This window comes from Peromyscus leucopus, chromosome 20, assembly GCF_004664715.2.
Source record: "Peromyscus leucopus breed LL Stock chromosome 20, UCI_PerLeu_2.1, whole genome shotgun sequence".
In the NCBI taxonomy this organism is placed as follows: Eukaryota; Metazoa; Chordata; class Mammalia; order Rodentia; family Cricetidae; genus Peromyscus; species Peromyscus leucopus.
This window is the reverse complement of record NC_051080.1, coordinates 30,584,182-30,864,388: the sequence shown is the minus strand read 5'-3', so window position 1 is coordinate 30,864,388 and position 280,207 is coordinate 30,584,182. Positions and strand designations below refer to the sequence as shown.

General features: G+C 50.8%; 3 protein-coding genes and 2 long non-coding RNA genes across 10 annotated transcripts in view; 4 read left to right on the top strand and 1 right to left on the bottom strand.

Annotated features, from left to right (window-relative positions):
• Window positions 1-41,487: 41,487 nt before the first annotated feature.
• Window positions 41,488-116,166, top strand: Slc45a4 (solute carrier family 45 member 4). Of its 2 annotated transcripts, none has more exons than XM_028886023.2 (8): window positions 41,488-41,547; window positions 83,738-84,373; window positions 101,111-101,299; window positions 103,022-103,201; window positions 103,655-104,724; window positions 105,415-105,514; window positions 106,555-106,766; window positions 111,340-116,166. In XM_028886023.2, the coding sequence occupies exons 2-8, from the start codon at window positions 84,130-84,132 to the stop codon at window positions 111,703-111,705; spliced, it is 2,361 nt and encodes a 786-aa protein (XP_028741856.1). In that variant the 5' UTR covers window positions 41,488-41,547; window positions 83,738-84,129; the 3' UTR covers window positions 111,706-116,166. The 2 variants fall into 2 exon arrangements, with proteins under 2 accessions (XP_028741856.1, XP_028741854.1); XM_028886021.2 differs by lacking the exon at window positions 41,488-41,547 and adding an exon at window positions 41,622-42,137.
• Window positions 116,167-123,256: 7,090 nt separating this feature from the next.
• Dennd3 (DENN domain containing 3) lies at window positions 123,257-176,654 on the bottom strand. 2 transcript variants are annotated; one of them, XM_028886019.2, is made up of 23 exons: window positions 176,354-176,653; window positions 167,380-167,656; window positions 166,418-166,533; window positions 165,718-165,851; window positions 162,256-162,367; window positions 161,009-161,128; window positions 160,436-160,654; window positions 155,548-155,663; window positions 152,379-152,534; window positions 150,515-150,611; window positions 148,455-148,558; window positions 147,764-147,963; window positions 145,778-146,299; window positions 138,061-138,320; window positions 135,970-136,140; window positions 134,871-135,000; window positions 131,751-131,858; window positions 130,757-130,896; window positions 130,075-130,232; window positions 127,776-127,909; window positions 126,404-126,519; window positions 126,180-126,317; window positions 123,257-124,783 (listed from the first exon to the last, which is right to left on the bottom strand). In XM_028886019.2, the coding sequence occupies exons 1-23, from the start codon at window positions 176,453-176,455 to the stop codon at window positions 124,583-124,585; spliced, it is 3,831 nt and encodes a 1,276-aa protein (XP_028741852.1). In that variant the 5' UTR covers window positions 176,456-176,653; the 3' UTR covers window positions 123,257-124,582. The 2 variants fall into 2 exon arrangements, 1 of the variants encoding a protein (XP_028741852.1); XR_003736303.2 differs by lacking the exons at window positions 123,257-124,783; window positions 126,180-126,317 and adding an exon at window positions 126,804-126,939 and having other exon boundaries at window positions 126,430-126,519; window positions 176,354-176,654.
• A 21,662-nt stretch (window positions 176,655-198,316) lies between these two features.
• On the top strand, window positions 198,317-201,599 carry LOC119086319. The gene is made up of 3 exons (XR_005089567.1): window positions 198,317-198,357; window positions 199,048-199,327; window positions 201,199-201,599. It is a non-coding gene; the product is annotated as an uncharacterized LOC119086319 (long non-coding RNA).
• Window positions 201,600-241,826: 40,227 nt separating this feature from the next.
• LOC114704660 lies at window positions 241,827-251,579 on the top strand. 2 transcript variants are annotated; one of them, XR_005089635.1, is made up of 3 exons: window positions 241,827-241,915; window positions 249,936-250,006; window positions 250,263-251,579. It is a non-coding gene; the product is annotated as an uncharacterized LOC114704660 (long non-coding RNA). The 2 variants fall into 2 exon arrangements; XR_005089634.1 differs by lacking the exon at window positions 241,827-241,915 and adding an exon at window positions 249,190-249,384.
• Window positions 251,580-268,632: 17,053 nt separating this feature from the next.
• The window catches only part of Ptk2 (protein tyrosine kinase 2), a 221,195-nt gene continuing 209,620 nt past the window's right edge, over window positions 268,633-280,207 (top strand). Inside the window, exons 1-2 of one of the 3 annotated variants that reach the window (XM_028886014.2) lie at window positions 268,633-268,773; window positions 270,062-270,144. The gene's annotated coding sequence lies outside the window, so the exon portion shown is untranslated. Of the gene's footprint in view, window positions 268,774-269,263; window positions 270,145-280,207 lie in introns of those variants that run through there. The other 2 variants (XM_037197525.1, XM_037197524.1) reach the window with 2 other exon arrangements.

The window sequence follows — 280,207 nt, the reverse complement described above, 5'->3', positions numbered from 1 at the left end:
GGGAGATACCATTTCCAAAGAGGTTTAATTGAGGAGGGAGGCCCACCCTCAGAGTGGCTGGCACTTTCCCACAGGTGGCCCAGATATAAAGAGGTCTGAGGACTGGGGGGGGAGGGGGCGTGCGCACACGCGGAGCGCACGCCTTTAATCCTAGCACTCCAGAGACAGAGACAGGCGGAGCTCTGTGAGTTCGAGGCCAGCCTGGTCTACAGAGCAAGATCCAGGACAGCCAGAACTACACAGTGAAACCCTGTCTCGAAGAAGAAAAAAAAAAAAAAGAGCACTTCCTGGGTCCAAAGCTGGATGCAAGATTGCTGCATTTTCATCCTGACTTGAAATAGATCTTGAGTAAGGCTTGGTGATGTCATTTACACAGGGGTGTACGGTACCTAAGGCCACCAGGTGGCGCTTGCTGGCTGGGAAGAGGTGTCAGGAGTCCGAACAGTCATTTGGAGAAGTCGTGGCCTCCCAACACCTGAGTGACCAGGAGCGCCAGGTCAAGGCGACAGAGGCCCTATCACTCAGCCAACTGCAGAGCAGGCCCTTCCCCAGCTTTTTTTCCGGGGTTGAGGGAGGATATCCACACTGCATGCCTGTCCTCTTGGATGTTCCCACGGAGGGCAACACAGAGGTCACATACCCTCACCACACAGCCTGGGTCCTGAGCACCCATGTCATGTCCTCATCTGTGCTCATCTCTGAGCTCAGTACAAGTAGAAGGCGGTTCCAAATGTGCATCCAAGAGGGCTTCTAGCAGGAGGCAGTCACCGAGGTTCCCTTGGAGGAACATCTAAAGGCTCCCCTTGAAGAGCAAGGGAACCTACGCAGCAGGCAGAGGGCACGGTTTAGCTTTTGATGAAGGGCTGGGGGCGGCCCTGGGGTGTAAAGTGAGGACTGAGCAGGATAGGGGCTCTCTGACCCAGTAACAATGAGCTTGACCTCTGCCCCTGGCCTGGGTTTCTCTCCTCCTGATGCTCACGCCAGCCTGTTGACTGGCATGTCAACATGCAATGCCTGGGAGGGGAGCAGACCTTTCCCACTGTCAGGGAAGCCATCAGTGGCCAGGCTCTGTGGCTGGGCAGGTCTGCAACCTTGACCTTGTTTCTTCTGATACAGTTCACTGGGAAGCCATGCTCCAGGCTCAGAGACGTCCCTGCCTGTAAACTGTGTACAATGTCAGCCAAGAAACCAGTTGCCTGTAAGCACTTAAACCCTGGCGCCAGTCAGGAACCAAAGAGATCAGCTGACTCCAGCCTCAGCCTCAAGGGCCAACTCCATAGTATGCACACTGTGTCCCACTCCTGGAGGAGAGTCCTACTCTACCCAGAGTAAAGCTAGCACACCTCAGAGCTACCCTCTCCCGGCTACCCTGCCAAGCAAGTATAGGACAATGAGGAGAGAAAGGAAAGGACAGCAAATCACTTGGCTGGGAGTCACCGAGAAGTAGCAGTGGGCTGGACAGGAAACAACTCTCTTCCCTCCCTTGGCCTGTGCCTCCAGGCCTCCTGCCTCAACAGCCACAGGCTGGTGGGCTCGGTGGACAGAGTTACCACCCTCCTCCCAGGTGCCAAGCTGCCATTGCAGGTGATTTGTGGGAGCAAAGAGAACCCCAAGGTCATCCATGGTCACCAACTTAAGTATTTTATTCAGAGCTGAAGAGATGGGCCAATGGTTAAGAGCACTGGCTGCTCTTGCAAAGGACTTGGGTTCAGTACCCGGCACCCACGTGGCATCTCATATCATTCCTAACTCCAGTTCCTGGGGAATCCATCACCCTCTTCTGACCTCCGTGGGCACCAGGCACACAGGTGGTGCACATATATGCATGCAAACAAATACTCATACACAGAAAGTCAAAATAAGTGAATTGTAGAGGAAAAAATAATTTTATTCATAAGCCACACATGATTTTTACATGCTTATCATCTAGCAGTCTGGAGGCTGAGGCAAGAAGATTTAAAGCTCTGGGCTATCCTGGGCTACATAGAGATTTTTTTTTCTCTCTCAAAACAAACACAAACAAACAAATAAACATTCACCTTATCTGCTATTTGAGAGCCCTCTACAGAAGTACCTTCTCCCTTTAATCCCAGCACTCAGGAGGCAGAGTCAGGCAGATCTATGTGAGTTCGAGGCCAGCATGGTCTACACAGTGAGATCCAGGACAGGCACCAAAACTACACAGAGAAACCCTGTCTCGGAAAAAAACAAACAAGAAGTGCCTTCTCTGAGTCATAGAATCTGGCTGGCAGCTGAGCCCACTATGTGTGCGGGAGAAACAGGTCTGAGGATGATGCGGGTGTACCAACAAACAGTACCTTGTACACCCAACCATAGAGTGCTGGCAGGAAAGCCGAAGCAGGCCGAGTGATGGAAAGACGCCAAGGAGAAAGCAGCAGTTCCAGGCCTCTGCCATTAAGCCAAGAGGATACAGGTCTTAGGGACCAGTCGGCCCTGTCCCAACAGCCATGTCTGTGACTCTGGCGTAACCTGTTTGTCTGTGGAGGGTCGCATACAAAGACTGTAAGTTAACTGGCTGGCTCCATCAGGGTTTCTGACCTGCTGTATGGCTTCTGGGGCTCAGGACCGTCTGGGGCCCAGCCACAATGAGAGCTAGTGCCAGGAAAGATGTCTATCACCTTTTCTTCTTCTGCCCACAGCCCGTCACCATTCACAGAGCATACCCATCCCCTGCCCCTCTGCCAGGGACTCTTTGCTGTAGCAATAGAGATAGAGAGGTGGCCCTCCAAGCTTTGACTCTTCACAAATGAAATCTGAAATCTCCTCTTCAGCTCCAGAGACTTCCACACACCTCCTTCTACCCCTGACTGTGGCTTCTGGCCACGCCCACCCAAGTCTCTTGGGTGGGAACCTTTGGGTCATTGTGCTTTCCATGTCCCTTTAAAGGGTATGAGACAGACGTGGGGATGGCCCGAGGGAAGCAGTGTGGTTACAAGTCATTCCCAAACTAGACGGTTGGTCAGTCCGTCGTGCAGGTCGGCTCTGGCTGCAACTGAGTATCAAGCTCTTCCCTCTCCTGCTCCCTGGGGGCAGCTTTAGATGGCAGCTACCAGGATCCCTGCTGAGATCGGCTCTGCTCCCCACCCCTAGCCTGTGCCTCTCACCAAGTTTTTGTAGGAACCTTGTAGGAGCCTGCGCACAGCAGGGGGTGGAGCGGGGTGGTATATGGGGACGCCAAAATGAAAGCTGTGGAGGGAAACGGAGGAATGGAAACTTCGGGTCTCACCTAATCCCAGCTCTGGCTTCAAGATGGGCTCCCCAAGAAGCCCAGTCCGCTGTAGGGCCGGGATGAGGCAAGGTCCAGCCCCTGGCTCGTGTGACCTTTTGGCATGTGGTTTTTGCCTCTCTGAGCCGCTGTTTCCTAATTGCTAAAATGGTCACGATGACCCCCATTCCTCGGGTTACTATGCTAAAAATTCAGGGAGGGAGCAAGGCATAGTTTGCTATATACAGCACACGCACTCGTGATCACCTGCTGTCAGCTTTGACGTGACACCATGGGGGGGGGCAGTGAACAAGGCACACTCCCTGTTCTCGGGGGGCCCCCAGCCCCAATCCAGCGTGGTGAGATACCGACAGAACCCCAGCTGGCTCATCCGAACCCCAGCTGGCTTATCTGCGGTCTAGAAAGCTGCTGAGGAAGCCTCTCCAGAGACGTGACATTCAAGCAGACTTGGCTTTTTTTTTCTTTCCTTCCTTCTTTCTTTCTTCCTTTTTTGCCCCTCATTTTCTTGAGACAGGGTCACATGCTGTAGACCACACCACGCTTGCCTCAAATTCATTCTTGGCAGTCCTCCTGCCTCAGGCCTCCCAAGTGCTGGGATTTGATTTCTGTACCTGGCTCAGTTGGGCTTTGCAGGATGTGTAGGAGTTTTTCTGTGGGAGACATTAATGGAGGCATCTCAAGCCGCAAGCACTCTGGAGGTAGATGTAGGACTGGAAGCCATGTCATGGGACACACAGGTGACAAGCTGGTAAAATCATCTCAGGCAGGTTACTCCCACCTCTGGGCCTCAGGTGCCTTGTCCGTACATGAGAATAGAAAAGTCCATCTCTCAGTAAAGCTCCCGACTGGGCCTGTGCTCAGACTTCCAATTTAACTTCCCATGTGTGTTGTGAAAGTCAGGGCTATTTTTGTCCACACTCGACTATTTGTGGGTCCAGAGCCTGTCCTTTCCCACAGAGGACAGAGCTGGACTGCCACAGCCACCCTGCCCACTCCCAGGCTATGGTGGGAGGGAGGTAAGTTGAGCAGGAACTCAAGTCATGAGGAGCAGAGGAGAGAGGGACTGAACGGCCACCTTAGGAGCTTCAAGGCTCCTCTGGGAACCAGTCTGAGAACCTCAGGGGCAGACCAACTGGTCCAAGCCTGGTTAGTTAGTTAATTAGTTAGTTAGATTTTATTTTATGTGTATGGGTGTTTTGCTTGTATGTATGTCTTTGTGTGCCGTGTGCATTCCTGGTATTCACAGAAGCCACAAGAGAACATTAGATCCCCTGGAAGTGTAGTTACACACAGTTGGGAGCTGTCATGTCGGTGCTGAGAATTGGACCCAGGTCTTCTGAAAGAGAAGCCAGTGCTATCCTGGCTCTAGCTCAGAGTTATTTAGTTATCTATTTTGTTTTGTTTTGGTTTGGTTTTGGTTTTTATTGTTGTCGTTGTTATTGTTGTTTTGTTTTTTTTCGAGACAGAGTCTCTCCATGTAGTTTTTGTGCCTGTCGTGGAACTCACTCTGTAGCTCAGGCTGGCCTCAAACTCACAGAGATCCATCTGGCTCAGCTTCCCGAGTGCTGGAATTAAAGGTGTGCCCTACTACTGCCCGGCCTAATTATTATTATTATTATTTTAAGCAGTCTCACTCTATTGCCCTGGCTGGCCTAGAACTCCTATACACACCAGGCTGGCCTAGAACTCCTATACACACCAGGCTGGCCTAGAACTCCTATACACACCAGGCTGGCCTAGAACTCCTATACACACCAGGCTGGCCTAGAACTCCTTTATACACCAGGCTAGCCTAGAATTCCTGTATACACCAGGCTAGCCTACACCTTGGCGCTCAAGGGGGCCTGGAAAGCCTCCTTTTACAGGTGAGGTGGGACCAAGGCCCGGGCCTGCCTGGGAAGGAGGTCAGACACCTTCCCCAGCATGGCAATGTGCTCTCCCATTACCATCAGCTGAAAAACTGCCTATTGGCTGCCTGACAGAGGCCCCTCCTGGTTGCCCAGCAACCTTCCCACTTACTTTCCTGTCCAGAGTATTGGCCCAGAGGTATCGAGTCTTGGAAGAAAATGGGGGAGGGGCAGACTCTGGCTTTTCTATAAACTGAGTTATCTTTCCTGTAACCCCACACACACACACACCGGGTGAACAGCCCAGGGAGGGGGCAATGAGCCACCGCCTTCCAGTCAGCTCCCCGCCTCTGGCTGAGAAGCCCAGACACCCCAGGAAGCTTCTCTCACTCTTCTGCAAGGCCCCTGGCCCCTACTCTCTCTCTTCAACCCCAAACCCCGGTTAGGAGGACTAGCCCTTGCTGGCAGGCACAACAGGCCCCACCTCTGTGTGGTGAGACACAGCATTGCTGGCGGGGAGGGAAAGTGGCCCCTGGAGCTGCAGGCCTAGGGGGAGGAAAGAGATCATCCTTGAGCAAGGCACGGTACCAAAGGCCCAAAGGACCAAGAACAGCCAGAGACAGCTCAGGGGAAGCATACTTACTTCACAGCAAGGCTGGCCTGAGCCATTGGTGTCGCTACCCAATCACGGGGTGCCAGGGAGTAGACTGAGGCTGAAGCCTGTCATAGGGAAGGGGACACATCGGGAAGGAACAACCAGCATTTAAAAACCTCTGCACAAAGCAGGGCAGTGGTGGTGCACGCCTTTAATCCCAGGACTCAGGAGGCAGAGCCAGGCAGATCTCTGTGAGTGCAGGGCCAGCCTGGTCTATAGAGCGAGATCCAGCACAGGCACCAAAACTATGCAGGGAAACCCTGTCTCGAAAAACCAAAAGAGCAAAACAAAACAAAACAAAAAACCAAACCAAACAAACAAACAAAAAACCACTTCCACATTCCATCTAATTCTGTGATTCCCCACCCTCCCAGTCTCCTTGGATACAGAAATGTTCACATTAAGGACCGTGTGACCCTCTGACCTGAGGGCTAGGGACCTATGGGTACATCAAAGATACCTAGAGGGACAGCAACCCTAACTGGCCCATTCCCAGCACCCAGCCGGTACACTCACCTGAGCCACCTCCCGCTTCCAGACCAGTCACCTCCTATCCAACAATCTACCGTGTATCCTTCAATACCTCTTTCCAGACCCCAGCTCTTGGAAGACCCAGGCTACACCAACCACCTCCTCCAGGAGGCCGGCCTCCTTCCAGCCCAGTCCTATTCTCAGGAAGCTGCTCTCCTCGGGTAGGCTGAAGGAACAAGAGCCTAGAAGGTAAGGAGTGTAAGGATGTAGCCATGACCCCAGCCCCAGACCCAGGGCAAAGAGCTGTCCTGATCAACGCCCTTCCCTGATTCCTGGACCACAGCCACAGTCAAAAGGCAGAAACAAACCAAGTATGTGTCAAAGGGTCATCAGATAAACATTCTAAATGGCTGTCCCTTGGCCACAGAAAGGGAGCACTCTGACATGGGTTACAGTGTAGATGAGACCTGAGACATGGCTCAGCAGTTAAGAGCACTGGCTTCTTCCAGAGGACCCAGGTTCTGATCCCAGAACCTACAGAGTGGTTCACAACCATCTGTCACTCCAGTTTTGGGGGACCTGTGAGGACACCGGGCACACAAGTGATGCACATATGTATATATAGATAGATATAGATATATAGATATATAGAGATATAGAGATATATATACAGGCAAAACACCCACACGCATTAAAATAAATAAATAATTAGATACATTTTTTAAGAGAAAAAAAAGAAAGGAAGCATCTGGCTAAGTGAACAGGGCTGCTCCGCTGATTTGTAGGGGTCTGGAAGGCCAAGCCCCAGAACAGAACAGGAAGCTGGTAGCTAGAGCTGGGGGAGTGTTGCAAGCCGTTGCCTCAGGGGTCCTGGCTTTTTTCACGGGAGATGTTCTACACGGCATAATGATGATGTTTGCACAACCATGTCCATCCACTGAATGCCACAAAAAGGTCAACTCCGGTGCTCTGGATGGAAAGCTATTTCGAAGTAGCCTTATCTGCCAACAAGTGGAACAACGCCCTGACGAGGTGTGAGGACAGATCACAGGTGCTGTTTGTGCTTGTAGTGGACTCGGGATGCTCCGGGCCCAGCCCAGTGATCCGTCAGAGGCCAAGCCAAGTGTGGGGGACAGGCGTCCTCACAGGAAAGTAGTCTGAAAATGGTGGCACACACCGGTAATCCCAGAACTCGGGAGGCTGAGACAGAGGATTACTGCGAGTTTGAGGCCAGCCTAGGTGACAGAGTGAGTTCCAGGCTAGCCTGGCACACATAGCAAGAACCTATGTCAACAAAACAGAGACCCAGAGGCTGGGGATGCTCTTCACTTGGCGGAGTGTTTAACTAACATGCTCAGAGCCCTGAGTTTAACTTTAGCACCTTGTACACTGGGCGTAGAAGCACGTGTCTGTGATCCTAGCATTTAGCGGGTAAAGACAGGAGGATCAGAAGTTCAAGATTCATCACAGGTTCCATAGTGAGTTCTTGAGCCACATGAGACCCTCTCAAACAAATAAAAAACGAAGGAATGAAGGACGAGAAGAAAGTAACCCACAGACTGCCCACCCTGACTCCTCTAGTGGCACCTAAAGCTGTGTTAGACACAGACCAGTTCCATCCCCCACCCCCCACCCCCACCCCCCACCCCGCACTGTATGTGTGACATTTCTGCCACCCCACCCCTGAGAGTCTATGTGTGAATCTGGGTGCCACAGAGTGTCCTGTTTATCACTTACCCATCCTGTGCCAGCCTAGTCAGTGGTCTATGCCTAGAGGCAGGACCAGCCCTGTCCTCATAACTGGCCCCTATTCTAGAAGCAGGTTCCCTGCTCTAGAATTGGCTTGGCCCTCTCCAGCCCACGGCTGCTGGACAGCAAGGCCCTGGGGGCCAGCTGGCCACTGGTCCCAGAGATGCCCGTGTGTTTTCCTCTCCTGTCACCAGGAGTGACAAATCCAGTGGTCCTCTTACCACTCCAGAGGTCATACTCAAGGTCAAGACACAGGTAGGGCTGCTTCCTTCTGGAAGCCTGGGAAGTGAACTGACTCCTTCATCTTCCAGGCAGCCTGCACTAGGTTCCTACAGGTTAGAGGGTGTTGGCACCTGACTCTGCCCACCAGCCTGGGTGGCCCCCAGCGTGGAGCTCCCACACCCATCTTGGGCACTCCTACCTTGATCTCACATTGGCAGAGCTGGCAGGGGAATGGTCCGAAGTCAGACGTGGAGAGGAACACATGCACGGTCTGTCGCAGCTGTGAGCATGCAAGGAAGAGGCAGGCTTCTGGGGCCACCTGGTGGCCACCTTCTCTCACCCATTCCCACTCTGGGTGGGTGGACTAATCCCACCCTGGAGCCCCTGACCCAGACACGTCCAATCAACTCCTGGAGGTCTCCTATAGCTCAGGGCTTCCCTTCTACACCGAGACCCTACTTTTCTGCCCAATATAGTTTCCCCACCAAGCCACAGGACAGTCAAGCCCCTTGGAGACTCGTGGGTCACTCAGTAACTCTTACCCCCTGCTCCTCGAGACCCCTTTGCCTCGGTCCCTTCACGAACTGATTCCCCTCTGCCAATCATGTTCTACCCAAGGGCTCACAAGGTGTGGTACTTCCTCACCCTCCTCCTTCCTCAGATGGGCACTCCTTGGGGGCGGCTCATGAAGCCTAACTTCTCCAGAACCAAACGCTAGGTTCAGGCCCGACACCCAGAGAACCCAGAGTTGTCAACCAGGTACCCTTGAAGGAATGCCCCTGGGTACCAGCTCTGTCCCCACGTCGGCACCTTTGGCCCAGCCTCAGCAGAGCCAGCCACTCAAATGAATTAATGTTCCCATCCCTGCTGACTCACTTGAGAACCTCAGCTTCTGCCAATGGTTGCCAGGCCTGGCCACCAGAAAACAGGCCTGTTCCCAGGCCAGCCAGGACAGGGTCACAAGCCTTTAGTCCTCTTCCTAGCCCCAATCATCTGTGCCAAATCTGGGGGTTCCTATGTTGGTACTCTTTCTGTAGAGTTGGGGTTCCCTAGCACTGTGCAGTCTGTGATCTTGTTTAGACCCTATGAGGAGACAGGGATACCTGTCTTAATTACAGTAGGTGGGGAAACTGAGGCTGGAGAGAGGAAAGGCTCTGGTGCTGAAGGAGCTGGAATGTAGATGCTCCCTGTAAGATGCTTCCTGGCAGACAGGTCCTGGCCGCACACTGCTATCCAGGCTGTCCTCTACCCCATTCCACAGAGAGCCTGTGGGGAGGCTTCTGGGCCTAGGGGACCCCAAGAACCAGAAGACCCCCTTATCTGGAGCACCCTAAGGAGAGCAAGGCCTTTGCAGCCTCCCCCTACCCTGTCCCTCCAGCCCCAAACATGTAATGTCTTTCTTTCTTTAAATAACATTTTGTTTGTTTGTTCTGTGTGTTTGTGCATGTGCATGCATGCATGGGGGTGCATATATGGCGGTGCACACCACTGGAAAGTCAGGGGACAATTTGCAAAAGTCAGTTCACCCCTGCTACTATGTGGTTCCTGGGGATTGCAGAAAGAAACTACCCTCTGAGCCATCCTGCTTGACCAGGGGGAAAAGCCTGCCGAGGCAGAGGAGAGTGATAGGACCAAAACTCCTCCCAGCCCCGGACCCCTTCACCACTTCCTCTCCCTCCTCATGGACCCTGTGGGTGGAGGGTCCTAGGTGTCCACAGCAAGGACCCAGGCAGCAAAGAAGGGCTCAGAGCTGGGCTTGACCCTCCAGGTAGGAGCTGGACAGAGGGAGCCAGCCCGCAGCTCCCACATCCCCTGTGGCTTCCACTGTCATCAGCGTCCTCTGTGAAACCAAGGAATGAAGGACTCCTGGCCTCTACACAGGACTCCCCCAGGCTGGACACCATCCACAGCCGGCGCCCTCACTCGGCTTGGAGCTGGAATCTCTCTGAGACAGGGATAGAAGGAAGGACTCAGTACCTAGGCCACAGCGGCCAGCCTGGGCTACATAGCGAGACCTACGAGCCAGCCAACTCTGGGTCTTCCAGAACATTTTGCAGAATGAAAAGTGGAAGGATTTGTTTGGTTGGTTGTTTTGTTTTGTCGAGAGAGGGTCTCACTCCGCATTAGGTCTCAAACCCCACACCGGGGACAAAAGACTGAGATGTCTATTAACATATCAAAGCTGACACTGGCCGCCAGGTTCTCCCAGCATCCCTCAGTCCCTTCCTGTTACAGGGTCTTCCTGGTTGGTATGCCCCGCCCCCTACCCTAAACTTCTCCAGCCCAGGGGCTAGGCTGCTCTTCCCTGTATAATCCAGACATTTTGGCTATGCCAGCCCATTTACCTTTTGGCCTCTTAACTAAATCTCTTGACCCAGCTGCCCCTCTTGGCTGGTGGCTCCTCTCTTGCTCCCCCTACCTGCCTCCTCACATGGTGCTACTCAGTCTGGCCATGTTTAGTCTGGACTCTCCCAGATGTCTCTGCCTCAGCTTATTTTCTCCCGTTTATCTATAATAAAAACCTTAACCCCTTGGGAGCAATCATGCCCTCTTTTATTTTGTTTTCATTTTTCTAGTGCTGTAACCTGGGGTGGAACCAGGAACTCATTCACTCTGTAGCCCAGGTTGCCCTTGAGTTTAGACTGATTTCAAATGCTCAGTAATCTTCCAGATTATAGGCGTGAGCCATTGTACCCCGTTCAGCAAACATTTTGTATAGTCTTTTGAATTAAAAGCTCTCGAATGAGGCCAGGCATTGTGGTGCACGCCTTTAATCCCAGCACTCAGGAGGCAGAGGCAGGCTGATCTCTGAGTTGGAAGCCAGTCTGGTCTACAGAGTGAGTTCCAGGATAGCCAGGGCTACACAGAGAAAACCTGTCTCAAAAAAACAAACAAACAAAAAACAAAAACAAACAAACAAAAAAAAGCAAGCTCTTGAGTCAGTCAGGCCTGGTAGCACATGTCTGTAATCCTGAGTTCAAGGCCAGTTTGGCTACATAATGAGACCCTCAAAAACAAATACATACATATGTAGCTCGAGCATCCCAGAACTTGAGAAGTAGAGTCAGATTGATCAGGAATTCAAGACCAACCTCAGCAATACAGCAAGTGTGAGGCCAGTCTACAAGAGACCCTTTCTCCAAAAAGAAGAAGAAGAAGAAGAAGAAGAAGAAGAAGAGGAGGAGGAGGAGGAGGAGGAGGAGGAGGAGGAGGAGGAGGAAGAGGAGGAGGAGGAGAAGGAGGAAAGGCAATTATCCAAGCCCGTAACCCTAGCGCTTGGGAGGTAGGGGCAGATAGACCAAGAGTTCAAAGCCAGGAGAAGAGGTGGGACACAGACCAAAGAAGGCAGAAATGTCACCTCTCAATGGGGGTATGACTAAGGCAAACTAACTAGGAGAGGGAGAGTCCACATGGAGGCGATACTATCAGCGTTGAAATGTTAATTACACACCTGGCCATTGTTTGCCGCTCTGAGGGTGCTCTTTATCTCTAATTTCTGCTCCCTCTGCCCTGCCCAGGCAAGCCTGCTGGGAAGGGCTGGGGGCCCTGCATCCGAGCATGTAAACAGCTCGGCCAAGCCAAGGAGCAGGTGGGATGTCTCATCTGGAGCATGCCTACTCGGAGCATAAGCAACAGTCTCCTTTTATAAAATAGAATTGTTCCTTGGAGTATCACGGATGACCTCTAAAAGCCCCTAGTAATATCACGAGGAGGTCTGGGAAGCCCAAGGCTGGGAACAAAAATGTGCCCAAGTTGAATTTCCCAGCAGCCAAAACTGCTGAGCTAGATATAAAATGTGGCTTTAGTCCATAGCATGGGGGTCCCTCTGCTGTGTGACTTACGGTGAGCTAGATGTCTTCTCTAGATTCAGCCTAAGAGGGCCAGAGGCTACCTGGCTAGTGCTTATGTCCCTAATCCTCACTCTCAAATTACACCAGGCACGTCCCTTTTAGCTGCCCAGGGTCTTTGTGCCTGCTACCCCACTGTGGTGTGGCTCACAGAGATCCACCTGGCTCCACCTCCCGAGGGCTGGGATTAAAGGCTGCCTGGCCTAAAGCTATCTCCTAAATCTGGGCTTCCGCAGAGCCCTGCACTGCTGTGGTCCCCTGTTCTTAGTGCCATCATAACCTGTCTCTGCTGGGTGGCCATCATTCCATTCTTTCTCGTCGTACCACGAAATGTGCCTTATGTCTCCCTTGTTCTTCTCTTCCACCTGGTCCAGCCCCATGGAGTGATTCTGGGAAGGCTTACTGACCCACTGTGGCAGTCAGCAGCATGGGTGGTGGTGGGAAGTGAGGCAGGCAGGGTCATGAGGTCAGGGTGTGCCCCAAGAGAGCACCATTCCCGCTGACCTCAGCCATGCACACGAGATCCCTGAGAAGAGATACAGGTTGGGGAAACCGGAGCTCAGAGATGCCGAAGGGATCCCCAGCATCAGAAACTCAGGCCCTCTGTGAACTTCAGGACGCTCCACAGATCTTCTGACCCCAACTCCACTGCAGTACCAAGCTCACATCATGGCCAAGGGCTATCTCCTCCTGTTTGCAAACTCTGGTCTCCTTGCCCAGAAACGACCATGGGAACCCAGCATACATACGTATGTGTACCTGTGACCTGAATCTCTTGATCCTCATCACATACTGAGCCTTTATCCCAATCTCACTGAGTGCTGATCCTCATCAGACTAAGCCTTGATTCTGGTCACACATGGAACCCTATGCTGGTCACACCCTGAATGCTAATCCTATTCACATGCCTGGATCTTGCCCTAGTAACACCCTGGACCCCTGACTGTCAGGTTCTAAAGAAACTTGGGGCAAGTCTGACTCAGTACCTGTGGCTCCTCCCAGCACTTCCCACCCTGCCCCCTACCCTTACCTGTCCACCCCAGGGGCCTGGGTTTATCTTCCCTTTCCCACCTTGATTTGTTGTATAACCCAGGTATTTCAGCCTGGAGCTCTCTTGGCTCTTGACTCTGCCCTTGGCTCTCTTGGTGGCTTCCCTCTGCCCCCTCGTCTAATGACTTGCTCTATTCTGCTGGCTGTGTTCAGTCTGGACTCTTCCGGGTGCCTCTGGCTGTTCTCTCCCTCGTATCTACAATAGAAACCTTCTAAACTGGGCGGTGGTGACGGACACCTTTAATCCCGGCACTCCAGAAGCAGAGACAGGTGAATCTCTGTAAATTTGGGGTCAGCCTGGTCTACAGAGCTAGTTCCAAGATAGACAGGATTAGACAAAAAAAAAAAAAAAAAAAAAAAAAAAAAACACCAAAAAACAAAAAAGACAAAAACAAAAAACAAAACAAAACAAAAAAACAACCAAAAAACCCTCAACCATACCTAGGAGCAGTCATGTCCTCCTTTTCCCTCATTAGCCCTTCTCCCAATCTAAGAGTTGACCCTGACTGTACTCCCAGCTTTCATTCTGGTTATAGACTGAACACTATTTGGGGTCACACCCTGAGCCCTGAACCTGACCAGTCTTTACATTGCTTCCTGATCACAAGCTGAACCCTGACTTCATCCATAGGGCCTGGGAGTTCCAGCGTCAAGCCGCCTCTGAGCCAGGGTTCCTTCTCTGTGACCTCCTGACCCAGCTCCTACCTTTGCGCATGCCTGCACTGAGACCCTTCAGGGAGCTGTCACAGCCCTGGGGCCTGAGCCTGCAGATCAGAGAGAGTTCACCGGGCTCCGCAGAAGTTCAGGTTCACATGGGCGTGACGTGTATTCCAGACAGAGCCTGACAAAGGCCGGTAAAGGAAGGATAGCGTGCAAGAGTGTGTGAGCTACCTCTGTGCCTCAGTCTGGTTCCTATGCCCGTCCCATAGACCCCTACATGAAAGGGTGCCCAGCCTGAGGGAGAGGTGGCATAGAGAACCAGCCCGGCCCTAACTCTCTCCCTGCAGCTTGGAGTGCCTGGATCAGGGACCAGCTGGGTATGCCTCAAGGTGACCGGGGTGTCAGCCAGGTAGAAAGGACAATCATGCTGGCCATATAAACTGATGACATGACCATCCATGGTATGGTTAAGGAAAAGTTTGTATTGTAAATATGAGAGAGAGAGAGAGAGAGAGAGAGAGAGAGAGAGAGAGAGAGAGAGAGAACAACCAGTGGCATCTTGAAAAGTCCAGAGCAAAGAGAAAAAACAGTAGACTGAACATGGACAGCAGACAGACTGGATGTGGCCATGAGAGAAGCAGGAACAGAACATAGTGGGTGAGAGAGAGAGAGAGATGGGACACACACACACACATACACACACACACACACACACACACGAGAGAGAGAGAGAGAGAGAGAGAGAGAGAGAGAGAGAGAGAGAGAGAGAAGAGAATAGCCAAAATAGGGAGCAGTGGTTATAAGGAGAATGAGTCGCTAGATGAGAAGGACTAGGAGGCTAGCATGGACTTTGAAACATGTAACAGGTACTTGTGATACTGAGAGAGCCCCCGGAGGGCAGCATGTGCTGTGGTATGCTAATAGACACCACAGATAGCCATTCCTCCCTTCTGCTTTTTGGAATTAGGGAAAATGGAGTTTCCTCTGGACCTGACATGGTGATGGCTGAGACCCTATGGTCCCTTGGAGGCTGGCCCATGAGCACATAAAGGGTGTGAAGCCAGGTCCGGGAGAGCAGCAAGCCAGGAACAGAACATAGTAAGCTAATCGTGAGCCCTGGATCTGGGCAGGGCTGGAAAAAGGGCCTGAGCTCAAGAGGCCAGAAAAATAATGTAACATGGGGCCCTCCAGTGTGCATGCTGAGCACATACCACATACACCGAGGCATGAACTCTGCATTTGCACCACCTACCCCTAGAGGAGAGGCTTCCCTACTGACGCTCTCCTCTGCCCTCCCTGCTCTCCCCCTGCCAGGGCCTTCTTCAGGCCTCTGCCTCTCCCTCTCCCACCTGCTCCTGCACCCATAGGCTCCCATTTCTTCAAAGTCCAGTGTTCTGCACACATCTGCCAAGCCCTCACTGCAGCCAGGCCTGACCTGGGCACGGGCACTTGTGGGACAGGTGGTGGATTACCACAGATACAAGAGAACCTGTTTTTAAAAAACAAACCAAACAAAACAGAAGAGCCTCTTGGAGGCCCTAAATTGGCCACAAAGCTAAAGGGTAAACTGAGGGCCATAGATACCATTAGATGGGCCTTTCTGACCCAAAGCTAACAAGAGCGAAAAGCAAACTCACAGAACTTCAGTCAGCTGTCTCCTGTCTCAAGCACCATCCCGAGCTTGGGGAACCACACAGACGAGGTTTTAGCTAACTGGCTAACAGGGCTAGAAGGAGGTTAGTCGTTTCTCTACCCTTTGGCTAGCAGAGGTGGAGCATGGTTTTTGTGCCCAAGGTTCTCATCATCCTGGGCAGACAGGCAGCTTTTATGTCTACCTAGATGAAAGCTTTGGTAGACACACTCCAGGCCACCAGCTCTTGACTTTTTCCCCCCAGTTTGCCTGCCTTGCCTTCAAGGTACACACACAGCCCCTCTCCCTGACCTCTGCGTTATATTACAAGTTCCCGTAAGTCTTCTGGTTTCCCATGGTTCTCTGTCTGGGAAGGTTCTAGGGAAGATGTCCCTAACCTTAAGCTGCCTCCTGAGGAAGAGTGGGTTCTCCCAGTCTCTGGGAACACTGCCTGGGTGGTCTCCAGACCCACTCACACCGACACAGACTTTCCTCTGGCCCTCCTCTTCTTGCTCCTTGACCTCCTTTCCAATCCCAGCCTCCCTGTCTGTCTGGAGTATAAGGACAGGGGCTGGCTCCCCGACTCCTGTTCCCGTCAGCTCCCCTCCAGGCCTCTCCACGTGTCCCCCCGAGGGCCAGGGCCTCAGCGGAGTGTCCTTTCATTTCCACATGCTGTCTGTCACAGCTCATCTTTGCAGAGTTAGCTCAGTTGCCCAGACTGACAAATAGGTCTCCACAGCTGAGGCAACATACCCGGTGTTCTGGCCCCACCCCACCCACCATGCTCTCCCTTCCTCTCCTCTTCTATCCCTACTCCCAGTCTCCAGCTCCAGCCCTCTAACTGTCCTGGGCTCCTTCCTAGCTCCCAGCCTGGACCCTGCCTCACCCCTTCTAGAGACTTTCCATCTTCTCCTGGGCCTGGTCTCTTCCTGCCTTCTGTGGGTCATGCCTGGCCATCTTTTCCAACCTAGAGTCGCTCTCATAACCTTGAACCTGTCAGCCCAGGACAGGCAACCATCATGCTAATGAAAAAAAAAAAAAAAAATGACTGAGTCTCAGGGCAGCAGCAATGGCTCCAATGTATAATGGGCCAAGTGAGTCAGTGAGTGAACCGGTATTATCTGGTGAGTGCTGTGTCCCAGCCAGCCAGAAGGTACACTGGGCTCAGGGCCTGTCATCCCTCCCTGCTTGCCCCGTGGAGGAGAAGGTACACTCAAGGAAAAGACAAATGGAGTGTCACCATACAGAAGGTCAAGTTCACGGCGGGGAAGGGGGCAGGTTGAGGGTACAGCATCTTGGAGGCATTTGGGGGAGACAGCACAGGAAGCATGAACAGACGTATGTCCTCCCCAGAGACTCGGGGCATGGGGCTGGCTTGGAGGGGTACAGGAAGCAGCTGGGGAGCCGAGAAAGGGCCAGGCCAGCTTCTGCATCTCACTGCCCTGGAAGCTCAGCGGTGTGCCACAATCCCGGTCCCCGTCCTTAAAGCCCAGAGAGGCACCCTAGACGGTACAGCTGGCGCAATCGCCCTAGGCTGATTTCTTCTTGAACCCTGACCCCACTATCTTCAGATTCTTGGGGGCCCAGATGGCACATGTACAGTTATAGATGACTGAGGGACCTGAAAGTTCCGTCTCACGTGACTCAGCAGCCCATGCCTCTGTCTCTATCTTATCCCCTAGACAAACCAGCTCCAAAATCAGGGAAAGGCAGCAACAGAGGCTTCTTTCCAGCACGATACATCTTTAAATTACGTTCAGTGTCCCAGCTGGTGAGAGGAGCTTGGATCAGGAAGTAAGTCGCTCAAGGGTGCACAGCTCATCCAAGGCAGATCAGAGCTCAAGTCCTGTGCCCTCCGGCTTCACTGTCTGTCCCTTGCTGTCCTGCTCAGCCAGTCAACGGGGTCTGGTTGCCTCCCCCTAGCTCAGGGCATGCCCGATCTAATCACATACACTTGGAGATAGGTGAGCTGATCCCACTTCCTTGTCCGTGACTCAGCGGCTAAGAGGATTTGCTTCCCACGTAACAAGATAGCAAAAACCAAAGCACTCGGACAGCCAGCTGCCCAGTGTCCACTGCCGGCCACAAGCACGGGCTCAACAATGGAAAGCCCCAGGGTGACAGAATCGGAGTACTGTGACTGAATGTAGAGCAAGGAGATGGTCCGTCTTGGTTGGGCGGGGTCATCCCTAAAGATCACCAGGAAGCTGACTAAGGGGATTATGACCCCTTTCCAGCCCCCAGGGGAGATTGGCCACTGAGTGTTAGTCCATAGGAGGATCAGCACTTTCTTCCACTCAGGGAGTCACAAGGCGCTTTCATTAACTCCTGATGAGTCAGGCATGGTGGGGCACACTTGCAATCTCAATACTTGGGAAGCTGAGGCAGGAGGATTACCTTAAGATCCAGGGCAGGCTGAGCTACACACACACACACACACACACACACACACACACACAAAACCTCTGTACCGAAAAATAGGGCCAAACTAGCACCCCCCCCCTTTTTTAAACTTTATTTTTATTTGATGTGCACTGATATTTTGCCTGCATCTATGTGTGAGGATGCCAGACCCCCTGGAACTGGAGTTACAGACAGTTGTGAGCAGCCATGTGGGTGCTAGGAATTAAACCCAGGTCCTCTGGAAGAGCAGTCGGTGCTTTTAACCTCTGAGCCATCTCTCCAGGCCCCTAGCACCCACTTCTACTTTCTCCCTGCTTCCCAAACCATCCTTACTTCTCCACAATGTATCATGCCTACCCAGAGACTGGGGGGGCCAGTCTGGCTCTGTTGAAGTCCCAGCAGGTAGCCAGGCTGGGTGATTGTCCATCTCCGGTTAGGGGAGTCACAGGTCTTCCCCTGTGCTCTCCCTAGGCTGCCAGTGGATTCTGCAGCTATCCCCATAGGTCCCACATACACAGTCTCACCTGCAGATTCAAAGACACCTTACTACCCCAAAGCCACTATGATGGTTTGAATGAAAATGATCCCCATAGGCTTACATAGGTTAATGCTGGGTTCCCAGTTGGTGGAACTGTTTGGGAGGATTAGGAGGTGTGTCCTTGTTGGAGGAGGTGTATCACTAAGGGTGGGATTTGAGATTTCAAAAGCCCACACCATTCCCAGTTAACTCTGCCTCGTGCTTTGTGGATCAGGATGTATGCTCTCAACTACTGTTCCAGTACCATGCCTGCCTTCCTGCTGCCCTGCTCCCTGCCATAGTCATGGACTCTAACACTCTGAAACTGTAAGCCCCAAACAAACACTTTCTTCTATAAGCTGCTTTGGTCATTGAGTCTTATAGCAATAGAAAAGTAACTAACATAGCCATCCTTATTCCTGGGTTAACAGACACTGAAGTGTGACCTACATTGGAGCCTTCTTGGTCCTCTCTAGAATTGGGTCTAAAGCAACCAGGGGCAAGAGGAAGAACAGGGGGAACTAGAGAGCAACCCAGGTACACTGGCTCCACCTATGTTCTGTGTGCGAGGAGACCCCAACACATGCAAGCAAGCAACGGCACCTGAGTTTTTACCTCCACACAGTGCATTCCCAACCTGCCGAAGACAGGCAGTTCCTACCACTTAATCATCTCTGGTCCATCCATCTCCCACCCTTACCTCTGCTCTGCTGCACCTCCACTTTTAAAGACTCCAGTTGTCTCTAGGTGGTTATTCTGCTCCTTTTCTCCAGTTCCCACGGCACTTCATTGAGAAGCCTAAGCCCTCAGCTGCCCTGAGAGGCCTGCTCTCCTGGGTCCTTTTACAACTGCCCTGAAGCAGAGCCTGGCCACAGGACATTAGTCGCTAGCTACTCTTTCCTACTCCTTGGGATCCTGTCCACATTTAGCATTTCAGTGGTCACAGGCCTATGTGGCTGAAGCCGGTGCTACCTTATCTCCTGGAGCCTGTCCATCAGCCTCAAGAGGGCAAAACTGGCCGCTCACTCCCAGATGCACTCCAGTGCCTAGCACAGGGTCTGATACATAGTAGGTACCCGATAAAAAAAAGTATGACAGAAAATGGAAAGAGAGGGAATTCACCTCAGTACCAGGCAATGTGAGCAAGTTGGAGGATCCTGGGTACTCGCTCTGAAGGGAAGTGAACAAAATACCCAGTGAAGGGAAGTGAACAAAATACCCAGCTGGGATTGTGACCTAAGAGCAGAATGCAGCTCCAAGGAGAGCAAGCATATGCCCAGAGGCAGGCAAGGCCTACAGCTTCCCTCCCGGAGGCCATGCTCTGTTCTGGCCCAAGTGCACACATCTGTTCATTGCATTCTCATACAGGTCCACAAGGGAAGTATCTAGGGCCTCATTTTACAGGGGTGGATTTTAGGGGTTGGGGAGTGGAAGTTCCCACCCAGACCACCCTTCGATGCTGCAGAACTTGAGAAACAGGGAGCTGGCCTCTGTGTTTGAGAACTCTGCCGTGTTGGGGGCACCCTGGCATTGCCCAAGCCCAGATGTTTGGAGGGTACCTCCAGGGCCCTGGACACAGAGCTCTGGTCCTCCATGCCCCAGAGGCTCTGGCCTCCTGCAGCTGCTGGGGGCCATGCTGGCTGGCTGCCCACCAGAGTGTGAAGTGCTTCCCGAGGGAGTCCCTGGGGGAAACCCCTGGCAGACGCCTGCTGCAGAGTGAAGTGTGTTGGGGAGGCCTTCCTTCCGGCTGATCCGCCTGGGCCTCCAGGGTCAGGCCTCAGGTCACCCTCCAGATGGGACAGGAAGCCCATTAGTCTAGATTGGGGGCTGGGAGGGAGCTGGGAGCTGGTCTAAGGCACATGGCTCATCCAAGCCTCACAACCTGAGTTCCATCTCCAAATCTCACACAGTGGAGGGAAACAACTCCCAGAGTTGTCCTGTGACCTCCACATGCCCTGTGGTCCGTGTGTACACACCCAAACACACATATTCCACACACACATACAGACCGCACACACCCAACACACATCACATACACGCACCACACACACACACTTCACATATCACATATACAACACACACACACACACACAAACATATCACACACACACACACACACACACACACACACACACACACACACTATAAAACATTAAAAAATTAAAACAAAAGCAGGTCCAGCAGGGTGGCAGGAGATAGTCATTGGGCTGACCACATGTGGTCCGGCCACTCCATATGTGCCCACCAGAAACAGAGCAGCCAGACTCAAGTCCTCACTTCTTATGCAAGATGGGAGGGGTTGTCCTGTGTCCCTCCTGTGGATCCTGCCTGCATGTCTCACCTGGGCCAGATCTGAAGGACAGCGTTCCTCCATGGTTTCTGCTTTGAGCACCCGCCTTGAGCGCCTACCCTGACTTCCCCGGATGATGAACTGAGACCTGCAAGAATAAGATGAGACAAATCTTTCCCTCCTCAAGTTTGCTTTAGGTAAGTCATGGTATTTATCACAGCAACATACCCAAACCAGGACACCATGTAGCCCAGGCTGGCCTTAATTCATGGCAATCCTCCTGCCTCAGCTTCCTAAGTTTTGGGATTCTAGCACCCATTTCTTCTCTTCCTCCTCCTCCTCCTCCTCCTCCTCCTCCTCCTCCTCCTCGCCCTCCTCCTTCTCCTCCTCCTTATTCTTTTAACATGAATACTAGAAAATGTTTAATAACTAGGCAGGCATAATGGTGTGTAAGGGCAATCCCAGCACCCAGGTAGAGGCAGGTATGAGAATCAGGAAGAGTTCAAGGCCCAGACTCAGCTACATAATGAGTTCAAGGGTTGAATAATTCGAATGTGGGCTTCTGTTGACTAATCTGTAAAATGGGAGAGATGCTAACAGGACCTACTTCAAATGCTGCTCTTTCAACAGTGTCTGTAATGATCCTAAGCCAGGGCGCACAGTAGATAAGGGGAACTTTTGGCTGGAGGGGTACGTGGGAAGAAGTCCACCAAATCAGCTGATGGGAGCTGGTGAATTCCAGTAGTTTCTAGAGCACAGTCCAAAGAGGACGGAGCAGTTCCTGTTGTTGGCCACCCCTGGTGCCGAGAGATCCCTTCTCATCAGACAGGGCCGGCAAACCCCAGCCGTGGGCCCAACCTGGCCAGTATCTACTTACAGTCAGACTGAGTTAAGAGGGGAAAACGGGGGCCCAGGGAGCTGGCTCAGTGGGCACAACACTTCTTTGCACAAGTGTGAGGACCTGAGTTTGAATCCCCAGCATCATATAAAGCCTGGCACAGTGGCACGCATCTATAATCCCAGTCCTCCCACTGCGAAGTGGAAGGTGGAGCACGGAGACTCCCTAGGCCAAAGGCCAGATCGTCCTGGTATGTGCAAACAACAAGAAACCCTGTCTCAAGGTAGAGAGCAAGGACCCAAACCCAAGGTTGTCACCTGATCCACACACACAAGGCACATGGGTGCCTGTACTCATATACAAATATGTACACAACACACACACACACACACACACACACACACACACACACACACCAAGAATGGCTTTTACATTTTAAGTGGCTGAAGGATTCAAAGGAGGGGACTATTTCATGGCCAGTGAAAATCATCTGAAATTCAACCTTCAGTGTCCACAAATAAAGCTTTATTAGAACACAACAGTGACGAGGGTTATTAGGGTCAGAGCCTGGGCCCTGGCAGCCCTAAGAAGCCAGGCTTAATAGACCAGTTAAAAGCGGAAAGCGGGGGCAAGAGAGTTAAGAGTGTGTATTGCTCTTACACAGTCAGGGTACTTCACAATCACCTGAGTAGAACTCAGCTCCAGGGATCCAATAACCTCATCTGGACTCCAAAAAACCTGCACGTACACAAGCATATCTCCGCCCCCCTCCCCCCACATGCACACACTCACACACTTTTTTAAAAAATTTTTAAAGTAAAAAGCAAAGGAGATTTATTCAGTGTGGCTGCACTGAGATGAGAAGTCCAGTTCCACTGCACCCCCAAATTCGTCTTGAGGGTGTGGTCATGAGATTAGGTTTAGACAGAGGGGAGAGGTGCGCAGTTTAGAGGCCTGGTGGAAGTGTGGTCCTGCTCATCATCCTTGTCTGGGCTTCGTCCTTTCCCGGCAACCTGGTCTGATAAGCTATGAATCTCATTCCAGGAAACACACCCCCCCTGCGCGCGCCCCCCTCTGGCTAGCATCAGGCTCCAGGCTTTTCCTTCTTCAGCAAAGATACCCAGGGAAATTCCAGTTTCTTGGGTACATTGTTTCAATAGCCATAGGGAGGGCACAAGTGTCTCTTTAGAATATCTTCATTCTTCCGAGGAGTCTAACACTCATGCCCCCCCTGCCCCCCCCCCCCCCGCCCCAACCTTTCTTTTTGAGAAAAGATCTTCCTGTATAGCCCAGGCTTGCCTCTGATTTCGGCTGTTCTCCTGCCTCTGCTTTCTAAAGGCTAGCATACAGGCGTACCCCCCACACCCTGTGAAGACTCTGACCACTGGGTTCCATAGTCTAGGGCTGTACTGAGGCTGTACCTGCAGAGACAAGGCCTGTAGCACAGAGCTCCTGAACCACACCAAGAAAACACTCACTGGCTCTTTCTAGAAGTTTGCCAGTCCTGGCCTTAGGTGATCTTCCCAGGTTGCTGAAGAGCTGATACTCATGGGTGGGAAACTGAGGCACAGAGAATTTTAAAAAGTCACCTGGAGCCCTGGACATTGCACCACTAAACTGTAGGTACCATCGTGCTCATCTCCAAAATTCTGCAGCCAGGCTGGTCTGGAACTCTCTATGTAGCCCAGGATGGCCTCAAGCTTGTGGCAATCCTCCTGCCTCAAGCGCCTAAGTGCTGCGATTTCAGGCATGCACCACTCACCCCACCAGACTTACCCCCATTTTGAAAGAATGATTCACTTGATTTTGTTTTATGTGCATTGTGTGTTTTGCCTGCATGCATGTCTATGTAAGGATCCCGGATCCCCTCTAACTGGAGTTACAGACAGTTGTGAGCTGCCTTATGGGTGCTGGGAATTGAACCCAGGTCATTTGGAAGAGCAGCCAGTCCTCTTTAACTGCTGAGTCATCTTTCCAGCTTCAGACCACCCCTCTCTCCGTCCCCCCCCCTTTTTTTTTTGAGATAGGGTTTCACTGTGTAGCCCTGGCTGTCCTAGAACCAGGGTAGCCTTGAACTCACAGAGATCCTCCTACCTCTGCCTTTCAAATGCTGGGATTAAAAGCGTGTACCACCAATGCCCAGGCAGACTTCCCCTTTCTATGAGAACCCAGCCCACTGGATGTTATGAACTATGCACAGGGAACCCCGAGGGTGTCCCGAGTGTGCAGGGAAACATGCTGGCATGCTGCAGCAGATGCGGCTGTGGCAAGTGGACGTTCGAAACCCAGATGCTGCATCGGCATGGCAATGGTTTGTTATAATAGAGAGACGGAGAGAAGATAAGAAAGGGGGGGGGGTCGAGGAGTGAACACCTTGTGGAGGAGAGAGAGAGAGAACGAGAGGAGGTGGGTCGATGAGTGCACACTTTGTGGGAGTGGGGGAGAGAGAGAGAGAGAAAGAGAGAAAGAGAGAGAGAGGAAGGGGAGGAGTTTTTCCTTAAAATGAGGCTTTTACGTCAGGACTTAATCCCGAAGGGGCAGGATTTCAAGGGGCAGGTCAGAGTATTAACACTGGGATCAGGTCTCAGCTTAACAAACTCAAGTCACTTGACTTTGTCTTAATCCAGATCGTCTTCTGGCCCTAGGGGTTAGAGTTCCCACATATGCCCACTGGGTCACAATTCCATCCACCACACCATCTCTGCACCTAACCTCCCGATGGGGTGGCCTAGCAAATCTGTGAGAAGGCCAAGTCCCCACCAGGACGTTGAGGGGCTGCATTTTCTGGGGAAGACTGTAGTTCAGAAGGAAGTGGAGCCTAGCCTGGTGGGGTGAATTAAGTTCACAAGGGTGCTTGTCAGAGCCCAATTTCAAAACCCGGGCCCTTGCGACAGCCTCCTGGTCTTCTTCCTCCTCCCCCAGCCATTGGCTGTAGACACCCACGGGTGTATCGATGTTTCTTCTCCTGGCCCCACCTTGCCCTGCAGCAGCCCTGGCATCTTCCAGCTAAGCTGCCCAACCTGGGGGCAAGTTTGGTTTACCCCAGTGCCTTCTCATCTCAGCAGGGACCCCGGAAGGAGGAAGGAGAGGCACTGAGCCCAGAGGGAGACTCCTGTGAAACACCCTCTCATCCCTTGACAGCACAGCTCTGCTGGGCTTCGCAGGAGCAGACCATTTTAGAAAGAGCCTCCCTAATGCTTAGAAACATTCTGCAGGGTCCACTCTACTATCGAGACCCAGTAGGCTCAGAGAGGGCAGGGCCAGGCAGAGCTGGCCTAACCGAAGTTTAGCCACATCTTCCATGGCCTCCCTTCTAAGTCCTAGCTCTAGAGTCACATCACCCAGGGAAGTGTCGCCAGCAAGGCCCTGTGCAAGCGTGGCTTCTCTCCTGTCCTGAATCACGGGAGTGGCAGAAAAAGCCTTTAGAAATGAGGGAGGCTGGAGGGAGCGGAGAGCATGGGCAGGAGGAATGGGGAGCCCCATCAGCCTCCTGAAATCCATTTCCCAGGCAGCTGCATGTTTGATCTTTTGGCAATCTGCCTCATGTCTCAGATAAGGAAGCCCAGGCACAGGGTGCACGTCACTCTTAGCAGCCAAGAGCCACAGCTGAGAGGAGCCCTATGCATTCCACTCCCTGGACCCCTGCCTCTTCATCCACACACTGGGCAAATCCTGCCTGCTCCCCTTACTCTGGGATCATTGCAGGTTTTGTGGAGCCCGCAGGAGTGGAAGCTTCTCCATTGTGGGACCTTTCCAGTCACACACACACACACACACACACACACACACACACACACACACGCGCGCGCCTCCAAATTGTGCCATATGTGTGTGGCTGTGTCCCATTGTTTCCTGGTGGTCACTGAAGGCATCCCACTGGCTGGCCAGGGCATAACACTCAATTTCCCCATCTGCCTCACAGAGTATGAGAAGCCTCAGAAAGGATTCAGGCCTTTGGGATTTAACAGTTTGTATCCCAATCCTGCTCTCTCTTTCAACTGCTTCTCTTTACAAGGGAGGTCCAGGGAAATAAGCTCCTCACCTCCTCAGTGGGAATGTTGTCCCACTTTCCAGGTGAGGAAGCTGAGGCTGGGGCAGGTGAAGAGTCATAGCCAGGATGGATGTGTAGCCACGGTTCCTCTGTCCCCTGTGGACAGAGTTCCAAGAGTCACAGGGACCATGAGTAACGTCGTCAGCAGGCAGAAGCCTCATCAGATAGCTCCAGCTCTGTCACCAGCTCCGGAGTCAGACACATGTTTTGGGATCCCTGCATGAGGGACAAGAAGGCTCCTCACCTTAGGGCAGCTAAGCCTGAGAGACAAGAGACTGACAGTGCTTTGCAGTTACCAGGGGAGAAGGCGTTCATAGACGATAACGTGGGGCCGGGGGCTGGAGAGATGGCTCAGGGGCTAAGAGCATTGGCTGCTCTTCCAGAGGACCTGGGTTCAATTCCCAGCACCCACACCGGCAGCTGACAAACGTCTGTAACTCAAGTTCCAGGGGATCTGACTCCCTCACACAGACATACATGCAGACCAAACACCAATGCGTGTAATAAAAATAAATTAAAAAAAAAAAAAAAAGATAACCTCCGCTCTTGAGGACCCCCACGGGGACCTAAGCAGGTGGAAGGAGGGGACCCAGGTCCTGAGGCTGGCAGCTCCCGTGACACTCTGAGGTTCAGGGTGACTTCTCAGGAAGACTTGAGCAACAAAAGGTGCATCCGAGAACAGGGGCGGGAAGAGCACAGAAGAATGCCTGTGCCAGCTCTCTGAGCAGCCCAAGCACTGCGTGGGGAAATCCCAGAGCCTCCTACCCAGTGAGCAGAGTGGGGCATACGGAAGTGTGTGCGCATTTCTATGCATGTGCGTGTAAGCATGTGCACCCGTGGGTCTAAGGGCAGTGCCGGTACGGATGGGTTTGCAAATCCCAGTCTGATACCCCAGGGGTCCCTCACTTTGTAAGCTGCAAGTCTCTCCTCGACATCAGAGAATCAAACGTTACAGTCGTTGATGTCAAGGCGGTAGCCATAGTCATGGGGAAACTGAGGCAGGGAGTAAGGCAGCGGGTTGTCTGACCTCACAGCTCAGATAAGGAGAGTGACTGGTTGCATCCTAGGCTCTTTGACTCCATCCAGTATTGAAGTAAGGGGTAGCTTGGATGCAGCCTTAAGGTGGGCCTGGGTGTGAGCTGTCATGCCAGGGAGATACTGGACCTGCACTCAGGAAAGAATCCAGAATCCCTCTTTGCTTTTGTGAGGAATGTGTGTTGCCTGAGGCTGTAGGTGTGGAACCCAGGGTCCTGGCTTCATGTGATTTGCCCTAACCCCACTGGAAAACCCCCTTCCCGGTGGCACACCTGCCTCAAAGCCAACGGTGCCTGGTGCACACTTGTTCTCACACTTTGGAGCCCCGAGGCTTTGTCAGGAGAGAGGAAGGCCTTCCTTTTCCATCCTGGTGCTCTCCAGAGGTTCAGGAGGGTGTCCTAAGGGCCTGATCCCCTATGGTGGGGCTGCTAGCCCAGCAGCCAAAGTTTTTGCTCTTAGAGAGAGTGGTGAGGAGGGTGTAGCTGCGGGCTCCTCAGGTGCAGGGTGCTGAACCAACCCAGCAGGTTGGGTGAGAACTAGGTGGGCCTCCTTCTGTCTCTGCACCCCACCCTGTAGGATGAGGGTGACCTTATTCCTGGCCTTGAGGGCAGCCTAGGGCAATGAACAGAGAGACCATCCACGGTTTTGTATGCCTTCATGGGTGGCCAGCAGGGATCTTAGGATGGGCCAATCCTTCATAGGAAGTGTGTGGAATATCACAAGGGAACTGGCCAAGAAGTCCATGACCCAGGATCAGGAGAAAGTCTTCCAGCAGGGTCAGGACCTTGTCCTCTGTATTTGAAAAAGATGATTCCAGCCTGGCATGGTGACACATGCCTATCTATAATCCCAGCACTTGGAAGGCAAAGGCAGAAGAAGGATCAGGAATTTAAGGCCGGCCTCAGTTATATACTGAGTTCCAAGACAGCCTGGGCTACAGAAGACCCTGTCTCAAAACAAACAAACAAACAATCCTTCTAAAAGTTCTGCAAAGGCAGGCCTGGAGGTGGCCAGGCTAGATGGTAATGACATAGGCCAAGGTCCTACCACAATGTCCTTTGGGGTGCCCATCCATCCAGTCCCTGGATGTGTATACCCTGCACCTGCAGAGGACCAAAGGCCAGCAAGGTTCCCTGATGAAGCCTTCGCATTAGAAATGTGGAGATAGGAGTGCAGGGCTCTAGGGGCACAGTCAAGTCCTCAAGGACAGTGGCCCCCTGGGAGCGACCCTCACACAGTATCTTCTCAAGGTGCCCCCCTTGGTCTCCCTTGTCCTCCCAGTTTTTTCTGCCTCACTTGTGTGAGGGATGCTCTCACCTCCACCCACCCCTCCCTGCTCTGGCTCCGCCCGCTACCAGCTTCCACCACTCTCTTTCCCTCCTGTTGTGGGTACCTGCTTCTGTCTCACCCACAGTGGGCAGCCTCTGGGGCAGGGAGTGCCCACCAGCTGCTAGAGGGATCACTGTCAACTGGGACGACCTGGCTGAGGAACACAGGCAGGGTGCTCATGCCAATGAAGCTAGCAGGAACCCCACTGAGGACCGAGCATCATCATAAACCACCACGACCACGACCACCACGACCCCCAACACCTGCCCCAAACCCACCCCCACCACCACCCCACCACCACCACCCCACACCACCTCCACCACCAACACCAACACCCCACCACCACCACCCCACACCACCCCCACCACCACCAACACCCCACCCTCCTACTGCCACCCCCCCACTACCACACCACCACCACCACCACCAAACTGCTCCCCTGCTCCAGCCTTTGTGCCGTTGCTGGAGTAGTATCCCCTACCAAATGCCCTCTCACCCACCTGGCATTTAGGGAACCCACAGAGCCTCCTGCAGAACCTCCCTGGTTCCTAGGAGGAAGTACTTTCCAGGCCCCTTTGAGCTCCTCAGTTGTCTCTGTGGGGTTCACAGCGGGGACCTCCCCCACTTGCAGCTAAGAGGCCCCCTCAGTCTGAGCTGTATGGCATTTGAGTCTTGAGCACCCAGAATAGAGACTGGCAGAGCAGATGATTCTCAAGTGAAAAAGAAAGAAAAAATGGAGGCTGTGTGGGCTGGTGCATAGGAGATAACCCTAGCACTTGGGGGGGGGATTTTGAGGCTAGCCTGGGCTCTATAGAAAAACCATGTCTCAGGGAAGGGCAGGTAGGGTAAGGCAAAATGAAATCCATCTGTTCAAATAAAGGAGGCCATGCTATCCTGAGGCCACCCTAGGGTTTACCTGTAACATCAGCTCCATGTTGAGCCCTATGGCTAGTCACAGACTAAGCTGTGATCCCACTCACAAACTAGTCATAAGCCCAGGAACAGAGTGAGCTCTAACCTACATGGGACTTGGATTGCCGGTCACAGCCTGTACCTGATCACACACTGAGCCTGTACTGCCCTACGATGAGCTTTGTTTTGTATTCTCTCTCTCTCTCTCTCTCTCTCTCTCTCTCTCCCTCCCTCCCTCCCTCCCTCTCCTTTATATGTATGGGTGAGTGCCCGTGGGTATCTCTGTGCATTCCATGTGTGTCTGGTGACTGAGGAGATCGGAAGAAGTTGGATCCGCTGGAACTGAGGTTGTAGGCAGTTGTAAGCTGCCAAACGGGTCCTGGAAATTGAACCCAGCTCCTCTTCAATAGCAGCAAATATTCTTAACCTCTGAGCCATCTCTTCAGCCCCTGTGGAAATTTTTTTTTTTTTTTTTGGTGGTGGTTTTGATTTGGTGGGGGTTTGAGATGGGTCTCCAGTCTCTCAATTTGGCCTCAAACTTGTTACGTAGCCAAGGACAATCTTGAATTCCTGATCCTCCTGCCTCTCCCTCCCAAATGCTGGGATTGCATCACTGTGCCCACTTCTATACTGAGCCCTGACCCTGGTCACATGCTAAGCCCTGATCCTGGTCACACTCATATATTGAGCCCTGACCCTGATCTGCTCTGAGCCCTCCTTCCATCTCAGACAGAGCTCCAATTCTAGTCACATCCAGAGAGCTATCCTCAGACGTTTACCCCAAACCTGGCTATACCCCCAACCCTGCTACTTTGCTGGGTCCGTGCTGGCTCTGGCTTGACTGAGCACTGGCCTGGTTTTCCCCCTGCGGAGCCTGACCCTGTTTACCAGGTTGCTTTGCTGACTGCCCTGCACTCCCTTTCCAGGCAGCCTGGAGGAAGGCAAGACTGCTCAGCTCGGCCCCAAGCTTCTGCCCTGCCCAAACCAGAGGTGCTTGGGAGTTGTTTCCCAGACTGCAGATGAGGGAGGGCTAAGCCATCCCACTCACTGGCAGCCTGCAGCCCAGGAGGCCTCCTTTCCACCTCCAGCATGGTATCCAAGGGGTGTCCCTGGGAACGGACCCAAACACGCAAAGCTCCTGGGAGCTGAAGTAGCTCCATAGACACCATGGAAAACAGGACCGTCGCAGCCAGCCTGGACAGGGCAGCCCTTCTATAACTACCATTCTTGGCCCTAGGCTTCAGGCACTCCTGACAACTTCTCTGGCTCCCCAGCCTTGGGGTCAGACAGTACCGACCTTGCCACAGGCAACCACCTACCAGAGCTACCCCCCTGGATGCAGAACAGCTGGCCCCGTCCAGTCTCTTTAGCCTGGCCTTCTCCCATCCCTTTCTCTATTGTTTTTGATTGTTTTGAGAAAGTGTCTTACTTTATAACCAGGCTAGCTGGAAATTCTCTCTGTAACCTCGGCTGGCTTTGAACTCAGCAGTCCTCCTGACTCAGTGTTAATATTCTGACCCGCCCCTTGGAGCCACCTTGCATACTGTCAACTAACCTATATCTCCAGGCTTTGCTTTTAATTTTTGAGACAGAATCTCATGTAGCCCAGGCTAGCTTCAAACTTGCTAGGTCTCAGACTCGGGACAAATGACTAACTGGGGTGCCTGTTTAACATATCAAAGTGGAAACTGGCTGCCAGATTCTCAGCCTTGCCGATACCTGCTACAGAGTCATCCAGGCTGGCATACACGCTCCCTATCCTAAACCTCTCCAGCCCCTGGGCTTAGCTTCCCTCCCCCAGCTTCTCTTCCCTCTATGGCTCAGTCGTTTTGATCACGTGTCCTCTTGCCTTGCTCCTGGTCTCTCGATTCTCAGCTCTGCTCTGTCTCTTCTCTTCCTCTTTTGTTCTCACCCCCAACGGCTTCTCTCCTCTCATGGTCCAGTTCAGTCTGGACCCTTTCAGATGTCTCTGGCCGTTCTCTCCCTCATATCTACAATAAACCTCTCCTCAACCATACCTTGAAGCAGTCATAGCCTCATTTTTTTCCATTCAAAACTTACTATGTTGCTGAGGATAACCTTGAACTCCTGACCCTCCTGACTTCCCCTCCCAAGTATGAGGATTATAGCATGCCCTGCTCCTGAAGAACTTTTTGAAATAAAGGGGGAGGGCCTGTGTCCCTCCTGTACTCAGACACCCCCAGCACTCTCCTGCTCAACAGCTTGGTGGCTTGCTGGCAACCTTTCCTACCTTGAGGTGTTTTGCATTCAGGATCTGACAGCCCATGGGCTCTCTGATTCACTCTCTCCTTTCTTATCTATGAACTGCATGCTGGGTACAGGCTGAGCGAGGGTCAGGGACTGGGGCCAGTGGGTTGACTGGAGCCCACCTTCTTCAGCCTCAAGTTGGTCTAGGGCAGGTGGACAGGAAGGGGAGAGAGGCCAGGGCGTCAGCCCTCAGAGGGAGGTAGGAATGGAGGACTGTCTGTTCAGTAATTACTAAGCTCAGTTCTGGGATGGAGGCCCTCCTCCTTCTGGTCCCTTCCTTCCTCAGGTTGTTCTTTACAGCACCCTTGGGGAGAGGCTCACTGTCCCTAGAATTTACCTTTCTTTATCTTCTCCACATAGTTCTCACCTTCTGCCTCCATGGCCATTGGGCTCCCTCCCTACCCATTGTCTGTTCCCTGGGGCTGCAGCCCCCAGCCTGGACTGGTTGGTTTGGTTGTTGCTGCTTCTCTCTGTGAGCCTCTATTCTTCTTATTGAATGAGTGAGTGAATGAAGGGCCAGCCCTTGGTGCCCTGGGGGTACTAGCTATTGATGCAATGATGCCCTGGAGGCTGGGGGAGCTTGGATGCTGCCTTCTGGTCTTGGGTCCATCTGGGAATTGAGACTATCTGACTCCCCTGGGGATGCCCTGAGGCCCCGTTGAGCCTGCAGAAAGGAAGAGCATCTTGGGAAGTATATATTGGTCTTCTCATAATCAGGTCACAATCAAAACTGAGTCTGGACTTTTTTATTTTTAATCAAGTATGTACATGGGGTGTGTGTGTGTGTGTGTGTGTGTGTGTGTGTGTGTGTGTGTGTGTTTGGGGGTCGGAGAACAACCTCTGGTGTCAGCAGTCACCTTCTACCTTCTTTGAGACAAGGCCTTTTATTGTTTATCTCTGAAATACCAGGCTAACTGGACCATGGATTTCTGGAGAGTCTCTTGTCTCTCACCCATCTTGATGCAAGAATGCTGGGATTGCAGATGCCACATAACAGGGTTCTGGGGTGTATCTTGCTTTATCTACCCACCTTTCTGAGACAGGGTCTCATGTGGCATAGGCTGGCCTAGACCTCACCATGTAGTTTAGGATAAGACTGAACTTGTAATCCTCCTGCTTCTACCTGCGATTATAGGTTCGTGCAACCACACCTAGTGTTATGCAGCGCTAGGGACTGACCCAGGGCTCCAGACTCAAGGCAAGCATCTCCTAGCTGAACTAACCCCTCATTCTGCCTGTCATCTTCTTTTTTTTTCTTTTCTTTCTTCTTTTTTTTTGTTTTGTTTTTGTTTTTAAATTACAGTTATTTATTTATTTGTACTCACACACACATACAAGGACGGAGGACAGCTTTCAGGAGTCAGTCCTCTCCTTCCACCGTGGGAGCCCCAGAAACCAAACTTGGGTTGGCAGGCTTGGCGGAAAGTGCCTTTACCCATTGGACCACCTCACTGGTGGGCGTCAGCTTTCTGGCCGCTGAATGCTAAGGGAGGCAGGACATACTCTCAGCTCCAGCGGCCTGAGAAGGCTGCCTGGAAGACACACAGAGCACGCTGAACCAAGAAGGGCACGGGCCAGAGGATTTGGAGAGTGACGGGTGGGAGGGAGGAGAGCCAGCTCCCAGGGATGAGGGGGCTGCTCCTAAGAGGTGGATGCCTGGCTGAGCACCGTGGCCCAGAAGGGAGGAGCACTCTGGGGACTGCAGCCTCTTGTTGATGCCAGCCAGCGGGGCGGTCCCATACATAACCTGCCTTCACCCTTCATTCTTAGAGCTGTGCCAGATGCCTCACCCTGCCACCTGCTATAGGTGGCTGGCTGGCTCCCTGCCTCCTCTCCAGGTCACCCTGGTCATTTGGTTCACGGCTGTGGCTCAGCTGAACGGCAGGGACTCTTTCCTTGCCCCTGCTCATCTAGACAAGTGGCCTAGATATGTGGTGCTGTGGCCCTTTCCCCCACAGGCCCAGAGGGTGTTTGCAAGAGACAGATAGCCTTCATGGGTTCAGGTCCCTGCTCAGTCACTTGCTCACTGCCTGATCCCAGGCCTGATACCTCAGCTGTCTCTGTTTCCTCTTCTACAGAGGGGATGCTGACTGCACTGAGCACAGGATTGCCACGCGCATGAGGCAGCATGTTTCGTTTTGTTTTGAGACAGCGTCTTAGCCTCCAATTCAGGATCCTCCTGCTCCTGTCCCTGCCTCTGAGTGCTAGGATGACAGGCCTTTGCCACCATGCCCGGCTTGGGAGGCGGCTTTGATCACACAGAGCCTGAATTGTTTGTTTGGTTCTTGATTTTTGGTTTCTCTGTGTAGCCCTAGCTATCTGGGAACTTGCTCTGTAGACCAGGCTGACCTTAAACTCACAGAGATCCGTCTGCTTCTGCCTGGGATTAAAGGCTTGTGCCACCACTGCCCTGATGACCCTAAACTCCTAGTCCTCCTGCTTCTACCTCGACAGGGCTGGGACAGGACACACTTACACATCACTATGTCGATCTTTTTGTTGTTGCTGACATTTGTTTTTTCACTGTGTAGCCCAAGCTAGCCTCAAACCTGCATGGACCCTCTTGTCTCAGCCTTCCTTTCAAGTACTAGGATAACAGATACCTGCTATCATGCTCGGTTCATCCTAGGGACCTTCCAATGTTGATGCTGGCCTGAACTGCCCTGTGCCTCAGTGGGCCCTTCACAATCATTTCCCAGTGACCTCACCACAGAGCTGGAGCTATGGGGACAGACTTGCTTCACAGATGAGGAAAGAGGCTTGAGGAAGGCCTTACCTACAATGCAGAGACAGCCAAAGGACTTAGAACTTCCAGGGAGACATACTTACACGGGAAGCCATGTGACCCCCAAGTGTCCGTATGACCTGGGTCCCCCTAGAAATTGTGTGACTAGCCGGGCAGTGGTGGCACAGGCCTTTAATCCCAGTGCTTGGGAGGCAGAGGCAGGCGGATCTCTGTGAGTTCGAGGCCAGCCTGGTCTACAGAGCAAGTTCCAGGATAGGCTCCAAAAGCTACACAGAGAAACCTTGTCTTGAAAAACAAACAAACAAACAAACATGACCTTGGAAGGACTTATGGACTCCTGAGGACTCCAGCAGTCTCTGTTCTGTGGCCAATGCTGGAACCTAAATTCTGATGTGGATCTGTGCCCAAGCCTGAGACTTTTTAATCAAGGCTCCTCACTGCCGAGGAGACCCTTGGACTGATGACCTGCAAGATTTCAGGTCCTACTGTGGGAGGCTAGAGGTCATTGACTTGCGGGAGGGAGATCTGGGCCAGAGAGTATAGGCTCACTCACTCTCATCCTAGGGAGTTTCCCTACTCTGTGGGGCTCCCAGCCACTTCATTCCTGGTGGGGCTTACAGCAGAGGGGGACTTCCCCAGGGCACTTAAACACAGCTAACTAGGGAGAAGGGTTCAGGGCACTCTAGACACAGCTGGACAGCCTCAGAGCAGAGAAAGGGGTGTGGCTCAAAGCAGTTGCTCCGAATCTTTGGCACTTCCCGAAGTATGCTAATCAAGACAATGAGGAACTGGAAAAGACGAATTTTTAAAAGTGTTTATTGCTGTTGTTATTGTTTAATGTAGACTGGGCATGGCGGTGCATGTCTGCTATGATCCTGGCACTCTGGAAGCAGGGGCTGGAGTATCAGGAACTCAGTGCTATCCTGGGTTACGCAGAGAGCTTGAGGCCACTCTGGGCTACAAGAAGCCCTGTCTCAAAACAAACAAAAGCAAAACAATTGTATCAGCAAAGGTGATTACCTAGGGACTGTCCAGTTGGGACCTAGCCTATGTCTTCCTCTTTAGAGTCACCTGTCCCATGCCCAGCATTCAGCCTGCAGTCCCCAGAGTGAACTTGCTGAAGGAATCTGACAAGATAGGAAAGGGCCCCAATTAATAACTGGGTGTGCTTGTTGCTACTGTTGTTGTTGTTGTTGTTGTTGCTTTGTTTAGTTGTCTGTTTCGTGACAGAGTCTCACTATGTGGCCCAGACTGGCCTCCTACTCTTGATCCTGTGGCCTCAGCCTCAAGCCTCCAGGTGCCAGGATTACAGGCGTGTACCTCCACGCCCAGCTCTGTGTTGAATTTTAATCACAGTACAATCTGAGCCATTCTAATTTATACAAGGCTTCAATGCACATCGCCTCCCTCCCTTCCCGGGAACCCACAAGTCCAAGGTTATCACAGATCAATCTGACATTTCCATGGCTGCAGAGAGGCAAGAACACTCCCAGAAGAGTTCAAAGGTGGGTTCAGAGGGTAGGAGGACAGTCAGGCATCTGAAGAGTCAACGGAAGGTCCAGAGAAGGAGAGATGAAACAGACCTGTGTCTTAGATGCAAACAGCCCTCCATCCTTTCCCTTGGGGCCACCTTCCTCCCCTCAGCCCTCAGCTCTTCCTGCCAGCAGAGGGGATGCTCAGCTTAGACATGTTCCCTCCACACTTTAGTTTCTTTGTCTGTGAAATGGGATCATACCAGTGCGCAAAAGAAGTACGGAGGATTAAGGGCAGGGTGTGGACAGATATGAGTGGGTGGAGTCCATCTTCTTTTCTGCTGCATACTTCTTGGGCTGCATTGAGCACTGTCTGGCCCTCCGGGTTTGCTATGCATTCCAGAAGGGAGAGTCTTGCTTTTCTCAGCACAGATCGAAGAGCAGTTAGGGAAGCCCACCAGTTTGTAGCTGTCTTGGGGGCAGCCTACCATGCACTGATGCAGAGTGGGGCGCAGACGTCCCCCCTGAAAGGACCATCATTTCTTCACGTGTAAGGTACAGTGTCGGGGCAGGGAAGGAAAGATTCTGAACAATGAGAAGCAGAATCCTCCCTTCCTTCATCTGCCATGCGGCTTCCCGGACCGCCTAACCAGATGTGCCCCAGGGGTGAGTCTCGGCCACGTCATCTACTGCTGCACAGAGGCAGGTACAATGTCTTGTGCCCCAATTTTCTTGTCTCAGGGGAGCATACACACACAGAGCCAAACATGAAAGGAATGCAGCAGGCCTCCACAGGTGAGATGGGGTGACATTCAGGTGGCAGTGAAGCCCTTGTGGCATGCCAGGCTCCTAGGCAGCTGGGAGGTCAGTGTGCTTTACAAAAGAGGACTTGGGATTTGCTATACAGTTTGTGGTACCCTTGTTTTAAAACAAAACAAAACTGCTGAACATCTGGGGCTCCGTGGTTAAGAGCCTGTACTCCTGCTCTTCCAGAGGACCGGAGTTCAATTCCCAGCACCTCCGTTAGGTGGGTGACTCATAAATCACTTGTAACTCTGGCAGAATCGGAAGTTTGTCCTTTCAGCTAGCCTGGCAGACTGGGGGAGCTCTGGAGATGACCTTGTCTCTGCTCTCCAGTGCTGGGCTTACAGCACGTGTAGCTGTGTCAGACTTTTAAAATATATCTGTATATTTTAATTATATATATACATATATATATATGTATATATTAAAACTGAACCCAAGTGTGGGGGACCCACCCCCACCGTTTCCCCCAGGGTACTCTTGAGGAATGAGGGATAAGAGATTTAGATGGAAATATAGAGGGGAGAGAGACAGCTAGAAAAACAGGATAGCCTCAGGAGGGCCTGGATCCTAATCTACCAGCCCCTTCGGTCTTGTCTAAAGGGCTTTTTAGAGGAATGCCAAGGGGTGGAGCAAAAGATCTCCCCCTAGCACAGCCAAGTGCAGACCCTTCCAAACACCTGGTAACCACGCACGTGGTCAATCCAACCCTTTACACAGCCCTGCTGGGTAAAGCAAGCTCAGATCTCACTAGGAAACCTCAGGGGGCTCCCACACCCAAGTCCTCTGGAGGAGCCGCCAGAGACCTTAACCTCTGAGCCATCTCTCCCGTCCCATGTGTCAGGCTTTTTTAAATGTAGGTTTAAGGGATTCAGATTCAGGTCCTCAAGCTTGCCGTACAAACACTCTTATCAGCGGAGCCATCTCCCTAGTCCCTCTCCAGCCTTTTATGTGATATCTCCATCTAGTTCTAGACTATAGAACTGAACTCCAGAGCTATTTCCACACCTCAGGCTTTAGGAGCTACCTTCCACATTCCATTTAACCAGGCACTGATTTCCTCTTTGTAGCTTTCTTCAGAGTGTTGCCGCAGAGCCCAGGATGACTTGTGGCAATACTCCTGCCTCTGCGTCCCAAGTGCTAGGATTGTAGGCATGCACCGCCACACCCAGCTTAAACATGTACTTTAGTGCGTGCGGTCGTTTATTCTTTGAGAGATGTTTGCTGAGGGTGGGCAAGAAAGCTCAGCCAGTAGAGAACTATTTCCTGAGTGCCGACAGCAGCTCAACTCTTCTGCTGGCCTCACAGCGGTGGTTACTAATGCTCACTCATCTTACCACTGTGGCATCCTTAGGGAGAGGAGTTCCCAGCTCCAAGTAGCGGGAGTCCAGTGTGGCTCCAGGACACGGCTCCCATGGACACGCCCTATTGCACTCTTTATCTGCTTGCTGAAGAATGAAGGTGAAAAAAGATCAATAAATATCATCAGTTAGTGAATAATTAAACAAGTTCCTAAGCTAGTCCTTGGTAATTCGTCCTGTACTGTCTTTTTCAAAGGCATTTATTTTTTATTTATTTATTTATCTTTTTAAAGCTGGATGTGGTGGTACATACCAAAAGAATGAAATCATCCTTGGAAACAGGGGGAGTCTGAGGCCAGCCTGGGCTAATGAGACCTTGCTTTAAACAACAACAAAAAATGAAAGATACCTTTTAAAAAAGCTGGTGTAGCAGTGTCTGCCTGCAATCCCATAATCTGGGAGGTGGAGGCAGGAGGATCAGGAGGATCAGGAGTTCAGGGTTACTCTTAGCTACACAGTGAATTGCAGGCTAGCCTGCTCTATATGACCCTCTGTTTCAAACAAATAAAGGTTTTTTTTTTATGTAATCCTCAATGACAATAGAGAACCATATTTCAAAGAAAAGATTTATTATTTTAAATTATGTGTATGTCTATATAGTCTAGTACAGGTGCCTGGGAAGGCCAGAGTTGGATCTTCTTGGGATTGTAGCTACAGATAGTTGTGATCCGCTGATGGGGTTGCTGGGAACCAAACTCACGTTCCCTGCAAGAGCAGTGTGCATAACCACGAACTACGTCCTATGGGCATGCTCATTCCCCCGATGAGCTCAGATGGAACTGCAAGTCAAAAATCCACCAGGGAGGGACTGGAGAGATGGCTCAGAGGTTAAGAGCACTGACTGCTCGGGTCCTGGGCTCATTGCATGAGTTGGCTGTTTGAATCCTGGGACTTATGCAGGGACGCTTGGCTCGGTCTGGGAGGGGGTGACTGGACCTGCCTGGACTGAGTCTACCAGGTCGACCCCGGTCCTCGGGGGAGGCCTTGATCTGGAGGAGGTGGGAATGGGGGGTGGGCTGAGGGGTGGGGGAGGAGGGCGAGAGGGGGAGAACAGGGGAATCTGTGACTATTATGTTGAACTGAATGGTGTTGTAAAATAAATTAAAAAAATAAATAAATAAATAACTGTAAAAAAAAAAATCCACCAGGGAGGGCCAGGTGAGATGACTCAGTGGGTAGAGGAACTTGCTGCTTAGTCTGACAGCCTGAGTTCGTCCTCTGAGAACCTCAAAGGACTAGAAAGATGGTTCTTTGGCAAAAGACACATTTTGTTCTTGCAGAGGATGTAGCAACCCATGTCAGTGGCTTACAACCCCCCACAACTGCAGCTCCAGCTCTTGTAGCCTCTGTGGGCACCCGCACACACATGCACACACCCACACACATGCACACACCCACACACATGCACACACCCACGCACACACATACACACGTAATTTAAAAGAAATCCTCAAAAAACAGCCAACCAACCAAGCAACAGCAATAACAACAAAATGTGATAACTCATGAGTCACACACGGGAGTGCACAGCTGGAGAAACTGTCACAGACTGAAGACACTGTATAACAAGCACCCAAACCAGGAACCAGAAGCACCGCCAGGCTCCAGACTCACCCACCATACCCACTTCCTGGTTCCAGCACCCTCCCTCAAGCTTAGCCACTGTCCTGACGCCTACATCATCCAGTTACACACATCTACAACTCTATGAGCATGAGACATAGGTTTTTTTTTGAGATAGGGTTTCTCTGGGTAGCCCTGGATGTCCTGGAACTCATTCTGCAGACCAGGCTGGCCTCAAACTCATAGAGATCTACCTGTCTCTGCCTCCCAAGTGCTGGGATTAAAGGCATGTACCACCACTGCTGCAGCTAAGACATAGATCTTATAACAGCTAACTTCCCCCCGCCCCGACAGATTCTCATGTAGTCACAGCTAGCCTGGAACTCTCAATGCCACACAGACCTTCCAATTGCTGGGAAAACAGAAGTGGAGCATTGTACCCCATTTGTTTTTGTGTTTTGCAAGGCAAGGAGCCCACAAAGTAGTCTGGTATTCACTAAATAGCCCAACCTGGCTTTGAGCTTCTGGGAACGCTGACTCAGTTTCCCCACTGATGAGTGCCTAGCTCTGGTCTGATATCTTCTGCTCCAAGTCGTTTGTAAGAGCCACCCATATTTGCCAGGCGGTGGTGGTGCCACATGCCTTTAATCCCAGCTCTTGGGAGGCAGAGGCAGGTGGATCTCTGTGAGTTCAAGGCCAGCCTTGTCTACAAAGCAAGTTCTGGGACAGCCAGAGCCGTTACACAGAGAAACCCTATCTTGGGGGGAAAAAAAAGTCACACATATTCATTGTATGTAGTTGTAATTTTTAAAATTTATTTATTTTTATTTTGTTTGTATTGGTGTTTTGCCTGCATGTATATTTGTGTGAGGATGTCAGATCTTAGAGTTACAGATAGTTGGAGCTTCCATGTGGGTGCTGGGAATTGAACCCAGGTACTCCGGAAGAGTAGTCAGTGCTCTTAACCGCTGAGCCATCTCTCCAGCACCTATAGTTGTAAATTATTCACTGTCAATCCAGTGAATGGATATGTCACAATTTATATAACCCTTTAATGATGGACACATTATCACCGGACAGTTTCCAGTTTGAGGGCACTCTAAACATCACTGCTAAGAACAATGAAAGTACTGGGCACTGAATCCTTTAGATTCCCAGGGTGGGCATGGTGTGGCGACACTTGAAGGCAGAGGCAGGCAGATCTCTGTGAGTTTGAGGCTAACCTGGTCTACATATTGAATTCAAGGCCAGTCAGGGCTACATAGTGAAATCTTGTCTCAAAAACAACCAACCAAGCCGGGCGGTGGTGGCGCACGCCTTTAATCCCAGCACTCGGGAGGCAGAGCCAGGTGGATCTCTGTGAGTTCGAGGCCAGCCTGGGCTACCAAGTGAGTCCCAGGAAAGGTGCAAAGCTACACAGAGAAACCCTGTCTCGAAAAAACCAAAAAAAAAAAAAAAAAAAACAACCAACCAAACCAAAAAACAAATAAAAAAGCAGATATCCCGGTGGTGGTGAGTCTTACATCTCCACCATAGCAGTGGACAAGCCTTCCAGTTGCTCCCTTTCTTGCCAACACTTGGCATTGTCAGATTTTCCCATTTTAGCTGTTCTGGAGAGTGAGCAGGACACTTTCTAAATTCCTTCCAAGTTTCTCAGACAGATCTTAGGATTTCTGGTTTACGGATGAGGACATCAGGGCCCGGAGAGGTGCAGTAATTCGTCCAAAGCCACTTAAACCTTGGCATGGACTCAGGGCTGGGATGCCAGCAAGGCTGTCTGACATCACCCATCACTTCTTGTATCTGTCCAGCCCCCTTCCGGACCTGGCCTTGTTTGGCTTCTCAGCACTGGGGAGAGACTGGCTCTGTGGCCCAGGTTTGGGTGCCCTGGGCATTCATGGCTCCCATCCTACCCAACCCTCCAGAGGGCTCACAGGCTTAAGCGGACGGACGTTCCAAGTGCTTCAGAAGGGAGAGGTGCCCAGAGAGGGCGATGGTTGAGAAGGAGTAAGGATGGGGAAGTTACAAGCAACCAGTTTGCTCTCAGGAGGGGTGCAACTCTGTTGGCGGAAGGTGAGCCCAGATCGCAGCTACACAGCTGTGGCCTGGAGAGCCTGAGGGTGTCTGGCAGGAAAGGCGGGCGAGGGCGGCGCAACACACAGCGGCCTCCAGAGCCCACCACCAGGCCCTGGGCGGGGCGCGGGGAGGGGGCGGGGCCTCATCAAGGGGCGGGGCCGCAGGCCGCTGCCGACCAATGGACGTGCGCCGCCCAGGCCCCGCCCCCCGACTCTGCTGCATAGTCATGAGGCGCAGGCCGGCGCTGCGTCAGCGGAAGCGGCGCGCAGCGGCTGTTTCCGACCTGATAAAGCGGCGTTGTCCCCGCGCGCTGGCCACAGCCTCGCAGCGCTCCCTCAGTGCCCGAGTCGCTGACTGACGGACCCGCCCGCCGGCCGCCGCCGAGGGCGCAGCCGCCGCCCGGACGCCCCGCCGCCGCCCCGGTGCGCCCGGGGCCCCGCACCCCAGCCGCCAGCCAGCCCCGCCAGCCCCGCCAGCCCCGCGGCCCCGGCTGGAGGAGACAGGTGAGCGGCCGCACCTGCCGCCCCGCCCCCTCCGCGCGGCCCGGGCCTCGAACCGGCGGTCCGACCGACCCCGCGTCTTCCCCTGCCCCCACCCGGCCGCTGCGCTGCAGCCCGCACCTGCCCTTGCTCGTCCGCATCTTCGGCCCCGCGGCCGCGGTGTATGCCTCCTAGCGCACCGGCCCGGGGCCACCCCAGCGCTCACCTCTCGCCTCTGGCGCTAGGTGCGCACCCTCCTCTGCCCGACCCTTGCTAACTTCTGGGAGTTGATCCGGCTCTGGGCCCACCACCTTGAAATGTTCCTGGGCCACCGCTCTCTATCCTTGTCCCCCAACATACATTGCTTGCAGCGCTGCTAGCTGGTGGCCTGACCCTTTGCGGCCACCTTTATTTCCCGAAGCCCACCTCGTCCCTGGAGAAGACGGGAGCACTACACTCCAGGTGCAGAGCCTCGGATTTGGAGAAGCCCCCGTCCCACTCCCCGAGACCCATCTTCCTCAAGTCCCTTGAGCTTAACCCATTCCTCTCCAAGGTGTGCTGCGCTAGATGGGCGCCCGGAGAGCACACTCCTGCGGAGGGCTTTTCCAGGGGAGGTATGTGCAAGTTGGGGAGCACAGCCTGCTGGTTAGTTATTTGTAGTAATTCTAAAAGGTGGGGCCAACCATGGGTGGGAAGAGGCGCTAGGTCTCCTGGGGAGCCTGGGGTTTTTTGCCTGCCCTGTAGAGTACTGATGGAGTGTGGCTTCAACTTCTGCCTCAGTCTCCCCTTCTGGTACCCTAGCTGACCACACACACCGGGGTTTGCAGCTCCTTGTTACTAGGGTGTTCAAAAACGAGTGCCTGGCAAACAGAATTTGCAAGATAAGCCATTGAAGCAGTCGTTTCTAGTGGTCCGTGTAGGCCCAGAAACTCAGAGGGTGGGCCACAGTACACCTGGGTCGCCCTCCTGCACCGTGAAATGTGTTCTAAGCACATTCCCTGCAGCTGGCTCCACTGTCTGCTGACAGGTAGGGTGTGGTGGAAGTCTTGTCTTTTTCCTGTTATTTTTTCTCGTAGTAAGAAAGCATAAGTAAAAAGCTGGAGGGGTGCCTTACTGATTAAGGGTGACAAATGGCTGGTCACTGGAACTGGGAACAAATGGGAACAACACCCTCGATTTGCTGCTTCGATCTGAATCCTGCATGAGAAGAGCAAGTTGATTAAGGCTTTGCAGAGATATTTTGCACAAGCTGCTGAGAAGGGGGGAGAGGCAGTGACCGTGGCCTGCAGCTGTGTGGGCTCCAGGTGGGAAGAGACCCCGACATAATGAAGAAATCAAGTGCTTTGGGGGAGAGATTGGGGGAAGTAGGTCATCTGAAAATCCTCCACTCTGGTAACGTGCATGCCGATTGTTTTTTGTGACTGCTGCTGAAAAGAAGTTGTTCCTTTGAAAGGTTTGAAATGCATGTTAGGTATACATGGGGGTGATTTATTTGGGAGACATCCCTGCCTCAACCTCTGGGTCTGTGGAGGGAGGCTGCCCAGGGCGAGCATCCAGGGTGAGCACCCAGGGCGAGCAGCCAGTGCTGTGGAGGATTCACTGGCTTCCCTTGCAGAGAGAGATGCTGTGTGCTGCGGCTTTGCCCCTCTCGCATCGTGAAAGCGGATCAGAGATTGGACTGGGTGATCTCCAAGGTAGCTCGCTTTTAACACCCTCCAACTTTGCTTATTGGAGAGGAGGGGGAGGGGGAAGGGCTGAGGGAGCTATAAACCGGGCTTGCCCTTCTCCGTCTGCCCTGCAGAACTGCAGGGGAGGAGGGGGCTGTGATGCTGCAGCTCCTGGTCTCCTGTGCAGGAAAGGAGCGTCAGAAGGTATTTGAGCTGGTGTTTCGGGGTGCTGAATTGATTTCATCTGTGTTACCCAGACGGCAGATAGGGCTGAGCGAGGGTGGCGGTAGGGTTTAGGATGCCTGGGTCGCCCAGGTCTCTGCCTCCTCACTGTCCCGAGGACCCTGGTGCCCCAGCCTTGGGTGGCCAGCAAGGGGTGGTTTGTGAGTGACAGCTATGTGGCCTGGCATTGAATAAGAGCGACTGGTGATCATTGTAGGTGGCAGACAACCCCAAATTGCTAGTGCCCTCCTGGGGAACACCCCTGGCAGAACCGTGCCTGTAATTTGTGGAACCAGAATGTGCTAGAAGCTGTGTTCTTGTTAAGGGTGGGTGAAGATGCTGCTCCATGCTCGCCTCCTGTGGTTACCCAGATTTTTCTCTCTTTCTTTTTTTTAAATCATAATGTAATTATGTTGACAATGGTGCACTTAGTGATGTGCCATTAGGAGACTCGACTGCAGGCCAGGCGACGTGAATGTTCATTGGTGTCCAGTGAAGGTTCAGTCGTGGGGACAACCCCGTGCATGAAGAGCCATCGTGGGGGTGGAAGACCCCATAAGCCACAGTCTACAGAGGGCTCAGCTGAAGCACCTCCCCCACCAGCGCCCAGACAAGCTCCTCTTGTTTGCATTAGCGTAACTGCTCCACCAAAGTCAATGAACAAGGATCTTTTTAAATGGGAACTTTCAAAATGTGCCTCGGGTGCGCGCCTCCCCCCCCCCCCCTTCACTATCAAGTTCTGAGCCCTGTGATACTCCTTTCAGAGAAACTTGAGGCCTCTTCCATGCTGGTGGAAAGGACAGCCCTGTTCCCAGCCTGAGGAACCTGGTCAGGCTCACGACAGGCACCTTTTATGTGAAGGCTGGAGTGTGCCTGGGGTTTGTTATTGTTTGTGTATATTTGGGATTTTTTTTTTTTTTTTAAAAGACTGGGGGGGGTCTCCTAGCTGAGACTAGCCTTGGACTCCTGATACTCCTGCCTCTACCTCCCAGGTGCCTCCTCCTGACAGGTGCTGGAATTACAGTTGTGTACCGCCATGCCTGGCTCTGTGAGGTAGTTTTAAGAGTAAAACACTGTAGTATTAGGAAGATCGATGCAGCAGGATTGAAAATTCAAGGCCAGTCTGGCATACATAGGGAGACCACTCTTTTCAATTTTTAAAATTTATTTTTTATTTTATATGTGTGTGTGTGTGTGTGTCTTTCTTTGTGTGGGTGTGTACATGAGAGTGCAAGCTGCCTGCAGAGGCCAGAGGTGTTAGCCCCCCTTCCCCCAGGAGCTGGAGTTTCAGGTAGTTGTAAACCGGCTGATAAGGATGCTGAGAACCAAGCTTGGGTCCTCTGGAAGAGCAATACATGGTCTTAACCACGGAGTCCCCTTTCTAGACCGAGGCCCTATTTAAAAAAAAAAAAAATGAACTGGGAGACTCAGCAGGCATAGCCCGCTCGTGTGTTTGTGTGTCTGTGTCTCTCTGTGTGTGTCTGTCTGTTAGCTTTCCTCTTGCTCCTTTTCAAGGGGCCACTTCTGTTCCCAGGTGGCTTCTTGAGAGCAGTGGCCAGCCTTGTGCCTTCCTTTGGAGGGTGTGGGTGCTAGTGCCTCAGAATGTCAGGCGGGCATTGTGAGATGGCCCAGTGTGTCTTGCTGGGCTGTTGAGAGCTGTGGGGAAGGACACAAAACCTGAGTGTGGAGAGAGGATAGTCCCAAGTTGCCTGTATTTCAGCTACTGCTTGGGTGTGGTTGTTATTTGTTTATAATTTTTTATGTGTATGAATGTTTTGTCTGCATGTATGTATGTGTACTGCATGTATGCCTGGTGTTACACAGAAGAGGATCTCCTGGGGCTGGAGTTGCAGGGGGCTCTGAGTCACCATGTGAGTGCTGGGAATTGAACCCAGGTCCTCTGCAAGAGCAACAAGTGCTCTAACCACTGAGTCAGCTCTCTGGCCTATTTTGTTGTTGGTGGTGGTTTTTTGAGACAGCATCTCAGATAGCTCTTGCTTGTCTTGAATTCACTGTGTAGCCCAGGATAACCTTGAACTTCTGATCCTCCTTCCTCTACCCTACAACTGTCGGGATTCCCAGCATGAGCTGCCACACCTGGCTCGGTTTTTTTTTTTTTTTTTTTTTTTTTTAAGGGGCTAACACTTTCATTATCTTGTGCATCCTTATTTTGTGCTAAGTGTGGCCTCCAAGTACAGGGGTCTGAGGGTGCCAGGCTGCCCACAAGTAGAACCCAGAACCCTCATGTTTCCTGGGATGTGCTTTACTTTTTGTTTTGGTTTGGTTTTTGGTTTTTTGAGACAGGGTTTCTCTATATAGCCCTGGCTGTCTTGGAACTCACTATGTAGACCAGGCTGGCCTTGAGCTCACAGAGATCCCCCTGCCTCTGCCTCCCTAGGTCTGGGATGGAAGGAATGTACCAGCATCGCTCGGCTGCTTTACCTGTTTGATCCTTAAGCTTGGCTTCCTTGCCTCTTCAGGCCTGGGAGACATTGTGCAGACTAGGCTTCCCTGTCTTTTGCTGAACCCCACATCTGTGGAAGGATTTGCCCAGCTCGGTGGTTGGGTTGGGCAGGGCGCTAGCAAGGTGCCTTCTACACCGGGATCCTGTACGGCCAGTGGATCCTACATGGCCAACCCCTGGCTTGAGTTTTTGTGGTTTGTGTCTCTTGAACTCTCAGCCACATGATTTGGTTAGCCACCACATCCCCCATTTCAAACAAGGGAAAATCTTGAGTAAGAAAAGCCACACTTTGAACTAGAAGATGAAGAAGCGTTGAGACATTGAGGTGGGCAAGCATTTGGTTCTGTGTAGTGGGCACTGTACTTTGTGTACAAGTCTTACTGCATAATTTTAAGCAGTCACTTAGATGTTGTAAGCCAAAGTATAATAAATAGCTCTCTGTTGCCAACAACTTAGTCATCATTTGAGGGAAGTGCAACCAGTCTACAGAGTATGATTTTTGGTTTGGAGTAAGGAGAGAGTATTTTTCCATCAATTTTTTGAGAACTAGGATTGAATTCTGGGCCTCCAGTGTGGTACTCACTCACACTCCACCACTGTACGACACCTGCAGCTGTCTGTCAGCTGTTTGTATGTGGTGTATATATATACCTGTTCGTGTGTGTGTGTGTGTGTGTGTGTGTGTGTGTGTGTGTGTGTGTGTGTGTGTGTGATACTGACACTGGGTATCTTCCTCTACCGATCTCTACCTTAATTTTGAATCAAGGTCTCTTACTGAGCCTGGGGGCTGGCCAGTGAATTCCAGGTATCCTCTTGCCTCTGCCCCCCAACCCCAGTGCACGGGTAAAAGGTATGTGCCACCATGCAACTGTGTAAAGGTGGGGGTCAGAGGACGACTTTGGTGTTGGTTCTCTTCTGCTTTCTGTAGCTTGCCAGGCTCACATGACAAGTACTGTTTGATATCTGCTGAGCTATCTCATTGGCCCTCCATCTATTAATTAATTAATTAATTAATTCATTCATTCATTTATTTTTGAGGGCAGGGTTTGGCATCTCTACTGGAAGTAAAAATCACTTGTCAGCAGGTTAGCCCACACTTGTAATCCCAGTGCTCAAGAAGCTGAGGCAGAGAATGGCCCAGAATTTGAGGTCAGCCTGGGCCACATAATGAATTCTAGGTTAGCCTCGGTCGGGTAAAGACCAACCCTTTCTCAAAACATCAGGGGGAAAATAAGTATAAAGCCAGGCATGGTGGTACATACCTGTAATCCTAGCACTCAGGATGCTGAGGCAGGAGGGTCAAAGCTGGGCATAGGAAAGACTAATTGAATACCAGAAGAAACTCTTATCTGAAGTAGTGAGTTAAATTTCCTTAAGAGAGATGTTTTCCCATATTTTTGCCCAAGTGCTCCCATACTATAGCTTTGAAAAACTGTGGGCACATTCAAAAGTTTGGACACATCTAAACTTTTTTGTCCCAATTTTTTTTGTTGTTGTTTGTTTTATTTTTTTCAAGACAGGGTTTCTCTGTGTATAGCCCTGGTTGTCCTGGAACTTAACTCTGTAGACCAGGCTGACCTTGAACCCACAGAGATCCTCCTGAGTGAGTGCTGGGATTAAAGGAGTGCACCACCACTGTCCAGCTCCAATTTTGAATAGCTTTAAAAGATGTCCTTTGCAGTGTATTGCAGGCATTTGAAAGTAAAATCCAATGTCATACACTTTGGTGATATCATTCCTACCATCAGTGTCCCTTAAAAAGAACAAGAACAAATTGTTCTTAATAGTGTGAAAGTCACACCCCCACTGATGGCGGTGATCCATTTCCCCGTGTGAAATTGTATTGGAATGTAACTTACCTTTATATTGCAAAGTCTTTTTATTGGTAGTTACTTTGGTTCTTTCCTTGACAGAAGTACATGGAAGTTGCACTCCAGAACATTTCTGTGATCTTTAAGCTGTGTCCAGAAAAGTTGTTTGACTTTGTAATGATTGTCTGCAGACTTGGTCAGAGAACCACAGCTCATCCTCAGGCCTAGGGAGAGGTTATGGAATGTCTCGGAAAGCCATGGAATTAGGTCTCAGAGTGGAGTGGCTTAGTGGTGGACCTTTAAGGTGCCTGTCTCAGGGAAAGGACTTACTGAACTGTCTCTGGGACCTCTGCTGCTGGAACATTCTGTGAGAACAGTCATCGCCATCGTCATCGTCATCTTCTCCTCCTCCTTTTTTTTTTTTTAAACAAACAGGTACATTACATCAAGCCGGCCTGGAACTTGCAGCAGTCCTCCTGCCTAGCCTCCAAGTGCTGGTCTTATAAGCATGAGCCATCACACTGTCCGACAGCCGCCTTTTTGTCTAGGTGTGGAAGGAACATGAAGGTGACCTTGTGTCTAGGGATGGCCTGCCAGGGACTTGTCAGGCAGTTAGTTTTAGGAGATGATTTGTGGAGACTGTTCCCGGGGACCCTGAGGATATTCTTGCCGGGTACCCCACACTTTGACATGCCTCCTTTGTAGATGCACAGTACTGCGTATCTGAGGAACAAAGGCCTTGTTTCGTCGAGCCTGTCACTAGAGATCGTCTGTCTTGCACCTCTGTATTGTGTTGCATGCTTTCTGAGGGCTCGGTGTTAAATGGTGGAAAGATGGAGAATTTCATAGGCCGTTCGTGGTTCACTTAGGGGTTTGCATTTTTATTTGGTTTGGTTAAAATGTAAGCCTGTGACATTATGTCTTGAGTTAAAATTTAATTTGCCAGAAAAAGGCAGCAGTAGGAAGACCAAGGTGGTTGAGCCTGGGGCTCCTTGGACTCTTGCTTGGTAATCCAGTGTTCCCATTTGCTCTTCCTCCTCCTGTGCTCTAGGCCTGAGGGTTCCTGCTGGTCCATTGGTGGGCTAGGGACGATGATGAAGAGGACCTGAACTAGGAGACTAGGGTGTTGGAAAATTGGGCCTCTTCCTAAGAACCCTAAGGAATGGGCTGGTGTGGAGCACTCGACTGTCCCCAGATGCTGCTAAGGCATGTAAATGTGCTGGGTTGTTGGGATGTTTAGTAATTCAACAAATGCTCTAACCTCATGCTCAGAACAGAGCAATGGCTGGAGAGCAGTAAAATCAGACATATGGGAGAGTTTTGTGACCAGAGGGCCCTGTGTGCCTGGCAGTGGGCAGGATATTTTGCTGCTGTAGAGATCCATAGCATGGCCCAGCCTGGCTTTCCACCTATCTCTGGCCTCACTGCTGGTGTAGGTAAGAGCACATGAGAGCTGGGTGTGGAGGCTCACATCTGTAATTCTACAATTGGGAGTCTGAGATCAGCCTGAGCTACAGAGCAAGACTTAAAACCCAGGAAAGCCAAAGTGTCAGCGGAGAGTGCTTGAGCAAGGTCATGACAGCATAGGGATGCGACCCTGTCCCCTGTGTTCCTAGGGAAAGAGGGGACAACAGAAATCAAAGAATGAGGTTGGTAGAGATGGTGAGAGACCCCAGAATATGCAGTCTCATTGGTCTGTCTCCAGCACAGCGGCTGTTTTTCAGTTTCCTTGGTATTTCGGGCATCAGGATGGAGGGCAGGGTCTCCTGACTTGGAGAATCTACGTGTGCCGAAGGAAAACAGGTACAGGAAGGCGTAGAGGCTCTCTTGCCTTAGAGATAACTGCACTCTCCTGGGCTTCCCTCCAGCATGCAAATCTCCTCCCAGTCAGGCAAGTGATAGGAATACTGGAATGACCATTAGTGGTTTTTCATATCGCTTATGTAAAACTGTTTGCATTCAAGCTTGGAATAGGGAAGCCCTCCCCTGCTGAGGCTCTGTATACCTCTGTGCAGTACTCCCCTCTGCTGGATGGAGTCAGGTCAAGGAGTGGGCCAGCCTGTTCTGCCACTGCTCAGCACCATTTGAAGGCAGTTCTGACTTGGAGGAGAGCTTGAACAGAGAGGTCAGGTTGTAGGTCAAACTGTCCTGTTTCCACCATACAGTCTGTGCAGCCTGTAATTGGCAGGGGTGTGTATGTGTTGGGGAGGACGTGTGGGATGGGGCCCAGCAGTTGTGTCCTTAAGGCAGAGTGCAGGGAATTGCAAAGCTATTGAAAACATTTCCACTCTTGTTGAATGAGTCATATATAGCTAAAGTGATCTTAATTCTGAAGAGAGTGGGGAGGGGCCTGCACCTTTTACTCTTTAGTGGGAGCTTGGCAGAGCCCAGCTTGTCCTGGGAGGGAATAGGGAGTGGCCAGCCTTGGCTTTGTGGCCTTGGCCCAGAAACCACCACTGCTCACAGCCTTAGCCTCTGTGTGATAACTGTGAGCCCAAGGGGTATTTGTTCCTGTGGAGTAGGCACTTGAAGAGTAGGAGTGACAGCCACTAACACAAAGAGCACTGAGCCCTCTGATAGAATGTGAAAGTTAAATGGCTTGCCCAGAGCCCCAGCGCAGGCGGCCAAGCAGGCTGCATGGCTCATGGTCTCAGGTCGATCACTAACTTAGAATGCTGTTTGTTTTCTGCCCAGGGAAATGTGGAAGTGCCATTCTTCCTTGTGTTCCAGCTCAAGGCCCTTCTGCTGTGCTACCCATGCCAAGAGAGTGCCTGCTGCTGGAGGAGGCTCATCTTGGCTGCTGGCTGCTCAGCTGCTGGTCCTAGGCTCCTCTATTAGGAGTGTGGCAGGAAGGATCCCTGGGGGCGGGGAGGGGACTCTTGGGCTCCCGCCTTGTGTTGTCTCACCTGGTTCCCTAAGGCTGTGAGGACATGCAGCCACCCCCTGCTGTAATTCCCTAGTACATGGCCAGTGGCATTGGTGAGCGCGCCCTGGTGCTCAATTCTGTCCCTGTCTCATCATTTCCATCCTGCCAGCTAGCCTGTGAGCTAGGCCAGGGCTGGTTCCGAGTTCTATTCCACCCTGATGATCCTTCTATGTGGCCAGACTTCTGGGCATGGTGAGCAGACAGACATGGGAACATTGAGCGACTTTGACCTCTGACCCGGGCCAGTTTTGGAAGATGTCCAGCCAGGTAGTTGCTGATCTGATCAGAAGATTGTTTTTGAAATTTGTTGTTGGACATTCAATCACCTAGAAAAGTGAATAACACAGTGAGATAGTCGTCTCGGCTTGTTACCCACACTACAGCTGTCTACATGTTTCTAGTCTGAACTGTTTTGTTTTTGTCGTTGTTATTGTTTTGTTTTGTCTTATCTCGACATATCTTGTTATGTAGCCCAGGTTGGCCTGGAACTCATCCTCTTTCTGCCTCAGTCTCCTAAACTCTGGGACTGTTGGGATTCAGCCATGTGTCATCATGCCCTAAAAGGTTTGGCAGTTTTGGTTCTTGAGATGGAACCTAGGACCTCACGTTCTAGGTGAACACCCAACCACTGAGCAACTTGCCAGCCCTGTCCTTCTAATTAAAATTTTTTTGTTTTTGGCCGGGCAGTGGTGGCACTTGGGAGGCAGAGGCAGGTGGATCTCTGTGAGTTCGAGGTCAGCCTGGTCTACAGAGCGAGATCCAGGACAGGCACCAAAGCTACACAGAGAAACACTGTCTCAAAAACCAAAAAGAAAAAAAAAAAATTTGTTTTTGTTCTGAGACTGGGCCTCATGTAGCTGAGGCTGACAGTCAACTTACTGTGCAGCTGAGACTGACCTCTGAACTCCTGATCCTCCTGCCTCTACTTCCCAAGCACTGAGATTATAGGCATATGGCCACCATACCTGGCTTGTTTTTCCAGTTTTGAGTGTCATTTCCTCCTGATACTCTATGTGTGTGAAAGATACTGGAGGGAGGCGATGCTTAAACCAGTTGAGTGCAGAATGAAATCAGAACAGGTTTTTGAAGGAGTAAGACTGGCCTGTGGCTGTGTCACCAATAATTGCGGGAGATGTAGAGGAGCAACAAGCTCTGTCTGCAGGTCTCCAGGGTAGGAGCAGCTGTGGGTGCAGACGGTGGCATTGTCACCCGTTATCAGTGCACACTGACAGTTTGTGCCATCTCTGCGGCCAGGGAAGCTGTGCCCTGATAAGTGTGCTGGGAGTGATGCTGGTTTGTGGTGTCAGGCCCAGATAGGGTTTTTACATGGGTCTGTGGGAGACTGGAAGACATCAGTACAGACAATGGCTTCTCCCTATAGAATGGCACAATCATAAACAGAGACCGTGGGCTTCCCCATGCTCTGCCCAGGTCCTGGCCCACCCAGGGATTTGTTGGTGCCCACACAGTTCTGCTTTAGGAGTCTTAGGCTTGTCTTCCTACAGAGCTTTGCTGGGATCAGGCAGGGAGTTCCTCCTCCTGTCTGTGGCCCTATTTGCCTGGTGTCCGTCCTAGTGCATTGGATCTTAGTGGCTCCAGGGAAGGCAGTTGTGATGCTAATACTTGTACAACACTGAAGAGTCCTGGTCCCGAGTTCCCCCCTTGGGGACTGAATGTGTTGGATATGCTGAATTCAGTGAGACGCCAGGATCTTAGCAATACTGTAGGCTGGGGCCTTAAAAACAGCAACTTACTTCCCATGGGCTTGGAGGTTGGAGATTCAAGAGCAGGATGCTCTCAGACTGTCTGCTGAGGGAAGGGACAGTTGGTATTTGAAAGAGATGCCTTGTGGCTGTAGCGTCATGGTAAAAATGGGGCAAGGCCTTAACCTAACTTTTCCATGAAGATGAGAATTTCACTCAGGTCTCTACTCTGATGACCTCATCACCACTCAATCCCCACTACCTTAGAGGGTTCCTGCATGTGATTGGAGGGTACATGCTTTCTAGCCATAGCACTCTCCTTTAGTTAGTTGTGGGTGACCTTAATCACCATAGAACCTGGCTGGCACAGCACATAGTTAGCATGCCTTGAAATGGCCCCTGTCTTGCTGTTGGATCCAGTTCCAGCTGGCCTGCCTGTGTGCACTGACTGCCTGAAGTGCTACATGTACTTTGAATCACCCATGTTGCATGGAGGCTGTGATAGTTCTTACCTGGGCATCTAGCTCCTGACTGTCTGTACTAGAGTGTGCTGAGCACAGTGTGAGATGAACTAAGAAGTGACCTTGGCCTTGTAGGATATACAGAGTAAGAACTCAGGGTTCTGGAGCCAGGGGTGCTGTGTTATCTGTTCTGGGGGCCAGGCCACCGCTGGCCTGCATCTGAGCGGCAGTTGCTGTTTCAGAAGGTGGAGCTGGCAGGACCTCTGCTTGCTTCCAGTTGTTTTCATAGGCAATGGGAAAGGCAGGGCCTGGTCCTCAGCTTTCTGGGAAGGGGGTGGGCAGGCCTGGGTGGTGGCCTAGTCAGTCCTGCTGAAAGAGGCATCTCCCCCTGCCTCATAACCAGGAGACCAGCCTGGATCCCAGGCAGGAGTGTAGGGTCCTTGACCTTGGAAAGCCATCTTCTGTGGCATTTAGCACTGAGAGTTTGTTTCTGTCACCCATGGGTTTGTTTTTATCCACCTCATCTTAGAAACAACCCATTGGAAACAGTGGTGGTGTGTCTGGGGTCACCTCCCCTGGGACTTGCAGCCTCTGGGCAGCTTGCCTGACCACCAGTGCCTACCAGGCAGCTCAGGAGACAGGTGAACCTTTCTGGATACCTCTGGGTGCCATGGTGCAGCTTCATTGTGTCTTGGGCCCTGCCACATGGTAGCAGGTGTAAGGACTATGGATAGGGTGTCTTTGGGTCACCTGCCAAACACTTGAAGTTTTGTGGCACTATCTCAGTGTAAAGGAAGCTGTGAGCAACGGTGTCCACGTCTAAAACAATTCTTCCTCCTCCTCCCTGGTGGACCAGGTTCTGCCTTGGTCACCTAAAGGGAGAGCGGTGATCCTGGATATTCTGGTCTGTGCCTGGGGCTGGAGGTCTGTAGCAGCAGGACTTGATGCCTTCCTCCCAAGCTGTGGGGCTCTGGTCTGGGGGCTTGCACCTGTAAAACAGGCATGATAAAGCTGGGGAAACCCAGGTGTCCCTCAGCCACGCAGGGTGAACCTTCCTACTCTACAATCCTGCTTGCCTTCTGCAGTCCCCCACACCCCAGCCTTTTGCACCCCAGCCTTTGTGCCCCCTGTTGCCCATGCTCTTTTTGCCCTCTCCAGACTATCCAGTGCCTTGTTTGCCAAAGTAGAATAGACTGCTAAGCTTTGCTGATCTTTGGGATTTTGTTTTTGTTTTCATTGGATTTTTTTTTGGGGGGGGGCCCTCAATAACACAGCCTTGTCTAGACTATATAGCCTAGGCTGACCTCAAGCTCCTGTTTTCAAGAAAAACTTTTTTTTTCTTTATTTTTATCTCTCAGTAGTACTGGGTTTGAGACTGGGTGCTAGACAAGTTCTAGCACTAACAAACACTAAGCCTGCCTCTAGCTAGACCTCGAACTCCTGCTTCTGCCTTCTGTGTGCTGGCAATACAGCTGTGAGCCTCCTGCACAGTTTTTGTTTGTTGGTTTGTTTTGTTTTTGTTTTTTAATTGATAATGGCTCTGGGGCTCTATGGAGACTTAGTTGTGTGCACAGGCACATGAGGCTTTGTACATGCAAGGGGACTGTTGAAAGGCAGATCCTGGTGTTGTCAGGGAGTGTGAGACCTTTGTGAGTAGAGGGAGGGAAAGAGGTGAGTTAATTGTAGGACTCTGTCTGCAAAGAGTGCAGGGTGAAGAGAGCAGCCTGCAGGGGAGCTTCTACCCATGGCCTTGGAGCATAGGATGAAAGAACAGAATCAGAACCATGGGGGCGGGGGACTGGCAAGGGTTGGACCTTCAACAGAGGGGTGCAGCCAACTGATGGTGACCCTCACTGATCTGAAAGAGTCCTTGGCCATTCTCCCTTGGAGTTACTTGACATGGCCCTTGTGTGGTGAGAGTCCCTGGCTGTGAGTTCATGAGTGCTTAGGGTCTTGGGGAGAAGCAGGGGGAGGGATCTGACTTGGCCAGTGTAGCTGAGAAGGCAGGACTCAGAGGGGTGTGGTGGGTCTAGTTGCAGCTGTGACCTCCCTGGGGATGTTTTCTATGAGTGTGCTGTGCGAGCCATCCCAGGGATAGTATGAGCATTGTCGACCCTGGTTTCTGCCAGCTGCATGCTAGGGTGGCCTCACAGCTCCCTGCATACCTAGCAGGCAGGTGCAGGGGCTCCAGGAGCCAAGCATGGCATAGATTGTAAGCTTAGTTTCTGGAACCAGCAGGAAGGGGGTGTGCTAGGCAGCTTGCTTAAGCTGAAGGGGGAGGGGACTGGACGGTTTATCTGGGTATGGGAATGTGTTGATTATGAAATGTGAAACCAGGGTTTTGCTGAGTCTGTTGCTAGCTCTGCCTTTCCTCCAGAGGGCCAGGCCTGGGTTGCTTCTCAAAACGGGGAGCTAAGGCCATGCCCAGAAGGCCCCAAACAAGCAGGCTCACCTTCTCTCACTAGGCAGAACACTCAGCCTGACTGCAGACACTGGCGCCTCTGTGCCTCCCTCGCTTGGTTTGACTGGACAGAGTGACAGCTCTACTTCAAGGTGTTTATACTTGTGTCTGGCCCTCAGGATTGCTTCTAGAAAACACAGTTTGACCCATGTTCTCGTATACCATCAAGTGTATTTGCTGAGCTCTGCACGGGTCTCAGCCTGGTGACCTGGCCTGCTTCTTCGAGTTCCTGAAACTTAAAAGCTATCTTTGTTCCTGGAGAAGGAGGAGGGCAGGGCAGGTCTTAATATATTGCTTCTTCCCGCCTCCCTTCCTCCTTTTTTTGAGACAGACTCTCACTGTGTAACTGTGGCTGTCCTGGAACTCACTGTTTAGGCCAGGCTGGCCTTGAATTCAGCGTCTGCCTCCCTCTGCCTCCTGAGTGATGGAATTAAAGGTGTGCACCACCACGGCCGGGCTGTGTTGTCCTTTTCCCTGGCTGTTCTTAACTGTGTTCAGGCACCCTTCCACCTCAGCCTGGGGAGAGGCTGGGGCCACAGGCGTGGGCCACTGCACCTGCTTCTCTGTGTTCCTTTTGGTTTGTGCTAGAGACAGACTCCAAGGCCTCATATGTACCAGGCAAGAGCTCTGCCTTTGAGTTGCTTCTCTAGCCCCTCTGTTTTCCTTTCTTTTTCGTACAAACCTAAATTGCTCAACTAAATACTACTAAAGGCAATAACAGAGGGAGGATAGATTTTTAAAAGTCCAAAAGGATGATGTCATAACCACAGCCCAGCAGAAAGTCCTTTAACCAGTTTTGAGGCCATGTGGCTTGTCCTCAGCACCCTGTCTCCTGCCTGGGGCATCTTTCTTTCCCTGTCACGAGTATTTCTTTTGGGATCTAGTGAGAGCTGTGCCCTGTCTTTCTTACAACACAAATTGACACGGTTTGGTGTACATTCTAGTGGGTGCTCATGTGTTTCCTAATGCCCACCTTGGGAGGCCCCAGTTTGCCCTGTCTCTGGATAGGGTAGACTGCTAGGCAGTCTCTGGGCTCTGGAAATGGAGGTCTGGTCATCAGAGCTGGAGGAACTTGTGAACAGAGCTGGAGGAACTTGTGAACCTGTGTGCTAGTATTCCTCTGCTCTGTCTCCATTAGAGATCAAGCCCGGGAGGGTTGCCCTTACAGCTTTTGTGTCTGTTTTCATCACATTGACAGAATTAATGACGGTGGCCTTGGAACTCTGTCCATGCCAGGTACTCACCTATCCGCAAACCTGTGGAATTGGACGCTATGCAAAGTGACTGTTGGCTGCTGTTGTGACAGCCTCTTTGTGGGAATATTTAGGGGAGTTAAAATTAGCAGGGAGCACCACAGAAAGTCAAGGCTACCTAAAAGAACCAACAATGTCACATTGGAAAATGTGCCTGAGATAAGACTTGGCCATGAAGGAGCGGAAAGTGGAGCTTTCTTTCTCCCTCTTTCTTTCTTTCTTTCTTTCTTTCTTTCTTTCTTTCTTTCTTTCTTTCTTTCTTTCTTTCTTTCTTTCTTTCTTTCTTTCTTTCTTTCTTTCTTTCTTTCTTTCTTTCTTTCTTTCCTTCCTTCCTTCCTTCCTTCCTTCCTTCCTTCCTTCCTTCCTTCCTTCCTTCCTTCCTTTTCTCTCTCTCTCTCTCTCTCTCTCTCTCTCTCTCTCTCTCTCTTTCTTTCTTTCTTTCTTTTGTTGGAAGATTTACTTACTTATTTGTTTGTTTGTTTAATGAATGTGAGTGCTCTGTTTTCATATAAACTAGAAGAGGGCATCAGATCCCATTACAGATGGTTGTGAGCCACCATGTGGGTGCTGGGAATTGAACTCGAGTCCTCTGGAAGAGCAGTGCTCTTAACTGCTGAGACATCCCTCTAGCCCTTGGAAAGTGGAATTTTGAACTCTGGGCAGAGAAGGTAGGAGAATGGCCAGAAACTTGCAGCTTGTGGGACCCCGTGGGACCTTATTGCCAGGACCACAAAGTCCTGGAGAGGAGCCCTGGTAGACCTGCATCTGCATGCCTGCCTAACCCCACAGCCAGATAGGCAGCAAAAGTGCAGCCAGCCCTTGATCCCCAAGTCCCTTAGGGCAAGTGGCAGTGTTCGGCTGTAGTCTGCATGGTTGTCCTTTACCCGTCACGTCATCTCTAGATACCTTTAACCCCACTGTAGTGTAAGCACTGTCTGTGTAAACGGCCACTGTAGTGTGTCGCTCGGGAGTTGTGGCAAGAAAAAGGTCTGTTCTCCGCCCACATGAAATTATGTGAGTATTTTGTACCTACAGTTGGTTAGGTCTGCAGATGTAGAAGTCAGGGATATATGGACAGCAGAGATAAGGACTGTGTGGATGAATGTATCTATATGACAAATGTATTCCTTTGTATCTGGCCTGATATCGTATTGTAGAAGGTAGTTTATATATCGCATTGATGTGTTCTGATCTATCATGTTAGAGTGCAAATGTATAAATTGCATGTACTATGTGTTGTATATTGAAGTAGGTATATCATATTAGGTGGTATATTTGTGTAATACACTTTTTTTTTTTTTCCAAGACAGGGTTTCTCTGTGTAGCTTTGCATCTTTTTCCTGGAACTCACTTGGTAGCCCAGGCTGGCCTCGAACTCACAGAGATCCGCCTGCCTCTCCTTCCCGAGTGCTGGGATTAAAGGCGTGTGCCACCACCGCTTGGCTGTGTAATACACTTTTACTTTCTCTTTTTAAGCTCTTGAGGACACCTGGCTGTCAGGGTTCCAGTTCTGCAGTAGCTCATTTATTTTTTTGTTTCAGTAAGAGCTGCAGATGCTGGAGGACCATTGTGGGGTCGAGCCTGTCCTATCAGGAGCCCCTGAGTCCTAGCCTGCTATCTAAGGTGGTATTTGGCTTTTGACCACAGGGGTGGCAGGGACGAGATGCTGCTGCTTTGCCTTGTGCATATCTCTGACTGGGCTGGAGGACTGGAGTTGTCCGCTCTCTCCAGCATTGCTCACTGGCTTCCCTTGAGAACCCCTTTGCAGAGGCTGCAGCCATAGGGACCTCCAGAGTCTCTGGCATGTGGCCACTTAGTTCCTCTTATGATAGGAAACCTACTCCCGTTCAGTGTGGCTTCTACAGATGTAGCATCTGGCTTCCTGGCATGTGGGCCCAGGAGAACTCCGTTCACCCCATTTATAAAGGTCACCTCTGCCATCACTCTGTCCCTGACAAGCTGTAGCATTCAGCCCTTGTTTCCATGAAGAAACATGATTTAGATAGTATCACTTCTTACTTGTGGCTTAGGGGCTTTTGGTCATCCTACAGTTTTCTTCTTTTCAAGATAGTCTCTTGCTATGTAGCCTAGGCTAATCTTGAACTCATAATCCTGCCTCAGCCTCCTGGGTGCTGGGATTATGGATGTGTTACAATGCCTGGCCATCCTTTCTTCTGTGACAGGATAAAAGTCTAGCACTTTTGACCACCTAGTGCCTGCTAGCAGTCCTCTGTCCTTTTCCTACACAGTGGCCTTTCTCAGAAGTGTATGGGGCTTGCCCTTCCTCCCTCATCTCCTCCAACCGTCATTGCTCTGGCCTCTGTGCCGAAGGCTCCCTGGAGCCATTTTCTTGGGGGTTTATCTGTGGCTCTGAGCCACAGTTTGCTAAGCTTGTACCCTGTTCCTTTGGACCACATGCCCACACTTTCTGTCTTTCCTCCTGGGATGATGGGGCATTCCTAACCCTCTCTCTGCATGGCCAAGGACTAGCGCCTATGGCTCACCAGTCAGATCTCATTGCAGCTTACACATCAACTTAGTATCCTGTGTATCTGTCTGGTCCAGCTCCCTATTGGCTTTACATGGAAGAGCATACCCACAGAACACTGCCCCCCCACCCCCACCCCGCCACCTGGCAGTGGTACCATAGTAGCTGGCTGGGTGCCTGAAGAGCAGAACAAACTGTCCAGCCCCTGCCATGTCCCCAAAACAACAGGTAGAGGACTGGGGCTGGGTATCAGCTTTGGACCCAAAGCAGCACTGTGTGTAGACTCTGTAGGAGAGATAGCTGTATATGGACCTGCTGGGCCACCTGATGGGTGAGTAGGGTGGATAAGGGCTCCCCTCATAGCTCTATTGCACCCCCTAAAAGTGAACCTCTCAGGAGAAGCTGCTGTTGCTAGTGACAGTCCATTTTTGTATTGACAGGGCCATCCCAGTTTGTCTTTGGACTTGCCGTAGCTCAGAGTGCTGGTATCCTCTATTCCCAGGTTTGGTTTTCACGTGGGCTAGTTCATCTTTCTTTTTTTCCTCTGTATTTTGGAAGTTTCATGTGCAGACTGAAGAGCTTTCTCTGCTTTGAGATTGTACCCACTCCCTCCTGCTTGGGGAGTACTTTAATAGATTCCTTGGTTTGCCCTAAATCTCTGTATTGGGAAGAGAGCGTACATGGTGCAGGTAGCTGCCCAGCTGTGTAGGTCACCTTCCCTGAGTCAGGTTCTCGGTCTGTCTTGACTCCCTATGAATGCTTGGGTGTATTTGGGTATCTTCCCACACTTTCCATCTCACATCACCCTTCCCTTCTCACACATTGTCCCAGACTCACTTTGTCCAACTGACAACAGGAAGAGGGGAGAACCATTCTGGCCTTGCTCCTGGAGAACGCAGCCAGTCAGACCTCGTCAACCAGACCTCACTATCCATTCCCTCTTCCCTCTTCTGGGTGCCTGAGGCCTTCAAGGTTTTCCTCCCTAGGCCCTAGACTGGTTGTGATGCACACTAGGCACCAATCAATGAACACCTCAGCCTGCCCTCCTTTCTCTAGGGAAGTTGGGGTCTCTGGAGATGCTGCAGACAGGACAGAAGTCGAGGGGGGGGGGAGGGCTCTGACGCCAGGCTGTAGGTTTCTGCTCTTGTCTTTCCTGCTTCAGTTTCTTCTCTGTAAAATGAGACCAATGATAGAGTTCCCCGCATGGGATTGCTGTGAGGTTAGTAGCTAGTATAGAGGGAGTTTTAGAAATTGGCTCATAGGAAGTACCTTGTGAGTTTCAGCTACGCTTGCTGCACACCCACATGAAGCAGTTGAGTAGGCAGCGTCTGCGGGGATCCGAAGATGAACCCAAACACACAGGCGCTGCAGTTCCCACGAGGACAAGTATGAGTCCTGGGCATGGAAGGGCTTTTTGCTTCTGTGGAGTTGTTGATATGGGGCAGGGCAGAGCTGAGTATTGTGACCTGTGAGGATCCCAGCCACCTCTTACAGGAGGAGGAACAGGTCAGGCTCCTTTGGGCTGGACAGGGCTAGATGGATGACTGGGAGGTAGAGTGAGCACTGGGTATCTGTGGCTCATGTTAGGGCACAGGGTCCCTCCTGTGTGGAGCTCAATCCAGGTGTCAAGATGCTGGTAGGGGGCTCCCAGTAGAGGGAGCAGCTTGCCTGGAAGGTGATTGAAATAGCAAGGCCTGCAGGGAGCCCCATATATGGGTGAGTAGACTGACCTTCCACTCAATCCTCCTTCTCCCCAGTGCTGGGATTAGCAAGTCCAGCTTACATTAATTTTTATAGCCTTTATAGCCTCTTTTAAAGAAAAATGTTATTTATTTGTGTGTGTGTGTGTGTGTGTGTGTGTGTGTGTGTGTGTGTGTGTGTGTGTGTGTGTGTAGTTACAGAAGCTTGTGAGCCGCCGTGTGGGTGCTGGGAACTAATCCAGCGCCTGCACAAGTACAGCCAGTGCTCTTAACCACTGAGCTACCTCTCCAGACCGCGGTCTATCCCTGTCCCAGGCCTTCCTCCGCCCCCACCTCCGCTTTGAGGCAGTCTTGTGCTGTAGCCCAGGATGTCACTATTCAGTAGCCCAGTCTGACTCCCTTTCAGTGCATTCCTCCTGCCTCAGCCTGTGTCGGAATCACAGCATTGGCCAAGACACCTGCTTCTTCCATTCATTTATTTTTGGATTTATTAGCTACCGGAAAGAATATAGTCTTTTTTTTTTTTTTTTACAAACACCCAAATAATTTCCGTATATGTTGTAGCTGACTATCCATACTGGCAGCTCAGCTTACTGGGTCAGTAGCCTAGTGCCCAGCTCTGGGAACTCCCTCTAAGGAGTCCTCTGAAGGGTTGGTGCCTGGGGCTCAGCTGACTTGGGGGGGTAGGGGAGGGGGTAGAGTGAGATCTGATCTGCTTTAGCTGGTGACTTTCAGGCCCATGTGAACTCACCTGTCAGCAGGCCGGGCAGCAGAGTGTTGGGCCATGAATCCAGCATCCCCAGAGAGGGTCTGGGGAGTTGCGGTCATGTGTTCTCCCTAAATTAGTCTTTTGAGGAAAGAGTGAGGTGTGCTGAGTTTACAGTGAGGGTCCTTCTCCAGGGCCTTGCCTCAGTGAGTGGCTCTTGCTCTTTTCTGGCACAATGTCCTGCTGTCTGAGGAGGTTGTATGACATGCTGGAGACTGTGCTGGCCTGGGGCTCCTGTTCTGCTCAAGTTGTTGCTACATTTCTCAATAGTCGGTGATGGAATCTGATTGGGGCAGGGCAAACCATGGAGATCTGGGATGTTCCCGTTGACACTGCACTGATAATTTATTTGGTGGCTTCCATTGAGGTATAAGTGGGCTTGCAGAGGATGGTAGAAATTGATGTTAGGGAGGACCACAACCGGTGACAGGCAGCTGACTCCAGCCATCCCTTCCTCATGGATTCTGGCCTTTTGCAAGGACCAGGAGCCAGTACTGGTCCTGGCTGTTTCGGTGGCTTTTGAAAAATAAGGGTTACTTTGCTAGCACTTTCATTTTCTGGATTGAAAGTAGTTTGAATAAGCTGGGTGTGAGAGCACATACCTGTATTGTCAGTACTTGGGAAGCTAAGACTGGAGGATCCTGAATTCTGGGTCAGCCCAGGCTACTTAGCAAGACCCTGTCTCAAAAAAGAGAGTAGTTTCAGTAGAGGGTGTGTTTAAAAGAGGGGAGTGTGTGTTGTTTAAGATTTTAGTTTAATTTTTTAATTATGTGTATATATGAGTGTCTAAGCATGGTGATATCCATGTGAATGCTGTGCCTGTGGAGGCCAGGATAGGGCATCAGATCCCCTTGAGCTAGATTTACAAGTGGTTGTATGGTGGCTGATGTGGGTGCTGAGAACCAAACCTGGGTCTGCTGTAAGAGCAGCAACGTGCTTTTAACTGCTGAGCCTTCATCTAGGTCTGTGTGTTGGTATTTTGAGACAGGGTCTTACTCTAACCTAGGTGGTCTTGGAACTCACCGTAGCCCATGTTGTTCTAGAACCTGTTGTGATCCAAGTGCTGGAACTATGTGTGCTGCCACGGCCCACAGAACAATCTTTAAAGGTTTCAGTAGCATGTAGGCTTATATGCTGACCACTTCCTGCCTTGATCTGCTTTAATCACTGCGCTTGAGGCCACTTCTCAGTGACTAAGGACAGGTTTGGAGCCCTGTTAGAGGTCCCTGAGCAGGATGCTGGCCTCTGATGCTGAGAGTGAAGACTTTTCAGGACATTCAACAAACCCCACTGTTTATTGATCTCTGTCCTTAGTTCCAGCAGATAATGGGGGGAGAGAAGCTGCGAGCTCTGATCCGCTTTCCTAGAGGCTGTCTGTAGGTGGTAGCAGAGATGTGGGGACCTGGCACAGTGGAGTTACCGTGGGCTCTTGGCTGGAGCTAGGAATCTCCTTTCATGTCTTGGTGACTCTCGGTACCGTCCACAGCTAGATCTCAGGTTGAAACTGAAGGGACCTCCCCAGTCAGTAGTGGCTAACTCAAGCCGGCTGTGTGCTCAGCTAGAGAAGAGCCACTGGATGCCCTGTGCCTGTCCCTCACTCCTGCCCCTGCTGTTGCTCTGCCCCAGTTCCTGGAGCTAGTGTCTGGAATAGAAACCATGGGTTGGGAGCCCTCTCCCTGGCCTTGGGAATGTGGAGGCGCATCGTGAATCATTGGTGACGCTCATCATTTAGTCTCTTGAGGGTTTTCCCTGAGAAAAGATTGAAATTTAAAGCTTTAAATGTCCTGGCTGAGGCAAGCAGACCCTAGGGGGTAACTGCAGAGAGTGTTCTTTCTCCCTGGCCTGTTTAGCTGGGTTCCCTGCCTCAGGATTCCCATGCTATATGCGTTCCATTTTTCTTTGTATCTTTTGTTGGCCTGTCCTTCTGAGTACTGCTTATGTAGTAGGTGTGTGTCCTGGAGAAGCACTGTGTAGTGGAGGCAGTGGGTTATGCCTCTCGTATGTAGGCCACACAGGCTTTACCACACTTTTATCACACAGGTTTTAGCACAGGCCTAAAGCTCACACACATGTAGTGAGTGTGTACCCAGGAGTGCCCTGCAGACCTCTGGACATGTGTGATACACTTTGGCTTTAGGTCAAGGCTCATCTCTGCTGTTGGGCACCTGATCCACATATGGGCCCTTGGAATGACCTTTTTTGTTCTCATGCATGATTCCCTTGGCTGCTGGTAAAGAGAGTTCACAGTGATAGCCCCATAAAAAAGGAGGGCGGAGTTCTATCACATCAGAAATTGGAGCATCCTTGAAAGGTCAGGGGAAGTTCAGGAGGGCCCTGTCCTTCGATGGCTGCTGTCTCCTTTGGAGCATTGGAACCCTGAGCTCTGTTGTCAGCCCCAGGGGCCGTTCTGCACAGGCCCTTGCTAACCCTGCCTCTGCATAGATCAGTAGGTCACTTAGTTGGGTGGCTGTGGCCAGCCCTGGGAACATGCAGGCTTTGTACATCACAGTGGACCTTGAGTGGACATTGCTAGGTGGTAGGCTTTACAGAACTCTGGAGACAGGAACATTGGGATGGGGAGGGTGTGAGAAGCTGCCTGTGCCTCAGCCTCTGCCTCCACGACTCAGGGACACTGACTGACTGGTTATGGGATTAGTTTTTTATCCCCAGGCGAATTCTGCTCGCACCAAGTAAACAGCATAGAGTTACCTTGGGCCACTTGCCAAACTGGAAATATCTTGGATCTGGTGCTCTTTTTCTTTGGGTTGCTGTTGACTGTGGAAGATTTTGACCCTATTCCATTGCAGAGTAGGAAGAACAGCTTATTTTTCAGAACGGCAAATAAGGAAAAGAATGAAAGTATCTGAGTGTCTGTTTCCAGCCGTCTCCTGGGAAGAACACTTTTATAGACACCAGGCAGCTTTGCCAGCTGTGGCCAACTTTCCATCCAGAGAACTGAAGTGTGCCTCGAGGAGGCCAGGGCCGTCCTTGCCCCCAGAACCCTCGCCTGCCTCTCGTGTGTTCTGCCTGGGCCCTGTGCCATGGGGCAGGCCTTGGGACTCTTCGTTCTCCTGGCTTTCCTGCAGTTCGTTAGCGAGAATGTTGTGGTTAGAGAGAAGCATGGTGCTGAATGTGCCCTCTAAAGCCAGTGGACAGGCCGTCGTTTGGGGCCCTGTTGAAGTGGTTTGCTCTGGAGAAGGTCTGTGTGAAAGTGTCCTGGCTCTGACCTGCTGAACCTTTCAGCAGCATCTACACAGGAACATGTTCAGATTGTTTGATCTGTCCTAGAACTCCTGTGAAAGATGGCATGGCCTGTCCTTCCATTTCCAGCTCTTTTCTGTGCCACCAGGCTGCCAGCTATCCCTGCAGATGAAGCTCTCAGTGTCCCTGATGTGGACTCCTGGGATCTCTGGAGAAGTTGAGACCCCCCAAGCGTGCGGTGTCACACACATCCTGGTTTCCTCTCCTGCCGTCCATGGCACTGGGTGGCAGGGTTGTGAACAGCACCAGGGCCTAGGGAAGGTCTGTACACAATGGGCAGAAGTGGGGTTTCTTAACTTAGCTTTAGATCAGAAACAGTCATCTAAAGCTTTGTGTTTCCAAATCAGAAACCTTAGCCCTTTAGTAATAGCTCTGGGTAATTATCCTTGTGAAGCCAATGTATTGCCAGATGTGGTGGCACGTGTCTGTAATTTCTGTGTTTGAGGTAGGGGCAGAAAGATCACCAAATGTGAGGCTGGCCTGGGGCTACACAGTAAGACCACATCCAGAAAAAAAGGAGAGAGAGATGTGTGTTATTAGACTAACCAGATTCTCCGGAGCCATCAGATGGGCTTGGAGCCCCTCTGTTTTCCTCAGGGCTGTGTCTACAGATGCACACTGTGTGTGGTAGGAAGGACTCTTCAGCTGCCATTTCACAAGTCACCAGAGCTTAGGTCAAGAGTCGGGCGAGTTGGCTACACTTGCTGTGGGTGTTGAGCTGTCACAGCAAGCCTGCCAATAGCCCACATGACTGGCACTGGGATGGTGGCCATGGGGTCGGTCACTTTGCACAGCATAGGAGGGTTCCCACTTAAGGGCTATGGAGACTGAGGTCCCCATCTGCCTGAGCCACAGTGTCCTGGGGATGTGTTTGGGACCCTGCGCCTCTCATGCATGTGTGTTCCACACTGACTGAGGAGCAGCTTAGATGCCCAGGAGCCTGCCTTGTCTCTGCAGGAGTTGGAGGTAGGGAGGTGAGGCCCGACTATGTGGGTCAGGAGAGCCTCTCCCAGCACATGGACTAGCTCAGTTTGCCTCACGTCTGGCTGTTTGCTTCTCTTAGCTGACCTGCTAGCTGTGCATTAACCTCAGAGAGACCACACAGGTGAAATGGAAACGGAGAGCTGCAGTCAGTTTGAGCATTGGTGGCAAAAATATGCTGTGGGGTTCATCGCCCACCTTCTGGCAGCATGGCATCTGGGGTCTCCAGAGCTATGCACAGGGCAGGGTTGGCATACTCCAGTTGCTGCTGCCTCTGGTCATGAGACCACTTAAACACCTTTCAAGAAACTAAACTGAAGTCCAACTCAAGACCTGGCTGTTCCCCTTTTACCCCCCACAGTATCTTAAAACCTCTCCCTTTATTAGCTTGTTTTCTACTCTGTTTGTTTTATTGTTGGCTACTGAGCTTGCCCTGGAGACAGTGCAGTGCACCCATAGGTGATGAGCCCCCAGGACCTGCCACCTGCAGTGTGCTGAGGATTAACAGCAAGAGTCTGGAGCCCGAACAGAGAGATCAGAAGCAGAGCCCAGCCAGGCACCCAATGCCCTGCAACTACTGGGACTTCTTCTTGCTTTTTTTTTTTTTTTTTTTTTTGGTGAAACTGCTTCTTTGTCAGCTTTCACTTCTTGTGTGGGCAGGGCACAAGCTAATATTTATCCTGCAAAAAAATCTTAAAAATGCTGGCGTGGGGAGCATTTTATGGAGGATTTTATTAATCGTTGAAAGGGAGTTACTGCCTTGAGAAACTGAGGCGATTGTGCTTAATTCAACTTTTGATTCAACAGTTTTGTTAACAGATGAAATTGTTTTGGTCTTTCTTGTAAAGGCTTCTTTTTCATGTGAGTTATTGTCTGTTGTAGGCAAACTTTGGCTGTATGCTCAGGACCCAGGACTGGACTTAGACCTGGTGCAATGGGTGCTTTTGCACACATCCAGGCATATTCTCTGTCTCTCTCTTTAAAAAAATGGTTTATTTTTTATTTTATGTGCATTGGTGTTTTGCCTGTATGTATGTCTGTGTGAAGGTGTCGGATCCCCTGCAACTGGAGTTACAGACAGTTGTGAGCTACCATGTGGATGCTGGGAATTAAACCTAGGTCTTTTGGAAGAGCAGCCAGTGCTCTTAACTACTGAGCTGTCTCTTCAGCCCCCAGGCATGCTTCTTTATAATTGACAGACGTTTCAGAAATTCAGGCTTTTATACCTGCAACTTTATATGAGCTGTCACTTTAAAACCTGGGAGGACCCTCCCACTGTGAGTGCGGTGTAGGTGACCGTGTAGCTCTGAAGGATGGGTGTTGGTCTTGAACTCCTTAAAAATGAAACTCTGTGATGTTATTTTGCAGTAAAGCTAGCCACAGCTGGATTTCCTCTAGAGCCTGCCCTTCACATGGCAGTGCCCTTGACTTTCCAAGTGGGTGGATGTGAGGCCAGGAAATGCTCCTGGTGAAGCAGGAGGAGCCAGGGGCTTGGCATCTGCCGCACTTCCACCTTCGGCGGCTCCTACTTTCTCTAGGCCTATTCAGAACAGGAGAATGAGTTGGGAATGGGGATGGGGTCCCAGTGTCCTACACCCCGGGGGCTGATGTGGTCTGAGAGATGGGGTCCATTCCCAAGAGCAAGGAGGGGGTGCCAATGATAGTACACGGGGAACTGAGAGCTGGAGTAAGGAAGTCTACAGTGAGGCCCAGAGGCCAGGGAGCTAAGGTGAAGATCTTAGGACAGTGGTGGCTGTCCTGGAGGCTGGAGCCTCTCCCCCACATCATCCCTCTCAGTCTCTCTAATGCTTGGCATTGGGGTGTGCCATGTTCTAGGCTGAGTTTTGTCAGTGGACTCTCTTGGCCTTTGTGGGTGGGTCTCTAGCCCATTAAGACCTGGTTAAGGCCCTAGGACTTCCTCTTTGTTCAGCTGAGTCCATTTTTTTGTAAGCCTGTAGTTCCTCTCCTTTCTCCTGGGCTGTGGCCAGTCCTCAGAGCTGCTTTTCTATAACTGGAGGCAGTACCCACAGCTGGCCACTGTCTGTGCCTTGGGCATCAGCCCATGTGTAGAACTGTTGGGTTGAATTATGTGGAGTCCAGTAAAGGGAGAGGACTGCCCTCTCACTAGCATGACTACCCCCTTGCTATCTAGATGTTGCAACTCTACCCAGCTGTTTGGCATAGCACCTGTTGCCCAGGATGGCAGCATTGAGTGAGCTATAAAGGTGTGTCAAAGGACATTATAGAACTGACTGATTAGGCATGGAAGTTCCCTTTCTAAACACAGGGACTTTCAAGTGAATTTCTGTTCGTTTGCAATGGAGACAAAATGCAGAACACTTTACATGTATTCATTCTGGCATGGTAACCTATAGAATCTATTGATTGGTACCTATTGTAGATTTACATGTGACCTTGCCCTAGGCATTTCCAGGAAGCACATATAGTGCATACAAGTATAAGAAACCATGCCCAGCGTAGTGTCGTCTGCCTGCTTCTCTTGGCAAAAAGGTTTGTACTTGAGCTTCATGTCCAGGACAGAGTGGCAAGAAGTGCTTGTTATGGGACAAGCATCCCTTAAGCATCTTTGCAGGGGGCTTTGTTTGCAGCTCCCTGACTGTAGCTGTGTTCCAATCCTCTTGTGTTTCCAAGTGCGGATTACAGGGATTCTCCAGCATGCTGGCTCCTGTCTTTGACTCAAATCTACACAAAGCATCTGATGTGAAGGATTCTGCATCAGTCTTAGAGATGGCTGCTAGTCTCCCAGAGTGGATGAAGAAACATTTTATGTGCATCTGCAAGCTCAGTCCTGCATTCCAGATGTGGCATGCTATTCTGTGGAAGGCTACAGGTGACCTCTGCCCTATGCCAGAGCCATTCTGCCTTAGCACCTGCACGCACCTGCATTGCAAGGGGCTGTGTTCTAGTCTTACTCAAGACAGCATTATCCTGCTGACTTCCAGATCAGAACCTGATGCTGCATGGGCCTTGGCCAATGGTACCTACCAATGACTGAGTGGAAAGGGGGCCTGTATATGTAAAACCCAGTTGGGCCTTTTGTTTGGCCTGGAGGAGGACTGTGGAAGTAAAGCTGCTTCCTTCATCTTAGAATCTTGTTATGAGGTCCAGACTGCTCTCAAATGTAAGATCCTCTTGCCTCTCCTCCGTGAGTCCTAGGGTTGCCATATGCCCTCCAAGCCTGGCTTGTGTAGAGCTTCTTGACCCATACAGACCAGTGCAGTACCCAGGAGACACAGGCTCAGGATTCTTGTCTCTTGTCTCCTTTAGCCTGGAGAGAGGAGTCCTGTGGATAGGCTGAGTATGGGCTCTTCATGAGTGTAGGGTGTTGTGGGAGATTGTGTTCAGCTAGCAGTGATGGAGCAGGCTGTTTGCGTGTGCTCAGTCTGATGGGGGCAGATAGAGAACAAGACCCATAGATTCTTGATGCTCAGCCTTGTGGAGGAGAGCCCAGGTGAGTGTCCTCCCCCAGACACTGTTCACGAGCTGCTATATTTTGGGGCAGGGCTTTAGAACTTTCGTCTTAATGGTGATGGGCTGGGGATGGCTTCCTTGGTATGTTTTGGTAATCAGCTTCAAATTTTCACCAGCTAAGTGGACCTGCCACCACCCCATTCCACGGGCGCTTTCAGAGCCACCCCTCCCCCAGCTGAAGGAACTGCTGAGCAGCATGTTGTGTATCTGGGCCCTGGAGCATGTTTGTGTAGACAAGCAGAAAGTCTGTCTTCAAAAATAAGTTAGTTTTGTTTTTAGCAGAAGTTAGTTCCTAGAGCAGCTTAAAGAACCTGGCTGTGACCCACAGAAGCAGCGCTGTTTTTCTTTGTGTGTGGTGCCAGGGAGCCAACGAGATACCTTGTGCATGTTGGCAAGTGCTCTCTCCCTGAGCTGTATCCCAACCGGAAATAATGCCTTTGGCTCTGCACGCATACCTTAAAGACTTAATGCCTAGAAGGAATGCTTCCTGTCAGAAGACAGCAGCGCACAGCATGGGTTCGTGTGTGGATGTGCTTCTTTGTAGTGGTGTCTCTGGACTGCACGTTTCTTAGAGTAAAACCCCAGTGACTTTCTTCCTTTGGCTGTGATGGGCACCGAGGAACAGCCCTGCACTGTGATGCTGTGGCTGTGTGTCCTGGCCAGGCTTGCCGTCTTAGCAGCTACACAGAGAGAGGCTCCAGAGCAGCGGGAGTTAGTTCAAGGGACAGCAAGCCACTGTCCCCAGTGCAAAGAAAATGCTAGGTCCTGATGTACCAGTTTTTCACCGGAGCCAAGGTGGTGCCAAACAGCATTTCCTCAGCACAGAAAATGGGGCCCCCGGGGAAAGAGCTTCTGCGTGGAGGTGGAAGGTTTGGGTGTATGTGCATTTCGGGGACATTGCCCTTTGCTGCCATGCGAGTTGTCACAAGGTTCCAGCAGAGTGGAACAGAGAGGAGAAAAGGAAGAGGAAGTGACTGACCAGATCCTCTCCTCTCTCAGTGAGCAGCATGGGGGGCGGGGTCTGTGTGGAAATGGGCTTGCCAGGGCCTAGAAGCACTCCTCGGGGTGCTAAGTTTCCTCAGAGGTCACCCTCGCAGCCAGCCGAGTTTGGAGGCTAGACACAGAGCTATGCTGTAAACAGTGCCGTGACTCACAGGCCTGTGCAGGTTCCAGGTGAGGACTTGCTGGGAGACCGGTGCTAATCTTGCTGTTAGGTTAGCTGGCCACAAGGCCCAGGCTACAGCCATTTGTACTTTGTTTATCCACTGAGACTTGGGCTTTTGAAAACTACGGTTCACGTTTTCCCAAATACAGCAGTAATCCTTTTCTTTCTTTTTTTTTACCCCCCTGTTTTGTTTTTGTTTTTCTTGAGACGAGGTTTCCCTGTGAAATAGCCCTGGCTGCCCTGGAACTCACTCTGTCGACCAGGTTGACTGCTGAACTTGCTAAGATCCGTGCAGTCCTGCTCCCATGCTCTCACACAGCACAGCACAGAAGCTGCAACTCTGGATGTAGGTGAAATGTGCACCCAGGACCAGTGGGGTGCTTGGGAGGCGTCCCTGGAAGGCGGAGGGGACTTTTGTACTGCATGCCTACCCTTTCAAGAATGTCAGCATGTATTTGATCACATGGACTGTCATTTCAGGAAACTCTCTCCACTGACAGTCGAGCCTCACATCCCCTTTTGCCTCGGCACACGACTGGGGTCTGGAAGCCTCTGTTTGGACTTCACGTGCACCAATGTCAAAGGAGTCTTTATAGTGGCATTACTTAACTGTAATCCTGTCTTTGAGGTCTGTTCTTGATATGTATGTAATGTGAAGGACTTTTCTTTCATTTTTCATGCCGTGTAGCTCCTTCCTTCTCTTCCTCTCTTGCCTACCCTGACCCCTGGAGGGCATGGTGGGCAACAGAATCTGAGTCTGTTGGCATCTGATTTGCACTCATCTGGTGAAGCACTCTGAGGATCTGATCAGTGCTTATCTTGGAGCTTGTGTCTGAGGCCACCCTTGTGGGTTTTATATTAAAGCTGTAACAACTTCCTTCAGCCAGCTTGGATTCCAGGAGCTTCTCGGTTTAGAAGCTTGCTGCAGTTTCCATGGTAGCCAGAGCCTCATTCTGACTCCAGTGGCCTAAGCCAGCAAATCTCCCAGTGCTAGGAACCTTTAGAAAAAAAGGAGGAGAAACAGCTCATTGCCGGTTAATTAAAAAACAGACACCTCCTGCTCAGCTGAGAGCGCAGACTGAAGAAACACACAGACCCAGGTAAGGAAGCCAACCTGCAGAGCACACTCTCTTTGGGGTTGCCTTGTTTTCAGGGTGACTGCACTCAAGTGGGCTTTTGTGACGAGCTTTCTAAGTGCTGGGTGCTGGCTTGGTCCTTGACATTTGGGAAGCAGTTTATTTTAGTAAAAAATGTACAGGGAGTCTGGCTACACAGTGTTTTCCACTGGCACAGATTTCTAATCCCAGTACTCAGGGAGGTGGAGGCAGGAAGATCAAGAGTTCAAAGTCACCTTTAGCTACTTAGAGAATTCGAGGCCACCATAGGCCCTGTGAGACCCTGCTTAAAAAAAAAAACCAAAAAACCCCCAAAACTGAAAACCACAACACTCAAAAGCCCAACAACAACAAAAAGATGTTTCCCACCCTTGGGAGAGTGAGGCTGGAGAACCAGTGTGGGGCCAGCCAGACTGAATACCAAAACAGTAAGAAGGTATTTCATTTAAAATCCCAGTGCCTTCCCCTAATTCTGCTTTGTTTCTTTGAGACAGAATCTTGCTATGTAGTCCGGATTGGCCTGGAGATCATGGCTGTGCTCCTGCCTCAGTGCTGATGGCCGGCACAAGCCATCACGCCCAGCTCTCCCTTTTGTTGTTACTTTCAGTGGACGGTGTTATCCAGGCTGGCCTCAGGCTGTGGGTCAAGTGATCCCACCTCAATCTTCCATGTTGTTGATATGCACTGCTGTGTCCAGTGTGCCCTTGACATTGTGAAAAATAAAGCAATAGGTACTTTAATTCGACTCCATATTAAAAATGATTTCTGGCAGGACATGATGTGCCACATACCTGTGATCCCAGAGCTCAGGAGGCAGAGGTAGGCAGATCTCTGAGTTCAAGGTCTGCCTGGTCTATATTATAGGTTCTAGGCCAGCCAGGGCTAAACAGTTAGACCCCGTTAGGAATAATAATACACATTTACTGTCACGTTGATCACCACTGGGGTTTGCCTGTTTCTTTCAGAGACCCAATGGCATTTACTTTTAAGTTGGCAGCTTGTTTGTGTCTGGTGTGGCAGGCAGCTCTGGCAGGTAGGCTGTGCCGAGGTGGTCTGGGTAGCCCCAATGAGAAGGGGCTGCTGACAGCGACCTCAGCAGATGCATGACCTGAGGTGGACCTTGTGGTGTGGCTAGCTTAAAGCCCACAGCCCTAGAGCTGGAAGGGCTCTTTGAAGGGCCTTTGGAAGCCAATCCAGACATAAGGGGAGAGGCAGGAGCAGGGAGCAGTGTATTGTAAAGGATCATTTCGATTACGATATTGAGAATGGGTCTACAAGGTTGAGGGTAAGTCACCAGCCAAGTTAGGAGCTTCCTGGGTGGCTCAGGTATTAGATAGAAGAGCAGAGGTGGTAGGTGTTACAGGATTCTGAGTGAGTTGAAAAGCAGAGTCCAGCAGAGCCCCAGTTCTTGGCCCTGAGTAATCTGATGGGCATATCACAAATCTTAAATGGGTAACTCCACTCAAGATTTTGGTCTTAGTGTATATTGGGTTTGTCTTGGTGGTACCAGCAGATTTCATGATCACCACACTTGTCTTTGTGTGATTTAAACGCCAGGAAAATCCGTGAGAAATTAAAGTTTAAGAGGCTAGCAGTTCTTCCAGCCTAGCTCCCCGTGCAGGGTGTGTGTGTGTGTGTGTGTGTGTGTGTGTGTGTGTGTGTGTGTGTGTGTGTGACAGAGAGAGACAAAGGTAGCATTCTCGCACACTTAAGTGTGCTTGTACCTCTTGTGTGTGTTGGTGAGTTGTGGACTCTTGCACACCTGCACAACCACCTCAGAACTGAGCTGGTTCCCTGGCCTGCTGCTCGAGGGACAGACAGGACAGGACAGTGCTTGTGGGGAGGGGCTGAGCTTCTTCGTTTGGCTCTCTAAACTGATGCATGCTGTTTGCAAGGGCTAGTGCTAGTGGTCTGCTGCAGACTGCTTTACTAAGCTATTTGATGTCTGGGCCAGGCTGTGCTGTACTCCATGCCCCACAGGCCCTGGGGATTCTCAGTAAGTTCCCACAGCTCTCCTCTTGGCAATTCTGATGTTTTCCTTTGCAGATGGAAAAGTTGCTTCCAGAAATGGTGTGCCAGCCACGTCAACACAGGCACCTGTGGGTTGATAGCATTCGTGGTCTGCAAGCAGGCCTGGAGGCCTTGCAGTATCCAGTAGTGCCTAGGGACTGGTAGATTTCCTCCTGAGATGTGTGAGTGGAGTCCAGTCCATGTTGGCTGGGCCCTTCTAGGGCTCCTCTGGGGTTTGCCCTGGGTGCTGAAACAGCTTCATTGCTTAGTTTTAGGTCCTCGGGTCTTTGTAACAGTCATGATCTCTGTCAACTGCTGGAGTCATGGTCTTACATCATGGATGTATGCCCACTAGTTGATTACACAGGAAGGCAGGAGCAACAGTTTAACAGGTTGTGAGACACTGAGGGATTCACTTGTAGTGGAGTTTGGGGTGGGAGGCGGTACTAGAGGAAGGACCTTTCCTTCCAGACTGGACAGAGGGACAAGAGGATCTGGGTGCTGGCTCTCCCTGTGCTGCTTCTGCAGACCTTAACACTGTACTCTGCTGCTCTGGCTCACTGAGGCTGTCACACCTGCGGGGGAACGGGGCTGGGATGCCAGGTATGCGCCACCACTCCCCATCTGCATGTACAGTGTATGTGCAGGTGTGACAGCTTCTCTGGGTGGCTTAAAGAATTCTGGTATTGGTTTGTCTTGAAGTTTACTCTCATTGCAGCGTGCAGTTTTATTGGTGGAAGTATCAGGGCCACTCCACGTAGTTAAAAGGGAGGTTTATTCTGTGGGGTAACTCACAAGTGAAGGGATAGGTTACAGGGGCCGGGAAAGGTGTAGTGCAGTCCAGCGATGTTCTCTGGAGAACTTTGCTCGGTCTACATCCAAGGCCCAGGATCCAGGAAACAAGAGAGCAGGCACATCCAGATCTCAGGTCTTAAGGGCTCCTGTCTTGGCCTTGGTGTGACAGTTACTCAGTGTGGGTAGTACTTCCAGGTCAAAGCTGGAACAGCTACCCACTACACAGTTTCTTAAAAATAAAAAGTTTTTAAAAAAGTCATCTTAGTCACTGGTATTGACACACTAGTTGTCTAGTGAGAAGTGGGTCTTTGGGTTCTGTGATTATTTTCTTCTCACTAAATGGGAGACCCTGTAGCCCAGGCTGGCCTTAAACTTGTAGAAGTTCTTCTGACTCAGCTTCCCAAGTGCTGAAATTATAGATGTGCACCATCACCCCTGGCTAGAGAGAGGGATTTCAAATTTCTGAGTATTCATTTCCTCCCTCCTCAGTGCTGGGAATTGAATATAGGGCCTCATGCATGCCCAGCATATACTTTACCATTGAGCCAGCTCTCCAGCCCTCTTTTTACTTACTTTATTGTTCTTGTTGTTGCTACTGTTTTTCTTTTGGTTTTTCCGAAACAGGGTTTCTCTGTATGACAGCTGTGGCTGTCCTGGAACTTCCTTTGTAGACCATGCTGGCCTCAAACTCCTAGAGATCCGTCTGTCTCTGCCTCCAGAGTGCTGGGATTAAAGGCGTGCGCCGCCACCACCGCCAGGCTGCTCTTGTTGTTTTAAGACAGAGTTTCATGTACCTGAAGCTGGCCTTGAATTCCTCCTGATTTTCCTGCTCAGTCTCCCAAATGCTGTTACTTCTTATTTTGAGGCAGGGTCCTGGTAAGTTGCCTAGCCTGGCATCTGATTTACTTTGTTCAGGCAGGCCTTACATAAGCAATCCTCCTGCCTCAGCCTGCTGAGGAGGTAGAAAGACAGGCTCAGCTCTTGCCCTCTGAGATCTCCATGATTTCACCTCATCTAGGACTCATGTCATGGTTGTTTCCCTTTTTAGGTTCCTTTCCTGCCACTTAGCAGTTTGAATTTAACAGTTCTGTCTGTCTTGACTTGTGTCCCTGGCTAACCCAGAACCCATCGTATAGCCTGGGCTGGCCTCCAGCTTGTCACGATGCTCTTGTTTTGGTCTTGCTTTTGAGTGCTGAGATTATAAGCATGTGTGCCACGTCTGGCTTCCTCCATAGTTCATTAGTTCTCCTACCAAAAGACATCTTGATTGCTTCCAGGTACTTCTGTGTGCGGGGTTTGTGGGGTCATGAGTGTACAACCTGTCAGTTACTCTTGGATTGCATGGTAATATGCTTACTTCATCCTGGGTCCCAGAGCTGTATAGCTGCACCCTTTGCATCCCCACCAGCAGTGGCCGAACAAGGCTGTACCACATCCTCACTAATACTTGGTGTTTGAATTTGGGCAGCTCTGGCAGGTGTGTAGCAGCCTGGCACCAGGGTGACACATGAAGGGAAACATCTTTTCATGACTTAGTGTCCTTTCATACATTTGTGTCTTCATGACCTCCCTTGTAGGATCCTTGACCAATTTTTTTTTTTTTTTTTAAGTTTTTGAGTCAGGGTCTCATGTAGCCCAGTCTGGCTTTGAACTCGATACACAGCTTAGACCAACCCTGAACTACTCTAGACCCTCCTGCTTTTGCAGTGCACATGATGTAGTTACTGGCATTTTCAACCATGCCTGGTCCTCGACCTGTCTTTAATCAGACTGTTTTCTGACCATAAGAGTTGAGCGTGTATTTTGGATAGCAGTCTTCAGTCAGCTATGTTCTTTGCAAGTCCTTTCCCCTGGTCTGTAGCTTACCCTCCTGCTCTCTTGACACAACATCAACTCATTGCTTACATGCTTTCCAGTAAAAGACAGGCTTGCTCTGTGCTGTGTTTCACTCATACCATGGATACATTGGATTAGGTGGATTCAATTGGACTTATACTCTTGGTCCATACATCGACAGTCTTTGCTATCTGCTGCCATTGGACCAGTTTCCCTGGGTTGTGTTGTCTCTGATCATCTGAAGAGAGGTGCTGGTGGGGACCAAGAGGCTGTGTCAGTGATGTTGCTCAGGGCTGTTTGTGGTTCCAGTAGTGCCTAGTATCACACTGTGATCCTGTCAGGTTGCCCCAGCAACCGTCTTGCATTATGCTGGTGTGAAAGAGGCAGGTAGCTACCTTCTCCCCATACTGTCCTTTGGACTTTGAATTTGGATCCTCCACTACAGGGTAGCAATTTGGTAAGGTGATTTTTCTCTGCCTCTTGAAGCTCCCAGGCAGCCATGTGCTCTGGGGAGCAGCTGATACAGGAGGCTGCGTCATAGGGTGGATGGAGTCACCACGTATTTAAGTTATTTCAACTATGCATTTAAGTTGAAGACCACCTCCTGTACTCATGGTGTCCTGAGGGTGTGGTGCCTCAATTTGTGTCTGTTCATACGTGTGAATGTGGGTGCTGTGGCAAGCCAGTCACCACCGAGCACTTGTTGGCTGCATGTAGTTAAAGCACACAGTCTACATGTGTGTGAGAATATGTATGGACCATGGTAGGGGCATCTGTAAGTGCAGCATGCACCACCAGCACTCCTGGGCTGTGCCCATGCTGAGTGCCTCATTGACTTTGACTCGGCTGGTGAATGTTGTGACCGTTTCAACCCTTAAAACACCCCAGCCATGGAGCTGGGGAAGTGGCTCAGAAAGTGAAGTGCTTGCCTCCTATCAGGTTTGGATCTTCAGCACCCACTAATTGCCAGGTGATCATGGTAGCCCATTTGTCATCTCAGCTTTTGGAAGGAACCCCTGATACAAGCAATCTAGCCAGACTAGATAAAATTGGCAAGCTCTGGGTTCAAATGAGCAACCCTATCTCAGTATATACAATGGAGAGAGATTGAGGAAGAAACCCAAACCCAGTGTCAGTCACTGGCCTCCACATGTGTATGCAACACATGCATGTACACACACACACACACACCTCTACCACACACATATACACACACCTAAAAGATGCACCCCAAAACCTTGAGCCAAGCTTGGGGTACTGATCAGAGCTGCTATCCAGACACTTTTCCACAACAGCCTGAAGGAAGTCACATGTTTTGGCATCAGTCACTCTCACATTAGAAACAGGACAATAGAGGAAGTTGTTGGTTGGAACAATTGTCGTTGCATTTGTCTGAGTACATCTGCAGACTGTAACAAAATTGTCACCAAGTGTGCAGCTTTCTGGAGCAGGCTTCAAGGGAAGCATTCTTTGCTGTACTGGGAAAAACAGTCCTGGCTGTGTCACAGGTCACTTAATAGAAGAGGCCAGAAGAAGCCATAGCCCACTTTTGGTCTTGTTCTCAGAAGTGCAGAACTGTCTGTGTTATGAAGAGGCAGCTGGTCCTTCCGGCTCTAGCCTCTGCATGTCATCATGCTTTTAGCCTGGGCATTTTACACTGTGTTTTTCAGAGGAAGCTTTTGCATGTGGTTACATAGTGTGCACTCCTGTGATGGCATGGGACCAGCTTCCTTCCAAGGAACAGTTGTCCTGCACTAGGAAATGACTTCATGGGCATTGCCTTATGGATAATGAACCTGCTTTTATGGTACTTGATGGTTCTGCACTAGGAAATGACTTCATGGGCATTGCCTTATGGATAATGAACTTGCTTTTATGACACTTGATGGTTCTCTCCTGAAATGTGCTGACCAAATGCTGGGTACTTGACCTCTGGTCAGGAGTCATAGCTCTACCCTACTTCCTTCAAGCTTCTTTCCATTTCTTTTTGGGCTCTGATAGTGAGTACCAGAGATGGGGCGTGGGGAGCCCACAAAGAGGGACTTTCCACCCTGTAGGGTCTTTGTGCCCAGGAAAGGCACAGCAAAGACCTGAATTCCCAAACAAGAGCTATGCTTGGTTAAGTTCAGATGGAGAGGACTAGGTGATATCCAGGGCTGCCTTGTCTCTGGGGAAATGGATGAGGGAGCCAATCAGATGCCTCTGAGATTCAGAAGTGCTGTCATTCAAGTCTGGGAATGATGAGCAGATTGTTAACTTGGCTCTTCTCTTCTCTTTGTCTGTTCTCAGACAAAAGCATTAAACAACAAGTTAAAATACAAAAAGTCAATAGCCTCAGTGAGATGGAGGGGACATGAGTCTGGGTGAGCAAGCAACATTATTAGCCTCCAAATGGCCACTGACCAAGGAAGAACGAATCCTGGCAACAGAGGCAAAGCAGGTGGAGTTCGGGATGAGCCTGAGAAGTGTGCAGAGCTGTGCAAGAGCCCCTGAGGGCTTTCCTCAAAGGTGCAGAGTAGGGCTTGAAAGAAAACCAGAAATAAGGCCATAGAGCACAGCGGCTCTCCAAAAGACAAGTTGAGTCCAGCCCAGATTCCAAAAGGAGGACTTTCCCCCAGATCCTATCACGCGGCTCATAAAGTTCTTGGAAATGAGGATGGAGGAGTAATTTGGAGAATGCTGGGAAACACGGAGTAGGAACTGACTCTCAGAGAGGCTGCTGCCATTGGAGGCCCTGGCCCCTGGCCTTTGACAGTGGTTCTGGAGCAGAGATGCTCCTGTGCTGCTCGGACGCCATCCTTAATACTTCCCCCTTTGCAGAGCAGGGATGCCTGGCTGGGACATGGTATCCTTTGTCCTTCCTTCCTTCCTTCCCCGCACCCTATAGCTCCTATGTACCTATATGTATCCCTCCATCAGCTGGGGTCCCTTTCTCCTGAGTGTGATTTCAAAACTGCTTTACTCTGTGGGGCCCTTCATCTAACCACCACTTCCTAGAGTTTTGAAGAAGAGGTTGGGCCTACTGGCTGTGCCAGGTGGTACCCTGATGGGGAGCAGATTGTTTTCCACAGTGGTGGTCAAATCCCTGTGTGTTGGTCAAGAAATGACAACTTGAGTCTGTTTTATTATAGCTGTTACCATGCCTTTATTAAAATCCCAGTTTGGAAAGCTACCCTGGCTCTTGGAGGGTTGGCAGTGTCTGGGAGTTTACAGACTGGGGCATGTTCAGTAGGCCTTGCACTTAGTAATTGCTCCTTAAGGCTGCCTGAAAGATGCTCGTGGCATTTGCCTGTGTGAAATACACTCTCTGTTCACCTAGACCACTTGAGCAGCAGGTACCCAACCTAGCACACACACTATCCACAAAAATTCCAGAGAGGTCAGACCTAGGATGAGGGGACTGGTTACTGCTCATGGCTCACCAGGTGTGGCTGCTCTAGAACTCTGGAATGTGGGTGTGGCTAGGGGAGGCACTGGGTGCCCTCCCTGTCACTGTTTTCAGGTAGTACATCATCTTTCATTGAACCATACTGGACTCCTGATGTGTGGCTAGTTCTGGTGTGAGCAACAGCAGGACCCACATTAGGGAGGTGAGGATGTTGGTGTATCATGAGGGGCTGATCAACTGCTGCCATGGTATGTCATTCAGCCCAGCAGCTGAAATGGTCTTGGCAGGACCAGAGCTCGCTGTCCTAAGTGGGGAGGAGTCTGGAAAGGTTGGTGTGTCTTCAGCTGGTGCAGAGAGGCAGGAAGCATAGCAGGACTGGATGGTGTGAGCCCCGGGGAGCACAAGCTGCTACAGTAAGCATCCCTCTTCCCAGAGCTGGACTGGACTGCATCCCCTCAAAGATGACAGCAGCATCCCAGGGAGACCCTACAGCTGGGTGCCAGGCTCTCCAGGCTGCTTCCTCAGAGACTATGGTGCTGAGGCTGCCTGGCACCTGTGTGCACACCTGAGCACTATGCTAACTGAGTCCTGACCTTGCACCAGTTCCGAGTCTTTGAGTAGGGAGACCCCAAACATCCCAGAGTTCCACTCCACCCCCCAGTCTGATGTCTGTGTCTTCTGGCACTCACTTGGTGCTTGTGCCACCATACATTGCTCTGCCCAGGTTAAAGGGAGCCTGGTGCCAGCTGTGACCAGAAGCTGCACACTGTACTACACCGTGGTTTGCTGGACTTCTTACTTGGACTTCTCTTCCCCTTAAGCTGCTGTGAACCCCCACTGCCTGAGAAGGGTAATGTTGCTGTGGAGGCCTAGCTTTAGCTGAGGACGCCACATCTTCAGGGCCAGCATGTGACTTGATGGCATAAGGTTCCCAGCTCTCTTTGTGCAACCTGGGATAACATATTGGCAGTGGTGCTGTGCTCAGATCGAGTGGGAGCTGACAACCCAGAAGCTGTTTGGAGGGGGCAACAAAGGAACCTACTCGATTGAGAGATTCCTGAGAATGGTTGACCTGTCTCCAGGGCATAGGTCAGCACCCTGCAACTTGGTAGTGAGATCCGGCCTGGAGGCCTGGTTCTGTTGAGCTGGTCAGCTGGTTTTGCATTTAAGGGGTTGTTTAAAAAAAAAAGAAAGAAAGAAAACTAAATAGAATATACAACAGAAGCTTTATGTGGCTTTGAAAGAAAGCTGGCTACATGGGCTGGATTGATTCAGATGTGATCATCAAGGGCTCAGACACTTAAATTAAAAAAAAAAATTTTTTTTTTTTTATTTTGTATGAGTGCATATGTGTTCACCATGTGTCATGGTGTGAGTAGAAATCAGAGGACAGCTTGAAAAGTTATTTTTCTACTAACACCTTATGGGTCCCAAGGATGTCAGTCTGTACTCTTTGAGCCATCTTGCTGGCCCAGGCTTTGGACACCTTATAGAAACCCTTAGGTCAGCCTTACTCAGCCTTGGAGCTGATGGTTGGATGCTACAGAATGTAACAGGGTGCTGAGAGTGTCCCTGGCCAGTAGCTACCCTGTTAACTGGCATGGACTGCCTAGACTGATTTGCATGCCGTGTATTGGAGGTTTATTTATTTATTTTTTGTCTCATTTTCCGTTTCCGTTTTGGTTTTTGAGGCAAGGTCTTATGGAGCCCAAGCTTGCTCTGTAACCAAGGACAGCCTTGAACTCCTTTCTTCCTGCCTCCACCCTGCAAGAGCTGAGAGCACAGGCATGCACCACCGCGCCTGGTGTCGAGGGTTACTGCCTCATCTCTGCTGTTGCTGGAGTGACTCTGGAGCCAAGCCTTAGCCCTGCATCTCAGGCACACAAGTCTCTGAGGATAGAGCAGAAGTGGGCCAAAGGCCACCGAGCAGCGCCAAAGGGTTTGGTGTTTGTAATTAAGTTTTTTTGTTTTTTTTTTTTTTAGGACCGCTTGCAAAATAATCACTGTTGTCTCGCCCAACACCCGGCTGATGTGTTTCAGCTCCACAAACTGCATTGGTACATGTCCCCAGTATGTCCATGTCAGGGACAGGCCAACAGGTTAAACTGTGGGCCCTGGTTTGACAAAAGACTCTGGCGGGTTGACATAAAGATCATGGTGGTTACTCTCAGCAGTCCCTGGGCAAAGGTGGAGGTCAAGGGTAGCGGAGCTGAGGGTAGGATCAGTTTCCCCACTGCTTATACCATGTGTGAGAAGTGGCTCCTGATAAGAAAGAGGAGTATAAGTAGGTAACTAGATTTTTGTTGTTGTTTCTTTTTCATTATGTATATTGAGTGCCTGTAAAGGGTGATGTGCACCTGATTGCCAGAATCTCAGAGATAAGAGGTGTTGAATCCCCTGAAGTTCCATGTAGTTGTAAGTTGCCTACCATGGGTGCTGGAAACAGAGCTTGGGTCCTTTGGAAGAGTAGGAAGGGCTCTTACCCACTTAGGCTGTCTCTCCCACCTTCTCTCCATTCCCTTGACTGGGGTTTATATGGCAGAGTAGGTAGGTGAATGTGAGATTTCAGATGAGGGCTGCAGTGTGGAGTTGCAGTAGAACTGGGACAGAGGAGCCGGTGTGTAGCTGAGACTGCCCAATCTCTGATGGTGGGGGTGGAGGGAGGGTGGGCTTGAGGGTTGGATTATAGTTGGAGCCAAAGAACAAGGTGAGTGGGGGTGGGTGGGAAGAGCTGAAAGCCAGTGCACTGGGAAACCTTCCCATTTGGGCTGTCTTGGCCCTGCCTGAGAGGACCGAGGAGGGAGGGACTAGGCGGTGCTCACCCCAAGTTTTCTACCTACCCTAGAAGGGGAGGAAGGGCTAGTTAGGACTCATCTGTTTGTTTGTTTGTTTGTTTATCTCACTGTGTAGCACTGGCTGTTCCAGAACTCACTATGTAGATCAGGCTGGCCTCAAACTCACCTGCCTCTGCCTCCTGAGTCCTGGGATTCAAGGTGTGTGCCACTATGCCTGGCTTAGGACTCATCTTTACTAAGTAGATATTACTAGAAAAAAATGTGTATATGTATATATATATTTTGTTTGTTTGTTTTTCGAGACAGGGTTTCTCTGTATAGTTTTGGTGCCTGTCTTGGATCTCACTCTGTAGACCAGGCTGACCTCGAACTCACAGAGTACTAGAAATATTTTATCCAAAGCAACCATTGAGAAATGTTTGGTAAGCTATCTGCCTACAGACCCAACTTCAGATCCAATGAGAATGCGCCCCTGCATGATGCAGGGACCCTTTTTTGTAGCCCTTCAGATGGAACCTAGTGTCTAGAGGTCTACCTCCCAAAGAGGTCAGGGTATTGCGCACCCCCACCTTTCTTCCTGTTGGGGCAGCTGGCATGTGCATGCATGTGTGCATGCACATATTTGTTTGAGTCAGGCTCTTGCTGTGTAGTCCAGACTGGCCTAGAACTCAAGATCTTCCTACCTCTGCCTCCCTGCTGCTGGGCTCACACCTATGTACCACCGCACTGATGTCGGGATCCTTTCTAAAGGGACATGTCTAGTTATCTCTAAGAATCAATATATTACTGTGGTGCGTGTCTAAGTAGAGATAAGTCACAAGCTGGTCACAGACTGGAGTGGAGCAGACTTCAAGATGAAGCTCTTGTGTTGCAAAGCCCCCTGGTAATGCCACACATAGGCAGGGTGTCTGAGAACTGCTTGAAGTTACAGGGTTTGGCATGTGTGGAAAGGCCTTTTAACTGTCATTTGATTATCACTGAGTTTTCCAACCTGCACAGGTCGAGGACTGCTTCCCAAGCTGCTGCTGAGGACCCAGCCTCCGGATAGATTTGAATTTGCCTGTTAGGTAGTGGGCCTGGTGTCCCGTGTCCCTGGCTGTCTAGCCTGCCTCTTCCGCCTTTCATTGCACATTTGCAGGGAGTGTCTCATGAATCCCTCTGTGGTTCTGTCAGCTGCTCCTCCCAGCTGCCCTCTCCTTTCTGCCCTCTTTTCCTTTTGCTAGAGGGCCAGGAAGGATGCCACCGGTGACTCCAGCAACAGGAAAACCTGACACAGACACAGTGTTAGTGTTGGCTGAAGAGCGAGCACTTTTTTCCCTGTCCACTTCTCTCCTGAGTCCACTTTCTTTGGCTGCCCCAGAATAGTCCTCCTGAGCTCATGTTGAGTGTTGTCCGTGGTGGCAGGTGTGGGCAGAGGCCACCTCTGACTTGAGCTTGTCTCTGCTCTCTTGCAGATCCTCTAGCCGCTCGATGGGGAGTCACAGAAGACCGCCTGTGTGTGTCAGCTCCCTACCTCTCTGTAGCAAGAGAAGTGACTGCAGCGCCTTTACAGTCATGATGATGAAACTGGTATTAACTGAGTGGCCCTTATGGATTTTTAACTCTAACTCACAGTGAGCCAGCAAGCCATATGTTTACAGTCCGACCAAAAACCCTTCTGTGTTGCTGCACGGCTCGTGTGAGAAGTTGAGACGCCTGTTGGTACAGAGTGGAATACAAGAGTTACTTGCCGAGGAATACACTTGCAGCAGAACGAGAAGACGTCTTAATTTATCATTGGAGAGAGATGATAGTATTATTTATATAGGTAGAATAAATATATATATATATATATATTTTGGTGGTAATGAAAATGGCTCCGCAGAATGCCGACTCGGAATCTATGCAAGTACAAGAGCTGCCTGTGCCCCTGCCAGACCCTCAGAAACGCAGAGACACAGAGGCTGAGACCCAAGAGGAGACCATCAGTGAGGGGTCCATAGACAGAATCCCCACACGCCTATGGGTCATGCACGGGGCAGTGATGTTTGGCAGGGAATTCTGTTACGCCATGGAGACAGCACTGGTTACACCCATACTGTTACAGATAGGTAAGTACAGTGCAGCAGGCCTGGCTGCCGCCGAGTGTGACGGTCCTGGGGACCCCTGCCATGGATCCTTGACCTCTGCGAACCAGGTTCAGGGGTGGTTCCCCTGCTCTGGACATGGCATTGCATGTCCTTGTAGCAGGGCACTTGAAAATAACTGGCCTTGGCTATGCTGGGCATACCAGCTGTGGAGGCCACCACTGGCTGTACCGCCACTGCAAACCAGGGATCCTGGTGTCCCTCCCGAGTTTCTTGCCTATGGAATGGGGGTGAGTGCAATCCCACCCCAAAGGTGACTGCAACCCTTCCAGGGTGCCGCTAGAAGGGGTTTCCCCCCAAATTTTGTCATAATCTTTAGTTTTCTCTGTAGACTGGGCAGTTTTAAAAACTTAATTCTTGAGCTCTGAAGCTTCATAAGAGAACTAGACAAAAGGCGAAGCAATCTAGAGGCATCAGTTTTGTTCTAGATTTTCATGTAATTAGGATTAGTATTTTAAAAACCGGTCTGCTTTGGTTGTTTTTAGCAGTACTTCTTGCCACAACATGACCACATCCTTGCATGGTGAGAGCTAACCCTGCTATGCTGGATCAGTCAGCTCAACATGTGGATTTGTCATCCCCTGTGAAATCATCACCACTTCTTCCATCACAGTGGGATGTGGCTCGGGCCTCAGAGCACACAGGTCTGTGTGGAGCAGGCTTTCCTGATACTGGTGGTGCTCACGACCTCATGCACACCTGCTCTGTGGCCCCCGTTAGTAAACCCCTGGGATAGGTCTCATTTTGAGTTCCACTCTGGATCTTGGTGTGCTTTTCTTTGGGAATCAGACCTTAATCTCCTCCATTCTCTTCTGAAGCCAGTTCTCAGAAGGCATAGGAGTTGGCCACACGGCTTATAGCACAGATGATAGATGGACTGGGGACTCTCTTGGAAGGTTAGCAGGGTAGCTTGATCACACATGGTTGTTCTCTTGGTCTATCATTATGCTGCTTGTCATCCTTGGGGGCCTGTCACGTAAAGGCACTGGGGCACATAGGCCATGCTCACCAAAGACAGCGTAGTCCAGTGAGAAGTTGGGAAGTTACATCAGGCTTACTTGGTGTATATTTTGTTCTCTCGAGAGAGAACTGCCTTCTGAGAACTGGCTTCCACCCAGGTCTGGTAGCAGATCTGGAGCCAGCATGGACTTCCATGTTGGCCTGCTGCTTACACTGTAGCAACAGAGATGTGATCCACATTCCCAAGCTGCAGAGACCCAGGATCCACAGCTGCCTGGAATCCTCACACTTCATGGCTTGTACTGTTTCCATGTTACCTTCAACACTTTTCATTTTTTGATTTTGAGTATTTATTGTATGAGGTTTGTTGTCTATTAACATTTTAATTAATTAATTATTTTACCGTACACACCTCCCAAGTAGCTGGGATTATCGGCCTGAACCACCACCAGTCCGTCAATGACTCCATTTTACTAGATCTCTGTGGCTTCTTGGAGAGATCTGCATGACAGGAAAGGCTCCAACCAAGAGCCAGGCCAAGACCCAAGGTTATGAGTTGGGAGTTTGTGAGAAACCAAATCTTGTCAATGCATAGTGACAGAATTTTCCCCAGCTGAGCTTTGCAGTGACCACAGCCTGGTCAAGACCTGGAATGCAGCTGCCGAGAGAGAGAGACCTTGAGCTGTACTCCTGAGCTGAGCATCAGGTCCCTGACCCAGAGAACTGACAAACGCTGTAAGCCGTTCTCCATGTGTGCCTTGTCGCATAGCAGTTGGTAGCTGATGTATGGGCTCTGGGTGTTCTGTTTGAAGCTTTATGGTGACACTATTTCTAAACCCTTATGATTTCGAACATAGTGTTTTCCCCATTACCCATGAAGTCCTCTTTCTAAAAGAGGGTATCAAACTGCTTTACATTTTTTTCAGTTACATTGATTGATTGACTGATTGATTGAGGCTTGTGGGTTTACATTTGCTCAGAGAACAAATTTCAGGAATCAGTGCTCTCCCACCCTGTGGGGCCTGGGAATGAACATGAACTCAGGTCCTCAGGCTTGGCAGCAATTGTCTTTACCTTCTGAGCCATCTCACTGGCCCTCAAAGTGATTTCAAAGGAAAGATGTTTTTATTGACAAATATCCCTTCATAAAAACTGTGCAATTAGTGGTAGGAAGTCTGTCCTTTCTTTTTTTTCCAGTGTTCAGTTTCCCCTAGAAAACTTCCTGGCTGGAAGGCGGCAAGCAGAAGCTAGTGAGCCGCGCGCTAGCTCCGAGTCTGCCCTTCGAAGTCAGTGGACCAGATAGGCTCAGTCCTGCAGTAGCCAATCAAGCGAGCATGTGCAAGGCTGACTTTTGGCGGTTCCCAAAGGCAGTGCCCTGTGTGGTCCTGTGAGTGCACTCCTCTCAGTCAGTAAGTTGTCTCTGTGTTAAAATGTTCCTGTAAAGCTGATCAGTGAGCCCCCGTGTGGGGTGCAGAAAGGCTGTTGACTGTCCCATGGAGAGGAAGTCGGTTCTGCTTGCTTCTTCCCAACTTCTGGCTGTCACCAGCCATGTGGCAGGCTGCCTCCCTAGTCTTGCTGATGTCCCAACTAGTTTTGCAGCCTGCGTTCCTGTGCCTTTTAACCATGGTACAGCTCCTTGTACTGTTAACACAGGACTGGGACCGATGGAGGGACCCTCAAGCCCTGTCTAGCATGGAGAGGCCAGTGTCCTCTGGGGTGTTGCCCGCGGTGTCCTCTGCCCTTGATAATGGTAATGTTTGGTCATTCTGAACCTGACCACATTGGGATTTCGCCCATGCTGGCCCCCAGGGGAGGGTAGGAATAGGGGAGACTCCAGAAGCTTGGATTGAACAGAAAGTGGTGTGGCCAGCCAGTTGCCCTGTGATAAATCAGTGCTTTCCTTTATGATAGCAGCATGGCCCCTTCTGGGTTCTGTTATTTCCATCGTTTGGTCAAGTGGAGTAGGTGGTTTTCTGTGCCTGTAAGGTGGTGGTGTGCGAAGGCACCATGTCCCACAGCCAAAGCTGACTCCTTGGGGAAGCCTTTGCTCTCCCTCATCCAGTGTTTGTGCGTTTACTTCTGTACCAACATCTCTTTTGAAAACAGTCACTGAGTTGACATGTCTGACATGCTTATATGAGCCTGGCACACTGTGAGACCCAAGTGCTACTGCTCCTTCACCTGGGCTCCCACAGAGCCTTGGGCACCTTTGCTTTGCACAGCTGTCAGGAAAGTGAAACCCTGGGGCAGAGCATCTGGAAGTCTCCTCCCCATAGAATGAGTAAGGACAAGGGCTGTTAACGGAGCTCACCGGACTCCAGGGTCTTATTCTCAGGGTCAGTGTCACCATGCTGCACAGCTTGAGACATGACAGGCCAAGAGGCTTCTCCTCAGGAGATCCCAGCCCGTGTCCTCAGTTTCCCACCATGCAGGAATGTTCGGAGGGCTTCATTCTTCTTACTGTTGATACTAGAATCTTTTTTGGGGGAGGTGGGAGAGAGTCAAGATAGGGTTTCTCTGTGTAATAGCCCTGGCTATCCTGGAACTCGCTCTGTAGACCAGGCTGGCCTCAAACTCAGAGATTGGCCTGCCTCTGCCTCCCAAGTGCTGGGATTAAAGGCGTGTGCGGCTGCTGCCCAGCTGACAGTAGAACCTTTCATTTCAAGACAGGCTTTCCTTCTCTACACTAGACTGGCCTACAACTCTCAATCCTCCCCATTAAGCTTCCCAAGTGCTGGGATTACAGCTATGTAGCACCACACCCACTTCTTAGTACAGTTTATTTGTATGTGGAATTAGAGATTGAGCCCAGGGCCTGCTGCATGCTTGGCATGTGCTGTGCTACCGCACCACGGCCTTGGCTCAGTTTTCACTTTTTACTTTTGTTTTTGTTTTTTGAGACCGGGTCTCTCTATGTACCTTTGGCTGTCCTGGAACTTGCTATATAGACCAGACTGGTTTTGAACTCACAGAGTTCTGCCTGCCTCTGCCTCCCAGGTGCTGGGATTAAAAGTGTGTGCCACCAAACCTGGCTAGTCATTTGTTTGTTTTTGTTTTGTTTGCCTGATTGTTTTAAGACAGATCTGAGTCTCCCAGGCTGCCCTTGAACACCCTCTATACCCCAGGCAGATCTTGAGTTGGTGATCTTTCTGCTTCTAACAGGGATTATAGGCCTGGCCAACAGACATGTTGCACCTCTGCCCTTTTCTTGTCCTGGAGCAGAAGATGAGCTTTTCCTACCCAGCCTGAGCTCCCTGAGTGCGACCACCTCCTGTAGTGCGGTCCCCACTGTCAGTAAACCGAACAGGGAAATTCTGTCTCTGGTTCTCAGATTGGGACCAGGAGCCAAGACTTACGTCTGTCCTGGACTTGTGGTAGTCTTCTGCTTCTGCCTTCAAGTGCAGGGATTACAAGTATGTGCCATCATCCCTAGCCTCCTCCCTCTGTGTGATGGGAAGCCAGCTAACTACTAGGCTGCCAGTCCCAAGAGATTGAGCAGAGGCAGGGCCTGAAAGATCTTCAGAGCACACACACACCTGCCCTGCCTGCCTACTATGGCTGGTGGTGTACCCTGCCATTCATAGGTCATATGACTCTGGTGTCTCAAACTCAGGACCAGATGTGAGCATACAGCTGCTTTTGAAAGGCAGAGTTGAAAGCACACTGCTCAGAAGTCTATGGGAAACTTCTAGAGAGCCAGCCTAGCCTTGTTGGGTGTCCTCCTGTGCTGTGTTCCCATGTTACATTCTTCCCTGAGAAGGAGTCCAGTCTCCTGCTACTGTTTATTGTTTCCCTCTTGGCTCAGGAAGTATACTCAGGGGAAAAGGAAAATCAGATAACAGAGAAAAGGGTGCCTTTTGTTGTGGTCTATGGACTTGACTCATGAATGACGGCTGGGCTAGCGTGAGAGTCTACCTGCTCCGCTCTGGTGAAGGTGTCTGTCCAAGAACAGACACCGAAGTCTGCAGTTTATGTATGGGGAAAGCTGGTTTACTGTCTCCCACGTGCAGGAGTAGGGCTGCTCACCACTTTGTGAGTACACTCCATGGAAGCTCCTGGGGAACGGGTGTGTTTCTAGGATTCAGTTGGTGGAAGCTTGAGCCCACCTCCTCTCTGTGGGAAAAGCCTGCCCTTTAATAGTCATCTACACAGAGACACTAGAAGATGAAAACAGCCTCTGTGCCCTTCACTCCCCAACAAGGGGCTGTGTAGGGCATAGCCATGGAGGCTGTGAGCATGAGCAAGATGCCAATATGCCCATCACAGCAGCCTGGCACAGAGTCGTCAGCAGGGTGGTCATTTTCCTGGCTGTGGCCTGAGCCCAGCCCTTCTAAGGACCCCAGCACACTGCCTCCAAAGCTGGCTGCCTTCCTGTGCCTCTGGCTGTCACTTTCACGTTGAAGTGCTCAAACATGGCAAGCCTTTGGTGAGAACTGAGAGGCACATTCCACAGGAGGCATCTGAGTGCTGCGCATCTCTCAACAAGCACATGCCTGCAAACGTGCACTGTGTAGATACTTCAGGTGTCCTGCGACTTCTCACATTTGCTTCAGCTGTGTTCCTGCCTTACAGGGTCTGCACCAGAGCCTTGTCAGAGGTACCCTCCTGCCACTCGGGTGCACCTGACTCCTCTCAAGGAGTTCTTGTTGTGACCCTTGGTATCCAAGAGCATGTGCAGGTAGCACACCTTTGCCTTGTTACCCCTTGAACACACTCAGGGCTGTGGATGTAGCCCAGTGTCAGTATACATGTATAGTGTGCTTGAGTGCGGAGTTCAGCGTCAGAACCCTTACCACCACCACCACCACCACCACCACCACCACCACCACCACCCCACTCCCCAAAAAAAGGCACCAGCTGGGTAGAAGGATCATTTGAGCTATGAATTTTAACCATCCTAGCAAATAGACTCATCCCGCCATCTCACCCGATCTTGAAAGGTAATACTAGGGGTAGACGCCAGGACCTAGAGTGTGTTGGGTAAGGACTTTACCACCTTGTACCATATGTTGTCCGCCATCCCCCACTTCCCCCCAGCTCAACAGAAGTTCATCTCAGAGAAAAAGCAGAGTCCTGGAGCTTTTACTCTTGAAATAGTCTCCTTGGCAGGAAGAACTGAGGGCACCCTGTCCCACTTACAAGGGTAGCTAGCTACCTGGTGTGGCTGTCACAGCAGCATGTGCTGACTGGCACAGGTGGGCCGGAATGGGTGCTGCAGGAGTGAGGACACTTGGCCACAGGTGCAGTAGTCACTTCCCCAGGCTCCCTGGCCAGCACACCTCAGCCAGCGGCCTGGGATCCCTTGCGTGTTTGCAGCACCGTATCACCACCCCGGGAACCCTAAGGAAAGCAGCACATACATTTGGAGGCTCCTTACGTGTTGTCTCTTGGCCCTTCCCCCAGAGAGTGCTGTGTGCCCCGTGGTGAGGCTGCAGCAGTGTGGGCTCAAGGTGGTACTGAGGAGGCAAGTGACCAGTGAGGGGTGACCCTTGAGGGCTTTCTGCTCAGTGATGTAAGCTGGGTGCAAAAGGACACACACTGCATAGACAGAAGGCAGAGTAGTGGGCGCTAGGGAGAGGGAGGAGAGTGTTTAATGGGGGCGCTTTGGAGAGTGCTGATTGGTTAAAGTGGAACTTTCATGTGTGTGCGTGCGCATGGTATGCATGTGGAGAATGGGGTAAGTAACTCCAGAACTGTGGTCCCGGTGACTGGGAAGCAGCCTGTGCTCGGGACTGTGTTTGGGAGGGAAGTCTGGATTTCCTTGCTTTTCAGATCATTGTGTTTAACAAACAATGAAATAGTCACTGCAGTCATTTTTCCCAAGGAATTCCATACGCTGTTATTCTTTTGTCAGACTCTTACTCAGTGCCTGCCTGGTGGTGCTGGGCAGTGTGCCTGGCATGGAAGTGGCATGGCAGCCCAAAGCCTGGGCCTTGCCTGGGCACCTGGACATGTCACCTGAACTGCTACTTTGCAGAGAAGAAAAGCTGTAAGTGACCGTGGCTGCACAGTCAGGTTGAGGCAGAGGCTGTGGGGTTGCCCTGGATCCCCTCTGGCTGGAGTCTTCCCTCTTGTCTCCCAAAGACAGAATTGGGAACATTAGGGATTTGCTGATGGCGAGAAGGTGGGGGTGCCCTTGCTAAGTGCAAGAGGAGAGCCCGTGAGTAGGGCTGTTTCTCTGAGCATCACTCTGAGTGCTGAGTGATGGGAAGTGAAGGTGAAGGCTGCACCATGTGACCACGCCAATTCGTGTGACAGTAGTGCTTGAGGACACTACCATTCAGTCTGCGTGCCGCGGGAGGGATTTGCTCCAGACGCCTGGACTGGTGTGGGTATGAGGCTGGTGCTGATGCAGGGATGGTTTGAGGGTCCCTGTGTGTTTCAGAACAGGATGACAGGACATGGAGCATACATACTGGGTTAATGAAGGCAAAAAGCTACCAGTTCCTGCAGGAAATGGTCATTAAAACTTTATGGTGAAAGCCAAAAATAAGGTAAATTTTAACAAAATACCACAAATATGTGTTGAAAAGATAGATGAAGATACCGGCAACCCAGAGATCCCGAAAAGGCCCAGAGGTGCTCTGGGTGCCAGGCATTAGTACAGTACAGGTAGGGGGTGTGACTGTTGGGAAGGCCATGCCCATGGCATGAGAGAAGTGGGCTTTCTGAGAGATAGGGTCCAGGGTGGCCTCAGACTGTGGCAGTGGATGACTTTGAATTCCTGACCCTCAGGCCTTCACCTCCCTAGTGCTGCCACCACTCCCTGCCTCCTGGGAAATCTTAAAAACCAATGCTGTCTTCACTCTTAAAAGCAGTCAGGATAAGCCAGGCGGTGGTGGCGCACGCCTTTAATCGCAGCACTCAGGAGGCAGAGCCAGGCGGATCTCTGTGAGTTCGAGGCCAGCCTGGGCTACCAAGTGAGCTCCAGGAAAGGCGCAAAGCTACGCAGAGAAACCCTGTCTCAAAAAACCAAAAAAAAAGCAGTCAGGATAGAAGGTGCCCACTGCACCACCTGCCTGGCTTATGCAAGACCCTGGATTCCACCCCTAACGTAGAAGAAAAGGCAACTCTTTAAATGGAAGCTACACAGAATGTGTACACATGTAGCTTGTTTAAACAGTTACAAATAGGACTTGTCTTTGGTGTAAAATGGGTTGTCTACTCCCCCTTTTTATTTTTTATTTTACTTTGTAGTGCTGTAGAGGAGAACCAGGGCTTTGCACATGCTAGGCAAGCATCCTGCCACTGAGCCACGTCCCCAGTGAAATGAGGACCTGGATGGGTGTTACAGTTTGTATCTCGTGGGCGCATCACAGTAAAGGACTGTCCATCGCCCTCCGTGTCTGCAGGTTTCATTGCAGACAGATCACAAAAGGAGAAGCCGAGAGGAAACTGACGGCAGGGGATGGACAAGTAGGACTTTCCCCGACACCTGGCCAAGCCAAGTTGGGTGCAAAAGAGGAACCTGGGCCTGGGTCTCATACCTGAGACTGCAGGCGTGCTGGCGGGGGCAAATGCAGGCGACTCGAGGAACAGTCATCGTCTGTACTTTAAAGACTCTCTTGCTGTCCACACAGCTGTAGTTTGGGTTTTCCTCTGAAGGTATGACTAAGGCGAATGCTGTGGATAGGAGTTAATTTTTTCTGACCCAGCAGCAGTTGGGAGTTGCACTGCCTCTTCTTCTTGTAGGACCCTGAGCCCGGTAATACTTCTCCATTATGTGCCCAGCTTGGCTGGCCTCCCTGCCAGCAGCTTAGTTAGGCCTTCCTCATATGGCCTGGCAGCTCCTAGGGAACCATTTTGGGTTCATTGTCCTTTACTGTCCCTTTTGTCCAGAACATGGTGCACCCTGACTTCCTTACTTGTGTCCTTGTGACAGCTGAGCCTGGTCAGCGGTGATACCAGCACAGCGTTCTGGGTCAGAAGTGTACTTCAGTAACAGGAATTATGACTAGTGAACAGGGCTGTGTGCACCTCGTCCTGAATGCAGAAGTCCCGGGAGCAGTGATGTTTGTCATCACCCGTTCCACAGTGCAACGAGGCCAAAGCCTCTCAGCACTTGACTGACAAGGCCCAGTGTGGCTTCTGCGTGTCAGGCATCTGTATCCCTGGGCGAGGGTGTTTGACCTGCATGGGAAATGAGGCAGTGACAAGCTTAGCATCGAAGAGTCTGTTTCACTTTGCGAGCTTTTTTTTTTTTTTGAGACGGAGTTTCTCTGTGTAGCCCTGGCTGTTCTGGAACTCACCTGTAGACCAGGCTGGCCTTGAACTAACAGGTCCACCTGCCTCTGCCTCCCAAGTGCTGGTATTAAAGGCGTGTGCCACCACCGCCCAGCTGCAGATACTCAATTTGAGAGCATCTCCAGGCGTGCCCGATGCACCTGATGCTCAAGAAGGGCAAACGAGAGGGACATGGTTACCCGGTGAGGGTTGGTCATGCCAGCATGGGAAGCTTGAGTCCTACCTCAGTTTGCCTGTGCTGAGGTAGTGGTGCTGCTCACCTGCTTGGAGGCATCCTTCCAACCAGCTCATCTTCAACAGGGCCACCAGGCCGGGCGGAGGCTTCCCAGTGAGTGACTCAGGGTATGCTTCATTTGTTCTATGGCCTTGTGATCACCTGGCATTTGACCCTGGGGGACTTGATGGCTCCTTAGACACAAGTGTTTCTGAGCCCCATAAGTCAGCTTGCCTACCCTTCTGGTGCCACACATCTCCCCACCAGAAGTCTTTGAGGCTCTCCTGGCACCTGAGCCTTGCCCGCCTGACTGGCCTGCAGGTTTCCATGACTCCTCCCCTCCAACATTCCTTCTCTCCGGGCATGGCTTCTCCTGCCCTTTGCCTCACTCTCCTGGGCCTGCCTGTCAAGTCTCTCCTCTCTGGGCACTTTCAGCTGTACACGTGGAGAAGGAAAGGCTGTCCTTTCGGAGGGCAGAAAAGGGTATCTGGGAATGGAGGCAAAGGCTAGGCGACTTTGCTCAGACCTAGGTGAAAGGAAGTGTTGCCCTAGCGTTTCCTTTGCCTTCCTGACAGTCCTCACAAGCTGCCAGCTTCAGAGGATGCCACTGAGTCCAGGATGTGCCCTGCACCACACTACCCGTGTAGAGTGCTGCACAAATAGATGTCCCTCACCGAGTGGGCGGCCTAGTAACACTCACACACCAGCAGAACCAGACTGTGTTCTAAAAGGTACCAGAGGACCTGCCTCCCCTCCCCCACTGCCACCTGTGCTTCCTTCTTGGGGTCAGCTGCCTGCCACCTGCACTTCCTGCCTCAGGTCCCGGGCACTAGCATACCTTTAAAGACTTTGAGACTCTTCCCTCTCTGGAAGCTTGTCTTGAGCAACTCACTTCCACTGTCTACCTTTTCCTTGGACTCAGACCAGCTCAGTGCTACCCCGTGGTCCTCAGTGCTACTACCCCTGACATCTGGTAAGGCATTCTTCCTGCTCCTAGGTGGACTCCTGTCTGGAGCTGCTTTCTCTCTGCTGTCCCAGTGCCAGGCTTGGCAGTGTGCGCCTGCTGGGTGGAGTGGCTCATGCTGGTGATGGGTGTGCGTAGGGGGCAGTTCTCTGTGCCACTCGTGTCCCTAGATCCTCAGAGGTGCATACCTTGTCCCATCTTCCAAACAGAGTGGAGGGGGAGGCAGCGGGAGCACCTCGTTGGGTGTCAGCACTACTACCAAAGCCAAGGAGACCTCTCCAGCACCCATTTTCAGGTCCCCAGCATGGAAAAGGCTTGTTCATGCCCGGTGCTGTTGTCGGGCATATTGAGTTTTATCTGGGGAGATGTCACCATGTGTATGACATTCTTCCATGCGTCGCTGTCCTGTCAGCTTTTTCCAGGAAGTGGAGAAGATGTATTGAATTACCTGGGCGTATGTGAGACTGGATTTCATAGGAAGGTTATCCATTGTTACCCACATAGGGCTCTCTGATGTCCCCTGGTACAGCATTCTTAGCACTCTGCTGAGGCTGAAGTGGGAGGAGAGCACCAGACAGGCCCTGTCCACAGCCCCTGGGCCCTACCCACCAGGGCCTTTTCCTACAGGTGCTCAGGACCCCTTTCTTTTAGGAGCCAGGTGCACTGGGGTTTCCAGCCTTCATACAGCCGTGAGGGTGGTGGTGCAAAGACCCCTTAGCTCATATTGGTTTTGAAACCACCTGGCCTTGGTGTGGACCCTGGAAGGTGATTGGTTTCCTCCATGCATCTCACTCCACATGGAAGAGCGCTCTGCACTTGGCAGTGGCCTTGGTGATGGGTATGTGTCCATTAAGTGACTTGAGCTTCAGAGCTTTCCTAGCCTGCATCCTGGTCTGAATCTGTGACCTGGGGACCGGACCCGTGCATTGTCTTCAGACAGCTGTGTCTGTGGTACAGTGTTGGCATTCCTGGGCATCTGTTCACCCAGAGCAAGTGGACTCCCTGAGCCCCTGCTTTCTTTCTCTTTGGAGAGGGACTTAGAGGAGGAGGTCTCTTAAGACAGGATCTCATGTGGCCCAGGCTAGCTTTGAACTGGCTGTGTAGCCAAGGATGGCCAAGAACTCCTGATTCTCTTAACTCACCTTCTAAGAACTAGGACGATAGGCATATGCCTTCTTCTCCGAACACTTTCTTACAGCTGTGTAACTGAGCTGTGAATCACTCTGTGGGCTGTGGGTAGCGGAAACATCGAGGTGACATGTTCAGTGGCAGTCCTGTGAAACAGCTCAGAAAAACCACCTGAGTAGCTTCTGGTTTGACTCTTTCCTTGTCTTCCCACTGATGACTTTAGAATGGTCCCGGAAGCTCTGTGGCCCTGCCTTTAGCTGGAGATGTGCATCCCCCCCAGTGTCTGCCTGCCCTCCTTCCCTGCCCAGGGAGGCCCCAGGGTCTCAGCACACCTTGCTCTGGTTCTGGCATGGTAGCAGGTGACCATGACCTGGCCTATGGAAAGTAGCCCATTCTCCCCACGCTGTAGCCTTAGCAAGGCTGCCCTGAGGTGGGTTCACAGTGAGCTTGCTGTTTGAGATTCCTGAGGTCACTCAAGGATGCTGAAGTTTTCCCACGAAGAACTTCTTCTCACCAGCAAATGTTATCATGGGGTTTTGTCCAGGAGTACAAACCTATCTGGCCTGGCAGGCTTGTCCATTGAGAGAAAGAATGAGTTCCTATTCCCATCCTGGACCTTTTGTTTTGTTAAATATTTATAGGCCACTTTCCCAGCCTCCCTCCCCCACAAAACACCAGTTTATCAAAAATGTCCTTGTGAATAGAAACCTCTGCATGTGACCCAAGCGTTGCAGTGGGCTGTCCCATGTACACATAGTGACACAGTGAGTATTTCCTGTGAACAGGGAACCTTCCGGGTCCCACCATTGTTGTTCAACCTTTGCCTGGAAAAAACCAAAAATTATTTACTAGGAACGGGCGTTGTGTTTGTTTAGGGCTTTGCTGGGAATCGCCTGGCTGAGGCATCCCAGGGATGTGGTGCTGGCAGCGGAGTGTTGGGGGTGGCAGCACCCCTTGCTCATCCTGGGCAGCCCTGGAGATGGGGTGGGAGGTGTTGTCTTGCCTGTGCAATGGAACCGTGTCATCTGGATAGAGCCAGTGCTGGGTGGGGAGTGGGGAGCTCTAACTATGACTTGGTAGACCTCATACAGGTAGCTGAGACAGGGTGTTTAGTTTCCTTGGGGCCAGGGTCTGGAGTCTGAAATAGACTTCTGGGTAGATTGACACAACAACAACAACAAAACCCAAACAGCTGTAATGCCACCACTGGTGCTGTCTGTGTCCCTGTGCCTGTGTCCTTGGTGGCCCCCTCTTTGGTTTGCATAGCTCTCGTGTCTACAGCCAATGTTGCCACCCCTCCGCCTTCCACAGCTGAGCACGTGACTGCCTAGCCATGTTTCCTACTCCGCAGGACTCTGGGTTCCTCCAGCACACAGTGCAGTACCTGGTTTGTCACCAGACTCACTAGCCAGCAGTCACCACCCGGTGGCTGTTACCATCATGTGGAGGTCTCACTGAGGTCCATGCCTCTTCTAGGAAGGAGCTTGGGGTGGGGTGCTGGTATGGTCATTCTCCTGTCACAGGTGCCGCAGAACACGACAGTGTCAGCTGAGTGGCCAGCCATGACATTCCTAATGGACACAGCAGAAGCTGGTAGGACTAGAGGTCAAAACGTGGAACTTAACATCGTAGTCAACATTCCCACCTCAGCAGGGCTGGGGTGGTTGACTGAGAACAGAGAATACAGACCCAACAGTACTGAGAGGCACGGCCATTCAACTTGTTCAAGGGTGGCCTAGTTGATTTTTGTGTCAGTTTGACACAGGCTAGAGTCGCCTGGGAAGAGGAACCTCGATTGAGAAAATGCCTCCATCAGGCTGACCTGTAGCCTGCTTCATAATTGACATGACCCAGGCATTGTGGGTAGTGTCACCCCTTTGTAGGTGCTCCTAAGTCCTATAAAAAAGCAGGCTGAGCAAGCCAGTAAGCAGCGTTCCTCCGTGGCTTCTGCATCGGTTTGTAACTCCAGTTCTGCCTTGAGTCCCTGCCGTGACTTCCCTCAGTGATGGACTGTGACCTGAAAATTGTAAGATGAAATAAGTCCTTTCCTCCTCAAGTTACTTTTGATCATGATAGTAACCAGAATAATAGAAGACACAGGTCTAGAGTTGAGATGGACAGCCCCTGGAGCCGGTGAATGAGCAGTCCCAGATCCTAGCAGATAGACTACCTATGTATGCATAAGACTTTACTGATGGACACTGAAGCTTGAATTTCATAACCTTTTTTTTTTTAAGTTAATTTATTTTTACGTGTATGGGTATTTTGTCTGCAAATATGTCTTTGTACCACATGTATTGTGGGTGCTCATGGAGGCCAGAAGGTGTCAGATCCCCTGGGACTGGAGTTACAGATGGTTATAACTGTCACAGGTTCCAGGTCCTCTGGAAGAGCATCCGGTGCTCTTAACCACTGCACCATCCCTCCAGCCCCTTCATAAGTTTTGTTTTTTTTTTTTTTAATGTCAGTAAGTATTACAGCCATCTTTTGTAAGGTGTATGCGGAAGGCCACATGATCTTGGGCAGCAGAGTTTGCTCACCCATTCTGGAGCCATATCTGTTGGCCTGTGATGGCTACAGCTGTCAGTTCCTGCAGAGGTAGTGACAGTTGGTCCAAGGTCTCCTTGGGATGCTTCTGTCCCTGTTCCCGGGCAGCCTCCTGCTAGCCATGCCCACCTGGAGGAGTCAGTACTTTCACCGACTCTCATTTGCTGCACTGGTAAGTGTTCGTGCATGACTTCACTCAGTAGCCAGCTCTTGGCTGCTTCGAAGACCACTTTGGGTGCAGCAGGCCTGTTCTACCCGATGTGTGCTCATCCTGTGGCCCACAGATGGATGCATCACAGGATAGCTATGAATGTAGCCCAGAATATTATAGTTGGCAGTGTCATATCGGGGTGTCAGCAAGTTAGACACCTTGCTCTAGAGCCTGCACTGTGTCCATCCATCTTCTGTGAGAGCTTCTCTTGTTTTCCTCTAGTCTGTAGAGTGCTGTAGCAGACTGCTCATTGGCAGTCTACTGTAGAGATGGGAAGCACACTATTCTCCCATCTGTGTGCGCAGATGAAGACCTGTGCCTGTCTTTCCCACTGTCTGGGGTACTTCCTGCCCCTTTGCTAGATGCTGCAGACTGTGTGTCTGTCAGTCATCTGTGACTCCTGTCTACCTACCAAGGTGACTTTGCTGAGGTCTGTGTTCCTAAGGGCTGATGCCCGGGCCTGCTGATGTGGTATGGTGGGGCCACAGACTCCGTTGATGTTGGTACTGTCACTTCACTGGGAGAGTTTTGGCCAGTGAGAGCACCTGGGTTAAAGGTCTTTGCTAAGACACAGGCTGGCTACAGGTGGTTGGCCTGTACAGCAGCACAGTATCGGTTCTAAAGAGGGACTGTGGGGTGGAGAGAGGGCCTGGCCCGTATGGGCCTTGTCACACAGCTTGATGGATTCAGCAAGCCTCTGTATGTCCTGTCTGGCTGTTGACTGGAAAAGGGACAAGGGGACTTGTTGGTCTCAATGCTTCCAGGGAGTCATAGCCTGACTGGGACAAACCCAGGGCCCCTGGGTCTGTGTAGCATGGAACTCTGTATTCAGGGTAGGTAGGCACTGTGGGCAGCAGAAGGTGGTGGTAACTCCTGAGTGGATAGCCCTCCCCCATTCCCCAGGTGTTGGCACAGTGACAGCAAGATGGTTGTTCCAGGCAGGAGGAGAGGGCAAGCCTGCTGAGGAGCTGCCACGACCCGTGAAGAAGTCCCATGCACACAAGAGTGAGCTGGGCTCCTTATTTACTTAGTTGGTGGCATGACCAATGGGAGGCTTGCAGTGGTGGCTTCTTCCCCTGAACCCCAGACTGCCTTGTTTGCTCTGGGTTATTTTGATTGGGGGGTTGTACGGAGACACAGGGCATGTGACACGGGTATTACTGAAGGCAGGCAAGGGTAGTATGGCCGGGAACAGCCATGGCCCCTTGAGTGCCTTGCCTCGTAAGGCTGAAGAGCTCATACTGTCAGAGCCCCACCTGGCTTGTCTGGTGGAACTCACTGGGCAGACTCTAGTTCCCTGATGTTTGTCTGTCCTGCTGACTTGGGATGGGAACAGATCTAGCCTTCCTGTGGCCAGGCGTGGCTGCAGAGGTCAGAACACATACCTTAGACCCTGGCCGAGTGCCCTGGTACCTAATGGTGTGACAGCAAAGGGTTCTGCAAGGTGCTTCCTCCCTTAAGTGTGCTCTACTCCCACACAACGTTTATTTTTCTTGCCAGCTCAACATGAGTCTGTTTCCTCAGTGTCCTTAGAGTGTGAAATGCTTGTCTGATGAAGCGGTGATGTGCCAGGCCCTGTAGATTTTAAGCAAACTGTGGGTTGTGAAATGGGGAGAGTTGTGCTGATCTTGTGCTGATCCTCAGAGCCTCCCAACCACATCCAGGACATAGTCTATGGTACGCCATTGCTCACCCAGCAGCCAGTCACTGCCCTTGTAAGGATAACCAGCACACTGACCTGTAATAGCAGATTCCTTTATGAGACTTTGGACGTCACTCAAGGGAGTGGTGTGGGATGTGCTCATCAGCAAGGATCTCTGTGGTATAACAGAGAGAGGCTCATCGGAACTGCTGGTTGCTGTGCAAGTACATTCTAGTTGCCGTGGAGTGCTCTGGCCTGTGCCCAGGGCCATCATCCTTTATCTGCTCTGTTGATACCACATTTGAATTTATATGACAGGGATGTGGCATAGACTCTGATGTTAGGCTGCCCAGGTTCCATCCCAAGCCACCATACTCCAGCTGGATACATGTGGACTTATGCCACCCCAGTGCTTGGGGCACCCACTGCCACGCTAACTGAGGGCCTTGGCAAGACTCTCTGTGATAGTTTTTCTCCAGTGAGGTCCAGAACTAAATGACTTATTATTCCTGCAGTTGTAGCCACTGCACCACTTGCAGAGTGTGGTATGGAGAGAGGGGCCCCTGCCTGGTACCCTGCACGACTTTGCAGCACCTCAGCCTTGTCCAGCTTGGTGGCCCTGCAGACAGAGTACTGACTCCAAGGTCTGGAGTCCTCTTTGTCTAGCATCCTCAGAGCCAGAAGACCCTCAGGGAAAAAAAGGTCTATCCTGAGGAGACTGGAGGGGGCAAGAGTATGTGTTTATGTGGGGTGTGCATGAGTGGTGAGTGACAGGCCGTGTGTCCCTGCAGGCCTCCCTGAGCAGTACTACAGCCTCACCTGGTTCCTGAGCCCCGTCCTCGGCCTCATCTTCACACCGCTTATTGGCTCTGCAAGCGACCGCTGTACCCTGAGCTGGGGCCGCCGGCGGCCCTTCATCCTTGTGCTGTGTGTGGGGGTCCTCATCGGTGTCGCTCTTTTCCTCAACGGCTCTGCCATCGGTGAGTGTTTGCTGACCGCACACCAGCGCACGCTTTGGGGGCCTTCTCTGGTGACTTCACCGGGTCTCTGTGTGCAGGGGCCAGTTGGGGCTGCTGGGGGCCGCCTGGTGGAGACGGCGGCGGGGAGCTTGGTGGTGGAGCTGGCCCCACATGGGAAAGCTGGAGGAACCTGTTCACAGGGAAACGCTTCCTGTTGTGATGGCTTGTTTTTAATGCGTATCTGACACCACGTCCTGTTTCCAGAGCGATTTCAGAAATTATCTTTTCTTTTTTTGTTCTCCTTTTCTTAGACGTGGTGGTGAAAATGTCCAGAGCCCGCTTCGCTGTTTGTTTTCTTGGTTCATGCCTCGTGTGTTGTTTTGCCTCTCTGTGTTGTTTTGTTTTTAATTAAAGCCACTCTGTGTGGGAAAATATTTTCTGCCTTGCGGGCACTCTTCAGAACTGGTGGAAACAAAGCCTTGTTTTTTTGGCTCCGCGGGTAAAGGAGTCCAGTGTGGGTTCTCAAGCACAGGTCTGCCCGAGCTCCAGGGGCGGCAGGACTGTGGGCAGCGAGGCCCCAGGAGACCACCGCCTCCATGGGGAGGCGCAGCTCTTCAGAGCCAGGATAGGGACAGTCTGTGGCGGCTTTGCTTCCTTCCCCTCCCGGCTGGAGTGTCTCCTTGCTGATTCGTATCTGTACAAGTCCGTCTCCTCCGCTAGGAACGGCTCCCACCTAGAAGTCTGGGATTTGCCTTCTGGCCCTGGGCCTATCAGTGTCACCTGCGAGCATTCCTTTACTTCCCCATATGCACTGGCATGTATGGAGAGCATTCCTGGGGTGATCCACATGCAGCCAGCCCGGAGACACCAGCCCTCAGCCCAAGCTCTCCTCTTGCCAGTGGGGCCTCCTGGGCAACCCATGGGCCAGCATGTCAAGGTGCAGTCAGAGGACCAGACCTGTCTTTGCCCCACCTCCAGTCCTGAAGGTTGGCCCCAGTGGGAGCAGCCCAAGGCTCAGGACTAGGGATTGATCTCTGGGTCCAGGCAGGCTCCCCAGTCAGGTGAGGCTTGGTGTGTGAGGGCAGCCTCCTCAGAGGCTCACACTGCCTGCCGAAGCTGCATGCCTTCATAATTAGGTCCTTATACACTCAACGCCTGTTGTCTAGCTTGGATGCTGAGGCAGAGCCGACCAGCTCAGGAGGCAGCGCGGGGAGTTTGGGTTGGTGGGAAGAGGAAGAGATGGCGTCCTCAGAAAGGTGGAGGTGGTGGTGGCCCTTGCGTAGCCACTGTAGTTGATGCCAGGCGTCTTATCAGCTGGTGGCCACTGCCGCTGATGGACAGAGGAGGAGGAGGAACCTGTTCCCCTTCTTGCTTGAAAAACTATGCGGGAAGGAGAGAGAGCTTAGTGGGAAGCCCTGCTGCTCTTAGAGAAGACCCAAGTTCAATTCCCAGCATCCACATGGTAGCTCACAGCCATCTGCAACTCCAGTTCCAAAAGATCTGATGCCCTCTTCTGACCCCTGCAGGCATCAAGCATGCACAAGGTGCACATCCATACATGCAGGCAAAACACTCATAATCCAAAAAATATTTTTTAAAGGAGGGAGCTCCTGGGGGCTGGACAGAGAGGGACACCCACCAACCACAGAAATAGGGTGAAGCTTACTGCTGTCCTGAAAGCATTCGCCTCAGGAGCCTGACAGCTGGCATTGGAGTCTGACTGCTTCCCCATGCTCTGTCCAGGTCTGGCGCTCGGCGATGTTCCCAACCGACAACCCATTGGCATTGTCCTCACGGTGCTGGGAGTGGTGGTCCTGGATTTCAGTGCCGATGCAACTGAGGGGCCCATCCGTGCCTACCTGCTGGATGTGGTAGACAGCGAGGAGCAAGATATGGCCCTCAACATACATGCCTTCTCTGCTGGTAAAGCTCCATGCCAGGCCCCAGGTGGGAGGGAGGAGTCTGTGCTCCTTGGTGGCAGTGACCAGTGATGGGGCCTTGGGAAGCACAGTGCCTCACTCCTGACCCATGAACCCAGCACCATTAAGGGACTGAGGAGCAGGGCTAGGAGAGGGTAAAGCCCTGCCTGGATGACATGCCTGCCAGGTGGACGTGGTGAGGGCCCCACACTGCCACTGCCTGGGGAACACACAGTGGGCTGGGGGTGTTTCCCGGCCTGGGACTCCTTTTGTCTTTATTGCGGACTGGGAGTGATGTTAGGCCAGTCTTGGATCTGTGCCGTCATGAGTTGTTTTGTTGCGTGTCTCGGCTGTCCTTTCATTCTCCATTGCACTCATTTGCCACATAACCCAGGCCCCTGTGTTAGGGAGAGCCCTGTGCCGGGCCTGGGGCTCACTGTCACTTCTCCACCTCCAGGCCTCGGTGGGGCCATCGGCTACGTGCTGGGTGGGCTGGACTGGACACAGACCTTCCTGGGTGACTGGTTCCGGACCCAGAACCAGGTGCTGTTCTTCTTCGCTGCCATCATCTTCTCGGTGTCGGTGGCCCTGCATCTCTTCAGCATCGAGGAGGAACAGTACAGCCCACAGCAGGACCGCAGTGCTGAGGATGCCGCCCTGCCCGGCACCAGTGTCCAGCCTAGCGCTCCAGCCCCCGCCACCCGCCTCAGCTCCCTCGGTGGGGGTGTGCAGGACGGCGGCCCCCCCTTCCCAGATGAGGTGCAGTCGGAGCACGAGCTGTCCTTGGACTACCTCAATGTGGACATCGTGCGCAGCAAGAGTGACTCGGTGCTGCACATGCCTGATGCCACTCTGGACATGGAGCCTGAGCTGCTCTTCCTGCATGACATAGAGCCCTCCATCTTCCATGATGCTTCCTACCCCAGCACCCCCCGGAGTACCAGCCAGGAGCTCCTGAGGGCCAAGCTGCCCCGCCTGTCTACGTTCCTCAGGGAGTCCACCAAGGAGGACGACACCTTGCTTGATAATCACTTGAATGAAGCTAAAGTCCCAAATGGGAGAGGATCCCCACCGGTGGATTTGCTCAGCCACCGCTCTAAAGTGGACTTGAAGCCCTCGGCCACATCTAGTTCCATGAGGCGCCGTAGGCACATGTTCCACAGGCAGGCTTCTAGCACCTTCTCCTACTATGGCAAGATTGGGTCCCACTGCTACCGCTACCGCCGGGCCAACGCAGTGGTCCTGATCAAGCCATCTCGGAGCATGAGTGACCTGTATGACCTGCAGCAGCGGCAGCGATCCCGGCACCGCAACCAGAGTGGAGCCACTGCCTCCAGTGGGGACACAGAGAGCGAGGAGGGCGAGGCAGAGACCACGGTGCGCCTGCTCTGGCTGTCCATGCTGAAGATGCCCAAGGAGCTGATCCGCCTCTGCCTCTGCCACCTCCTCACTTGGTTCTCCGTCATCGCAGAGGCCGTCTTCTACACTGACTTCATGGGCCGAGTTATCTTCAAAGGGGACCCCCAGGTGAGCACCCTGTGGCTAGCAGCTCCACTGCACAGCAGAACTAGGCAGTCTCCGAGGCCGGGGCTTCTTGGGAGCCTACATGCACCACCCACCCTTGCACCCACATGCCCATGCGGGTTAGGGAGGATGCCCAGCAGGCAGCTGACCGGTGCACACCTCAATGCATGGTCTGTTGTGCAAACTGAGACAAAGTTGTGACAGTGGGGTCTATGGTGAGCATTTGTGAACGCCAGGTGCTTTCACACACAGGACCAGAACCTCTTTGAAAATCGTGAATGGAGTGTTGATTCAGCTGTCAAAGTAACAGCCTATTTTTATTCTTGCCAGGCCCTGCTAATGGTTCTAGGCTTACCCCATGGCCGTGTAGGTGGTCACAGTGGTCTGTTACACCTTTTTTAGGGGCAAGCATGGCATCTCAGAGAAGGCAGACTCATTTCTGCCGGTCCAGACCAGCCTTATTTCAGGGCCCCAGGCAGGATTCCACTTCTCATTGTGGGAAACAGAGTCGCATGTGGAGTGGGAGGGCCTGGAAACTGTTTCCCAGATACTGACCTGGACTTGGGTTGATTCTCCTCCTCCTCCTCCTCACTAGAGTGTCTGTCACCTCTCAATCTACCTGCATGGGAGTGCAGAGTAATCTCCTCTGCCCTGAGGGTGGCAAATGCCCTCAACCTTCTCTCTCTGCGACAGGCCCCCTCCAACTCCACTGATTGGCAAGCCTACAACGCCGGCGTGAAGATGGGCTGCTGGGGCCTGGTCATCTACGCTGCTACTGGTGCTATCTGCTCAGGTGAGAGTCGGGACCCTGACTTCTGCCTAGGTAGAGGAAAAGCCGTTCAAGTCAGCTGCTGTGGCCCAGGGTCAGGTGGTTCTGAGGTTTGGAGGCCATCCTGTGTGCCGTCCCATGACACTGGCCAACATGGATGGCACCTGTGTGTTAGCATGTTGTCGCTGCCATGCCAACTCCACCCAGGGCCCAGCAGTCTGAGGGGCGGTGGAGCAGGTCCATATTGCCAAGGACAGGAGCCCTGATGGGTGGGGTGATGGGCTGTCATCCTAAGGAAGCATGCCTTGCTCCCTCCCTAAACTTGAAAGAGTTAGGATTGGAGTCCCCTCCCTTTGCTACCCACACTCAGTCTGAACCTGGAACGGAAGTCGACTTTGCCTGATCTGTAGGTGAAGAGGGTAGGGCAAGGGGCAGGTCAGCCAAGTGTGGGGGTGACAGAGATTCCTCCTGGAGGAGGTGGTGCCTAGGAGGACCCAATCAGAAGGCAGGATCCCGAGACTGGCCTAGAGTGCTGGCCAGGCATTTCCCCCAAGGAGAACCCAGGCGGACATGGGGCTGTGTGGTCTTTATGCCTGAAGGCCTAGGTTCAACCAGAGGGAGGCAGTGATGGGGTAGGGGTGTGGGGAGGCAGTGATGGGGTAGGGGTGTGGGGAGGCAGTGATGGGGTAGGGGTGGGGAGGCAGTGATGGGGTAGGGTGGGGAGGCAGTGATGGGGTAGGGGTGTGGGGGGTCAGTGATGGGGTAGAGGTATGGGGAGGCAGTGATGGGGTAGGGGTGTGTGTGGGGAGGCAGTGATGGGTAGGGGTGTGTGGAGGCAGTGATGGGGTAGGGGTGTGGGGAGGCAGTGATGGGGTAGGGGTGTGGGGAGGCAGTGATGGGGTAGGGGTGTGTGGAGGCAGTGATGGGGGTAAGGGGTGTAGAGGCAGTGATGGGGTAGGGGTGTGTGGAGGCAGTGATGGGGTAAGGGGTGTGTAGAGGCAGTGATGGGGTAGGGGTGTGGGGAGGCAGTAGCTAAGTCACGATCCTTGTGGCTCTCTCTGCAGCCCTGCTACAGAAGTACCTGGACAACTACGACCTGAGCATCAGGATCATCTATGTGTTGGGGACGCTGGGCTTCTCCGTGGGCACTGCTGTGATGGCCATGTTTCCCAACGTCTATGTGGCCATGGTCACCATCAGCACCATGGGCATCGTCTCTATGAGCATCTCCTACTGCCCCTATGCCCTCCTAGGGCACTACCATGACATCAAGGAGGTACAGCCAGCCTGAGGGTGCTGAGTGGAGGTGGTGTTGGGGCCACCTCGGAACCCTACTTGGCCTTAGGTCGTTAGACCATGGGGTCCACAGCCTGTGCTCAGTGTCCTGCTGTCCCTCTGTCTTCCCTTCTGATGAAGGCAACAGCTTCCACTCTTAGCTATTCCTTGACTACAGGGTCTTTCTTCTCGGGCCATCCAGGTTCTGGACCCTGTCCCAGCTGGGAACAAGAGGCTGCCCTGCCCACACCCCTTTACCATCACGTCCCCCACTAGTAGTCCACTGTGTGGTTGGGCCCAACTCTAGCAAGCCTTCTCTCCTGCAGCATTTGAAGAGCTGCTCTGTTAGCCACTGCCTCTGAGGTATCACTGCTAGTGCCTCTGTGTAGAGAGATTGGAACCAGGGGTAGTGGAGCACAGTTACATATCCAGCACTAGGGAGATGAAGGCCAGAGGGTTAGAACTTCAAGATCCTCCTCTGCAAGTTCAGGGCTAGCCTGGGCTACTTAAGACCCTGGTTTAAAAAAATAAAACAACAACAAAAAATACAAGTAGCTGTACATAGTGGCACACACCTTTAATTCCATGAATCTTTAAAGCAAAATCAGTTTGCTCAGTAGGTATATACCACAGCCACTCCTAATCAAACCTAATGGTGGTGGTGTCTTGTAGATGAACTCTGCAGACTTCATAACTGTTGAGGCTGAGCTAGTTGGTGGCATTTCAGAAGTGGGTCATACAGAATCGCCCAGACCAAGGAAGATGGTGACCAGAGTCTAGAAGCCCCTCCTCCTCCTGCTGCCCTGACCTCACTTGTACCTGTATCTGACCTTCCTATAGCTAGACTGGCATTTTCTGTTCCACCTCATTCTGTGTGGCTTGGGTAGCATGCTGGGCTTACCGCTGGTCCCAGGCCTCTGTGCCACCTCATGCTGTCTGCCCAGCAGGTTCTAGTTTGGCTTGAGGTCATTGAGTTAGACTCTCACATTCTTCCCCCAAGTGGATGTTGTTGGAACCCAGGGCCTCTCATCTTATCTATCTTCATCGTCACTGAATAGCCACATAAGTACATGTGCTGTGCTTCTGGCCAGATCTCTCCATCCTTGGACAGATGTTATGCATTCTTCTTTAAAGTAGGTCTGCAGTAAGTCTTGATGTCAGGTAGTGTGAGCTCCTCAGCCTGTCATTCAGGGTCACTCCAGCTGTCCCATTGTAGCCTAGGCTGGTCTAGAATTTGCTATGGAGCCCAGCCTGGCTTCCAACTCACAGAAATCCTATTGTCTCCCCCAGTGAGTGCTATGATTACAGACATGAGCTGTCACATATATCTGGAAAAACAAGTTTCTACTTGTTTTTGAGGCAGGGTCTTACTAGTATCCCTAACTGGCCTGGAACTCACAGAGATCCACCTGCCTCCACCCCTTGAGTGCTGGGATCAAAGATGTGTATAACCACACCTAGCTAATGTCTCTTTCTCTCTCTCTTCCCTTCCTCCTCCTGTCCCTTTCTTCTTCTTCTTCTTCTTCTTCTTCTTCTTCTTCTTCTTCTTCTTCTCCTCCTCCTCCTCCTCCTCCTCCTCCTCCTCCCTCCTCCTCCTCCTCCCCCCTCTTCCCTCCTCCTCCTCTCCCTCCTCCTCCTCTCCCTCCTCCCTCCTCCTCCCCCTCCTCCTCCTCCTCCCCCTCCTCCTCCTCTCCCTCCTCCTCCCTCCTCCCCCCTCCTCCTCCTCTCTCCCTCCCTCCCTCCCTCCCTCTCTCCTTCCCTCCCTCCCTCCCTCCCTCCAGTCATTTCAAAGATGTTTCTAAGGTCCCGGGGACATAGCTTAGTGGATAAAGTTGGTGTCCAAGTATAAGGACCAGAATTCAGATCCCCAGGACCTGTGTAAGGCCCTGGGTATGATAACATGAACCTATAGTGAGAACTCTGTGCCAAGTGGGCAGAGAGAAGGTCCCTGAGGCTTGCAGGCTAGACAGCCATTGAGTGAGAGACCCTGTCTCAGAGAAGGAGGTGGAGAGTGACAGAAGATGACACCTGATGGTGACCTCTGTCTCCATAGGGTGTGTGTGTGTGTGCGCATTCTTTCTCTTTCTTTCTTTCTTTTTCTTTCCTTCTTTCTTTCTTTCTTTCTTTCTTTCTTTCTTTCTTTCTTTCTTTCTTTCTTTCTTTCTTTCTTTCTTTCTCTTTCTTTCTCTCTCTCTCTTTCTTCCTTTCTTTCTTTCTTTCTTTCTTTCTTTCTCTTTCTTTGTTTCTTTTTTCCTTCCTTCCTTCCTTCCTTCCTTCCTTCCTTCCTTCCTTTCTTTCCTCTTTCTTTTTGATTTTTCAAGACAAGGTTTCTCTGTATATCCCTGGCTGTCCTGGAACTCACTCTGCAGACCAGGTTGGCCTCGAACTCAGATATCCACCTGCCTCTGCCTCTGTCTCTTGTGTACTAAGATTAAAGGCATGAGTCGCCACCGCTCGGCTCACACAGAGATTTTTATGGTTTTGTCTTGATTTCTATTTTAAAACCATGAATTATTCAGAAGTATGTCCCAAATATCAAAAGTTCACCAGCCCCAGCAATTAACAGGCCCAGAGAGGATGTAAGGAGCCAGCGAGGGAAGGATGAGCCAGGCATGGTGGTTGGGAGAATTCTGCAGCCTGACTGACTAGCAGCCAGAATGTTTCTTTATTTGTATGGAATTCAGACAGCAGGGATACATTCATGTTGTTCCATATCATATCGTTTCACTTCCTTTTGTGTATCTTTTAGTCATCATTGATAAACCATGACAGAATAGAGTTATCTTTCACAATCATTTCCCCTCAAGTTTAATCAAAACTGATAAACAGTTATCTTTTATAACCATTTTTACTCATTAACCCCATAAGCCAGTTTTTTAAAGAATCTAGAGGCATATGACAACCCATTCTCAGGCTAGTATCTTTTGTGGCTTCAAGGATGCTAGACCAAAACAAAATCTTCAAGCCAGCCCAGGCAGATTGACATGTCCCAAGCAGTGTATTATTAACTCTTAATGGTCAGAGTACCCAAGAAAAATCCTCAGGCCAAAGCTGCTGCAGTTACTATTTAAATTCTGGCATAATACGGTGTTTTTATTTTATATCTGTAGAATTTGTCTATATGTCTAATCCTGGCATTCTGCTGTTCCTTGGTCATATGACATCATAGTGGCTCTGCATGTGCTAACTTTTCTAAGAAAGGGAGGTCCTGATGTCTCATTCTTATTTCATTTTTTTTTTACATCATTCTTTGTCCAACAATATAAGTCTCTGTGTAGGGCAGAGGTAACTTTAGCTGATTAACTGTGTTGCTGTATATGCCACATAGCTGCCTGAGTGTACAGTGGGAAGAGGCTTGTACTCTGATCTGTGGACAACTCCTCTAGCCCACCGAATCTTGTTGACCTTTTGAAGTTTACTTTGTTTTGAATATCTTGTTCCTGAGTAAGTACAGCGACAGACATTTCAAAAATCTCCCACAGCCTCGTAAAGAGACCTCTGGCATCTGGCTTCTTTATGTGTCACAACCTCTAAAGTATAAGGAATACCTTCAAGTAGATAAGGACATCTCCCTAAAAGTGGAAGGGGAAGTATGTTCAGGACTGTCCTGGGGAAGCTTAGAAGCAGCATTCCTGGGAGAAGGCATAAATGATTTATATGAAATGTCCCATCAATCCAGTATCCCCAAATTGTACAAATATTAAAAGTGCCCCAAGTGTGCAACAGGTGGAGATGAAAACCAAAGGTGGCATGGCAGCCATCATGTGGCTCAGCTCTGCTGGATCTTTGTCAAGCAGCTGTGCTGGCTTTATGACTTTTGCCCTTGGTCATGGTAGACTAGTTTCTAATAATCAGAATCAGAGAACACACGTGTATGATTTCAGCCCTTAAATCATGGTGGTCCAGCGTGTCCTATATACAGTGAAATTCGTGTTCTGCCTTTGTGGCCTCTCTGTGTCCATTGGGTAAGGTGGGGTTTGTTCATCGTTGAGCTCTTCTGTTCTCTTTCTGGTTTCTGGGAGGTGTGTTTAAGATCTCCCTGACTATAGTGTCCTCAAGTCTAAACTGTGAATGTGGTTTTTATCTTCTGGGTAGATTGGCCTCCATACTTCACAGACAGCGTCTCCTTTGGAGGCTTGGGGTGAGCACAGCCATTCATTGCACAGCATACTTTATATCGTGTTCCAGTAACACGAGCAAACAAAACTGCCCAGTGTTCCCTGCTCTGTCACCTGAGCCCACATGCACCTGAGTGACTTGAGCTCCCTGCCCTCCAAGGAGATCGTGAGGGTGTGGTGGGCACTCCTGTACCTGCCCTGCTTCTCTTCCTTGGGGTTGGAGGCAGTGTTCTGGGGGATCAGAATCCTGATTAGGTTGCTTCTGTGTTCCTCCCCGTGAGCCAGAATCCTCTCCCTCTCCTGCCTGCCCTGTGCTAGGTAGGACCTGGGGCTCTGGAGAACCCAGCTGGGCGGCTGCCTAGAAGCTCAGGCAGGTTGGTCAGTGTCTGTAGCCCTGAGGAGCAGGTGCAGACTGCCTTCTCCATGCCTCTCATACCTCCGTTCCTTCTCTTGCAGTACGTCCACCACAGTCCAGGGAACTCCAAGCGTGGATTTGGCATTGACTGCGCCATCCTCTCCTGCCAGGTCTACATCTCCCAGATCCTGGTTGCATCTGCCCTTGGGAGCGTAGTCGACGCTGTACAGACGGTCCGTGTCATCCCTATGGTGGCTTCTGTGGGCTCTTTCCTGGGCTTTCTGACAGCCACATTCCTGGTGATCTACCCCGAGGTGTCAGAGGAGGCCAAGGAGGAGCAGAAAGGCCTGTCCTCAGGGCCCGCTGGTGAAGGCGAGGGTGAAGCAGCCAGTGAGAAGCCCACTGTGCTGAAGCTGTCTCGGAAGGGGGGCCTGCGGGGGCCGGTGGAGGCGGAGTCCATGGTGTGAGCCCCAGCTGGCACATTGCACACCGAAGGGCAGGGTGGACGGGGGCTGTGCTTGCCACACCGTGCGAGCTGGAGTTCCTTCCCAGGGCGCAGTCAAGTTCAGTAGGTGTTAGGTGTAGGGTAGGTTTGAGCTATTAGGCAAAAATATCACACTAATTACCTTTCCCACAATTAAAAAAACATCATTTGAAATCTTTTTTTATTGAAAAAAACTTAATTTCAGCTGTCTTTTATTCTGCAGGTATACCATTCTGCATGTTTTAAATTGTGAAACATTCACAGCATAGTCAATAAGCAATTTAGAAAACGTAAGGGTCTGCATTTCTGAAACAGTAATCGAAAGTGCAGAAAGTCCGACCCCTCGGCAGGTGTCATCTGAAGGCAGCAGGCAGCGGTGCGGTGCCCGGATTGGCCAGCAGGTGTCCGTCAGGGCTCCTCAGCATAGGCTGGCATTGCAGTGCCTCAGAGCAGCTTTCTCTGTTTATTTCAGAAACGGTATTTTCTTTTTCACAACTGTGGTTTTCTTAGAACAGCGTCTCTAGCAAATCGGGCCTGCCGTTCTGTGCACAGCTGTCAGTGCCTGAGACCACACACCAAAGCTGAGGAAGGCGCCCAGAGCTGTCTGAGCAGACGGCAGCCATTCCCCAGGGCAGCCTCCAGACATCCTGCCCAGGGACGGCACCCATCAGGAGTGCTGAATGTGAACTCTCAGTGTGCCTCCTGCGTGCTTGTGTGTGCGTTTGTCTCTGTCCAGTCCCTACCCACGTGGTCCTCCCCAGAAGTGGCCATAGGGCAGCTGTTGGCTCTGTGTGACCTTTCGGTTTCTCTCTACACCTTTGGCTGGGAATCCAGGCACAGAGCTCCAGGTGAGCACTGGCTCCCGAGTCCTGCTGCAAGGCTACCTCGAGAGTGTGGGGAACAGGGCATGGGAGGGTGCCGAGGCCTACCTCCGTGCCGTATTGGTGACATCGGTCCTCGCTGGAACCTAACTGAAATCTTGTGACTTCATCACCTGCTCCTGCTGATGGTCACTGGAATGGGGATGAAGGCAAAAAGAAGCAAGTACCTGCCTGGGCAGGAGGGCTGGTGACCCAAGAACCCGGTGCAGTTTCCAATTTCTGCACATGAGCAACACTCGGGCCTCAGGGAAGCAAGCTCCTCAAATGCTGCAGCTGTGGGAAAAGCCTTTCCAAACCACGGATCTCTGTTAAAAACTCCACAGTCCTGTCTCTTGGCTTGTGAGACAGTCAGTCTGCACTCAGGAGAGGGGAGGTCCTCCCTGGATGGTACCCAGATGAAGTCAAACCCGTGTTCTTGCTGCCTCGGTTGGTGTTTTTACATAAAGTACTTTAAAGTGCATGAGAATCATGCTGCAATATGAGCATTCTAAAGCAAATATATATACATATATATTTCAAGATGAAAGTAAGCCGTTTTTAAATAAATTACTTGAATTTTCTGTGTATTCAAAGGAATGCTGTGTTCAACGTTCTTGGCAGGCTTCTGTCTTGCCACATTCCCACACTGGTGGCGCTTTGTAGTTTGTAGTGTGTTTTGTGTCTGGAGAGCAGAGGTGTGTGCTCAGGGTACCTTCCACCTGCCTGGGTCGTCCCTCAAGCCGAGGCCTGCAGAGAAGCAGCTGCACCTTCCAGTGCTTTCTGTGGTGCCAGTTAAGAACAGAATTGCACATCTCCTGCTTGGATGGGAACAGCTGGACTACCAAGCGCGGTCCCCACACTGAGCCCTCCAGCCAGCCGAGCCCCATCAGCTGGGCGCTCGGTCCCTCTGGGCGCCTCTCTTCAGTCAGCGTCCTTGGCAGGTCGCTCCTGTGCTACTTAGCTTCCTTCGGTGGTTTTAAGAGGGTATCCCTCCCTCCTGAGACTTCTGGTCTGGGATAAGAACCATAGCCTCTGTTTTCATGCATCCTGCCTTCCCACCTTGCCATAGGAGGACAGAGGGAGGCAGGAGTGCAGAGAACACTAAGTAGGCAAAACATGGCCCAACCCAGAATCTGGAATCCTCATACCCAGTGTGGGTCTTAGGAGGTCGCACGATGCTCACAGTACCTCCCCCCACCCACCCAGAGGCTCAGGATGCAGACCATGCTTACTGAAGCTGGATGTCAGGAGGTTCAGGGGCTAGCAGAGACCAGACCCACAGGAGGAAGAGATGCGGAGTCACCATGTGCAGTGTGCCGGCTCTTGAGATGCTAGCCTCCGCTTCCCATGATCCGAAGTTAACACAAGGACACTTCATGGTCATGGCACAGGCCTTGGCAGAGCAGCTGGTAAAATAGTGACACCCTGGAAGAACAGTCAGCCAGAGGCATGGCTGTTGCTGTCAGATCAGGCTGCCTATCTGATCGTTTTAAAGACCGAGCCTGTTAAACGTTTGCATCAAAAGCAGGCTGGTTGTGGATCTGGTCAGGGTGAGGGGCCTTGGGCTGAGACCCAAGGGTAGCAGCAGGGTTGGTCTCTGGGCTTCCTTGCAGATAGATAGAGTGAGCCATGGGCCTCAAGGTGGATGTGTCTCATCTGGGGTAGACCAATAGCCAGACCCTTCTGCCCATCTGAGATGGCACCAGTGGGCAACTGTCAGGGCCACTGCCCGTGTGTTAGAGAAGCCAAGGGAGGGGGCTGGTGTTAAAGCGGGTGACACCAAAGCCTGGGTTGCCCACCCCAGCTATTTCTATTTTCTGACCTGGGCTGTCAACCTAGCACCTATGGGTAGTGAGATTCCCCGAGAGTACACCTGAGTAGCTCTTCTGTGATAGGAAAGGTGTTTTGGTCATCGGGACCTAGGGGAATGGCAGGGTCGAGCAGAGCCTACTTGTGAGCGATGCTGAGGATGCAACATGGAGTTAGCTTTGTAGCACCTTGAGGCCTGGATTGTGTACAAACACCCTGTAGGGTATCGGTGGGACTTCACTGGTCCAGGGCCACAAGCATGCATGCAGGTTACTAACAGAGAGTGATGATGGTCTGAACTCTGCTTTTGTCGCCTGTGAAAGTCAACTGCAACAGTTGTTTGAGAGATTCCTCTAAAGATGTGTGGCCTAAGTTTGCCTGTGCAAGAGTATGAGCTGGTAGGAAGGGGTCCAGGTCCACAGCCGCCTTCTGGCTGGGGACAGAGTGGCATGATGGCACTTCCTGGTATCTGGAAGGCTGACTACGGGACATTGTTTGTTCTAAGCCTAAGGTCTTAGCTGGGACATCCAGTCCCATTGATAGGTCTACAGCCCTCAGATTCCCACCCTTGAGATCCTCAGGGCCCCGTGAGGGCTGGTTTGGGAAAAGTTGGGAGGGAGAGGGCAGGACCTGGTTGGTAGCTTCCTGGAGTGGTCAGGATGTCATAGAAGGTGCTGTGGCCCCTCCAGCAGCAGCAGCAGCCGCAGCAGCAGCAGCAGCAGCAGCCAGGGTGCCCATTGTCTTATCTCCCTGGTGCTGCTGGCTTGTGCAACCCGTGGAATGGATGGCTCCCTTTGTCTGCGGCCAGTGGTCGGTGTGCAGCAGCCATGGCCATGGCCACATTTGCCGCAAGTCAGTGTTGTGAAACGCCATCTCCTGAGACCGGACACTCCTCAACCTCACAGGCACCCGATGCCATGACTCCTCAGCTGTTCTGCTTTCACCTGAGCCTCTGTCTTCAGCCACCAGCCCACGCCTGGAGTGTGCAGGTGAAGCCACAGGTGGCTCCTCCCACGGCTAGCACCAGAGATGGGCTCGCTCACCCCCCGTGTGTGTGTGAGCTCGAAAGCAGTGCTTCCGAGAGTGCCTGGAGACCGCCCCGCACAGCAGCCATGCCATCGGTTTTGTTCCAGGTTGAACTGACTCTTCCATGCGGCAAGCTGGGGCCATGCACCCAGTAGCCCCTGTCGCCACCTCATGAAAAGCCAGCATCACCATCATGGCTGAAGCCTGAGCTGGCCCCTTGGATGGCAACCCTTGGGCCTCCAGGAGAGCTTAGCATCCTCTGGGAGCCCCAGCTGTGCGCCCCCCTCCTCCCCAATGCCTGCCACAGGTCCTGTGCTGGGATGAGTAACAGGACACATAGTTGTTGGAAAGGCCTGGGCACTGGGGCACTCCCCAGGCACCGTGGAACAAAGCTATTTAGTTCCTTTGTGAACTGGAAACAGGACAACTGTTATCAACTTAATTAAGTTGGAGCACCGTAATAGCTCTTGCTGATTTTAGCAATGGTTAAGTGTGTGTTAAACACATGACGTTATATTTTATGAGGAAACAGATTATAAGAGTACTACTATCACACATGATTTCGTTTTTTATTGGGTGGATGTTTATGTCTGCTTCTGTCCAGAGCCCTGGGGCTTTGTCTGGTTTTTTTGTCACATGCTGGGCCACTGGTCCCTGTATACAGTTCAGTGTGTATGGCCTGACTTCTTCCTGCCAGGCTAGTGCCTCCCCTGCCTCTATGACTCAATAAACATTATCATTGCAGGTGATAGTGTGGACCTGTCATTTTACAGTGGGTGTACCCCCGGAGCCTGTTGTGTCCAGGAGGAGACAGAATGTTCCCCCTGGCTCTGGCCAGTGCCTGCAAGCATGGCCCAGTTCCTCAGAGCTCCCCCAGGGCCCACAAGATGGGCCCCTGCAGCTCAGGTCGCCCGCCGCCCAGAGTCACTCCTGCCCAGAGGTGAGGAGGTTGGGCCTGTTCCTGGTGGTGGGATGGGGACCTCCCCGCTGCAGGAAAACTGGTGGGTCTCCTAGCAAGCGGCAAGAGAGTGGGGTCTGATGGGAGCTGGCCAGCCCAGGCAGTGAGTAGCTTTTGATACTTGTGTATGTGTACACATACAGCCTTGGGTGCTGGAGGTGGCTGCCCCAGGCCTTCCTGGGACAGAACAGGTTATCTGAGTCTCCTGGTGACCTAAGTTCGATGCCATTCACAACCCTTGATAGGGTTCCCAACCGGGGTCACTCCCTGAACGTGGAGCTGGAGTCGTCCACACACCCACGGACAGCTGTCAGTCACTGCTGCTATTAGCCGCGAACTCCTACTGCGGGGCCCTAAAGGACCCTTGAGGCAGTCACAGACTGCAGCTGGGATGGAGAACAGTGGTTTCTGATGCACAGGAAAGTGCTGCTGGTAGTGATCCCAGGGCCCTGAGCTCCCACCTCCTTACACACTCAAGATGGACCCCCACACACACTGGAGAAAGCCAGGTGAGGCACTCCTACTATCCACTAGCCCTGTATACCTGAAATCTCAGGGTGTCCCAAGGTGGCGACTGGGAAAGAATTTCTGCAAAGGGGCCAGGGACGGCACCCTCCAGGCCCCTTCGGCAGCTGTGGCACAGTGAAGGACATGTGACTGATACTCACCACCTAAGTAACCTGGACTGGGACCCTCTCCTAGCCCCCTAAAGGACAATCTCTAAAGCCATGTGAGTGCAGCGACTCCCGAGGAGCAAGAGCCCCAGGTCTCCTGTCACTCCCATAAGGCTTCACATCCGCGTCTCAACACCCTGGAGTGACAGGCAGGCACAAGTACTCCTGGATGAGGAAGGAATTCGGGTTTTTTGTTTTTCTGTGTGAATGATGGGACTCGGGGCCTCACTGCTAAACCACATACTCGGTCATCAAATGACATTTCAGCGTGATTTAAGATGTAGTTTGCTGAAAACTAACCATGTTAAGCATCTTTTTTTTTCTATTTTATGAGTGTTTTGCCTGCATATTTGTGCATTCACCATGTGTGTGCAGGTGCCTGCAAAGGCTAGACTCTGTGAGCCACGACATGGCTGTTGGGGACCAAACCAGGACCTCTCTAAAAAGCAAGTGCTCTAAGCATGGAGCCACCTCTCCAGCCCTATTAAACTTCTTTTTAAAATGGCCATCTAAATAACTTCATTGGTAAGATACCTTTGACTCACTTTTCAGTTGGGCTTTTCCTCTTGTTAGTTTGTAGATGTTCTTTACATATTGGAGATTTAATTAAAAAAAAAAAACTTGTCAGATCTAGTGTTTCCTCCTCATGGTTTTCTTCTTTTCTATTTTTTTAAAATTCATTTATGTAAACAAGGCCTTGCTCTGTAGCTCAGGCTAGCCTCAGAGTCACCATGATCCTCCTGCCTCAGCCTCAGAAAATCTGGGATCACAGACACGAGCCATTGTGCTGAACTTTTTTTTTTTCCATTTTAAGACTTTTTTTTTTTTTTTTTTTTTTTTTTTTTTTTGGTTTTTCGAGACAGGGTCTGTGTAGCTTTGTGCCTTTCCTGGAACTCACTCAGTAGCCCAGGCTGGCCTTGAACTCACAAAGATCCGCCTGGCTCTGCCTCCTGAGTGCTGGGATTAAAGGCATGTGCCACCACTGCCCGGCTTAAGACTATTTTGATGAAGTCTAATCAATCAGTTTTCTTTCATGTGTAGCATTTCTCACGTGTTCTTGAAAGCAGTCTTGCAGCAAGGCTGCCCGGTCCTTTCCTTTCCTGTCCTTGTCTTTAGCACTTCCAGCTCCACATTAGGTCAGGGGAGTGCCCTGGCATCCACCCCGGTAATGCAGCGAGGGCCTGCATGCCCTTCCCACACCTCTGCTTACAGCCTATGCACTCTTCCTGCTCAGCGGCTTTCCTGTTTCTGTGCACACCCAGAACCTGCATTTTGTCCTTCTGGCCTGCTTACCTGGTTTTTTGAGACAGGGTTTCTCTGTGTAGCTTTGCGCCTTTCCTGGAACTCACTTGGTAGCCCAGGCTGGCCTCGAACTCACAGAGATCCGCCTGCCTCTGCCTCCCGAGTGCTGGGATTAAAGGCGTGCGCCGCCACCGCCCGGCTCATCCTTGTTTTCTTAACCACTGCCGTTTGTAGGGATGCTTAAAAACCAGGCCCTGCGGACTTGTATCTCTCAACCTCTGAAACATTTTTCTTGGCATCTCTTCTTGTGGTATAATCCCCAGCTGGATGGGAATTCATGAGTCACAGTCACTTAGGAGAGAACATCTCTCCAATGTTAGCTTTGCGGTTCATGAGCACAGTGTATCTTTCGAGGCTTTTAACCTTCCTTCTGTCGTGAGTTTTCAGGGCACTGGTCTTCTGACCTTGTGTGTATCTGAGATCTCGGGGATGTCTTCTGCCTCTTCCACCCCATGCTGCTCGACACGGCCTACATGTCCGCAGTTGTCTGTTGCAGTGTTGTGTCCTGACCTCACACCCATCTACTGTGTTGAGTTGATGTTCCTCGGGTGTGCATGGACAGTGATATCTGCAGGTAGACAGCCGTGCTTCTTGCAGGCTAGTCTTTCTCGGACATTGGCGGTTTATCATTTTTATTATTTTATGTGGATGGGTGTTTTGCCTGCTTGGATCTCTGTGCACCACATGCCTGCATGGTGCTCAAAGAGGCCAGAAGAAGGCACCAAATCCCTGGAACGAGTTACAGCGGCTGTGAGCTGCCACCTGGGTACTGGGAACTGAACTTAGATCCTCTGGAAGAGCAGCCAGTGCTTTTAACCATTGAGCCATCTCTCCAGCCATTTTTTTTCTTTCTTTTTTTTTTGGGGGGGGGGTGGCGGCAGGGGCAGATTCTCATAGCTTCAGGCTGGTCTCAAGCTCCTGGCAATCTTGCCTCAGCTTTCCAAATGCTAGGATTATAAGCATGAGCCACTACAGCTAACCAGTCTAGTCTTTTTTTTTTTTTAAAAAAAGATTTATTAGCCGGGCGTTGGTGGCACACGCCTTTAATCCCAGCACTCGGGAGGCAGAGCCAGGCGGATCTCTGTGAGTTCGAGGCCAGCCTGGGCTACCAAGTGAGCTCCAGGAAAGGCGCAAAGCTACACAGAGAAACCCTGTCTCGAAAAACCAAAAAAAAAAAAAAAAAAAAAAAAAAAAAGATTTATTATGCATACAGTGTTCTGCCTGCATGTATGCCTGCATGCCAGAAGAGGGCACCAGATCTCATTACAGATGGTCGTGAGCCACTATGTGGTTGCTGGGAATTGAACTCAGGACCTCTGGAAGAGCAGCCAGTGCTCTTAACCCCTGAGCCATCTCTCCAGCCCCTAGTCCAGTCTTTGTATGCTTTCTGTTCTCGCCCAGTGCAATAGCTGAGCCTCCATGCAGGGTTGCCTAGGAGAGAAGAGCAAATGTCCTGCCTGTCCCTCATCTTGGGGAAGGCAGTGCATCGTCACTATTATTCCTCCTATGTGCACGCAGTAGGTGCTCTGCCTGTCTGAGGAAGTGCCCCTCCTCTGTAAGCTTGCACACACTTTAGAACACCATGACCAGGGCTGAGGAGGTGTAGCTCAGTTGCTGTAGGGCTTTTCTGCCATGGACGAAGCCCTGGGCTCCACCTCTGGCACCACATAAACCAGGTGTAGTGGCTTCTAATTCAGTTCTGTGGTCAGAGAGTACATCCTATGGATTCGAACCTTGCTTAACTCTTTGTGGTCAGAGAGCATGTTCTATGGGATTCGGACCTTTCCTGACTCTATTGCCCAGCATCTGCTGCAGCTCCCTAAGTTTCCCTCAACACTGCTGCTGCGGGATCTTCTATACCTGCAGGGGCTCCACTAATCATTGAAAGAAAGATGCCGTAGTCTCCATCCGCAGTCTGGGGTTTGTCCATTTGTTACTCTATTAGCGTCTCTAATCTTACTAAATACAAGACTTACGTCCCTTTATTTTTTATTTTATTTTATTTGAGGCTGTGGATAACCTTGAGTCCCTGCCCCCTGCCTTCACTTCCTGAGTCCTGGGGTCAGTTTCAGTTTCTAAGTTAGCAGTTGCCCACTGTTTCCTGAAGTTGGTCGTGTCTGATGAGCACAGCCGCATGAGCGTTGTGTGTGGGTTATCTCATACCATCCTTTGCCCTTTTGCCTCAGCCATGTGTTTACAAACCACATCTCTGGTAGACAACCCATGATGACATTCAGGAAGGAGTCATCGTCGCCTTCCACCGTGTGGGCCCCCAGGAAGTGAACTCAGGTCGTCAGGCATGGCAGCCAAGGCTGGACCATCCATCTCACCAGCCCGGTTGGATCATTCTTATGCAGCCAGGGAGTCTCTCCCTTTTGATCAGAGAATATAGTCCATGTACGCGTAGTGTGATTCAAGGGGTACCATCCCATGGGTTGGGGCCCCAGCTGAGCACCAGCATTTGCCTGTCTCTGCTCCCGCCTGCGACTGTAATGTGACCACTTCGCTCCCTCTCCTGCCACCATACCTTCCCTACTAGGATGGACCGTCCCCTCAAAACTGTACTAAAATGAACCTGTCCTTAAGTTGTTTGGGGCAGGTATTTGTCACAGCAACAAGAAACATAACTAGTACTAGTATCATCACTAAGCTGCACCCCCAGCCCCTCTCCACCCCGCCTCCCCCATGAGTGGTCAGGTTGGCTTTGAACACAGGCTACCCTTGAACTTACGATCCGCCAGCCTCAGCTTCTAGTTTTAGTGTTCCAAGCAAGCACCACTGTGCCTGGTAGATTTTTTTTTCTCCCCCAAGACAGAGTTTCTCTGTATATCCCTGGCTGTCTTGGAACTGGCTCTGTAGACCAGGCTGGCCCCAGACCCACAAAGATCCGCCTGCCTCTGCCTCCCAATTGCTGGAATTAAAGGCGTGCGCCACCACTGCCCGGCCTGGTAGGTCATTTTGTAAGCATTTTGTTTTGTAGCTATCCACATGGAGATGTCAGTAATGCTCAGTTGACTACACCACTGTCCTGCTCACCTCCTTTTGGCTGGCCGGCAACCGCCCAGCCTCCGGTTGACCACCCTTCAGAGCCATAGCAGGCACATTCCTTTTGAGATGCAGATGTAACATCCCTCGAACACTTGCCTCTGCCTCCTGAGGGCTGGGATTAAAGGCGTGCGCCACCACCGCCCGGCCGGGACACATCTTCCCTTCAAGGAAAGATCGAGGGCCAGGGAGACATGCTCTTCACCATCAAGATGAGTTCACCCTTCCCTTACTATAGTATACTGGCTGTCACATGTCTTAGCCCAAGCTAGCCTCCAGCCTTCAGAGCCTCGTTAAAAGCTAGAAACCTGAAGAGCAAGGCTAGCCCTTGAGGGCCCCTCTGGGACAACTGCCTGACTTCTTGGAAATGGAGAGCATTCACATCATGGATGTCACCTTCCCTGTGCTCAGCACTGCAGCCAGGACCACCCTGCATCTTGGGAATGAAGGGGGACACTTGGCTGTGCTTCTGGTCTCACAAGTGTTATGACCAGACACGAGAGTGTGCCTACAGCTTACAAGCACCAGCCAGAGCATGCCCAGTAAGCGGCAGCCACGTGAGTGTCCATGGCCACTGTAACAAGTGGCCACAGCCAGAGGGGCTGAGGCAACAGAAGCCGCTTGCCCGTAGCTCTGCGTAAGTGTGGAATTAAGGTGCGGCATGGCCGCAGGTCCCTCTACAGCTCTGGTGAAGACACCTTCCTGCCTCTTGCCACTTCTGGTGGCTCCAAGCATCTCCTGGCCTGCAGCTGACCTTCCTGTCTTCGCTCCATCTTCACACGACTCCTGTGCAGGCGTCCCTGCCTCAGGACATCGCCAAGGACCACACCTCAAGAACTCCCAACAGCACATCGACAAAGACTTTCCATATAGGGTCATGTGCATGGATCCAAGGGCTTAGGGCATGGACAGAACTATTTGAGGGCCACCTTTCAACCCTCTAAGGTAGCTTGCGCAGCTTCACTTGCTCTTTCTTGATGTTCTTGAGAGCCCGGGGGGGGGGGGGGGGGGCCGGCGGACGGACGGACGGACATACCTGCTGAGCAGTTCCTGGGTGCCCAGCCATGTCCTGCGTCTTCAACATGACCAGCCCTACACAAAGGAGCCAGTACGGCTGCACGAGGTTCCGGTCTCTTGGCCAGGTCCCTAGTAAGCCCGAGTCAGCCTGGTTCATCAGCCATGCCCATGATCCACGCTGCCCCTCTTAATGACACACAAACCCAGGGCTTCCTCAGCCTGACGTGTGCCCGGGACACAACACAGCATGGAGTTGCCGCATGGCCGAAGGACCCAGTTGTGTCCAAGGTACAGAAGAATCCAAAGGCACCAAAGTGCACTTTTTCATCTCAGCCATCCCTCACAAGGCTCTTAGACAAATACAGAGCCGTGTGCTCACCCCAGTCCCCACCACTGTTCACTGCTTCTCCTCCTGATGTAAGTGACTCTGGCTCTCGGTCCCAGTGGGTTGTCCCGTGCGAGGCCTTAGAAATAATGTCACAAATGAGAGAGATGAATTCTGAGTTGGAACAGTTTGATTGGTGCTTAGAATGGACAGAGAAACTGAAGTCTCCCATGCCTGCCAGGTATGGTTGGTATACCTGTCACCCCAGCACCGAGGTGACTGAGGCTGGAGCCAGAGGTTGAGGCCGTCCTGGGCTACACAGTTAGACCTTGTCTCAAAAGTGAAGATGATCACCTTCAAGGCATCTCCCAAGCTGAGAGGGTGTGGCTCGGTGCTAGAACCCTTGTTTGGTAGGAAGAGACCCCTGTTCTATCTTAAACACTGCAAAAAGAGAAAAACAGACTTCCAGTCTCAAGACCTCTCTACCAGTTCACAGCCGCCAAATAAAGCCAGCAGCATGTCTTAACAAAAAGGATTTATTATATTAATCCACACGGTGTAAAGGCCTGGTCCCACATGGACTGGCATTAAATAACTTAGAATCCATTGATGACCGACTTTTACAGCAGGCTTCTCGTATTTACAAAGACAGGTTGAGCCTGTGCCCTTGAGGCTGGCCACATTGTCTCTGTGGACATGTGAAACACCCCTCAGGGAGCACAGACTCTAGGGAGGGGTGTGGCTGGGAGGGCTCCTCTGCACCCTGTCCACGGGAGCCACACCTCAAGGGAACCAATAGTCGGGGGCACAGAACCTCCAAGCCTGGACCCACATCTTCGCTGGCATCAGCTCAAGTACCTCTGGACCCCGACCTGGTCTCAGAGACCGACACAGACCATTGGCAACCCCTTAGTGACTGCCTCTGCCAAGGTGCGCATGGAGTCCTGAAAACCCAAGGCGGGGGATCCAGAGGGCTCCGTGCAGAGCTCACAGGAGGATACACAGGGGATAGGCCTTATCCTGTCTGGGCCCAGCATCCGCACTGAAACCCACCTCACAGAACACTTCCAGACTGCAACTGGAGCAGTGTGGTGAACACACGCAGAGGCCTCTGGGCAGACAGCTAACCTACAGTTCAGTGGAGAAGCTCTGTGTGCGCACATGCAGGAGACACACAAAGTGCGGGTGCATTGTGAGCCAGTGAGGCAGTTACGCATGCGTGTGCTTCTGGGACAAGCTGCCTGCCTGCAGTCGTTTGTTTCTTCACCATTAAAAACTCAAATGCAAAGACAGCGCCGCCCAGCGGCCCAGTTTCTACACAGAGAAACCTGAGCAGTACTGTCCCCTCCCTGGGGCGGGCCTCGGCCACCTGCTCCGAAGGAGGACAGCCTGGCCAGTGCAAGCCGGTTCTGTCCGTGTTTACCCTCAAATACTCAGCAGCCTCTCTGGAAGCCGGAAGTCAAGGGAAACCTGCAAGGCTCTATGGCTGACTGCCACATACCAGCCATTACCGTCCGGCCGAAGCCTCAGGGTTTGCAGAGAAAACAAACGAAGAGTGAATGAGGAGGAGAGGCGTGAGGACTACAGGTCACGTGCGATACAGATAAACCGGCAGCTGTGGCGTTGGCTCCCAGTTGTAGATTCTGGAAGTTTCTAGGTACTAATGAGGTAACTTCACAGTGGAGGTTATCAGCAGTAAGATGTCGCTGCTCTCCCAAGGGGGCAGTCGGAGGTGAAGGCCCTTGGGAGCGGACGACAGGCCCCCACTGGCCCCCGACACCGCTGTGGTGTGGTGGGGGGGGCGCCCTCTCACAAGGCAGCGTGCGTGGTCCAGCACACAGCTTTCACTCGACCTTCCAGATGGCAATCTTGCCTTCCTCGCGGCCGGCTCCGCTCAGCACATAGCGGTCCTCGGCAGAGCACAGGGTCATCACGGTGTCAGAGTGGGCCACCAGCTCCTTTTCCACTGCCATCTTCTCCACGTCCATCACGAAGATTTTCCCTCTGGGTTTCCCCTGCGACAGCCCCCGGCCACCCACCCAGATCTGTAGGGAAGAAACAGAGACACTCCTTGAAGCAGGGTGCTCAGTGCACCCCCCAAACTCATGTCCTTCCCGCTGGCCAAGAGGCTGGGCTGCCTGGTGGGCCTAGGACAGACCTTCAGGTCATGGAGGTCTAGTGTCAGGCCAGTGTCGAAAGCCCAGGGGACAATGTGGTCATAGCTAACACTGTCTCCTGAACTTGAGATCTGCTGAGACCAACCTCAATTCTGAGTGTGAGAGGGGGCTGCTGCTGGAGCGTGAGTGCTGAGTGTGCTGAATGTCTCACACCATCGAGGTCACACGCTGGAGAACATTGACTCACCAGTGAAGGGTCCATAAAACGGGAGCCACACCACTGTGGAACTTCCTCGTCATGTGTTAGGCAGGCCTGAGACCTGTCACCTCTTTTTTTCATTCCAGTTTCTCCCTTTGTGGACAGGATTGTCTACTCTATACTTTTACTGTATTTCATGGGGGGGGGGTCCCCCAGGACGGACCACGTGCACAGCCTTATTGCTACAGCTGGAATGAGTGTTCTCCAAGACCCCAGCTTGGCTCTCCTGGGGCATGCTAAACCCTGTAGGAGGTGAGGCTTTGTGGGAGTTTTGAGGTCATTTTGAGGTCAGTGAAGGTGCCCTAGAGAGGATTCCAGTTCCTTCCTGCCGTTTGCTTCCTGGCCAGGACCTGAGCAGTTTTCTCCCACAGGCACTCACCCACAGTGCTCCTCACCATAAGCCCCAAAGCCGTGGGTCTGATGGCCATGAACTAGAAACTCCAGGACAGCCACAGAAACCTTCTCAAGCTCTTGGCTGCAGGTACAAGACTGACTAGGACCCGAGTCCATCAGCTCTCCTCAGGTAGGGCCTGGACCCTTTTGAGTCAGTGACGGCGTGGCCTGGAACTCTGGGGGTCTGGGATGGTGGGGCTGTACTTTGTGTGTGGGAAAGCTGTAAACGGTTGAGTAGTGTCTCCCAGAAACTCCCATCATCCTTTCAGAATGGGAAGTGGCTTGGAAATAGAGTCCTAGGTGACATGTGGCCAGGCTTTAGTGGACACAGGAGACACAGAGGTGTCGCATGAGGACTAAGCCAGATGAGAGAGGCGTATCCACGACCAGGATGGTCAGGCGTGGCCTCAGCCCCAGAAGCTGTGTGGAAAGGCAGGTCTCCACTGAGAAGGAGCCACCCTGCCAACTCCTGGGATTGCCACTGACTGGGCCCCCAGCTCTGGTGGGAAGTAAGGCGCTAGGAAACCTGAGGCCCGTGCCAATCTGCATCCCAGCCAGCCTCATATTCTACCCCTTCCCATTAAGGAGGGAAGGAACCTTGGAAGAGGAGGCAGAGCCGCGGGGACAAGGCCAGAGGGGATGTTCCCAGGTGGCTGGACACCTCCGTCTCACCTGCCTCTTGACACGGATCATGCAGCTAAGCTCGGTGCAGTCTTGCAAGTGTGTCTTCTGAGGAGGCCGGTCCAGGTCCTTCAGGTTCCAGACATACAGCTCACTGCATTCCGCAGAGGCCGCCCACAGCTGCTCCTTCTGGGATAGAAAGCACCCACCGTGGGACAAGGGCACTGTGACCGAGACAGCCCAAGCCTGGACTTCAGCACACAGGCCTGGAGTACCTCAGGCAGAAGCTGGAAGGCCAGCAAGGGGGTAGGTGCCCTGTTGGAGTTGTTGATGCTCAGCTCTCGACGATGAAAGCCCTGGGTTGTCACCACCACGACGCTGTGGCCTGTACCTGGGGGAGGAAGAACCGAGAGAGATGGCCAGAGCACCCGGGAGAGGCAGGGAGATGCCCTGCTGCCTGGGTCTCCCTAGAAAGGTCCTGGCTGCCCAGCCGGGGTCTCTCCCGGGGACCGCCGTGAAGCTCGTCTCCCAGTTCCCATGAGATGCTCCCAACACAGACAGGGTACTTCCCATTCCCCGACTGTCACTTCCCGGTGATCAGGAGCCCAAGCCCAGTCCTGGGAGATGCTCTTAAAAGCATAGCAAGCAAGGAGAAACCTGGGTGGTAGGACTCACCAGGAATGATAACACAATCCTGGCAAAGCAAGTTTTCTTAATTTCTTTGACGGACTGCTGCTGGCTGCCCAGTGAGGTGAGGCCGCGCAGTACCACCCTCAAGAGCACCCACGCGAAAGGGAAGCAGAAAGGGAGGCTGGAAAGAGAGCGGAGAAGACGGAGCTGAATTAAGATACTCAGTAAGGACAGCAGCAGGCAGGCAAGGTGGGGGACAAGTGAGCAGGCCAACAGTCCGGGTGTGGTGACGCCCTGTGATCCAGCACTGGAGGTGACAAGTTGAGGAGGAGCCACAGCTACCTATGAGCCCAGGGTGGTCATCGTGGGACCCGGGGAAAACAGACAGAGACAGAAACAGAGGAGGAAGAGAGGGAGAGACAGAAGAAGGAAGAGCATGCGGAAAAGACGCGCTTAGGCCCAAGCCCGTTGCTGGCAGCATTCAAGAGCCCTCACATCTGCTTGCAGGGAGGCCTCACGCTGCAGGCAACTCCTGTACCCCAGGATGTGCCGAAACACCCGGGAACAGAGCTGCCAGCCTCGAACCTGCCCCTCCCACCACCCCTCGGCAGACCGTCTGACTTAGCTCTAGACACTGGGGTTCCCGGGATGGACCAGGAAGGGCACACGCCAGCGACAGGACAGGCTTACCCTCAGAGGGCTGAAAAGAGGTTGCAGAGGGCAACCCAGGGTCACTGGGCCAGGCTTACCCCCCACCCTCACCCAAGCAGATTACCAAAAGGGAGTCGGGGAGCAGCAGGCACCTAGCGGGATGGTAGTCATCCACCAGCCTGTCAGGGGATGGAGAGGAAGCCTGGAGGGTGCCAAGCCAAGCGACTAGGGCAGCGCGGTTGCTGGGAGAGGAGGCACCCATTTAAAAATCAAAGCTGGAAACACACACAGGAAGGCAGGGAAAGGGGCTTGACCCAGAGCAGGATAAGGGCGCCACGCTCGCTGGCTGACGGCCTGAAAACTTACAACAGTACAGGCGGCCGCTGTGCAGGCTGATGGACGTGAGGTTCCCACACGGCAGCTGGAACCGGCCGGTCACCCGCAAGGTGCTGACATTCCACGCCAGGACTGTCCCATCCAGGCTACAGGAGTAGACCTCGCTGAGGGATCAAAAAATACGTATAGGCACTTAAGAGGCCGCGTGGCACCAGGCATCCAAACCTTGGGGGGTAACAAAGCCACCGTCCACGATGGGAACGATGATAAGTAAATGTGATGTACCAGGAAGAGGATAGGGGCTTGGATGCCGGTTCCCCATCCTAGCCCCTGTGAGCTCGATGGGGTGTCAGAGATCAGAACCCCCAGGGTCACCGTTCACGGCACCAAGTCCTAAGCAGGGCTGTCCAGCTCAGAGGGGCCGGGAGGACAGGGTCGCCAGCACCCAGGGGAGGTCGTCCACAGTAGCAGGTTGGGGTGGGCAGTGGCCAGGGCTGCCTATGACTCCTGCACTTTCCCGGCTCCTCCCATTCTCAGGTAAGCACTAAAATGTCCACCTTGACCTGGGCCTGGGGGAAGAGAGGCCCCTCTGGCACCATTTTAAGGAACAGGGACAGGGAGCGGCATGGAAGACAGGCTAGGCAGACATTGCCAGAACTGGGGCTCCCCACACACCTGGGGGACCCTGCCTTGCTCGTGAGCCTTCCTTGGGAGTTGCTCTGTCAGGCCCGACCTCGCTGCAGGGCACAGTGGATAAAACAGCTCACTTGGAAGTTGGCATTCTTAGAGTAAGTAAAGACAGCGTGACACAGGCTGGTATCCTGGGTTGCACTGTGTCCCTGAGAAATGACACAGTGGGATCCTTGAAACCAGCACCCCATTTGGAAACAGGATCTCTGCAGATGTGGCCAAGTTGACATACCATCATTACAGTAGGCCCTGGCCCGACAGTATTGATGTCTTTACAAGTGGGAAACTTGAGCCCGGGGATGGCCACACACTGTGGGAGGCTGTGGTCAGATGAGGATGGAATAATGTACCTACAAGCCAGGAGACACCAAGGCAACCAGCATATCTGGGGAGGCCGGATGGAGCTTCCCACCCCACTGCCGTGACTTTCCATCCAGGTGGTTTTGGGGAGACCGATACACGGGGGAGGCTGTCCCTCAGGATGTGACATGGACAAGTGAGCCAGGAAGCAGGTGGCCTTGAGGTGGGTGACCTCCATGGCTTTTCCAAACCTGCCTCTGGATGCTGGCTCCCCTGTGGGGTGAGTAGATGGGGGAAGCCTCAGCCTGAGGGCCATACCCCAGCTCCCATGTGTCCTGGGCAGCCCCCTATACCCTCCCTGTACCCTCACACTGGCCAGGATAATTTGAGAGTTTTTTTTTTTTTTTTTTTTTTGTTTTTTTTCGAGACAGGGTTTCTCTGTGTAGCTTTGCGCCTTTCCTGGAGCTCACTTGGTAGCCCAGGACTCGAACTCACAGAGATCCGCCTGGCTCTGCCTCCCGAGTGCTGGGATTAAAGGCGTGCGCCACCACGCCCGGCAATTTGAGAGTTTTATGGGTCAAATCTCTCCCATGATGGCTTGGCCTTAGAACTGGGGGGTCATAGAGGCAGGAGCACATGGGTGAAATGAGATTCGCATGTGACAGGAGAACTCTTGCCTATCTACCTTCCGGTGAAGCCAGCCCAGAGCTGCCTGCCACGCATGCCTTTGACAGGGAGGGCAGAGCCCTCTAAAGCAAGCTGGATGGGTTTGAAAATGAAGGCAACCGGGTCTCCAAACCCACCCCGGGACACTCACAACACCAGCTTAGAGATTCAGCAGGGGAAAGTCCGTCCATCCCCTCCCCTCCCATCGCCCCCCCCCCCCGTCAGCCTGCAGACAGCTGGCCTTCTGGTGACATTCGGGGGGCTTGGGGGAGGGATGTCCCACAATGTCATTTTAGAGACAGCCAACACCAAGAACTTGGGTGCTCTCTCATACAAGGCCAGATTTCGGATGTCTGGAAAAACGAGAAAGCCGGCCATTACCAGCACTGGCTGGAGGGTGCCACCCCTTTCCAGTTTCTGCCAAAAGCACGGGCTGGTCTAAGAAATCTTGGCTGTAAGGCCAAGCGCCAATGGTCCAACCCATGCTGCTCCTGTCGTCTCGAGAGGCTCCTTTCTCTTTACCCACAAGCAGAACCAGACCACCCATGTCTTGTGTCGACTCCCCTTCCAGACACTTCTTGCCTGGCCAGGCCCAGGAGGCCCAGGACCCCTTACCTTCCACACCCCTGGGGGGCCAAGCCTTTCCCTGCCCTACCCCATCAGGCCCTGGTACCTGGGCTTCTTTCCATTCTGCACCACCAAGCCAGTGACGGCAGCTCGGTGATCCGTGAGCTGCTTGTTGCATGACATGCTGTGGACGTTGATGATGTAGATGACGGAGTCCTCGGAGCCCACCCACACCTGGCTGTGCTCTGCCATCACCATGCAGTTCTAAAGGGAGCCACGACGGGAGAGTGCGTGAGACGCGCAGACCAGGTTCACTGTCTGCGCAGCTACCACCAGCCCCCAGTCTGCAAATACAAGCACTGATCCTGCTCAGGGTCTGGTAAAGGCCCCGTCAGAACCTCGTTGAAGGCGTGCGGGTTCCCATTTAAGGATGCCTCGTGGAGTACACAGAAGTATAAACCATGGCAGAAAATGCAGTCGGGGCAAGGATGGTGGTCCACAGTGCGAGCTGCAAGCGGCAGCATGGCTGCCCTGCCTCAGCAGGAACACACACTGGCCCTGACACTCCCACTGTCTGGATTCGGGGGTCAAGACGTGTCAGCAGGTGGCTGGATTTGCCATAATGAAGATGGATGGTAGGAACGGCCAATCAAGCCGTCAGGGCCTCTGCAGAACAGCGTGTTCTTAGGGGCTCTGGCGTCTCAAAGTCAATACTCGGTGATGCTAGGGGACGGGATGTCTGTTGAATCTCTTTGAACAGCACGCTGGGTTCAAAGCGCTGCACTCACCACTTTGGAGGTGCCCAGTTTAAAGCGGTGCTGGTGGATGGTCCAAGAGGAGGCATCGAACACGACCACTTTGCCTTCATTCAGGGCGCACCACAGCTTGGGGTGTGCATCTTCAACTTTCTCTGCAGGGTCCAGGCGCCCTGAAGAGGAAAGGAGCCCCAAGGCTTTTCAAGTCTGGCAGATCGGTGATGGTGGGAAGGGCCGCCGCCTACCACTCAGCTCTCTTCCAGGTACCCACCGAACACCAGGGCAGGGCGAAGTGCCGGGGGAGTGGAGATGTCAGAATGCCACCCTCCCTGGAGTCTAGGCTCTTGTGAGCCAGAAGGGGCAGACAGAACTGTGGGGATCCACCGGGACTGCACCAGGATCCACAGGTAAGCAGCAGTATGAATGAGGTCAGCTGGTGAGCACTCGGCATCAGAGGAAGAGGGTCAACCGGGGAAACCCAACTATGGCGTACCCACCAACTTCCACACCTACCCGAAGCTTATGGAGCGGGGTCACTTCGCTTCAGGTTGTCACCCCCATTTAGTGGGTGGTATCAATTTATTTATTTAGGTTCTTCTAGAACCCAGTCCACTTGGAACCGGTGTGGGGACTGACAGACGTGGGTAGGGTCCCAGCTTCCCGTATGGAGCTAGGCTGTCCCACTACCCCATGGCTATACAACCACTGGCCAAGAGCAACCTCTTCAACCAAAGGCAAGAGCTGACACACAACACCGGAAATGTCACATACCGCAGAGGGCAGGGAATGAGTATTCTGGGTCCCCAACAAGGGGACCCAGTATGTTATTGCCCAAGTATAGGGTGGCACAAGGCCAAGTGGGCAGAGTGGTCCTGACAGCTTTGCCCTTGTGGCTCAGGATTCTGTCCTACAGACAGGAAGCACCCTCCCTGTTTATAGCACGGGGCCGTCCCTTCACTGCCGCCAGGTGGACCTCCAACCCGAATCTAAGTTCATCCCAACCACAAGCAGTGAGAGGTCACCTTACCCGGAGTATACAGCAGGAAATCAACGGCTTGAGGGGCGGTCTCCCCGGCCGAAGGGTTAATCTTGTGTTTTAGGGTCTCTGAGGTTGTCTTTGGGACCGCCATGGGCACTGAAACGCAAGCACATGAGTGAGGTTACCAGACTCAAGGACGGCAGGACAGCCGCGGCATCCAACTTCAAACAAACAAAAAAACCCGCATGCGGCCTGAAGGGGGCGCTTTTGGAAACCAGCGTTAGGGACAGTACCACCCACGATGCCCTCTGGCCTCATCCCTGATGGGGAGCAGGGCTAAGAAGGCAGCTGTCATGTATGCTTTCCTGGTCGAACAGTACGCCACTGTGTCTAGGTCACCTTTTCTTTGAATATATATTTTTTTTAGCATTTTGTGTGTGATGTGCACACCACAGCACACACGCGGAGGTCAGCGGACAATGAATGCGAGTCAGTTCTCTCCAACCATGTGGACCCCAGGGGTTGAGCGCAGGTCATCAGACTTGGCAACGCGTGCCTTTGCGCAGGGAGCCATCTTCCCAGCCCTAGGCCGCAGTTCTTTACCCATTCACCTGTCTGGTTTCGTGACAAAGTCTCGGCAAATGGTGCCAGGATCAATGCTGGGTGACCCTTGCCTCTTTCTGCACACTCCAACTCTTGATTCCAGGCGGTGCTGAAACCACCTTCCCTGGGGGTTTCTGGGACCACCTGCCGGGTTGAGGGGCCCTTCCACTAACCCCCTGGGCTACCTCCTAGCCTCCCACCCCCATGGATCACCTGCCCTGCAGAGGAGACTATGCCTTAGGGACTTGCTGGTGCCCCCCCCCCTTTCATTAAGCTTCCCGAAATCTATACGATTGCTATTGTCCTCGTTTCTCAAAAGAGAAGACTGTAACAACAGAGCTCCGAGCTCCAACCGCTCAGGAAACCATGATGGGACCCTCTGCCGCTGCCTCTCCCCCTGCTCCCTAGGGTGCTCCTTTCATTTTGTGTATTTTTAGACCCTCCATCACAAGCGGACTCGGCGCTTCTAAGTCGAGCTTGGGATCTCCCGTCTCGAGTCTTCACTTGGTTCAGCCCTGCCCTAGACGGTATTTCTGGATTTCTTAAATCAGGGTTCGGAGCTCAGCCTGCTGTGACCGGAGCTCAGATGGCGCCTCCTGTGCCACAGGGAACAAGGTGACGAGGACAGAGCCTGTGCTGAGTGTTACCGTGGCAACTCTGTAAACTGTTTACGGAGGAGCTAGAAAGCCGGTCCACAAGCTGCTGGCAATGAGAAGGCCTTCCGTTTAAAGTTATATAAACAGCTCAAGTGCAGTGTTTATTTGGTTTTACTCCCATCTGAGGAAAAGAGCAGTTCTGTGGAGACCCAGGACGGTCAGCTAGAGCTCCCGGAGGGCTCCGTGGGTCTCCAGGCAACGTGGGGGGCACCTGAGCCTCCTGGCTGCTGTCCCAGCTCGGGCAGGAGCGGGTTCTATGACCAGAAAGTGTCAGGGCCACACAGTCAGTGACAGACGTTACACAGGGCAAGATGAAGATATGCCGAGGTGAGTGAGCACACAGCCTGGCGTGTTCTCTAATTCTTGGACAGCTGTTTGTAAAACCTGACGACACACCCAGGAGAGATTACACGGACCTGCACGGGCATTCACAACCGCCTGCGCCAGTCAGGAGGCAGATCCGACTTAAACGTCCACTCCAGAAGAAGGGCGTAGAAAATGGACTACTGCCAAGGACACAGTGTTGTAGCCACCAAAGAAACGGAGGGCTGGGAGACGGCTCAGTGGGTTATGAGCTTGCCAAATAAGAATGAGGACCCGTGGAAAGCTGGGTGCAGGGGTGTGCCTCCGCAACCCCAGTATTCCTGGGGACAGACAGAGGGCAAAGACAGGAGACGCACCCCCACCCAGGAAGCTTGGGGGACAGCTAGCCTAACGTTCACAGCAGTAAACAAAAATGAGACGGCCCCCCACCTGAAGCAAGGTGGAAGGACACCTGAGGCTGTCCTCTGACCTCCATACACACGCAATAGGTAACACACACGCACACGCACACACAAATAGATATGCACACCACACACATCATACGAAGTAACGTTTCCTTAAAGGAGTTGAAGTGGCGGCACCAGCCGGCTCGTAAAGGAACTGAGGAAACACTGTACTGAGTGAAAGGATGGAGTTCAGGAGGGCTCCCGAGGATGGGAAGCTCCGGGGACAGAGGGGATCACAGAGATCGTGAGCCAACGGCCACCGGGAGCACAGGGGTGACGCTAAGCAGGTCTGGGAATTGCTCTCGCAGAGTGCGCGTGTCTCAGAGCCGTCACAGGGAGGGTGCTACCCCTCTGTGAGACCTTAAACTTAGTAAGCCACATCTTAAAGGGGTCCAGCATGAGAGGGACATCTCAGTATCAATAGGACCTGAATGGCGTTTGCAGACAGTCCCGCTTCCTCAACCTGTGTTCCGAGGCGAACTTCCTATTGTTTTAACGCCACACACTCTCTGTGGCCTCAAAAGGTTCCGCCTGGGTGAGATACTGAGTTCCAGGGTGGCCTATGCTAGAATGACCCCCTGTCTCAAACAAACAATAAAAGAGCAAACAGAACAATAGCGATGCCCAGAACAAATTAGGACCAGTGGGCGAGACTGCTCAGTGTTTAGACACTTTGCCCCCAAGCTTGACAATCTGAGTTCAATCCCGGAGACCCACATTGTGGAAGGAAGAGAGAGCTGACTCCATCAAGTTGTCCTCTGACCTCCACACACATGATGTGGCATATGTGCCCACACATCACACACATACACACCACACACACACACCCACACACCAAAAAAACAAAAAAAAAAAAACAAAACCAAAGACAAAAACACCGAAAGAACTCCAAACCAAACCACACAACAAATGATAGCTGGGTGTGTAATCCCAGTGTTCAGGAGACTGAGGCAAGGGGACCGTGAGTTTAAGTGGGCTACACAGGAAGACCATATTCTCCCGTCCCCCCCCCCCCAAAAAAAAACCTGAAAAAATAGGAGAGCAAGGTTTGGTGGGTTCTAACCGATAAATGCCAACCAGAGGAAAAGCTTGAGGCAAAGGCTTACAGCAGACAGAGGCAATGGCCTCTCAGAACTCACTCTCGTTCTTCATCTTGTCAAAGTAGGCCAGCTTGGAGGCGGCGAAGATGGCATTGTGTGACTGCAGCGTGCCAACCACGGCATCCATCAGCAAAACGTTGGTCAGTGCTTGCTGGACGTACTGCGGGTCCTAGGATGGAAGCGGAGGTGTGTCAACCCAGCCCAAATCCTGGACGTCTCCTGATTTGGCTTCAATGAAGAAAACAGCACTTCTCAAAGAAAGAGCGAACGCTGGGGGGGGGGGTGGGTCTGGAGTCTGGGTCGCACCGTCTTTTGCTCTGAGTTACAATACACTCTGATTCTGGACTCCTGGAGCCAGCACATTTTCCTCTCTACATGAGACAGGCAGGGACTCGTGACGCCTCACCCCTGCCCAGCCACGCTAAGACAGCCACGCTGTGCCTGTACCCAGCGACAGGTGTGGGAAGAGCCCCGCCATGGCCTTTCGCTAGGACAGAGACCACGGAATACGGAACCTCGCAGAGGACGGAGTCCACTCCCAATTCATGACAGGGAGTAACCCATCACCGGTGGCGGTTCCCCCGACCCCTGCCACCAGCCAGCCTGTCCCTTCTAAGATATTTCTCTGGTGACTGGTGAGGCGGTAAGTCTCTACATACCCTTATGACCAGTTCCTTTGTGAGTGTCCTCTGATCGTGGCCTTGGTCCATTGTTTTGGTTTGGTTATGTAATGGTTTGAGACATGGTCTTGCTCTATAGCCCAGGCTGGCTTCAAACTCCTGACCTTCCTAGCTTAGCTAGCCTCTTGAGTACTAAGACAATGGGTCCGTGCTAGCACACCTGGCTCGCGTAACATATGGCTTCCTCGCCATTTAGATGACAGGAACACGTCCCCCAACCCTACCCACCATTCACTCGGAAGACACCAGGGCGGAGGGTGCACAAAGGTAAACTGAGTCAGTGTGGGCCGCAGCCTGCATGTGCCCCACCTCACACCAACCCCAAAGGCTGCATGGCCTGAGGTGGGGTCACGGCAGCACTCCCCTGCCCAGCGGTACCGGGCCTGAGCTGCAAACTCTGGGTGCCCCCTTCAGGACCCGGTGCCACCCGTGCCCACAGGACCACCCCCACTCCAGACCTTGTGGTCATCCGCCAGCTTCTTCCCGGCCCACATCTCCTTCACCATCAGGTGCCAGAGGTCACATTCAGACTTCAGGTTGGCCTCGAAGACTTCTTTCTTGGCCGCCGTCTTTATCTTCAAGGTGGGTATCTTCAGGAGGAGAAACGCCACTGTGGTGTTTTTGACTTCCTGCCGGAGGAAGAGGAGAGGAAGGCTCAGGGAAGCAGCCTGGGGTGGTGGCGGGAGGGGAGGAGTGGCCGGAAGGCACGGCGGAGGGCAGGTTTTGCCACGCTGGGCACACGTGCCCCTTGCAACCTTTCACTGTTCCCGGAGGGCTTCTGCAGCAACCCAGCCAGGCAGGCAGGGACTGCATCTGCAGACCCTGTGAGTATCCCAGTGGCCACCGGGCCTGGTCCTTCTTGCTGTGACTTCTCAGGAGTTGAGAGCCCATGACACCCCCAACTCACCTCTCCTGGGCCTCAAGTTTGGGACAATACTTGTAAATATAAAGCACAAAATAATATCATCAGGGCTGGAGGGATGGCTGCTCTTCCAGAGGTCCTGAGTTCAGTTCCCAGCAACCACATGGTGGCTCACAACCATCTATAATTTGATCCAGTGCCCTCTTCTGGCCTGCAGGCAGAACACTGTATACGTAATAAATAAATCTTTAAATAATAATAATAATATCATCAGGGTCCCAATTCAGACCTGCTTTTTTTTTTGGGGGGGGTGATTTGGTTTTTTGAGGCAGGATTTCTCAGTGTAGCCCTGACTGTCCTGAAACTCACTCTGTAGACCAGGCTGGCCTCAAACTCAGAGATCCACCTGCCTCTACCTCCCGAGTGCTGGGATTAAAGGCGTGCGCTGCCGCCACCACCCACCTCCTTCTTTTTTTAGAGATAGGATCTCACTATGTTGCCCACACTGGCCTCAGACTTGCAGAACTCCTGCCTCTGCCTCCTGAGTGCTGGTATTAATGAAACAAACCAATACACCTGATTCAGACCTCCTCACTTTGGAGTAACGTAATGTGGCTGGGCATGGTAGTATACGCCTTTAATCCCAACACTCCAAGGCAGAATCAGGTGGATCTCTGTGGGCACTGCACAGTTCCAGGACAGCCAAGATTACATAGAGAGACCCTGTCTCAAAAAACTGACCAACCAGGCTGGAGAGATGACTCAGAGGTTAAGAGCACTGACTGCTCTTCCAGAGGTCTTGAGTTCAATTCCTGGCAATCACATGACTCACAACCATCTATAATGAGATCTGGTGCCCTCTTCTGGCGTGCAGGCATATATGCAGGCAGAGCACTGTATATGTAACAAAGAAATAAATCTTAGCCGGGCGGTGGTGGTGCACGCCTTTAATCCCAGCACTCGGGAGGCAGAGCCAGGTGGATCTCTGTGAGTTCGAGGCCAGCCTGGGCTACCAAGTGAGTTCCAGGAAAGGCGCAAAGCTACACAGAGAAACCCTGTCTCGAAAAACCAAAAAAAAAAAGAAATAAATCTTAAAAATAAATAAATAGGGGTTGGGGATTTAGCTCAGTGGTAGAGAGCTTGCCTAGCAAGCTCAAGGCCCTGGGTTTGGTCCTCAGCTTCGAATTTAAACAAACAAACAAACAAATAAATAAATAGTGGCCAGGTGTGTGGTAGCACATGCCTATAATCCCAATATTCAGGAAGCTGAGGCAGGAAGATTGCAAATTCAAAGCCATCCTGAGCTACATAGCAAGACCCTGTCTCAAAAAAGCAAATTAAAATATAATATGAAAACTAATAATAAACAGCATGTGCCCAGAAACACAAGTAGACACTGTGGGACACACTGCTGTGGGACACAGTCGCTCAGTGGTCGGCATGTAGCCATCTCCCTGAGATGAATTCATTCCTAGTTTCCCGTCTCTGGTGAGAAAGTCATAGCCAGCCTTACCTTGTTCCTCCATACATGGTCACCGCAGTGAAATCGGGTGAGGAATACTGCCCCAGGGGCGCTACATCACCCGTACTTGAGAGCTGAGCAAGTTGGGGTAGAGGAAGAGGCACATAGGTACTGAAGGCCACCTGAGGTAAACAGCTCGGGGACCAGTTGCCTTCTGAGTCTCACCTCTATGTTCCTGAAGGTGGCGATCTCCACGTAGCCCGGCCGCCCCTCGGGGAGCAGGAAGAGACGTTTCTGGGTCATGGCAATCTTGCCAACTCCACGATTGGTCTTCACGGAGCTGGACAGCTTGTACACACATTCATTCTTATCCAGATGGTCCATCAGCAGGGCAGGCAGGCTGACCTCCTGTGCCTCTGCCTCTGTCTCCTTCCAGCAGTTGTAGAAATCTCGGAACGTTTCGGGGTCGATCTGTTTCTCATGGCCTGAGTTTCACAAGAGAGAGAGAGTTCATCGGGCCTCATGCCTCACGCTTGCACTACCCAAGTCAGACAGCAGGTGGCACCAGTGTCCGGGACTCTCTGGATGGACCGTTTAGCTGAGGGCCTTTGCCTGGCCCAGCTTGTGGGGCAGAAGATTTAGGTAGAGGCTATCTGTCCCTTCTAGCCCACAGAGGAATGATCATCTGACCTACCACAGGTAGTCACAGTAACTGCCACAAAGGGACCTTTTTTTTTTTTTTTTTTTTTTTTTTTTTTTTAGACAAAGTTGTACTGTTTCTGAGGCTGGCCTGGAACTCACTGAACACCAGTACTTAGAAACACATAGAAGGCACTTTCTTCTGGGATACAGCCCTTGCTCACACTCGCTTCTAAGACCTACCTCCTCACAGTCCATGTCTAGCTTCTCACTGTCCACGTCTACCTCGGCCTGGTCCTGCCTGGCTTGTGTGTCCCGAGCCTGTCTGTTGCTCTGTGTCCTCTAATGGGTCCAGGCCCTCCATCCTGCACAGGCCACGCTCTCACTGCTGCTCTCACCACCCCGCTGCTGGGCTGCTTTTCTCGGGCCCCACGATTGCTTTCCTAAAGCATAAGCGGACCTTCCTGCTCCTCACTCAAACCTTTCCGGACTGTTCAACCGTACCAGACCTCGAGTTCCCCCAGACTGTCCCCTCCTCCCTTTCACGGCCCACACTCCAGCCATACCAAGCACTGCCCCCCCCCCAAGCAGGGCACGGTTGTGTGCCTCCCTATAGACTCATCCTAACCGTCATACCAGAACACCCCACCTCCTCCTTCAACACCCAGGAAAACAGCCCATGCAGCCTGCCTTCCCTAACACTGCAGGAACAGCCCATGCAGCCTGCCTTCCCTAACACTGCAGGAACAGCCCATGCAGCCTGCCTTCCCTAACACTGCAGGAACAGCCCATGCAGCCTTCCCTAACACTGCAGGAACAGCCCATGCAGCCTTCCCTAACACTGCAGGAACAGCCCATGCAGCCTTCCTTCCCTGACACTGCAGGAACAGCCCATGCAGCCTTCCCTACAGCCTTCCCTAACAACACAGGTCCTGTTGGCACACACCCACCAACTGTGCACATCCCTCCCTCGGCACCAGTGAGTTCGCCCAGCAGCCCAGACCAACACTGACCCTCCCTCCACGGTACACCGAGGAGAGACTCCAGCTCACCCTCATAGCCACAGCCTGTGGCAGCCACACTCGCCAGGCCTGTGTACAAACTAGGAAACTGAAGTAGGGATTACGAACCCTGGCTGCTGGTCCCTGCTTATGCAGAACCTTGTGTCCCTGTGCCCAGCCTCCAGAGGCCCAGGTCTGGGCTGGACGAAGTCCCATTGGGTCCACCTCACCATTCCCAGGTGGTAACAGTGTCACGGTGACAAGTGTCTGGTACATCTGTTTTGCTGCCACAGTGGGGTGGGTGAGCACACAGCCATGTGTAAGGGAACGACTATGTGCAGGCTGTGAAGGATGGGAAAGGTTCCAGGGGAAATTTCCAAATAACAAGGGCAGCTGAGGCCTCAGGAAGGAGGCCCAACAGGAAGGTCTACCCTCAAGCTGAAAGGTAGCACAGAGCAGTCTCATGGGGACCTCCACCAGGTGGCGCCATTTTCATTTTTTTTTTCCTGCTTTCTCTTTCAAGGTAGTTGAATAACATGTATTTTAAATTCTTTTTTCTCTTCTCTTGCAGAGCTTGGGATTGAACCCAGGGCCTTGCCCATGCTAGGCAAGTGTTCCACTGCGCCACACCCCAAGCTCCATGTAAGCCTTGAAGTCACTGGCTCCAGTGGAAAAATAATTGCACAAGGGTGTATGATGTGGGGGGGTTACCCCACGCACAGGACAAGCCTCTGCAGGCTCCTGCACCGGACAGGGAGTTCAGTGAGGTGACCGACAGCTTGAGTCATCCCCTCCCCCATAAAACTGTGTCCCAGAGACCTCCACCTTACAAACACTGAGTTCTGCGGCCTGTTGGGGTTCAGACTGACTGAGCCGGGGTCATAAGCACATGTTCTTCCCATCAGACATCATGTAAGACAGGCTGGCGGTCACACAGAGTGCAAGGAAGCGCCCAGAAAACGGAACAGGGGAGGTAGGGGCAAGAGCGGCAGGCCACACCGTTGCTTGAGAGAGCGAAAGAGTCAGGGACCCTTCGTGGACATCCTTCGGGACAGACCCTCTGGGCACCCACACCACAGCGGTCATCAGAGCCGCACACAGTAAGGCCTGTGCAGCCAGCACCCCAAATGTCCTCGTACAGACAAGTGGCCCATCCTTGGGGGTGAGGGGCTAGTATGCTCTGGACATGCTGAGTGGGAACAGCAAGACTAAGGACACCCCATTAGATGGGAAACAGACCTCTTGCGCCTGCAGCCAGCACCCCAGTGAGCTATGGGTACCCCACTGCCAGGACTACAGCCAGGACCCAACTCCAAGCGATGGTGCCTCCCTCCCGCTGTGCACACACCCACAGCCACTGTGCACACACGGACACCCACAGGCTCAGTTGTCTCATAACCCCCCAATAGTCTCCGGGCGCAGGACAGTCACGCCCACAGACAGAATGCCCATTCCCTGCCTCCGACTTCTCCCAAGGGCGCCACCGTGAACCTCCATCCTGTCACCCACCAACCTCGAGAGCCCAGCCCCAGCTCGTCCCAGCATCGCGCAGGCCGCGTCCCCATCGGGGCTGGCTACAGACACGCCACACGCTGAAGCGACACACTGAGGTGGCACTCCCGTGAGCTGCCGGGCAGACTGTGTGCTCCTGCCAGCGGCGGACTTCCCAAGAACGAACGTGAAAATGTGAGTGATCATTTTAAATACAATCTCAACTGTCGTCTTTTGGGGGGGGGTCAGTCAGTGGGGTTTTTTGTTTGTTTGTTTTTTGTTTTTTCGAGACAGGGTTTCTCTGTGTAGCTTTGCGCCTTTCCTGGAACTCGCTTTGGAGACCAGACTGGCCTCGAACTCACAGAGATCCGCTTGCCTCTGCCTCCCGAGTGCTGGGATTAAAGGCGTGTGCCACCACCTCCCAGCAAGTCAGTGGGTTTTGAATCCAGGGTCTTACTCACACCAGACGAACTCTCTATCAAGCTATGTCCCAGCCCTCAAGTGTATTCTTGTACTTTACAAGTTCACTCCAAGATGGGAACAGTTTTGCCAAAATTTTGTCTTTCAGCTCAGCCACTTGACTGAAATACACATACAGTCACCGCAGTGACAACAGGGTCCTGCCCCCCTCCTGGGACACTTCCCTCCCTAAGGAACCACATAGTAAAGGCCACGGGACAGCTCCTCACTGGCCGGGTCCAGGGTAAAACAGATGCTCAGCTGCTACTCACTTCCCAGGCTCTCTGGTAGCGAGGTGGCGATGTCACATGCCACCACTTGCAGAGGAAGAAGAAAGAGAGAGACAGGTGCCTGGCAGTGGTGGCGCACACCTTTAATCCCAGCACTGGGGAGGCAGAGGCAGGCGGATCTCTGTGAATTCGAGGCCAGTCTGGTCTCCAAAGTGAGTGCCAGGACAGCCAGGGCTGTTACACAGAGAAACCCTGTCTCAAAACAAACCAACAAACAAACAAAAAAAAAAGCAGGCTCTCTTCCCTCACCAGCCATTGAGTAACTAGGTGACCAGACCAGACCAGGGCTGTGAAGGAGACAGAGGCACCACCAGGCATGCCCGGCTTGCCGCCGGGTGAGAAGAATAACCCTATGGGTCTGAATCACTCCGTTTCAGGCCACTGTGCACCGGACCCCACAGTGCACAGGGGGCCCACGGGGCGTTCACATCCTCAGGAGGTCACACAGTGGGAAGAGGAAAAGCACACAGAGCCCTCAGAGTCTCCCCGTGAATGCCTTGTCTCCCTTCACACGCTAGCACACCCGCAGTTATCTGCAGCCTCTAGCTCCCAGGCAGTGCAGGCTACCCCACAGAAGCCCTGGCTAGTGACAGGTGGCCCGCCATCTCCATCTCCCCCACACACAGACAGTCATTCCTCAGGCCTGTGTGTATCAAGTCTCTTCTGTAAGTGACATGGTGTTAGCACCACGTACACGCTCCCGTGTGCTCCAAGACCTTTCAGGGTTGCGTGCCCAACACCACGGAGGTTCGAGTTTACTGCTTGAGAAATGGTGAAAACATCTGCCTGCCGGGCGGCGGTGGCGCACGCCTTTAATCCCAGCACTGGGGAGACAGAGGAAGGTGGATCTCTGTGAGTCTGAGGCCAGCCTGGGCTACCAAGTGAGTTCCAGGACAGCCATGGCTACACAGTGAAACCCTGTCTCAGAAAAAAGAAAAAAATCTGCCCGTGCTCACTCTCTAAATATTTTTTCTCTCCAAATATTTTCTATCTGCGATTGGTGGAGTCTGTGGAGGCAGAGCCTGTGGATGGGCTGACGGGACTTGACTGGCCAGCAGAGTCCAGTGAATGCAAAATTCAAGAGTCTCGGCAGGTAGGAAGCGCACTCGGGTCCAAGCCTTCCTGCAGGAGTACACAGTCAGCCCACACATGCTCTGCAGTGCTCAGAGCTCTATCGGGGGGGGGGGGCACCCGGGGTGCCCGCCCTGGCAAGGAGAAGATGTCCAGAGCACAGGAAGCCCACTCACAAGTCAACAGCGGAGAGAGAGCTGTCCCAACACACAGCTCAGGCAAAGGCTGAGATTATGACTCACGGAGAGAAGCCAGGATGGGGACAGATGGTTGGGGACACCAGCTGGGCAGTGCTAGCTCACATTAGACAAGAAGACCGCTGTGACGAGGCGCTTACTGCCAGGGGGTGGGCAGCAGAGTTCACGGGGTGGGGGTGGGGGGTCAGCACACAGTTAGGGTGCTGACACTTGGCCCAACCAAGCTTCTGGCTCTAAGCGGAGGAACCAACCCACCCAGACTCTAGGGACAGGTGTCAGGACCCTCCCTTTCAGTGTCTGGAAAGGCAAAGTCATAGGACGCCTCTCAGTTACCAGGGGGCAGATGAGCTATGCTTCCTCCCACATGGCCAGCAGACAGGCAGAACAGATGAACCTGTCGGTCCGGGTAACACGGATCAGGGAGAAATAAAATAGATCCCAAACTTCCACAGACGGCGGGACACAGTCCGTGAGTGTGAAACGTCACCTGGGTGCCGTCAGGAGACAGCTCGTCATCAGAGATTTTGAGCGGAGCGGAAAGCAGTATCTGGGTCGGGAACAGCGCCTCACTGGACACACAGAGCATAGCCAAACCCAGGAAACAAGGGCCCTGTGGTAAAGAGTACCAAGGCCAGCCGGGCGGTGGTGGCGTACGCCTTTAATCCCAGCACTCGGGAGGCAGAGCCAGGCGGATCTCTGTGAGTTCGAGGCCAGCCTGGGCTACAGAGATCCAGGAAAGGTGCAAAGCTACACAGAGAAACCCTGTCTTCAAAAAAAAAAAAAGTACCAAGGCCTTTTTAATCAGGTAGGTTGCCCTGGCACCTGGCACTGTGCTTCTCTCTTTCTCTCTCTCTCTCTCTCTCTCTCTCTCTCTCTCTCTCTCTCTCTCTCTCTCTCTCTCTCTCTCATTCTCTCTCTCTCTCTCTCTCTGTGTGTGTGTGTGTGTGTGTGTGTGTGTGTGTGAATTCTTCAGCTGAGCCACAACTGTGCAGCCAATGCGCGGTCACTGAGTCAGATGCATCTGCAGAGCCAGCCAGCCTCATGTAGAACTCAGCCATGCTGTATCACGCAACGTCACCTGCAGCTCTGGGTCTGAACATGTGTGCACTTGGTGCTGTGCATGCCGTCATGCCACAGAACACCAGCGAAAGCTGCCCAGAACACCGTGACTGACTCGGACTTGAGGCTGCTGGATGTTCCGAGTGATCATGTCTTTAGCACACAAGGTTTTCTGCTCTTACAGACACGCACTGGCTTAATTATGGAAAACGGAGACTTCTAGTATCTTCTTACTGTCATTACTCAGCAGGTAAATAGCAAATTCCAATATCTTTGCATTGTATTGTCTTAGAATATTTTACTCTACAAATTGCTTTTTTAAGCTTGAGTTGTTGATTTGAACTTCATTTAAAGAAAGTCATTAAGTGAATCTTGACTTGGGATTCAGAAATTTAAACAATTTTTTTAACTAACTAACCTAAAAGTACGTCTACCTTTTTTTCCTAAATATTTATACAAAGTGGGATTCTAAGCATTGATGATTACAAAATCAAAATATCAACTTTCAGAAACACCAAAGATGGGTTGTGCCTTACAGAATCAAATTTTCAGCCAAGATTTTATAAGATTTAATTTTTTTTCTTTTAAGACAGGGTCTCACTCTATAGCCCAGGTTGACCTAGAACTCTCTATGTTGTCTAGGCTGGCCTTGAACTCACAGTTCCTCCTACCTCAGTTTCCCAAGTGCCAAGATTGCAGGCACCAGCCACAATGCTCATCTTCAAGATTTAATTATTGGCCAGGCACGGTGGTGCATTCCTTTAATCCCAGCACTCAGGAGACAGAGGCAGGTGGATCTCTGTGAGTTCGAGGCCAGCCTGGTCTACATAATGAGTTCCAGGACAGCCAGGGCTATATAGCAAAACCTTGTCTAACAAACAAAACAAAAACAAAAACAAAAAAACCTTTCTATGTAAAAATTAACAAGTACATTCATCTTATTACTCTGGAAATTTGCTTTCTTTCTTTTTTTTTTTTTTAAATAAAGATTTCATTCACCCCAGGCTGTTCTCAAACTCATTATGTATCCAAGCATAACTTTGAACCTCTGATTGTCCCATCTCCCCGATCTAGTGCTGGGATTACATGGGATTACAGGTATGAGCCACCGTGCCTGGTTTATTCTAGGCACTGGGGTTAGATCCCAAGCTTCAAGTATGCTAGCCAGGCACTCTGCCAACTGAGCCACATCTCAGCCCTGCTTTTGTTTTTTTAATCAGTGTTAATATTATACCGTATACAACATAATTATATTAAAATGCATTTCTTGATGATTATCAGTTAATATTTGTTTTGCACACTTGGTTCATATTCCTAAACACCTGGGTCTCATGGAAGATTCTTGAGTGAAAGTGGTCACCAGTGCAAGTTCAAGAAGCCCTGGCTTAGGCAACAGTGACAAGGAAAGAAAAAAAAAAAAAGCTTGTCTATGTACGGTGCAGACACAGCTCTTTTTTTGTTGTTGTTTTTTTGTTTGTTTGTTTGTTTGTTTTTTCGAGACAGGGTTTCTCTGTGCAGCTTTGCGCCTTTTCTTGGAACTCACTCTGTAGCCCAGGCTGGCCTTGAACTCACAGAGATCCGCCTGGCTCTGCCTCCCGAGTGCTGGGATTAAAGGCATGCGCCGCCACCGCCCGGCTTCTTTTTTATACTTTCAATCTTAGTTGGTCGAGTTGTAACTATAGACCCACAGGCCCAGAGCACATCAGTACCCAGGGCCACTGTGGGGTCCTCTTACCCACGGTCAGTGCGTCAAACAGGCGGTGGATGATGACGGTGTCCTTCACGATCCCCGACTCCTGGACCCGCTTCACAAAGTCGCTCAGCTGCATGTGCTTCTTGGGCAGTTCGAAGTTCTTCACGGCGTCATCTGCTTTGGGGGCCTCGCCCGGCTTGTCCAAGACCTCTGTGATGAGCCGCTTAAGCTCAGGTGTCCGCTCAGCCTGGGTCCGCTCGGAGGCCGACATGGATTCCACCATGCTCTTCACAAGATCGGCCGGGAAGATCCCCAGGTCAGTCTTATACAGGTTCTGGAAATCCAAGAGGGCACTCAGCAGCTGGCCCTGCATCACATGGATAAGGCCACGCAGGTAGATGTACCTGGCCAGGAGCAGAGAGTCACCAGGGCCCAGCAGGCCCATGGCCTTGCTCAGGAGAGTGGTGAGGTCTGTGTAGTAGGCCTGAACACACTGGCTCATCAGTGGGAAATGGATCTCGGGGATCTTGAAGGTATATGTTGACTTAGGGGTCACTTTGAGAACTGGAAAAAAAAAAATCAAAGGAAAAAGGCATGTAATTAGCATGGTCCTGGAAAAGGCGGAGAGGCACCCATCACCTTACGGTGTGCTTTGGACAAGAACCCATGTGCCTCTTCCAAGCCATTCCCGATACCCCAAGGGTGAAGAAGAGCCCATTTTGTTCCCAGAGTAACAATAACTATTCTCCATGGGGCAATTATGCTTTTAAAACTATGAATCCTAAGTGAAAATGCTGGGGATGGGCTCTGCAGATTAAGCTAATAATAACCGAAGCCAAGTTACCCCTGCCGAGCAGGGCTCAGTCTTCGGAAGCCTTTGTCACCTGAACAGTGGCTCTGGGCAGTGGTAGCACAGGGCTCCGGCCGCATAGATGCAGAAGGTGAGGACTGAGGGGAACAGAGCTCCTGCGTGCCACAGGCAGGATTTAAACCAGTTCCCTCCAAAGCGTGATCCAAAGACACTGATCAGGAGTTGAAGTTCCTCTCCTTCCTTCCGGGAGCTCCCTTGGGACAGGGGACCAGAGGCAGTAACGAGGCCGTGCACACCAATTCAGGGGTGATGCCTCAGATGGAGGCTGGAGGAGGGTGGAGCCTGCGATGGCTGAGGGGTAGGGGGCGGGGGAGGGGGGGTTCCCAAATGAAGACGGAAAAGGTAGGCTGTGTCCCAGAGTCAGTGTGCATACGCCTGCCAAGCCTGGGAAGGAACAGCAGGGCCAGGAAGGGAACTGGTCTGCTTGGGGGGAGGGGGGGATGGGGTCACACAGCCAGGAAGCAGCTGCAAAGGGGTTCACACCTCTGAGCGCTGGGACATTTTCATGCGCATACTGTCTCTGCCAGACAGAAACTCTCTGGGGACTCGCAGCTTCCTGGAGATACCTGCAGCCTGAGCTAGGGGCAGCAGCCATCAAGGGCCTGGCCCCCAACGGTTCCCCCCCCCCCTTAAGGATTCAGTGGGGCTCAGAGTACAGGTAAATGATGTAACATAGAACAGGGCGTGCCTTAAGAAGTTCACACAGAAATGCAACGTGACTCATAAATATCTAACTGCACCCTTTAGGAAGGGACTGCTATCTCCACAGGAGCATCCCATCACACATCCGCAAATACAGACATGCGCTATATGCATGCGCGCGCGCGCTCACACACACACACACACACAAGGCAGTGGGGGCATGGACACAAACTAATCTTTAAAAAATAGTTGTTTTTTTTTTTCTTCCTATTTTTACGCAGGCAGGGTTTCAGTCTCACAATGATTACACTCCCTGAAATCCAGAAGGCTGACCCCAAACCCGCAAGCACCAATCCGGCCCCGGCCTCCCGAGATGCTATGTTACAGGCGTTTGCCACCACACCTGGCCAAAATAGTTTAAAATCTTAAGCACATTCCCTGCCCCTGAACCAGGCTACGATCTGTCGGCTTCAGTGCTGGGAGAGCACACGCCGGAGGGTAGCGGCTGGACTTGCCTGGGCTGATGCTTTTACTGCTGGAGGTGTCCATTATCCGAAGCGACGAGTTCCTGGGTGGCAGTTCGGGCAGGGAGATATCCTGCAGGTTGGGCATGCTGACCACCATGCGCCTGTGGGTGATGTGCAGGGGCGAAACCTTCCTGGAGGCCATCTTCTCCACAGTAGGTCTCCTTGGACTTATAAGCATCCTGTCTATCCTAGGGAGAAGCAAATGTTCACTTCATGGGCACAAAGTGTGAGTCTCCACTACCCACCGCACCCAGAGTTAACGAGCAAGGTGACAGAGCCACGTGCAGGGTGAGAACCTGTCACTAGGTCCAGCCTCAAGCAGCTCTAGGGGAAAGGACAGAGGGGTCTCGGGGAGCCCACAATTCCAGAGACAGAGAGGGCTGATACACCCACAAAATCAGGAAAAGCACCAGGAAAGGGCAGGGGAAAAAAACAGGCTTCTTGAATGGGGAGCATGGGAAGAAAGTGAAGATGGACAGAGACTGGGGTGTGGTACAGGATGCCGGGCCAGGCACACAAAAGCCGCCCCCAGGAAACAGGGACACACAGAGGAGGCTCTGTATTTGAAGGTTCTCTGTGAATTGCTCAATAGCCTGCCAACTGATCATTTGTATGTCCAAATAAAACTGTGACCCATGCAGGCCCCAAAAAGCCATGGACATGGGACAGAGTGAGGCACCTGTCCTCCTCTGACTGGGTGTCGAGGTCCATCCGAGCAAAGGCGTCCATCCTGCCGCTGAGCCGGGCCTTCAGGAAGGAGTGGAACATGTAGGTATCCAAAACCTGCATGTGAAAAGAGCTGTCTGTCATGCTGTGCTCATGGTCCTCTGGACTCCATCCAGAGCCTACAGCAGCCCCACTGAGGGATGACCTCTCCTGCACAGGCTCTGGGCTGGAGCCTGTGACAACAGGGAGCTTCACAATCAGTTCTTTTTACACTTTCTTATTCTTTTTTTTTTTTTTTTTTTAATTTGGTTTTTTCGAGACAGGGTTTCTCTGTGTAGCTTTGCGCCTTTCCTGGAGCTCACTTGGTAGCCCAGGCTGGCCTCGAACTCACAAAGATTCGCCTGGCTCTGCCTCCCGAGTGCTGGGATTAAAGGCGTGCGCCACCACGCCCGGCACACTTTCTTATTCTTAACCATGTGTCTGTGGGTGTGTGCACATGAGTGCAGATGCCTGCAGAAGTCGGAGGGGGTCAGATCCCCCTGGCTCTGAGACTGTGGTGTGAGTCACCCAAGGAGGGAGCTGAGGACCGCAGCCACAAAGAGCAAGTATGCACTCTTAACCACTGAGCCATCTCTCCAGGGCTGCAACTGGTTCTTATGTACTCGGAGGCGGCTCCTCACCTGCACATGGAAAAACTCAAAAGTTAAGAAGCCCAGGCCACCCGGCCATAAGGACAGCAGTGCCTGTAATGTGTGTGCCCCTGGCCCCAGGGGCCTCTGGACATTCCACAGCACTCAGACTGGCTCTTTCTGCTTTTGAAGTCTTCCTTGGTCAGGTCAAGAACAAGACAGCCCCCAGGTCTTGACTCCACGGGATATGTGGGTATGCCATCTGGTTATGAAGCTCTCGGACTACAGGCGACCCCCAACGTAGGCAAAAAAAAAAAAAAAGGAGGTAAAAGGTGCCCAGATCTACCTGGGAGGATGGGGGTCCAGAAAGATCCACGCCAGGAACCCAAAGGCAAAACAGTGTAGGAAGATGCAGGAAAGAAATAGGTCACGTAAAGATCGAAGGTAGCACTCTGTGAATAGCTAGAGGACCCAGAGCTAGTATGGATAGCCTTATCCGAGATGGGCAGGACCACAAACTGACCTGGATCACTATAAGAGAGCCAAGGACACCAGGAGGATCACAGGGCAGAAAAGGAGAGGAGAGGCACACAAGATCCACGTGGAAGTCACCATCACATTTACTCCGTGGATGGGTTAACCTGTACCCTGGAGACAAGCATCTCTTCCAACCTCAGAGGGGTCAAAACAAACCCCCAGGGCTCCACAGGGATGCCCGCCAGATCGAAGCCCTGTGTGCGTTGTATGATGGACAAACCAGTCATTAAGGGATGGGCAGAAACAGTGGGTCCCACCTCAAGCCTAGGATAATGTCAAGGAAGCTGCCAAGGAACGGCTATGGTCAGAAAGGGCCAGGGTACTCAGAGCAGCATGGCAGCGGCAGGAAGGGCCGAGCTCTCCTCACGGACAGAGCAGAGGCTGCCTAGGCTGGAGGGCGGTGACAGGGAAAGGGGACTGATGCACACCCAAGCACGCACGTGTGCCACCGCCCATCAAACCCACAGGCTTAAACCTCGTGTCTCTGGTTTAAAATACGCTATGCTCCAAGGTAATTTAAAAATGAGGCAGCCAAGGAAAGAAAGCCAGACAAAAACAAACTTTCTGAAAAAGCAAATTTAACTGATAAGACATTTCTAGATCCCAAAAAACCACCTTTGAGAAATGTTTCAACAACAACAAAAAAAAAAAAAAGAAGAAGAAGGTTTGTATTTTCGGGCAGTGGTGGCACACGCCTTTAATCCCAGCACTCGGGAGGCAGAGCCAGGCAGATCTCTGTGAGTTCGAGGCCAGCCTGGGCTACCAAGTGAGCTCCAGGAAAGGCGCAAAGCTACACAGAGAAACCCTGTCTCGAAAAACCAAAAAAAAAAAAAAAGAGAGAGAGAGAGAGAAATGTTTCAACAAAGAGGAGGAAGCGGGTGGTGCCGCCCGAGCCCTGCCCACTCACCTGCTTATAAAACTGCTGGTCCCCTGCTGCTCGCGTCTTGAGAAACTCCTCGCTGTTGAACACGCGGTGCTCATAATTCAAGTGGTTCTTCACTTCCCTAGCCAAGAGAAGGTGGGCCGTGAGCTGAACCACCACAAACGTGCAAAAACACGCTGTCTAGCAGCAGAATTATGCCGAGAAATACGTTCCTCACGACTTACTGCATCCCCGGAAAGACAGTATCAGGATGGACTATGTGGCCGCCATCACTTCAACAACTGGGGAGAAGCTGGGAGACAGTGTTGCCGCGCCTCCTGGAGCCTCAGCTCTTGATGCCAATTGAGACTCAATAATCAGCTATCGGGCTGGTCACTTTGGGGGTAGAGGTTGCATGCTGCCAACACTTCAGCCACCAGCCTGTCCCAGACAAGCCTCTCCTCCACTCCATAACCTATCTCGTGTGATAAGCTCATGGGACTTCAGTTTACAATCTCCCCAAGCCAAGGTGACATTCTATAAACAGTCGATGGCCGGCAGAGTGAGGGAGGTGGATGTGCCTGGTGCCTTCCTTCCATTGTGAGTGAAAATGCATTCATCTAGGGATTCGGAGTTTTACAGTCTGGAATCGTATTTTCTTGTTGCTTTGTTTTGGGGTTGGGGGGAATAGTCTCATATAGCTCAAACTGGCCTCCAACTCAGAGGACAGACAGTCTTGCAGTACCGAACTTCCTACCTCTGCCTCCTTCCCAAATTCTGGGGTCACAGGTGTGCACCACCAGGCTAGGCTAGAAAGTATTCTGTTGTTGTTTTAAAAAATAAATAAATAGCCGGGCGTTGGTGGCGCACGCCTTTAATCCCAGCACTCGGGAGGCAGAGCCAGGCGGATCTCTGTGAGTTCAAGGCCAGCCTGGGCTACCAAGTGAGCTCCAGGAAAGGCGCAAAGCTACACAGAGAAACCCTGTCTCGAAAAACCAAAATAAATAAATAAATAAATAAATAAATAAATAAATAAATAAATAAAGATAACTGACCACCTCAATCATAAAAGATTTGTCTCCAAAGAATGAAAGAAACATACACCTAGGACCACACTTTGAGCAAAGAAATAATGCAGTCCGCCTCCGACATGCTACCTCATTAGTTTCCCTAATAAATTTGCTTTATGTAAGTGGAGACATTGGAAAGACAAGGCTGTTTAAGTTTCAGTTTGGAAATAATCAGAGCACTGAGAACAGCGCAGCTCTGTGCTAACCCCTCTTGAGCAGACGCCCCTTCAGAACAGACCAGAGCCTATATCACAGCCTCCTTTGCCACGGATGCAGGGAGCAAGCGGCCAGAGGGGGAAGGATGCTGTTGGAGAAAGAGAACAGCTGGAAGGAAGAAAAGGCCCCAGGCGGTAATAGAATTCCTTAAGTGACGATCGGTTTCTGTGCGGTGTCACAGTCCACACACAAACTTGACTACTAGCTGATGCCAGTCCAGGGCTTAGGTAGCGCCAGCACACACCAGGCAGCGGGCCATGGTAAAGAGCCTCCCGGCAGTAAAGCCCGCACACTCATCTGTCCTGAGCGCCTTGGATGCTGCACCATCCAGTGTCTGAGTCCCGTGGAAATGACCAACTAACTCTCTCTTCACAGCTCCTAAAACAGACCCTCCCTTGACTGACCCTGAGCCCTCAGCCAGAGCACATAGACGCTGACCGGGTCTCCAGGCACCATCTTCCAGGAAATAGCCATCCGAGTGGCCAGTGCTGAGACAGACAGGCGGTCAAGGCTGGGAGAGGGCTGGGCAGGTCAGGGCGGAGACTGGCTGGTCTGGTCATGAGGAAAGGCTGGGGAACGAGCTCAGTGGCCGATCCTAGACGCTGTGGTGACCTCTAAAATACCTGAAGATGCCGACGAGCAGCTGGAGGGCGATATGCTGGATCTTGTAGTTGAGAGTCTGCTGCCAGGCTCGGCGGCGGGCGAGGCCCTCATTCAAGTCTGTGCTGGAGCTCAGGTGGGCGAGATGCAAATCTGGGTGCAGCTGGAGGCTCTGGACTCTGGAAAAAGGCAGAGCAGAAGCTGAGCGTGACGTGAGCAGCAGCCAAGTAGACAGGTAGTTTAAGGTGCTCTGATGCCTGTCAACAACGTGGAAGAGCATTCAAAACTCGGGGCTGGAAAACTTTATCCACCTCCAGATAGCACCACATGAAGGCCTTGCTTCAGACCCAGGACTGTCTAAAAAGAGAAGACCTTCTTCCAGGACACAAGGCACTTCCTGCCTCAGGGCTGCCAGGAGGGTCAACCACAGCTACCCGGCAGCATCCCCTGCCCAGGTAGGATCAGAAGCCACTCTGTGCCCTGCTTTCCATGTCCTGAGCGCCACCATTCATGGCCCAGAAGGGAGTTGGTCAATGGCTCATCTGCGGGTCCTCAAGCACAGAAAGGGACTCGCCCAGAGCCACCACCAAGCCTGGGACCTGGCCTTCCCATCACCGCTCAAGCCCGTGTTTTGAGAGGGACTTAGGGATGTAGCCCTGGGCACCATCCTTAGCATTTCAAGGATATGAAATTTAACCAAGAGGAGGCTCTAGGCATCAGCAAACAAGCCTGCCATTTTTGTTTCTTTCTTTCTTTGTTTGTTTTTTGTTTTTCGAGACAGGGTTTTTCTGTGTAGTTTTGGTGCCTGTCCTGGATCTCGCTCTGTAGACCAGGCTGGCCTCGAACTCACAGAGATCCGCCTGCCTCTGCCTCCCAAGTGCTGGGATTAAAGGCGTGTGCCACCGCTGCCCAGCCAGCCTGCCATTTTAAACAGACAGAAGCAACACACATTTGTTCCACAAATGTTCCTCGCGTACCCACTGGAGGCCAGGCACAGTCCTGAGTGTGGACCAGACAGAGGCCCTACTCTGTGGAGCCTGTGACAGAATAGAGGGAAACAGAAAGCAGAGAAGTCCGCTACAGAACAGGAGGTGACAGAGGGCCAGCAGAGATCCCATGGGGCGAAGCTATGAATGTGAGAAGGTCAGCCTATTCGAGGACAGTGCTCCTACAAGACGGTTGTACAAGACCCTGCTTTGTGAGAAGTAAGACACGTGGTGGTGGGAGCCCCTGGGGATGAGGTGGAGGAGAGGCTCTTGGGTACCCACAACCCTCCATGAGCACAGTAAGCTTGCGGGGCCCAACCTGGACCGTAAGAGGCTGGTGCAGGTTGGGGTGGTGCTCTGGGTTCGTTCCTAACGTACTGAGGAGCTGCCCTGGGTGGGTGTCCCAGCCCTGGCTAACCTGACTGGTGAGGTCTCACGGGACCTTCCCTCCTAACAGAGTCGTGTCAACTGCATGTGGACACCAAACTGACTTTTGCCAGGCAGAACAGACAGCAGGGCACAGCAGGGACAGAATGTCAGCGACTGCCCTGCATGGACCGCACCACGGTGCTGCTGGCAGTGACGTCTGCTGCGCCTTCCGTTCGGGCACAGCTGGGTGTAAGAAGCTGCCCGCTCCCTGTACAACCTCATCCTTCACACACACACACACACACACACACACACACACACACACCGCACAATTGAGAAAGTGGCCCTTATCGCTGACCTAAGGTGAAGAACGCTTCTCATCACAAGAGCAATATGGCTCACCACCTCTAGGGGAATCTGGGAGAAAAGACCACTGCCCTGTGGCCTGTGCTGAACCCCCGTGAGATGCTCCCTCCCACAGGCTCATTCGGGGGTGGGGGGGCCTGCCACACCACTTGAATTCAGAAAAGCAAGCCATACCGACACTGCTAGATTCTCCAGCCAAAGCAAACAGCCAGGAATCCCATCTTGGAATGACTCTTGCCCCCCCCCCCCCCCAGGGGAGTAGCCCTGCTTATCAAGAAGGAATGTAAGAACCCACTCAGGAGCCTGACCCAAACCCCCAGCTGGCTGCAGGAAGACAGCCATGGCCCTAGCTCCCACAGCCATGAAGGGCAAACTCCCCATGTCCCCCTGACCTGAACTTTGGAACCTTTCTTTCTTTTTAAACATTATTTTTTAATGTGTTTTTATTTGTGTTTTATGTGCATGCGTGTTTTGCCTGCAATGCATGCCTGTGTGAAAGTGCTGGATCCCCTGGAACTGGAGTTACAGACAGGTGTGAGCTGCCATGTGGGTGCTGGGAATTGAACCCGGGTCCTCTAGAAGGAAGAGCAACCAGTGTTCTTAGCCCCTGAGCCATCTCTCCAGCTCAGACTTTGGAGTCTGAGACCAGAGCCAGGGAAGGCAGATGCCACAGTGCAGCCACCTCCTGACTTACCAGCAGGGGCATCCCCACCCACCCAAGGGATGGTTCGGAACCTCTGCACTGTGGAGAAGATCTCGGGGCTCTGAAAGGGCTGAATGTCTGTGAATTAGCCCTCTGGGGAGAAAGTCCACTGAGCCAACTCCAAAGAACCAGCACACAGTCAAGAAATGGGGCGGGGAGCTCAAACACCAGCAGAGCTGATGGAGGAGGTCACCCTCAAGACGAGCACCCTGAGTGTCACAGCAGAGGGAGCATCACCGTCTTGTCATTAGTGCCGATCTAGCTGGATGGAAGCACTTAACGATGTCCTACACGCATCTAGTGAATGTACGAATGCATGAATGAATGAATGATTGAGCTTAGAAAACCACAGCACAGGGCCCATGGGTAAAGGACATAGCCTTGGGAACGAACCTTCCTGGAACCTTCCTGGGTTTCCAATGTGCCCTGACTCCATAAGGCCATGATTCACAGTTAGACAAGATCTGAATAAAGACAAATCACCATTGTTTAAAAATATTCACAATGGGCAGAGTGGCGCACACCTTGAATCCCAGCACTCGGGAGACAGAGGCAGGCGGATCTCTGTGAGTTCGAGGCCAGCCAGAGCTATATGGTGAGACACTATCTCAAAACATCAAAAATAAACAAACAAACAGACAAATAAAAATTCAAAAATGATGTCCAAATCCTAAGTATGAAAACTACCCATCACAATAACAAACTAGAGAAATGGCAAACACAGAATTGGAATATATGTGTGCTCAAACATAAACCATTTCACATTACCTTTGAATGAAGGTCTGTGCCAGCACAAGGGGGACATCGGGGATATCTATGTCCTCGTCAGAGGACTTAGTGATACTTCCGTGGTCGATGTCTATCAGGACTAAACCGTCAGCTTCCTGGAAGGCAGAGGTCAATGTGAGAGTCTGAGTCTGCACACACCTTTAAAACCCTTTAAAAAAAAATGTATTTGCATTCACTGAGACAGTACCAGTGTTCAATCCCCCAGCCCAATGCAAACACCTCCTCGGAAGTGCAGGATGCCGGGAGTTCCGGTGGTGGGTGAATCTGATTAATTGTGGCTGGGTGTACTTTACTACAGAGTCAGCTCTGTTCACTCAGCAACCTTCACTGCTACCCATCTCCCAACTGCACGTGTCCCCGAACAGAAACTCTGTCCCTTTGGCCTGTGGCACCCTCCACTCTGCTTTGGGTCTCTATGAATTTGACCACTCTAAGGACCCCATGGGAGCAGGCTCACTCAGTGTGCATTGTCACTCAGCAGTGCCTTGGAGGATTGTCTGGATGGCACCAGGGGTCAGAACCCCTTTCCTTGTGAAAACGGAGCAGTTCACATGTAGGTGGGCCACACGCCTTCTCTGAGTCATGTCGCCAAGACAGGTTGTCAAGTTTCCATCCCTGGGACAAATACTACACATAGTACTTCATGGCGCCTTGAAGGAACATTCCAGAACTCCACAAGTACACTCAATGCCCAGTGTATCATTCAGCTGTCTAGTCAGGTCTGCCACCAGAACCCAGAATACAAGGCTTAGTGACCTCAATATGGGGATGGAATTTCTGAGAAAAAAAAAAGCACATCGGGGAACTCTTAAAGTCTTATCTCTGAGGGTGGGTGCTAGGCATGAGTAGCACTGGACCCCAAGACTCTCAAGTCTGCAGACAGAGACAAGGACACTTAGAAGATACCACTCCTGCTTGGCCCTGACCCCTCCACCCTTGGGTGACATGTGAAACATGTGCAAACACAGAATGTTTTGGACCAAAGTCTGGCTCAGCAGACATGGGTGCCTGGCTAGGCACACACCGTTAGCCTCTGTGCCAAGGCCAAGTGTGCACAAGATGTGGCCTGGTTATGAGACTATGGGGGTCCGCTCAGCTCTTTTCTGATGATCTCATCCAGGAGAAGCATAACACCAAACAAACCAAAAATGCTGCTCTTGGAATCTTCCAGAACAAATAAATCACCAAGCAAGTTTCCTGCAAGATTCCTGACCGGGATCACTAAGTAAATATGTATGAAAAAATAATCTTCCTGCCGAAGGAACCCAGACAAGATGGCCTTTCATGAGTGACATAAAAAGAAACACAATTTTAAACTTCATAGTATGCCAATTTTTTTTCTGGTCCACAAGGCACATCGGTTGAGGTTTTCTGTCCCTAACTCTCCTGAGGAGGTCCGAACGGCTTTTTCCTAAGCTATTTTTCCACACTGACTCACTGGTTTTGGCAAGAACACACAAGCCTGCCCACCCGTCCGCCACAGAAGAAATGGGACAGCTGGTTGGGTGGGGTGGGGGTGGGGGATTTCCTTTGAACTTCTAGGAAACGGTGTGGAGGACAAGGAATCTGAAACAGCAGACGGCGGACCACCAGGGAGGGTGAGAAGAACTCGGTGTCCAGTGTCCAGTGTATTCCCTTCTCTGCTTCAGTCCACACATAGAGTGCTCAGAACAAAAAGTTAAATGCAGGGCATGGTATACAACCTGGGCTTCAAGAGTTCTGAACCACCCTGAGCTATACAGCAAGCCTGTGTCTCAAACTAAGATGTCCTCCCTCTCTCTCTCTCTCTCTCTCTCTCTCTCTCTCTCTCTCTCTCTCTCTCCAGCCCCTCCCCCCTAATTTAAAATTAAAAGTCAGATGTGGTAATTTACTTTTTTGTTGTTGTTGTTTTTTCGAGACAGGGTTTCTCTGTGTTGTCCTGGAACTTGCTCTGTAGACCAGGCTAGCCTCGAACTCAGAGATCCACCTGCCTCTGCCTCCTGTGTGCTGGGATTAAAGGTGTGCGCCATCATCATCATCACCACCACCACCACCACCACCACCACCACCACCACCACCACTGCCTGGCTGGTAATGCAGAACTTTAATCTCAGCACTCTACAGTGAGATAGGGGTGGAGACAGGAAGATTACAGTGAGATGGTGGAGACAGGAGGATTACAGTGAAATGATGGAGACAGGAGCTTACAATGAGATGATGGAGACAGGAGGATTGTAGTGAGATGGAGACAGGAGGATTACAGTGAGATGATGGAGACAGGAGGACTACAGTGAGATGATGGAGACAGGAGGATTACAGTGAGATGATGGAGACAGGAGGATTACAGTGAGATGGAGGTGGAGACAGGAGGATTACAGTGAGATGATGGAGACAGGAGGATTACAGTGAGATGATGGAGACAGGAGGATTATAGTGAGATGGTGGAGACAGGAGGACTACAGTGAGATGATGGAGACAGGAGGATTATAGTGAGATGGTGGAGACAGGAGGATTACAGTGAGATGATGGAGACAGGAGGACTACAGTGAGATGATGGAGACAGGAGGATTACAGTGAGATGATGGAGACAGGAGGATTACAGTGAGATGGTGGAGACAGGAGGGTTACAGTGAGATGGAGGTGGAGACAGGAGGATTACCGTGAGATGGTGGAGACAGGAGGATTACAGTAAGATGGAGGTGGAGACAGGAGGATTACAGTGAGATGATGGAGACAAGAAGATTACAGTGAGATGGAGGTGGAGACAGGAGGATTACAGTGAGATGATGGAGACAGGAGGATTACCGTGAGATGGTGGAGACAGGAGGATTACCGTGAGATGATGGAGACAGGAGGATTACAGTGAGATGGAGGTGGAGATAGGAGGATTACAGTGAGATGGAGGTGGAGACAGGAGGATTACCGTGAGATGATGGAGACAGGAGGATTACCGTGAGATGGTGGAGACAGGAGGATTACCGTGAGATGATGGAGACAGGAGGATTACAGTGAGATGGTGGAGACAGGAGGATTACAGTGAGATGATAGAGACAGGAGGATTACAGTGAGATGGAGGTGGAGACAGGAGGATTACCGTGAGATGGTGGAGACAGGAGGATTACCGTGAGATGATGGAGACAGGAGGATTACAGTGAGATGATGGAGACAGGAGGATTACAGTGAGATGATAGAGACAGGAGGATTACAGTGAGATGGAGGTGGAGACAGGAGGATTACAGTGAGATGGCACTGAAGACAAGAGAATCACACAGAAGCTCACTGGATTCACAACATAGAAGCAGAAACAAGACCCTGCCGCAGATAAAGTGGAATATGAGAACTGACTCCCAAATGTCATCCTCTGACCTCTACACACATGCCACAACATGTATGACACTGCCCCCTCATGCGCACACACACACACACACACACACACACACACACACACACACAGAGACAAATATGCTAGTCTCCCTGTCCCATGGAACTATACCAATGCACACATGAAAGGACGTGGATGCCATTAGTAACTGGAAATAAATGACCATCGGGCACTGAGCTACCAGGCACTCACCCGCCGGAGCACCAGGATCAGAGACAGGAACAGGAGTCACCAAGGGCAGGAGATAGGACTGCCTGCTGTGTTCTCAAGTCCGGCAGCTGCCTTGCAGAGGCTGCCAGTGTCTCAGATGGTTAGCCATAGAGCTGACTCAGTGGCTCTGCTCTGGGCTATATCCCAGAGAGAAAGGAGACCTTCGCTCACACAAGAACCTTTTGGACAACCATGTCCTCAGCAGCACTGCCATCACAACCAAAGGGGAAGTGATCCCAGTATCTGTCAACCGTTTCCAAGTCGACAGTTGTCCATCTACCCAGGATCCATGACAGATCACAATCTAAACATGTACCATAGCCAAACACTGGGGTCCCCGCACTTGGGGGGCCGAGGCAGGAAAAATGCCAAGACCGCTCTGAGCTACAGTGAGTTCCAGGCAGACCTGGGCAACAGCGTGAGGCTCTGTCACAAACAAATAAACACCACCTCCGATTAGCATCACAGTGACCCTCCATTAACACCTACATGGAGTATACCCAGGGGCTACTCTGTGTCTCACTTGGTCCTCACTGTAGCAACAAGATTGGCAAATTTGCTGTCCTTTGATGGCTCAGAGAGGAAGAAGTTAGCTATTTCAATAAATGCAAGCCACACAGAGAGTGATCAGCCAGACCCACAGATGCCGCTAACACTGGGAGCAGCCCTCTGTACATACATGCCAAGTGTTAGCAAAGCGCAGTGGATGCATTTAAAACAACAAGGCAGAAAGCATGCTGCCAGGACAGGAGAATGGCCATCTACAAGCCAGCTGTGGTGTGACAGGCTTGGAGCCCTGCCCGCAAGGACATGCCCCTGCCTCCCTTCACAGATGAGGAAAGAGGCCGAGGAAGGGACTGATCGGCAGCAGAGGTTTGAGGTCACAGCCTTCCAGTGCCCGAATGTCTGTCCCCACGGATTGTCTATCGCAAGCCACAGGTCCTGCTCTGAACCTAAGTGGGCTGGGAGGATAACACAAGACTCTGGTCTTTGAATTGCAGGGGTCTTGATATCAAACACACCCCGAGAGCAAGAGAGCCAATGAGACTGCACGGTGCGTCGGTGCGTACACATGGTCCAGGGGCATGAGACCTGTGTGTCGTCTGCGCATGCGTACGCCCCGTGGGGCCCTGAACACAGAACGACGACGTGGTCCAGCACCGCGAGCATTTTCTTCCTTGGCTTTTCACTGCACAGGTTGCAGTGTGCAAGCGCTTTCAAATGCAGCTTCCCACCTGCCGCGCCATGGAGTCACGTGGGTTTATTCCGCACCCCAGCCGCAGTTCTCTCCCTCACCTTTCTGACTTCTTCAAAGTGGTCCAGGTGACAGCCCATGAGGAAAGATGTGGGTGCCATGACGAAGTCCAACATCTGACCGGACAGGATGGGCACAAAGGTGTGCTGCCACTGCAGGGGGTGGAGGTAGACCACGAAGCACTCGGCGATGAGCGTCAGCAGGGCCCAGTCTGAGGAGAAGAACACGATGCGCTGTTCCGTCAAGATGCAGGTCAGGATCTAGGGGGAGCGAGAACAGTGTTGGCTTCCGGTTGCTTCTGGCTGCTTTGGGCTGGACATGAGAAGCTCCTCCCCGCCCACGAGAGGTTGCTTTTAGTCTCATGCCCCACTCTGTTTACCAAAACCAAGGCCAAGGCTGCTTACAGACCCGTGTGCTGCGGCAAGTGTCCGCTTTAGGCATAGGGCACAGATAGCACATGGGTTCCTGGTTTTATGCTTTTGGGCGGTTCTGGGGTTCACACTAAGAGCTTGAGGCAAGTGCCCCATCCCTGGATGCTGCATGGAAGCCATGGCCTGCACTGGAAAGTGCAGTTTAATCCTGTCTAGCCAGCAGTGTTCCTGGCACCCACACACCTGCAACACCTTCTCAGGCCGGAAGCAGAGCAAGGGCAGGTGAAGGTCCAGGTCGATGATGGGGCTCTCGGGGTCCGCTCGAGAGGGAAAGACAACTTGCAGAGGCTTCATGTTAAATACCTATGAGGACCAAGAGCCACTGTTAATTCAGAGAGCTGTCTACAACAGCAGTCAAAATGCCCCACATTTGGGCACGTTAGAAACCATTGTGAGAGCCAGGGTGCACGCCTTTAATCCCAGCACTTGGGAGGCAGAGCCTGATCTACAGAGCAAGTTCTGGACAGTTACAAAGAGAAACCCTGTCTCAAAAACAAAACAAAACAAATAAGCCAGAAGGTGGTGGTGCAAGCCTTTAATCCCAGTACTCATTAGGCAGAGGCAGGCGGATCTCTGTGAGTTCAAGGCCAGTCTATTATAGAGCTAGTTCCAGTAAGCCAAGGCTACACAAAGGAATCCTGACTCAAAAAAGGAAGAGAAAGAGAGAGAGAGAGAGAGAGAGAGAGAGAGAGAGAGAGAGAGAGAGAGAGAGAGAGAGCGCAGAGCGGGCTGACTGAAGTACTGAATTATGGGCAGGCAGGCCTCTGGCAGGAAAGCACCATGCCTTCCCAGCCCCCCGGGGGGTGGGGACAGTCCCTGGAGCCCTCCCTCTCCTATGGTGCCGCTTCGTTTCATTTTATTCCAGCCATGAGAAGAGATACTAACCAGCTTCACCGGGGGGCCCTGAGAGCCTGCAAGAAGCTAGCAAAATTTCTTGGGCTGGCACCCAGCTGGGGAAATACCTATCTGCTGTTTAAACAGTACAATGGCTCTTCTAAGAACAGAGGCCAGGGGGCTGGATACTTTTATCAGTGGGATGTACCAGAGAAAAGACAAAAAGTAACTCCTGCACCTAACACCCAAGACAAATAAATAAAAAGAAAGCTTTAAACTCATATAAATAAAAAGGACTTCCTTATACGGAAAGTTGGGCCTGTAGTTTCTGAAGAGTGAGAAATGATCTCATGAGTTAATACTAAACTGGTCCACCACACATGGCCAGCTCTGCCGGTCACGGGCCCCTCAGCCAAACCCCAGTCCGAATAGCTGACTTTTTCCTGTAGAGGTGAGTAGGCAAAACCCATTCGACTCCAGGAGAGCAATGTCTGGAGAGCAGGTTAAACATGGGTGACACCGGAAACAGCTAAAAACGTTTTGACTCAGCGCTCTTCAGCACACCAAAACTCAGCACAGTGCCAGGTCTCATTTACCAAGTGGAGCGGCCCAGGTGGTGGGCTGGGTATTAACGACAGTCTCGCAGCAAAATCTTTTATGTGATTGTCAACTTCAAAATCCTTACAGAGCTTCAGATGAGTCAATAAACTGAAATTTAAAAAAAAAAAAAAAGTCACAAAGTAAAACAACCGTCAGAGCGTCACTGTCCAAGATTGCCAACCTCAGCTATTTTGTTTTGGGGTGCTAATCATTTTTGTGAAAAAAATTGGCTAGAAAGTGCGTGTGTGACTGCATGCATGCTATGCTTCCGTGGGGAAGATTGGAAACATGAGACTTTGAACTCTGTGAGGGAGGTTCCGAAGTGTATTTTTTTTTGTTGTTTTTATTTTTGTTTTCAAGACAGGGTTTCTCTGTGTAACAGAGCCTTGGTTGTCCTGGAACTCGCTCTGTAGACCAGGCTGGGCTTGATCTCACAGAGATCCACCTGCCTCTGCCTCCCGGGTGCTGGGACCAAAGGCCTGCACATGCCACCACACCTACCTGGTACAATCAGACTTTTAAAGTAAAACTTTAAAATGTAAGGGGTGGCCAGGTGTGGTACACATGGCTGTGACCCCAGCACTCAGACTCGGGCAGGAAGAACCAGCCTAGGCTACATAGAGAGATCCTGTCTCCAAAAAAAAAAACAAAAACCAAAAACCCAAACACTGAGTCAAACAAGAAATAACAAAATAGGTAAGTGACAGCCTGGGGGCAGAGACCTGTCCCATGGGAACTGATTGAAAGGCAGGAGATCTTCGAAGTAGTCACACGGGATACAAGTGGGGAACCTCTAAAGAAATGGCAGGACTTTCCCAATACCCCACTGCACCTCAAAAAAGTTGATTGTCATAACTACATGTAAAAGTGCAGTTGGTACCTGAGGGGGCTTGTCACCTGTCAGTGACAAGTTGGCCCAAAGGAGGGAAATCTGACCCGGAGAGAAAGTGACCCTGCCTAAGGAACTATACAAGAGCCTGGAGGTCACGGCTCAGTGAAGACGTGTGGTGTCCTTAGGGCTAAGATATGGAGTCCATAGGGCTGAGTACCCATGGGGTCCCTCCTTGTCAGGAAAGACAGTCCACCGATCACAACCACAGTTCAAAGCGTTTCTGCTTATACATAAATACCAAATAATAACTACTCACAGGTCTTACGTCAGGACATAGAAAAAGCCAATATTCCACATTTGAATTTATTGTAAAAACATAATAACATCAAGGTAAATTTTTAAAGTTAAACTGCCTATAATCTACTGTCCCCAACACAAATGTATCCGTTCTGTTGAGACATGTCACATGTATCATGCCTGTTGAGACATGTCACTCTGGTTGGTTAGTTGAGGCAGGGTCACCGGTAGCCCCTGCTGGCCTCAAACTTGCCAGTTAGTTAAGGATGACTCGAACTCCTGACCCTCCCTCCAGGGGGGCTGGGAGGGCAGGGGTGGGGCCACCACACCCCACGCAGGGCACATCCTGCGTTTCTGGTTTCTGCCGTTTGCGCCTCCCCAGCTGCTCTCCACTTCTGACAGCGCAGCAGAGGCCGCAGAAGGAGAGAGCTCACAAAGCACGATGACGACGACGACAACGACAGTGGACTTTCTGATGTCACATGTCTGCACTGGCACCCAGCAGGAGGGACTGCCACCACGTGACCAGTCAGCCGCTGAATTGGCACCGGGAACTGGCCCAGGGAGAATGAGAAAGCACGCCTTCCCGCTGTCTTCCCAGGCAGCACCTGCCCTAAGCCATGAGCTTCTATTAGAGAACAGAGCCTGAGAGATAGCAGAGCGGTCTATTTCCGAGAATAAAGAGCATCAGTGAGGAGGTGAAGAGGGACCAGCCTTTTTTTTTTTTTTTTTTTTTTAAAGATTTATTTATTATGTATATAGCATGTATGACTGCAGGCCAGAACAGGGCACCAGATCTCATTACAGATGGTTGTGAGCCACCATGCGGTTGCTGGGAATTGAACTCAGGACCTCTGGAAGAGCAGTCAGTGCTCTTAACCACTGAGCCATCTCTCCAGCCCGAAGGGCCAGTCTTAAGGCCCCTCATCACTCCCTGAGCTGGCAGACCTTTCCTTAAACATGCATTTCCTCATCTCGGTCCCTCACTAAGACCAACCAAGTCCTCTGTCTGTAAAGACGCTGTCCGTCTATGGCAGACGCCAGACTGAACTGCGCCCAAGAGGCAGCTCTGTTTGAAAAGTGAACCACGATAACGCTGGAATTCAAATATGAATGCTGGGAATTCACACAGAGATTCCTGCTCAGCCAGCAGGCATTTGTCTCACTCTGTGACCTAAGTGTAGAGTCTAAAACAAGTGTCCCTTAAAAGACACCAAGTGCCATTTAGCCACTCAGTGACTCTGAGAATTGCTCTTCTGTCTCGGGAAGGAGATCATGCTGCCTGCCACCACCTGTCTTTAGTCAAATAGTAGCGTCAATCCCAGGACCATGACCTTTTTAAGTGTGGCCCAGGCTGGTCCCAGACTCCCTAAGTAGCTAAGGATTACATTTGATTTTCCTGCCTCTGCCTCTCCAGTGGTGGGACTGCAGGCATGCCCTACCAGCCTGGGTTTATGTAGATGCAACCGGGTCTTTGTGCATGCTAGGTAAACAATCTACCAACTGAGCTACATTCCTAACCCTTGAACCATGGTTTCTGAAGCTCCAAAGCATGGGGCTCTAAACCTGGCTCATGCCTAGGGTGGGACCCCATCCCACCTCACAATGGCAGCCTTTGATTACAGGCACCCACTGAGTCCCACCAAATGCCTTCCTGGTCTTTCAGAAATGCCTTATGTCCTCAGAACTCCCACTCAATGGCAGCAGAGAGGGCTATCGATGATGCCAGGATTTGATCTATTTGTGAATGTCACTAAATCATCCAGCAAATGGCAGCCTGCTGATTCTCTTAGGTCATGAGGTCTAGAGTTCTCTTCATATGGAGTTCTCTTTTTATTTTTATTTTATTTATTTATTATTTTATTGTTGCTGTTGTGGAAACAGGGTCCTACTCTGTAGCCCAGGCTGGCCTGGAATTTACTATGTGGAGCAGATTGGCCTCAAACTCAAGGCAATCCTCCTGCCTCAGCCTTCCAAGTGCTGTGATTAAAGAAAGGCATGCACTGCCATACCCAGCTATGCCCTTTTAAAAAACAATAATTGGGAAGCAGAGACAGGTGGATCTCTGTGAGTTCGAGGCCAGCCTGGACTACCAAGTGAGTTTCAGGAAAGGCGCAAAGCTACACAGAGAAACCCTGTCTTGAAAAAAACCACAAAAAAAAAAAAAAACAATAATCGTAAAACTGAAGCCCTTAGTGGAGCGTTCCTCCTGCCATCCTGATTCTACATGTGTTGGTGGAAACCCCAGGCTTCCTACAGTGCTCCTGGGCCCAGCTGGCCATGGCCCACCAGACCTAGCTCTTAATAACAACACTGACCCCCAGCTTACCAGGAGAGGCAGTCCTTGAGGGAGTTGTAGTACGGGAACCGGGACACCACGCACACCGCAAAGGGTACAAAGCGTCTCGCCGAGCTCACGCTGGGCTCCCAGTGGGTCTTGCCATTGTAGAAACAATATTCATCCTGGACAAAGGGCAGCAAGGACATGTCACCTCCTGTGCTGACAGTACACAGGCCTAGACAGCCAACAGTCGGCATCTCATTCCGAAATGACACCCGCTCCGGCCTTCCAGCCCATATAGACGGGCCCTGCAAAGGTCACGCTGTGCAGCACTGGATTTTCAAGAGCAAGGACCAAGGAGCCACCCCAGAGAACCCCAGCCTTGGGATGAACAGAGGCATACCACTAGAACACAAAGGCACACACAACACAGCTCTCGGTGACAAGAGTCCGTCACAAAAGGCCCAGCACCAGGCGGTTCCACATCCTGGAGTGTGCAGAAGACAGATCCAGAGACAGAAAGCAGCTGAGTGGTTGCTGGGCTGGGGGAGGGAGGCGGCAGTGAGAACTGAGTGAGCATGAGCTGGGAGATGGAAAGTTCTGGAAGGTTGCATGCACTGGGAACACAATGTTGCAGAGTCACCCAACGGCTGAAAAAGTAACAGGTGTATTATTACACCACAATAAACAACAACAACAACAAAAAAGGCCCACCCCAAACCCAGAGGACAGCAACAGATCCACCTACATGCAGGGGTCGGTAGTACTGGGCGACCACACCATAGGTTCTGTTCCCACAGACATCCGTGAGGACCAGGAAATGGATGTAATCCTCTTTTGGTTCCGAAGCCACACACACGCCCCCTGCAGGCAGATCAGAAAGAAAGGGGAAGCGAGTTCGGGTGTCTGCTGTATGCAGCAGCCAAAGGCCCAGGGAACCCATGAGCCAATGTGGAGAGCACAGTTCACCACCAGGAGCGTCGATGCTCAAGCACTATTCTGCTCTCAGGCTTGTTCTCTCCAGCCCTCTGCTTCCAAACTTCCCCAGCCTGCAGCTTTTCACAGTCCCTCCACTACACACAGCGTAGCACAGCAGCATGGACACCATGCTTCTGGGCAGAGCAGATTAACCTGCGTCTGCTTCTCGGTTATGACTCCCGCAGCCAGGAAAGGGCAGCAGGCTTGAGTGGGAACCAGAGACAGAACCTGATCCAGCCCTTGGGCTGGGTATGCCACACCAGCCATTGAATGTTTCTTAAGGCCAGCGGGGACATGAAGTCCAGACACAGAAAGCGCTCTCATCGGCTGGCACTGGTGAGCTCAGAGATGAATGGCAACCTGTTCCTCTCGTTTTTTTTTTTTTTTTTTTAATAAACAGGAAGCAGGGGACAGAGAGGGAGGGGCAGGCACCCTCCGGGCTTCTCAAGCTTTAACTTCCCCAGACCAAAAATATGGACTTCCAGGTGCCACGAGCACATCTGTGATCCCAGAATTTGGGAGGCCGAGGCAGGAGGATTGAGAGTTTCAGCCAGTCTGGAATACATAGCAAGATCTTGTCTCAAAAAAACAATGACTTAAAAAAAAAAAAAAAAAAAAAAAAACCAAATCCCATTCTCCAACCCACTGTTGTCCCCAGCGTGGAGATCTCCGGAGCAGCACACTCAGGGAGGATAGAGCCCAAGGACACCACAGGTTGCTATGGCAACATACCTGGGAAGCACAGCTGGGGCAGGGCAAGGAGGTCTACATCCCCCGGGATGGTGACATCCTCAGAATTGGGCCCCTTTGAGTCTCCAGGGTGGCTCTTCCAGGACTCCATCCTGGGTTTTTCTCTCTTCTTCCGGAAGGACCGCCTCCTGGCTTTGCCGAGGGTACAGCTGGCCCCGGCCACCTGGCCATCGTCTTTTGTGGTGAAAGGAGGTACGAAGACAGACAGAACTTCAGGGGCAAGGGAAGAGACACTCTTCACTCCTCGTTTCTGGGGAATCTAAGAAAAGGAAGACAAGAGTCACTCCCTATGTGTGGCTGGGGAGCTGGCACAGAGGGGAGTTTAGATCCCCAGCGCTCACCCATAATCCCAGAGCTCAAGAGGCAGAGACAGGGGATTCCTAGGGCAAACTGGCTAGCCAGATTAGATGAACTGGCGAGCTACAGGTTCAGTGAGAAACCCTGCCTCTAGAGTGAGTAGCTGTTCTGTCTATGACCTTGAAGCATCACCCCTAGAGGCATCAGGTAACTGCTCCATCTACCTATGACCTTGAAGTATATGCCCCTGGGGCGTGGCCTTGTGGACCCTTAAGACCTGGGATGCATGTAGGCATCGCTCTCTGGATGCTGAGACGGACCAGGCGGAAAAACAGCATGGACCGTAGCTCGGCTTTCCAGGACCCTATGATAAATCTCCCATGCTGTCCTGTTTTTATCCCCTAAAAAAATTCCTTGCCTTTTAAACAGACTCCATGGATTTCCCCACAATATGCCTCAGTAAATAAAGTGGAAAAAAGTGATCAAGGAAGATACCCAATATCAACCTGTGACCTCCATATGCATGAGTGTGTGCATGTGCGCGCGCGTGCGCGCGCACACACACACGTTAGCATAGCTAAATGCAAAAAGAAAAAGTCACTGCATGTGTCTACCCACATTCATGACACATGTTCTAGGTGGGCATCCTGTTTGCATCTCTGATTCTCCTCCATGCACACAGGCTCCAGCAGAGGAACCCTATCCTTTCAGGTTCGGGTCAGCTGATGACTCTTTCCAGAACTTCCCAGGCCCTACATGTGCCCCACAGGCTGGGAATTCAGAAGCAACTTGTCCTGTTGGTACGAAGCAGCACAGTTCAGAGCCAGGCGCTGTGACACTCAGGCACAAGTTCAAACACTGGCTCTGCCCTGAGCTGCTGGAAGCAAGCCTCTCCATCTGCATTCTCCTCTCCCAGCTGAGTGGAAGCACTCAGGCAAGCACAGGGCTCAAGTGCTCAGTCAGGGAGAAGCCCCCTGAGTACTCATGTGTGCCCTACACAGAGTAGCGAGAGGGTAGACACTGAGAAGTTCTCAACTCTGTCATACGGCACCAACACCTGCATCTGTGTTATACTTGTCAGGTCCCCTGGGACACTGCTCACATTATATCCAGTCCCTGACAATCTGGGCAGATAAGCACTTGCTTAATATGCAAAAGGCCTTGAGTTAGTTCCATCCAGCACTGTAAAGCTGGTATAGGACGTCAGGCATGGGTGGGGAACAGGAAATCACTGATGCCTTAGGGAGGGTACTGTCCCAAAAGCAATGAGATCGTGACCAGCAAAAAAAAGGAACAACCACAAGTCAATATTTAGTAAAAGTCAGAAGATCACCGGAGCATGGTGATCTGTGACCCCCAACAACCTGAGAGGTGAAGCAAGGAGGACCTGAGTTCAAGGTCATTCTCAGCAACATAGTGAGTTTAGGTCAGCTGAGCCTAAAAAAAAGTGGGATGGGTGGGCAAGATGGCTCAGCACGTAAAGGCATTTGCTACCAAGCCTGAGGACCTGAGAGACTGCCATCACCAGACCCACATGGTGGGAGGAGAGAGCAAGTTGCTACAAGTTGTCTTCTGACTTCCACACGCATGGTATGGCACTAAAATGTCCCCACACATGGCACACACACACACACACACACACACACACACACACACACACACACACGAATTTTAAAGTGTGTCTGCGGGGATCAGAGGAAGGAATGAGAATTCCTTCCATTCAAAATTGTTCCGTGGGCAACGTGTCCTGTCAGCAAAGAGAACTCACTGCCGTCACATGCTGTCACGGATCTCTTCACCGTGACAGTAATTCCGGTGGGATTAAGGACCCAAAACACAGCATCTATGTCTCCAGTCATAGACACAGAAAGCCTGAGCCCACAGGTCTGACGTTAGCTGAAAACACCACGCTCCACCTCTGCCTCCTTTAGAACCACGGGGACAGAGGGAAGCATCCCTACACCAAGAATCATCTCCTTGTCAATCACAGTCACAGGAGCAAACCAAGTTTGCCGCAGGTAACACGGGAGACCGTGGACTCCCTTTATTCCAGCCTTCCTCTGCTCAGTGCTCCTGCCTGGCCCAGTCCGGGGCTCTCTTCCCAGAATGGAGTCCTTAGACTGACTCCCGACTCCCAGAGCTCTCTCATGTGACAATATATCTGCAGCAAAGGCAGACAGCTCGCAGGCTCTTGCTCCAGCTCAGACACTCCAGCTGCCTCCCTGAGCACCCACTGGAGGATCAGGGGTCCCTTTCAGGTTCAAAGTTACCTGCTGGTTTCCAAAAAACCCCTATCTTCCACCTAAAATTTTTCTTTTCTCTCAGTTGTTAAAGAACAGCTTCTAGCCGGGCGGTGGTGGCACATGCCTTTAATCCCAGCACTTGGGAGGCAGAGGCAGGCGGACCTTTGTGAGTTCGAGGCCAGCCTGGGCTACAGAGTGAGTTCCAGGAAAGGAGCAAAGCTATAACAGAGAAACCCTGTCTGGGGGGGGGGGAAGGCTTCTATTAGGGGTGAAGAGACAACCCAGCAAAGACACACAGAGAAAAGCAGAGAGAGGGACCTAGGAAAGCCGAAGCCCCACCTCCGATTTCTTTAGTGAGGATGGAAGAGTCTGGGTTTGGGGACGTAAGACTCCAACCTGTAGACAATGCATCGTCCTCTCGCCACGTGCAAACTCCACCTTGTCACAGGCCTGCGCAAGGCTCACTGCCGCCCATGGCGTCACATCTGCAAACCAGCACCAGACAGCCTGTGTCTCAAAGTGGGTGCATGTGACCCACAAGCAAACCTTTCACGGCTCTGCCTGAAGAGTGAAGACACCTCGCCCGCCTGGGACGAGACTGCTGCCACCAGTGTCGGCATCCAGACTCTTCGGAAGAGAGCTAGCTACTCCATCTAACAGACACACCAGGTTCCTGGAGGGAGGCAGAGTCCCCGCACACACCTCTGTCCCTGAACCACACTCAAGTGTCTGAATGTCACCACCATTATCCCTTCCCATGTGCATATCACATGTGTACATGTGTCACAGCATTATGTGAGCAAAATGATAGCCTGTGCCCCAGGCTAAGGTACCCCAAGGTCATGCACAGCTTACCCTCTCAGGCGTCTTGAAGCGGACGGCACCTCTGTGACCGACTCTGCTGCTCTTCAATGGCCTGGCACTCTCTAACATCCTGCCCACTCCATCTCCTCACCGGAAAGACCTTCAGCCCTCCCCACACGCACCGTTTACCAGACAGGAGCCAGAGGGCAGGCTGTGGCAGACCTGTCCCACCAGAGTACCTACAGGCTCTCCTCCTAGACCGCCCCCTCCAGATCACCACCTCCCACAGGATCTCCTTGCAGACCTCAGCTTCTCGGTGTTTTGGGTTTCTCCATCCCACCAGTGCTGCTCCTCCATCATCAAGGTTGTGAGGGTAGGAAAGTCGGAGAATGTGATACAGTTCTGTCTCCTCCTAACGGCACAGATAGCTCTCTGGTGGCGATGCTGTTCCTGGGTTTGCGTTGCCGGCACCTGATAAACTCTGAGCCCCTCCCCCACCCCACCCGACCCCCAGTCAATCTGGATGGTCTTCACACCAAAGCCAACGCCTGGTGTCAGCCTCTCTTCGGTCACTTTAAAATGGTGTACTCAAGGGTCTGGAGAGACGGCTCAGCAGTCAAGCACACTGGCTGCTCTTCCAGAAGTCACACGTTCAATTCCCGGCCCCCACATGGCAGCTCGGAACCATCTGTAACTCCAGTCCCAGGGGACCTGACACCCTCTCCAGTCTTCCTTGAGCACTGTAATGTGTACACACACACACACACACACACACACACACACACACACACGCGCGCGCGCGCGCGCGCGCGCACATAGGCAAGACACCCGTAAACATGAATAGATCTGAAAAAACATTTAATAATGTGCTCGGCCAGGCATGGTTGCTGTCTTAGTCAGGGGTGCTATTGCTGTGATGAAACACCATGTCCAAGGGAAGGAAAGGGGCTATTTGGATTACGCTTCCACATCACAGCTCATCATCAAAGGAAGTCAGGACAGGAAATCAAACAGGGCAGGAACCTGGAGGCAAGAGTTGATGCAGGTCCATGGAGGGTGCTGCTCTCATGGCTTGTTCAACCTGCTTTCTTATACAACCCAGGACCACCAGCTCAGGGATGGCACCACCTACAATGGGCTGGAACCACCCCATCAATCACTAATTAAGAAAATGCCCTATAGACTTGCTTACACCCAGATCTTATGGAGGCATTCTTCAACTGAGGTTCCCATCTCTCCAACCACTTTAGATTGTGCCAAGTTGACATTAAACTAGCCAACACAGTGGCTCACCCCTTTAATCCCAGGATCCAAGAGGCAGAGGCAGGGCGATCTCTGTAAGTTTGAGGCCAGCTTGGTCTGTGTGGCAAGTTCCAGGACAGCCAGAGTTACATGGTGAGACCCTGTCTCAAAACAAAAGAAAACAAACAAAACAAAACAAAACAAAAACAAACAAAAAAAAACAATCTAATGTCTTGGGGGCTGGAGAGATGGCTCAGTGGCTAAGAGTACTGACTGTTCTTCCAGAGGAACTGGGTTCAATTCCCAGGAGCCACATGGCAGCTCACAAGTGTCTGTAGCTTTAAGATCTGACATCTTCGCACAGACATACATTCAGGCAAAACACCAATGCAAGTAAGATAAAAATAATTTTTTTTTTAAAATCCTACTGTCTCAGCAGTCATTATTCATGGAAAACACTTTTGTCTTTCTGATGTGATTAAAAAGACAAGATGTTTTCCCATTAACAAGACATTTTACCATTCAAAACCGAAGCACTAGACGAGGAAAGCCTTTTCTGTAACTCCAGGCCTTTCTGCATTGCCTAGGGTACTTCCTTACATTCTTGACACGTACATAGGCTTGGGACATGTTTTCATAATGCAGTTACCCAATTCAAACTGTTGCCTTGATGTTTAACTTTGCGGTGGGGCTAGTCAGCTTTCTTCACGGTTATATAGCATTAGCCAAGTGAGCATCCAATGATGCATCCACCAACCCCTCTGAAGACATCCGGATCACTGTAAATATCCCATCGTGCTGGGAGTAGGGGAGACGGCAAATGACAGAGTCATTGAAACAGCTGCACACATCTGGTTCCTCGGTTAGAATAAGTTCCACAGCCAGGCAATAGTGGTGCATGCCCTTAATCTCAGCACTCGGGAGGCAGAGGCAGGTGAATCTCTGAGTTCGAGGCCAGCCTGGTCTGCAGAGCGAGTTCCAGGACAGCCAGGGCTATACAGAGAAATCCTGTCTCAAAAACAAACAAACAAACAAACAAAAACCCCAAGACTATATTCCTGCAAATGGAAGGCCCAACCATTAAGCGTATACTGTATGTCTGCTGTTTGGTAATGTGTTGTAGCTGCTCTCGCTGCAAGGCTAAGAAGACAGTACCACAGACTACGCCAACTGAGCCTAACCTCTGCCAGCCCAAAGTGAGCCAGACAGATGGTTATTTCCTGCATTCCCATTTATTAAACCTCTATCCAACGGTCATTTTTTTAAAAGCTAATTAAAAGGCAAAACCCAGACCCACCTTGCTCACGGAGTGACAGATTTATTCCTTGGTCCTGTCACACAGCAGTATTGCTGCTTCTCCCTGGAAGATTGGCTATCACTAGAGAAATCCGAGAAACTCACAGATGTTTTTTTAATGTTCTGGAACTGGACTATCCAACACAGTCACAGCAGGAGTCCACTGGGGTCAAAGGGAGTTAAAAGTGGGCTGGACAGATGGCTCCACAGTTAAGAGCACTGGCTGCTCTTGCCGAGAACCTAGGTTCAAATCCCAGCACCCACACGGCAGCTCACAACCAACTGTAACTCCAGTTCCAGGGGACCTGATGTTCTCTCTGGCCTCTGCAGGCACTGCACACACATACATGTATGTATGATGCACATACATAATACATACATACATACATACATGCAAGCAAAACACCCATACACATGAAATAAAGGGGAAAATTTAAGTTTTTTTTAAACAATTCAAATAAATAAATTAAATGTAAAATTCAGTGCACTGGCCATACTTCCAGGGTTGGGTGGCCACATGTGGCCAATGACTATAATATTGGACAGTGCAGATGAAGGACACTGTCATCATCCGGGAATTTTCCTCGGTACTGCTTCTCACAGAACAGGAAGCCACTCCACTGGAATGGTGCGGACGGCAGTGTGAGCACATCACGCACCCTTGGGTGAGTTGACAATGGATCCTCTCACATCCCAGCAACCAATAAAGGGCTCCATCCTGAGTCAGGGGGTGGGGGAAATCAAAACTAACCGCAGTGATTCACAGGGGGACTGGTCAGCTCTGAAATATTTGGCAGGATTTCCAACAAAATGACTAGTCCTCACCCCCATCTAAGAAATATAACAGTTAGGGCACCCTCAAAGAAATAAGCAGGGCACTATGTCTCTTGACCTTAAACTGGGTATTTCTCATACTCCTTGTCTTCTGTCTTCATGTATCACCAAATGCGAATACCCAGACTACAGATAAGTAGTAACTTATTTTTCTGAGACAGGGTCTCTCATAGCCCAGGCTAGCTTCTGAACCTACTATGTAGCCAAGGCTAGCCTGAGCTCCTTCCTGATCCTCCTGCTTCTACTTTCCAAGTGCTAGGACTGGGCCAGCAGGCCCTAAAGGTTTTTGTTTGTTTGTTTGTTTGTTTTGTTTTGTTTTGTTTTTGAAGGTAGGATCTCACTCTATAGCTTAGGCTAGACTACTTAGAACTCAAACAGTAATCCTCCTGTCTCGGTCTCCCAAGTGTTGGGATTACAAGATCAAGCCACCAGACCCAGCGAAGTGCCAATTTTTTTGTTTTGTTTTTGTTGTTTTGTTTTGTTTTTCAAGACAGGGTTTCTCTGTGTAGTCCTGACTGTCCTGGAACTCAGACTGTAGACCAGGCTGGCCTCAAACTCACAGAGATCTGCCTGTCCCTACCTCCTGAGTGCTGGGATTAAAGGCATGTGCTACCACCACCCAGCTGTTAAATGCCAGTCTTAAAAGGCAAAATTAAAAATTATTTTAAAGCCTTGGACATTCAAAAGAGAATTGCTGCAAAAATTAAACTAATAAAATCTGTCTGGCTAACTGTTAACACTGATGTTGATATAAAGTGAAACTACCCCAAAGTTTAGCCCACCTCTCAACTCTCTTTCCCCCCCTCCTCAATCCTGGACTGTTTTTTGTTTTGTTTTGTTGTCTTCCTCTCTTTGAAATCCCTAGCAGAAGCAAGAGTACAGAGTGAGGAAAAGTAAAATGAAACTTCCCCCTCTCACTTAACCTGGGGGATGCCACCACCTGCCTAATTCAGGAAAGTACCCTTGTGAATACCCGAGCTGACTCAGCCAGTTCTCAAAGGCATGCCTCACACTACATAGGCAAGAAGTACACTGCAAGACCCAGGAAGCAAAGACAAGGATGCCCAGAAGACCTCAAGTGAAACCAGGTAATTTCCGTACTAAGAAAAAGAAGGCAGTTCCGTCTGGTCAATTAAGAGACGGAAAGACGATGGCGCTGTACAGAGGAAAAGCTGGCATTAGAAGGGACGGGGGAGTGAGAACTCTAAATCATTTATGTGGATTAACGCCACTTACTGGTCACACTGGCCTATGGACGAAACTGTCTAGGCTTTAACACTCATTTGGCTACTTTTACTAAGGTTTGACTTGTCTTGGTGACATCCATTTTGCCGCCACTATTCATTGTCCCTGGATAGACAGCTGTCAATCAATAGGCATGCCTTTATGCTTTTCCATGTTGTCATGTGTAAACACTCAGAGGATTTATCCTGACACTTAACAGGACACTAGGGAAATCTCTGGAGAAAATGACAGTTCACAATCATGCTGGGTCAAAGGAAAAAGAGAGGCACCCATGGATTGGGAGAAAACAACCTGGCTTTCAGAATTAAGAAAATGCAGCAAAAAAAAAAAAGAGCACGAGGTGTTCAGAAGGCCCTGCCTTTCCAGAGACAGGGAGATAAGTCTACCTTTGGCTGCTGGATGCAGCTGGAGGGGAGGGAGGAAGGGCTGCCTAGCAAGTGAAGAAAACAGCTTTGCAACTAGCCAACTAAAAGCGGAATATTCAAAGCTGGTGGTTGAGTCTAACACCTGAAACCTCACTATTCAGTGTAGAGTACAGGATCCACTGCTTAGGAGGCATTGAAGCTCCGTGCGGTGAAGGGAATCGTTTAGTCGAAACTCGGAGAGGATCTTGTCTAGTTGACCGTGAACTCCTCGGGTCCCCTCTGGGTCAGCACCTCGCCCCAGATGGTGGCATCCTGGGGGCGAAGGGACGCCTCAACGCTTCAGTGCACAGAAGCATGTCTGCACCACCACAAACACTAGGTACAAATCCGGCTGGTCCCCGCCTCGAGAGGCGGGTGGGCGCGGAGGGAGGGGAAGACAGCTAGTTGCCTCTCTTCCCCCCCCCCCCCCCCCCCCGGCCTGAGCTAGCGCTCACCCCCTACAGCTGGGACTCGACCCCAAGGCTTCGGCGCCACAAGGGTGCGCAGCCACCACCGAAGCCAGCCCCGCACGCACCCGGCCGGCGCGGCTCCGACCTCCACCCTGCCTCAGTTTCCCCTCCCGCCCCTTACCTGCTCCAAGCCGCGGAGGCTGTCCTGAGAGGCGCCCAGCAACGCGCACAGCTCCAGCAGCCCCGAGGGCAGCGACAGGTGTCGCGCCGTGGGCTCCGCCATAACCTCCCCGCCACCCGCCCGTCGCACTGCGCTCCGAGCCTTTGACTGCCCGGCCCCGACCCCGACTCTGATGGCGTACGCGCCGGCAACCCAGACCCCAACAGAGAGCCTCTGCAGTCGAGTCGAGCCAAAGCCCGCCCGAGCCTCCGCGCCTCCCTTAGGCTGGTTGCCAGCGAGCAGCGTCCGCGGAGCGGGGCGGGACCTAGAGGGAAGGGGGCCGGTCCATGGGGAGAAGGGGCGTGGTCTGTGGTAGCTGTGTGGGCGGGGCCTAGAGGGGCGGGGCCTGTATACTTGGAGTGAGCCTGGCCTGTGATTTGGCAGGGGCGGGACTTCGCTGGGGGCGTGTCTAGCCGGACCTGGGTGGGTGGGGCCTCTTCTAGGGCCGGTCCGTCTCTGCCTGGGCTTCTGGCGCAGTCATTTCCTAAGCAGACCCGCGGGTCCGGCGCGTGCGCAGCCCCTGGGCCGGCTCGGTCCCTCCTCCTGTCCCCCGGAACACAGGAAGGAATGGGCGGTGTCCTCAGGTGCCCGTCCACGTCATCCAGCCCCCGAGGCTTTTCTCCAGCGATCCAGGCCCACCCTGCAACGAGTAAGGGACAAAGGGCTGATCTCCCGCCACCTCCAGGAAGCTCTCCTGTGCCAGGACGCGGAGTGGACCCCGTGGACAGCTGGAAGAACCGTCGGGAAGGGAGTGTAAAGATCCACGCCTAGTCAATAACTGCACGGTTAACCGCAGGCCGCCGCAGTAGCCTGGGTTAAATTCAGCAGGAAACGGGGCGAGGTGGACGCTGCTGGAGGCAGCAGAGTCAGAGGCCTGTTGGGCCCCCTTCTAGCTCTAAGCTAATTCTGACCCCTGTTGACCCTGAACCTCTTCCAGCTTCATACTGGATTCAGAGCAAAGCACAGCCTTTCTGCCTGGGCAGGTTGGTGCTGGTCATTGGCTTTGGAGGGGGCTTTGGTCCCGGCCCTTCCTCCCAGCTGACCTTCCTCTATGGGCCCTGTCATGGGAATGTTTAAACTCGAGGGGAAACTCTATGGGCCCTGTCATGGGAATGTTTAAACTCGAGGGGAAAAAAGACCAAGGGAATTTTCCAGGACTTTTATAAAAAACGAAAAAAAAAAAAAAAGAACCACTGAAATGCTACTAGTAATCTATTGTCAGCCTGAGTGAAGGAACAGTAACTGAGCAAGTCTTGGGAGCAAAACCTGGGTCAGTTGGCTGGCGGTAGGGGAGCAGAACAAGGAATTCTAGGTCCCAAGCAGAGCAGGACCTGGTGACCACAGCAGGACATCGAAGTAGCCGAACCAGCCTATACGCTGCCTGACTTCTGGGGCCCTCATCCTTGTCCAGGAACCCAAACAAGTTGTTAATGTCACTGATGTCAAAAGAACAGGTTTTACTCCTCCTTATTTGACTGTTCGCATCAGGCCCTCATCTCAGATGACCTCCATTAGGCACAAGCCCTGAGAGGAGCAGACCTCACAGGGGATCCATCAAGGGTCCTGGGCCACTCTGGAAGCAATCAAAATCTTGAGTTTGTTTGCAGGGCCCTGGCTGGAGTCTGGGCCCTGCTACTGTGGGGTGTGTGTGTGTGTGTGTGTGTGTGTGTGTGTGTGTGTGTGGTCGGTAGACCCCGGCATCTCTGAGCCTCTGCTTCCTGCTTCCTGTTTGAGGTACTTGGCCAGGGGGTAGGCCAGGATTCAGTTGGCAGGGACTCTGTAAGGCTCAGGGCAGAGCAAATCTGATCTCTGTCCTGTTTCCTCCAAGGCTTGGAAGGGTTTGAGAAGGGGAACGCCAGACATGGGTGGAAAGGCCAGGGCTAGGCTCCACAGTTTCTCTTCTGGGGGCCTCCCTCATCCCATACCAGACAGTCGGGCCACATGAATCTCCCAGGGCTCCTGGATCTGTGCTTTTTTTTTTTATTAAATCCCCATGGCTGCTCGGGACCAGTGGTTTGCTTTTGTAATCTCAACAATCTGGAGGTGAGGCAGAGTATCATAAATGAATTTCAGGCCAACTTAGGCTACACAGCAAGATCCTGCCTAAATAAATAAATAAAAATCCCCATGGCCCATGCTGCAGGTACTTTCCAAGTACCCACAGGAAACCTACCATGGGGCTATAGTTGCGGCTCTGTGGTAAAACAAGGTTTGTGGCTTGGTGGTAAAGCCCTTGCTTAGCACGTACCAGCACTACAAAACAAGAGTCCCCTTGCGTTCCCAGGCACTTCAGAACACACAGGTTATGGTGTCACGTTGTGCACAAATAGTCCTCAAAAATGGCCTAGAAGTAGCATTAAGAATCTCCAAGTAGCCGGGAAGTGGTGGTGCATGCCTTTGATCCCAGCATTCAGGAGGCAAAGCCAGGCAGATCTCTGTGAGTTCCAGGCCGACCTGGTTTACAGAGCGAGCTCCAGGACAAGCACCAAGACTGCACAGAGAAACCCTGTCTTGAAAAACAAACAAACAAAAAAAAACAAAAAAAAAACAAAAAAGAATCTCCAAGCACAGCCAGGCATGATGGCACACACCTTTTTTTTTTTTCTTATAAAGACATTTTTTATTCATTTTACATACCAACCACAGATTCCCCCTGCACACACCTTTAACCCAGCACTCGGGAGGCAGAGGCAGGCAGATCTCTGAGCCTGAGTCTTTCTGTTCTCAGGAGTGAGTTCCAGGCCAGCCGTAGGGACATATCTCAGAAAAGAGAAACTAGCCAATTTTCCGAATGGAAAGTTTTTCTGTGTCAAAAACTACTACCAAGACAGGGCAAAGGCTCCTCCTAGACTGAGAGAAAATATCTGCAGCCATTCTGAGGCAGGGTGGAAACACAGGAGGAACTATTGGCATGAGAAAGGGAAGGAGCCCCTCACCCTGGAACCCAGGCCAACAGGGAAGCAGGAACCCAATACAATCAGCCACTTAAAGCCGCTCACCTTTCCCCGGCTGCAAGTCTGAAACTTTCTAGGAATCTCACCAGAAACTGAATTTACAGGAAAAGCGCTGCCAAGAGACTGTGCCACCCCAGTGGTTCCTGGTTTCACTTATCAGACTGTAATTCCATCCCGGGCGTCCACAGAGCCACTTACCTCAGTCCTCAGAAGACACAGAGGGAGAAGAGAGGGTCTCCTAGCAACCTTTTGAGATGTCACTCGAAGAGCCACCGAATTGGTCTATGTGGCCAACGCAATGTGAGGGCCAGCAATCCTGAGTCTCGTTGAGGGGCCTGAATCGACATCAGGTGTCTTACTTTCCACTCTTCTTTCTTGGAGGTCATGCCCAGTGCTCTTGGGTGTATCTTTTTTTCTTGGGTGTATCTCCTCTCTCATAACCCTCATGCTTAAGCCTATATTAAAATGTCCTTGTTTAAGATTTATTTATTTTAGCCGAGCAGTGATGGTACACACCTTTAATCCCAGGATTCAGGAGGCAGGTGGATCTCTGTGAGTTTCAAGGCCAGATTGGTCTACATGAGTTCCAGGACAGTCAGAGCTACAGAGTGAGACCCTGTCTCAAAACAAACAAACAAACAAACAAACAACAAAAACGACTTTGGGGGTTAGAGAGACAGCTCAGCCGTTAAGGACACATACTGCTCTTCCAGAGGACAGGAGTTCAATCCCCAGCAGTTATATCAAACAGCACCTATGACTCCCACTCCAGGAGGATCCGATTCCTCTGGCCTCTGTGGGCACCTGCACTCACAGGCACATACCTGCACACAGACACAGGCAACACATAACTAAAATAATAAAAATTAAATTTAAATAGTTTTAAAGATTTATTTTTATGTTATATGCATGCGTGGTTTACTTGCACGTTTACAGGTACCCTGCGTGAGTGCAAGTGCCCACAAAGGCCAGAAGAGGACTCCAGATTCCCTGGGACTGGAGTTACACATGGTTTTAAAGTGTGTGTGTACGCTGGTACCAAACCTGGGTCCTCTGCAAGAATAGCAAATGCTTGTAGCCACTGAGCCATCTATCCAACCCTAATATTAAAATATTACTAAAGGACATGGAAGGAAAAATAAAAAAAATATTTAATGAAATAAAACCCTACTCTATTTCATCATAAGTCAACAAGTGCACACACTCCGATTTGGCCTAACTCCAAAGTTTAAGGGCCATTCCTCAGGCTGTTGAGGGCAGCAGTGTGGAGCTGTGCCTCTCTTCCCTCACTGCTAAGCATGTATTGGAGAAGGGACACATGTGTTTAGAACATATAAAGAATTCCAAGGGCCCAAACAGACATTTCTCTGACACAGACACACATGAGAGATCGACCCCAATAGGGAGTCTGCTCTACCCTGCTGTTCTTCAGGGAACATAATACATCTCTGAAAGTTGAATGTCTTCGTTTTATTTGAGAAGGGGGCTGGGGCTAGAATCCAGGGCTTCTGCATATACTAAGCCAACAGTCTAGCCTTGAGACACACTCTACTGAAGCATTTTGGATAAGGAACATACAACATGCATGTAGGAATACAACCTTTATTACAGTTTCTTCCTTGATTAGAAGGGTTTGTTTTTAATTTTGAAAAAAAAAAAAATGTATTCCGGCTGGGCATGGTGGCTCATGCTTTTAACCCCAGTACTTGAGAGGCAGAGGTAGACAGTTTGCTGTGAGTTCCAGGCCAGCCAGAGAGAGCTACATAGTGAATGTAGATCAGATATGTAGTGCAGCTGGACTTGGGAGGAGGTAGACTGTATCTGTACCAATGTAGGATGAAGATGTAGCTTAGTTGGTAGAAAGTTTATCAGCCTTGGGTTTGATGCCTAGTGCTGTATAAGCCAGGCACAGCGACACATTCCTGTAATCCCAGCATGCGGGAGGTGGAGGTAGGTAAATCAGAACACCTGCTTGGGTTCGAACCCAGCCTGGGCTATGTGAGACCCTGTCTCAAAACAAACAAATAAACAACCTGTGCCAATGTGACTGTACTGTGCCCACAGGCCATGAGACCCCACCCACCCACCCATGGCTCAAGCTCTCGATGTCAGTTCCTGTTGGCACCTAACCCCAAATGGCATACAAGAGCAGGTGCACCGTTGTAGGGTACAAATAAGAGAATAAAGGTGAAATTCTACTGTCTGTTGAATGTACCCCACCTGTGTCCTGGGTGCCTGGACTCCGCAAGCCTCACTCTGGGTAAGAACAGTCACGACAAAGCTCTCTGGTGCCATTTAGTCACATCCAGGAGTAGAAAGGGCACGCTAAAGAAAGGAGGAAGTGGCCAAGGAGTCACACCAAGTTGAGGGTGTCAGAGCCCTGGGGAGTGTGGTGGAGGAAGTCTCTATGTACTCTGTCCCATCAGTGGGTGGGGCATGGCCTTCACAGCATCATGTTAGAAATGTTTTTTGTAAATATAAACTATTTTATCAGAAAAAAAAAGCTGAGCCAGGAGTTGGGGCTATTTCTGGACTGCTATTGTGTTTAAAACAATGCAGCTTCCCCTCCAGGCAGCTACCCCACACCCTGGTCCCGGAGAAAGGACCTAGAAAGGAATCAGCCAATGAAACATGGCCCTCAGGACGGTAAGGGAAAGGCGGCCACCCCCTCTTTGGTCAGACCTAACAGCATGATGACTCAGGAGGGCCCTGAATGCAGGGCTGACTCCCTCCCAGTAAATGGCCTGCTCGGAAATCCACTGTCCCTAGGCAGAGTTTTTTGCTCAAAGAAACCTAGACGCCAAGAAGAGCTGCAGCCAACTGTGACCGGCAATGTCCCGGCACAAGCTTCAAGCCAGGGTCAGAGTCTGCACAGCCGGGTGGCCTCACTCCGTCTCATCCTCTGAATGAGAAAGACAGGAAGTTGTGGTCTGGCTGGGCTAGGGAAGAAGGCCACGATGTGAGAACCATCTTAGCCTACCCAGACTGGGTGCCCGGGTCAGACAGCCGGTAGTGCATGGGGAGGGGATGGAAGGGCCCACCCTGCTGACTCCTGGCCAGGAGGGAAGCCCAACCTTCCCAAGGTTATACAAGGTCACTTTGTATTCTTGCTCTTCCTCCTTCACATGCCACTCCCACCAGCCTTTCATAGGCTCAGACACAGCCTCCTCCAGGAGGGCCTCTTGCACTGACCCCTTCTTTCCTCCACCCAGGCTGGGGTACCCCATGGCCTCTCAAGGTGCTCACCACGTTGCTGATGCCCACGGCCACTGGTGGGGTTGCTCCTGTCCTTGGGTTTCTAGCACAATAACTGACCCATCCCAGGTCATGGTTTCAGCACAGCCCCTCCAGCATGCACACATCTCGCCAGCAGCGAGATTGGGGAGGCGGCCACACAACCGCCAGAAGAGGCTGGTGGCTAGTGAGCGTCCCAGCCAGTGGCTGCTGCAGGGGGCAGATGCCATGAACCCGGGCACCTTAGCTCCAACTGCCTGTTGCTCCCTCCATACTCTGAGAGGTCAGGGGAGGGCACACTGTGGTGAGGGGCTGACCACGGTGATGATGACATTTGTGAGGGTGGCCGCCAGTTTGCCCATCTGCTTAATATTCTCGCTTTAGACAAACATAGATTCCCATAAGTATGGAGCCCCTCTCAACCACCCTATAAGAAGCGGCCACCCCATTTTACAGGTCACCCAAAAGCTCAGCCAGGTTGGCTATGTAGCCAAGGGCAACAACTGTGTGCTAGGGACAGAGGTGTGTACACTACAAAGCCCAGGCCACACTTGACCTCTTCTCTGGCGAAGCCAGAGCCGTCCATTGGATTCCTGCTGTGTTCCCCATTATCTAATGGGCCCTGCCCCCTCAGCTCTGTCAGCTCCTAGGCAGGCAGTTTTAAAATATTGACTTAGGGTCATAATCCCTCCCTCAATGGAATATTATTGTAAGACCATCTGGCCAAACTTAGGCAACTCTAACCCCAACAGGTTCAGTGAAAGACCAAAGGCTTCCTCTGAGTCATCGTCTCTGCGGGTTGTAAAACCCTTTTGTGGGCCTGCTCTGCTGGCCCCGGGCAAGGTGGATCCTGGTTGTGATGCCAGAGTGATCTGAGCCTCCCTGTCTCCCCACACCTTCAACTAGGTGCAGAAAATAATGCCCAGTTTGAAGGAGAGGAGATAAAGAAGCTGGGGGACCTAGAGGGGCATTTCTGGGAGGCTAGACTGTGAGCCAGCCTGGAGCAGTGTAAACAGTTTCACTATGAGGAAGGCACAGTTATTCTCTGAGGACTCTTGCAGCCCAGTATCTGGGGCAGGGAGGTCAGTGCTTGGCAGGGCATATTGTCTCCAAACATTCCCCGTGGCTAGATCCCGGCCACTACCCTGCAGAGGAGAGTGTGGCCCCAACAAGACTGAGGCTGAGAGGCTGGCCCAAGGAGTCTGGGCCAAACCTCCCAGGTGGTCAGGCTGCCTGAAGTCAGAGCATGCATGAACTCTATCCCCTCTCTGTCTCTCTTTTCTTCTTACGCAGAGCCAGGCCAGGACCCAGGGGTGAAGGAATGGGAGCCTGGGGGCCCTGTAGGTGCCCAAGCCCAGATTAGGCCCAGGTCATAGGTCCCAATTCCCCACTCACCCCTGACCCACTAAGACGTCCGTTCATAGTTCCTGAGTTCTTGCAAGAGCTACAGGGAGGTTCTCACAGAGCCAAGGGAAACGAAGGGTCACACCCACTTCCCCAGACCTCTAGGAATTCTTTCCTGACTAGAGGAAAGAGGTACCGAGAGGAGCAGGGGTTGGAGCCAGGCCTCGACTCGGCCAAATGGGACAAGTCGGTACAGTGACACCTGCCTGCCTTAGATGAGTCCTAGCAAATGATCTGGAAAGGCCTGGCAGGGAGTCATGAAAGGTGGGTGTCTCAGGGTTTCTATTGCTATGATGAAACACTATGACCAAAAGCCAGCTGCGCTGGGAAAGGGTTTATTAGGTTTACACTTCCGCATCGAAGGAAGCCAGGACAGGAACTCAAACAGGGCAGGATTCTGGAGGCAGAAGCTGATGCGGAGGCCATGGAGGGGTGCGGCTTACTGGTTTGCTTTCCATGGCTCACTCAGTTTGCTTTCTTATAGAACTTAGGACCACCAGCCCAGGGATAGAACCGTCCACAATAGGCTGGGCTGTCGCCCATCAATCACTAATTAAGAAAATGCCTTACAGCCGGATCTTATGAAGGCCTTTTCTCAACTGAGGTTCCCCCCCTTTCAGATAACTCTTAGTTTGTGTGTCAAGTTGACATAGACCAGCCAGCACAGTGGGTTTCTTTTTTTTTTTTTAATGTTTTTATTTTGTTGCATGATTTTGTTATGTGTATGGGTGTTTTGCCTGCATGTATATCTATACACCACCTGCATACAGTGCCCAGAGAGGCCAGAGGAGAGGGTCAGATCCCCCGAGACTGGAGTTACAGTCAGTTGTGAGCTGCCACACAGGTGCTTGGAAACTGAACCCAGATCCTCTGGAAGAGCATCCAGCCCTGTTAACTGCTGAGCCGTCTCCCCAGGCCCCGCGATGGGTGTCTTTAAAACTCACCAGGGCTTTGTTTGGTTCCAGACATTTTGACTACCTGAAACGCAGGCCCTCCCTGCCCCAGAGAGAGTTCAGGCCAGCTGTGCTGTTTCAGGAGCGTGTCCGCCTGCTCTGGGGACTCGGGCCCCAGGGAGTAGTATTCTTGTACCAAGTTCTTTGTAGCTCTACTGTGGGGCGGCTGGAATTGGCTGGGCCCTCTTCCCCCACCTGGGGAGCACTGTGGGTGAGGGCCTCACTTACTCCCTGCTCCTGTCCTCTCCACTAGCTCACTCCGGGAATTCTTCAGCATCATGGATCTGTGTCCCAGTCCTGCCAGGGCAGCATCACTTCCAGCATCACCTCTAACATCACCTCCAGCATCACCTCCAGCATCACCTCCGGCATCACCTCCAGCATCACCTCCGGCATCACCTCCAGCATCACCTCCAGCATCACCTCTAACATCACCTCCAGCATCACCTCCAGCATCACCTCTAACATCACCTCCAGCATCACCTCCAGCATCACCTCCGGCATCAGCTCTGGCATCACCTCCAGCATCACCTCTAACATCACCTCCGGCATCACCTCCAGCATCACCTCCAGCATCACCTCCAACATCACCTCCAGCATCACCTCCGGCATCAGCTCTGGCATCACCTCCAGCATCACCTCTAACATCACCTCCAGCATCACCTCTAACATCACCTCCGGCATCACCTCCAGCCCTGGCCACCCATCTCCATATCATGCCTCCCTCAACCCAGCATAACCTCAGGGAGACACATCTCTGCCCTGGCCTGGAGAGCAGATGTCAGTCACCTGACCAGCCTCCCAAAGTGATTCCTGACATACCAGGCATCTCCTCGAAGACCCTACCAACCACGGCTCCGCATCCTAAACCCAGTTCCACCCACTTCTTCCCAGCATGCTCTCCTCCTAACACCCCCAGAGACACTGCTTCAGTTACAATAACTCTCCACCCTCAACTGACCGAACAAGACAACTGGGTCAGCCCAGTCACACTCAACATCTGTTCCTGTCCTGGTCCATTAGCCAGCCTGCCTCAGCCCTGCAGGCAATATTGCTGGTCACTGGCCACCCACCTGGGTCTTTCTGTCCCTTTCTGTCCCGAGACTAGGCCCAACTCTCAGGTCTGACAACTCCAGGTCTCTCTGTGTAAGCTGGCCCTCGGGGGAGTAATCGCCAAGACAGAGCAAGCAGGCAAGAGCAGAGTGGAGGGGGAAGTACTTACAAGATGACTGGGAGACAGAGCTGAGGTGCTGGGAGACACCCCCACCCACCCCAGAGCCTGAGGGAGTGTGAATCGTGCTCACACAGAATTTAGAGCATATCAAAGGAAGAATGGATGGAAAAAATGTGGTACATATACACAATGGAGTACTACTCAGCAGAGAAAAACAATGACAGCATGAAATTTGCAGGCAAATGGATGGAATTAGAAAAAATCATCCTGAGTGAGGTAACACCCAAACCCAGAAAGACAGTCATGGTATGTACTCACTCATAAGTGGATTCTAGATATAAAATAAAGAACAATCAGACTACAACCCCCCCCCAAAAAAAAGTAAAAACGGTGGGGGGGAGGGGGGAGAAAGTCATCTCAATTGTGAAATTTTAGCTACTCAAGATATTGTAATTTCAGCATGCTATCAACATGAATTACTGATGAAAAAATAAATAAATTGTAAAAAAAAAAAAAAAAGACCAGTTCTAGTTCATTCTAGTTTGGCCTTTGATTTCTCCGGGTTTGTTTTGTCCTCAATGAAGTGGATATAATCATTCTTTCCCTTGAGGATGTCTTTAAAAGTCAAAGCAGGCTATGGCCTTAAAATATAAAAAGCACTGTGTCAATATGGGCTATCTTTATTTGCCTTATGGAATGTGCCCCTGGGACTCCACACCCCAGCTTCTTGACTCTGTATGAGGTCACATAACTGAATATGGGGCTATAAAATATTTGGTAATAGTAAAAAGTTCCTAAATGCACAAAGACCAAAAATCAATTTGAAAATCAAATGCATGGTGAATCTGAGATGTTTCTAGTAACACTTGCCCGTGGTTCATCGCTCGATGTCATTGTAGCCTTGGTTCTGAATATGGGACATGTACACTTGGGTGCTGTGACTCCAAACGATGACTGTCGAGACTGTCTGAAACACTTGGGCTCAGATTCAAGACTATTGCACGCTATTAACTGTGGGGTTCTTTTAATTGTACATCTGAAGTAATTCTGTTCTTATAGGAACAGAATGCTTTAATCATGGAAAATGCAGACTTCTTTTTTATTCTGTTGCCCCTGGGCAGTGATGTTGTCTTCTTCTTTTCTCTATTACTCCTTGGCATGTATCAAATTAGTGGATCTTTGGAGTGTATTATGTCAGAATATTTAGTTTTTATGCATTTGCTTGTTTTTTACTTTTATTGTATACGTATGTAGTGTTTGCACACATGTGTGTCAGCAAGCACGCCTGTGAATGCATGAGGCGGCCAGAGGAAGATGTGGGTGCCCTGCTCTTCATTCTTTGCCTTACTCCCTTGTGACAAGGTCTCTCCACGAACCTAGAACTAGGTAGTCCAGGCAATTCTCCTGTCTCTGTCCCAGCACAGTGCTGGGGATACAGGTGTGTACATTCATGCCCAGGTTTTTACCTGGGTTCTGGGGATTTGAACTCAGGTCCCCAGATTAGCAAAACAGGTGCTTTACCCACAGAACTGTCTCCCTGGCCTTGACTTTACTTTTTTTTTTTTTTGGGGGGGGGGTTTTCGAGACAGGGTTTCTCTGCGTAGCTTTGCGCCTTTCCTGGAGCTCACTTGGTAGCCCAGGCTGGCCTCAAACTCACAGAGATCCGCCTGGCTCTGCCTCCCGAGTGCTGGGATTAAAGGCGTGCGCCACCACTGCCCGGCCTTGACTTTACTTCTTATACAAGGTTTGGCTATATAACCCAGGATGGCCTTGAACTTGAGACCCTTCTGCTACAGCCTCTTCAGTGCTGAAACTACAGGCATAGGCCTTTTAAAAATGAAATTCAAAGGGAAACTATCTTTAAGTCAGAGCTTACTATATAAATTGCAAGTGATAAAAGAATTTGAAAGAAAAAAGAAAAAAAAGAATTTAAGGCCGGGCGGTGGTGGCGCACACCTTTAATCCCAGCACTCGGGAGGCAGAGGCAGGCGGATCTCTGTGAGTTCGAGGCCAGCCTGGGCTACCAAGTGAGTTCCAGGAAAGGCGCAAAGCTACACAGAGAAACCCTGTCTCGAAAAACCAAAAAAAAAAAAAAAAAAAAAAAAGAATTTAGAGCATAAAGCTTCTGTGGATGCGGTTGGCTAAGATGAGTTGTCCTATATTATGGGGTCAGAGGGTGGGGTGGGAGGGTGGGTGGGGAGGGTGTGAGGGTGGGGAGGGTGGGGAGGTGGGAGGTGGGCAGCTGAGTCCAGCGACTGCTGTGGAATATTAGTTGAAGATGTGTTACATTCGTTTATGCTGTGGAATATTTGTTTAATGATGCAAAGACATGTTGCATTCTTTTATATTGCATTTGTTTAACTCTGAGAAGTTTTGTTACTTTGTCTGTCCCAAAAACCTGATTGGTCTAATAAAGAGCTGAACAGCCAATAGCTAGGCAGGAGAGGGATATGTGAGGATTGCCAGGCAGAGAGAATAAATAGAAGGAGAAAAAAGAAAAGAGGAATGGGCTGGAGAGGTGGCTCAGAGGTTAAGAGCACTGGCTGTTCTTCCAGAGGTCCTGAGTTCAATTCCCAGCAACCACATGGTTTCTCACAACCATCTGTAATGAGATCTGGTGCCCTCTTCTGGCCTGCAGGCATACATGCAGGCAGAACATTGTATACATAATAAATAAATCTTTAAAAAAAAAAAGAGAGAGAGAGAGAAAAGAGGAAAGAGTGAGAAAAGGAGGAGAGGAGGCTGAGGGGCGGGGTATGGGCAGCCACATAGCAACACAGTCAGCAATGGAGTAAGAAGGGAAGAATAGATATACAGAAATACAAAAAGGTGAAAGCCCAGAGGCAAAAGGTAGATGGGATAACTTAAGAAAAGCTGGACAGAAACAAGCCAAGCTAAGGCTGGGCATTTATGTATTTATATGGGAGGCAGGTGGCAGGCCCCCAAAAGAACAAAGAGTGAAAAACAACCAACAACCAACTACAAGTGGCTCATAAAAGAACGAGACACATGGAGATACAGGGGGAGAAAGCCCTATGAAGAAGGCAGGGTTGGGTTTACAGAGAGAGAGAGAGAGCTAAGACAGAAGCCAAGCTAAGAGGAAAGTACAGACTATTGCAGCTTCCTCCACCAGAGCCCTCTACGGGAGCAACAACCCTGTGGATGCACTGACTTTATACTTTTCCTTGGGGTCCCAGGAACTCTGATGGGTGCCCAGCACATGGTCTGTACTCAAAGGTGTTGTTGACTGAATGAGTGAGTGAATGTGCTGTTACCATGTTATTGTAGTGTAAGTCTCAGTGGGAGCAGCTTCCAGGACAAACTCTGGAAGGCAGAGTGATAGGAGTTTGGAAAGGGGACCACAGTGCTGGATTGGTCGAGGTTAGCATTCAATCCAGCCACCTGCAGGTGCGGTGAGGGACAGGAGACTCAGGCACCCACAGCCCTGGTGCATCTGTTCCTGCACTACTCATCATCCTCAGCCTATCAGTGAGCGCTGGCTTCAGGATTTAACAGACCTGTCATAGAGGAGGAAGATGGGCTGTCTCATTGATCACATATTGACGTGATAGTCTACTTGGTATATGAGCTAAATGAAATGGACAATTAAGATTACTGTCTAGCTAGGCGGTGGTGGCACACGCCTTTAATCCCAGCACTCGGGAGGCAGAGGCAGGCGGATCTCTGTGAGTTCGAGGCTGGCCTGGGCTACAGAGTGAGCTCCAGGAAAGGCACAAAGCTACGCAGAGAAACCCGGTCTTGAAAAACAAACAAAAAAAAAAAAAAAGATTACTGTCAACCCACTTTATTTTTGCTCGTTTTAATGGCTCCTAAAGTTCTCTTGCTCAATACCCTTTCTTTTGGACAATATTCCAATTTCAATGAGTTTCATGGCAACGGTATCTCAGAGACAAATCCACCTATTCGCCTCACGAACACTGAGCACCTGCTGTGGGTCTAGGCCATAGAGTCACACCAGCCGCATGGCCATACTTCAAGGTCAAGGGAATGCAGAACCCCATCCAGATCTTGGGAGTTCCCAGTTGCTTGCCTGAAGTGTGCCAGTGGTTTCCTGAGTGTGGCGCTGGCTTTCTTTCCTTGAAGATATGTGGTCTGCCATGACTGACGAAGACCCGGAATCTGGAGTGGACCCTGCTCCAGGCTGGATCCTGGCTGGTCATCTTTGACCACTAGGCTTCTCCAAGTCAAAGGTGTCCCCAGGCGGGATGGGAACACTGAGCCTTGTGAGAGGCACCTACACAGTGCTGGTTCCCAGGAGTGTCTCGGGTCATGACCCCATTTCATTTCACCTCCTCAAACATAGATGGGGAAGGATTTATGAAGAAAGCCTGTGTGGTTTTGTATTGACTATGTTTTTCTTTTTTAAGCCTATCACTGTTGGGCCCCTCCTGTTAATTTGTTTAAAAGATCTTTAAACTTTGCTATGTATGGCTGTTTTGCCTGAATGTACGTGTGTGTAACACATGTATACCTGGGGGCCAGCAGAAATCAGAAGGAGGCATCAGGGCTCCTAGAACTTGTTACAGTTAAAAGCTGCCATGTGGGTGCTGGGAACAGAACCTGAGTCCTCTGCAAGAGCCAAATGCTCTTAACTGCCGAGTCACCTCTCTAGGCCCCAGTTTAGGGTTGTTTGTTTAAATTATTATCACGTGTGTGTGTGTGTGTGTGTGGTGTTTTGTCTCTGTGTGTCTGTGTGTGTGCCAATACATGCCACAGTGTACATGTGCAGTTCAGAGGACATCTTGCAGAAATTGCTTCTCTCCTTCTACCCTGTAGGTCCTGGGGGTCACACTCGGGTTGTCAGTCTTGGCAGCACGCATCCTTACTGGTTGAGGCATCCATCACCCTGGTTCCTTCCTAAAGAATTTTGAATGAACAGGTGGTGGTGGTGGTGGCGGCGGCGGCGGCGGCGGCGGCGGCCAGGCAGGAAGATCTCTGAGTTCGAGACCAGCCTGGTCTATAGAGCGAGTTCCAGGATAGCCAGGGCTACACAGAGAAACCCTGCCTCAAAAAAAGAAAAGAAAAGAAATGTGGATGGAGTGCTGAGTCAGGCTGCCTTTCTGTCCTTCCCCTCCCCTTACTGTGAAGTCTTTCTCCAAATCTGTTTATGTAAGATAATCTATCCTTGCACAGACCTAGATCATCTTGGGCCCTGATGAGTCCACAAGAATTCTAGCCCCAAGCTCCTCGGGAAGGCTGTCTGTGTCACTCACCACACTGGTAGCAATTAAAGGATGGAGTCAGATCTCCAGTTTAGCCTTTCCCAAAGGCATTTTCTTCCACTCAGATTTTCCACATCGAAACTCCTGCTTCCGAGTGCTGCTGGAAACTTTCTGCCTCAACTGTACTTGAAAGGTTTGATCAAGGTCTGATTTGACGACTCTGATCAGAAAAAAAGCACCACGGAGAAAAGAGAAAGTGGTCCACACTGGACCTCACGGATTCTTCGGCATCTGTAGTATTCGGCATCCGTGGTATTCAGCAGACTGCTTCTGCTGGTCATCCATGAAGGGATGCTGGCATGTTGGTGGTGTGCCACTTGCTGAGCTTAGAATCATCTATGTACTTTCGCTGTTATTGGGGTTCACAGCTGGACGCCCTGATATTTGGGTATGCTTGGGACTCTGAGTTGAAGGACGAACTGCCCATCTTTCTCCTGTTCCTTGCCCCACCCCCCCAGGGCCCCATCATTTCCCATGAGGAATTGGAGTGCCTCATGCAAAGTCAGCCACAAACGTAGAAACACTCCTCGCTCTTTCTACCTAAGGAGGAGGATGGGCAGAGTGGGAGCCAGCCGTAAAGAATTCTCCGACTGGCATTATTATCTCAGAGTACTTCTGATCCACTCGTCCGAGCGTCCTGGTCCACACTCAATAGGGGCCACTACGCAAAGAGGACAAGAACAATCAGAACAAGAGGACTGGCTGGCTTTCCCAAGGCCGCATCCCTTGGGGAAATCCCACTGGTTCCATTCCATAAAATGTGAGGTCGGGGTCCCCTACATTTGCTTTCTCCCAGAGGCTCAGTGACCTCTGGTTGCATGGTTTTGTGTCAATTTGACACAAGCTAAAGTCCTCTAAGGAAGGAGCCTCAACTGAGAAAATGCTTCATAGAATTGTAGGCAAGCCTGGAAGACATTTTCTTTCTTTCTTTCTTTCTTTCTTTCTTTCTTTCTTTCTTTCTTTCTTTCTTTCTTTCTTTCTTTCTTTCTTTCTTTCTTTCTTTCTTTCTTCCTTCCTTCCTTCCTTCCTTCCTTCCTCTCTCTCTCTCTCTCTCTCTCTCTCTCTCTCTCTCTCTCTCTCTTTTGCAGAGGGCATACAGCCCCTATGGACTGAAGCAATTTCCCTTCACCCAGGGTATTTTTATTTTTCTCAACATTTACACTTTAGCAAATTGATTTCCATATGCTCAAAACAACCTGAAAGGAGCTCCCAAGAATACAATGCCAAGTACAAATTCCTCGATTTATTTAAAAGGTACCACAGTTTTCCAAGTTTCCTGAACCAAGTTTTGCATAGGCCTTTGTATCCTTGGGAGACTCAGACAAGACTCACACAGGGCAACAAGAGAAACAAAAGGTATTGGTTAGACAAAAGATGGATTCAGACTAGATGCTACTCTCTGGAGCGACATTTTCTTAATTTGTTATTAATGGGAGATGGCCTAGCCCATTGTGGGTGGTGCCATCCATGAGCTGGTGGTCCTGGGTTCTATAAGAAACCAGGCTGAGCAAGCCATGGGAAGCAAGCCAATAAGCAGCACCCTCCATGGCCTCTTCATCAGTTCTTGCCTCCAGGTTCTTGCCCTGTTTGAGTTCCTGTCCGGACTTCCTTCAATGATGAACAGTGATATAGAAGTATAAGTCAAATAAACCCTTCCCTCCCCAACTTGCTTTTTGGTCATGGTGTCTCATTGCAACAATAGAAACCCTAACTAAGACATCCCCCCAGGTATGTGACAAAATGAAGTATCCATGCTCTGCCACTAAAGTTTTTTTTCCCACTGTCTGTCCCCACATGCCTTCACCATGCTGGCCTCTCTAGCAACTTTCTCCATTTGTGTCTTGTCCATCACCATGGGTGACCCTCTTCCCAAGATTCCCCTCCCCAGGGTATCAGAGAAGAGCGGATGATTGAGTTAACCTATTGCTAATAGTGTGATCAATCATATCCATGTAATGGAGCCATCATAAAACCCCAAAAGGATGAGGTTGGGAAGCCTTCAATGGCTCCCTTGGGAGGGAGCTCTACCCCCTGCCCTGCCCTGAACATCTTTCATCTGCATTAATCTGCATCCTGTGGTCTCCCTCGCAATGAACAGAAAAGGGTAAGCAGAGGGTCCTGAGTCCCGTGAGCTACATTAGCAAATTAGTAGAAATGAGGAGGGTGTCTGAACTCTGATTTACAGCCAGTCATTCAGAAGCACAAGGACAGCCTGCTTTCTGTGTCTGGAGGGGATCATCTGCACAGGTGGGTGCCAGAGGTGAGGCGAGGCGTTCTGCACTGAGTGCTGAGTGCAAGCCCAGGGAGTGCTTCCTCATCCCCACGGGTGGGTGCCGTGTGTTTCACCGGAAAGGAAGCTGCAATCAGGCACTATAGATAGCCGCGCCAGGGCGGATGTTTCTTGATGTTGTTAAATGTTGTCCTTCCCACCCAGACATGTGACAGAAGAGACAGAGAAAGGTCTCGTTGTTCAAAAGGGACACTAAGACAAGTTGTTGTGGGTAATAACCAGGTTAGTACTAGAAACGTTACGAATGCCACAGGCAGACATAGAGATGCCAGCCTGGCAGGCGTTCTCAGGAGAGTTCAAGTCCCCGACACACGGACAGACAGCATGCAGGGAGAAGAAAAGAATCAGGGCTCTTGTGGCAGACGCTGGAGGCTCATACTTTTCTGAGGCTCGGGGAGTGGTTTCACAACAGGAATCTGTAGGCAGGCCCTCTGATGTCTAGGGAGGAGGCCTGGAAGGGGATGGGGAGCAGGATGTGTGCCCATCAATACCCCCTTTGATGTAAACTCCCCCAGGTGAGAACCCCCTCCTGTCTGGAAGTCTGTTAGCTGGAGAGTCACACAGTGTCTCAGCAGGGAGCAGCCCAGGCTGTCCACTGTTAGCGATGAGCCTTTGGCTCCGGAGTCATTTCAACCCTCTGTCACTCAGCTCGCTCCCCTGCGCATTGGCCGGGGCAGAGTGGGGCTGGCGTCAGCCACTTCTGGACCTCCAGGCCCATCCTGTCACCTGGTTCACCTGATTTACAGACCTTTCTTTTTTGTTTGTTTGTTTGTTTGCTTGCTTGATTTTGTTGTTGTTTAGAGAGGTTTGGAGACAGGATCTCATTAACCCCAGGCTGACCTTGAACTTGCTTATAGTCCAGAATGACCCTGAACTCCTCATCTTCCTGCCTTCTCCTCCCAATCTGAACCATCCATCACGCTGTTTTCAGTTCTTTCCTCCTCACAAGTGGCGTACGCCCAGAACAGCTGCCTGCACCCCTATCCAGGCTCGACAGGACGCATTTCGTTTCTGTAGCTTTGAGAACCTTCTGGAGGTGGTGCAGCCAGTAAAAGAGGAAGTGTCCTTCAGTTTACCTCTGGTGAGATCATGCTTCCTTGCTTTGTACAGAAACTGCAGGCTGAGGCCACCCCTTCCCTGGGAATGCCAGGCTGGTCCAGCTGTGGCTCCAGGACAGTGAAGAGTGGTCTCTGGTCAGCTTGCCCTGGAAGTATGAGGTGGAGGTATGTGTACCTAGCAGGCCTTTTAAAAGGGGTTCTCTGTTCTCTGAAGCAGCCTGCTGCATTTGAGAAGGGTACCTATCACCCTTGCTCTGCTAAGATCTTCCATGCTACTTTAACATCCCACATGCCCCTCCTTGGTGCAGGTGAATGGACAGGGCTGTGAAGCCCTGCAGATAGCCTAGGTGAGCCCTAGCCCTCCCCCCAACGGTTTTGAGAACTTGTAGGTAAACAGTGGAACCCTCGATTTCAAAGTAAGCCTCAGCAAGACCAAGTGGACCTGGGAACCTGGCCTTTCCCTGCCCCACTCCTCCTGTGGCAGCTCCTCAGACTGCAGAGGAAGACGAGGCCCCAAAACACACAGTTCTCCTTCTGTAATAATGGCTGTTGGCGCCGGGTCCCAGTGACAGTGTCAGGGTCCTCAGCTGTCTAGCACTACATCTACCCTAATGCCTCGCCTCTGGTTTGTACTCTGTCCCTGGCACCCTTGACCATAGGCTGACTGGTCACCCGTCTCTCTGCCCTGCCTGGATCCCATCCATGGGATCTCAAAAACCATACAGAAAAGATCTGTCCAGGCATGGCGGCACAACATACAAGGCCATCCTCAGAAAACAAAACAGAAGCTTCTTAGGATACAGTAGGTGCTTAATAATGACCTCTTTGAAGCCGGGCAGTGTTGGCGCATGCCTTTAAGCCCAGCAGAGGCAGGTGGATCTCTGTGAGTTCGAGGCCAGCCTGGTCTACAGAGCAAGATCCAGGACAGGCTCCAAAGCTACACAGAGAAACCCTGTCTCAAAAAACCAAAATAATAATAATAATAATAATAATAATAATAATAATAATGACTTCTTCGAACAAAATGCCATCTCCCTGGGGAGTATGGACATCTGACTGGACATCCTGCTCAGGCTTTGTCTGTCACCAGCCAGGACTCTCCCTGGGGTCTCAGATTTCCCACACTGGAAGAGAGGCCCTGCTGGGCTCACTCTAACTCCAATGCTGCTGACTACAAGCCAGGTCCCACGGCGGTTGGTGGCCAGGTGATGCAGCTTCCACCACGGTGTGACTGTGGGCAGGATACTTCCCTACTGGCCTCTGCGCCTCCTCTTGCAGAGGGTGGCTCACATGTTCTGACGCTAAATAGTCTGTGTCTCATGTCCAGACTCTGGATAAAGCCTGGGTCAAGCATGGTGGTGAGCTCTCAGCCAGACTGCAGCCAGGCCCATGGGAAGGCCAGGATCAGGGGAGATACTGGGCCAGAAACAGAGTTGGTGGGAACTTGAGGTCACAGCTGAGGTCACACAGCTGCACTAGTTTCTCATGGGCTCGAAACCTAAAGACAAGAAGGGTGCCTGCAGCAGCAGAGATCCTCCCTAAGAGTGAGGCTGCCTCTTTGTGTCCTACCTGTATGTGCTTCTCTGAACCTGGGGCTCCCTGTCCCAAAGAAGGTTGTCCCCAGGACATTTTGTAGTTACCAGAACCATTTTTGCGTTATTGCCCCAAGTGGTACATTAACATCTATGGCCAAGGCCAAAGATAGTGCTGAATACCCCACAGCATCAGGTGGTACATTAGCATCTATGGCCAGGGCCAGGGATGATATTGAATATCCCACAGCATCAGGTGGTACATTAGCATCTATGGCCAGGGCCAGGGATGGTGCTGAATACCCCACAGCATCAACTGGCACATTAGCATCTATGGCCAGGGCCAGGGATGGTGTTGAGTATCCCACAGCACACAGGACAGCCTCCAGAATGGAGAATGACTGACTCAGTCCTAAATGTCAGTTGTCAGCCCTGATCCACGCCAAGCCCTGCCTCTCTGAAGAACCTGCTATAATTCCACCTGCTCCAGGAAGCACCAAGTTCACCATCCACCGATGGCCCCTCTGGTCCCTGTTGGGGTCCTCTGATGCTCTTGGGAGTAGTCACAGCAACAACCCTGTGTCAAGCAGGAAAGGAACAGAGCCCATCTTGCAAATCTCATTCAAGTGTTCTCATTTGTGTTGGGGAAAAAAAAGAAACACAGCTACAGAGGCAGAGAGGCACATGACCATGAGAAGTTTAAGGCCAGCGTGACAACCTTTATTTTGCCTAGGCAGGACTACCATTGAAAAGCCCTGACTCAAAAATAATTACACACACACACACACACACACACACACACACACACACACACACACACACACACACGGCTAGTAAATTATCATACAGCCATCACCCTTTAACCATATTCCAGATCAACATGGGACCCTTATCCCAGAAGCTTCCCAATGTGCCCCTGCCCACCCTGAGATAACCACGGTCTTAACTTTTGCAGGAACTGTCTTACTGTAGATTTTGCTTCATAGTTTTGTCGCCCAATTAGCCTAGACAGTACAGCTTAATGGTGTCCTCTGAAAGTATTTAGGACTTACTGGGGAGGCATCCTCCTCCCAAGGGCTTTCCCCCCACCCTGCCTTTTACTTTTATTTTTGAGACAGGATCTCACTATATCCCCTGGCTGTCCTGGAACTCACAGAGACCCTAGTGCCTCTGACTCCAGAGTGATAGGGTTAAAGGTGTGCCTTACCATGCCGGCTCACCCCTGCCTTTCCACTCTGCCCTCCGTGTGCCTTGCTTTCTGCACACTGATCTGTATTAGTAATCTGATCTGATACCTCCTCCGTCTTCTGCATGCCTGTGAACTGGCAGCAGGCTGAGGGGGCTCCATCAGGCTCAGGTCTAAGGCCACGGCAAGTTTACAGGTGGCCTCCTCCTTTGGAACTCTGAGCCACTTCCGATGAGGCCATCTGGAGCTAAGGCCATTGTCAGTTGAGTCTCTGAACGGCATGGCAGGACCTGGCGTCTCTTTCTAACAGCCGCCGCCTCCCATCCTGCACACTTAGTGTTCTGGTCCTCGGGATATGGGAGTAGTGACTTCCAGGCTCCCAGAGTTCCTCATAGCTCTGTTCCATGGTGCCCTCTCAGGGTACCACTACTGATAATGAGATTGACTCTGGCATCCCAGGATGATGGCTAGTGATGACAGCCCTTGTGGTGGTATTGTGTTCTCCAAAATATTGTGTACCTTAATAAATTTATCTGGGGTCAGAGAACAGACAGCCACTAGATACAAAGGCTAGAAAATGGTGGCACTCACACCTTTAATCCTAGCATTCCAGAGATAGAAATCCCTCTGGATCTCTGTGAGTTCAAGGCCACATTGGAAACAGCCAAGCATGGTGACACGCCTTTAATCCCAGAAAGCCAGCCTTTAATCCCAGGGAGTGGTGGTAGAAAGCAAAAAGATATATAAGGCGTGAGGACCAGAAACTAGAAGCATTTGGCTGGTTAAGCATTTGGCTGGTTAAGCATTTGGCTGGTTAAGCATTTGGCTGGTTAAGCATTCAAACTTTGGAGCAACACAGTTCAGCTGAGAGCCATTGGGATGAGAACACAGAAGGCCTCCAGTCTGAGGAGACAAGACCAGCTGAGGAATTGGCAAGGTGAGATAGCTGTGGCTTGTTCTGTCTCTCTGATCTACCAGCATGGACTCCAATAACTCGCCTCGGGTTTGATTTTATTAATAAGAACCTTTAAGATTCCTGCTACAAGCCCTAGCCTCTGTCTCCTTCTGTAGCACTAGGTCAGATGTATAGCATCAACTCGACTCTTCAGTCTCATCCAGCCTCAGCCCCATGGCTCACACTGTCGTGTGTGACTCCTGGGTGCCTCAAGGTGTCTTCCTCTGGTAGAATCCTGAGGCCCTCTGGCCAGGAACTGTATTTCCCAAGTCCTCTGGGACATGCCGTGTACCATCAATGTCCAGGTGTCTTCAGCCCATATTCTCTCATGGTTTTGTTTGTTTTTGGTTCTGTTTTTTCAAGATAGGGTTTCCCGGTGTAGCCCTGGCGGTCCTGGATCTCGCTCTGTAGACCTGGCTGGCCTTGAACTCACAGATCTGCCTGCCTCTGCCTCCCAGGTGCTGGGATTTAAGGTGTGTGCCACCACTGCCTGGCCTCTCATGCATTTTTAATGGGATTTTCCGTCTTCTGGCTATTTAAGTCTCTGTCCTTTTTCTCCTAATCCCTCAAGGATGCTTTCGTTTATTCTTCCTTTTCTTTCTCTAAAAGTGTGTTTTCCCCAGCTCATGATTTGCTACCAGTCATTTTTGGTTTTGACATCCTTATCCACAGAGACATTTACAGTATTGGAATCTCGGCCAGTGTGAGCAGGATGGGTTCCCAGTGGGGAACAGCCAGAGCCAGAAGACGCCGGGGTCTCAACCAACATTTCTCCGAGCCTGAAGTCCAGCCCATCACTTCCCTCCTCAGAAGCCTCGCCCGCCATGCTGCCCCACCCTGGCTCTTGGCTGGTCTGGATGTGGTTAACAAGCAAGCCAAAACAAGACACGCTGGCTAATCCCTAGGGGGGGCACCTAGACCCAGGAGGCATGGAGCCATCTTAGAAGCCAGGGTAAGATCTACATGTGGGTGAGGGCCATGTGGTTTTGTTTTCAGGGGTTTCAAGAGGAAAGGAGGTACTCCCTCAGCATCTGCCACTCTGCTGTCCCCGCCCCCAAACCTAGTGAACGAGAAACATCTAAATGGGCTCCCCAGGAGCTGGCCTGCTCCCTAGGCCAGGGTTTATACCCTGCTACTTTGGATACTCTAAATTCAAACCCTAGGAGGCTGCCGGGTGCCACTCACTCACCGGGTCCAGCGCCTGCCGTGTGTCGGTGGCTGTCCTTGGTGTGGCTACGGCTGAGGTGGAGCTAAGAGCGCCTTGCCAGCTGGAGTCAGACACCAGGTGAGACAGGGCCCGGAAAACAGCTGTGCTGCCAGCTGCTGTCTGAGTGTTCACCACAAGTTACTCTTGTCCAAGCACCGAGACACGGGTGCCGTGTCTGTCCCAGTCTGCAGATGAGGGGATGAAGGCAGAGAGGGATGTTGCTGCTGCCACACCAGGCTGTAAACCCAAGAGATCCGAACCTGGAATCCACAACCAATCTGCACAGTGTGGGTCTGATGACAGTGAGGAGCACATAGAAAGGGGGCAGGATGGGATTGGGGATTTAGCTCAGTGGTAGAGCACTTGCCTAGCAAGCGCAAGGCCCTGGGTTCGGTCCTTAGCCCTGGAAAAAAAAAAAGAGGGCAGAACTCAGCAGGAGAGGGGGATGTGCTTCTAAGGGGTAAGGGGTGTGTGTGTACAGACACATCTGTGTTACATACACTGTGCTAGCCTCTCTGTGTGTATATCTGCATGCATGCATGAATGGACGTGTTTGCACATGTGTGCTTGTGTGTGTAGACCGTATGGGTATGTGTGTGTGTGCCTGTCTGTCTGCGTTTTTGTGTGCCCACATGTGTGTACATACATATGTGTCTCTACACGCTATGTGCCTACATGCCTGTGTACCTGTGTCAGCACCATTTTGTGTTCCTGTGCACATGTGTGTGTACGTGTGTGTGCCTGTGTAAGCACTTCTCTGTGTGTGGGTGCACATGTGAGCGTTGGGGAAACTTGGTTGTCCCCCTTCTGGGAGGTTGGCCCCACAACTGGAAGCAGAGGCTCCCGAGGAGTCTTATCTGGGTGCTGTGGCTACCCATGCAGCCGCTGCCGCTCCGTGCCTCTCAGGCTGTCTTGCCCCAGTCTCCCCAGCTCCTGGATCATGGCCCTCTCAGGCTTCGTCTGAGGTGGGAGGGAGCATGGAGCACCGTCATGGCGGTGACAAACAAAAGCATTTGGGGGACACCCCCTGTGACAGGCTAGCTCAGCCCACCCCTGGTCCTGGAAGTCTTCACGGCTGCGGGGCAGGGGACGAGGAAGCAACGTGACCAGGCTCACTGTATCCAGACATGGAGGTGGCTCACCTGGGCACACTCCCATGGCAGAGTCACACATGACTTCTTTTTTCTTTGAAAAAGACTCTGGCGAGGTTTGTTATGTCACTTCCTACATGAGGAAACCAGTCATTTCACAACCTCATCACTAGAGAACTGGTGTGGCCATCAGGCCCTGAAGGGGCTTTTAGTCCCAAGCAGCCCCGGGCCTCCAGCAGGGGCAGCAGTCACCCGATGCGCACATGACTGAGGTGTGGATGTGGCCTCCGCCTGGTTCAGGAAGGAGGAAAGAGCAGGGGCCTACCGAGGAGAGATCGTCACGTATTGTCATTGGTACATAGGGATCGGAGGGATCAGAGTTCCAGCAATTCCTGCCACTTCCTGCCTCAGTTTCCCCACCTAGGCTCCGGCTGCGGAGAAGAGTCTGTGCCAGCCACAGGCTGAGCACCCTAGTATTTGTCTGGGGCCTCACTTCCTTCCCTTTTTCCTGCCCTCTGCTCACAGCGTGAACTAAGACTTAAGTAATCCTGTAACTGTCTGCAGTATGGCGGGCTACAGCAGCTGGTGCCTGGATCGAGGAAGCTCCTGCATCCTTGATACCAGCGAGACATGGGGGAAAGTGAAGAGACCAACCAAGGCTCTCCAGCCAACGCTGGACGTATTCCCTCCACCCCGGCCCCATCCAAATCCTGATGCTCAGCAGCAGCCATCTCGTCTCTCTGACATGGCCACAGGAGTGCTCATCCCTCCCGGTTCCTCAGAGGACTTGTTATTCCCAGGGGAGACCGTCCCCAGAGGTCTCTATCCCAGCTCTGCTGTTCACGCAGAGGTGCCTGGTCTCCAGCTTTATCATGGTGCATCTCACTGCTGGAGTCCTCCCCTGGGCTCTGCCCCCCCCCCCCCCCCCCCCCGTCCCTTGGCCCTCCTGACAAACCCCCGAGCTGGCCCCAAACAAAGCCTTTCCTCTGCAGTTCACGCTTAAAGCCAAATCGAGGCTGGAATAATGGCTCAGTGGGAAAGAGCAAGCAATTACCACCACGCCTGATAGCCTGAGTTCAACTTCCTGAACCTACAGGACAGAACAAGAGAACCAGCTCCCTCAGGCTGTCCTCTGCCCCTCCACCCCAGTACTACAGCACACATGGAGAGGGATAAGAAAAACATTTTCAAAAAAATGAAATAAAAATAAATAGAGTAAATAAATCCAAGACCAAAGGTGCTGAGTCACTGTTGTAAAAGGGTACCCTAGCGAGAGATATCATGCCAACATGGAGCTGCTCCCTGTGTCTGTCTGGGACCAGCACCTTGCAGCAGCTCTGTCCTGGCTAAAGCGTCTTTATACAGTATCATCATCTCATTGAGAGGACCCCAGGGACAGAAGCCACATTAACCAATGCTCACCAGCGTCTCCCTCTTGGTAGACATTAAGAAACCCGTGTTAGGGCTGGAGAGATGGCTCAGAGGTTAAGAGCACTGCTTGCTCTTCCAAGGGTCCTGAGTTCAATTCCCAGCAACCACATGGTGGCTCACAACCATATGTAATGAGATCTGGTGCCCTCTTCTGGCCTGCAGGGGTACATGCAGGCAGGATACTGTATATATAATAAATAAATATATCTTTTTTTTTTTTTTTTAAAGAACCTTTAAAAAAAAAAGAAATCCTTGTTAGATAGGTGGGTAGGTGGGGCACGGTATTTTAGGCAGGGTTCCCTAGAGGACTGGAACCAACAGGGGTTGGGGAGCTGGGGAGCCCAACCATTGCTACTGCACGTTGAGAGAATGAGGGCCCAGCAGCCATTCAGTCCACAAAGCCAGATGCCACCGCAGGCCCAATCTCGCACTGAAGGTCTAGACTGCTCCTGGAGAGTTGCCGGTCTCCAGTCCATGTTGGGAGGTGAAAGGAAGTGGCTGGAGTCTGATGTTAGCAGAGGATGGTGGCAGAGACGGCAGCGGCAGCAGCGGATTGACCCTTCAAACTGCGGCAAGGGGACAGGCAAAAGAGGGTGGACAGGAAGGAAAGGACAGACAGGAAGGAAGAGATAGACAGGCACAAAGGGGTGGACAGACAGGCAGGAAGGGGGCGAACAGGCAGGAGGGGGCGGACAGGCAGGAGGGGGCGGACAGGCAGGAGGGGGCGGACAGGCAGGAGGGTACTGCTGCTTTTTCTTTGGATGCTTTCTATCTGGCCCTCCACAGGAGCATGTCCCCCTACTGAACGAGAGCTGTCCCCTTTCAGTGAATCCATTTTGGATTCACCTGCAGGCACACTTTTTTTTTTTTTTTTTTTTTTTTTTTTTTTAGAGAGAGAGAGAGTTTCTCTGTGTAACAGCCCTGTCTGCCTGGCTGTCCTAGAACTTGCTTTGTAGACCAGGCTATCCTCAAACTCAAAGAGATCTGCTTGACACTGTCTCCTAAGTATCTCCCTGAAATTAAAGGCATGTGCCACCGTGCCTGGCTAGAGGTACATTTCTTAGTTGATTCCTGTTCGAATCAAATTGACAATCGAGATCAACCCTTGCAGATGGACAGACAGAAAGATGGGTAGGAGGACACTCAGATGACTGTGTGGGTCCAGGAGGATGGTGGCATATGCATAGACAGTTGGATAGATGGGGATGGTGAATAGGTGAATGAAGGGGCAGGTGAGTGTCTTAGTTTCTTTTCAGTTGCTATAATCAATAATAATAATATGAAGAAGAAGAAGAAGAAAACCACAACCAAGGCAACTTATAAAAGAAAGCATTTAACTTGGGGCTCGTGGTTCCAGAGGGCCAAAGTCCATGGCCATCACGGCAGGGAGCATGGCAGCAGGCAGACAGGCATGGTGCTGGAGCAGTAGCTACGAGCTGACATCGAAATCCACAAGAATTAGGCAGAGATAGTTGACTGGGAATGGCACCAGCTTTTAAAACCCACCCCCAGTGACACACCTCCTCCAACAAGGCCACACCTCCTAGTCCTTCCCAAACAGTTCCGCCAACTGGAGACCAAGTATTCAACTCTATGAGCCTGTGGGGGTGTTCTCATTCAAACCACCATGGTGAATAAGTGGATGTGAAAGCTGAAGTTGGATGCAGAGCTGGCAAGAGTTCTGCTCGAAGTCCAAACCCTTACTGCTTGTCTGGAAGTGTGGTGGTATTCTAATTGTACTGAAATGTGATTTTGATCGTATGTTAATAAATAAAGTTGCCCCGGGGGTCAGAGCTATTAGAGCCATAGCAAGAGTGTGGCGGTGGTGGCGCACGCCTTTAACCCCATAGATCTCTGTGTGTTCAGGGATACAGCCAGCATTAGAGACATATGCCTTTAAGACCTGGGGGGGCTGTACATACAGACAGTGACGAGGCAGTCACACATTTGGGTTTACAACCAATGAGAAGGCAGAATGACTATAAAACGACTTACACACTGGGAAATAGCTCTCTTTCGGGAAGCTGGGACGCCGCAGGAGGAAGGGTGAGATTTTAGCTCTGAGCTCTGACCTCTTGGCTTTCTCTTTTACGTTGGTTCTGTGTTTCTTATTTAATAAGACGGTTGGTTACATCTACATGGAAGATGGGGGGGTCTGTGCCTTCTTCCTCCACCCATACTGCACAGCATGGCTGGCTGCCTTTTATTGATGTACACGCCCACGACCCCCACACTTGTGCCCTGTCCCCATCCTTTCACGCGCCTCAGCAGCTTCCACAGGTATTTCTCCTGGACCCTTCTGTGGGGCCTGTTCCGTGGCTATGCAGCGCAGACATCTTCGACACAGGAGAACTCCACACGGGCAGGGCCCCTGCTGCCGTCAGCATGACCAATGGCTTCCTCTTTAAACTTGTGTTTTTGAAGTCTTGATGGGACAGCGGTGTGATCCATTAGCTTGTGTCCGGCCCTCACGGTGTTCACTATACCTCGTGAGCATAGAACCCCAGCAGACCCCTGGGATCTAGAAAGATGTCATGAACGACACCAATATGGAAGAGTGAGATTTACACAGCTCCTCCATTGTTCTTCTGAGATGGGAAAGACATTTGCTCATGAGAGGAAAGCAGAAGAGAGAGAAGAAGAAGAAGCAGAGTTTGTCCTTAAAAAGAGGCTTTTACGTCAGGACGCAGGACGTCACCAAGGGGGCAGATCAGAATATTAACAATGGTAACATACACTTTTAATGACAGCACTCGGGAGACAGAGGCAGGTGGATCTCTGTGGGTTCAAGGCCGGCCTGGTCTCCTGGGCAGCGGTGGTGCATGCTTTTTTTTTTTTTTTTTTTTTGGTTTTTCGAGACAGGGTTTCTCTGTGTAGCTTTGCACCTTTTCCTGGAACTCACTTGGTAGTCCAGGCTGGCCTCGAACTCACAGAGATCCACCTGCCTCTGCCTCCCGAGTGCTGGGATTAAAGGCGTGCGCCACCACCGCCCGGCTAGTGGTGGTGCATGCTTTTAATCCCAGCACTCTCGAGGCAGAGCCAGTCAGATCTGGTCTATAGAGGGATATCCAGGACAGGCACCAAAACTACACAGAGAAACCCTGTCTCAAAAAGCAAAACAACCAAAAACAACAACAAGCAAACAAACAAACAAACAAGGCCAGCCTGGTCTACAGAGTGAGTTCCAGGACAGTTAGGGCTATGTAGAGAGACCATATCTCAAGAACAAAGTTCAAGGTCTTCCTAAGCTACATATTGGGTTCAAGTCCAGCCTGCGACATATGAAAGTTATTTACTGATGTCATTTATGGGGCATGAGGAACGGACCATGAGGCACAACAAAACCCATTTGAGAGCTTATTAGGGAAGGGAGAAAGATGGGCGTGGGTAGGCCTACCAGAGAGAATGTGTGGAGAGAGTGGGGGAAACAGGTGGAGTCTGTTTTTAAGGGTCACCTTGAGCCTGTGTATAGGGGCCTACATAGCTACACCACGACTGCGTATAGATTACGTGACCACACTGTGCACAGATTACGCCGGACATAAGGCCCTGGAGTGACTAAGTATTTTGCCTGACTCATGACAGCGCATGCGCAGTCGTGTGACTCCAGCGGCGGCTAAGAGGGTGTCAGGAATAATAACAATGAGGCGTTGTATCATTCAGTCAGACAGTCAACCCATGAAACTGTCATCACGTATCTGCAGAGATAGACTCCGTGCGAATGATTTGACATGACGTGAGATAAGAATAAAAGCGTGACGTCAGACATGATGGCATGCACCTGTAATCCCAGAACTCAAGATATGAGGGCACGAGAAGAGCAAGTTCAAGGCCAGCCTAAGCTACATGAGACCCTGTCTTAAAACAAAACAAGTAACAATAACACACACACACACACACACACACACACACACACACACACACAAATAAGCTAAAACGACTCACTATGACAGGTCAAGAAAACAGGATGAGACAAGGCCTGTCTGATCCTCCAGGCCCTGCTCTCAGGCACCCCAGGAGTCTTCCTGGTGTTTGGCCATCAACCTTTCTTCACACATAACAGACCAGTGCTGGTATCTTCGGTCATTCCTTTTCCACACTCACTGGTTCATCCAGCCATTCACTCAGAATCACAGACATCCCACCTTTAGCAGGCCCTGGGACAAGTCACGAATAAGGCCAAGGATGTTGCCGGCCGGGCCACAGCAAGACAGTGAGGAAGAGGGACAGGGCCTGGGTCACAAATGCCCTGGTAGGAGCTCCCTGTCTTTAGCAAGGACGGCAAAACAAATAGCAAATCCCTTTCCCTCCTTGTGCCTCAGTCTCCTCAACTGAGACACGAGAGAAAACTAATTGCATCCTGGAATCTCCGAGCTCCCCTCACCTTGCCCAGGAGATCTCTTGTCCTTCGACAGAAGATGGTACCAGGCCCCCTAGAGGACTTCGGGGAAATGGCGGGGCTAGGCGATGATATCCTGCCCCCTAGAGGACTTCGGGGAAATGGCAGCGCTAGGCCCCTGCCTTGTTTCTCCTTGAAGAAAAAGTTTGTGTTGTCCCTGGGGCTGATGGGAGCGTCACTGGTGAAGTCTCTGAGGGCCATGCAGTGATATCTTGGCACTCACTGCACTTTGCCCCCAGGGGAATACCACACACATAGGCAGTGCGAACACATGTAGGAAACAGCAGAGTGGGTGTTATTTATTAAGTGGCGCAATGTTATTCATTAAGCAGCGCTGTTTACCCTGCAAGAAAAGCCACTAGGTACAACAAAACCCACTATAAGAGTTTATTAAGGGAAGAGAAGGGCGTGCTAAGGCCTATGGAAAGGTCGTGCCGGAAGAGAGAGGAGGGATATGTGGAACCCGTTTTTTTATAGGTTCCCCCTGCACATGCGCATATTTGCTTACATAGCTACACCACGCATGTGCATAGATTGCATGCTCACGCCACGCATGGATTATGTAGGACATGAGGCCCTGGGATAACTAAGCCTCTTGCTTGGCTCCCGGACAGCGCGTGTGCGGTCATGTAGCTGGGGGAGAGAAGGCTGCCGCTGAGTAAAACAAACCACAGAATTGGGGAGGCAAAGGAGTCAGGATAGAAGAAAGTTCCAGGCTAGCCTGGTCTACATAGTGACTAACAGGCTAGACAGGGCTCCACAGGGAGATCCTGTCTCCAAACAACAACAACAACAGGCTCCAGAGAAAAGGCTCAGGGGTAACAGCACTTGTGGCCAGTTGTAAAGATCCGAGTTCAGTCCCCGGGACTCATGTGGCGGGAAAAGCGTGCCGACTCTTGCAAGTTGTTCTCTGACCTCAATGCAAGCGCAGTGGCATGGTCCCCCCTCCAAATAAACAAACAAATAAATGTGACTTTAAATCTCAGATCAGGAGGCAGAGGCAGGTGGATCGCTGACAGCTGGAGGCTAGCCTGGTCTATATAGTGAGTCCCAGGTCAGCCAGGTCTCTGTAGTGAGACCCTGGTTTTTTTTTTTAAATTAATTAATTACATTAAAGTTATTAATTAAAAATTAAACAACAACAAAACGATAACTTTAAAACCAGGTATGGTGATGGGTGCATGGAATCCCAGCACTTGAGAGATGGAGGCAGAGGGATCCAGAGTTCAAGGTTATCTGTCTTAGTTACATAGCGAGTTGGGAGCAGCCTGGGCTGTATGAGACGGTGTCTCAAAAAGAAAACAAAAAAGACAATGCATATAGTGAACACGGGCAGTCACCAAAGGTGAGCAAGGGTTCAGTGTTGTTTCATGCTTGGCTGGCTTTAAGCTTAGGACGCCGTCAGTCCTTCATCTCAGCCTCCAGAGGAGCTGAGGCTCCACAGGTTGTTCCACAGCGCCTGACTTGGGAACGATTCCTTTCTGAGCTGAAGCAAACCACGCCAAGTTGCTGTGTCAGGCGGGGGTCAGCAGCGTGCAAAGAGGAGTGCTCCTGTGAGGATGGCGTGTGCGTGTGTGCGTGGGGGGCGCGCGCATGCATGCGTGCGTGTGTGTGTGTGTGTGTGTGTGCGTGTGTGCGTGTGTGCGTGTTCATGTGTGTGTGTGTGTGTGCGCGCGCGCGTGCGTGTGTGTGCACGCGCTCACGCGTGTCTGACCCTAAGGTGAGTGCCAGCCTGGAAGGAGGGTTGCCCGCTCCCTGCTGTCCAGGCTCCAGCTCTGAGCTGCTGGCAAACAGCCAGTTGCTCCCAGCCCTCAGACTACCCAAGGGTTTCAAAGAACAACCCAGGAGTCCCATCTGATTCTTCAAATAAGAGCTCCAACCCTGGACAGTAACAGCACATCAGAGATGACACCCCCGCCCCCGCACCCCCTACACACACACACACACACACTCACACACACACTCACACACACACATTCACAGTGTGTGCCACCACACAAGCAATGGCTGTTCTATGCTACCGATGTGCTACCAGTGAACTGGTAATGGTGTGTGTGGTGCAGAGCACACAGCTGTGCGATTTGGTTGCTCTGTGGCTACAGTCAAGCCGCTCCAAATTCTGGTGACTTCCTTGCAGACGCTGACAGTGACTGAAGTTCATAGGAACCAGAAAACCCCCGAAGAGAAGAAAAAGAAATTGGGGGAATTCAGGGCTGGAGAGATGGCTCCGTGGTTAAGAGCACTGACTGCTCTTGCAGAAGACCTGGGTTCTATTCCCAGCACCCAACATGACAGCCACCTGTAACTCCAGTTCCAGGGGATCTGACATCTGACACCTGACTGACCTCGGCCAGCTCCTGCACACAGGTGGTGCGCGTACCTACATCACACACACATACACATAAAATAATTTTTTTAAAAAAGTTGTTTTGAAAAATGTTAAAAATTGTGGATTTCACACTTCCTCATTTGTAAACTGATGGCAGGGCTGGGGGGATGGCTCCGTCTGTAAAACCACCTGCTGAATCAGCAAGAGGACGTGAGTTCAGTTCCCCAGCACCCGTGTGAAAAACTGCAGTGTGGTGGGACACAACCATAACCTCAACCCTGGGGCAGGAAGGACACAGGCAGACCCCGGTGTGCACTGGCCAGCCAGTCTAGAGCCATCAGTGAGTCCCAGGTTCGGTGAGGGATTGCACCTCAAAAATAAAGGGGAGAGTGACAAAGCAAGACATCTGATGCCCACCTCCGGCCTCCACGCACATTCACAGAGAGAGACCCAGTGATGAAGAAGAAATTACTACAAAGCTACTGCATAGACTGAGTGGTAAAGAAATGGATGGAATAGAATTCTAAATCGGGCGTGGCACACACCTTCAATCCCAACACACAGGAGCTTTCTGACTGGGGTTCTGACCTCCAGGGCTCCAGGAACTAGCTACTCAGTCGCCTGTCACACACCACTGTAAGAGAAAATTCAGGCATGACATGGCGGCCAGCCTACCTGGCACACTGCTCTTCTAAATAAGAAGCATGGCACACCATGCCCCCGGAAGTCAGAACACTGAATTCTGAAGTAGCGTGAGTAGCTGGTCGCTGTCCAGTAGCGGACAAGGCTGTGCTGTCCACGTCTCCTTTAAAGTGCTTCTTCCACAAAGAGACCCTGGGGTGGTCGGAGCACCCACTGCTCAATCAGAGGGAACGTGCTAACCAATCACGTTGATAAGCTTTCCCTCCATAAGTGGTTCTTCATGCACAGTAAAGCAGACCCTGTTCCCTAAAACTGTCTCCAGAGTGGTTGATCTCTATACCCTTTACCGACACACCTCAACTGGAATGCATTGGAAAGTTCAGCCCGCAGGACAAACAGGTATCCGTGGTCACAGAGACAAGTCCTGCGTCCTAAGACAGTCACGGTTCCCAGCATCACCTACAGCTCTGCAAGCACAAATAAGCTAAGGCCGTGAGAGAATGCATGCCCAAGCCAAACACGGAAAGAGTAGGTTCTCCCGCCTCCTACCCCTGGCTCAGTAGTCCAAAACAAAACAAAAAGCCAGATATGATGGCGCGTATCTTCAAGCCCAGCACCTGGGAGGCAGAGGCAGGTGGATCTCTACGAGTTCAAGGCCAGCCTGGTTTACATAGCAAGTTCTAGGACAGAACGACATGGTGAGACCCTGTCTGAAGAATGGGAAAGAATGGAAGGAAGAGGGCAGGAGGGAGGGAGGGGTTGGCGGAGGGAGGGAGGGAGAGGTGGTCTACTTTTGTGCTGTGGTGAAGCCAGGGAACCGCAGTCATGACTAAGGCTGATGCCGCCCAAAGGCCTATCTTTGCCATTGCCATCACCCCAAGAAACTATGAGAGTTCATTCAGCAGTCATGAAACTACAAACAGCCTCAGAAGGGAGCCATGGATGGGGCTGGAAAGATGGCTCAGTGGTTAGGACCACTGGCTGCTCTTGCGGAGGACCTGGGTTTGATTCCCAGAACCTAACATGGCAGCCCATAACTGCCTATGAGTCAGCTCCAAGGGGTCTAATGCCCCCTTCTGGCCTCTGAGTGCTCCTTAGAGCATGTGGTGCCTATGAACTCACACAGGCACACACAAATATACATAAAGAAAAAAACAACTCTTTGAGCCCCAAAGGCCACCAAGCTCTCAATAAGGACATCTCTGAGAGCACTGTGGTGGTGGCAGATCCTGAGCCCTTGATCATCAGTGGTTAAGAGCACTTGCTGCTCTCACAAAGGATCCAAGTTCAGTTCCTAGCATCCACATCAGGGCTCACAACCATCTGCAAATCCAGTTCCAGATCAGTGACCTCTTCTGACCTCCTGGGGCACCAGACACACATGCAGTGCACATACATACATACAGGCAAATGTTCATACACATAAAATAAATAAATCTTTAAAATAAACTATATATATAGTATAATAAACTATATATATATATATATATATATATATATATATATATATATATATATAGTAATTGGTTTTTTGAAACAGGGTTTCTCTGTGTAGATCAGGTTGGCCTTGAACTCATAGGTATCTGCCTGCCTCTGCCTCCCAAGTGCTGAGATTGAAGGCGTGCACCACCATCACTGAGCTAATTTTTTTTAAATGAAGAAAGGAAATAAAGTCTTTGGGCATCAAGATAAAATCCCATCTTTTGCGAGAATATGGATGGAACCAGAGACAACTGTTAAGCCAGACACAGAAGACACTGAACATCTCCTCATAGTGGACTCTAGGTTAAAAACAACCACAACACCATGGATGTAGAAGGCGCTTTACAGGACGAGAAATGAAACATAAATAAACGGAGGGGGAACAAGGGAGGGTGATGGGGACATGGACAGTGCACACGCACAAACTAGCCCATGAAACCCACTCTTTTGTACAAGTAATTTACCACCAACAAAAAGTCCCATTAAAATTGAGAGAGGGGCTGGAAAGAGGGCTTCACGATTAAGAGTGTTTCCGGCTGGAGAGATGGCTCAGGGGTTAAGAATACTTCGTACTCCTCTTACAGAGGACCCAAGTTCAGTTCCCAGCATCCATGTTGACAGCTCACAGTATCTTGTAACTCCAGCCCCAAGGGATCTGTGCACATGCCTACACACACACACACACACACACACACACACACACACACACAATAAATAAACAAACAAATAAATAAATAGCTAAGATGCACTGTGCTCTGTTCTGAAGTGAAATGTGATCTTCGTGAAGAAATTTAGGCTTTTTTTTCTTAGCCCAAACGTGGTGGTTGGTTAGTTTGTGATATTGGAGATTGTGCATGCTGGCCAAGGGTCTTTTTCACTTTTTATTTTGGTCTCACTAAGGGGCATACACCACCATTCTAGCTTGAACGGGGTTTTGCAGGATGAGTAAGAGTTTGCCAGATGGCTAAGAGTTTGACTCCCTTCTCTCCATGTCTGAGTTCATTGCTCTAACCGTGTGTTCATTCATCACCTGTATGGTGAACAACGTTTTGCTCTTCCTTGGTCACCAGAATGCGGTCCCCTTGGGGAGCATACCCCATTTATCTCTATCCCACTCCTCGTTCCTGGTGGCCCTGGCCCGGTCTCAGCCTGAGTTCATGCTCCACAGAGGTCTGTGAGCTTAGGTTCCTCTAAGTGTTAGTGGCTTTGGAGGGGGACTTCCAGGAGGAAGAGGAGAGCGGATGTACCCCTCCCGCGTCAGTGACAATGGGGCCAGCCAGCTGTGCGGCCAAGCACGCTGTTGGGGAGCTGCAGCTGACTCCAAGTCCTGGTGGCTCTGCTACTTTTCACTCAAGAGGCATGGCTACATGACAAGCTTCCCACCCACCCACCCCCAGCCCTCCCAGCCCCTCCTCAACACCCCCCCCCCAATCCCTATCCCGGCCCCTGACCCTGGCTTCCAACCTTCCACCTTCTCCCTGGCAATGACAGCACTGACCAGCAGGGGGCACCATATAGCTGCTGGGAAAACTAGGCCCAAGTCCATCCCCACAGAGCCCCCAGGAAGGGGCTGAGCAGGGTTGGTTGTGGCGCGCGGAGCAGACGGTCCCCGGGGACCGTCTCAGATGGGAGTCACCGTCCATGAGCCATCGCCCAGGGTCACACACAGGCCGCGCTGCCCACTTGGGGTGCCTGCCTTCCTGCTCTCCTCTCCTAAGGGATGTGATGCCGCTGAACTCACTTCCTTTCCAGGACCTGCTTCTTGCTTTTCAGGAAGTCCCACTTCCCCAAGGGTGTCCCCACGCTGAAGGGCAAGGGGACGGCTCCAATTGTGCAGGACCTCAGACTGCTTTCTGGCCACAGCCTGCTGCATGGAGTGGAGGACTTCTTTCCCGGTCCCACAACCTGCTGACCTGGGCAGCCACCCTGCCCCAGCCAGACCTAGACCGTCAACAGCTTCCTCGCCTGTACGGAGTTTTAGAGTTTGGGTTTTAGAGTCTAGGCCTAAGACCTGAGTGGAACCCTACAAGATGACACAAAGAACCTCTCACCTGGCCCCGATGTGCCCGGCACATCTTACCTGGCTTTGTCCCACCTATGATCTCCCCAGATGAGCCATGTGGCTGCAGGAGCACACACACAGGGATGGAAAGGGAGTTGTCAGCACACAATCCACACACCGCGCGCGCGCACACACACACACACACACACACACACACACACCCCTGTCAGCCCACCCAGTGTGATCTCCCTGCCAGGCTGGCTGGCAGAAGGGCGCAGGGCTGCAGTCAGTTGAGGGGTGGTCTAACGGAGTTCAGCAGGCTCCGAGGGAGGCTGCTGGTATTGGGCAGAGCCGCTGCCGGGGAAGTCACAGCTGGGGTGGGAGGCTTCTGGGAGTGACTGCAGGAAGCTGGTTGGAAGGCTTCAATCAATTTTCTTTTCAAGGTGGGGGAAAAAAAAAAGGTGTGGGGAAGGGCGGGCAGGAAGGAGCCAGACAAAGGATGCAGAAGGCACTTTGTCATCAAGCCACAAACAGCGAGTGAGAGAAGGCAGCATCCCCACAGCAGGCTCCACCCCGATCCAGCAAGACCCTCACCAAGGTCACAGACCAGAGAGTGAGGAGAGACAGAGTGGATGCCCAGATGTGAGGAAAAGGTAACATCCCCTTGCTGGGACCAGGGATGCTGATCCAGCCCTGATAGCCCGAGTCCTTTGTGAGAAGGACAGGGACACAGGGTGAGGGGTGAAGGTCGGGTCCCACGTGCCCCAGACCTTTCTGGTCCTTGGCCCTAAGTCTGCCTCTTCATCATTCTCTCCACTCACTGGAAGGGACAGCTGAGGCCTAGGGACCAGGCCCTTGCTCCCCTTGGACACTTTCCAAATTGTGTCTGTCACCATCACAGCAGGAAACAGATGGCATGGAAGGACTTTGGCTAAGGGGTTGTTGGCAGGTCTGAGAGCCAATAAAGGAGGCAGCACCCCAGAAAGAAAGGCCACCCAGGGTCACCCAGGGTCGCCCAGGCAGTCAAGAGGGGAGTCCCGGGAGGCTGTCGTCTCAGGTGTCACCTAGGGGCTAGTTTTCCTTTAAGGGATTGCTGCTTCAGCATGTGCACAGCAGCTCTCCTGAAGTTGAGACCTTGGAGAACTAAGTCCCAGGCTTGGGGGAGAAGGAAGGCAAGCCAGGTGTGTGCACAGCCCCTAACCCGGGCTTTAAAGGCAGCTGGGGCTCCGTGGAGGCAGCCTGTATGGCCACCCAGTCGGTGCTTGCATACAGTAGGTGCTTAATGGTATGAATAGAATGCATGGGTAGGTTCCTCGATGAAGGAAAAGGGAGAGGTGGAAAATAGTTCTTTGAGGCTCACTGTGCACCCCCATCCCTCACCATATTGATACTGCAGGCTTAGTCCCAGCCAGGAGGCAGTGACTGGGTTAGACGTAGTCTTGAGGATGGGACTCTGATCCCAGAAGATGCATATCCTTCCGAGGAGAGATGATAGGCAGTTTAGCCTCTCCACCATGTGAGGATGCGGTGACAAGGCCACCATCCATGAGCTAGGAAGAAGGTCTCACCGGAAACCAAAACAGTAGGACCTTGACCTCAGGCTTACAGGCCCCAGAATTGTGAAGAGTAAATGCTCGTCGTTTAAGCCATGCAGCCCAAGTATATTGTTATGGCAGCCAGAGCCCGTTCAGGGAACAGGTGGGAACAGCCAAGAGCTGCACCAATGCTGGTGTCTTGGTTAGGGTTTCTGTTGCTGTGAAAAGACACCACGATCACAGCAGCTCTTATAAAGGAAAGCATTCAGTTGGGGCTGGCTTACAGTTTCAGAGGTTTAGTCCATTATCGTCATGGTTCAGGCAGACATGGTGCCGGAGAAGGAGCTGAGAGTTCTACATCTTGATCCACAGGCAGCAGAAGCAACTGTGTCCCGCACTGGGTGTAGCTTGAGCATATAAGACCTCAAAGCCCACCTCCACGATGACACTCTTCCTCCAACAAGGTCACACTTCCTAATAGTGCCACGCCCTATGGGCCAAGCATTCAAACACATGAGTCTATGGGGGCCACACCTCTTCAAACCACCACGGCTGGTGCCTGGGCAGCCCCTGGTGTCCTGACTTTATTTCTATTGCATTGATAAAGTATCCAGACCAAAAAGCAACTTAGGGGAGAGAGGGCTTATGTGACTTACAATTCCAAGTTACTACCCCTTATTGTGAGGAAGTCAAGACAGGAACTTAAAGCACCATATCCACAGACAAGGGCGGAGAGAATAAACATGTGTACCCTTGCTCGCTTCCTCTCAGCTAGCTTTCTCCTCCCATACTGTTCAGGAGCCTATGCTAGGGAATGGTGCCGCCCACAGTAGGCTGGGGCTTCCCACATCAATTAAAGATCAAGACAGTCCACTGCAGACATAGTTACAGGCCAACCTGATCTGGATAATTCATCTCTTCCCATGGGGCTGGAAAGATGGCTCAGTGGTTAAGAGCACTGGCTGCTCTCCCAGAGGACCTAGGTTTTGTTCCCAGACCCATACAGAGACTTACAACGGTCTGTAAACTCCAGTTCCAGGAAATCTAGTGCCTTCTTCTGTCCTCTACTAGTACCAGGCAGGTACATGGTATATGTCCATACATGTAGCACGCAGACAAACCACCCAGACACATAAGATAAAAAGAAATAAGTCTTTCTAGGTTGTGTCAAGTTGACGACTAAAACTAACCAACAGCCAGGTGTGGTAATGCACGCTTTCTGTCTTAGGGTTTCTATCACTGTGAAGAGACACCATGTCCACGGCAACTCTTATAATGGAAAACATTTAATTGAGGTGGCAGCTTATCGTTTCAGAGGTTCAGTCCATTATCATCATGGTGGGGAGCATGGCGGTGTGCAGGTAGATAGGATGCTGGAGAAGGAGCTGCTGTATGTTGATATGCAGGCAACAGGAAGTAGACTCTCACTGGCGATGGCTTGCGCATATGTGATACCTCAGAGCCTACCTCCACGGAGACACGCTTCCTCCAACGAGACCACACCTACTCCAGCAAGGCCTCACCTCCCAAGAGAGCCACTCCCTTTGGGGTTCATTTTCTTTCAAACCACCACACCTTTAATCCTAGCACTGGGAGGCAGAGGCGGGCAGCTACCTGTGAGTTCAGCCCACAAAGGCTACATAGTTGTCTCAAAAGATCAACCAAACACAACAAAAAAATAAACTAACCAACATACCTGTTCTGACTCCACAGTTCAACCACAGCCTGCACCTGGATTTCAAAGCTCTTGGGGTACCAGGCAGCGGGAGGGGCCTTGGGAAGAAGGAGGACAGGGCCTGGCCAATGGTGTCTCTGTCCCTACCTTTGCCTATAGACACACCTTGGGCCCTCCGCTCGGTCCAGGACTCACCTAGACTCACTCTGGCCACCCTGTGTGATCTCTGCCCGTTTCGTGTCCCCTGAGCACCATAACGGAGCCTGTGGTAGGCTGATAGTGTCTTGTGGAACTCACAACTACTCGTGATCTTGGAACAAGACCTTGTGTGGAACTAGAGACTTTTCAGATTCGGTGGGTTAAGCTGAGACCACTCTGGATTAGGGTGGTCCTGGGTCTTATTATAGCTGACGTCCCTGTGTGAAGAAGAGAGACACAATCCGCAGAGGAGAGGCGAAGAGCAGATAAGAATGACAGCTGGGCGGGCGGTGGTGGCGCACGCCTTTAATCCCAGCACTCGGGAGGCAGAGGCAGGCGGATCTCTGTGAGTTCGAGGCCAGCCTGGGCTACAGAGCGAGTTCCAGGACAGGCACCAAAACTGCACGGAGAAACCCTGTCTTTAAATAAAAAACGACAACAAAAAAGAATGACAGCCACAGTTAAGGAAGGCCCCTAGCCCCTCAGAGCTGGAAGAGGCAGAAGAACCCTTCCCTCGAGTCTCAGACGGGAGGAAAGCCTAGTCCTTCCGCTCACATTTCTGTCCCCACAGTTGAGGGAATGAATTTCTGGGTTCGGTCTGTGGCGGTGATTTTTTACGGCAGCTGTAAAACCAATGTGTGGCCCAGGTGGTTTCCTGCTTTGACTCGGCTCCCCAAACAGCACAAGTTCGAGGCTGAGGGCTGCACAGTGGAACGTGGAACGGGAAGGGTGTGAGAATGGAGTCTGAGACCTCCTGCTGGAGCAGACCTCCCCGGAGTCTCCCTGTGACCCGTGCCCGCCTCACACGGAGCTTCCATCACCGGCCGTATTTCCTAACAGACGCTGACTCCTCACCCGTCCACAGGGGACTAAGAGCAGGGTGGAGGTGTGGTCTCCCTGCCTGTGTCTCCTTTGCTTCCGGTCACCTGCTTACCTGTAAGGTCAACATCTTAGTTGCTCAGAGTCTCTCTAACCCGTTCATCCCTCCTCAAGACTGAAGTCACAGGGACAGGAGTTACTGAGACACCATACACCATTCCGATCTAGAATCCCTTAAAAGATTCCAGGATTGGATTCCACCTTGGATTCCAGGACCCACAGAGCCTCACAGGACAGCCCGTCTTCAACTGAAGGGAGCTATCAGAGAGGGCAAGGCTGCACCCTGGAGCAGGGGTAATTGCCTCTTAGGAGGCAGCTTCTTCCCGCAGCAATAAGGATTTCTCCAGACCACCTTCCAGGGCCTGAGCTGAGATAGTGATGGGCAGGACCACACCTAGACCAGACTGCTTAGTGACACACACCTTTTGTTCCCCCCTGGATCCTCTATTTAAATCCAGAGCTTATATCAGAAACCCAAAGACAGACTTTGGGGGTCACTGGATCCTTTTGTCTGTCCTTCCCAACATGGCCACGTTGGTGAAATCACTTCCCTCTGCCTTTGTTAATATCTCTTTAATTGGTCTTCGGGGCAGTGGCCAAGCCTAGCCTGTTGGGACTGGCAGAGTAGAACTTTGAACCTAAACTCCTGGTCACACTGTTAGCCGGGACTCAGCACGGTAGGGATGTCCAGGCAGGCTTGTTATTGAGATGTGCGGCTCCTGCTGACAGGCCACTCTGGCCTTCTAGAAATGTCCAGACTGCCTGCGGGGCCACCCAGGGACTCCCACAGCTCCCTCCCTGACTCCAGCAGTTCCTTAATCACTGTGGGCACCCGCCTCCTGTGAGAACCTGCGCATCCTGCCAGGGGCCAGGTTGGCCTCGTGTGTCACCACGGCCACCTGCTCATATTGTTATCCTATTACAGATGCCCAGAGAGGGGACGCGATGTGCCCAGGACCGCAGAGTTTTGTGCTTCCCCAGGCCGAGAAGACAGGGAGCATGTAGTCTGAGTTGCCCACCCCAGCAGGCAGCTGGAGGCTCTGCTGGTTGCCATGGTGCTGGGGGAGGAGGAACAGATTCCTAAGCCGCATCCAAAAATACCCAGCCACCCTCCTTCCTCACACCCTTCCCTGAGAGAATGTCAAAGTACCCTTTTATATGCAACCCCCCCCACCCCCCAGCTCAAGGCCACTTCCTCTCTAACCAAGGAAGTCAGGAAAACAGAGGGTTGAAGATGTGAGTCAGGTGACCTCACTCCAGCTGGGGGATCTTGATTTCCCCGGGCCCCTCTTGGTCCTCCAGCCTTGCTGAGGTTTGCTTGTGGGGCTGTCACGGTACATTGAGCCCATCTGCGGCCTTTGAGGTGCCTTGGGTGGTTAGCAGACCCGACCTCATGAGATGTAGACCCTCCCCCATACATCCCAGTCCTCTTCCACCTGTACCAACCCAGATCAGGGACCCTCTGCTGTTCCAGGTTCCCCTTTGTGACCCAGCAAGCTCCTTGGCCTATGACAGACTTCAAGCAACATCGACCCAGGGAGCAAGTGGGGCTGAATGAATGCAGGCCAGGCTCATGGGTTCAGAAAGCCGATTCAGAGGCACCTGCTTGTCTAGATCTTCAGGAGCCCAGGTGGCCCATGGTACAGCCTGGCACAGTAGGAACGAAGGACAGGTAGTCATCAAGGTCCAAAACTGGGTGTCTGTGCCAGCTCTGTCCATCTGGCAGAGAATCAGACAGGTGCAGTCCCTGGCCACAGGCGGGCTCTGCCGATGTGGAATCCACCTAAAAGATGCCAATCACCTGGGCATTCAGGGACAGCGCTGAGAGGGCCTGGTGACTGGAGATATCTGAGACCAGGGCCATAGTCACTGAGTGTATGTTGCCCACAGGCCCTCCCATGACCATGGAGGGCCACAGCCCAAGTGGGCAGAGAAACCTGCCAAAGCCTCCCCACACTGCTTTGCACTGGGATGGCGCGTTCCGGTAGGTTTCAGCTCTGAGACAGAGCAGGGCCGAGTGTGGGAGGATCATGGTGCTTGCCTTGCACAGCTCCTCACGGGGCGACTTTTTATCCAAGAGTGTAGATTCCATTTATAGTTTAAAAGTGAACGGATAAACCCTGGCCACCTTCTGTCCCTCCAGAGAAGTAGTTGCAAAGCTCCAACATAAGTCTCCTAACAGCCTTCAGCCACCTCGGGGGTCACCTGTCACAAGCCAGACCGCTATGGAGCACTGTCTTCCAGGCATAAAGGCCGTCATTTTCAGAGCAGGTGTGACTACTTGTGGATGAACCTCAAGAGCTAGCTCATTAACTGCTGGTGTTCCCTCACAGGAGGAGGAGGAGGAGGAGGAGGAGGAGGAGGAGGAGGAGGAGAGACTGGGGAGGTCACTAGACCCCTACTCGATCTCAGTCATTGTGCCCTGCAGATCCCAGTCCTTTGCATGTCATTCTGCCTTATTGCACATGACCTTGTGGTCACAGGAGATGCTAGAACAGTGGTTCTCAACCTGTGGGTTGCTGCCCCTTTGGGGTCGAACAACCCTTTCACAGGGGTGGCCTTAGATTTACATGATGATTCATAACAGTAGCAAAATTATAGTTATGAAGTAGCGATGAAAATAATTTTATGGTTGGGGGGGGTCGCCACAACATGGGGCACTGTATGAAAGGGTCACAGCATTAGGAAGGACGAGAACCACTGTGCTAGAGTGTACAGACTGTGGGAGGTTAACTGAATGAAGCAGGGAGACCATAAGGCTTTCCAGTCCTGTGGCTGGTTTGGGGTCACCCACGCTCCTGTAAGCAACCCTTTTCCCACACTCTGTAGGTGCAATAAACTCATTGGTTCCCCAAGCTGGACTTTGGTGGGACTCTACTTCTGTTCATCCTTGGCACCTAGAAGAAAAGGATGGGTGTTTATGTCTCCCCAGGAAACATAAACTCACACCCTGTGTTAGGTCCTGCTTTGAGTACTATGCAGAGTGAGGCTACTACCACCCAAAATTGCCGTACAATGAGACTGGCTTGAGGCTCACCCACCAGAGAACAAGGTGGAGAGGAATGTGGCGTGTGTAGGGAAGTATTTGGGTGGGGAGTAGTCAGGGAGGGCTTTCTGGTGGTGTGTTCTTTGGGTAGGATCTTGGAGCACGAGTAGGAGTTTGCTTGCTGGAGGGAGGAATCCTTGGTAGCAGGAAAACTGTAAACAAGCTTGAGGTGGGTGCCGCCTGCTCCAGAAGGAATGTGGGATAAACGAGGTGTTGGGGGAGAAAGGAGGTCAGGTTAGAGATGGAGGTGTCGAACCCCAGCCCCTAAGTGCCTGGACAGGCAGCAAGGGACCTGAGGTTTTCCTCTAGGCGATGACTTTGGACTCACTTGTTGCTTTCTTAGTCCCATAGATGGGAGGAGACAGATGACAGACCCAAGTCATGGCCAAATTAATCAAAGCAAGCAATTAATTGAAGCTTTTTTTAAAAATATAAAAATTCATGTACACAGGCTATCTCTCCCTAAAGATGAGATTCAAGAGATCAGCATTGTACATGGGTAAGATTCGGGTTTTTATAGTTGGAGAGTAGGGGGTTTCCAAATGGGGGATTTGGCAGGCAAACAGGCGGGCTTACAGAAGCAGAGCAGAATCATAACAAGTTGGTCATAACAACCTCCTGAAAAAAAAGACATGGGGGGTTGGGGATTTAGCTCAGTGGTAGAGCACTTGCCTAGCAAGCACAAGGCCCTGGGTTCGGTCCTCAGCTCCGGAAAATTTAAAAAAAAAAAAAAAAAAGACATGGTTGCTGCTGGGTGGTGGCGCCGCACGCCTTTAATTCCAGCACTCGGGAGGCAGAGGCAGGCGGATCTCTGAGTTCGAGGCCAGCCTGGTCTATAGAGTGAGATCCAGGACAGGCACCAAAACTACACAGAGAAACCCCATCTCAAAAAACCAAAAAAGAAAAAAAAAAAAAGTGGCTGCAAGGCGCTTGAAGGAACTCTGACCAGCTAGAGCGTGGCGAGCATGGCTCCGGCAGGCCTTGTTCTTCTGCCTTGCTAAGAACAGTTAGATTCCATCCCTAAATCTAGCCCCCAAGGCCTAGTCCCTTATTTGACCACTTCCTCCTCCTGAGGCTGACTAACAAGGTCTAACTATCCAGTTATTGAAGTCCAGCAATCAAAAGCCCCCTTTGGCTTGCCTAGTTAACATGCCTAATTAAAATTAAACACTTCATCCTAAGTGGGGGTTTTCCCTTATACTTTTATAAACTGCCGTTTTCCTATGTGCCACATCTGTCTCCTCTCTATCCAGAGGCAGTCCTTTGTCCCGCTGGGACAAATATCCCTCCTTTTCCCTCATTCCCTTCCCTTTCTCCCTTGTCTTCTATCTACTGTCTTTCTTTGTCCCTTATTCCCTGCCATCTGCCCCTCTAGGGCAAATAACTCTCCTTTGTGCTGAGAACTTGGTCCTGGGGATCCTGAGCTGATGCTTTTCCTTTCAGTGGTTATCACAACAGGTAGTCATAACAACCTTTTGAAACAAAGACGTGATGGCCATTCCTGGAACAGGCAGTACAGAACCATTTGTACTTAAGGTTACAGGTAGGGCATAGCCCAATCCTTGAGAAACAGAGATTTAATCAAAGGCAGGAATGAATCTACTTTGTCTTTACTATAAGACGGCTTTCGAGCCTAAGATGGAGGCAGTCTGGTTTATCAGCTGGAGCCAGGACTTTCGGCTTTGAATTCTGATCCAGTGGGTCTGGGTGGGGCTGGATCTCTAGGGTCTTTAAAGGTTCCCAGCAGGTTCTGAAGAGCTCCACATGGGCATCGGCTGCCACTGCTGGAGCCAACACACAGGAGATCAGGGAATTGATAGGATCCCATTGTAGTTCCCATGTGGAACAGGTCCTAGCTGGACCACCTGAAAATGCCCGGCCAAGGAAGGGGCCAGAGATTGGGCAGCAGGGCTTTGTTAGAGACAAAGTAGAGACCTAAAAAGTCTGGGGGATGTGGTGGTGGGACAGGGACAGACAAGTTTACTGAGCTCACCAGCTCTGCACCCCAACTGCACCATCAGCACCTCCACAGGCAGCTCAGAGGCGTCACCGAGGTCCCAAATGGCTACAAGGCTTCAGAGTGTTCCTGGAAGGAGGTGCTGCAGAGTGGGGTGCACCTCCCACCTGGAGCCCCTAGGTGGGTGTAATGGTTAGCTTTTGCTGTTGTTTTGTTTGTTTTTGGAAATATATAGCCATGTGTGGTAATAAATGCCTTTAGTACCAGCACTAGCGAGGCAGAGGCAAGTACATATCTGTGAGTTTGAGGCCAGCTTAGTTGATATAGAGAGTTCTTGGGACAGCCAGGGTGACACAGTAAGACCCTGTTGTAGAATATTACTTTAAATGTGTTACATTTGTTGTGGAACATTTGCTTGTTGATGCAAAGATGTATTGCATTCTTTTGTGTTGCATTTGTTTAACTTGGTGGAGCTGTGTTACTTTGCATGTCTAAAATACCTGATGATCTAATAAAGAGCTGAATGGCCAATAGCAAGACAGGAGAAAGGGTAGATGGGGCTGGCAGGCAGAGAGAACAAATAGGAGAGATCTGGGAGGAAAGGAAGAAGGAACAAGAGAGGAAGAAGAGTGAGCAAGAGAATAAGGAAAGCAGGATACTAGGGGCCAGCCACCCAGCCACCCAGCCAGCCATGGAGTAAGAGTGAAAGTAAAATATACAGAAGTAAGAAAAGGAAAAAGCCCAGAGGCAAAAGGTAGACGGGGTAATTTAAAGTTAAGAAAAGCTGGCAAGAAACAAGCCAAGCTAAAGGCCAGACATTTATAATTAAGAATAAGCCTCCATGTGTGATTTATTTGGGAGCTGGGTGGTGGGCCTCCCCCAAAAAGCAAAAACAACCAACTACAAGACCCTATCTCAGAAAAAATAAAATAAAATAATAAATAAACAAAATATTGTAACAGGGCCCCAGACCTTAGCACAACTGACTCCATGATGGAAGTGCCATTCAAGGGTGTAAAACTCAGCAAGTAGACAGCACCACCTGCTAAAAGAGAAAACAAAGACCTCACCCATCAAAGTTCACAGTTCTAGGAAAAACTCTAAATGTACTAACCTTGCTCTTGGCTTCTGTAGTTCCACTTCTGATTGACTATTCTTGTTGCCTGAAGTATGTCAGCCCAGGACATGGTTTTTGTACTTAAAAGCTCACCCTGAGAAAGGTTCAATGTTACACTGGGATCCTGAGCACCCAGTGTAGTCACCAGCCAGCTAATAAAGACTTTCTATTGGCTTAAATCCAAGTCTGAGAGCAGTCTTCTCTGGTGAATAACCCACAACAATGTGTGTGTGTGTGTGTGTGTGTGTGTGTGTGTGTGTGTGTGTGTGTGTGTGTATGGATACCCACTGATGATAGATGGGGCATTGAATTCTTTTGAGCTGGAGTTATATATAGTTGAATGTTGTTTGAATCTTAGATGGTTTTGTAATAAAAAACCCAAAGCCAGATATCAGGGTGAAAGCTGAAAGATCAGAGAAGCAGAACAGCCAGCCACTAGGTTCTTACCTCTACAAAATCTTCAGCCTAAAGAGAGTGAGTTCCTGTCTCCTCATGCCTTATATACTTTTCTTTGCCCTGCCATATTACTTCATGGGACTAAAGGCCGTGTGTCACCACTGCCTGGCTGTTTTTCTCCTATACAGGATCAATCTCATGTGGCCTAGTGTGGCCTTGAACTCACAGAGATCCAGACGGATCTCTGCCTCTCTAGTGATAGGATTAAATGTGTGTGCCACCACTTCCTGACCTCTATGTCTAATTTAGCGGCTGGCTCTGCCCTCTGATCCTCAGGCAAGTTTATTAGGGTACACAATATATTACCACAGTTGGACTTTTGTTTTGTTTTGTTTTGTTTTGTTTTGTTGAGACAGGGTTTCTTTGTGTAGCTTTGGCCTGGAACTCACTCTGTAGACCAGGCTGGTTTTGAACTCACAGAGTGAGCCTCCCGAGTGCTGGGACTAAAGACGTGCACCATCACTGCCCAGCAAACAGTTGGACTTTCTTAGGAACACCACCTCCCAAATAATGACAAGGAGACTCCTTATTAAGTATGAAAGCTTGACCTTAGCTTAGGCTTGTTCCCAACTAGCTCTTAAAATTTAAATTAACCAGCCGGGCGTTGGTGGCGCACGCCTTTAATCCCAGCACTCGGGAGGCAGAGCCAGGCGGATCTCTGTGAGTTCGAGGCCAGCCTGGGCTACCAAGTGAGCTCCAGGAAAGGCGCAAAGCTACACAGAGAAACCCTGTCTCGAAAAACCAAAAAAAAAAAAAAAAAAAAAAAAATTAAATTAACCCATTTATATTAATCTATGTTCTGCCACGTGGCTCATAACCGCTCCTCAGTACCACACAGCCTACTTCCTCTGAGTCTGGCTGGCGAATCCCTGCTTCTCAGATTCTTCCCCCAAGTTCCTCTCTCTCCCCAGAAGTCCTGCCTATCCTCTCCTGCCGAGCTATTGGCCGTCCAGCTCTTTACTAAACCAATCAGAAGGTGCCTTAGGCAGGTGAGGTAAAACAGAGACACATCTTCACACAGTGTGATCAGATATCCCGACACAGTTACAGGTGTTTGTGAGCCTCCTCTTGTGGCTGCTGGGATCTGAACTCTAGTCTTTTGAGAGAGCAGGAAGCACCCTTAATGCTCAACTATCTCTCCTGATCAATCTTGATGATTAGTTTTAATTGTCAACTCGATGCAACCTAGAATCACCTGTGAAGAGTCTCCGTGAGCGGTTGTGAAGGTCAGATTGGCATGTGGGCATGTCTGTGGGGGATTGTCTTGATTGCTCCCGCCCACTCTCGGGTGGCACCATTCCCTGCTCTGTGGCCCTGAACTGTATAGGAGCAGACAAAGCTAGGTGCATACCAAGCATGCAAGGCTTATCTCTTCCTGCTCTTGGCTGTCATGCGCCTGGCCACTTGCAGCTCCTGCTGCTGTAGCTGACCCTCCGTGAGAAGCCATTGCTTGCAATTCAGACTGGGGTGACCACTTTCGCCATGAGTGGGACACTGGCACCTGGGGTCTCCTAGTCCCTGTAGGTGTATGGTTAAAACCAGTTTAGGAAAAGCTGCTGGGGACAGGAGGTTTAAGGGGAGAGGGGAAATGGTAGAGTCACACGGATGGGGGCACCTCCCAGAAGTCCTTTCCCTTAACCAGTCCCGGGCTGGGTGTGTGCTTTATCTGTGTGGCAAAGGCCAGGGCCCTGCAGGGGCCAGAGGTACAGCTGTGATGGCCCTCGGTCATTCGCTGCCCTGTGGACTCTGGGTTTTGGCATGAGATGCAGGACAGCAGCCTCTCAAAAGCTGCAAGCTGGCTCCTGCCACACTGCGGGTCAGCGCTTGAGCTCGGTGTGCGCATGCGCTTTCCCAAGTTCCACCTCCGTCCTTCTGAGAGGCTCTGTTTCTCCATCCGAGTCCTTGCTTGTAGTATTGGTCTCTTACCACATCAGACCCACATCCCAAGTCACAGACTGGGTGGGATGTTGAGTCAGACATCACTCCTACATGGACATATGCACACAAACATGCGTTTACACATGCACACACAGAGCTCTAACAGCAAAGACATTTGAAGTCCAGCTTGTTCTGTTCCTTCTCTCCTCACGGTTGATCCCCTGCCGGGGTCTTTGTTGAACTGCTGATCACTCTACCTGAAGTACTGTATTAACATTTCCAGAAAAAGAGACTAAGGTTCTAAGAAGCAATGATCTGGGGCCGGAGACATGGCCCAGCAGTTAAGAGCACTGGTTGTTCTTCCAGAGGACCCTGGTTCAAATTCCCAGCACCCACAGGGCAGCTCATAACTGTCTGTAAGTCCAGTTCCAGGGATCTGAAACCAACATGCCAATGTACATAAAATAGAATCAACTATTTTTTTTTAAAAAAAAAAAACATTGAAGAAAAAAGCAATGATCTGCCTGAAGCCTCAGGAATAAGGGACAGAATTAGGATTGAACCTGTCACTCTGATTCCAAACCATCCCTGTGTCCACACCAGCCTAGGGAATTCTTTCTAAAGCCCCTTCCATACTCAAGGAGACTTCCAGTACTGGACTCTGCCTCTGGGGACATAGGCATTGAGGGGGGGGGGTCTGGTTCTTGGGGAGTGTCTCCACAGACAGAGGACTGTACCTTAGCCTTCCAGTGTGACTACTGTCTTTCCTGGTGGGGAAGCCTTCAGAAGCTGGAGATAGAGCACCAAGGCATACCCAGATGTTCCGTGGGCCTGTGCTGTGAGGATGCCTGGCAAGCACATGCTCTTAGTCCTAAATTCCTCTTATTATTACTTTTCTGGCAGTGCTGGGGACTGCAAGCCCAGGCCTTGGGCATGCTAGGCAACTGCTTCACCATGAGATGCACCCACGGCTCCCCCACTTTCCTCTTCTGAAAAGGGGTCCACATCCCTCATGGGACTGAGGCCGTAGGCACCAGGCAGGCCACAGGTAAGAACCTGAGAGCAATTCATTCTCTTCTATCCCTCAGCATGTGTTCACCTGGCACTTTCTGCCTTATCCTGTTAGGAGCCAGCTCAAGGGGAACTTTCCATGCCCAAAGGCCTACATCTGCTGCCAATTAGGGGGCAGGTAATTACCCTACAATTCCAGAAGCTGCCAACTGCTAATGACCTACGCCTGCTTAGGCAGAAAGGGAAGCTGTGCTCTCACATAGAATGAAGGGCCTGAGGGCTAGCCTGGAGCAGTGGTTTTCAGTGGTCTGGGGAATAGCCTGAAACAGTGAGTTTTCCAGGTGAAAGGCCTGGAGGCTACCCAGGAGTAGCAGGCATCACACTCCTGCTTGTTTGCCGAATTCTCTGCCTTACATGAACACCCAATAGGTAAAGCAGGCAAGAGCTGAACGGCTTTGATCGCAGGAGTTGAAGGGGGACGTGGGAATAGGAAGAGAACTCTATTTGCTCCAACATTCTACATACTGGAGAGCCAGGGGTGGGGTGGGGCTGCTGGTGGGATGGGTAGCAGAATGGAGAAGGCTTGGGGCAGCTAACTAGGCTTTCGGAAGCAAAGGGACTGTGTGTGTCAGGGCAGGGCCCTCAGGGCAGTGCTGGCCAGCAAAACCGGTTGACTCATCTCTCACAGCAAGATGTCAGTCTGTACAAACACCAGGGACACCTCCTTTACGAAAGCCATGATGACTTCATCCTGGGCATGCCTCAAGCTTTCTTGAACTTAAAAGGATATTTTGGGGAAATTTTCAGATAGCGGAAATATTGAAGGGCTGGAGAGATGGCTCAGTACTTGAGAGCACATGCTGCTCTTGCAGAGGATCTGGGTTCCGTTCCCAGCACCCACAGGCAGCTCACAACTATATGTGCATATAAATACACACATAAATTAAAAATAAACAAATATTTTCTTTATTTATTTTTTGTTTTTTTGAGACAGGGTTTCTCTGTGTAGCTTCGCGCCTTTCCTGGAACTCGCTCTGTAGATCAGGCTGGCCTCAAACTCACAGAGATCTGCCTGCCTCTGCCTCCTGAGTGCTGGGATTAAGGGCATGCACCGCCACCGCCCGGCAAACAAAAATTTTTAAAGAGAAGTATTTTATGTGAATCCAGCATTCCCTTTAATGTGCCTGCCTGCCTTTCTTTCCCCCTTGTTAAATTCAAATAAAAATAAATTTAAATTAGCATCACAAATCTCTCTCTCTCTCTCTCTCTCTCTCTCTCTCTCTCTCTTTGGCTTTTCAAGACAGGGTTTCTCTGTGTAGCCTTGGCTGTCCTGGAACTCACTCTGTAGACCAGGCTGGCCTCGAACTCACAGAGATCCACCTGGCTCTGCCTCCTGAGTGCTGGGATTAAAGGTATGCGCCACCACCACCCAGCACAAATCTCAATCTTCTGGAGGTTTTATTATTACTTTTTATTTCTGAGAACTTCATATGTATATACCACGAAACATGATCATACCCACTCCCCATCCTCTCCTCTGATTCTCCCTGCATCTCTTCCAACATGTCCTGTCTTCCCAACTTCATGACTCTTAGGGTTTTGTGAAATTAATTTCACCACCTGTTTCTCTGTGTGTTTGCAGAACACGCTGTCCCAAACCCTGTTTGCCTATTGGTGCGGTTTCTTTCCTTCTGCCTGCCTGCCTTCCCTCCCTCCTCCCTCCCTCCCTCCCTCCCTCCCTTCCTCTCTTCCTTCATGCCTTCATTTCCCTCCCTCCCTTTCTTCCTTCCTTCTTTCTTTCTTTCTTTCTTTCTTTCTTTCTTTCTTTCTTTCTTTCTTTCTTTCTTTCTTTCTTTCTTTCTTTCCTTCCTTCCTTCCTTCCTTCCTTCCTTCCTTCCTTCTTTCTTTCTTTTTTATTTTAAAACAGGGTCTCACTATGTAATTCTGACAGGCCTAGAACCCACTGTGTAGAACAGACTGGCCCCAAACTTACAGAGATCCTCCTGCCTCTGCCTCCTAAGTGCTGGGGTTAAAAGTATGCACCTTGGACAGACTGTGGTGGCGCATGCCTTTAATCCCAGCACTCGGGAGGCAGAGCAAGGCAGATCTCTGTGAGTTCGAGGCCAGCCTGGTCTACAGAGCAAGATCCAGGACAGGCACCAAAACTACACAGAGAAACCCTGTCTCAAAAAACAAACAAAACAAAACAAAACAAAACAAAACAAAACAAAAAAGGATGCACCTCCACACCCAGCTTATTGGTTATTTCTAACTGATGGGATTCCCATCATGTTTGAAATCATTAGCATGCACAAGTATCATTTACATTTTTTAAATTAGTGTGTGTGTGTGTGTGTGTGTGTGTGTGTGTGTGTGTGTGTGTGCACGTTTCTCAGAACACATACAAAGGTTGGAAGACAACTTGGAAGAATCAGTTCCCTTTCCACCGTGTTGGTCCTGGGATTTGAACTCAGTTTGTCAGTCTTGTCAGCAAGCAGCACCTTCACCCACTGAACCCTCACAAGCTCCAGTTTTTTGTTTGTTTGTTTTTGAATAGAGGTTTGTTTTGTTCATAGTTCTGAAGGCTGAAATGTCCAAAATCATGGTTCTGACATCTGTGGAGCCCCCCTTGCTGCATAGGGATCCTGGGGACATCACATAGGGAAGCATCTAGCAGTCATTTTGACTTAAAAAAAGGGGGGGGGGTTTGAGCTGGGTGTGGTGGCACACACCTCTAATCAAAGCACTGGGAGGCAGAGGCGGGAAGACTGATATAAGTTTGAGGCCAGCCTGGGCTACACTGTGAGACTCTGTCTCTCAAAAATCAAAATCAAAATAGCTGGGCTCAGTGCTGGCGTGGCTGTAATCTCGGCACTTGGGAAGTGGAGGCAGGAGGTTCTCAGTTGGAGGTAAGTCTGAGTTACAGAGAGAGACCCTGACTCAATAAACAAATGAGGTAATTAATTAAACTGCCGGGAGTAGTGGCACACGACTGAAAGTCTATCCCCTGAGGTAGAAGCAGAAGAGTAGATGCTCAAGATCATCCTTGGTGGGGCTGGAGAGATGGCCCAGCGGTTAAGCGCACTGGCTGCTCTTCCGGAGGACCAGGGTTCAATTCCCAGCACCCACATGGCAGCTCACAACTGTCTGTAATTCCAGTTCCAGGGGATCTGACATCTTCCCACCAATGCACATTAAATAAAGTTAAAAAAAAAAAAAAAAGATCATCCTTGGCCACATAGTAAGTTCAAAGCCAACCTGGGCTACCTGAGGCCCTGTCTCAAAACACATACACAAATATATGTAGTTAATTTTGTTTTTAATTCTAAAAAGGAAAACTATTTTACAGCTCAAAGAAAAGGATAAAGGAATCATGGAGATTGAGAGACAAAAGCGTCTGGCAGGACAGCTTGGCAATGAATTATTCATTCAATAAGTATTTCTTGAACAGTGCAATGACAGGTTTCAATGGTTACTGTCATTTTATAACTTAGGGTTTCACTTACTACTCTGGAAAACTTTTTCTGCCCTTCCCCTGCAATTGTTCGGTCTTGTCACTAGGTGACAGTAGGTGTGGCCATGTATGGGACATGCAAGTTTTGTTTCATTAAAACTTAATCAAGCTACCCACTGCAAATTTGTAAGCTCTCCATGAGGTGTGTGCGTGTGCATGCATGTGTTTGTGCATGTGTATTTGTGTGTGTGTGTGTGTGTGTGTGTGTGTGTGTGTGTGTAGTGTAGTGTTGTTTTTCAAGACCGAGTTTCTCTGTGTAGTCCTGACCATCCTGCAGCTCATTCCATAGACAAAGATGGCCTTGAACTCAGAGATCTGCCTGCCTCTGCCTCCCAAGTGCTGGGATTAAAGATGTATTCCGCCACCACCCAGCTTATTTAGAGTTTTTTTTTTTTTAAAGGGGTGGTGCTGCAGAATATTTCACACTGTGAAGATGTGTCTTTGCCAAGGTGTCTTTTGATTGGTTTAATAAAGAGCTGAATGGCCAATAGCTAGGCAGGAGGTATAGGCAGGGTTTCTGGGGAAAGAAAAGAGGAGGAGAATCTAGGCACACAGGAGATGCCAGGAGACATGGAGAAGAAACAGGAGATGCAAGATGGAAGAGAGAAAATGCCATGTGATAGAACGTAGATTAATATAAATGGGTTAATTTAAGTTATAAGAGCTAGTTAGGAACAAGCCTAAGCTATAGGCTGAGCTTTCATACTTAATAAGAAGTCTCCATGTTATTATTTGTGAGCTGGTGGCCCAAAGGAAAGTCTGACTGCAGAGTAGTGGTGGCGCACACCTTTAATCCCTCCACTGGCAGAGGCAGGTGGATCTCTGCGAGTTCAAGGCCAGCCTGGTCTATACAGTGAGTTCCAGGACAGCCAGGACTGTTACACAGAGAAACCCTATTTTTTTTTTTTTTAAAAAAAAAAACTTTATTAATGTCTATGTGTGAGTGCCTGCATGTATATATGTATACCACACAAATGTCTGGTGCCCATGGAAGCCAGAGGAGGATTGTGTTGGATTCCTTGGAGCTGCATTTACAGATGGTTTTGAGCTGTCACACGTGTGCTGGGAACCAACACTGGTCCTCTGCAAGAGCAGGAAGTGGCCGGGCAGTGGTGGCGCACGCCTTTAATCGCAGCACTTGGGAGGCAGAGGCAGGTGGATCTCTGTGAGTTCGAGGCCAGCCTGGGCTACCAAGTGAGTTCCAGGAAAGGCGCAAAGCTACATAGAGAAACCCGCCAGCTCTCTAGCTTCCTGCTCCACTTCCCTCCCCCCTCCACCAGTTGGTTTAAAAATGTCCACTTTTTGACTCCCCCCCCCCAGTTAGGTGATCATGTAGCTGCTGGGATCTAGTTTCCTCCTGCATTGGAGTTCCTGGAGTTTCTTGTATCTGTGGCTTCTTGTCTTGTTAATTTGGAAGCGCCTGGCCGTTATCCCCACATGTCTATATGTATTCTTCAATGTGGGCATCACAGTCTCCCGGACATCTTCTCTGAGCTCTGCTGGCTCTGCTGCCTTCCTGCCTTCCTGAAGCCCCTTTGCCGAAGCCTTTGCTTTAGTGTGAACCCTGCCAGTGGCCATTGCTCTTGGAACTGTCAGCCCCTCCTCCAACTTGAGTGATGTGAGGACAGGCCGCTGTGAGCAGATGTGCCCACCGCAGGCTGTCCTTGGGTTCTGTCTGAGATCCAGAATGATGGCACTGGTTGATGTCCACTCTCCACTGACACCCCACAGCTATGGCTCCTGGGAATAAGAAGCCATCCATCAGGGCAGAGAGGACACTGTGGTAACAGTGGGTAGTGGAGGGAACTGTGCCAGCCTTTTGGATTTTTTATGAATGGACTTGTGAAAGCAACTTCTCAGGGCATCCTGGCCAGGTGCCAGCTGGCTGCTCTGCGTTCAGAGCGGCTGTTGAGAGATGCCAGGCCTGATGGGTCCTCTGGTCTCTATGCAAGCCGGTGTCTGTGTCCCCTGTGCCACCTGGACCTGCACAGATAGGGGAGCACCATACAGAAAACGGAATAAGCCCCCCAGAGAAACCATATCTTCTGCCTTTGAAACATGGTGGGAACTGGCCTTCAGTGGCCCAGCCACCAGTTCTTCTGTTCAAACTTTAATACCAACATCTGCCAGGCACCGGGGAGACTGTCTCTGATGAACCCTCACAAAGGAAGATGCGCAGGGAAATTAATGAGTGGCCAGGTGTGAGATGACAGGGCAGGGGTCTGATCCCAATCCCAAGCCCGGGAGGTGGCCATCAGTTCCAGCTTCTGCCAGCTCACCTTCAGGAAAGCTGCTAAGTCCCCATCCCCCCAGGTCACATTATGTATCAGCCTTATGGCTCTAGGCTGGCTCTCCTCATAGCCCAGATCTCCTGCCACACAGCTCCCTCCCTCCTCTCCCATCTCTGCTACCATGCCAGTTACCTATCCCAGAAAGTCACTGCTCAGTCCTGTTCCGTCTGGGGGCAGTTGATGTGGAGTCAAGGCCTCCATGATTAAGGTCATATTCACTCCTGTAACCAACCCTCTGGGACCTAGAGATTTCACCTGATTCAGCAGATCTTTTGCCAGGCATGGTAGTGCACATCTGTAATCCCAGTGCTCAGGAAACTGAAACAGGAACGTACAAGTATGAGGCCAGCCTGGACTACATACTGAGTTCCTGGCCAGCCTAAGCACTAGCTTATTTCCCCTTATAAAAACAAAACAAGGAAGCTGGGCAAGGTAGCACATGCCTTTACACCCATCAAGTAGGAAGCAGAGGCAGGCAGATCTCAGGTCGGGAGGAAGCAGGGCTAGAGATGTGGGTCAGTTTGGAGAGTTTGGAAACTGCAGCATGAGGAGAGCATCACTCTCTAAAGATGGAAGAGCCAGGAGCTAGAGGAGGTCTCACCTTGATTGACCTTCCCATGCAGCTACTCCAGCCCTGGGCCTCCTCCGGCTCTCTTGTTTGGTTTGAGAAATAAGTTCTCAATGGTCAAGCTGCTTGTTGTGCATGATGACCAGATCATGGGGCCTCATCTGGTGACCTTTCCTGGATTTGACTTTGATTCTTCTATCATCATGAGTCATAGGCTGTATCCCCAGATCATTTGGCAACTGTGAAACATCTACAATAAAACGGAAGCTTTGTGGGAAGGGCGCATCCCATCTTTCCAGGCAATCTTGGGGAACTCAGTGTATGGCAAATGGTTCCAAGTGGCATACAGGAGAGTACTGAGGATTGAGGTGTGCGGGCTTGAGTCCTGGCTCCCACATCCTTGCTTTGTGACAACAAATTAATCTCTAATATGTTAAAACTACAGTAGCTCTAGCCAGGCATGGCGGTGGCACATGCCTTTAATCCCAGAACTCGGGAGGCAGAGCCAGGCAGATCTCTGTGAGTTCGAGGCCAGCCTGGTCTACAGAGTGAGTTCTGGGACAGCTAGGGCTACACAGAGAAACCCTGTCTCAAAACCAAACCAAACCAAACAAAACAAAAAACAAACCTACAGTAGCTTAGGTCACCTGGATGTTATAATGTTCAAGAGAGTTTATAGAAAAAAGATCCAAAGATCAAAAGGCACTATCATACAAGCAGCACATTAGTGTCTGGGAAAGGATGAATCAGAGTCTCCTCCTTCATTCAGGACCATAGACAGCAGGCACATGCGAGAGAGAACACACACACACACACACACACACACACACACACATGTATGTATAAGGTACACAGTATATGTACATGCACCTACACACATGTATGCACACAAGGCATGCACCTATAACCACACCCACACAAGGACATGCACACATGGAGACACATGCAGCTCATAAGCATGTGTGCACATATGCACCTGTACACACAAGCACACAGAAGGCACAGATACATCTCTTAAGCCATAACAACTTGAACTTTCCCTGGAAGGCACCCAAACCAACCTTAACCACAAGAGAGTTCCCCCTGGCTGGCATGGTGCTGATTAGAGAGCTAGTTGGACTTCTGTATATTGGGCTTTTTTTTGTTGTTGTTGTTTGTTTTGTTTTGTTTTGTTTTGTTTTGTTTTGTTTTGTTTTGTCTTGTTTTGAGTGGGGCTTGAGGGAAACATTATGTCATCACATTTATGAAACTTGAAATCCTTCTTCCCAACCCCAGATCCACGCAGGAGTCACTTGTACATATATAGCTGTTGTTGGTTGTTTTTGCTCTTTCTCTTTTGGCTCTTTGTTTTTTGGGGGCCCCACCACCCAGTTCCCAAATAAATCACACACAGAGATTTGTTCTTAATTATAAATTCCAGGCCTTAGCTTGGCTTGTATCTTGCCAGCTTTTCTTTTCTTTTTTTCTAATTTTTTTTTTATTCATTTTGTACACAGTGTTCTGCCTGCATGCCTGCAGGCCAGAAGAGGGCACCAGATCTCATTACAGATGGTTGTGAGCCACCATGTTGTTGCTGGGAATTGAACTCAGGACCTCTGGAAGAGCAGCCAGTGCTCTTAACCTCTGAGCCATCTCTCCAGCCCCTTGCCAGCTTTTCTTAACTTAAATTATCCCAGTCTACCTTTTACCTCTGGACTTTTTCCTTCCTCTTACTTCTGTAAATCCTACTTTTACTATTTACACCGAGACTTGCTGTGTGGCTGGCCCCTAGCATCCTCCTCTCCTTGTTCTGGTTCTTTCTTTTCTTCCCAGATTTCTCCTCCTTTTTATTCTCTCTGCCTGCCAGCTCCACCTATCCTTTCTCCTGCCTCGCGATTGGTCATTCAGTTCTACATTAGACCATCAGATGTTTTAGACAGGCACAGTAACACAGCTTCACAGAGTTAGACAAACACAACATAAAAGAACGCAACACATCTTTGCATCATTAAACAAATGTTCCACAGCATACACAATTGTAACACATCCTAAATTAATACTCTACAGCATGTAGCCTAACAAGCACGAGAGCTGAAAAAGAGAGAAACGTCCAAGGAGGCAGTCTGGCTGGGGAGTTGCAGGAAGACCTGCTGGATGATTCTCTTTTCCACTTGTGCCCAGCAGGTAAGAGCCAGGAAAGTAAGTCAGGCTCAGAGCTGGCTCAAGGTGGGACCAGGAGGCCAGACCCAGGGCCAAAGCGCCTTAGTCTTCTTCCCATTGTGATCTGGAAAGTAGCCATGTCCAGGCAGGTCCTCCCATATCAGTTAAACATGTCTTTCTCTCTCACTCATTCCCTTTCTTTCTTTCTTCTTCCCTATTTCTCTTGTTCCCTTCCTCCCTGTTCCTTCCTACTTACAGAATGGAGAGGTTGAAGGCAGCCTTTGCAGGGCCCTGGTTTCACCTCCTGTTGCTTCTGCTCCACAGCATCACAAGGGTGGCATAAATAGTTCCCACCCACAACCCCATGTCCAGTATTGTTGTAGAATATTAGTTAAAGATGTGTTACATTCTTTTATGTTGCATTCATTTAACGCTGTAAAGCTGTATTACTTTGCCTGCCTCAAACACCTGATTGGTTTAATAAAGAACAGGATTGTAGTAAAAGTTTTCCTGTGTCCCAGCTGACTGGTGGTCAGGACAAATCTCTCCTACTCATGTCCCCCAAGTAAACACACAGAGGCTTATATTAATTATAACTGCTTGGTCATTAGCTCAGGCTTACTACTGACTAGCTCTTACACTTAAACTCAGCCCATTTCTGTTAATCTATATGTTGCCACATTTTCCATGGCTTTACCTGTGTGCCATTACATGCTGCTCCCTGGATGGCAGGCTGGGGTCTCCTGACTCAGCCTTCCTCTTCCCAGAATTCTCCTTGTCTGCTTATCCCACCTATACTTACTGCCTGGCTACTGACCAATCAGTGTTTTATTAAACCAGTGTATAACAAATCATTATCTCACAGCATTTCCCCTTTTCTATTTAATTAAAAAAGGTTTTAACTTTAATATAGTAAAATTACATATAACAAATAAGAATTACGGTTACACTATCTAGTCTATTTGTATTTCGAAAAATTAAGGAAAATATTCTATTTATCCTATAGTTGTGAGTCTAAAGTTTCATATCTACCTTATCACTTATCATAACCAAGGAAAACCATAATTATAACTATCTAGTCTTCAACTACATCAAAGACCTCAGAAGGATATAATATTACCTAAGTAAACAGGAAGTGCATTATAAGTAACTTTCAAAAACCTAGAATGACAGAGACAGCTGCCTGCCTGGACAGTCACCCAGAGTTCTTCTGCAATGTTGGGGCATCCATCTTCAGCCCATAGGCCTAGATTCTCTCACTGGGCAGCCAATAGCTAGGCAGGAGAAAGGATAAACAGGGCTGGCATGCAGAGAGAATAAAAAGGAGAAGAGAGAAGGGGGGCTAGAAAAGGAGGAGAGGAGAATGCTGGGGGGGGGCAGCCACCTAGCCACACAGCCAGGCATGGAAAAAGAAGGAAAGAGAAGATATACAGAAATAGGGAAAGGTAAAAGCCCAGAGGCAAAAGGTAGACAGGTTAATTTAAGTTAAGGAAGGCTGGCTAGAAATAAGCCAAGCTAGAGCTGGGCATTCATTAGAAAGAATAAGTCTCCTTGTGATTATTTAGGAGCTGGGAAGTGGCCCCCACAACGAGTAAAGAGAAAAAAAAACTACACAGTATGATTCTGCTCTTCTGGTTTGGTAGCAGCTGTGCAGTAGAGAGGAGTGAGAGTCGTTCTGGGACTATGGTCATCTGACAGGGCTGGGCTTCTACCCTTTAACAACTGACGATTCTTCAGGGCCTGGGAAAATCAGGCCTCCTCTAGACCCCACTTTGTTCCTCCCATGCCACAGCTTGCTGGTGAGCAAGTGACTAGACACCTCCAACGTGGGGCCTCTTCCTCCTAGGCCATTTACAGAACACCAGAGACTGTCCCAGGGGCTGGTCCAGGTTGAAGTCTGAACTTCCAACAAGAGAGGTTTGGGGCATCATTATCCCATTACAAAGGAATGAGTGACAACCAGAGCTACTTACAAACAGCAAGACCAAAGATTCAACCCAGGGTTTAACAGTGGCCGAGTACAAGACCTTCCCTACTCACTGTTGTCTCCCACCACCGGGAAGGAAGATTGGCAAAGTGCATCTCCTGGGTAGGGAACTTCTGCCAATACCTCTGGGAGAGTATGGAGAACACACCTAGGATGAGAGGCTGAAGGGGTGGAGCCAGGGAACCCAAATAAATACATGGAGGAGACTTATTCTTGCTTATGAATGCCCGGCCTTAGCTTGGCTTATTTCTAGTCAGCTTTTCTTAAATTATCCCGTCTACCTTTGTCTTCCATGTTTTTATTTGGGAGCTGGGTGGTAGGCCCCCAAAGAGTTAAAAAAAAAAAAAAAAAAAAAAAAAAAAACAACCCAACTACAGAAGTGTGTCACTGATTGGGGGTGGAACTTGAGGGTGGGTAGGTGTGATGGTTAACCCTCCTTGTCACTCCATCAGATACAGAACCATCTAGGAGACACACCTCTGGGTATATCTCTGACGTTTTCCAGAGAGGTTTAATTGAAGCAGAAAGACTCACCACAGATGTGGTGGATGGCAGCACCCGTGGCCTCAGGTCCCAGGCTAAAAAGAAAGAAGGAAGGAGTTGAACACTCCATGACTCTCTGCTTCCTGACTCAGGACCTAGTGTGACCAGCTCCCTCATCCTAGTAGGTTTCAAATACTTCAGCCAGGCAGGCCCAGTGTCACACTCTCTTCCTGCTGTCTGCCTATCCAGATGTGGAACTCTCAGCTTCTTCTCCAGCACCGTGTCTGCCTGCACGCGGCCATGCTTCCTGCCATGACAATCATGGACTAAACCCCTGAACCTGTAAGCCGGCCACAGTTAAACATTTTCCTTTATAAGAGTTGCTCTGCCCGGGCGGTGGTGGCACACGCCTTTAATCCCAGCACTTGGGAGGCAGAGGCAGGCAGATCTCTGTGAGTTCGAGGCCAGCCTGGTCTACAGAGCGAGATCCAGGACAGGCACCAAAACTACACTGAGAAACGCTGTCTCAAAAAAACAAAACAAACAAACAAACAAAAAAAAAGAGTTGCTCTAGTCATAGTGTCTCTTCACAGCAAAAAACCCTAACTAAGACAGTGAGAAAGGCAGGGTGGCAGGAGGATGAGGGAGCTGGTCACACTAGGTCCTGAGTCAGGAAACAGAGAGTCATGGAGTGTTCAACTCCTTCCTTCTTTCTTTTTAGCCTGGGACCTGAGGCCACGGGTGCTGCCATCCACCACATCTGTGGTGAGTCTTTCTGCTTCAATTAAACCTCTCTGGAAAACGTCAGAGATACACCCAGAGGTGTGTCTCCTAGGTGGTTCTGTATCTGATGGAGTGACAAGGAGGGTTAACCATCACACCTACCCACCCTTGTTCCAAAGGCAGTAAGATTATTGTTTCCTTGGCCTGGTGACACACACCTGTAATTCCAGCACTGGGGAGACTGAGGCAGGAGGATGACATGATTTTGGTCAGCCTAGCCTACACAGTGAGACCCTGTCTCAGAAAAATAAAACAAGAACTCACCGTTGCCCATGTGTTGTACTGGGTTCGAGGCAGACAGAAGGGCGACAGGCTGTACCAGTGTCTGGTGTTTTCCTGGGGGCCTCCTGCACATTGGCTAGATTTGAATCCAGCTCCACATGCCTGAGAACTTGGAAGAAACTGAGCAGGAGGACAGGCAGGTGGGAGACAGCCCAGGCAGGCACCGAGCAAAGGGTGGGCACTTTGGTTCTTCTCCACCAGCTCCTGTGCGCCAGGCATGGGATGAGAGGGCCCACTGGGCCTCAGAAGGGCAGAGGTAGAAGCCAGCAGAATGTGTTAGTAGCCACCCCTGCAGCCTAGCAGCTTCAGGCAACAGCCAGCCCAGAAAAACCAAACACCCGATTACAACATAGGCATGGAATTTAGGGACATTTCTTTCAAGAAGATGTATGACATGAAACCTCATCACGAGTCAACAAGAAAATGGAAGTCAAAGCCACAGTGACATTCTGCCTCACACTCCTCAGGATAGCAGCTGCTCCCAGAGGGGAGAAAATGACAAGCTCTAGCAAGATAGAGAGGAACAGGGCCTTAAACACCATGTGGGGACTAATAAACATGGCAGACATTGGGGGGAATCATCGTAAGCCCCAAAGCATTAAAAACAGAGCTGTTCTGTGATACAGCAATGCTGGTTCTTGGTTTGTACCCCCAAGTAATTAAAAGCAGGACCTTCAACAGATATTTATGCACACAGGTTAAAGCAGCATTATTCCTGGTAGTTAAAAGGTGGAAGCAGGCCCTGGTGGGTGGAATATCAAAGCCTTGTCAAAACATAAGGACCTGAATTGGATTCCCAGAACCCATGTAAAAATTCTGGGTGTGGTGGTACACTTGTAACCCCAGTTCTGGGGAGGTGGAGACAGGAGGATCTTTGGGACTCACTTGCCAGCCAACCCTAACCTAATTGGTGAGCTCCAGGCCCAAAAGTTTCAGACTAGCTGGTAGAGTGCCTGCCTAGGGAGCATGAAGCTCTGAGTTCAGTTCCCAGCACTGAATAAACTGGGTGTGGTGGCATACACATGTAATCCCAGCACTTAGAGAGAGGCACTTGGGAGATAGAGGCAGGAGGATTAGAAGAAGTTCAAGGCTGTCCTTAGCTACATAACAAGTTTGAGACTTTATCTCAGAAAAAAAATATATAATAAAATAAATAAAAATAAAAAGTGTGGAGCATGTTTCTGAGGATGATGCTTGAGGTATCGATGATGCTCGATGCAGCAGTAGTGCATGCATGCATGCACATGCAAACACACACACACACAAAGGCTAAAATCATTGTATTATCTCTCATAGTATCTGAGTGTGAGGAATTTGGGAAGGGCTTTGCAGCATGATTCTAGATGATTCTGGGCAGTTCTGCATGACTCTGCATTGAAAAATTTTGACACCCTTGTGTCCCAGAGGGCAGGAACGAAGTTCTAGTTGCGTAACCAGCTGCTCTGACGGTGCTCTTAGGCTGCCAGCCACTGGAAGAGCCAGGACTGGACACCAGGCAATGAGGGGCCCAGGAGTCCATGGCCAGCTGCCAAGAAGGAAACACGGAACAATAGCCCTCAAGAGGCCTGGCCTCTTGAAGCCAGATTTGCCCTTCCAGGACAAAGGCGACTTCCTCTGTAGGAAATGATCTGCCGGGAGGGCTTCCTGTGGGAGAAGGCTGAGAGGATTTAAGGAAGACGAGGTTGAGGAATGGAGTCCTAGATGCCCACCATCCTGTATCTCTGGGCACTGAAGTCATGGAGGATAGCTAGATGCTGGGCTACTAACCATTGGCATACTCTAGAAGAGACCCTGAGTTTTGAGCCTGGTAGTGAGAAGCCATATTGGTTTGTTTCTTTATCCATGGCTATTCAAGCTTGTACCCTGGTGTCTTCACTTCCCCTTCCAAAAAAAGGAGGAGGGTTGCGGGGGAGGGTATGAATCTACTGTCTCCTGTGCCTCTGGGTACCACATTTACACAAACAACTGAGACTCAGGAGTGACCCCAGGTCCCTCCCTTAATCTCCTGGGGGTCAATAGCCAACCCTTTGAGTGTGAGCACTGAGAGTGAAATGGTGAGGGGACTGTCTCACTCTGCCATTGGGGTCCCTAGGCAACAGTCACCAGGCTGTGCTGCTGGGAAATGGAGATGAGAAGGCCTTGGAGAGGAGATGCCTGGGTTCTTGTGCCTTCCTTCTGAACGAACCAGAACTTCTCCAGGGAGCAGCCGGGCAGGGCAGGCAGTCAGGATTCATGCCCACTGGAGAAGAGCCAGCCCCGGGAGCTAGCCAATATCCAGGCATGTTTAGGTCTTTCTCCAATTTCATCAGCTTTAATTCAAGAACTCCTGGTTTGACTTGGTAGACATGCCCATTGGCCATCAGAGACAGAGTATCACATAGCCTAGGCTGGCCTCAAACTCCCTGTGTAGCTAAAGATGGCCTTGAATTTCTGGTCCTCCTCATTTACCTCCAGAGTTCTAGGATGGCAGTACCACTTTGATTGTTTCATGTGGTGCTGGGGAGGAAACCTGGGGGCCCTTGTGCATGCTAGTCAAACACTCTACCAACTGAGCCATAGCCCCAGACTCCCTTTCTTTCTTCTCTCTCTCTCTCTCTCTCTCTCTCTCTCTCTCTCTCTCTCTCGTCTTCTTTTTTTTTTTTTTTTCTGAGACAGAGTTCCTCTGTGTAGCCCTGGCTGTCCTGGAACTTGCCCTGTAGACCAATAGACCAGTGCTGGGATTAAAGGCATGTGACATCACCCCACCCCCCACCCCCGCTCCAACCTTAATTTCTAATATTAACTCTCAGATCGAGCATTACAGTTCACACAGCAACACACACACACACACACACACACACACACACACACACACACACACACAGAGTCAGAGGTTTCATGTCTGCACCAAAGGCTGAAGTAGAGAGCCAAACAGACAAGGCTGCATCTCTGTAGCCCTGTAGAAGGCTGGATAAGAAGGTTTACAGTCTGCAGGCACAGAGCTGTCCGGACAGGAAGCTGTCAAAGGCAGGGCCTGGGGGCAGGCAGTTTGGCGTGTCAGTTGGAAGTGGGCTGTGTGTCATAGGCAGGAGAAACTACATTTGTGCTGGAGCAGGGAACAGACAAGGAGGTTATTTGCTACGACAATTTTCCTAGCCAAGGCTCATGATGAGTGACAGGTGAGAGATGAGCGTCTGCCACACTCTGTCTTAGGATGTCCCTCCTCTCATCATCCCAGCTAAGGGTGGCTGCACCATTTTTGGTCTGGAGTATTTGACAAGCTTATGGGCCTGAATTTTCTGGTATGCTTTATTTTCACTTATCTTTGTGTATTTAGCTATTTTACTTGCCTATATATGGGAACACCGCTTGTATACAGTGCCTGTGGAGGCTTGGAAGAGGGCATCAGATCCCCTGGAACTGGAGTTACAGATGGTTGTGAGCTGCCATGTGGGTGCTGGAAACCAAACCCAGGTCCTCTGGAAGATTAGCCAGTGCTCTTAACTGTGGAGCCATCTCTTCAGACCCTCTGACATGGTTTGATGTTCCTGTGTGCTCATTTGTTAAATTTGTACGTGGTAATACTTTCTTTTTAAGACAGTTTCCAACTCACTCCGTAACCAAGGATGACCTTTAACTCATGATCCTCCTGCCTCTACCTCCTTCCTAGTGCTGGGATTGCAAGTGTGCGATACCACTCCCTGTTTCTGATCTGCTGGGGATGGGAACCAGAGTGCCATGCATGCCAGGCAGGCACTCTATCAACTGACCTTTATCCCTAGCTCCTGGTAAATATGTCATTTATTTGCCTATGCCAGATAGATTGTACTGGATAGTTGGTGGCTGTTTAAGATGCAGAGTCCTGCCGGGTGGTGGCGGTGGTGGCGGTAGTGGCGGCAGTGCATGCCTTTAATCCCAGCACTCAGGAGACAGAGGCAGGTAGATCTCTGAGTTGGTGGCCAGCCTGACTAGGCTACACAGAGAATCCCTGTCTCAAAAAACAAAAACAAAAACAAAAAGCAAATAAACACAAAAAAATATTTTGGCAGTTGTAGTCAAAATGGAGAGAAGTACTGTTTTATAAAGTGGAGTCACTCAGGGCAAAGGGCAGCCTGATACCAAGTGTTTTATATTATGTGGAGTGACCTAGAGTAAGGTACAGCCTGACCTCCTCAGGAAAGCACCTTATGGGCCATAGGCAAGCTGTGCCATTAAGGAAGACCTTGGTTCCTTTTGTCCAGGGAGGAAGGAAAGGGTAGGAACAATTGAAAACTCAAGAGCCAAGAATGGAGTCAGTCTGCCTCCATGAAACCTGATGAGGGGTGAGACACTGACCATGGCAGAACACGTTAGAAAGGAACCAGATGGGGGCGCTGAGATTTGGAGTCAGGGCTAGGGCAGGTGGTAGCCAGTTTTGCCCGGAAGATGAGGGGTACTAGGTGGTCCTCAGTAAAGAGGGGCTTTTCCACCGAGAAGGACCAACACAGGTGAACACAGGGAGGAGGATCCATGAGTTCAAGGCAGCAGTGGCCTCTGGGGCTGTCATTGGTGGCAAGGGTTACCAAGGACCCTCACATTGTTCTCACCAAGGACTGCAAGTGTCCTGATCTTAGCCCAATGCATCCCTCTGAGGAGGATGGCTCAGGAAACACAAGGGGACCCCCACAGGGAGCCAAGAGGCAGCAGGGCTCTGCAAAGTGCCTCCTATCATCTTCCTTTGCAGTTTCCTCTGCCGGAAGCAGGAGAGCCAGGAAGCTGAAGAGGGAGAGAGAGAGAGGGAGAGGGAGAGGGAGAGGGAGAGGGAGAGAGAGAGAGAGACTAGAAATCAGGAGGAAGGCCTGGGATTATAAAGGAGGCAGATGGGTTGGGGGAGGAGCAGGAAGCCTGTGACATCACCACACAGCTGTAAAAGTGTTGTAAAGTAACCCAGGAGTTTGCAGGGCTACCACATGGAAAGAAGAGAGGAAGAAAGACCCTGGGGGCAAGCTCTTCCCAGGAGAAGGCTGCTGCAGCTATTAGAGGTGGGCGGCCCCCACTTTATGTTTGGAGGAAGCCGGCAGCCACGGCTTCCGTCCAGCTTCTCCCAGCCCACTAGGCAGGGTCAGATCACTGTCCCCGTGGGAGTGGGCTGAATGGCATGCCACCAAAAGGTGTGTCTGGTGACGGCTCCTGGTGAGCGGGCCCTTCTTTGAAGAGACAGGTGGATCTCACCATGACATCTCCCTGAAACCCAGTGGTAGGTGTCCTTTTACAAAGAGAGACTAGGTAAAGTGTAGTGAAGCAGAGGCAGCTAGACCGAGGAAAGATCGACCTATCACCTTCAGAGGGGCTTCCCAGAATGCTTTGTTCTCAAACCTGGCTCTGGAACGGCTTAAGCCAACCCACTTTGTAGTGAATTTCTCTGGGAATGAATACGCCAGGACTCCGTTCCTGGGTCATCAACTGTGAGCGAGCGAGCGAGTGACAGAAACAGAATCTCCTGGATGCTTAGGCTTCCTCTGCAGGGCTGTAGAGAGGTCACAAGGAGCTCGGAGGGCAGGGACAGGGCAGGGACAGGAGCGGGGGCAGTGCCAGAGGAAGCTGCATGCAGACCTGCAGACCTCAGGGGAAGCAATCTCAGAGAAAGTGCCGCCTGTGGTCAGCGGTCTGCAGGCAAGGAGGAAGTGGCAGCTGCCCGGCCCTGGGCTGTGCCTCTTCCTCTACTGTTCGCAACAAGAGTGAGTTCACTACAGCTGAAGCCTCGGTAGCCCACAGCCCTACACATAGACACAGAGCCCTCCTGAAGGCCCGCACCTCGGTGTATCGTTTTCCTTAAAGGTAATCCATCACCTGGTGGTGTGAGCATCGGTCCCACAATTTCAGGGTCTCTCCTTGCTGACCCCAGGTCTTCAAGGTCCTCTGTCCATACTGAGCCAGGGGCGTTGAAGCTTCCCTAAACTTCCTCTCATCTGACCACCCGAGCCAGTTCTTACAGCTATCTGCGTACCGTACTGATGGAACGGACCACATTCCTGCCCATGGGACACACTTCCTGCTTTCAAGTCACTCAGCCTCAGGGACAGGGAAAGAGATTAGGGACACAGAAGGACCCGAAGCAATTAAATTGGTTCAGGCCCATCAGGCTGGCGGCAGCAGATGGACAGAGAGGAAGAAATGCAGAGCGGGTGGCGTCTCCCAGGATAAGTCTCTGCCGCAGCAAGCTATGACCTGGGCCTTTTTGTGGCCACAAGTAGTTCACCCTCCAATCACAGGGACAGTGTCCAGCATAGGTTAGGGCAGACCAGACTCTTTGAGCACTCCAGGTGACTTGACTTACCTGGCCTGCAGGAAATGAAAAGGAAAGAGAGAGGAACATGCCTGCGCTGGGTAGATGCGAGATGGGCAGGGAGAGGAGACAGTTTGAGGCCCTTTGGGAGGCAGTCCATCTTTGGCAAAGCACGAGGCTGGGCGCCTGAAGCAGCAGACAGTTACTACCTAGTGTTGGAAGCCAGAAGTCTACACGGTCAGAGGCTCCCTGGCAGGAGGACCATTCTTCTAGTCTCTGTCCCAGGGGCCTCTTGGAGCTGCACCCTCCCATGTCTGCCTCTCTGCCGCCTCTGCTCTGTGGAATCCATATGTCTCCTTCTCTTCTTGTGAAAACACTAATCTTTTGAGGTTGGGAGAAGCTGGTATCACCGAGACCCTATTTCCAAGCAAGTGCTGGCAGTCGCTGGCAGCGAGGGCTCCGATAATTCTTTTGAAGGGCATGATTCACCTCACGTTGGGGGGGGGGGGAGAACAGATGGGAATCGGCTGCTGATTGGAGGGTGGGAGGCAGAGGAGTCTCCGGTTCCAAGGCAGTGCTGAAACAGGGCATTCGGGGCCTGATGGTCCTAGCCAGCGACTATGGCTTCCCAGAGCTCCCGGCGAGGAAGGGGAAATTGGAAGAAAGCCTAGGCCAGCCTGCTGCAGCACTCACGACACAGGCCTTGGGGGCATGGAGCAGGAAGAGCTGAAGCCTTCTAAGCAGGCAGGGCAGACCCCCAGAGAAGTGTCTTCAGAACTAAGAACGCCCACTACGGCCTGGAATAGCAGGCTTGTGATCTTAGCTACCTGGGAGGCTGAGGCAGAAGGATGGCAAGTTTGAGGTCCATCTGGGAAGCTTGCTAGGACCTTATCTCAGAATAGAATGTGGCTTTCAAATGTAGACAGTCGAGGACTTGTTGAGTCTCTGTAAGACCCTAGGTTCCATACCTGGTACTTCAAAGCGACAACGATTTAAAAAAAAAATGCAAGGGTAAGAAAGAAGGAGAAATGTCAAGGGCAGTCTCTGAAGACCGACAGCTCCCAGCCTGGCCAGCCTGTCCTGTCCTGAACTCATGGCCGGCCGCTACTCATCACTTGGACACTCCTCGAGTGCTACCTAGCCTTACTCCAGATGACTCCTCCCATCCTGGTCCACGGCCTCTTCTAACCACATTCTCTCTTAAATCTGCTGCTTGTGAAACCCACGGCACTCTGCACCTACCCTCATTCCCAGTGCCCCCTAAATCCCAGTGCCCACGGACTTGGGCAACAGATGAAAGCAAGCGATCCTCCCCAGCCAGTCTATGCTGCTCAGTCTCTGCATGAGGTCCCCACAGCCCACCCCTGGCCCTGGCTTTACCCCGGCACTGGTGTCTCAGTTTTGGAAACCCGCCCCACCTGTTTTTGGTACCCTTACGAGGCTCCCACTAGACTCTCTTTAGCTTCATACATCTTAGGACCTGCTTGTTTTGTGCCTTGGCTGACCCCGAGTGGATGGCATGGCTGTGTTCTCATCCATTCTACCCAAGAGCCAAACAGAGGCAGCCTGCATCTTAGGAGAGGCCCTGAGTAGGCCCTGCACCTAGGTCCAGGTTAAAGGCTGTAAGACAGTTGTGTGGGATACAAGAGGTGGGAACAGGGAGCTGTTGACACTGTTGGAGGAAAACCACAGCCGCTGTCTGCATATCCTGGCTGACTCTACTCCAAACGGCCTTGCTCCAACTCCTTCTATTATGGGCTGGTCCCTGCCCATGGCAGAACTCCTTAGGAGTACCAGGAACAGTACCTAGGATGACTCTGGCAGGAATTCACACCTACTTCAGTAGCACTCTGCCTCTCTTCACATGTCTTAATTGTATCTGTTAATTTTGTTGCAAAAACTAAATGAGAAAGCCGGACGGTGATGGCACATGCCTTTAATCCCAGTACTTGGGAGACAGAGCCAGGCAGATCTCTGTGAGTTCGAGGCCAGCCTGCTCTACAGAGAGAGAGATCCAGGACAGGCACCAAAACTACACAGAGAAACCTTGTCTTGAAAAACAAAACAAAACAAAAAACAACAACAAGAAGACTAAATGAGACAGTACATGTGAATGTACCTAACACAGTTCCTAGCAGATATGATATGTATCTAAGGGAAACTACTGTCCTTGGAAGAAAAGGCAAACTTGTGGGAACCTATGCACCGGGGGTCCAGTTTATGGAGGCTTTCACTAACCTATGCACATACACAGGGTTTTTTGCCTATGTGGAAAATAGGCTTCTAAGATGACCTAAGAACTGGGATCATGGATACACAGATTAAGCCACTGGTTGTCTGAAGGGCTCCCCCTTTGCACAGATCTAAATCCCTTGTTGCTGCGCTCGTTCACTCCAACCTAGGGCCCTCTTTGGTTCCCTTGACTCATTGTCTCCATTATATCAGGGCAGAAAAATGTACAGTGGGGAGGGAGTTCATGGTCACCATTGTTTATCCTCATGGCACTTAAATGTCACCCCTGCTACGTATGAAAGCCCGGCTGAGATGAACGCTTAGAACAGGCAACATTTGGAGGAGTGGCCTCCCAGATGGTCTGCCACTCTGGGCTGGCAACTTCCAGTCTGGCTTCCTTTGCTGTTGTCGCGGAGTTGCTGTTGCCATGGTATTTCTGTGTGCAAGAGAGACGATCATGCATCTTGTCAGCTTCTGGGACACTCCTCCAGAGAACTTCAGAGTAGGGTAATGGGCAGACTGTCTGCAGATACTGGAGAGGAGGCTGCAGAGTGTGGGAGAGGGCCCTTCTGGGCTCCCATATCTTGTACGGAAGAGACTGGAGAAGAATGAGAAATGCCTAGGCCACCTCCAAACCAGGAGCAAGGAGGTGTAGTGCAAATCTGGGACAGGACAGTTGTAAAGCATGGGGAGGCCTCAGCAGTACAGGTCAGTGAGACAGAAGTCTGGGCCTCTCTGGTTGCAACACCAACCAGCTAGTCCCCCATGCAAACGTCCAGATGATGTGTTTTGTTTATTGTTGTTTTTTGGTTCTCAGATAAGGTTTTGATTTGTAGTCCAGGCTGGCCTTAAACTTACATCAGTCCTTCTTAATCTCATAGGTTCTGGGATTAAAGGAATGAGCCACCATGCCTAGCTCTAGATGACGTGCGTGTGTGTGTGTGTGTGTGTGTGTGTGTGTGTGTGTACTCACACACACAAGCATATAAAGGTTGGTACAGATATGAGTGCACATGTGTGTGCACATATATTTGCATGCATGTGTGGAGGCCAAAGATGAACCTCATGTACTGTTCTTCAAATGCTGTCCATTTTGTTTTTAGACACAAACTAACTCACTGGTCTAGATAGCAAGTTCCTGGCCAGATGTGGTAGTTTGAGAAAAAAATAGCCCCCAAAGGGAGTGGCACTATTAGGAAGTGTGCCTTTGTTGGAGTAGGTATAGTCTAGTAATGATACACTAGGAGGAAGTGTATCATTGTGGGAGTGGGCTTTGAGGTCTCATAAATGTTCAAGCCATTTCCAGTGACTCAGACTACTTCCTGTTGCCTGCAAGCCAAGATGTAGGATACTCAGCTACATGGTGTGACATGGTGCTGGATTCTCCAGCCAGCACCATGTCACACCATGACGATAATGGAATAAACCTCTGAAAATGTAAGCCAACCGCCCCAATTAAATGATTTTTCTTTATAAGAGTTGCTGTGGTCATGATGTCTCTTCACAGCAATAGAAACCCTAACTAAGACACCAAGGCTACATAGTGAGACCCATTCCAAAAAATAAAGCAAAAACCATAAATGATACTGTTGTCTAGGTTAGACCCCTTGTGACCCCTCTAGAAACACCACTGGCACACCTGGGTGTGTTGTATTAGTTACATCTGTCTGTACTGTAACAACTTGATGGAAACAATTTTATTTTTTTGAGACAGGGTTTCTCCGTGTAGTTTTGGTACCTGTCCTGGATCTCGCTCTGTAGACCAGGCTGGCCTTGAACTTACAGAAACCTGCCTGGCTCTGCCTCCCAAGTGGGATTAAAGGCGTGTACTACTGCCACCCGGCTGATGGAAACACTTTAAGGGGAGGAATCATCAGTTGCTCGTGGTTTCAGAGGACTCGGTTCATGATTGGCTGGTGCTGGAACCTGAACATAATATCAAGGCTGTGAGTGCAGGCAGAGAAGGAAGCTGCTCACATCACAATGGACAGGAAGCAGGGAGGAGCAGTACCACAGCCAGAGCAAGGCATTGCCCCAAGGACATGGCCCAGATGACCTGCTTCCTCTAGCCAGGACTTGCTTTTCACAGTACCACACTTTTTAATAGTCTATTCAAAGTTTGAAGCCCGGGCTGAGGAGATGGGTCAGCAGGTAAGACCACTCGATATGCAAGCATGAGGATCTGAATTCAGATCCCTAGCATCCATATTAAAAGACAGGCATGGCTGCATATGCCTTGAACCCCAGTACTGTGGTGGGTGGGCGGGGTGGGCAGGACAGGGAGATGGCTGGGACTTGCTGGCTGTCAGATGAGTTCTAGGATTGGTAAAAGACCCTGTCTCAAGGGAATAAGGTAGAGAGTAATAGAATGGGACACAATGTTCTCTGGTCTCCATGTGTGATACCCATACACACCCATTCACATATACACCACACACACACACACACACACACACACACACACATCACATCACATCTCTCTCTCACATACACACATCACATCTCTCTCACACATTCAAACATACCATCATCATCTCTCTCTTATACACACACACACACACACACACACACACACACACACACACACTTTTTTTTCCGAACAAGTTTGAAACCATCAGTAGATTACACCAGAGCCCCCCCATGATCTAGGACTGCTCCCGTGGACACACCCCAAAGCACATTCTACTTACTTCTCTCTCCAGTGTCTCAATCTTACCAAGACGACAATCGTGGTTAACCATCACAACCTCCCAGAAACTGACGAAAGGAAACAGTGAGTTCAAACCACCCCACGTAAGGGTGGGATGGGCGTAGAGGAGGAAGCCGAGAGGAGAGGAGCGGGATGGAAGACGTGGGGGGGGAGAAGGTTACTCTCTGTGACGCCTCCTGGCTGTGCAGACCCTGCAGGCAGAGCTGGGGGCAGCCTGTGCCTCCCTGGGGCTTGGTGGAGACTGCAAACTGCCTCCGGGCAGTCTCTTGGAAGAACTTCCTTGTGTGGTCATCTGCCTGTTTTTTTCGGGTTGTTATAGCCTCTAAGCTTTTCTCGCCTTGACAACCATCACAGCAGCAGAAGACAGCACCTGGGGAAACAGCATTGGTGGCTCTCTTTGCTCCCACCCCCCACTCAGAGCACGCTGCCCGTCTCCCTTCAGCAGCAGAACGTGACCTGGCAGGAGACAGCCTTGCCCTGGGCTTGGAGAGCAGCAGAGGGGCCCAACCCTGGAGTTTTCTCCTTAAATACAAGCAGGACTCTTGGCTGGAGAGTCTCCCTTGTTTCACGTGTGCCGTCCTCTGTCTGTAAATTAAACCCAACAAGACCCCAGGGGACCCTAACTATGACACCTGATGGGCAAGAGGGAGGGCGACCTCTCTATAAACCTCTGATTGTACCCTGGTTTGCGGCCTCCACTCAGTGCTGGTAACTAGACGGCTCATCGGCTCATCGTTGTTCTCGTTGGCGGTGGTGGCGGCGGCGGCGGCGGAGGCGGCGGCAGTGGCGGGGTGGCTGTTTGATCTGTGGGAAAAGCATCCACTCCATAGTCAGGGTTTTCAGCAGTGAAAGACAAGCGCTTGTAGCCTTGACTCAGCTCGGATGTGTCGATCTCTTCCCTGTCTTGTAGTTCATCGTCTCCATTTGTCTGGAGTCACAGTGATGGTCTTACTGTGTACAGGTTCTATGGCAAATGCTGGGAAGAGTTTAAGGGATGGGAAAGTGCCCATGTTTGGATGACTTCCTCACTGCAGCCTCTTGCGGCACCACGACAGGGGCATGTTTTTAAGAACTGTGTCACAGGAGGATGGGGGGGGGGGAGATGGTTCAGTTGGTAAAGGGCTCGCTTCGCAAGCAGGAGGACCTGAGTTTGAGTCCCGGCACCCACGTAAAAAGCCACGTGCAGCAGTGTGCGTGTGTAATCCCAGTACTTCAGGGGAGAAGCCAGGAGGATGCTAGGGCTCACTGGTCAGCCCTTCTCTCTGAATCCATGGGCTCCAGGTCCATGGAGAGACCCTGTCTCAATAAATAAGGTGGAGCACAGTTGAGATTGAGGAAGACACTTAACGTCAACCTATAGCATCCCCTTGGACAAACACACATGCGCGCACACACAAAACATGTATGTATACACTTATAGCCAGGTGTGGTGGTGAACCCTTGTAATCCTGGTGCCACGAGAGGGGGACAGAAGGATCCCTAGGACTTGCTGGTCAGCCAGCCCATCCTAATCTGCAAACTCCAAGTGGCAGTGAGACACTCTGTCTGAAAAAATAAAAATAAAACAAGGAGCCCGGCGTAGAGGCACACATCTCTAACCCCAGCACTCAGGGGCAGAGGCAGGCAGATCTCTGAGTTCAAGGCTGGCCTGGTCTACAGAGTGAGTTCCAGGACAGTCATAGCTACCTAGTGAGACTCTGTCTCAAACACAAACAAACAAACAAATGAAATAAAATAAGGTGGAAGGTTATTTTGAGAAACTACATCCAAGGTTGACCTCTGGCTCCTACCCAGGTGTACACCCAGATGCATACAAACAAAGATGACAGCTTTATCTCCAAGCTCATGTCCACCCTGTGTGGGGGGGAACCCAGCAAGGCACACAGCTCCCAGCGGCAAAGAGACTTTGGAGATGCAAGTGTGTCTGCCTGGGCTCATTGCTGCCCTGTACAAAACAAGAGGACAAATTCTGGGTGTCGGGGGTCGGGGGGGGGACGACGACCCTTTAGTTTCAGCTAACCTATGTATGAAAATAATTGTCCTCTGACCTATGAAGCTCAGCGCCATAAAGCCACTCACTTGCCTGGGTAACATGACCAACCAAGGCATGAATCCAAACTGGGAAGGGAATTTGAGAGGTTCCAGAGCCCTTATACTTTGTGCCCTAGGAATTTGAACAACAAAACCACGAACCACATGCATATCAACACACGTAAGGCTACATGTTTTTTAGATCACGGGTCTCTGACCTCATTGGGGAGGTTGTAGTTCAAGACGAGAGCCCTCAGCCTCCTGCCGCCATGCCTTTGCTCAGCCGTCGTGGATGCTAGCCCTCTGGAATCATGAGCTCAAATAAACTTTGTTCTTTAAGTTGACCCAGGTGTTTTTATTACAATAGGAAAGGAACTAATCCAAAGGGTGTGTCTTAGAGTGGCAATGGCAGCTTCTTTTTCTTCCTCCTCCTCCTCCTCCTCACTCTGTCTGTCTCCCTCTCTGTCTCTCTCTGTGTCTCTGTCTCGTTCTCTCCCTGTCTCTCTCTGTGTGCATCTTTCTCTCCTTTCCCTCCTCCCCGACTGCCATGCAGTGAGCATCTTTCTTCTCCACCATGATGCTTTTGCTTCCTCACAGCCCTGAATGACAGGACTGAGTGACCTGAGTGACTCAGTGACAGAGATCGGAAACCTCCAAAACCATGAACTGAAAGATGTCTTTCCCCTTGACGCTGACTTTCCCAGGTAGTTTGTCACGGTGATGAACAACTGACCGAAGTAGACACAATACTCACAAACCTGTTCTTCACAGGGTGCAGTCCCAGAGAACAGTCCAGCACCTGCTGCCGATCTCTGTAGATGTAACCAACTGTCTTATTAAATAAGAAACACAGAACCAATGTAAAGAGAAAGCCAAGAGGTCAAAGCTCAGAGCTAAAACCTTACCCTTCCTCCTACGGTGCTCCTACCTCTCCGAAAGAGACCTACTTCCTGTGTGTTTGTCTTGATATAGTCTTTCTGTTCTGCTTTCTTATTGGTTGTAAACCCAAACATGTGACTGCCTCGTCACTGCCTGTAAGTACAGCCCTCCAGGTCTTAAAGGCGTGTGTCTCCAATGCTGGCTGTATTCCTGAACACACAGAGACTTACCTAGCTCTGCCTACCAAGTGCTGGGATTAAAGGCGGGCACCACCACTGCCACGCTCTTTCTATGGCTCTAATAGCTCTGACCCCCAGGCAACTTTATTTATTAACATACAATTAAAATCACATTTCAGTACAAATAAAATACCACCATAGATCTCCAGTCCTTTCAAGCCCTCTCCCACACCTGTCACTCACCACAAACGTGACACTGAGTTCATAAACGGGTTGGTGAAAGTCCTTGGTTTTTCCCAATCTCTCACGGACCTTTGTCCTGGATGACTCTTGTGTGACTCCCCCAAGCATCCTTACTTCTTTTCTCTCTTCCCTTTTACTCGTTCACGCAGCTGTGAGACCTTAAGGAACCCACCTGGGCATAGAATCCGCCTTGAAGAATGAAGAGGAGAGAACAAGGGATCAGGTTAGAATTCTTCATGTGCCAAGGGGGAGGGAGGGCAGCTGGGATTACTTGAATAATTTTAGCCTTATAGTTACATATATATTTTTATATCTGAATGTATGTTGCAGTGTAATTCACTGTGAAAACTTTCTGGGCAGTTTCTGTTACTGTCTTGAAGCCATAATAGATGCTGTCCAGGAATGAAGTACTTCTCATTTAGCACTTTGGCCCCGATAAATGCATGAATATGAACTGAATATCTAATCTGGTTGGCTGGCTCCTTCACAGTGTTCTGGCTTTGTTCAGAGTCCTTCCCCTGACTCCTTATACCACCCATAAGCCCTCACTATTTCAGGCTGTATTTTTACCTTCTATTGGTATATTGGTTTGATTTGTGAATACTAGGGATTGAACCTGAGGACTTGCACACTCCCGGCAAATGCCTTACCACTGTGCTCTATTTCCAGGCTCTATTTTTGCTTCCCTACATTGCTTTCTAGTGTCCGAACTGACCTACGTAATCTACAGTTCTATGTAAGTGATATACACATATCTGTAGCAAGCTCTGCTCCTGCTCCATGTTGCCACCAATACCATTGAATGCATGCATCAGTGAACTGGTTTGCTCTGAAGTTGCGGAAGTGATCCACAGAAGGTCAGTTGGAGAGATCCAGCTCGGCTTTCTAGAGGGCACAGAGGCAGGGATCCTGGAAGCAGCTGGCTGTGCTGGTAGAGTCCCCAGTGAGTCCCCGCGTAGAGTTCTACCAGGCCATTATGTGGGGGAAGCTGAGTTGTCTGGGCCACTGAGCTGGTCAGCCTCGGTGGTGCCAGGGCAGTTGTCATAGCCCTCACAAGTCGCAGGGATGAGAGAGCCACAGAGGGCAGGGGAGGCTGGTGGTAGTCATGGGATGGAACGTGCCTGAGAGAAAGGAGCTGGGAGGTGAGTCGGGGCTGGCCCTCCCCTGTCTACTCCCTGCCCTTGCTCCAGGCCTTGTCTCTCTTTAGAACTCTGTGTTTATTGGTTCCGAGGACCAGGGCACAGCACCTACAACCAGTAATGTCATAGGACAGAGCCTCGGGGCCTGGTTATCCATGGCTTCTAGCCCCCATGGGCAACAGAGCTCATGGTGACTCAAAGTCTTTATGACTCCTTCCAGCTCCTCTTCCTCTCTGCTTCTGTTCCTGCAGTCAGCGGGCTTGGGGCTGACTCACAGCTGGGCTCCCCACCCCTCCTGCTGACTCATGCCTTCCTCCAGCTGACTTCTTTATCTCCCTTGTGGCAGCCTGGCTTCTCCTGGCTTGGGGCTGGCTTTCCTTGCATCCTTGTGTTTCCACTCCAGCCTCGACTACCCCCCCCCCCAGACTCTCTCATTGTCTCCCAGTGCAAATGCCCTGCGTCAGAACAGCTGCTGACCAGCCAGCTGCCTAGGCAGCTTCCCAAGAAGAGCCAGGCCTTTGGCTGCCATTAGCCCACAGGCTCGTGTCCCAGCATGAGCTGCCTCCCTCCTTGACTCTTATCAGCCGGGGCTTCAGGGAACATCAGGGCCACCATGCTGGAGGACCACCTAAGACAGCGCACCTCAGAAGGAAGGAGCGAGAGTGCAGACAACGTGATGGGCGTGTCTGGCAATGCCCTCCATCTGCCCAGTGCTACACAGGTGGCACCCTGGCCTGCCTGTGTTCCTGGTATACTCTGTCATCTCCACTCAGGTGCCACCGTCTTGGAAGGGTCCTCTCAGAGCCACAAATGCCACATCTCCCTCCTTAGAGCCACTAATTCCCTTTGTCTCACTTGCCCGAGAGCCTCTGACGACATTTCTGCCTTACAGGTCTTTGTAGGGTAGAAGAGTAATTTAGGTCTGTAACCCATGCACCCTTTACATGAGCCTTTTGTAGCAAAAGGAATGTTGATGGAATGGTTTGCTGTAGAATCCCGCCTTCAGGCATAACAGCCATTACCAGCTTAGAAAAGCCGTGGTTGCTTTAAACCAGTTGGAATCTATTGCTGGTCCCTTATAGAAGGGAGTGGGAGGGTCCTTAGACCCTCACCTGAAAGTCTAGCCACTCTCCACCTCTTGGGCCCCTCTCCCAGCTCTACACAATCCTGCTCCGGCCACACTGTGCCCTCAGGAGATGAAAAGTTGCTGAAGGAGGGACACTCCATCTGTGTAGCTCTGGGGAAGTAGTCACTTACGCTAGGGTGAATATTTCAGTGATGCAGCTGTTTGGGCGTTGAATATGCTCCTGTAAGTAAGCTCAAAAAACCCATTGGCTCATCAGGGATGTATCCAGACACACTGGGACCTAGATCAGAGTGGGGGTATCTGTGATGCCAGGTACAGCTGCAGAGAACCACTGCTTGCCCCAGCCTAAACGCAATAAGGTATTAGTTCCACTCTCTGTCAAGGCCAGGATAGGGGAGAGTAAGAACAAGGCTAGAGCCTGGCGCATGGAGCAAGGTTAGATACAGCCCAAGGACCCTGGAGGTAGGAAGACTGGGGTGGTGGGGAGATGGGAGGTGGTCGTCAGGGACCCATGTAGAGCTGAGGGTCTGAAGTTCTAGCATGTGCAGTCAGACAGACTGGAAGATAAAAGCATGAACAATTTCAAGAAAGGGCCTGGGGAACTTGCAGTCACTGTCATGATTCCCATTTCTGCTTCTAAGCCCAAGGCCTTCTTGGGATGCCCAGGTCACATGCCTCAGAAGTCAAACCCATCAGTTTTCCCCCGATGCAGACTGACCAGCTGATGTCCACTTCCTGAAGCTCTGCCCTGCCTGTCCCCCAGAGTGGCAGTTATAGCCAGGCTCAGCCACTCTCCATCCAGTCTGCACATTCCACTGGCTGGCACGTCCTTAGGTCATTCTGGCCCCAGGAGGATAACCAGGAAGCTGAGGTCTCCCATAGAAATACTTTGCTGGCCCCACCATGTTCCCATTTCTCAGTGGCGCCCTTCACACTTAAAGTAATCACTGTGGCCATGAAGATGACCTGCCTCCCCTGACAGCTGCTGCCCCAGCCAGCTGATCCTCTACCCAGACTGAGACTAAGGTTCAAGGCTCAGGGCCAAAAGCTGGACCACACCCCAGAGCCGTGGCCCTGCAAAGCTGTGCTGGCTGACCTCCATGGTCCGTTCCTTCCCCCAAGGCCACAGCCCAGCTTCCTTCCTGCCTGGGCTCTCCTGCTATTCTTTCCTTTGCTGTATGTACCCACTCTCTAAACGGACTTTTCATTATTGCAGAGACGAATGAGCTTGTTTGGAATACTGAAGTCACGGGCGCGCACGCGCGCGCGCGCGCGCGCGCGCGCACTGACAGTCTGTAGCCCATGGTCCCAGGAGGCTCGATGCCTTCCCTGCCTCTCTTTTATTTGTAACCACCTGTTCTCTCTTCCCCTCTTTGGTCTGTTTCCTTGTGTTGATTAAATTTGTCTGCAATGACTTGTATATTTTCATGTCTAGTTAGTAATTTCCGCCTCCAGTGTGCAGAGCAGAGAGGAGCAGAGCAGAGAGGAGCCGCCCCCACCCTCCTGAAGGCCTCTCTCAGGATGCTTCTGTCTCCCACTCACGGTCACCCCGATCCACACCTACGGGAGGGTTAGCTGAACCCGGGCTCTGACAGCACAGCCTTCTTATCTGCTTCCTCTCAGCCATTGCCTTGTCTTAAAATAGGAATCTGAGACTGATGTGTTTCACAGGGCTGCCATGCTTCTTGGACTGAAGTCACAGCAGCATGCACAGGCAGGAGCTATGGATGCTGCAGCTGTGGTTAGGAGTTGGGCTCTGGCCTCAGTGTCCTGGTCTGTAAAATGGGAGTCAGAGACATAATTATCTCACAGCGCTGTTGGGAGGTTCGGACCACATCCTTCACCAGTGCCAGCTGGGTCATGGGACTGCGAATCCTCCATCCCATCCTCATCACAAGGGCCTTCCCTAGGCCTGATTCTTGAGACTGACTCCTGGGTTTGGACTCACCTCCACAAAATCCCAGCTAGTCTGCACCCCTGGCTGGAACTTTGCTTGTCCTCAAAGCCCATCCTGCTCTCAGTCCTCCCGCTAGAGGCTAGTGATTGGTTATTGATCATCCGCTGCTGGCTTTGCCATTTGTGTGGGCCCAAGGCTTTGTCCTTGTCATCAGAGAGCTACTGGAGGGGACTACTGAACGACTGTCACAGACTAAATGCTGCCTGCCCCTTTCAAATTCGTCATCGATCGATCAGCAAGTGAAGCCGAAGAGAGTGGAATAAGGCGTGCTTGAGGTGCAGAGAGCTCAGCTGGATCTTGCACAGGAAGCCAGACAGCCACGCCTTGTGGGTGCTGGCCGTGGCCCAGCACTTTTCCTGTCCCTAAGGCATAGGTGGCATTTCCACCCTCTGAGTCACCTGGGTTTTCTCCAAGTGGAGGTGGCAATTACACCCGCGTCGTGAACCCAGAGTTCGTGGCTAGCGGAGGCGGCTCTGGGCAGCCAGTTTAGAAACAGACCTGGATGAATGTGTCCACAGAGACCATTTATAGAGTGCTCACAGAGCGCTGGCCGTTCTCTTGGGCATAGTGGGTGGGCCCCAGACCACGGCCAGGTATTTCTGTTGGAATAATGACCATGAACATCTATGTGCTCTTCCCCCCAGCCAAGCAAACATTTCAAGTGCTTCCTGCCAGACAGTGTTCCTGTGAACAGAAACACCAGGAATAGAGACTCACTCTTACACACACACACACACACACACACACACACACACACACACACACACACACACTGTTGTTTATGTCTAGCTCTGTAGCCTAGGCTGGCCTGCCTGGAACTTGCAATGATCTTCCTGCCTTAGCCTGTCAAGTGCTGGGGTTACAGGTAAGAGTCACACCTGGCTTTTTATTTTAAAAAGTTTACTTGTCCAGGCCATGGTGGTGCACACCTTTAAACCTAGCACTCAGGAGAGAGGCAGGTGGATCTCTGTGAGTTCAAGGCCAGCCTGGTCTACAAAGTGAGTTCCAGGACTGCCAGGACTATACAGAGAAACCTTGTCTTGAAAAACAAACAAACAAAAAAGCCCAACAACAAAAGTGTCCTTGTATGTGTGCATATTTGTGTGTGGTGTATGCCCCTGTGTGCTGCTGGGCACACAGAAGCCAGAGGAGGATGTCAGGCATCCTGCTCAATCAAGTTCCATCTTAGTTCCCTGAGACAGGGTCTTATGCTGACTTGAAGCTCACTGCTGCCCAGGCTGGCTCTCTAGTAAGCTCCAGGCATTCTGTCTCGGTCCCTGGCTTTGGGGTTACAGTTGCGTACAGCTGTGGGTGCTGGGGATTCAAATTCAGGTTCTCAGGTTTGTGAGGGAAGTACCCTCCTTACCCACCGAGCCACTAGAGTCCCTGTAGGTTTTTTTTTTTTTGAGACAGAATCCCTTAGTGTTTGTAGTCTACATTGGTCTCAAATTCTTGGTAATCCTCCTGCCTCAGCTTCCCTAGTTCTAGAACTAGGCATCACAGCCATCTCCCATACACATGTTATTTATCTCCCTTAAAACTTTGCAGTCATCTCTGTTGAGGAACCCAATTTTAGAGAGCCCAGGGTCACCATTGTCACTCACTGAGTACCTGTAATGCCAGCCCTTGAGAGCCTGAGAGGCTAAGGCAGGAGGATGGCCAAGAGTCTGAAGTTAAGCCGGGCGGGCGGTGGTGGCACACGCCTTTAATCCCAGCACTGGGGAGGCAGAGCCAGGCGGATCTCTGTGAGTTCGAGGCCAGCCTGGGCTACCAAGTGAGTCCCAGGAAAGGCGCAAAGCTACACAGAGAAACCCTGTCTCGAAACCCCCCCCCCCAAAAAAAAAAGTCTGAAGTTAACCTGTGCGACAGAGCGAGTTCCAGGCAAGCCTCGGCTACACACTGAGGCCCTGTCTCAGAAAATAGATGATTTTCAGAGAGCAGGGGCAGGAAACAAAGCTCTAGTAAAGTGCTTGCCTAGCATAGGCAAAGGTCCTGGGCTCCATACGACAAGAAAAAGTCCACTGTCGTCCCACAAAATGAACTTCATTCTGTGTGCCTATCAATTGCTTGCCTGCTTCCTGTGCCTGGGGCCTTAGTCATTGTGGCTATAAGGTCTGCCTGTTAGACAGCTGGCCCGTGAGTCCATATTCTCTCATCGTCACTTTCCACTTAGAAGGCATTATTATCCAATTTTACAGATGAGAAAAAAACCAAAGCACAGAGAGGGTAAGAGACCACCAAGGGTCAACTCTACTGCCCTCTGCCACAGGGCCTTTCCTGGGGCATAACATGTGCCTTCTTTGTCCTAACCTGAAAGACCCCCGGAAGCCGGCAGTTAAGCATCTGGCATTCAGTCTCTTCACGTTACAATCAGCCTCCATGTCTGCGTCTGCTCCCCCTTCTCCAAATGTCGTCGACTCTTTTGTGTTCACCCCTTGCTGTTCATCTTCTGCTTTGTGCCGTCTCTAATTTTGAGCGTGAGGAAGCCCTTTGCTGAGACTTTATCTGGACCAGGCCAGTCGTGGTTTATAACCCCCGCCAGATCATTAATGCAAAGACAGTCGGGTCACGTGGCTCTACAACAGCTGTGGGAGGCACTCTCAGGCTACGGGGAAATTACAGGGGTGAGGTCTGCTCCACCCTGGAAGACAGCGCCACAGATGGCAGCTCCAAAGCCTCTGACATCCTTGTCAACTGTGTTGGCAGCCAGATGGGGACACTGAGGCTAAGCAAGGACCTTCCCTTGAGTCAGCAAGCCAGCCCAGTTACAGAAGATCCGGGCAGGATCTATGAGAAAGGGAATCATCATCAGCTGGATGCTGTGACCATGCGGCTCACTTGGCTGGACCTGGAGTCATGAGGAACTATGCTTGGCTTGGGTCCCTCTGGCCTGGACCTGTGCTTTTAGGGCTGGGCAGGAGCCAGTGTGACTGCCAGTGCCCACTCACCTGCATCCAAGGCCCTTGGGAATCTAGGCCAGTTGCTGTGATGGCATTCCCCTGTTCCAGCTCTCTAGCTCCTCTCCTCCAGCTCAGTCCCATGAAAAGCAGGCATACTCTGAAGATGGCATCAAGCTGTTTGTTTGTTTGTTTGTTTTCGAGACAGGGTTTCTCTGTGTAGCTCTGGAGCCTGTCCTGGAACTCACTCTGTAGACCTGGTTGGATTTGAACTCAGGTCTACCAGAGCCTGGAAGCAAGAATTGTGACCCATTGTGACTGCATGCCCATCATGCAGTGCAGTGGACTCGATAGATCACACCTAAGAGCAGCATGTAGCCAATGAATTGGGAACAATGAGCTTAAATATTTATTTGCTTATTTTGTTTTTTTTTTGAGACAGGGTTTCTCTGTGTAGCCTGGTTGTCCTGGAACTCACTCTATAGACCAGGCTGGCCTCGAACTCACAGAGATCCGCCTGCCTCTGCCTCCCCAGTGCTGGGATTAAAGGCATGCGCCACCACTGCCTGGCTTAAATATTCTTTTTCTTTTCTAAATACTTAGTTTTAATTTTTATTTCATTATAGGTAAAGGGAAAACTGCAGAAAGGTCTGGGAAGGTAAGAAGGAGGGAGAGAAGAGGGACAGATGGTAGGCAAGTGGATGCGAGAGGACCAGGGCAAGCTGTAGCAGAAGCTGAGTCTGGAAGGCTCTGGGTCCTGCTAAATGTAGGAGATCTAGAAGAGGAATCTGAGGGTGGATACATAGATGTGGTGGTTTGAATGAGAAATCTCCCCCACACTTGCTCCCCAGTTGGTGGCTGTTTGCGGGGGCTGTGGGATCTTTGGGAGGTAGAGCCTCATTGGAGGGAAGAGTCACTGGATTGGGCTTTGAGTATTTATAGCCTCACCCTACTTTCTGTGTTCCCCCTCCCCTGGTTCCGGCTCCAGTGTGAGAATGGAAGCTCTCAGCTTCCTGACCCTGTTGTCATGCCTCCCACTTGCCGACATGCTCTCCAGTCGTGATGGACCCTTACCCCTCTGGAACCATAAGCCCAAATAAAGAGTCTTCTATAGGTTGCCTTGGTCATGGTGTTTTCTCACAGCAACAGAGAGGTAGCTGATACAACAAGGATGTCTCTGTGACCGCCCTCTGCCCTACCCTATGCTGAGGCTACAAGGGCCTGCACAGAACTCACTCCACCACACCGAACAGTCTCCCAAGTCTCCCCAAGTCGAGCAGTCACGTGACCTTAACCTGCCAATTGGATGCACCCCAGACTGCTGCAAGGGTACACTTCTGGGATGATGGCTGGGTCCTTTTCTCACATTGTTCTCCCTGCTCCCCGAAAGTCCCCATCCTCCTGTCCTACTTCCCGAGCTTCCTTTTGACTCACTAAACTGCTCCATGTTTCTGCAGCGAGAGCCTCTGGGGAGGGGGGCTCCTTAACTCTAGTCTCATTTTGCCTTCGGACTTGTGATTTGTTGGCTCCAAGAATCATTTCCTAGCCTACCTTGAAGCTTTGAGGGCCTGGTGATTAAGTTCCTGCCAAAGGGATGCATTCAGAAGAATCAGGTGAGGCTTCCAAGAGAATGTACCACTTAATCCTTTCTCCTTCCTTCCTCTTCTCGGAAATGTGGGAGTAATAGCCGGAACTTTACCACCATGAGCTGGTCTTGAGAATGGAGGTCATGTACAGCAGAAGATACATGGGGGACATTTGGAGCTCTGTTCTCTTCTTTCTAGTCTGGACTTCGTTTACAGGACAGAGAGCAGAGCCCTGAGTTTACCCTCTTGCCAAAAATAAATACTATAGAGACACTCTGCAGTAAAGCTCCTTTGGCTTACTATGTGCAGGTTGGTTTCTGGTGCCAGGCCTCACTATCTCCCTTTCTACTGCTCTCTCACCACAGACTCATGCCACATGGGTAGGGACACGTGTTTTGTCTGCTTTTTTTCATGATCCAGTCAAGTCCGCATGCCACCCCGTGCCTCTGCTGCTCCCTCAGCCGGGGATGCCCTTCCCAACATTGTCTCTTTGGGTGGCTCCATGTCATAATTACCTGTCTCCTTGTCTGTTCTCCACCAGACAGGTCCAACCCCATATTTAGCATCTGCTCCAGGTGTGTGTGCTCAGGGCTCGGTGCATGGGGTTTGAGTGGGGACACAGATTGGATGTTGCTGACTCAGGAGGCGGGGGTGACTTCACACTCTGCAACCAGATCCACCAGTCTCTTCCCACCACCTGCTGCCCACCTGGCTCTTTTCACACGCAGGGGAGAGGACCGTGTGTTACCAGAGCAACTTCCCGCCCCTTACACATGCCAACACAAGCCTGATTTTGAATGGACGGCAGCGGACTTGGAGGTGTTCTGGATGTTAACATGATTACCTCAAAAAAATAAGTAAGATAAGTAGCTGATTATTCCCCAAGCATGCAACCCTTCCCTACAAGTCCATACAGATACAAAGGGCTGGATAAGTGAACACATTGGGGAGAAGCACGAAGCTGGCCATGTGAGGTGCATTTCCATCACTGCCTGCTCTAAGCTTAGGTGTGGCCACACCAGTGACTTCCTCCCAAAGCACAAGGTTTGGGCACTGGGGAGAATGACAGACCTAACCAACCTCCAGGCAGCTACAGTTGATAACAGCAGGCACATGTCATGTTAGCAGCATGCCCTCAGCACGCGGTGACAATGATAGTTTCTTTGGGGTCTTCTTCCCAATGGCCTGTAAGGCCTGTCTTTTTATAGGCAGAACATTAGACAAATGCTATTAGTGAGCTGCCATAGAAAATGCCCGACAAGACTCCTCAACACTCCACAAGAAAGCAAAGACACACCAGGCATCAGAGATAGAAGGATGCAACCACACCTTTAATCCCAGCACTCAAGATGCAGAGGCAGGTGGATCTTTGTGAGTTCGAGGCCAGCCTGGTCTACAAAGTGAGTTCCAGGACAGCCAGGCTTCTGTTACACAGAGAAACCCTGCCTCAAAAAAACAAATCAAACCAAACCAACGATGCAGCCAGGCAGGCTCTGGAGGCGCTGTGGATGGGCACTTGCCAAGCTGGGTGCTGTTCTTGGAGACACCCCAGCTCTTCTGTCTCTTGTCTATGAGATCCAGACACATGTCTACATAACATCAGCTATGTAGAAAGGAGCCACAGAAACTTCCTAGAACTGTAATATCAGCATTCAGGAGGGTGAGGCAGGAGGATTGTCAGAAGTTCAGCATCCTGTCTCAAAGAAAACTCCATTTTTATTTATATTTAATGTAAGATTTTGATACTTATAAATTATAGTTTTACTTAGCTTTTCACTAAATATAAGTTTGTAAGATATACAAATCCTTATTTTATAAACAGAGAAAAATGTATTTTTTCTTTTTGAGACAGGGTCTCACTTTGTAGACCAGGCCAGCCTCGAACTCGCAAACATCCACCTGCCTGTGCCTTCTGAGTGCTGGGATTAAAGGTGTGTGTCACCATACCTGGCCAGAAAATACTCTCTTATTCACATTGCCTTTAGTATACCCTTCTTTGGTGGAAACCTGTTATGATGTGTACATATTGAACAGACTCACACCTTGATTTTTAATGTGTGTATGTGTGTGTGTGTGTGTGCATGTATATGCAAATACATATGGAGGTCAGAGGTCAACCTCTGGTGTCATTCATGAAGCACTGACCGTCTTGTGTTTTGAAACAGGGTGTCTCGTGTCCTGGCTCTTGTCAAGTGAGCTAGAATAGCCGGCTGGCTCCAGGAATGCCCCTTCTGCCCCAGTGCTGCCATTAAAAGTAGGTACCACCGGCCGGGCGGTGGTGGCGCATGCCTTTAATCCCAGCACTCGGGAGGCATAGGCAGGCAGATCTTTGTGAGTTCAAGGCCAGCTGGTCTATAGAGTGAGATCCAGGAAAGGCACAAAGCTACACAGAGAAACTCTCATAAAACTAAAAAAAAAAAAAAAAAAAAAAAAAAAAAAGTAGGTACCATCACCTTGCTCAGCTTTACATGGATAACACAGGATCAAACACAGCCGCTGAGCTTGTCCGACTAACACTTTACTGACTGAGCCGTCTTCCCAGTCAGAACCCTTGTTTTCTGGTCTTTGGGACGTGGTGCTGCTCACGGGGGACCCGTGGAGCACAGTGGGGCCCGAAGGTGGTGTCAGTCCACCGAGAAGCAAGGATGGGAACCAAGAACTTTTGCAAACTGCCGAAGCAACATCCCAAAGCTTCCAGCTCCAATTCCTGGGTTTGCAGCCTTCCTCTCTACTCTCCTCCTTTTACAGATGAGAAAATGAGCAGAGAGGGTGAGCCGGCCAGTGCAGGGCCAGTGGGTTATCACGTGAGGAAGGTGGGGCTGCAAGCCAGGTCTGCTGGGCCACGCCCTCCCTGAAGCTTGGAGCTCTCTTTCCCCTAGTTTATCAATAATAAGGGCCAGCCTCCCCTGAGTCAGGTCATTACTAGACCCAACTGTGATCCGGCACCTGTTTTTCACTGTCTCTTATTGCAGCTTCTTTGGGCAAAACTGTAGGCTGTTCAGTGCTGTGATGGACTCCGTGTCGGTGTCCTTAGTCCTATCAGCTTCCGGCCCTCCTCAACGTACATCTAGTTTTAAATGTCTGTGTCTGCTTCCTCACTGTGAGAGAGCTCTCCCAGGAGGGAGCTCTGGGCAGTCGAGGGTGGGGAGGGGTGGGCATTTCCAGGGGGAACTGCTCGGGGGGCCTGTGCAGCTGCTCGGTCTGAATACAGGAAGCCCTTCCTGAGAGCTTCCCACGCCAGGGCAGTGCTGGCCCATCTGGCGCAGTGCAGGAAGAGAGAAGCCAAGTTGTGCTGTTTTGTTTTCTTGCAGGGGGTTTGAGCGCAGCAGACCGCTCTAGGGGCGAGCGTGGGGGGTGGGCTGAGAGAAGCTGATTACCCAGGCAGAGAGAGGAAAGCAGGCACCGGGACTGTGCAGCTGGAAGGAAGCAAGCTTGAATTTCAGCCTTGCTACCTGACTCACTCTTTTTATCTGGAGACACAGTTTTCACACCTGTGAAATGGACCTGTTGGTAATAGGTGGTCCCTGGCAGGGTTGAGGCTGTGATAGCATGTACTGGGACAGCCTTCCTGAGACTACCCTGGTGGTGCTTTGACCGTCCATCTATCCTCATTGGGACTAGTCAGCCACACTGTGATGCCGTGGCATCACAACGACACACCGAAACTCTCTGCTGTTTCATAATAGCTCCTTTCTTCCCCATAGCAACACAATTTTTTTGTAGATCCTGTATAAGTTCCAGTTTAAAAAGGCAGACATTCTGTCACGTGCCCAGAGCCCAACAGTTGGTGAATGCTGAACTTGAGGTCGGGTCAAAAACTGACAGTCACCTGATTCTTCCACCTGAGCTCGTAGGCACTCAAAGTATGTCAAGAAGATAAGGGCGTACAACCCATTGTTGCCTTGGTTGGGAGTTTTTATCTGAGTGTTTCCTTGTCTCATTGTATCACTCACATTACCCAATTTAATTTGTTAAAAAGAATAATCAAAGCTGCCCTTCATGTACATGAATTTTAGATGTCATCAAAAGGAAGAGGAACGCTTCAGCTAGCTATTGCTATGTAATGAACTACCTCAGAGTCTGGAGGCTTAAAATAATTTGTATTTTATTTGCTTATTGTGGTGCTTTGAATGAAAATGGCCTCCAAAGGTTCATATATTTGAATGCTTAGTCCTTAGTTGGTTGAATTGTTTAGGAAGGATTAGGAGGTGTGGCCTTGTTTAAGGTGTGTCATTGGGGGCAGTCTTTTGAGTTTTCAAAAGCCAGCACCATTCCCAGTTAGCTGTCTCTCTTCCTCACACTCGTGGATCAAGAGGTAAGCTCTCAGGTACTGTTCCAGCACCATGCTTGGACTTTAACCTTCTCCATGTTTCTTGGCATGAAGGTCATGGACTTTAACCCTCTGGAACTAAGAGCCCCATTGCCATCTTTTATAAGTTGCCTTGGTCACAGTGTTTTGACAAAGCAACTAAGACAATTTGGAGGTTTGGACCGGTTTCTGATGGATATTTCTTCACTGGTCTCTCATAGCCCCATGTAGCTGCTATTGGCTGACTATCTGGCTGGGGTTGGGTCGCTCACGCCTCACTCACAATCCTGGTGACTGGCAGCTTGTTGTCAGGGTCCCACATGGCTTGTTCAGGAGGCTCCTTTGGCAGGGTTAAGAAAGCTGAGTGGCCTGTGATCTGTACCATGTCACCCATGATGCATCCTATTGGTCAAAGCAAATTGTGAGACCTGTTCAGACTCAAGGTGTGAAAACCAGATTCTGTCTCTTGTTGGGAGGCCTGTCAAAGACTTGGTGGCCCTTTTTAGTCTCTCACAGAGTGCTACCTGTCCTCACAGACATTCCTTTTGTGTCATCATGCTCTTCCAGTCTCCCCTACTCCTCTGATAATAATCTTCCATTTCACATCATGCGAAGTTTCATTCATTCACTCAACAGATCTTTATTATGTGGCAGGGGCAGCCGAGTGGACAAAACAAAGGTCCCTGCTCCATAAATCTAGTAGTTCAGAGTAGAGACAATCAAGAAACAGACAAGAGCAGTGCTGAGCTGGTGTGAACAATAGGAGCTTTGGAGACAACAGAGTAAGCGGGTGGGGAGCATGGACGGGAGGACGGCAGGGCAACGGGTGGCGTTACAAAGTGGTCAGCTGACTTTAGGGAAGTGACAGCTAAGATAGGGGTCAACAAGAAGTACAAGGGCCCTGAGCTGATGCAGAGACCCAATCCCTTATGTTAAGTGCAGATAAACACCATAGGCCAGGTATAGGGACACAGCCAGTAATTCCAGCACCAGGGAGACGGAAGTAGAAAGATCTGGTGTTCAAAGTCATCCTCAGCTACATATAAGTTTTAGTTCAGCCTGGGCTACATGAGACCACGTCTCAAAAAATCCCCAAACATTGGGGCTAGAGAGAGAGATAGCTCAGTGGTTAAGAGTATTCGTTGCTTTTGCAGAGGACCTGGGTTCTGTCCCTAGCACCAACATGGTGGCATGTAACTATCCCTAACTTCAGAAGAGTGGTCCAATACCCTTTTCTGACCTCTATGTGCACCAGGCATGCGTGTGATATACATATATATATTCAGGCAAAACACTTATACACATACAATACAAAAGAATAAACCTGGAAAAAAAAATCCTGATCACCACCACTACTATCCCAAATCCAAGCTTAATACTCATCATTAAAAAAACAATAAAAAAGGACTGAAATATGGCAAAATCCCGACAACCAAAAGCGTTTTATTATACCCGATTCTGTTACGAGTAAATTACAATTCCCAGGAATGTAAGGGTTGGTGATTCCGTGTTCACCTTTCACTGCCTGTCCCGCTTGTGGTGAAGATCAAAATGACACCATTAAAAATGAAAGTTCCCCTGCTTCTGGTTTCATTTCCTACCGCAAGGATGCCAGTGATTTTTTTTTTTTCAGCGAACACAAATCAGTCACCACTTCCTGCTTAAGACTCTCCATAGTGTCCCTGCGCATAAACACAAACTCAAGGCAACTTAGGCACAGTTCACAAGGCCAGCGCCACCTGCTTGATTCAGGCTAAAGGGTCACCCGGTCTTTCATGTTTCCTGGTAAGCTCCGCGCTGGAACTGGCTCTTATCCCAGCAGACTGGCACGGTGGCTAAGTTTGCGCCCTCTTGTCTACCCAGTGTCCCAGGAAGGCTTTCCTAGTCTTAAGACCTATAGGGGACAGGGGAAGGGGGCTGCAGTGTGAGCCGCCCCAGGCGCTCTCAACAGTCTTTTGGACCGCCTTCCGAGATCCATGAAAATACCCTCGGCGCCTCAGTTTCCCCATCTACAGAAGGCTCATGAACCTTTCTCTCTTGGAGCGGTGAAGGCTGGAGAAGGTCAGGGTGGGTGTGTGAGCGGCCGAGGAGCTCCGGTGACCATGTGGGACCCGGGCCCAGCCCGCAGACCCAGCTGTGGCCACTCCGGGCACCTCGTCATCCCGGAACAGCGCTCTCCGCGGACGTCGCCACGCCCGCACAGCTGGGATAGACTTGACTCGGAGCGGGGCGCGCCGGCCTCCCTTTGCGCAGGCGCGGGCCGGATCGCGCAAGCGCAGAGCTCCGCACTGAGGTGAGGCGCCGCGCGCCGCGAGGTGTGGGCGCGCGCCCCGAGCCACGGCGCACGCGCGGGTCCGCGCCGACTCAGCACGGCCCGAGGGCGCGAGCCCGCCGCCACCGCTACCGCCGCCGGCCGGACCGCCGTGCGCCGGGCGTGCGCGTGGGAGAGAGCGCGGCCGCCTGTGCCGGCGCCGCCCCGCTGCCGTCTGTCCGCCTCAAGCCTCGCGCGCTCCGCGGCGGCCGGTGAGTGCGGGTCGCGGGCCACGGGTAGCGGCAGCGGAGGCGCGGGCTCAGGGGCGATGGGCGGCGCGGGCCGCGGTGCGGGCTTCGGCGGACGCGGCCCCCGCCGCGCCCCGGCCTCGCTCCTCGTCAGGGCAGCCGGGCCCGAGGGCTAAGGAGGCCGCGGGCCGGGGTGCAGGAGGCCGCGGGGTCCGGTACGGCCGGGCGGGCGCGGCGGGGACCCGGGAGGCCCGAAAGCCGAAAAACAAAGGGGGGTGGCAAGCGGAGTGCGGGGCAGCCGCGGGGTGGCCGGCGCGTGGCTTCCAGGGCGACCGTACGATCCCCGGAGTCATTGTGCTGTCCAAGTTCCCTCCGCCCCCACCCAGCCCCGCCGCGGCGCGCTGCCTGTCCCCGCCGGTCCTCGCCGGCTGCTTTTGTGGCACCGCTCTAAGGAGCGAGGGTGTCTTGGGTGCGCGCACTTGTGTCGTTTAATTGTAAGATTTTTTTTTTTTTTTGTAGAAACGCACTGAGGAGAAAGTTGCTTTTTTTTTTTTGAAAGCCATTTCAACAGTGTCTCATTCTTGCAGAGTTAGACTGCAGCTGGGAGTTTGGCAGTGGGACTAAGATAATAGCAATACTGTAGTGATTATGGGGACTGGTTGAAATAGGTTGGAGCTGAAGGCACTGCCAGAGTTTGCCGGTCTGTTTTAAATCTTGACCAGCGCTGGCATTTCTATTTAGAATGGAAGCTCTATCATGGTTGTGATAATAGGCTATTGCTACTTGAAGTGAAATACCAGCGTCTCATTCGTGTGTGTGTGTGTGTCTGTGTGTGTCTGTCTGTCTGTCAGTCTCTCTGTTTATAAATCGAGGAATAAAAGGTCTCTCTTTTGAAAGACTGGTCTCTGAGCAGTGACCTGGGACAGAAGTATGTGGATGCAGACATTAAAAGAAGTCATATAACATTAGCGTGCTGCATATTTTTGTGGAGGTACACTATAGATATCCATCTGTGTAGTATTTCAACGAGAACTTTTTTCTGGGGATGGAACCCACAGCATCTCACGTGGCTAGTGCTGGGCTACTAAGCCACGCCCCCAGTCCAAACAGGAAACTTTAAGGACAAGGACGAGGAGTTCCAGTATCATTATGAGTGTGCATTTGTTTTATATTTGTGGCTATCGTCGGTGGGCCGATCCCTGGCCTTCTCTCTGGACACTTGAATTTATTAAAACGTTACAATAGTACATTTTCCTGGAAAGAATTTTATTCGAGACGTTGTCGTTTAATCCAATTTGTTCGTGATCTACAGGAAAAGGTGGCTTGTGTCTGGGAGGGCCCATAAGTCACAGCTTTCAGTACAGTTCGAATCATGCAAAGATGATACCTGGACAGGTAAGTCCTTTTGACTCAGAATCCGTAGTGTGGGGTAGGAAGTGCTGGGGCCAACTCCCTAGAATATATGGGACCTACTGTTTTTGAGACTCGCAGCCCACCAAACGAGGAAGTGTTGGGGGTGGAGTTCCAGCTGTAGCAGTGAAGAGTGGGAGGAGGCTGAAGCGAGGACATGGGGTATGTGAAGTAGTTTGGAGCTCTGAGCCTGTTGTTGAGAATTACATAATCCATCAGTCCTCAAAACCCTATTCTGGAGCTGGTTAGATAACTCATCTCACTAGGAAGTTGGAGAAATACCCAAAAGACAGTTGTGGGCTGGGGAGTTAGCTCATTAGATGTATGCTAAGTGTGAAAGGCTCCGTGTTTGCTCAGTGGCACTGCGGTCCCCTCCAAAAGACAGTTGTGTTAAAGCTACTTGCTTTAAAGATGATTGACCCTGTGGAGGAAAGGATTTTATATTACACTGTATAATACAGTAAAACTAATTGTGAAAACACTCCTTTCTTGGAATATTAATTTGAGTGAGAAAAGAAGGATCTTTGTTCACAGAAATTTTGGCAGTGAATCCTTTCCCCTTATGGTGTTGTAATTTTGAGAAAATAATTAAAATGGTCTGAGTTACAAAAGATTCGACTCAACATGTTAATATAGTGTGAGTGTGTACATCTTTTTAGTTTGGATTAGACATTTTCAGTTTAGATGAACTTTCAACTAGATCACTTTTTGTTTTAAATTTTAATCACATTAAAAGTTAATTTTTTTATTATTTATGTGTGTGTGATGTGTGTGCAGGTTGGTGTGTGCAAGTGTGGAGGTTAGAGGAACTTTGTGTAGTCACTTCTTGACTTCCACCTTTCTGTGGATTCCAGAGATTGAACTCAGGTTGCCAGGCTTATGTACGGGCAAGTGCCTTTTTCTGTGGAGCCATCTCACCAGCCTACATGAAAGGTTTTGCTATGTTAATATTTGAAGTGATTTTTGTTGTTGTTGGTGATGGTGGGTGGTGGTGGTGGTGGTGGTGGTGGTGGGTGGTGGTAGTTGTAGTCACTACACTTGGAGAAACCGTAGAGAATGTGGCTCACTGGTAGAGAGTGTTCATGAAGCTCTGGGTTTGAGCTCCAGCACTGCAAATGATCAAAATAACCAGACAGTTTTGGTTTCTGTGGATTCTGCTTTAAAGCTTAGAGTCTGCCATTTTGAGTACATATTTTCATTACTATTTCCCCTACTAAGATTCCTTAAATAATCAGCAGTAAATTGCTGTTGGAATCTCTGAGGACTTTTACTGATGCCTTTAGAATTACTTAAAATGTAAGAAACTTAAAAAAGGTGGGCAACGTGTGTGGCTCTGTGTGTGTGTGTGTGTGTGTGTGTGTGTGTGTGTGTGTGTGTGTGTATGTATGTGGTGGTAGTTATACAATCTAGGCTGCTTAAGAGTGGAGCCACTTGCCGGGCAGTGGTGGCGCACACCTTTAATCCCAGCACTCGGGAGGCAGAGACAGGCGGATCTCTGTGAGTTCGAGGCCAACCTGGGCTACCAAGTGAGTTCCAGGAAAGGCGCAAAGCTACACAAGAGAAACCCTGTCTCGAAAAACCAAAAAAAAAGAAAAAGAAAAAGAGTGGAGCCACTTGTCAGGTATTCCTCCCGATGCCCCTAGGTTCCTCCAGGTTCTGAGGCTCACTAAACTACATTGAGAAGGTGTGTTTGACCACTGTCTCTGAACTGCAATAATAGTGGATATTTGATCTTTTTTTGGCTTTGTTTCTTTACATCATTTTGGCAGAGGTTTATTTTATATTATGACTACGGAAAGAAAAGCAGCCTCGTGCACAAGAAATTAAATTTATCCATCCCAGTTTCTGGTACTAATTTCTAGGAATTGCGCCAGATTGTATTCAGAACTCCTTAAAGTGATTGCCAATTATAAATCCTATAATCTATAATATTTTAAAAAATTGTATTTTTATTGGGTTCTAGTATGGAAATACAATGCAGAGAAGTCTGTGTGGTTCAGCTTTCAGTTTAAGTGGACCTTAGCTGCTGCTGTTATGTCTAATCTGCATGCACACTCTTGGAAGTGGGAAATGGAGTTTGTGTGAGTGTGATGCTGGAGCTGGAAGCCTGGGGAGCATCACTAGTGGTGTTGCCCAGAGTTTATGGTCATGAAGATGTTTCCTTACCAGCCTTAAAGTTAATTAAAGTAGTTCTGTGCAGACCTCACTGATGTATATTTCCCCTTGCTAAAAAAATGACTGGAATCATACTTGGAATGTGATCTTATAATAGGGAAGTGATCTTATCACTGGGCCCCCCTGTGTGTGTGGTTGCTCTTATGGAAACCTCAGAGAGGATCTGGACTTTCAATTAGATTGGTGCCCTTCCTTCCCAGACTGAGTGCACCTATGAACCATTGGGCTGCAGGTGCTGTACCATCCTCAGTGTACACAGAAGACCTAGAGGTTGAAATAAGAGTAACTTGCCGAGGTTGCTTGGCCCATATGGGCAGGATTCAGGAGGGGAGGTTTAGATAAATAGGTTTTCTTTCTTTATTTCCTTTTTTAAACTTATTTTATTTTTTATTTTATGTGCATTGGTGTTTCTGCTTGCATGTGTGTCTGTGTGAAGATGTCAACTCCTGGAGTTGCAATTACAGACAGTGGTGAATTGCCATGTAGGTGCTGGGAATTGAACCCGGGTCCTCTGGAAGAGCAGCCAGTGCTCTTAACCACTGAGCCATCTCTCCAGCCCCCATAAGTAGGTTTTCTGTTGATACATTTAGGACTTGAGCTTCTGACTGTAACAAAATTTTGGTTGTTTGGAGCCAGTTAAGAGTTAGTTAATACAAATATGTAAGAGTGGAGTAGCGATTGATGCTTCTTACTTGCTTTAGTGACAACACAGCCTCAAGGCTTTTTGTGGATGATTTTTCTTGGATTATTGTGTGTAAGGGGAACAGTTTATAGAAAGCAAGGAAAAAACTGTCATTCTCTCAGAGGCATGAACCCTGTGTAGAACCCCAGGAAATTATATTTTAACACACTATGTCCCTATAAAGCAGTAATTCTCAACTTTCCTAATGCTGTGACTCTTTAATTCAGTTCCTCACATTGTGGCGACCCTCAACCATAAAATTATTTCATTGCTACTTCATAACTGTAATTTGGTACTGTTATGAATTGCATGGTAGGTATCTGATATGCAGGTCCCAAAGGGGTATCGGACCACAGGTTGAGAACCATTGCTGTAAAGGTTTCTGAAGTGAATATTCATTATCACCAATCTGAAATTTTCCATCCTGCCTTTAAGACATACTCTTCCATTTTAGGGGGGGGGGGAGGCACGGGACCTCAAAAGGACTTCGGAAAATCTGCTTGTGGATTGTCTGTGTCTCGGGTCTCCTTTCTGCCACAGTTTTTGTTAAAATTCCTGTCATTGTGTGGTTTGGACTGTAGGCACTTGCAGTTTCTACTTTTACTTGACCAAAGTGCCGTATGATCATCTTTGTGAGTGATTTTGTGTGTTCTGTATTATTAGTGGATTCAGTGTCCTCCAGGAGGACAGAAGCTCCCTTTTCTTTCCTACTGCACTATCACATAGTCTTGTTGAGTGCATGACTGGAAGAACCCAGGTGTATTAATTATTGTAGAATTGGGTCACTCAGCTCTACTGGGATCAGGAAAAATGCTGCTCTGTCATTTGACAGTTTTGAAAGTTTCTTTATAGAAATTGGTTTTATAGGAATTAGTCTTATACATTAGGATTCAACTCAGGTTTGAAGGGAGCAGTTGTTCAAAGTGATGCAGAATGAGTGGGATTTAGAAAGGATCCATGCTGAGAGTGTAGGTCAGTGATAAAGCATTTGCTTAGTGTGTGCAAGGCCCTGGGTTCAATCCCCAGCACTTCAGAAAATAAAACGGAAAAAAAATAATAAAATAAATAAAAGGACCTGTGATGCTCTAGGATAGTCTGTGCTAATCAGCTGACTTCAAGGGCTTGACATATCCTGTAGTCATGTAAAGGAATGTAGCAGTTACACACCGTACAAGTGCACCTGTGACCTTGCTCACAGTCTTTCACTATGTGGATGCTGTCCAGGTGCAATGTTTTGAGTGTCAGGTAACAAATCCCTTACAGGTAAGGGAAACCAGCATTTGGCTACAGAATCATCTGTTCCAGAGGTTCTTATTTGGTCTGTCTCAGTCAATGCCTCCGTCAGCATTGCTGTACTATGCAGAGGAAACTCAGGTCAACACTCCAGCCCTGCTAGGTCTTTTGTTGTTTTTAAGTGGTTGACAGCATAGAAACATTACCTTCACCCAGAACAGTATTTCTCAACGTGTAGGTCTCGAACCCCTTTGAGGGTCAAATGACCCTTTCACAGGGGTCAAATATCAGATACCCTGCATATCACGTATTTACATTATGATTCATAACAGTAGCAAAATTACAGTTATGAAATAGCAACAAAAATAATTTTATGGTTGGGGGTCACCACAACATGAGGAATTGTATTAAAAGGGCACAGCATTAGAAAGGTTGAGAACCACTAACCTAGAATCTTGTATGACTGTGAAATAGCCCCTAAGCTGCTTAAGCTTGCTATCTGGGAACTCTGGACACTAAGGTTGTGAACCTCTGCATCAGAGCAATTTGAAATACAGGTCGTGATTTGAGATATGTGTGTGCTGATGAGTTTGCTTTTGTTTCAGGAGTCTTGGCTGTTTTTAGGATTTTTTCAGTCTTGAGAATACCTCTCAACTATTTTTCTATTTTTCATGGTTTACTCTGAGACCACTTAGGTCTTTTGAGTCTTGGTTTAGAATTTAAATTAACAATTTGTATTGAAGGAGAAGTTTATGTGGCTCCTGGGTGTGTGTGGTTTTTGGGAAATAGGAGAGAGTGTACATGTTGGTGCTTAAGGCAAAGTTAAGTTCCCTGATGCTTTTGTTTTGGTTTGAAAAGTTGGCTGGCATTTACTAGAGTCAGGGTGATTGCCAAGCCTCTGAGTGACTAAGGAAGCAGTATTGTATGAATTGATCTTAGGCCTAGCATTGAATTCATATGTAAGTTTTAATTAATTTACTCCTCCATCTTTCCTCCTCTTCTCTCTTTCCAATGTTCTTTCTTCCTCCTTTCCTCCATCCCCTTTTCTTCCTCATTCTCAGTTCAGCTGAGATTGCAGGTACACTTTTATTAGTATATTTTCTGTTGCCTTTTGACCCTCATCCCACCTTTTTTTTTTTTTTAGATGAAAGGCTAGATAAAAGTTTAAAAAATCTGCAGAGATGAAAATGAATGGTTTGCTTTTATCTGTATGCCCTATGTAGAATTAAGTGCATCTATGGAAGGGATGGTCGCAAGCTTAGTGGCTGGGACTGTTATTCTTTAGTGTTCTTTAATCCCTTCCTTATGCTGCTGTGGTGGTGGTGGGAAAAAGATGTGTGACTAGGGTCTTTGTCAGTGTGTTGATACTTAGGGAGTAAAGATAAAGAGAGCTTTGGAATGTTTCTAGAAGACCATCTGTCTGGAGGGAGTCTTACCAGAAAGACTAGAGGACTTTGTAGGACTTTGTTCTAAGTGACTTTTTAAGAGTATCAAGGTGGTTGCAAAGGTAGAGAGGGAGCAGAGATGAACAGGAAATTGTTATGCAATCCAAATTTAAACAATAGGTGGGATGTGAAATGCCTGCTCCTCTCTCTCATCAACTCAGTGAAAACAAAAATAACAGAAAGGAGATGGCAAGAAAACCACACGGAACAGCCTCTTTATGTCTAAATTGATTCAGTGGAGTTGAAGTTATAATTTACAGTCAGTGGTACCTAGCGGCCCCTGGAAATGTCCTCAGAATGCCTGGCCCAGAGAGCTTTTCAGTAATTGTGAATTAGTGGCTCTGCTTAAGTTCCTTTCTCTCACTGGATATTCTTCCCTGGTCTCTTCTCTGCTCCTGACTGACCACTCTTCCTGGTGGTTTCTGTAGTGTTACTGCTCTGGGACTTGAAATACTCCTTTCCTGGTAATAATGAGGCTGTACATCTTTTTATGCACTTACTGACCACCTAGCCTGTATTTTCAGTTGGTTCTTGTCTTTTTTAAAATTGACTTGGAGCTTCCTTTTTGTATTCAGAATGTCCATTCTTTGCTGATTATTTTCATTGAGCCGTCTTTGCTGTTTTTGGATGAACTGAAGTTAGGTTAATGAGTGTAGTTTCTCAGCCTTTTTCGTTAGAGTTGGTGCTTTTTGTATCGTTCCCTATCCTGAGGTTGTAAACAAAATTTTTACTTTGTAATGATGTATAATTATGCTTTTCATCTCTAACTTTCTAATTCCTTTGTAATCGGTTTTGGTGTATAGTATATAGAAGGGACCTAATTAATTTTCATCTTTCTATTGTTTTGAGATGGTCTCACAGACTATAGCCTAGGCAGGCCTGGAAACACTGGAAAGCGAGTCATGCTTGGGATTCTGGCTTTTCTTCCATTCCCCTGTTTTGGTCTTTTCCCTTCACTTATTCTCCTTTTTCTGTCTTCTTCCTCCCTTTTCCCCACTGAGCTATATTCCTAGCCCTTCTTTCTTACTTTGCAGTTGCTCACAGTTAACTCAGACTAGTCTCCAACTCTGATTTCTTTTTTCTAAATCTGAGTGCTAGAATCTCCTCCCCTCCCAACATCACCTAGATAATTAGCCCTGGCTCTGCCTTGTGAGTGATGGGATAATGGTATGTGCTTCCATGTCTGGCATATAGATTGTTTTTTATTGTAAATAGTCAAGAATTGCTCAATTCTAGTTCACAAAGGTTCCCCCACCTTATATGGGTTTAAAAGAGTTTTAGTTTTACATTTAGGTCTAATTCATTTTGAGATAATTAAAAAAAAATCTGTGTGAGAGCACATGTGTGCAATGGTGTGCATGTGGAGGGCAAAGGACAACTGTGGAACATTTCGCTGAGGATCGAACTAAGATCCTAAGTCTTTAGACACTGAGCCATCTTGCCAGTGCCATTTTGAGTTAGTTTTTCTGTTTATGATTTAAGGAAAGCTATGGATCTAAATGGTTTGTAGGACAGTCTTTTGAAGCCCAGAGGTATGCCCAGTAGCAAACCAGTGTCAGTGTTTTGTTTTGAGACAGGGTCTCACTATGTAGCCCCTGGCAGGCCTGGAACTCACTTTGTAGACCAGGCTGACCTTGAACTCACAGAGTACCTCTGCCTCCTGAGTGCTGGGATCACAGGCCTGCGCCGCCGCCGCCGCCGCCGCCGCCGCCGCCGCCGCCACCACCACCACCACCACCACCACCCACCCAGCTGGCTTCCATTTCTACAGCAGATTCACCGTGGTCTTTATTGCAGCAGTCAAAACATAGCTAGGACAGTGCCCGAGCTGTTGGCTTGTGGGCCACCTTGTGAGTAACAAGGTTGCTGTTGAAAGTGAGGGTGGTCAGGGGAGTCTGTTCGGAGTAGGAAAACCATTGGGGAGGCTTTGGTAAAGGGCACAGTCTTAGGGCCTTTGGTCTTGGGCTCAGTTGTTAGTTTTTCTCATTTGCATTTCCTTGTTAGTTAAATGGGCCAAATTATAGAGCCCTAGGCTATTTGTTGAGAGAATTAAATGATATTGTCTGTCATACTCCAGGATGGTGTAGTGATTAGCCTAATTAAATCTTCTCAAAAGACAGCAGTTATTAAAAGTAAATACTTACATTAAAAGTTAGTCAGTTTTGAAAGTGCTGTGTATTTTTGCTGTTTGTTAAATTGCAGCCCAAAGGAAGTGGGATATTTGCATTCTTCCAGGCTAGACTGGAATATACAAGACCTGGACTTAAAACCAACACCTCTTTCCGTACCTCACAAAGACCCTAGAATGTTGTAACATATTTTCTCTGGTTTCATCACCTTCAGCTATCATCACTATTTACTGTTTAATATTGCTGACTCTTTGTTGATTCTGGTTTATACTGAGATATAACAGAGCAACTTGCTTTGGGAGCATATATGCTGTAACATTGGTACTCTTGTTCAAATGAAATACAATTAATGACACTTTTCTTTAGAAAGGAGAGGAAAAGAATTGAACCACTGACCACCTGGGGTCTAAATGACCCAGCACTGTAATCAAGGCAGTGGGTCCCTAAACAGACCTGGCACTTTAGCTAGGGCTTTGTTTTGGTGCCCTTCCCTTCAATTCAGGAGTGTCTGGGGACTGATGTCGTAGAGCTGTTCTAAGGTGCAGTGGGTGAGAGTATGATGAGAAGGTCAACTGTGGGTCAAGATGGAGTTGAAATGCTTCCAATCTAGATGAAATTTATAGTCCTGGTTCAGATTCTCAGATAACTAATTGCAAGATTACAATTGGGAAAAAAGTAAGGCCCCATATGCTCAGGCTGTAAGCATGATTCAATGCCATTTTAACATTCTTACTTGAAAAACTCTGTATAAAAGGAATATTATCTCTGTGTCAGGATTTGTTTGTTTGTTTGGATAAGGCACCATGTAGCTCAGGTTGACCTAGTACTGATTGTCCTGCTTCTGTTTCTCAAGTATTGGGATGACAAGCATGTGCTGCTACACCAGGTTTTATGTGGGCAATCTGAATGGCAAATTTAATTGTGTTGGAGTTCTTGACTCCAACAGACAAGAGACTTCAGCAGACACCGAGGTGGGACTCCCTTCCCTGGCTATTTCCCTTCTTTCTATCTTACTTCACCCCATCATATTTGATTAAAACTAAATCAGCTTGGCTGAGTGTGGTGATGATGAATACCATTAATCCCAGTGCTTTGGAGGTAAAGGCAGGTATATCTCTGTGCATTCAAAGCCAGCCTGGTATATATGTGCTGAGTTCCAGGCCAGTCAGGGCTACATAACCAGACCCTTGTCTCAATTTCTAAAAGTCAAAAACCAAACCATCAAAAACCAGGTTTGGTTCTTAGCATCCACATGTTGGCTTATAATTGTCAAAAACTTCAGTTCCAAGGGATCTTATGTCCTCTCTGGCTTTCTCAGGCAACAGGCACTTACGTGCTGCACATGCATATATGCAGGCTAAGCACTTACATACATAAAATGAAATAAATCTCTTTTGCCATTTTTCCTTTTTTTGAGACAGGGCCTCATTATGTGGATCAGGCTGACCTTGAACACATGCAGATCCACCTGCAACTTACTCTTGAGTGCTAGGATTAAAGGCTTGTGCCACCACACCTAGCCCTAAAAAACAAATCTTTTTAAAGAAAAAGCATTGAGAACTCAGAGGAAGGAAGATGTGGTGTCGGCTTAAGTCCCCAGTTATGCTGTAGGTTAATAGACTACCTGCATGAAGGCCACACAATGAATATTTCAGGCTTTTCAGGTCATAGACTACCTGCATCACCCGTGCCTAGCTCTTGTAGTGCAGAAGGGTGCTAGTAAATTAATCAGCTGATTGTGAACAGCCAGATTTTATTCCTGGACTCTGAAATGTAAATTTCATATAATTTTCACATGAATGACACACTATTATCATTCCTTTAGTCTTGTAAAAATCTAATAACCATGTAAAAATCTAATAACAGTTAAGTGAGGCCTGGTTGGCCTGCAGGTGATGGTTTACTGCTCTGCAATGGACAGCAACCCATGTGCAAAACTGCTTGTTAGTTGTTTTAAGTTAATAGAATTTTTCTTCTATTTTTTATCTGCCCATGAAAATGTGTTTTTTTTCCTGGCTGAAGCTGAGGTGTTAATGTGCACTGTTGGCTTTTGGACTCTGTTCTACCTGCACTGAAGCTCAAAAGTTGATTCCCTCAGCTGGCATTGTGTCAGCTTAGCTGGCATGTGAGGGTCATGCTGTGGCTGCAGCTGCCTGCCTTTCAGTGGCATTTGTTAATTAAGCTGTTTAATCTTTGTTGATTTCTCAAGGACTGACTCTTACAAAAAAAAGAGAAGAAATAAAATATTTCATTTGTAATTATTCTAGAGCTATAGCCTAGTTGTATTTTGGATATCCATTGTGTCCCTCCCCAAAAGAAGTAGCATTAACTTGAAATTTTCAGTTAAGTAATGAGTTAGAAATTAAATACCTCCCTACTCTATG

Bases quoted from the DNA above. Each gene is read 5' to 3' on its own strand.
- Dennd3 (XM_028886019.2), bottom strand. From the start codon at position 176,455: ATGGCGGAGCCCACGGCGCGACACCTGTCGCTGCCCTCGGGGCTGCTG. The intron at 166,534-167,379 runs GTATGTTGCCAT...ATCTGCCTGCAG, and splicing joins GCCCCAGCTGTGCTTCCCAG to GGGGCGTGTGTGTGGCTTCG. The intron at 127,910-130,074 runs GTACCAGGGCCT...TTGATCCCTCAG, and splicing joins CAGAATGGAAAGAAGCCCAG to CGAGGTCTACTCCTGTAGCC.
- Slc45a4 (XM_028886023.2), top strand. From the start codon at position 84,130: ATGAAAATGGCTCCGCAGAATGCCGACTCGGAATCTATGCAAGTACAA. The intron at 103,202-103,654 runs GTAAAGCTCCAT...CTCCACCTCCAG, and splicing joins CATACATGCCTTCTCTGCTG to GCCTCGGTGGGGCCATCGGC. The intron at 106,767-111,339 runs GTACAGCCAGCC...CTTCTCTTGCAG, and splicing joins ACTACCATGACATCAAGGAG to TACGTCCACCACAGTCCAGG.